This window comes from Nesoenas mayeri (genome assembly GCF_963082525.1).
Source record: "Nesoenas mayeri genome assembly, chromosome: W".
NCBI lineage: Eukaryota > Metazoa > Chordata > Aves > Columbiformes > Columbidae > Nesoenas > Nesoenas mayeri.
In genome coordinates this window covers 12,716,918-12,991,821 of record NC_137553.1, presented here as the reverse complement: position 1 = coordinate 12,991,821, position 274,904 = coordinate 12,716,918, and the positions used below count along the sequence as shown (strand labels likewise).

At 42.9% G+C, this 274,904-nt stretch overlaps 1 protein-coding gene across 1 annotated transcript; it reads right to left on the bottom strand.

Moving 5' to 3' along the window:
* Positions 1-32,560: 32,560 nt before the first annotated feature.
* LOC308051430 (microtubule-associated protein 1B-like) lies at positions 32,561-162,687 on the bottom strand (the record flags this gene model as incomplete). The annotated part of the gene is made up of 7 exons (XM_080361856.1): positions 32,561-32,716; positions 34,238-34,476; positions 39,977-46,208; positions 56,420-56,560; positions 75,988-76,070; positions 156,754-156,855; positions 162,507-162,687. 7 exons carry the CDS (start codon positions 162,685-162,687, stop codon positions 32,561-32,563), a joined length of 7,134 nt encoding a protein of 2,377 aa, XP_080217982.1.
* Between the last annotated feature and the right edge of the window lie 112,217 nt (positions 162,688-274,904).

The following is a 274,904-nucleotide window of genomic DNA, read 5'->3' as shown; positions in this document are numbered from 1 at the left end:
TAACCTTGCATTCCATTTACATTATCAGCTGCTGTCTGCAAAAACACACAGCCAAACTCAGAAAAATGCAGTTACTTAGAAGAACTGAGCTGAAAGGAAAATTCACTAAAAGACAAATTGGTCTTGTTTTTGACAAAACCAGGACACCTAGGTAGAGCTACTCTGGAATGTGCTACAGAAAAGATTTCTGTTATTATGATTTGATTTTATTGAAGCAAGCCTGTAAGAGACCCAAATATGTCAGAACCCAATTTCATTAATTACTGTGCAATCACAAAGTAGATTTTTTGACTGAAAACACAGCATAAGTAACGTACTACACTATCATTATCCCAAGTTTTGCTGAAATGTATCATAAGATATCAAAAAAACTGTCATCTCAGATCCAATAGTAGATGATGCTCTGCACAGAAAGATATTTTTTTCTTCAAATATTTTTTAATTTTACTGATTATGTGTTGTCTTTGTTATTTCTGATTCTCAAGCAAAATACTAGGTAGTGATACAAGAAGTAAGATAATACTCCTTGCTGAGTAAAAACTGGTTGGATGGCCTGGCCAAAGAGTTGTGGTGAATGGAGTCAAATCCATTTGGCGGCTGGTCACGAGTGGCATTCCCCAGGGCTCAGTATTGGGGCCAGTTCTGTTCAATATATTTATCAATGATTTGGATGAGGGATTGAGTGCACCCTTATAAGTTTGCAGATGACACCAAATTGGCTGAGAGTGTTGATCTGCTTGAGGGTAGGAAGGCTCTACAGAAGGATCTGGACCGTCTGGATCGTTGGGCTGAGGCCAATTGTATGTGGTTCAATAAGGCCAAGTGACAGGTCCTGCACTTGGGTCACAACAACTTCACGCAATGCTACAGGCTTGGGGAAGAGTGGCCAGAAAGCTGCCCGGAGGAGTGTTGATTGACAGATGGCTGAATGTGAGCCAGCAATGTGCCCAGATGGTCAAAAAGGCCAACAGCATCCTGGCTTATATCGGGAATAGTGCAGCCAGTAGGACTAGGGAAATTATCATCCTCTTATACTCGGCACTGATGAGGCTCCACCTTGAATACTGTGTTGTTTTGGGCCCCTCATTGCAAGAAAGACATTGAGGTGCTGGAGAGAGTTCAGAGGAGGGTGACAAGGCTGGTGAAAGGTCTGGAGCACAAGTCTAATGAGGAGAGGCTGAGGGAACTGGGGCTGTTTAGCCTAGAGAAAAGGAGGCTGAGGGGAGACGTTATTGCTCTCTACAAATATCTGAAAGGAGGCTGTAGCATGGAGGGTGTTGGTGTCTTCTTCCAAGTAGCAAGCAATAGGACAAGAGGAAATGGCCTCAAGTTGCACCAGGGAAGGTTCAGATTGGACATTAGGAAAAAATTCTTCACGGAAATGGTTGTTAAGCAATGGAACAGGTTGCCCAGGCAAGTGTTGGAGTCATTGTCCCTGGAGGTGTTTAAAAGATACATAGACGAGGCTCTTAGGGACATGGCTTAGTGCTAGATTTACATTATGGTTAGACTCAATGATCTTAAACTTTTCTTCCAACCAAAATGATTCTATGATTTTATGATTCTATTTTTTCTGAGTAGGTAATGGCTGCATGCTTATGAACACTACAAATTGATTGACAGTGAACTGTTTCCTCCTTTGACACCATACACACTGCTTGTATTTTGAAGGCATGTATTGCTTCAGCATGACTGATGAATCAGACAGCACAGAGAATGACATTCAACATCTTCAGGACTTCAAATGAATCAATCTATTGATGATGCCTGGCTGAATGAGTCATCTATTCCCCCACAGGATGAATGGAACAACTGATTCAAAGCATTATTGTGGAGATACATTTATACTTTTTCTTATACATGTTTATTGTATGCCTCTGTAAGTTGCTCTGTGCTACATGTACAAACCCAAATGAATGCCTCTGGCTTTGTGGGCCCCAGCAAAGCGGTCTCTTGAGCAAGGGTATGGAATGTGGGAGTATAACAGATTGGTGAGGAGAGTTGTAAACACGCTCAAGTGACTTGCAGCTGGGGTGTAGAAAAACACATATATCACACTAATTGTTTTTTGGCCTTGTGTGCTTGACAAGTAGAACCTCTGTGTTTAGATAATATAGACCTGTGAGAAACTCAAAGGCACCTTATCGAATATGCCAAAAATTCCTGCTTTGTTGTCAGAAAGTTCAAAGCACAGCAGAAAACTATGCTTGCTTGAATCCTTGAGATACAGGCAAAACCAGCAGGTTTGAAGAACTTCTAGCAAGGACTGAACTTTGCATTGCCTGCATTCCCACTTGTGTGCCTCTGACAGTGCGCTTAGGTGCTTTTCGGATATCCCCTGGTTAGCGACTTAACAAAAATAAATTTACTCTTTGCATTTCATCCATGTTTTGTGGTTGTTCCTGCGACCTGCCTGTATCGGCTCACACAGATGGGGTGATCCAGGCAGCACAGGCAGTAGCAGGAGGACCTGGCAGGCCAGCCGCGAGCCCTGCACTGGACGGCCCCGCCCCTGCCGGGAATCTGAGTCCTTCTGCAGCTGGTCGGACCGTCCGGCGGCCCGGAGCGGGGCATCCTGTGGCGCGAAGCATTAGCCATACGGGTACCCCAAGCGCTGCTGCATGAATGGTACCCCCCTCACCCCAGAACACAAAGGAAGAGTCGGCAATCATCCCCTCACTCGGGAGCCTGAACTCCCTCCCCCAGATAGACCGCATCGAATTTACAGTCCAGGAAGGAACGAATTGACAGAGGGCAAAACCAGTTTGGCAACTGCACGCCCCTGCCCCCCTCCTTGGGAGGGGAAACTTGACCCTTACGTGCCTCTGGGGAGGGAACGAAATGACTTAAACTAAAAGCCGCGGACTGGGACATGGGCCATCCACACCGCATGGTAAATTCTTGTCAATGGTCCACTGACAAAGTACCGTATATACATATTTCTGTGGTTCCAAACTGGACAAGTTTAGAGTATTTTTATTAATATGGGAGCCCCGGGACTGAAGCTACTCACATTAGACCTTTACAGCTCACTCCCACGCCGCTGCAGCCTAAGGTAGCTGCTCGCATTAGGATCTTGCAGTTCACTTCTCTGCTGCTACAGTCTTAGGACTTCGCAGCCCACTCCCGCGTGGCTGCAGCCTAAAGAGAGTGCTCGCATTAGGACCTCGCAGTTTGCCGCTACCCAAAACAACCTGTACTCCACAATACCCCCTGCCGAGTGCAGCAAAATAGGCTATTACAGAGGTAATTAACGATCTTGAAAAAGACAGAAAATCAGCCCCACTCATTCTCCCTATAATTCTCCGGTTTGGCCAGTTAGCAAGCTCGATGGGCGGTGGCACTTAACTATCGATTATCGCAAACTGAATAATAACACCCCACCCCTAACGGCTGCCATCCCAAACATAACTTCAGTGGTGACTGCGATGCAAGCAGCAGCCCATCCGTGGATAGCCGCCTTAGATGTCAATTATATGTTCTTCATTATTCCCTTAAGGGAGGAGGACAAACCCCAATGTGCCTTTACCTGGGGAGACAATACAGTTTTAATCGGCTTCCACAAGGGTACAAGCACTCTCCTACTATTGCCCACAATGCCTTAGATGTGCTCCTCGACACTGTGAAAGTGTCCTCGGGCGTGCACATATATCAATATATAGACTACATCTTAGTTGGCAGAGACGATAAGGAACAGGTTGGGCAGTTAGCTGAGACTATCTGGAATCTACTGACAAAAAATTAATTAGGTATTCCACCTCCCAAGCGCCAAGGTCCCGGGCAGGAAGTTAAATTCCTAGGGACTTGGTGGATAGTGGGAGCTACTGAAGAGAAGCTGCCAAATTCATGTATACTGTGATTAAGTTATAAAAGACGTACCCATCATTAACCAACTGATAGAGGGAACTAACTGACTAACACTTTAAGGGTGCCTAGTTTAGAGCTTTATGTAACCAATTATGTTAAGAAAAAACAGAATCTCGTTGAATGCCAAGATAAGAAGTTTTACAGCACCTAGATGTAAACTTAAGGCACCTAGCTGTAAACTTGAGAAGACGAGATAACAAAGATTTACAGCAAAAGGGGGGAACCAGTCTGGTTTCAATCCACTTGGCAGCTTGGGTCCCAGTCAATTCAACATAATGAGCCAAAGGTAAAAAGTTCATTGTGATGAAGCTGAAGGAGCCTTCATCCAAAGACCCCCAAAGACCCCTCTTCAAGACCACCAGATGGCACTGCACAGGCGTAACAGGGAGGGGTCAAGGAGGAGACTATGGAAATGATTACCTGGGACTCATTTTAATAAGAAGTGGGGAAAGGTTATGAATATGTATAGGCATTCCTGGGGTCATTATGAATATGTAACACTTTACTGTATTTAAACACACCTCATATTGTTAGAAGTTGCGCATGAATGGTGGAATGACCCCCCTTGCGCCCAACGTTGAAATAAACATACCTCCTCTATAACCTTGTGAGTTGTAAAGTTTTATGACTTTATAGGTTGTAAAGTTGTTTCCATGTGTCACAATTGACATGAGATAAATGCTTTCTGACCACCTGCAAAATGAGGGGTTATTTTTCAAGTTTTAGATCCTTCTGCATGACAAGAGGGAGACAGAAGATTAAGTAATACACTGTTTAGAAGCAGAGTGCTTAGTTTATATTTAACTAATAAATAGTAGGTGTACTGTAAGTAAGAAACTAAACAATTATAACTAACATCATCAATTATTTCTTAATATAGATGTATTGTATGTCAAAATTTTCAAAAATTGTGATGCATATGTAATAATTATGTGAACATAAGCAATGCAAGAGCATCCTGTCGTTGGAGCACTTATGGAGGATGATCCCCACTGTTCCCCAGTCCTGATAAAATACAGAATGCCGCTTAACATTATAATTGACTCTGCTGTTAAGTTTATTTCTCCTTTTCACTATTGCAGTACTTGATCATGTTCTATCAGCTACTGAGAAGGAGCGGACCCCAAAGAGCAAAGAGAAGTTGCAATACCTATTGGGCTCATTGAGGTACTGGAGAAAATACCAGGATTTTTGGTGATTGCCCGCCCTCTATATGACCTGCTTCAGAAGAACAGGAAATGGGATTGTACCTTGCAGCAAGTGGAGGCCCTTAACATTCTAAAGGATGAACTTAGAATCTGTCAGAAGCTAGGCCTGCTGCACCCACAGGACCCATTAAAGGTGGAATGGGGGTTTGCAGAGCATGCTTCCCATTGCGGCATATTCCAAAAGGGACTAAAAGGCCAGGCCAGCCCCTTGTTTTAGCAAACAGTGTGAGTATTGTGTGAGTGGTTCAGTGTTCTGCCCACCCCTGAGAGTATTTGAAGTGACAACGGAACACACAGAACACGCTTTATGGCTGCAGTGGTTCAAGACTGGGTTCGAGGGGAAGGTGTTAAGTGGGTGTTACATACACCATATTACCTCCAAGCCAATGGGATTGTTGAGCAGACTAATGGTCTGATTAAGAAGTATATTGATGTCTTGTGACCCAATTGGGACACACAGCTAACACAAGCACTCCTCATTGTTAATAAGCACTGGGGCAGTTATGGAAGCCTCAAAATCAGGGCATTTTGGCTCAATAGGCCACCAATAGATAATGATTCTGTACCAAACAATGAAAAGGACCAGCCTCCACTATAAATACACATGGGCCAACCTCATATGGTGAAGCTGCCCTCTATTGGCATTGTGCCCGTGACCCTGGTAAACACCAGAGGCTTCTATGCCTGGGAAGCTCTGAACAGGAGTGGGAAAACCCACCACATTAGCATCCAGTGGATAATCCCAGACATCTAACTAAAAGCCCGGTTTCGAAGCCCGAAACAAATTTTATGTTTTCTTACAGGGTAACGGAGAAACAGACCACCCTGTCACTCCTTCTAGCAGTGGTGACAGCAGCCAACATGGACGCTCTGAAGTACGATAGAAGCCCTGATGCTGCAGTGAGGTGCGGAAATGACTTTACAACCTGTGAGACTGTAAAGAAGTATGTTTATTTACAGCGCTGGACACACGGGGGAATCCTTTCCACCTAAGACGTGTGTAAATTTCCAGTAGCTGTGAGCTTGGTTAAATGGAGAAAAGTGTTACACATTCATGAAAGCTTTAGGAACGCCTATACATATTCAGAACCTGTCCCAGAGAAGGCAGTTCTTATTAGAATGAGTTCCGGGAGATCATTTCCATAGTCTTCACCTCCGGCCCCTCCTGGTTGTGGCTGCGCAGTGATCGTGAACCCCAGTCTTTGTCTCTGTACGCAGTTACCTTTGGTCCAGTGTGATTGGTTAGGACTCAGACTGCTGAGTTGGTTGGAATTGGCGTATCTCCTGTCCTGTGCCCAAGTTTCTGTTATCTAGTTCACCCAAGGATGCACCCAAGGTTTTTTATCTTTGCAAGGCATCAGTGAACTCCTGTTTCTCATACAAAGTTACACAAAGCTAAGCAAGGCTAGGCAATAGTGGTGTGGGTTAAGGGTTAGCTCTCTAAGCTTTAGCTTCTTAGTTCTTTAAGTGTTAGTTCTTTAAGTGTTAATTAGTTAATTGTTAATTCCCTGTATCAATCCCCCCTTTTCTAAGAGGTTAGTAAATTCTTTTACTAATATGATGGTATTTTATCTGTGTTTTCTCTGACCACAGGTAAGAAGGCTACTTCTACCTGAGAAAACCCATCTCTATCCTTAAACAGATTTTGAATGTTAATGCAAAAGTCAGGCTCCCGGTGTTTGTCTACTGCGCTGCTAAACTCTTTTGGGGCAGCTGACAACCACATGGCTGGTGCTCTGGCAGAAACGGCATCTTCTGGGCTGCGACGGGAGCTTGCATTCTTTGGTGTGGTGACCCCGCTCACTGCAGTTGTAGCATTTGTCTCCTCTTTTGGGTTTCTTCTTGCTGATGTAGTAAGTGCCGCCCGGGCCGGTCACCCAAAAGGACCAAAAGGACCAAAGGGACCAAAAGGTCACCCAGAAGGTCCAGAAGGACCAAAACATGTCAAGGTGGACATAACTTAATTTCTTTGCTGGAATTTCAGAAAGGTTTTTATTAATTACTACAAACTTAAAGCTCTCACCTGCAGAAGTGGGCAATGTAATATATATACTCTCATTGGTTTGATTCCAAAGCACCAATTTAAAGTGTTCCCCCATGGTTTTATTCAGGTCTTGCCCATGCCAATTGTCATCCCACCTGTATGCTAAGGCTATGACCATAAGAAACACAATTTTCCAGGTTGCACCTGGGTTACCCTTCATGGTGCTTTGCAGGCTTTCTTCACTTTAGAATGATGGATCTGGGCATTCTGTTCTTTAATCTTGATAGCAGTGAAAGATGTCAGGAAGACTTGAAATGGACCTTCCTTTTGTGGTTCCAAAGTCTTTTCTGCAAGAGACTTCACATACACATAACCTCCCAGTTGGATGTTATGTACTGGCCCATCCAAACCCCTACTCCAAGTTCCAAATACATGTTTCCCGATTTTGTTAAGCTGTTTACCCAATGCCACCATATAAGAAGTCATAACTTCATCCCCTACTTGTGCAGACATCCCCTTTTGTACACTATAGGGTCTCCCATACAGGATTTCAAAAGGACTCAACCCTTCCTTTGCCCTTGACCTTGTTCAGATATGCAAGAGGGCCAAAGGCAAGGATCGAGGCCAAGCCAGGTTAGCCTCCTGCCCCAATTTTACAATTTGTTGTTTAATTAGATTATTCATTTTTTCTACCTGGCCACTGGATTGAGGATGATAAGGGGTATGTAGTTGCCAGTCTATTCCCAAGTACTGACTGATTTGCTGTACAACTTTTGAAATAAAATACGGCCCTCTATCGGAGGATATAACAGCTGGAACTCCAAACCTTGGTATTATTTCTTGTACTAATGTTTTTAGTTACCTCCCGAGCTTTTGCTGTTCTGGTAGGGAATGCTTCTGGCCAACCTGAAAAGGTATCAGTTAGTACCAACAAATATCAGCACTCCCCTTTTCTTGGGAATTCTGAAAAATCAATTTGCCATTGTTGCCCAGGTCCATTTCCTTTCCCAATTTGACCCATTTCTGGCTTGGGTATATTCTTAGGATTAGTCTGGAGGCAAAGATCGCATCGCTGTGTCACCTGTCTTACAGAGTATACAAATTTCTAGCTACTATTTTTTCAAATGTTTATATAGTGCTTGTGTTCCCCAATGCCTCTTTCTGTGCTCTTCCCTTACTAAAGGCCAAACTAAATAGGAGGTAACAATAAGTTCTCCCTGTGGGGTGTGAGCCCACCCTTCCTCATTATATGATCCCTCTAAATCTATAAAAAGTTTCCCATCTTTCTTGGTATATTCTGGCTTACCTTCTAAAGAGACCTGCTCATCAGGGACTAGGGCACTTTCGATTTTTGCTTTTGCTTAGCCACAAGTTTTGCCTCTCTGTCTGCCAGCTCATTCCCTTTTTCCAATTCCGAGCCCACTTTCTGGTGTGCCTTGATATACGATTGCCACCTTCTTAGGAAGTTGAGCTGCCGTTATTTCTTCTGAATGTTTGATATGTTCACCTTGAGAGTTCAAGAGTCCTTTTTCTTTCCAAATTGTTCCGTGTGCATGCACAACCCTGAAAGCATACTTAGAGTCCATATAAAAGTTCACAGTTTTACCTTGAGCTAGTTCCAGAGCACGAATAAGGGCGATTATTTCTGCTTTTTGTGCAGAAGTACTTCTAGGCGGAGGTCCAGATTCTATCACTTCATGGCTATAGCATAACCAACATGCCTTTCACTATTGAGGATATTGCTGCTTTTGTCCATAAAGCAGTTCTCAGTGTTTTCCATAGGATTGTCCTTTAGATCTGGTTGACTAGAGTATGTTGCTTCAATGGTGAACTGATTCTCCAACGTTACTGCTGAGGAAAGAAGCTGGATTGACAGTGTTGGTGATGATGATTTAGCCTGATATTTGAGAAATCTTTGTGGGGAAAGCCAGTGTCCCCCTTTTGCTTCTAGAACTGTAGACACTGTGTGGGATACTAGCACAGTCATTTTCTGACCCGTGGTAAATTTCCAGGTCTCCTATATGTTCAGTACCACTGTTGCAACTGCCTGTAGGCATCCAGGCCACCCCTTTGCAGTTGCATCTAATTGTTTGGAGAAGTAGGCCACTGCTCTTCGGTATGGGCCAATATCCTGTGCCAGTATACCCAAGGCTATTTCCTGCTTGTCATGAGAGAATAGAAAAAATGGTTTACTCACATCTGGGAGTCCTAGAGCAGGGGCTGACATCAAAGCCTTACCAAGCTTTTCAAAGACTCGTGTAGCTTCTTTATTTCATTGTAGGTGTTTCTGATCTGTGACTGCTACTGCATTCAATAGCTTCACAAGCAATCCATAATTATACACTTTGAGGCTTTGGAGTTTGGCATATAGCCTCCTTTGAGCCAGTCCCAGGGTCCTCTGCCCTGCACTAATTTCATAGCCCAAATAAGTTACTTGTTGCTCTATCATCTGGGCTTTCTTCTGTGATCCCTAGCATCCTTGGAGCCTCAAAAAGTTCAATAAACTTACAGTCCCGGTTGTGCACATCTGCTTTGTTTTGGTAGCGATCAAAATGTCATCCACATATTGTAGCATCTGTCCTTCATCAAAGGGGGCTTCCCAAGATTCAAGATCTTTAGCTTGTCAGGCTATTCTTAAATCCTTGTGGCAACACCGTCCATGTGAGCTGGGTTTTACGTAAATATTGTCTGGCTGGCTTCATGGAGAGGGAGGCAAAAAGGCATGTTTTATATCTAAAACAGTAAATCAAATCAGGGTTAATAGAGTCAGAAGGGTGTATGGGTTTGCTACCATTGGGTAGAGGTCCTCTGTTATTTTGTTTATAACCTGATTTGTAGGAATTTCTCTATTACCGGCCGAATTCCTTCCCTGTCCTCCCTTTATCCTTACCTCGACAGGTGGGGCAATTTTGGCCCTTGCAGGCACATCAGTAGCCTATATTCCTGGATACACTTGGCTCATGACTTCTTCATTAATCTTACCTTCTGTGGGAACAGTTGCTAAAAGCAAGCCCATTATTTGCATATATTACTGATCATTTACCTCCAGAGTAATTTCTCCTTTTTCAAATCTGATTACCGCATCCATTTGTTCCAACAAATTTCTCCCCAAAAGAGGTTTCGGGGAATTGGGCATATATAAAAATTTATAAATGCCTACTTGTTTATCCAATTTATATTTCAAAGGTTCACAAAAATACGCCCTTTCGCTTTGGCCAGTGGCTCCCTTTACCTACTATGTAATCATTACTTATTGGCAATCTACCAAAAATTCCACTAGTTTCTGTTCATTCCAGGTTCCAGTCAGTCTTTTTCAAAACTTGCTACTCTTTCTGCCTACTTCCTCTGTACCTTCCCCAACATTCATTTTCCCAATGTGCATCAATCTCTCTCTAAAGGCTTTCAAAGCCTTCCAACTTTTCAACTTTTCAAGATAAGATAAGGACTAACTGAGGACTAACTTTCAGTTCTCTTTTTGTATACAACCTGCAAAGCCTCAAGATAAGATAAGAATCTTGGATATAGTTTACAAAATTTAGTTACAACTGTAACAGTTTCACCTCACAAACACACACTTTTCCCTTATTTAATTTTTATTTACATAAATTATTTGCCACTGATCTTTAGATATTAAACTTGTTTTGTAGGCACTTAGAACTTCTTAATTTAAAAGTGTTTGGGAATCAGTGAGTGCTCAGCACATGATAATTAATCCCTGGATGAATTAAAGTGATTTATATAAACACAAGTGCCTTTTGAAGGAGGGATCAATATGTTTTTATGCCTCTCATTGTCCATCCATTGTCTACCCTTGAATAAAATAATGCAGAATGCTCAAGACAAGGCCTAAATGTCAAATTTGAAACAGACTGGTGCCAAGAGGGTTGTTTTCTCATCACCTCAGCCTTTCCAGAAATTCCATAATTAACCTCAGTTCAGTGTTTCCTGATGTGGTAGCGAGTGCCCTGACACTGAGCCAATAAACCACAGGCTCCGTCCTTAGCTCTAAGGTTTCACCAGAAAAGTCTGAAGATAAGGAAAGACATAGCCCTTGTGTGAAGTATAGGCATTCTCCTGGTTTTGTTTAAAACAAGACCAGTTCTCTTTCAGTGAATTTTCCTTTTAGCTAAGTTATTCGAAGTAACTGCACTTTTCTGAAGTTGGCTGAATGTTTTTTGGACACTGTTCGCTCCAGAGCTGTTAACAGTAGCAGTGGTATGCAGAAGAGTCCCAGGTTTACACTTATTGCTATGGCAGCCAAGGTTACTAAGAAATTTTTTGTGTCCTGTAAGTGAGAGGGGCATATTTGCAAGGAGGGGCAGACAGAATAGGTGATCAAAATTGACCGACTGAGTATTCCATCCCATACACGTCATATACCCTATAGAAGTGGGAGAACATGATGGTCTCACTCTTTGACCATGTCCGGCATCTGAAGAGGACCTTGCCAATTCTGCTTGTGATCCTAGGCTTACTTCCAGGCCCCGCATTCCTGAATCCAGTTCTGGTTTACTGCTGAGCCCAACCCAGGACTTCAGGGTACCTGCCCTGCATGTACTGGGACAACGCCAGCTCTGCTGCGGGCCACCATTGTGCTACATCAGGAAACTCAACATTGGGTTTGTATATTTTGTATTATTTTCTCTATTAGTAGCATTAGTGAAGCATTTTTAAGTTTCTAATTTGTAAGTCTCTCTCCCTTTTCCTCCTATTACCTTTCCTTAGTGGGGAGGGCGGGGGGGTTAATAGAGAGCATCTGCCACGATTTATTGTCACCCTTCAGTAAATGGTGACAGGCATCCAGCAGTAATTTAAATACAAACAAGCTATGTTTTCTGGTTGTCTGGAAGAGAAAAGGAGTTCTCAATTCAGAATTTCATTTCAGATAAGCCTGGAAGAGATCTTGGACTCTATTAGGTCAGCAGCAGCTAGTTTTCCCAGTTGAACCTAGGGAAAAGAAACTTTCTTAACACCTGGACCACTACAGATATAGTTCACAGGACAGAGATAGATGTTCACTAGAAAGCCGTGAAAGTCTGAGAGAAGGTGGCAGCTCTGAAACAACCTGGTGATGTTGGCATTCACAGTCACTGTTCCAGCACATTATCTGCCCCTCGTGTGATGCATTTCCAACACAGAATTTGCATTTCTGCTGCTGAAAACACTTTCGTTGCTCTTTGACCAACCCTCCATTAGCCAGTATGCCCCAGTCTTTCTCTTGGTGCTCAAAAACAATTGCTTCTGTCTCCTGCTTGCCTAGTTCCCTTTCACAAGTCATACACATGGGTATGTGAGGAAAAGCATGTGGATTTGCTCCGGCCATACAGTTCCTGCCTAGAACTGTAGCTTGTTCTACGTGGCTTTTGTACACATACTTGGAATTCATGTCTAATACCAACCTTCAGAACACCTGAAAAAGCCACAACAGCCTGACTAACAGATACGATGTGTGAGAGGCAGCATGTCCTTTACTTCCACTAAAACAAACAAGACTTGAGGGCATTTTGCTATTTCCTGATAAAGCCTTTGGAGCTGTAATTTAGACTCTGTGTCTAACACTGCAATTCGTGTTGTAATTACTTGTTTTTAGATCTCATATACTGAGGCCTACTACTCAGTACAGTGATCCTCAGGCAGTTACATTTGTGTCAATAATCCCTGGGAAAGCATTTTATCACATAAATGCTAGAAACAACCTACTACTTTTAAACAGTTTTAGCCTAGCACATTAGCACTTGTACAGGCATTCAGATGTGCCTTACCTTTAAGGAAGTTAGGAATTTCTGACTTCACTGGTGCTACTCTGCTCCACTTTTAAGGTCAATAGAGAAACATGCACAATCACCTCGGTAAATACCAAGGAGCCTCATACTGCAGTGCTGTTTCCTTTTATATTCTGGGTGCAGTTTCATGGGGTTTTTGACCTAATTGCCTTCTTGTCTCAGCTGTGTACATGGTTCCATGTACCATTCTTTAGACTGGTAAAACAATGTACCTATTCACAAAGAGCACAAGGAAATGTCAAGGGAGGAAGGGACTGTAGCTCATTGGTTATGAGGTGCATCAGCGTCCATCCCTGCTTACATTCCCTGTCACCACAGAATTTGATCAGATGCACCCAGTGACCTTCTAGAGCTCCTGGCAGGGCAAGTTCCTTAAAAATAGGGTCTGATAAGTGTTTCCAGTTTTATTGTGCACCTGTCTAGTCTTATAGCTATAAAACATCACAAACTCACTGTAAATGCAGTGAGAACACACTGAAAATCTGTGAAGTGAACTTGCTTTAAGTGTAGGAAAGCATCTTATCTGCATCCACCAAATATCTCTCTTATTCCAAGTGAATGCACTTGGCATGGTTTAACCCGAGCTGGCAATATGACACGATAGCCGCTCACTCACTCCCCATCCCACCCCCAAAAAATAGGGGAGAGAATTGAAAGGGAAGGGAGAAACTTGGATTGAGATAAACACAGTTTAATAAAATCACAAAATACTAATATGCTACTAGTAAATATATATATATATATATAAATAGAATGTAAAATAAAAGATAGTGTGGCAGATGCACACACCCCCCCCTCCCCCCAACCCCTTCCTTTGATATGGAAGGTGCAGGCACCCTCTCCCTCAACACATCCCCATCCTTTCCTGCAATGGGGGTAACAGCCTCTTTTGTTTGACCCCAGAACCAGTTGGTCAGAGTTGTTAAGAGGGAGGAGGAGGGGGCGCAGAGGCGCCAAGCTGCCGCTGGGCGCCCACAGCCCGAGTGTGGGGGGGGGGTGCTTGGAGGTTTTCAGGGCACCCCACATCCAGAGTGGGGGTGAAGAGAAGCGTGTGTGTGTGTGGGGGGTGCTTAGAGGTTTTCAGGGCACCCCACATCCAGAGTGGGGGTGAAGAGAAGCTTCTGGAGTGCCTACAGTCAGATCTGACTCGGGTATAAAACGGGACCCCTCCCGCCAAGGTTGTGCCCGTTGTGTGGACCTCTCGGAGCGTGGGCCAAATGCTGTCGCTGAGAGCCCTCCTGGGACTGGGAAGCCATTTGCCTCATCTCCACATGTAGGTGAGTGAAATAATTCCTCACCACTTGGGCAGGTGCTTATTCCGTGCTTACATATAAGCACATGTATTTTCTTTAATAATTCCTTGCCAGATTCAGGCAAGTGTATACTTTTCCCAGAGTCAGGGATGGCTCTGGCATTGTTTTTGGTGAGCCACGTGTATGCACACTGTGGACCTACAGTGTCATTATTTGCTGCACCTCAATAATTACCTCGACTGATACTCGAACCTATATTTATGTTTTCAGAGAGCTAAAACCCCATTTTCCACCGGTTAATCTGGTGCACCTTCTTTACCAAATAAAAGTTTGTTTTGGACCCTGTTGTCCACCTAAAACTAACCTCCGTAACAGATAGTCTAGGCGATTCCTCACGAACTTCATCCACGCTGAGTAGCCAGTCCCAGGAAGCAGTACTCGGTCCCGAACAGCCGATCCTGGAGAGAGAAAAGAGGAAAAAAAAAAAAAAAAAAAGGCAGAAAAGCCCTGAGGCCTCTGCAAAATGGCAAAAGGCTGAACTAAGTGTCCTGAACAGCACTCTCCCAGCTCTGAAAGAAAGAAGAATGTGAAGAATGCAAGAAAGTGTGAAGAATGCAAAACAGAGAGAAAGCAGAAGATCCTGACTCTCCTTATGAAGCATGACGCTAATGGGATGGAATACTCTTATTGATCAGTCTGGATGCCAGTCAAGCTCTACCCCATCTATGCCCCCCTTCCTCGATGCCTCACACCTGTGGGCAGAGCTCTCAGACCAGAGCAATTAAAAAAATTGATTCTGTGCTGGGGTATTATCATCTTGTTCTCAAACTAAGTCCCAATAGTGACCATACTAGCTATGAAAAAGAAAGCTTTTGTGAGAAATGCAGTTGTGATTCATGCTAAGATGTTTAATGTTTACAGATATAACCAAATGAGGCACAGGCTCTGAACCTGGAAAAAGGAAAAGGTGGTTAAGTGCTATGTAAAAAGTTATGAAACTTGTTTATGAAGTTATATTGACACAGGGAACTAACATTTTAAGGGTTAACTAAACATATAATGGGTGCCTACTAATGAACTAACACTTTAAGGCTTAGCCACACAATAAATGCTTAGTTTAGAGCTTTATGTTAAGAAGAACAGAACCCCATTGAATGCCAAGATAAGAAGTTTTACTGCACCTAGCTGTAAACTTGAGGAGACAAGATAATGAAGATTTACAGCAAAAGGGGGCACCAGTCTGGTTTCAATCAACTTGGCAGCTTGGGTCCCAGTCAATTCAACATAATGAGCCAAAGGTAAAAAGTTCACTGTGACGAAGCTGAAAGAGCCTTCATCCAAAGACCCCCAAAGACCGCTCCTCAAATTCACCAAGTGGCACTGCGCAGGTGCAACAGGGGAGGGTCTATGGAAATGGTTATCTGAGACTCATTTTAATCAGAAGTGGGGAAAGGTTATGAATATGTATAGGCGTTCCTGGGGTCATTATGAATATGTGATACCTTACTGTATTTAAGCACACTTCTTATTGTTTAAAGGTGTGCATTGTCACAGAGGCACCCCGTAGGTTAATTTAAGGGACAACAGGGTCCAAAACAACTTTTATTAAACCGGTGAGAAACAGGATTTTAGCACTCCAAAAGTGACTTAAATAAAGGTTCGGATATCAGTTGAGGAAAATTATTTAGGGGCAGCAACTAATACAACAGGCGGTCCACAGTGTGCATGCACGCGGCTTCACTCAAAACAATGCCGGAGCCGTTCCTGAGTCCCGGAGAAGTACACACTTGCCTAAACACGGTGCGGGATTATTTTTAAAGAGATACATGTACTCGTAGTGAGTACGAGAAGTGTACACTCGCGATTCTACGAGGGTAAATTTATAATACACTTGCAATCCTGCGAGGGTTAATTTACTTACACGTGCAAGCGTGCACGGAATATTACGCGTGCTTATGTGGAAGCACGGGAGGAAAATACACTCGCAATTGTGCGAGGAAATAATTTAAAGTACACGTGCAAATGCGCACGGAATATTACACGTGCTTACGTGGAAGCACGGGAGGAAAATACACTCGCGATTGTGTGAGGAAATAATTTATACACGTGCTCGTATTGAGCACGGAAAGTTACTCGTGCTTGTATTAAGCACGGAAAGTGCGCGTGCAAATGTGCACGGAAAGTTACACATGCAAATGTGCACGGAAGGAAAATACACTCGCGATTCTGCGAGGATTAATTTTACATGTGCTCCTATTGAGCACGGAAAGTTACACGTGCATATGTGCACGAAATAGTATAAATATACTCGCAATCCTGCGAGAAGTTTTACTCACACCCGTGGCGGCAAGGCAAGCGCAGTCTCCATCCCGGGGAGGGGGGCTCTCGGCGGCAGCATCTTGCTCGTGCTCCGAGAGACCCGCAACAATGGGTGGAGTCTCGACGAGAGTCTCGTTTTTATGGCTTCTGATCAGATCTGACTGTAGGCATTCTAGAAGCTCCTCTGCACCCCCACACTGGCTGTGGGTGCCCCTGAAGCCTCCAAACATCCCCCACACTGGCCGCAGGTGCCCAGCGGCTCCCTGGCGCCTCGGCACTCCCTTCTCCTAATGGCCCTGGCCAGGGTGCTCTGGGGCCAAACAAAAGAAGCTGTTAGCCTCAAGTAGCAGAGGGAGAGGGAGATGTGCCTACTCCTTCCATACTGAAGGAGGCGGGGGGAAGAGAGGGGGGTTTGCATTCTGCCACATGCATGTTGGGCGGAGCGAATCCCCTGCGCACCCAGCGCTGTTTTGCTTATGCTCTAATGAACACGTGTTTAAGGAATACAAGGAATTGGATTAAATGTTGTTTATCCATAGAAAAAGCTTAAGTTATTTATTTCACTTTCTAACTGCATGAAGAAAGTTAACTCATTTTCAGTCAAACCAGCACAGCACTAAGAGCCTGATTGCTCTTTCACATCCAAGAACATGGCAGTAGGGTCTTTCACTCCATCTTGTCAGCAAGTCCCATAATTTCTTCCATACTGCAGTAAGAGTGCTGTCACTGAGTAAGTGGCTGATTTTGTGGCTTGGCCTAACTAAACCAACAGTGAACTTCCACAAGCAACTTTTCTCTCTTAAGCCTCCTGAAGTGTTTTTCCTCTTTCTTGGTCAAAATATTTCCTGGAAGGGACAGACCAAAATCTTTCTTGGTAGTAACACTATCTCTTTTTTTTGTTTGGCCTCTCCTAGAAATGTTCCTTCACATCCTGTTTTCTTTTGTGACTACAGCTGTGATTTGGATTAAAGCTATTGCAATTTCTCCCTTCTCATTATATTTCTAAATCACAAGAGTGCATCTTTCTTAGTGAAAGTTTTTGAATAAGTTCCCTAGTCATTGTCCTGGTATCTGTATAGCTAAAAGCACAGGAAATTTCTAAGTGCTAGAAGCAATGTATTTGCATGCACAGTCACTGAGTTGTGCATGCAAACAAGGTGACTACCAGTCTAAATAATACCTGCCTGCACTAACACTTATGGTGCAAGCATTGCTAGACTTGCACGTGCTTAGTAGTGTTAATAGCTTCCCCATGTTTCCCGAGATGTGAGAGAGACCCTTCTTGTGACAATATTAGCCAAACGAAACAGAAACTAGTATGAATGCAAAGCCTCTTTGGTACGTTGGCATGAATTTGGCTTCTTTTAGGAGAAATACCAGCACTTTAAGGGTTAAAGCTCTTCCTTTAATTCAGAAAATATCTTCCCACTTCAAATCCATGGCAGACGCCAAATATGTTGCTGATTAGGTAAGCAAATGTGCAACTCTTCCTCCCACAAGTGTCACTGGCAGAACACTTCCAGCAAAGCACCAAAGATCATTATTCATTATTTGCAAGACTACTACCTTGCAGCTCAAATAAATGTTGCCCAAAGCCTCGCACAGATGGGCTGTATTTATGGTAACACCCAACCTTGTCAAAATACGGTTACTAGATCCACTTGGGTCCAGTCAGGTGCTGTGTTCTGTGCATGGTGCTGGTATTGAGTCCTTTTCTACAGCTTTGAGTGCCTGCTCCCTGCCCCCGTGGCCTGTCCCAGCTGCCTCCCTGCTTGTCCTCTCTGATCACCCTAAAACTGTGGGACCATACCAGTGACTTACCCCAGCTGCAGATGAATGATGACTGGTGTGAAGAGGTTTTTGACCTGAGCAACCTTTGCTGTGCCAAGAAAGGTATAAGACATCCCGGGCACAGGTTAGCAAGTGCTCTCTCTTCCTCCACCTCAACAGAAAGCCAGAGTCATATTTACAAAAGAGAGTTGCACCACTGACTTTAAAGGATGCAAGACCTGGTCCACTGAACAGCATCTGATTCTGCAAGTACTGTGGTTTGACCGGCGGAGGAACAAGCTAAGACGACTCAGTGTGAGTGATAAAGCATAGTTCACTTTATTAGTTCAAACAGCGCATACTTATAGAGTCTACAATAATTATGCCTACTTGTCACTCACTAATTGGCTTAAGCTCTAACGATTACATTTGCATGGTCCTCCTACTTGCGGCTCCCTAGCTATGCATGTTTTCTTAAAGTTATCTATGAAATTCTGCCAAGGTCGCAGTGTCCTCGCCAATTCTGCTGATGCAGTCAGTAGTCTCCACTGCGGCCTAGTTTTGCTACTTATACTAAGGCTTTCAGAACAGGCTCTGCTCATACAACTGCTCTGTAGACCCATGTCCTTTGTCCTTAAGCCATTCCCCAACACTGTGGTTTTGTTTATATTTGCATGCAAGTTATATAACATATGCTCAGTGAGTAGAGAACTTCTGGAGGCAGGCAGCCTTCAACAAAGAGGTATGGTTTTGTATTAAAATTATATTATAATGAACAAAGTTTACTTTAGGTTAAGGAGGTCCACAAAATTTGGCAATAGCAAATCCTGACAGTTCCTCCCTTAAACAAATTGGGAAAGAAACTTTCAAACCTTATCTGCTGTAATACGCATGGTAACTGCTGTATTTTACATCTTTGGAAACTGTAAACTTTTGCTGGAAATACTGACTTGTAGTTTGGGGAAGTTCATATTAGGTATTTAAGTGGCTCAGTGGTTCAGTTTACCTTCAACACTTTAAGCTATGAAAGCAACACAGCTGGGCTGAGATAATATGAGGTTTGTAAAAGCTCAATCAAAATGAGTTTCTGGACCTTAACAAGTATATAGGATATAATTTCAGTATATATATAAATTGCTATGCATATTTATTTTGTTTGTATTAGGACATAAGTTCCATCTATTTCATTTATCTTCTCTTTGTAATTCACAAGCACAGGTGATGGGCTGATTTGTGGTATGATGTGTAAATCATAGCATATACAATCATTTTGGCAGTGAAGTTGGCAGCAGATGCAGTCATACTCTGCCCCTGCCTTGCTAACCATTTGCATTGTGGGCCAGTAACACTTGAGTTGTTGAACTGCAGAGAAACAGCTACATCAAGTAGTAAGGATCCATGAGAACCAGCAAACAGAGCTCATGCAGACTACAGTGCCTGCTGATTTAGTTCTGTAGTCCTCCTCAATATTCAAGGGAATAAAAATAATTTTGTTTCCAGCGAAAGCAATGCTGAGCATGCATTCAAAAACCAGCAAATCCTCCAGTAAGTTGAGGGCATTCAGCTTTGCTCATGAGACAGCCTCTGGTGGATGTAGGCTGAATCTGAGGAAAGCACATGCAGGGAAACAGAGGACCATGCCCTGGGGGGCTTCAATGATAGCCTGAACTGGTCACGTCTGTGGGAGGCAGAGGTATATACCACAGCAATAAGTGGTGGTCAAAAACTGTTCATCGAATGAGGAGCACAGGCAGTGCTCACATAGCAGAAGCATTGTATGCCCAGAGACACTGTCTAGGAAGCCAAACTTTGCTGTAATGCTAGGAACAAGCTGGATCTATGAGGTATCACCATGGCTATTATTCAAGAGATCCCTGTGTTGTGGTTTAACCCCAGATCACACTCAAGACCACAATAGCCGCTCCCTCAGTCCTCTGATTCCCTGAGTGGGATAAGGCAGAGAACCAAAAGGGAAGGGAGAAACTCATAGGTTGACATAAAAAAAAAAAAAAAAAAAAAAAATATACTAATAATACTAAAATAAATGATACTCAGTGAAATCCTTCACAAAACTCCGGTTGCACTGAACAACCAGTCCCAGAAAGGAGAGCACCCTGGTCCTGAACAGCTGATCCCAGTGAGAGAGAGCAAAAAGACAAGAGACGGAAAGGCCCAAAGGCCAATTGCAAAATGGCAGAATGACAAAAGGCAAAACTAACACCGAACTCCTAACAGACGGAACTCCCAGACAGAGCTAAATGAACTAATGAACCAGAAAACCTGAACAGAACTAACGAGTCAGAAAAGTTGACTCCAATTTTTTACCGAGCATGATGCTAATGGTAGGGAATATTTCATTGATCAATCTGGATGTCAGTCTAGATGCTGTCCTGCCTGTAGCCCCCTCCTACCAATTTGCATCTGTAGCTGAAGTCATGCTTGGTTTCACTGACAACAGCCAATATATATCTATGAGTTCTTACATTCTCTTCATATTGACTGAAAAACATAGCCTAGCTATTGAAAGAGAACATTAACTCTGCCCCAGGGAAGAAGCAGCATTGTCTCATTATTCTTATACTAAATACAAAATAAATGATTAAAGCTAAAAAGAAGGAAGAAAAAAAAACAAACCTGCATGGAAAATTAACTCGATTTCAGTCAAATCAGCACACCCTGGACACCTCTTTTCATCCCATCCTAGGAACCATGAAAAGCTACAATTTCCTCCCAACCATAAAACACTAGAAATCAGTGTTAAACAGCTTCTAGGTCTGACATGCCACAAATTCGATCCCTCATTTTAGATAGACCCAAAAGGGTCATTTTCCCATGCCATCTGAAATACTTCACAAGCTGATTGAATTCGTTCATTAACAACACTACTGGAAATAAAATTTCCTCTCCTCAGCAACTGCGTTGAAGAAAGGAGCTTTCATTTGGCCTTTGGAAGCAGCCAGCTAAATGCTACAGACCAAGCCAGCCCACCCCTATCCACAGGTACAATGGGTGGTCCCACCTGTGCATATCCAGAGCTTCACTGCAATTATAGATGAATAACTGAGTTTGAAACCTGACATGGTCTGTTTTGCACAGTTCTTTTAATATATTTTAAGTAGTATTGAGCTACTCTACCACAACATTGCAAAAAACCTTGAAGCAAACATATGCAGAATTATACTTGAGATATAAGATTTGCAGCAGTTGATTCCCCTCATCTGGTCTTCATTTTTCTCTACTTTGCTGCACTCATCTCAATTCAAGCCAAATACAGTATTTCTTATTAATGTAATTGGAAGTTACAAATTAAACCTTAGAAGTTGAAGATGGATAAGGACCCTGTCACTGTTTACTGCAGGGCGACAATAAGCCGTGGCAGATGCTCTCTGTTAACCTCCCGCCCTCCCCCCTAAGGAAAGGCAATAGGAAGAAAAGGGAAAGAGACTTGCAAGTTGGAAAAGTTAAAAATGCTTTGCTAATGCTACTAATAAATAGAGAAAATAAAACAAAATATATAAAACCACTCTTGAATTTCCTGGGGTAGTGCAGTGTTGCCTGGCAGAGCTGGCATGGCTCCAGCAGCTGCAGGGCAGGCACCTGGAAGTCCTGGGCTGGACTTCGCAGTAAACCAGAACTGGATTCAGGGATGCAGGGTCTGGAACCAGGCCTTGGATCACAGACATGACAGGCAGGGTCCTTTTCAGATGCCGGCTGTGGTCAAAGAGAGCAAGACCCTTGTAATCTCCCACTTTTATAGGGTGTATGACATGTATGGAATGGAATACTCAGTCAGTCAGTTTTAGTCACCTGTTCTGTCTGCCCCTCTGTCCTGGTTTTGTTAAAAACAAGTTTCTCTTTCAGTGAATTTTGCCTGTCAGCTAAAGCCTTCATATTAACTGCATTTTCCTGGAGAACCAGACACATGTTTTGGTAAAACCTAGCAATGGAATGCAAACTTATTGATAAGCATGGATGGACATCTCGCGAGAGGGGCGACGAGAAACAAGTGACCAAGAAACTGACCAACTGTGTATAACATTCCATTCACGTGAATACTTCATATAAAATGGGAGATCACGAGGATCTCGTCCCTTTTTCCTTCTCTTGTTCTTATGGCCGACATTAGGAGAGGACCTTGCTAGTCGTCCCTGCGAACTGAGGCCTAGTGAGAGACTGAATCCAGCTCTGGTTGACTGTGGAGTCTAATCCAGGACTTTGGGTGCCGGCTCTGCAGTTGCTGAGACTTTCAAGATTGGTTTTGTATATTTTGTATTATTTTCTCTATTCTTATTAGTAGCATTAGTAAAACATCTTTAATTTTTTCCAACTCTCTTCTCTCTGTTCTTTTCCTCCCAATCGCCTCTCCTTAGTGGAAAGGGGGGAGAGGGAGGGGCAAAAGGGGGAAGTGGGGGGGAAGAGGGGGTTAACAATACATCTGCCAGGGTTTTATTGTCACTCCGCAATCTTAACCCTCGACACCCTCCTTGCAAATACGCCCTTCTCACTTACAGGACGTGCAAAAATTTATCAGTAACCTTGGCTGCCATAGCAATAAATCTAAACCTGGACTTCTTCTGCATACCACTGCTACCCTTATCAGCTCTAGAGTGAAAAACATGCAGCCAAATTCAGAAAAGTGCAATTACTTAGAAGAACTTAGCTGAAAGGAAAATTCACTGAAAGAGGTCTTGTTTTTAACAAAACCAGGACAGACCCGCATAACTCCTTCCTGAGGACAAAGAACATACCACAGGGCCATTGCTTCTCCTAGAATGAGCACACTTTGCTCCATGCTGCCCCAGCCTTTATGTGCTTTTACATGATTACCATCTCCCACTGGCTTGCAGTTCACCAAGGAGAAAAATGTAAGGCTTGACTGATGCACCTTGCTACAGCACACATCACAGTGTCAAGCAAAACTACAAAGGCAGAAAGACTGCTCTTATAGAGTCCCTTTAACAGGAGTAGAGGAGAAGTCTACTGTTTATAAAGCAAAAAACTAAACTGAGAGCTCAACTTCTCCCTTCTCACCAGGATTACTGGGCAATGGCAGTTGGGAAGGGTCCATGTCCACTGGAGACAAGCCGTGTACTCTTGTTAAACTGCAACAACTTTGGAAAAGACCTCTTCTCCAATCCAGAGTGGGCTCATTTTCATAGAATCATGGAATCATTTAAGATGGAAAGAGCTTTAAGATCATTGAGTTCAACCATTAACCTAACACTGCCAAGTCCACCACTACACCATGTCCCTAAGTGCCATGTCTACACATCTTTTAAATAACTCCAGGGACAGTGAATCAATCACTTCCCTGGGCAACCTGTTCCAGTGCCTGATAACCCTTTAGGTGAAGAAATATTTCCTAATATCCAATCTGAAACTCCCCTGGCACAACTTAAGCCCATTTTCTCATGTCCTATCACTTATTACTTGGAAAAAGAGACCGACACCCACCATGCTACAACGTCCTTTTGAGTAGTTGTAGAGAGTGATAAGGTCTCCCCTCAGCCTCCTTTCCTCCAGGCTAAACAGCCCCAGTTCTCTCAGCCATTCTTCATGAGACTTGTACTCTAGAGCCTTCACCAGCTTCATTCCCCTTTTTTGGATGCACTTCAGAACCTCAAAACTGAACACAGTATTTGAGGTGCGGCCTCACCACTGCCGAGTATAGGGGGACGATGACTTCCCTAGTCCTGCTGGCCATGCTGTTTCCGATACAAACCAGGGTGCTCTCGGTCTTCTTGGCCACATGGGCATGCTGCCAGCTCATATTCAGTCAGCTGTTGACCAACACCCCCAGGTCCTTTTCTGCTAGGCAGCTTCCCAGCCACTCTTCCCCAAGCCTGCAGCATTGCATGGGGTTGTTGTGACCTAAGTGCAGGACCCAGCATATGACCTTGTTGTACCTCATACAATTGGCCTCAGTCCATTGATCCAGCTGGTCCAGATCCATCTGTAGAGCCTTCCTACCCTCAAGCAGATCAACATTCCCTCCCAACTTGGTGTCATCTGCAAACATATTGAGGGTGCATTCAATCCCCTCATCCAGATCATTGATAAAGAAATTAAACAGAACTGGCCCCAATACTGAGCCCTGGGGAACATCACTTGTGACCATCTGCCAACTGCATTTAACTATATATACCACCACTCTTTGAACACAGCCATCCAGGCATTTATTTTTTTTTTTTTTACCCAGCGAAGAGAATGCCCATCCAAGCCATGAGCAGCCAGATTCTCCATGAGAATGCTGTGGGAAATGGTGTCAAATTGCTAAAGTCTAGGTAGACAACATCTACTGCCTTTCCCTGGTGGGTCACCTTGTCAGAGAAGGAGACCATGTTACTCAAGGAGGATCTTCCTTTCGTAAACCCATGCTGACTGGTCCTGATCACCTGATTGTCCTATACATGCTGTGTGATGGCACTCAAGATTATCTCCATAACCTACTCCATAACCTTCCCTAGCACTAATGTCAAACTGACAGACCTGTAGTTCTCCAGATCCTTCTTCTGGCCCTTCTTCTAGATGGGCATCACATTTGCCAACTTCCTGTCAACTGGGATCTCCCTAGTTAACCAAGACTGCTGATAAATAATTGAAAGTGGCTTGGTGATCATCTCCACCAGCTCCCTCAGTACCCTTGGATGGATCCCATCTGGACCCCCATAGACTTGTGTCTAAGTGGTATACCAGGTCACTAACCATTTCCCCTTGGATTATTTAGGCTTCATTCTGCTTCTTGTCTTGCAACTCAGGGGGCTGGGCACCCCAAGAACAACTGGTCTGGTTACTAAAGACTGAGACAAAGAAGGCATTAAGTACCTCAGTGTTTTCCTTATCCTTTGTCACTATGTTTTCCCTTGCATCCAATAAAGGATGGAGATTCTCCTTAACCCTCCTTTTATTATGAACGCATTTATTGAAACATTTAAAATTGTCTTTTATGGCAGTAACCAGATTAAGTTCTAGCTGGTTGTTGGTCCTTCAAATTTTCTCCCCTGCAGAACCTCATGACATTCTTGCAGTCCTCCTGAGTTGCAAAGGTCATATACTCTCTTTGTTCCTGAGTTTTAGCCAAATGTCTCTGTTCAGCAAGGCAGGTCTTCTTTTCTTCTTTTTGAAGAATGTCCAGCCTTCCTGGACTCCTTTGCCCTTCATCACTGCCTCACAAGGGACTCTGTCAACCAGGCCCCTGGACAGGTTGAAGTCTTCCCTCTGTCCAAGTGGGAGTTCTGCTGTCTCCCTTACTTTTCCGAGAATAGAAAACTCTATAATTTCATGATCACTATGCCCAAGATGGCCTCCAACCATCACATCATCCACAAGTCCTTTTCTGTTTGCAAACAACAGGTCCAGTGAGGCACCTACCCTAGTTTGCTCACTTCCCAGCTGTGTCAGGAAGTTGTCTTCCATACAGTCCAGGGGCCTCCTAGACTCTGATGTGTTGTATTTCTAGCAAGAAGTTGAAGTCCCCCATGAGAAAAAGGGCTAGTGATTGTGAGGCTTCTCCCAGCTGCTTATAGAATATTTCATTACTGCATTCAGCCAGGTGGAGAGAGGATAGGGAATCCTCCATGACATGCATCCTGTCTGGCTGTTAGGCCTTTCCCAGGGAAGGTAGGGTGCGATTCCAGTAGTCTATCTCTCTCTCAGAGTCTCCAATATTCCTCAACCTAGTCACCTCCTCCCAGAGCTCTGTCACAAAGCAAAGGAGTTCCTCTGGGTGTACCTCTCACAGGTGTGTTCACTAGTGCTGTCTGATGGTGGCATAAGAGTAGTGTCACCCTGCAGCCTGACAGCTGGGTGGAAGCATGTTCTCATCGGGCTCCGTCTGGGAAGCTGCATCAGTTGCAGTGGGTTCAGAGTTTAGAGTGGACATATGTGGAGGGGTTTTGATAGATTTGCTGAATTAGTCAGGCTCAAAGGAGTCTCAAGGCCGCTTCGGGAAGCTGAGGACAGAATCTGCTGTGAGAAAGAGGGGCATTCCACAATCACCGGGGTCCTGGCGTGGCATGAATCATCGGACGTATCATCAGTGAGACTCCAGCACACGGACAGCCCACGATACTCATTTAGCAAATCCATGCTTGGAGCGTGGACGCGTGATTAGAATATAATTGCATATATAAGGAGATTTGTTTCTGTAATAAATGGCTTAGCGTGATTCACATTGAATCGACTTGTTTTGCTGAGTCCTTATCTCGCTCTTACAGACATAGTCTTGTGCCGGGTGGATACCATTGCTCCCTGGTCGATCCAGCAGAGCTACTGTGCCCTTACTGATGTGCCACCCTCTTTTACAACGTTCCTGGTCACTAGCACTCCCTAGAGGATTCTTTTATAAATGACGGGGCAGGAGTGCTTGGTCCTGTCCCTGCCCAAGTCTCATCAGCCACTGTCATCGGAGCTGCAGGCTCCTGGAAGCTCTCTTGGCTCCCCCTGAGGTTCCCCTGGTTCAGGAAAGCCCCCGTGCACCACACTAGAGCGCTCCACTGTGGATCGTGCCGTCACTGGAGCTGCTCGCCTCGTGATACAGCTTTATTGGGTATCATCTCTTACACAGCCCCTTAAACATGTACTTGCTGAAAATGAGGTGTTTTCTCATGCTGCTGAGGGATACAGAAATGAGAACAAAAAGAAGCCACATCATGGAACATCATGATAATGTTCTACACCACACAAAATAAAAGTAATCTTCAGCATTCCTTTTTCAATTTTATAAATAAAGATTGGTTCTCATCTAGCATTTAAATTGTCAATAATATTTTCAGGAAAAAAAAAAACAAAACAAAACATATAGGAGCCCTAGCGGTAGCAACTACCCTGTGCACGTTTTCATCATACCTGCTGTGGGAGACTGAAACAGATAATGGCTCAAACATTGTCACCCATTCATCCAGCCGCAGGAGATGGGACATCCTTAGTAGCAGGAGATGTGACATTCCTGATAAGGTGAACTGCGATTTACATATCAATGACAAGCTGACAAGCCACAGACAAAGGCCAGGAGGTGGGGGATGTGCCGGAGGGCACATAGCTCCACCTTCTGATACACCCAGCATGGCACAAAGAGAAAAGCTGAGACCCTTCAAGATGGCCCGAGACTTGTCTATCTTTCGCAATCAACCCCCCAGACTTTTCTTTCGCAATAACACTTCCACAAAAGACCAAAAATTACACAAGCAGGCAACCCAGAGGGCTATAAAGGCCCACCTCATGCAAACACTGGCGGCGTCCACCCACCATCCTGAGGACCACTCCGCCCACCAAGTCTCACCACATGAACTGAACAAGACACCAGAGGATGCCGTACATCACTGGATCTGAGACTACAAACTCCATCACACATAAAGTGGAGCCATAAGGATGGTGAAGTCTTTCTCTTTTCTTTCTCTCTCTTTCTCTTTCTTTCTTTCTTTCTTCTTTCTTTCTTTCTTTCTTTCTTTCTTTCTTTCTTTCTTTCTTTCTTTCCTATGCTTCTATTTTTTTTGCTTTCCTTTTTATAAGTAATATAGTAACAAGATTTACAGTCCCGCATATGCCGCAAACTTTTTATGTTTACCAGTTGAACCTACAAAACCATAAATCCTTCTGCCACCAAATCATTTGCCAATTGGGCCAAGCTGCAAAATAAAAGCCTTTTGTTTATGGACCTTAAGTACTGTGTGTACTGTTTTCCAACCAAAGGGACCCATGAATCTGAGTCACTTCTCCCCCCCTCCCATACCTCTGGGCGGGACATGAAACCTGCATAGTAACTGTTGCCATGTGTAAAAGACCCTCAGCCGATGGAGACTAATATGACCATATATGACCACAGATCAGATTTTACTAGAGTCCCGCTGAAGGACCAATTAAGTTGGTGCTCCTCAGAGCAGCGGGTCTGCAGTTGGGGACTCTCCCCTTGGGTTGAGATGCCTCCCAATGTATCTTTTCGAGGATGAGAGCCCTCATCTTAATGGGTGAGTGATTATGCATTCTGGGTTACCCTTCTAAAGCTTAGGAATTTCTACATCAGCTGTGTAGTAGCAATTCCACTTGACATCTCAAATCTGCAAGCAACCAGTGTTAATGGAGCTTTAACTGGCTAGCCAAAAATAAACCTTGTTTGAGTAGATTATTTGTTTCACTTAATTTATAAGTCTCCCTAACATACGCACATACACAAAGACAAATGTCAACACCACTTTACCGCTTTTGTATTTTATTGTGGAACTGAGATGGTTTCCTTTACATCAAATATCCTCAGTAGAAGAGGGGACATAGCACACAAATATCATAAAAGCACTGCATATTACTTTCACTGGAAACTAATTTTCTACATTAAATATGATGGATAGAAGTGATGCAGGATTATAAGACATAATACCATACACAGCTGCAGATTGACACAAACACCATTCAGAACAAGAGAGAGGAGGTGTGTGAGGTGCTTCTCAGTCAGCAACAAGACTGTTTCTTTCCATAGTTTGGAAGATGACAACTGCATGCAAATGTGTGAAAGCATATTTTAGATTTCCTCTTTTACAGTTGTGATTATAGCCCAATCTTGAAGAGGTAGCTCTCCCATCTGGAGCATCTAGCCAGTCTTGTGCAGAGAAGCTTTTTTTAAATTTTTTTTAAATTTTCCTGTCAATATTTTTACACCATTGTTTCATTTAGTTACTTCTTCTTTTTAGATTTTTTTTTAAAACAGATTTTTTTCCCTTTTTAAAAATTTAAAATAGCAAACATTTTTAAACCAGGTGAATAATATAATTACATTCTAAGAAATGCTTACCCCTAGTTGCTTTTAGTGTTTTGTTCTATTAAGTGAAAAGATGAAAGCTTACAATTTCTTACAAGTGTAAGCATTATACTTTTTCCTTTTCTAATAAATCCAGACCAACAAAATGACTATTTCTGTCAAAACATCATTACTAAGTAAGAACCTCTTGCAACAGATGAACAAAGAGAAGCATATGACAGAAATGTCCTAAATGCACAGTAAGTGCTCTTTTGAGCTGACTTGCTTGTGGTGGGAGGGACTGAAAATGCAATTAACAAATTGATTAAATCTTAGTAAATGAGTACCAGAACTCTCCTAAAATGCATAAACTATTGTAGACAATTAAAAAAAAAAAACAACATTCATATACACAGTCAGCTCCATTCACCACAGTCTGTAAGATAATAATAAAAAAATCAAAAGTGAATTCTGTGAAAGATGGTGTGAAAAGTAGAGGTCAATGAAGTCAGGCCCACCACAGGGCTTTGAAAAGGCATGCAAGAGAGGCCCTGTTCAAGTTTAGGAGTGGGGCGTGATCTCTATAGTTAATTCTTCATTGAATTTTATGAAGCAGTATAGTAATAGCATAAAGATCATGACTGAGGATGTTGTTGTGGGTAATACCATAATTTGAGTATCCTATTGAATCTTCATAATTAATCAATAACAAAACATGCTCCTAGAAATCTATGTTGATCAATGGCACTTATTGTTAATGTACACGGTACATTTTGATGACTGTTACTAAACTAACTGTATGGTATTATGATTAGCACAGTCAGATTAGTTCCATAGGCAGGAAAGACATTAAGGACAAGAGAAGCTAATGGAGGAGGTCATTGCTGTGTTACACCTAGGTGTGAGTACCATTTAAAAGGGAATGGATGGAACAGGCATTGCAATACCTCAGAATAGTAAAAAATGAATGAACATTTTAAGATTGGTTATAATCGTCTAATTATTATTATTTTTCAAGTTAAACAAATGCTTGAGTCATCACAAACTTACTTGGGGAGATTTAAGGCTTGATTCTAATCTTATTCACAGTAGGACCAAATTACTATAACTTCCCTGATTGTAGTGAAATTGCTCCTGATTCACAAGAGTAAGTGGCATAAGTGAGATTAGTCTCAGGACCACTGCTGTAGTTAGATTTTCTGCCAAAGCAGGGGTACAAACCATTTCAGATATTGTCAGAAAATGAGAAAATCTGTTCCCACCCACTCAAAAAGTTTGAAATCTGATCTATATAAAAAAAAGTAGGCAAAACAGAATTGTAGAAATAGTACAACTATTCTGCCAAACATTTTGCCTATCACTTTGAAGACTGTATTACAAAAGCAATTTTAAGTGAATAATTATGAGTCCAGGAAACATGCTCGTTTTCACATTTCCATCTGTGTTTTCTGCTATAGTCATTATGAGTTAATGACCTAAAAGGTATAGTAATAAATAAAACAACATTGCTAGAGATACCTAAAAAAAGAAGACATTAAAAATAAGTAAAAAACCCCAACAATTGACAAACAGTAATTCACAGCATTAAACATACCTTAGGAGCCCACATTTAAAGAGCCCTAAAGAAGTATAAAAAAAGCCTCATAAAAATTAGGAGTGCAAACATATACCTATTAAACAAAAATACCATAACAATGTAAATTTGAAATAGATTATAAGTAAAGAAAATAAAGTGATGTCATAGTTCACTACATTGTGAAACTTAATACCAGTCATAATGGTGAATCATACAGACCAGCACATATCTTCATTTTGGAGGCCTTTACACCTGCTTTAAATTCAGATTTGCAAACCTTCTACAATGTAACAATTTTTTTTTTGTTGGAATAAAACTTCTGAGACTAAAAAATCCAAACTGTCTTAAATGACACAACTGTTCTATACGCTGTTCTGCTGCAAGCAGTCTAGAGAAGGAAAGGAAGGGGGAAAGGAAGAGAGAGAGAGGAAGGAGGAAAGGAAAAGGACTTAGTTTATTGCTTATTCTATCTTTTTTCAAGATCCTGTGAGGATTGAGAATGTACGTTACACCCTTGTAAATATTAGGCAATCAACATTTCAGATCCCATTTTCTGTCATTATCAGTAGGTTAATTTTATCACCAGAGTGCCCCTTCCCTCTTTCCCCAAAAAGGTCTTGGTAATTTGCTATTTTCAGTCTTACCTCAAAATCCATTCTCACTAGAACCTTAAACAACATTATTAATTTATCTTACAAAAGTACTAAAAATATTGCCTTCACCTGGAAATTTTTTCTTTTAATTTTCCTGTAAATGAAAACTTTTGTTAAAAAACTGTTAGAAGTTCACACAGCACTAAAAAAACAAACAAACAACAAAAAAGGTTTCTGTACAGTTGTTCCCATATTTACTCTTAAATTAAAAAAAATAAAATAAGGTAAGACAAAGGAAGGTTGATTACTGTACAGACTCACAGGTAACCTTTTTCATAATCCTGAATGTTTCACTAGGTTTTGCAACTCTGATATTGGACACCACTTCAATCTTGCTTCCACAGTACAAAAGAAGCTTTCAAAAAAATATATTCATCTTGCCTTGTTGAGCTGTCTTGGTACATCAATTGTTCACAGAACTAACATAGGTAATTCATAGCACCAAGCTGTTTGACCAGATAGGTTTCTAGTATCACACGTGCACACTCACACTTCTTTACTGGTGTAACTATGATCCTATGCAGATGTTTTATAAATTTGCTGTTTCAAGATTAAAAAATAAGTGCATCAAGTTTATTTATACATTCAAGTCACTTTCTAAGGCAAATTGTCTACTGTATTTACTCCCAACTGCTTTGGTATTTTGCTTCAGTTAATTGACAGTGGACATGGGTGTTTAAGCATGTGTTCTGACTAGAGTGAGTGGATTTTTACTGGGAGCATGCCTTAGACCAACAATTCTGTATGTTGAAAGACAAGGTTTAGAATTCTGAATGGGGTTCAGACTACATGCATATTTGGCCTATGATTGTTATGGTATGTCTGTATGCAGAGTTCAAATTAAAGTGAAAAACTGCTAATGAGCGTTTAGGTTGTACGTCCCTTCCTAGTCACATTTTGCTGCTTCTTTTTTTCCAGCTAACTTAATTCTTTAGAGTAAGGACCTCCTTTGTGATAGCTCAGACTGATAAAACCTTTTCATGTGAGTGCATAAACAAACTGCAGTAAGTGATACAGCTATTCCCATGAGACTACTGGAGATCTAATTATTTATTACTTTCTTCTCCTACTCCTCTCTCTCTTTCTCTCCCTTTTTGTTTCTTTAGAAAGCAAATGCCTCTACCTGGCAGAAGTCAGCTGGGGATGCTTGTATATGGTTTCCAAATGTTCAGCAGAGATTAAACTGGATCTGTATTTTTGCATTAATTTGAACCCTACTATGGGAATGCTGTTATTTTCTTTAGCAATCAGCAAAGACTGAAAAATATTAGTGACTTGCATCACCGTGATACACTATAGCATTTTGCAGTCAAACAGTTCAGCAGTTGAAATAGATGGGTTCAATTTTTAGAAAAGGTGTTTTCAAACTGAAGAATTTCTGGAAACAAAGTTCAATCTTGTGGTGCATGGTCTTGTTCTTACAGTTCAATTTTGCATGCAGGAAAAGATTCATCTTGCATAACAACAGTGCTGCTGCTTGCCAAAACCATGATGTTGAGGTCTTGCTGTTTCTCATGGGTCTCTTGGTACCATTCCCTCATCACTTTTGAATCATGGGTTGGGATTAAGGTCACCTGCAATATGAAACAGGAGAACTCCTGAGGAATGGACGAAAGAAACAACTGATAAGAAAAATGTCTTTGTAAGAAGTCCTGACCAACAAGTATGATTCCCTTTTGGAAAGAGTGGATCTTTATGCAATAAATAAATAAATGGATTGAAATGGGAAGAATGGTTGATACACTGGAAGGCTGTGCTGCCATCCAGCAAGACCTGGACAGACTAGAGGACTGGTCAGAGAAGACCCTGATGAAATTCAACAAGGGTAAGTATAGGGAATAACCCCAGGCACCAGTACAGGTTAGGGGTGGACTTGCTGGAAAGCAGCATTGCAGAGAGGGACCTGGGAGTACTAGTTGACAACAGGTTGACCATGAGTCAGCAATGTGCCCTTGTAAACAAGAAGGCCAATGGTATCTTGGAGTGCAATAAGGAAAGTGTGACCAGCAGGTCGAGGGACGATATTGTCCCCCTCTACTCTGCCCTGGTGAGGCTGCATCTGGAGTACTGCATCCAGTTCTGGGCTCCCCAGTTTAAGAAGGACAAGGAACTACTGGCAGGAGTCTAGTGGCAGGCTACAAAGATGATTAGGGGGCTGGAGCATCTTTCTTATGAGGAGAGACTGAGAGATCTGGGTCTGTTCAGCCTGTAGAAGAGAAGGCTCAGAGGGGATCTTATCAATATCTGAAGGGTAGATGTCAAGAGGATGGGACCAGACTCCTTTCAGTGGTGCCCAATGATAGGATGAGGGGCAATGGGCACAGACTGAAACATAGGAGGTTCCATCTGAACATGAGGAAAAACTTCTTTACTTTGAGGGTGACAGAGCACTGGAACAGGCTGCCCAGAGAGGTTGTGGAGTGTCCTTCTCTGGAGACATTCAAAACCTGCCTGGACACATTCCTGTGCAATCTCCTCTAGGTGAACCTGCTTTGGCAAGTGGATTGGACTAGATGATCTCCAGAGATCCCTTCCAACCCATCATTCTGTGATGTAGGTAAAATAAAATTACTATAAAGAAGTAGTTTATCAAAAGTAAACTAAGATTCTCTAAGGTGCTGAAATACAACTTTCCAGAGAAGCAGCAGTCTGTAGTCTGCACAGATAGCTCTTCAGACTATGGCCAAATATTTTGTTTACTTATTTATCATGTTGGAAAGGCACATGAAGTTTCCAAGTGTACATGATTACTATAGAAACCATGAAACATTAACTTTTCTTTCCTACTTACAAATTGCAAGGTTTCCAGACTTGCATCGTATATGATATAGCAACAAGATGAAATAGCCAAGCGGCTCTGTAAACCAGTTCCCAACTGTTTTATTCTCCAGAGACAGGTCAAAAGAGCCAAAAATGGGGGAGCAGCTGAGTATGGTGCAGCTCTGTGCTTCACTTGGGTGTCCTCTCACATTACTGGTGAACCAAGGTGTCCAGACTGGGAACTGTCCCCAGCAGCAACTGCCTACTCTGGCTTCCTGTAGTTGCTTCCCAGAGAAGATTAAACTTCCAGGTAAAAATATTAGTGAATAGCCTACCTGCATGTTACTCTCCCACTGGGCCTTGCCCTCCAGCAGGGAGTCCAGAACAGCCCTGCTTGGCTCCTCGGCCGCAGAATCATTTCCGCTCACTACGTAGTAGGATGACCGCACCTTCTTAAAAAACTCAACATCGACATTCTTGCTATTGCTGTGGTTGGGAATATACACCAGATCCAAATACACTGGGGGTCCTGGAGGCACTGCCATAGACTTTGCTGACTTACTATTCCCAGGTCCTTTGGAAATCAAACAACAAAAGAACATATCACAGGCTGGTAAAAAAAAAACATTATAATTACCATTATAACTGCTGAGATTATATTCTTAAAATTGCTAGTATCGGTTAAGCATTGTACAGCTACAATTGTGCTTCTGCATCCCTGAAACAATTATGGCATTGCCATTCTACATCTAATGACATGTTCCAGATTTGTTGTATGTCAATTATGATTGTACTAGGAGGAAAAAAAAGGAATAAAAGTAACTAACTATATCATACGATAAAAACTCACTATATAATATAATAAAGCCAGGAAAGCTCAATGCAATTGTCTAGTGTGACCTGCCATTCATCATAGGGTAATATGCCAAATAAGCACCATAATATGACAAAATTTCCTGAATTAGTGTTTCTAACTATCGGGTATTTTACAAAAGCTTTTACCATTATTCATCATAAAAAATCTGTGATACATCTTCCAGGTCAATGGAGGAGTTTGCTTTAGTCGATGAGGACTGGGTTAGGGAACAATTAAATAGTCTGGACATCCATAAATCCATGGGTCCAGATGGGATGCATCCGCGGGTGCTGAGGGAGCTGGCTGAAGTCATTACTGGACCGCTCTCCAACATCTTTGCCAAGTCTTGGGAAACGGGAGAGGAGCCCAAGGATTGGAGGAAAGCAAATGTCACTCCAGTCTTCAAAAAGGGCAAGAAGGAGGACCTGTGTAATTATAGACCGGTCAGCCTCACCTCTGTCCCTGGGAAAGTAATGGAACAGCTTATCCTTGGTGCCATCTCAAGGCATATCAAGGATAAGAGGGTTATTAGGGGCAGTCAGCATGGCTTTACCAAGGGTAAGTCATGCTTGACCAACCTCATAGCCTTTTATGAGAATGTTACAAGGTGGATGGATGATGACAGAGCCGTGGATGTGGTCTACCTTGACTTCAGTAAAGCCTTTGACACAGTCTCCCACAGCATCCTCACAGCTAAGTTGAGGAGGTGTGGTCTAGACAATAGAGTAGTGAGGTGGGTTGCAAACTGGCTTAAGGAGAGAAGCCAGAGAGTGGTAGTCAATGGTGCGGAGTCTAGTTGGAGGCCAGTATCTAGTGGAGTGCCTCAGGGGTCAGTACTGGGGCCAGTATTATTCAAGATATTCATTAACGATTTAGACGAGGGAATAGAGTGTACTATCAGCAAGTTTTCTGATGACACTAAGCTGGGAGGAGTGGCTGACACGCCAGAAGGCTGTGCTGTCATCCAGCGAGACCTGGACAAACTGGAGAGTTGGGCGGGGAATAACCTAATGAAATTTAACAAGGGAAAGTGTAGAGTCCTGCATCTGGGCAGGAACAACCCCAGGTTCCAGTATAGGTTGGGAAATTACATATTAGAGAGCAGTGTAGGGGAAAGGGACCTGGGGGTCCTGGTGGACAACAGGATGATCATGAGCCAGCACTGTGCCCTTGTGGCCAGGAAGGCCAATGGCATCCTGGGATGTATTAGAAGGGAGGTGGTTAGTAGATCGAGAGAGGTCCTCCTTCCCCTCTACTCTGTCCTGGTGAGACCACATCTGGAATATTGTGTCTAGTTCTGGGTCCCTCAGTTCAAGAAGGACAGGGAACTGCTGGAGAGGGTCCAGCGTAGGACAACCAAGATGATTAAGGGAGTGGAGCACCTCCCTTATGAGGAAAGGCTGAGGGAGCTCGGTCTCTTTAGTTTGGAGAAAAGGAGACTGAGGTGTGACCTCATTAATGTTTATAAATATATAAAGGGTGAGTGCCATGAGGATGGAGCCAGGCTCTTCTCGGTGGCAAACAATGATAGGACAAGGGGTAATGGGATCAAGCTGGAACACAAGAGGTTCCACTTAAATTTGAGAAAAAACTTCTTCTCAGTAAGGGTGACAGAGCACTGGAACAGGCTGCCCAGGGAGGTTGTGGAGTCTCCTTCTCTGGAGACATTCAAGACCCACCTGGACATGTTCCTGTGTAACCTCATCTAGGCGCTCCTGCTCCAGCAGGGGGATTGGACTAGATGATCTTTTGAGGTCCCTTCCAATCCCAAACATACTGTGATACTGTGATACTGTGATCTTTTTGACATCTTCCTGAATTATGGATACCAACACTGGCTAAAATATTAGACATTATAGTTTACACTTAAATGTCATCAAATAGAACCTTGTCTTCAGCTCTAGCGTATATCTGAGAACTATGCTTCAAGGAAGAACAATCTAATATAAAAATAAAGAGCTGGAGAAATGTACAGCATGAGGACCTGTACCGCTGCTTTGAAAAGCATCTACTAACAGAGATATGCAAACGATGGTGTAAGAAAAGAACAGCGGACCACTTAAAAGTGAGAAGCTACAGATAGCTGGATGCTCGTTTGCTTGTACTGAATCCTAGACCTTTTCTGGGCCTGGAAAAGCAAGTCCTGTGGTGACACAGCACTCCAGAAAGAATTGAGTCAGACAATGGGATTCATTTTAAAAATAGTCTCATAAACAACTGGGCCAAAGAACATGACATTGAATGGATATATCATATCCCCTATCATGCACCAGCCTCTGGGAAGATTGAGCAATACAATGGCTTGTTAAAAATTACTCTGAAGGCAATGGGATGTGGAACCTTTAAAAACTGGGATAAGCATCTGGAACAAACCACCTGGTTAGTTAAAACCAGGGAACCAATCAATCAAGCTGGTCCTCCTCAGAGCTTTTACATACAGTAGAAGGGGATAAAGTCCCTGTGGTGCATGGAAGGAATATGTTAGGAAAAGCTGTCTGGGTTGTTCCTGCTTTGGGCAAAGGTAAACCCATTTGTGGGATTGTTTTTGCTCAAGGGCTTGGATGTACTTGGTGGGTGATGCTGAAGGATGGTGAAGTCCGATGTGTACCTCAAGGGGAATTGACTCTGGGTGAGAATACTCACTTTCAAAGTTTATTATGTTAATTGCTGCTTGATAGTAACAGTGTTCCATAAGTGTCTTTCAGGTTGATGCAGTGGTGGTGATGAACCCTGAGCTAGCTTCATCGAGTGGCATCCAATAACTTCCCTGAGACTGACATTTCTGATCTGCAAATTCATGGGCACAAACTAAACCAGATTACACACCATCTCTTCTGCCTAGAGAGACTGCTGCGACAGACAGAGACCTGCAGTCATGAAACAGTGATATACATATTTTTGTGTGTGTGTATATACATTTGAAGACAGGCAGAAAGCAGTAGTGATTTGCGTATGATGTAAATGATATGGAATAAGGGGTGGAATGTCCTGGTTTTGTTTAAAACAAGACCAGTTCTCTTTTAGTGAATTTTCCTTTCAGCTAAGTTCTTCTAAGCAACTGCACTTCTCTGAATTTGGCTGCATGCTTTTTCAGACACTGTCTGCTCTGGAGCTGATAACGATAGCAATGGCATGCAGAAGAGACCCAAGTTTAGACTTATTGCTATGGCAGCCAAGGTTACTGATAAATTTTGCACGTCCCGTGAGTGAGAGGGGTGTATTTGCAAGGAGAGGCAGACAGAACAGGTGACTAAAACTGACCAACTGAGTATTCCATCCCATACATGTCATACACCCTATAAATGTGGGAGATTACAAGGGTCTCGCTCTCTTTGACCGTGGCCAGCATCTGAAGAGGACCCTGCCTGTTGTGCCTGTGATCAAAGGCCTGGTTCCAGACCCTGATTCCTGAATCCAGTTCCGGTTTACTGGAACAGCCCAGGACTTCCGGGTGCCTGCCCTGCAACCAATGGAGCCACGCCAGCTCCGCTGCAGGCAATGCTGCGCTACCCCGGGAAATTAAAAATTGGTTTTGTATATTTTGTATTATTTTCTCTATTTATTAGTCGCATTAGTAAAGCATTTTTAACTTTTCCAACTTGCAAGTCTCTTTCCCTTTTCCCTTTTCCTCCTATTACCTTTCCTTGGTGGGGAGGGCAGGGAGTTAACAGAAAGCATCTGCCATGGTTTATTGTCACCCTGCAGTAAATGGTGACAAACACTCTCTAACAAGATCTGCCATAAAAAAACATATAGCACAATGCCTCCTTCAGTAATCTCGTTCATATTTTATTACTACTCAGAATACACAACAGTCATTCCAAATGAAATTTATTTTCTGTATGTTTATTCATCACTGATGGCATAAGACTTTAATTGGATTATGTGATATACATGATCAGCTCACTGAAACTGTTTTTACTAGTTATCATTTTTCTAAAATACTCTTTTTAAAATCCAGCAAAGTAATGAAACCATCCAATTGCCTCTCACAATATTAAATTGCATTATTTTATGTTAAGAGTATTGCACCTACATGATTCTTACAATGAATAAAGTGGTTCACTTTAATACTGATTGCACTTCACTTACAAAAGTGGTACTTTTAATTTTATTAGTTGGTTAACAATTAAGACAGGTAATATTAAGTTCTTTATATTTGATGTAATCTCTAATACTTTACATCTGAGCAAACTGATACATCAGGTTTCTCAGAATGCTAAAGTTAATTCAGCCAATTAATTTAAACATGGCCTTAACACACCATATTTATATTTAAAACATGGACTGACTTTGAGGGTGTGGCAGTTGCACAACCCCCTCCCCCTTCCCCCATGAGATCAGGATCTTTCAATAGGGCAGTCGATGGCTCTTTAGCACTTTTTATGCCCCACTGTGCATGTCCTCAGGTACACACCTAGGTTGGTGCCAAAGTGCAGACAGTCATGTCCCCCCACCCCAAGGCAGGGTGACACCTCACATTCACCTCCTCATGGCTGGGGGACCAGGAGGGGTGGGATCCTCGGTCAATAGACAGAGTCCTCAGCAAAGAAGGTGCCCATAGAAGCTGAGAAGCTTCAGGACCATGCTCGTAATGACCATAGGCAGATCCCACCAGGCTATAAAATGGGGTCCCCACCAAAGACCCCTTTTGAGTGGTCTTCTTGGAGCAGCGGGTCTGTGAACTGAGCCTTCCCCTTAGAGTGGGATGCCATCTAAGGAGACTTCCTGGGTTTGAGTGCCCTCGCCTCCTCTTTGGTGAGTGATTTTCCTTCTGGATATATCCTTGAGTGAGCCCTTGCCCACCACAAGCAAGTGATTATTTTCTGCTGGGTACCCTTGAGTGAAAGAGGACTCTTGTTCTGGTTTTTATGAGTGAATGTGTGCTGAGAATCCTCATGATTTTTATGTGGTTGTACAACAACGATAACAACAACAACAATAATAATAATATCCTCAACTGGTATCCAAACCTGTATTTTATAATGTTGTTGGAGTGCTAAATAATTTGGATAACCCCCGTTTCTAGTTGGTTTCTTGGCTAAACTGTTCTGGCTAGAATAAAGTTGGTTTGGAGCTTGTTGCCTGCCTAAATTGACTTTTGGGGTGCGTAGATGACAGGGGGTTTGCTATAAACCATTCTCAGCTGATATAAAGGCAATTAATTCACTCTAACAACTAAGAAAATCTTAACATTAGGGAACTTCTATGTCTTTACCTGTGGTTGCAGTCTTTGCTGACTTGGATGTTGTTGTATTTGCTGCATTCTTGGTGTCCTTATCTTTCTCTTTCACTCGAGACTTTACTTCTGGATTAGAGACATTTTTGGTTCCCTTCTCCACAGACTCCTTCTTTTTTGGGGAAACTGTTTTGGAATTTTTGTCTAAAGATTCTTTTACAGCTGGTTTTGGTGAAACCACTTGTTTTGATTTACCATCACTTTTTTTAACAGGAGAAGGTGACTTGATCTTAGTACCCTGCTTTTTTGTCTTTGTCTTTTCTTTTATGTCCTTCCTCAAAGGTTTACTCAAATTCTGATTGGTGGGCAAAGTCTCTGGATCAACCATGGAGACATCAGGATGCCTAGGGGAAGGGCTGTGATCCTGCATTGGGACAGGTGGCGGGTCAGTTTGTTTGTATGTAATTGTCTTGTCTGTTGGAATGGTTTCTGACTCATCTTCTGAGTCAATGTTAGCATCTGCAGTGATGGAAGGGCATTCCTCAGTCTCAGGGGGAACATCTGAATCAGTCTGAGACTCGCTCATGGATGTGGGAGGGGTTTCATCACACTGTCGCCCAGAAGGTGGCTGGGCTCCCCCAGATTGAGTTAATGGCTTCTCTTGATCTTGAGACTGTTCTTCACTTGCAAACCACTCAAGGGGATTTGGGTTGATAAATGAGGGTGAAAGTTCAGTTTTAGGATGTTTATATTCACAGGAGGACACAAGGCATAAGTCAACATCTTGATGGGATTCTGATAACAATTTTCCTGGAGAAAAATGTGCATTTGCTTCATAGGAATAGCTAGTAGCTTCAGATGATCTGGTGGATTTCCCAGTTGTCTCAAATGAGTAATCTGTGGCTTCAGGTGATCTGGTAGATTTCCCAGTTCTCTCATAGGAATAATCTGCGACCTCAAGTGATTTGGTGGTTTTCCCAATTATCTCATAGGAATAATCTGTGACTCTTGGTGACCTCGTGGTTTTCCCTGGCATCTCACAAGAATAATCTGTGGCCTCAGGTGACCTATTAGCTTTCCCTGTTATATCATAGGAATAATCTGTGGCTTGAGGTGATCCGGATTTTGCAACTGCCTCATAGGAATAGCTAATACCCTCTGGTGACCTAGTAATTTTCTTTGGGGCCTTGTAAGAACAACTAAGTTCTTCTGGTGACCTGCTGCTTTTCTCTGAATCTTCTTTTTCTGGGCTAATTAAATGTTCTGGACTGTGCTTTGTTAGGGGTTCCTGGTAACCAAATGCTTTGACAGAGGACACTTGCAGCAATAACAAAGATGTGTGACTAGCTGTTACCACTTCTGTGACTGCAGGAGGTGAATCTGGAAAACTAGGAGAGTACAGAGAAGATTCCCTTGGAGTTAATGGAGATAGGTCAGACTTTGGTGACAGCTTTTCTCCTAGGCTCTGCACCTTTTCTGAGGTAAAAGAAGAACGTAGCGACATATCTCTGGGTGGAACAGCACCTGAAAAAGTTTCTTCTGGCAGTGGTGAAGTTAACTGGGAAGGTGTATGAGCTGATGAAGTTGAGGATGAAACTTCAATTTGAGCAACTGAAATAATTTCTGAAATGTCCTTCTCCTGACAGCAATATGACTGCTCCACAGGGAAAATCTTCCGTGTAAAAATAGGCTCCTGTATATCTGAAGGGCTATAATCTACTTCTGTTGGTCCATTTTCAGATATATGGTGTATACTAGTGTCAACAATAGGATAGTCTGGAGATTGCCTACTAAAGTCCATTGCTAAAGACTGCTCAGGGGACTCCTGATCAAATTCTACTGACATAGTTGATTGCTCAGGAGATCTGTGATCGTGCACTGGGGTTCTTGATTTTGTGGCTTTAGGTGAGAAATCTGGTGGAGAAATTGACATGGGCCTTGGGCATTCTTCCTTAGATGGAGACATGTCTGTTTCCTGAAATGTTGTTGGTGTTTGTACAACTGACACTGAAAGGGAATCATCAACTTCAGTAGAGTGGGGGGATCCAACCTCAGCATGCAAAGAAGGAGATACATCATCAGTAGTTGGTTCTGGAAATGAACTAGTAGCAACAGATGCTGTAGAGACAGAAGCTACTCCTTCTATATGGGAATAGGTGTCTTCTGCTACAACCTCATCAACTGGAGTTGCAGACTTGTCAGAAACAGTGCCTTCAGAAATTGACATTTTGGTGTCTTCTTTTAAGGAACCGAACTGACCGATATCTATTTGAGTAGGTGAGAGCTCACCTGCTAACTTCCGCTCATCCAAGACCAGTGAAGACTGGAAGCTGCTGGGCTCTCTATCCTCCATCTTCTTTTCTAGGCTGAAGCCTTTCTTAATTAACATAAACTCTATGCTTTTTTCATCTTGTTTTTCTTGGAAAAGGCCCACAGAGCTGGCTTCAGAAGCTGGGCTCATCTGAACAGGTGATTTTTCTTTTTCAGGTTTCCCCTCAGAAGGACTTCCGTAATCTCTGGTGAGAGACTTTACATCAGCACTCAAAAGCGTTTCATAAGTGGTCTCTGAACCTATCAGTGGTGGACTCCGTAGAGGTGAGAGAACCTTTTCAGTAGGAGATTCTGAATCTGGCACAGGCTCATCCATAGGGCTTATTCTGGGTTTTGCAGACTCATCTTTGACTTCACTGAGTTCAAAGCTAACAGGAGCTTCTGTTGACTTTTCACTGGTTTCAGAGGGAAGCTGACTGGATTTTTCATCAGTGGGAGACTGATAATAAGGTGTGTGGCCAGCACTACCGGCAGCAGACTGTGAGGGGTATGCTACTTCAAACGTTTTATCTTCAGGGCTTGCACAGTGTTCTTTGGCAACTTCTTGATGTACATCAGGCAATGTAGCAATGGTGACAGGCTCAGCCGAGATCTTGATCTCCTTGGGAGTGAGCAAAAAGTTCACACTGCGTTCACTCAGTGGTGTTTTGGCAATGGGTGATGGAGGGGGCAAACTTTCAGCTAGACTCTTGTCTGGACTATGTTTTCCACCATCTTCTGGATAGGGTTCTTTGATTTCTAATTTGGAGGCGCCTTGGATTTCACTTCCTTTTTGCCAATATACATTTTGAAATGCAGATTTGCAGAATTTGTCATCCTCTAAAGAAGAAGGTGGTGAGATGGTAGAAGCTGAGACATTATAGTCTTTGCCTTCTGTGGCCTCTGTTTTGGATCCTTCTGATAATCCTCTAAAAGCATCCGGAAGTGGAAAAAGTTCAGGTCTAGCAAATTCTTGAGAGTACAGTGATGTCTCATACTTGGTAATGTTCATATATGCTTGAGAGGGTGACTCACTTTCCTCATTGTTAGTTTCATCACTCATGACATCCCGCAGTGTAGACATTTCATCCGTTGGAGTTGGTTCACTGGATATTTCGATGGTAGACTGTGTATAACCTGAAGTAACAGTGAATTCCTCAGGCTGACCTTCTCTATCTTCATCAGAAACAGTGGCTTCACTTTCTGAACCAGTAAGTAATGTTTCATCATGGACAGAAGAGGCCAATTCAACTGCTGGAGACTGAGGGTCTGAGCATTTTGTTGGTGTAATTATGAGTAGGCCACATTTATCTTCAATTTCACCACCTTCTGCAGCTTTGTCTACCACAGCCATCACATGATCTTCAGCTTCTGTTTTTTCAGTCTCCTCTTCATCTCTGATATTTTCTGCTTTGTCTTCCTCCTCTTCTTCAGTCTCTTCAGTTTCTGCCTTTTCTACTGTTTTTTCCCTGTCTTCCTCAGCCCGTTCATCTGATGCTTCATCATCTGCCTTTTCAATATATTTTTTGGCTTTAATGTTAGCATCTGCTTCAGCCAATATTTCTTCTGAACTCTCTTCCGTTTTTATTGCTTTCTCCGTATCTGTTTTTGTGGTGTCCAGTGGTATCTTTACTTCCTCATCTTCACCTTGTTCTTCAGCTTCTTCTGTCTCTGCCTTTTCCTCATAATCTCCTGCTTCATATGCTTCTTCCAAGCCAGTTCCCTCATCTTCAAACTTTTCATTGTCATCAACCTTATGTTTTTCCACAGGTTCCAATTCTTCAGGTGTTTGTTCACACTCACCCTCAGCCTCTGTGGTAGTTATGCCTTCATCAGAGGACTCGGCAGGTCCTTCAATATCTAATTTTTCTTTTTGGACTTCAAAGGCCTCTTTTTGTTCTGTGCCAGTGAGTTTCAGTTCATCCTCTACAAGTGCAACTTGAGGTTTTGTTTCTTTTATTGTTTCTACTTCTTCAGCTTTTAGTTCCTCAAAATCCTTTGTTAAATCCTCTGGTGAAGACATAAGGGATCTCTCCACTTCAAGTTCTTTTCCACTAGCTGGAATTTCTGCAGCTGCTACAGTTGTGGCAGTGGGTCCAACTGCTGCAAGGGCAGCTTGTGCTCCACTGACTTTGATCTCCTTCTTCAGTGTCTTATTTTTTCTTTTTTCCTTTGGCTTTCCAGTAGGTGCTGCTTCATTTTTATGAGGTTCCTCCTTATTTTGTGTTTTAGGCTTTGCTGCTGGCTTTTTTAATTCAGTCAAAGAAGCAGTTGTCTTCTTGGTTTCTTTATAAACCTTTTTGATGTCCTTTTTGGCTTCTTTTTCTTCCTTCTCTTCTTTTTTACCTTCTTTTTTAACTTCCTTTGGTGGAGCTTCTTTTTTTATTACCTTCTTATTTACCTTCTCTTCCTTTTTCACCTCCTTTTTAACTTCTTGCTTGATCTCTTCTTTTTTTGTTTTTTCCTCTTTTTTGATGGGTATTTTCTCCTCTTTTTTAGAAACCTCTTTATTTGGTTTTTCTTTTTCCTCTTTCTTTTCTTCAGGTTTTGCTTTGACTTCCCTTTTCACTGGCTTCTCCTTTGCCACTTTTGGTTTTACATCTCTAACTTGCTTTTCAGGAGTTTTTACTAATTGCTGCTCTTTACTAGTTATGTCTTTTTCTGCCCCTGTAGGTTTGATCTCCCCTTTTGCTGGTTTGTCTTTTTTAACTGGAACTTTTTCTTTGCTTTCCAGTTTCTGAAGCTTTTCCAGTGCTGGACTAGGCTTTGCAGGCTCTGGTGTTTCTTCTTTAGATTCCTTTCTGACAGGCTTGCTTGGTGTCTTTGCAGCAGGCTTCAGACTCTCCTTGCTGTCTGTCTGTTGTTTCAACTTGGCTTGTTTCACAGCTGGACTAGCAATGTTCCCAGTTAGGTCTTTTTGTGTAACTGTTGGTTGTTTAAGGAAATCTAGGTGTTTGAGTTTTTCCAGTCCTTCTAGAACATTATATTGGGTGCTGTTTCCAGGAAACAGAACTCGGATTATTTTTTCTGCAGGATTAGCTGGATGCCACACAATCAGGCATGAGACAGAGGTGAAATAGGATAATAGAATGTCTAGTTCTTGGGCATTTGGTACCAGGAACTCAGTTTTATCTTTACTAGTATCATTCCACTGTTGCATAAAATATAGCATCTGTTTGCTATTTTTGACAGGATTAAGCACATACATCTCAAGTTTGCCAACTCCCATTTTCTGAAATAAAATTATGGGGTCAATGGTATTTCCTTCATTTCTGAAAAGAGATTCCGGTTTCATAGACAATTTATTTAAATATTGGAGAGTAAAACAAGCTTCTTCTACACTCCTTTTTACTCTAAAATTAGGATCCAGGTTTTTCAGGTTCTCAGGTACATTAAGGAATACAACTCCTAAATCAGGTGAGATCAGATTTTTCATCCAGTCACTGTTGGTAGTAGACCCTTGGGACTGTTCCTCTTCTAATTCGGCTATCTTTCGCTGAAGCATGCTATTGATTCCTGGCAGGTTATCATCTCCAATGTGAGTGAGTAGAATGGAATCTACCCTGTCCAAGTGACGGATAAGTTTCCAAAAGCAAGATTTTCTTTCGGATCCTCCATTGATAAGCATATTGAATCCATTCACTGCAAACAACGCAGAGTCCCCTCTTCCACCTGGGAAAATATAACAGCAGGGTTTGGAGAGTTTCAAGAAGCCTCCTGAAGTTGGAGGTTCCAAAATGTCAAAGGGTGATGGCACTTCTACTGATTCTGACAGATACTCCTTGAATTCAGAGAGTCCTTCCATTTCAGGCAATATGGAAGTTGAGTTGAGTTTAATGTTAATAAAGTCTTGAAGGTTGTGTCTGTCAAGGTTGGAATTTTTCCAGTCTCCTTCCTCAGGACAGAAAAGATTTAAGCTGGCTTTGTTGGCAGGGTGTGTGGTGCTCAATAATTCACCAATCTAGGGTTGTAAAACAAAAACACAAGAAGATGCATGCAAATTCATTTTTTAATGACAATTAATGTCAGGACATAATATTTCCTGATCGGATAGATAAAACCTTTTTCATTCACTTCTGCACTGTTGACTACCCATCCTAGAAGGTAAAGGAACCTGTTAGCACAACTAGTTTACTACCTTATTTTTTTTTCAGTACAAAGGAGCAACTTATGAGGAAAGGTCCCTTCCTCATTGCCCAAAGGAAGACAGCACTCCAAGGTTTACCTTTCCCTCCTCCACCCTTTGCAGGAGGACAGTACAAGCTTTTACATTTAGATGGGATGAGGACTATGAGGCTAATGCTGCCAGAGCTGCTACTGTCTTTGCCATTGGCTCATTAGTCTCCTTGCTGCCCCCACCCATCCAGAAGAGCCAGCCAAATATCTATGGAAACAGCACATCCTCTTAACAGTCAGAGAATAACTGCAGCCCAGAGGAGACCAGCATCCTCCCAGGGCAGCTGTCTTCCTCACCCTCTCCTCACACAGGATGTATTCCATGACACCATCATTACTACAGTTCTTTCTGCAGGCTGGCTCCTGACTCCCAGACTGCAGAACAGTTTTCCAGCACACTAAGAAATTATTTATTGCATCAAAAATCCAAACAGCTGCAAGTTTTTTATTTGTGAGATTGTGAGGTATATATATTTATATAAGTTCTATTGTGTTGGTTTTGGCTGGGATAGAGTTAAATTTCTTTACGGTAGCATGTATGGGGCTATGTTTTGGGTTTGCATGTTTTAGTTACTGCTGAGCAGTGCTTACACAGTGTCAAGGCCTTTTCTGCTTCTCACAACACACTGCCAGCAAGCAGGCTGGGGGATGCACAAGTAGTTGAGAGGGGACACAGATGGGACAGATGACCTCAAGTGACCAAAGGGATATTCCATACCATATGACATCACACTCATCAATAAAAGCTGGGAAAAGAAGAAGGAAGACGGGGAACGTTCGGAGTGATGGCACTTTTCCCAAGCAACCCTTACATGTGATGGAGCCCTGCCTTCCTGGAGATGGCTGAACACCTGTCTGCCAATGGGAAGCGTTGAACAAAGTCCTTATTTTGCTTTGCTTGTGTGCAAAGCTTTTGCTTTCCCTATTAAACTGTCTTTGTCTCAAGCCACGAGTTGTCTCACTTTTACCCTTACAATTCTCTCCCCCATTCCTCTGTGGGGTATTGAGCGAGCAACTGTGTGGTGCTTAGTTGCCAGCTGGGGTTAAATCATGACAAACATATATAAAAATGCATGTTATATAATTTTATACAGTATATGATATATTTATAATGCTTTATATATATAGTTTTATAAATAAAAAAATAAAATCAGGGTTAAAGAAGGAGCCAGAAAAAAAGTGTTAAGGTTAAAAATGGTCTTGTCATTAATTTGATTTGAAACTCATGGACTTCAAAAGTAAAAATATAGAATAACTCCATTAATTTTGACAGTGTTTCATAACATGTTAGTACCAAAACCAGTTACTGAAATAAAGGCATAGAAAACAAAAGGTTCTTTGCCATAGTATGAAAAGCTATTGTTCTGTTCCAGTCTGAAGTAAAAAAAAAAAAAATATTTGATGGTTCCAGATTAGTACATAAAAAAGATGAAAAAGTATGATTTATTTTATACCTTCTCCCAGTTCCACAGATACTTTGATGCTGGGACAGAAATTAGTAAGGCTCATTTGCAGAGCTTTAAACTAGACTCGAAGGGGGATGGGGTTGTGGCTGGACTTGCATCAGTGGGACAGCACTCTAGGGTTGATGAAGACCAGGAGGCCTCCCATACCCCTAGGGGAGAATCAGTGTGCTCAGCTCGCTCCCTGAAATGCCTGAGAATGGGGAATAAGCAGGAGGAGTTAGAAACCTGTGTTTGGTCGGGAGATTATGATCTGGTGGCAATTACAGAGACATGGTGAGACAGCTCACATGACTGGAATGTGGTCATGGATGGCTATGTCCTTTTCAGGAAAGACAGGCCAGCCAGGCATGGTGGTGGAGTTGCTCTTGACGTGAGAGAGCAACTACAGTGTATTGAGTATTGTCCAGGCACGGATGAGGAGCAAGTTGAGAGTCTATGGGTGAAAATTAAGGGGCAGGCTGGCAGGGGTGATACTGTTGTGGGTGTCTATTACAGGCCACCAGATCAGGGTGAGGAAGTTGATGAGGCCTTCTACAGACAGCTGAGAGCAGCCTCACAGTCATAGGCCCTGGTTGTGGTGGGGGATTTTAACTTCCCTGACGTTTGCTGGAAGGACTACTCAGCCAGCCAGCCACAGTCTAGGAGGTTCCTCTAGTGCCTTGACGATAACTTTCTGATGCAAATGGTGGAGGATCTGACTAGGAGAGGTTCACTGCTGGATCTCATCCTCACTAACAAGGAGGGTCTGGCTGAAGCGGTAAAGGTTGAGGGCTGCCTTGGTTGCTGCGATGATGAAATGGTGGAGTTCGGGATCTTGTGTGACAGGAACAGAATAGCAAGCAGAATTGCAACCCTGGACTTCAGCAGGGCAAACTTTGGCTTTTTCATACAATTGCTAGGGGAAATCCCATGGGCAAGACTGCTTGAAGGTAAAGGGGCCCAAGATAGTTAGTTAGTGTTCAGGGACTGCTTCTACCAAGCTCAAGATCAGAGCATCTCAACATGTAGGAAGTCAAGGAAGGGAGCCAGGAGACCTGCTTGGTTAAACAGGGAACTGCTGGGTAAGCTCAAGTGGAAGATGAGAGTTTATAGATCATGGAAGGAGGGGCTGGCCACTTGGGAAGAATATAAGGCTGTTGTCAGAGGGTGTAGGGAGGCAAATAGGAAAGCTAAGGCCTCCTTAGAATTACACCTGGCGAGAGGGGTCAAGGACAACAGAAAGAGCTTTTTCAAATATATGGCAGATAAAACTAACACCAGAGGCAATGTAGGCCCACTGATGAATAGGGTGGGTGCCCTAGTGACACAAGATACAGAGAAGGCAGAGTTACTGAATGCCTTCTTTGTCTCTGTCTACTCTGATGGAGGCTGTCCTGAGGAAACCCATACCACTGAGGCCCCAGAGGAAGTCGGGACAATGGAGGAGTCTGCCTTAGTTGATGAGGACTGGGTCAGGGAGCAGTTAGACAATCTGGACATCCATAAATCCATGGGTATGGATGGGATGCACCCACGGGTGCTGAGGGAGCTGGCTGAGGTCATTGCTGGACCACTCTCCATCATCTTTGCTAAGTCTTGGGAAACGCGAGAGGTACCTGAGGACTGGAGGAAAGCAAATGTTACTCCAGTCTTCAAAAAGGGCAAGAAGAAGGACCCGGGTAACTATAGACCGGTCAGCCTCATCTCCATCCCTGGGAAAGTGATGGAACAACTTATCCTTGGTGCCATCTCAAGGCATATCAAGGATAAGAGAGGCAGCCAACATGGCTTCACCAAGGGGAAGTCGTGCTTGACCAACCTCATTGCCTTTTATGAGGACATAACGAGGTGGGTAGATGATGGCAGAGCGGTGGATGTGATCTACCTTCAGTAAAGCATTTGACCCAGTCTCCCACAGCATCCTTACAGCTAAACTGAGGAAGTGTGGTCTGGATGATCGGGTAGTGAGGTGGACTGTGAACTGGCTGAAGGAAAGAAGCCAGAGAGTCGTGGTCAGTGGGGCAGAGTCTAGTTAGAGGCCTGTATCTAGTGAAGTGCCTCAAGGGTCAGTACTGGGGCCAGTATTATTCAATATATTCATCAATGATTTGGATGAGGGAATAGAGTGCACTATCAGCAAGTTTGCTGATAACACAAAACTGGGAGGAGTGGCTGACACACCAGAAGGCTGTGCTGACATCCAGCAAGACCTGGACAAACTGGAGAGTTGGACGGGGAAAAAATTAATGAAATATAACAAGGGAAAGTGTAGAGTATTGCATCTGGGTAGGAACAACCCCAGGTTGCAGTATAAGTTGGGGAATGACCTATTAGAGAGCAGCGTAAAGGAAAGGGAGCTGGGGGTCCTCGTGGACAGCAGGATGACCATGAGCCAGCACTGTGACCTTGTGGCCACGAAAGCCAATGGCATCCTGGGGTGTATTAGAAAGGGGGCGGTTAGTACGTCGAGTGAGGTTCTCCTTCCCCTCTACTCTGCCCTGGTGAGACCACATCTGGAATATTGTGTCTAGTTCTGGGCCCCTCAGTTCAAGAACGACAGGGAACTGCTGGAGAGAGTCCAGCGCAGGGCATCAAAGATGATTAAGGGAGTGGAGCACCTCCCTTATGAGGAAAGGCTGTGGGAGCTGGGTCTCTTTAGTTTGGAGGAGACTGAGGGGTGACCTCATTAATGTTTACAGATATATATAAGGGGTGGATGTCATGAGGATGGAGCCAGGCTCTTCTCGGTGACAACCAATGGTAGGACAGGGGGTAATGGGATCAAACTGGAACACAAGAGGTTCCACTTAAATTTGAGAAGAAACTTCTTCTCAGTGAGGGTAACAGAACACTGAAACAGGCTGCCCAGGGAGATTGTGGAGTCTCCTACTCTGGAGACATTCAAATCCCGGCTGGACACCTTCCTGTGTAGCCTCATCTAAGTGTTCCTGCTCTGGCAGGGGGATTGGACTAGATTATCTTTTGAGGTCCCTTCCAATCCCTAACATTCTGTGATTCTGTGATTTGATTTTTTTTACAGGAAATTAGGTTACATGTAGCCCGTTTCCATTCTATTTGACCACCAAATTATGTAAACTTTAAAGGAGTAATTCAGTTATAAAATGTCAGTGCAATATATGCCCACACAGTATCATGCAAAATACCACAACCTTCTTTGCAAAGACTCAATTGTTAGTTCAAGCTATAGGAACAGGAGGTGATTCTCCCCCTCTCCTCCACTCTTGTAAGATCACACCTGGATTACTGTATTCAGCAATGGGGCCCCCAACATAAGAAGGACATGGACCTATTAGAGCAAGTCCAGAAGAATGCCATGAAGATGATGAGAGGGCTGGAGCACCTCTCTTATGAAGACAGGCTAAGAGAGTTCGGGTTATTCAGCCTGGAGAAGAAAAGGCTCTGGGGAGACCTTATAGCAACCTAGGGGCATGTAGGACACGATAGGACAAGGGATACTGGCTTTAAACTGAAAGAGGGTAGATTTAGATTAAATATAAGGAAGAAATTTTTCACCATGAGGGTGATGAGGCACTGGTACAGGTTACCCAAAGAAGTTGTGGGTGCCCCATCCCTGGAAGTGTTCAAGGCCAGGATGGATGGGGCTTCGAGCAATGTGATCTAGTGGAAGGTGCCCATGGCAGCAGGATTGGAACTAGATGATATTTAATGTCCCTTTCAATCCAAACTGTTCTATGATTCTATTGCATCCTCAATCTCCTGGCACAAGAGAAATTGAAAACAACACTTTTAGGCATTGCCTGCAGGTGTTCTGCAAGCTAGAGATGGCTTTATGAGCAGGACATCATAAGATTATCCCTCAAAGAGTATTTACTGATTTGTAACCACATCCCATGACAATAGTTCACGCTTGGTCCAGTGAAATAAAAATTAACAGAGACCAGAAATACCAACTTTACTACAGTACTCATCAAATCATATATGCTTATGGGTCAGGACAGCACAGAATTTTTTTTCTTCTAATTATTAGTAAACAAACCACTAAACATTTTTTTTTATTCCTTTCTTAGAATAGAGCAGACTAGACTAGACTAGAAGGGACCTACAACAATCACCTAGTCCAGCTGCCTGACCATTTTAGGGCTGACCAAAAGTTAAAACATGTTATTAAGGGCATTGTCCAAAGGCCTCTAAAACACTGACAGACTTGGGGCATCCACCACCTCTCCAGGAAGCCTGTTCCAGTGTTTGACCACCCTCTCGGTAAATAAATATTTCCTAATGTCAAGTCTGAACCTCCTCGATGCAGCTTTGAACCATTTCCACACGTCCTGTCCCTGGATACCAGGAAGAAGAGATCAGCACCTCCCACTCCACTTCCCCTCCTCAGGAAGCTGTAGAGAGTCTCCTTTTCTCCAAACTAGACAAACTCCAAGTCCTTAGCTGCTCCTCATAGGACATGCCTTCCAGCCCTTCCACCAGCTTTGTTGCCCTTCTCTGGATGCATTCAAGGCTCTTCACATCCTTTTTAAATTGTGGAGCCTAGAACTGCACACAGTACTCAAAGTGAGGTCACACCAAAGTTGAATACAGCGGGATTATCACCTCTCTTGACTGGCTGGTTATGCTGTGTTTGATGCATCCCAGGATGCAGTTTGCTCTCTTGTCTTCCAGAGCACACTGCTGACTCATATTGAGCCTGTTGTCAGCTGGCACCCCCAGATCCATTCCTGCAGGGCTGCTCTCCAGCCACTCTTGTCCCAGTTTATACTTGTGCCCAGCATTACTGCATCCTAGGTGTGAAATATGGCATTTGGACTTGTTAAATTTCATCACAATAACCATTGCCCAATGCTCCAATCTATCTAGATCCCTCTGCAAGGTCTCTTGTCCCTCAAGAGTCAACAGCACCTCCCAATTTGTTATCGTCAGCAAACTTGCCAATTGTGCATTCGGTTCCTGCATCCAGATCATTGTTAAAAACATTGAACAGAACTGGCCCTGGAATTGAACCCTGAGGAACACCACTAGTGACTGACTACCAGCCAGATGCAGCCCCATTCCCTACAACACTTTGAGCCCTGCCCTTCAGCCAGTTCTTAACCCAGTGCACCATGAACCTGCCCATCTCAGATTTGGACAACTTGTCCAGAAGAATGCTGTGAGGGACAGTATCAAAAGCCTTACTAAAATCCAGAAAAACTCCATCCACCGCCTTTTCTTCATCCACTAGGCAGGTGACATCATAGAAGGAGATCAAATTAGTTAGACAGGACTTCCCCTTTGTGAACCTATACTGACTGTGCCTGATGACTGCATTGTCCTTCAAATGCCTTTCTGTAGCACCTAGTACGATCTTCTCCATAATTTTTGCAGGTATGGAGGTTAGACTAACAGATCTGTAGTTCCCTGGGTCTTCCCTCATGCCCTTTTTGCAGATTGGAATAACATTGGGTAGCTTCCAGTCAGCAGGGACCTCTCCAGACTCCCAAGACCTTTGGTAGATGATCGAGAGGAGTTCTGCTCTAACATCTGCTAGCTCCTTCAGTACTCTGGGATGAATCCCATCCAGCCCTATGGACATATGAACATTCAGCTGATACAGCCAATCCTTTAAAATTTCAGTGTCCACAAAGAGAAAGTCAGTGTTCCCACACTCATGGTTCTCTAACTCAGAGGACTGGGCAGCCCAAAGTCTATCAATATTATTGAAGACTGAAATTTTTTAATATTTTTTCCTATTCATATACCACCTAAAAATTTCAATGTCACATACACATACTGCAATATGGCAAATATGATCTTTCTTTGCTTTTGTGAAATTTTTTAGGAGCAGTGGAAGCCCACTGTCTAATAAGCTGGAAGTCAACACTTCAAAACAGTCATTCTGGCTGGCTGGTGAGCATGCTGCCAGCAGCAGAGACAAGCCAAGTGAGCTTTACTCAGAGACCATGGGAGTATTCTCTGCATGCCCACCACTGCAGCAATTCCTTGGTGGCTGTAACTCATAGCTAACAACCACTGCTCCACTTTCCAGTCAACCGTTTAGCTTCCTAACTGTAACGGTAGGATTTGCCCCTAGTTTTGCATGTACTCATAAAGTAATTATGTGTCACTAATTAGCCAGTGATGCAAGGAGATTGCATTTGCAATTTCACAGAAAAGCAACTGCGAACTGACAGTGACTTTTAGGTGACACATGCGTTTCAGAGAGTAGGAATCCAGTTCTTTCTCCAACTCTACAACCATATGTTGAACAAAAAGGGTTTGAGAAAAGGATCATAGAATCAAAAAATCATAGAATAGTTTGGGTTGGAAGGGACCTTTAAAGTTCATCTAGTCCAACTCCCCTTGCAATGAGCAGGGACATCTTCAACTAGATCAGGTTGCTCAGAGCTCCATCCAGCTTAGCCTTGAATGTTTCCAGGCATGTGTCATCTACCACCTCTCTGGGAAACCTGTTCCAGTGTTTCACCACTCTCATTGTAAAAAAATTCTTCCTTATATCTAGTCTAAATCTAACCTCTTCTAGTTTAAAACCATTCATTATCCCTTGTCCTATCACAACAGGCCCTGCTAAAAGGTCTGTCCCCAAATGCATACAATAAGGTCACACTGAAGCTTGTGCAAACTTTGCTTTTTCAGTGCTGAACTTTCAAATCTCAGTTGACTGAAATGCTCCTAATTGATTTTGGAAACTAAATACCCAGGGATGCAGTCATATATTTTATTTAAAATAATAAATATATTACCTGGTGGATGAGGGGAAAGCCGTGGATGTGGTCTATCTGGACTTCAGCAAGGCCTTTGACACTGTCTCCCATAATATACTCCTGCAAAAGCTGGTAGCCCATGGCTTGGACAAGTGCACTCTACGCTGGGTTAAGAACTGGCTGGAGGGCCGGGCCCAGAGAGTGCTGGTGAATGAGGCTGCATCTAGCTGGTGGCCAGTCATTAGTGGTGTTCCCCAGGGGTCAGTGTTGGGTCCAGTCGTGTTTAACATCTTTATTGACGATTTAGATGAGGGGATTGAGACCATCATCAGCAAATTTGCTGATGACACCAAGTTGGGAGGGAGTGTCGACCTGCTGGAAGGCAGGAGGGCTCTGCAGAGGGATCTGGATAGACTGGAAAAATGGGCTGATTCCAATGGGATGAAGTTCAATAAGGCCAAGTGCCGGGTGCTGCACTTTGGTCACAACAACCCCCTGCAGCGCTACAGGCTGGGCGCAGAGTGGCTGGAGAGCAGTCAGACAGAAAGGGACCTGGGGGTATTAATTGACAGGAAGCTCAACATGAGCCATCAGTGTGCCCAGGTGGCCAAGAAGGCCAATGGTATCCTGTCCTGTATCAAAAATAGCGTGGCCAGCAGGACAAGGGAAGTGATCCTTCCCCTGTACTCTTCATTGGTGAGGCCACACCTGGAGTATTGTGTTCAGTTCTGGGCCCCTCAGTTCAGGAAAGACATTGAAGTGCTGGAGCGGGTCCAGAGAAGAGCAACAAGACTGGTGAAGGGACTTGAACATAAGACCTATGGGGAGAGGCTGAGGGAGCTGGGGTTGTTTAGTCTGGAGAAGAGGAGGCTTAGAGGTGACCTCATCACTCTCTATAACTACCTGAAGGGAAGTTCTAGCCAGGTGGGGATTGGTCTCTTCTCCCAGGCAGTCAGCAATAGGACAAGGGGGCATGGGCTTAAACTCTGCCAGGGGAAATTTAGGCTGGATATTAGAAAGAAATTATTTACAGAGAGAGTGGTCAGGCATTGGAATGGCCTGCCCAGGGAGGTGGTGGACTCGCCGTCCCTGGAGGTTTTTAAACTGAGATTGGACATGGCACTTAGTGCCATGATCTAATAAACGGACTAGAGTTGGACCAAGGGTTGGACTCGATGATCTCTGAGGTCTTTTCCAGCCCAGTCAATTCTGTGATTCTGTGATATTTTACACAGCAGCCAAATTAACTGTGATAGTTTGTTTACTATGGGTTCTTGCCCTATGGGAGCTTTCAGATACAGTACATTAAGCAAGATAGCAAAATAACAAGTCATGAAAAAAACAGCATTAAATATTTGTATACTTCATTCTTATATTTTTGGTATGTAAATATTGCAAGATTTACAGATTTTACTAGCAAAATTTAAACACTACAGTAAAGAAACCAAGCAGCTAGGTAGTGCAAAAAACTACAGCCATTCCTACAGATGGGTTAGCTGCCACCAGGCAAGAACTTGGTGTCAAATTCAATTTGACTGCTTTGTATATGAACTTTAGATAAACAAGCTGTTTATTTTAAACACAACACTATAAATTTACATTATCAAAATGTTCCTTGGTTTTCTGTTTCTTGAAGTTACAATTTAATTCTTCAAATTACAGTGTCATTCCTTCGTTAAGCAATTTACATCAAAACTAAAGTAAATTAGATAAATGTCTTGAAATAAAGCCTATAATGAAGAATAAAGAGTATCAGCATTAGTTAGTCAATGCTAACTCTATCAACACAGAGTGCCATTTTCTTCTAAAAACCTATGTCATCACATGGCAATGTATGGAAGACACTTTTCTGAACACACCTCTTGATCCGTGAAGATCTCAATGAAGTTCTGGAAGGAGAAGGTCCCTGACTGAAGGATAAGTTCTCCTGTGTTTTCAAAGCATTGTCCAGTTAGTACAAGGAGCTTGTGTCTTGCAGCATCTGTGATCATTAAGCGCACCTAGAGTGAAGGACATCAATAATGGCAGTTAGTACCCATTTGTACATTCCTCTGAGACTATACAGTTCACTTCATCTAATTTAAAATATATTTTGCACCAGATTCTCCCAGGACCATCAAAACATTTTCAAGTTATAGTGCTGTTTACAAAAGACAAGAAGAAAGGAACAAAAGAGAAAAAAGCACAAGAAGCAATTTAAAAGAAAGTCTGATGAATAAACCAAACTAATGACATGGGGGAGTGTGCCAGTTTGACTGAAAATGGAATAATTTTCTTCATGCAGTTAGAAAGCTTTCTTTTTCATAGCTAGCATGGTCATTATTTGGACTTTGAGAACAAGCAGATAACACCCCAGCACAATGTTTTTAATTGCTCTAGTCTGAGACCCAAGGACATTCTGAGTGCTCTGCCAACAGGTGTGAGGCAGCAAGGCAGAGATGGGGCAGAGCTTGACTGACATCCAGACTGATCAATAAGAGTATTCCATCCCATTAGCGTCATGGTAATTATTTAAGAGTGGAGCCTTCCAATTGGCCTTTCTTCCGCTATCTTTTGCTCTCTCTCTGGGATGAAGCTGGGAGAGTTTTTGGTGCAGGAAGTTTAGCCTGACCTTTTGCCATCCTGGAAAGGCCTCTGGGCTTTTCTGCCTTTTCCTCTCTTTCTCTCTCTCTGGGATCAGCTTTAGGACCAGGCATGGCTTGCTGGGATTGGCTGCTCAGTTGTAGACAGAGTTAATTTGGAATTGCCTTGAGTATAGTTTATTTCTATTTTTTATATATATTTACTAGTAGTGTATTAGTATTTTGTTACTTTATTAAATTGTGTTTATCTCAGTCCAAGCTTCTCCCTTCCCTTTTGATTCTTTCCCCTATTGGGGGTGGGAGAGGGGGTGAGTGAGTGGCTATCATGGTTGTATTGCTAGCTCGGGTTAAACCATGACAGGGAGAAAAGAGCAAGGAGCAGAAGAGAACAAAATTTGAATGAAATATAATATTTGCAATGAAAAAACATATTCCTTTTATAACTTTTGCTGAATTTTAATAGCACTCTATCAGGACAGCCATGGCCAACTGTGTCCACATGCTAATCAGGGACAACTATGTTTATAAATATATAAAGGGTGAGTGCCACGAGGATGGAGCCAGGCTCTTCTCGGTGGCAAACAATGATAGGACAAGGGGTAATGGGATCAAGCTGGAACACAAGAGGTTCCACTTAAATTTGAGAAAAAACTTCTTCTCAGTAAGGGTGACAGAACACTGGAACAGGCTGCCCAGGGAGGTTGTGGAGTCTCCTTCTCTGGAGACATTCAAAACCCACCTGGACATGTTCCTGTGCGACCTCACCTAGGCGTTCCTGCTCCAGCAGGGGGATTGGACTAGATGATCTTTTGAGGTCCCTTCCAATCCCAAACATACTGTGATACTGTGATACTGTAACTACATTTGTAAGACTGTTTTTGGAAGGCCGATTTTCTTTTCCCAGTGTACAGCATTACTTGCCATTCAGTTGCAAAAATGTCACTAAAAAGTAACAGCCAGAAATCACACATAAAAGTGGCACATTTATACTGCCATTCTGTTGAATCATCTACAAAGTTAAAGGATGTTTCTGTTTCACCATAATCATAATCAAGCACTCAGATGCAGTCACATGCACCATTTACATCTCATGATGCCACTAATTATGGACACTATAATTTTTTTTTAAGTGTGCCAGCCCAAGACCTTTTTCAATATACAGTAATAAATTATGTAGATGTCTGATGGCTCAAAGGAGCTTGCTACTAAGAAATAAACTTCTGCATTTTGAAACAACTGTTAACTGTTTTAAACTAGATCCTCTTTACATTATTTGACCCTCACTAGAGCAAGTGATAATTCCTATTTCCCCCAGAGGGGGAGATTTACTTGCATGCTAAGAAAAATCCATACATCCAGGATACTTCTGTTGGCTGAATTCAACTTAACTAAAGTGTGGATGGCTTTTGATAGATTAAGACCTGTTGCTGAATTAGTCAGGCTCAAAGGTATCTCAAGGCCACTTCGAGAACAGACTCTGCTGTGAGAAAGAGGGGCGTTCCTCAAACGCCGGGGTCCTGGCGTGGCATGAATCATCGGACGTATCATCAGTGAGACTCCAGAGCACGGACAGCCCACGATACTCATTTAACGAATCCATGCTTGGAGCGTGGACGCGTGATTAGAATATAGTTACGTATATAAGAAGACTTGTTTCTGTAATAAATGGCTTAGCGTGATTCACATTGAATCGACTTGTTTTGCTTGGTCCTTATCTCGCTCTACATCTGGTGACCCCGACGTGATACTCTGATCGACGTACCACGGAAGATGGGGAAAAGCCTAGAGCGGCCCAGCCGGAGGCGGATCAGCTAGACTGAGAACCGGGCGGAGGCGTACGGACGTTCCGCATTTTGTTGAAGAAGTCACCGTAAAGGGTGAGCGGCTGGGAGCGGGAGGAGGGAAGAGTGAAGTTATGGGGCAAAATAAATCCTTTGAGGAAGAAGTCGTAGTTAAACTCCTCCTGCCTATTCTCTCTATGAGAGGACTTAAATAAGAAGAAAGTAACATATGTAGACTATTAATTCGGTATAGAATTAAAGGCTACTCAGGAGAAAAGGAGAAGGCTTTTAAACGTTAACTTTGGGACGATAAAAGGCAGAAATTATGGAATAGGGTCAGCAATGGAGATGATAAAGAAACTAAATCACTAGCGACTAAATGGAAGCTTAAAATTTCCACCTTAAAAGACTTTAAGGCTGAGCGGGCTACTATTGCCAGAATTTTTCCAGCGTTGCAGCCTGATAACAAACCTAAAAATGACTGTGAAGTTTACCCGGATCATGTCTTTTGACCCCCTCCCCACTCCATCCCCTGTTGTGCCGGCGGCACTGATACAGCAGTCTGGGGCGGGGGGAGGAAAATTACCGAGTGGATGGCCTCCCATACCATCACACGACCCTAAAGATACCAAGCAGTCCAAGGACCTGGAGTCAGATAATTTGTCAAAAGAACTGTGTGAAATGTAACAGCTATAGATCATTTAGGACAGAACAATGGGGATTCGTCGAGGGAGGCAGGTGTCCCACAACTCCTGGAAGAGACACTAATTGACACACCGCAACTACAGACACGATAAGTTTCTGAAATCCTGAGGCAGTCAACAGATCTTGCATATCAAGCTATGAGAGAGGTGCCAAATCATTTGCAACTATTAATCAGGGTCCCAATGAGAATTACATGCAATTTATTGACCATCTTCAAGACACCATCAGTAAGCAGGCCGAAAACTTAGAAGCTAAGGAAGCACTAGTGTTGAGATTAGCAGTAGAGAATGCTAATGTTTGCTATCAACGTGTTATTTGCAAGTTTTCCAGTACATATTATGTGCTCCTGTGTATTGCCTCTCTGAAAATCAAGCAGCTTGTCAGGAATGTGAGTTAATTGTTTTACTAGTTGTTTTTAAGTGTGCTGTAAAACCTTCTCCCACTTTTCCCATTCTTGCTGCAAGTAGCCCTGTGCCTTCCTCCCTCCCCCTCCCCCCCCGCTTCTCAAGGTTTTTACTTGCAAGATGGGGTCAGGAATAATTGTTTTCAGTTGTGTTCCTAAAAAATCAGTATTGGGAGGTGTTTTAAAACTTAGGAAAGCACTCGGAATTATAAGGAAGGAAGATCTTGTAAAATATTGTAATTAATGGTGGCTGCGGTATAACTTAAATGATTGGGAAAAGTGTCCAGAAAATAGAATCTTGTTGCAATTAATGTTGTTTTTAGGGCGAGAAGAGTAGGACAAAATAAATCCCTACAAGAGATCATTAAATCATTTCAGACAGTTTTACAGGCGGGGTGCTTTGAACTTCAACAAGCTGAGAGAGAGTTAACTGATAATACACAGGTCACAGAAAACTTGTTAAAGTCTGCAAGATGCTTTCCTTATTAACCTGTTTTCTTTGTGGGTATCTGTTTAAGTATGTTGCAATTTTGGTAGGTCTGTGCTCTATGGTACGATAAGTTCACAGTCTGTTAAATCATGAGAATCCGTTGACTCAAAATGTGCATTTTGTGATAATTCAGAAGATCATGAGTAATTTAGTTCTTTACTGTGTGAATGTGATCGTAAAATTTTGCGTGTAGTAGCTGTTATTTTTTTTTTTTCTAGCATGCTAGCTTTATTCCAGCATTCAGACTTGCGCAACTCTGTGACAGGCTGTGTCTCATCTCGGTGTGCTGAATTTGGTTTTTCCGTATGCACATCATGTAAAGAATCCTGGTTTTGGAATGGCAGCTGTAGCACACCAGATGAGACACTAAAACAAAAACAAAACAAAACAAAACAAAAGAAGGCCTTGCTCAGTCCGGGTCGGCGGGTGCGGATGGGTTTCAGCGCGCAACTGACCTTTTTTATCAGGGATACCCAGAGGTACCTCCACCTGACTGAGCAGTGAGCGGCCCAAAGGTGCAATACAAAAAATTGAGATATTGTCTTAAATTGGTGTAACTGTGATCCATCTGCATATTTGAACTTGGTATATGGTTTTCATATCTGAGCTCAGTATTTTAGTTTGCATATTCATATTTGGTACCAAAAGAATCTTGTTTGGGGAGATAATTACAAAATGGGAATCGGTTCCACTGCTAAAATTCCCCCTTGCTCCCCCTTAGGATGCATCCTTACACATTAGAGTAATTGCTTATATTGTTAGAAAAGCATTTAAATTGTTAAATTGCTATGATAGATGTGCATTTAGAAGAGGTTGTATTTAAAAGTTGCTAGAGTATTAACTGATTTAGATTTAGGAAAATAGAATAATGGATTTATGTTTATTATACTGGTTTATACTGTTTTTTGACATCTCTAAATTGTAAAAGGTAAATGGAGCTAAGGAATGTAACTATTGCTGAGCTACTTGAAGTTGCGTGTGAAGTGTATTATGGCTGGAACGAAATGGGAAAACAAAAGACCAAAACATCCCAGGCCTGTGTGCAGCTCATTGTAACTGAGATAAGCCAGCTGCGTGACCTTGGTTATATCTGAACTGCAGTAAGAAGAGAAAGAAGAAAAAAAAAAAAAAAAAGGAAAAACCTGGCTGCCTGCTTTTAAAGCAGTGAAAGGGGGGGTTCTCTCTCCCCTCCACTGCAGCGTTGTAATACTGAATGGAGCAGTCCGAGGGTGAGGTTTAAAGACATCCTCAGCAGACCCATAGTTCTAATGAAACTGGAAAATTAAACCAAAAATTTGTTGATAGACTTATTCTGTGGTAATTAGTTGTAAGAGACTTCTTAGTAAATTCACCATGCTAGTTTTTGAGGTCATGGGAGAGAACGAAAGAAAGGCCATTTTTTGAGACCAATGGAATGCCAAATTTGGAACAAAGTTTGAATACATGAATTCTTGTAGTTGCCAGAACGTCCTATACCTCTCTTAGGTTAAGATTTATTAAGTAAATTGTAAGCTCAAATAACGTTTTCTGATAATTCTGTTTAGTTGCATGGCCTAGAAGAAGCTGCTGGGATGCTGCAGATCTGCTTGCTGCAAGTGAGAAATCTCCAAGGAAATTTCAAATGCTGTATTTCTACTAGTATTAATAGCCAATGTTTTGATAAAGCAAACACTACACTGATAGATCTGAAACAGGACTTCGATCCGGTAAGGGAAAACAATATCCAATAAATATGACAACCAAAATGGAGTTGGAAACTTTGAGGAATGAATTTATGACAACCTTACAGGCTGGCTGCATTCGATTGGACTTGCAGATTTGTCTATTTATAGCTACAACATAGAAACAACCTGTGGCTATTGTGGGACAGTATGATGAGATTGCTAGCAAACTGATATACCAACTGTTATATACCAATTGTCACTCTAATCAAGAAAAGCAGGGAATGAATTTAAGTCTTAATAGGTCATGATCCTTTTGTCATATATGTACCATTTGTGAAATTTAATTCTGACTTTTTTTTATTTGTAATTATGTCTTTATAAATTGCACTAGCTGGTTTTCTTAACAGCACAGCTTTTGACATGTCTAAATATAAAATATAAATTGCTGCAGAACCTGCAAGTCTTTAACATCAGGTCATAGGCCATACTTGTATTTGGTCTGATCCTACATATTTGCAAAGTTTTTGTTGATGGTTCTGGGAAGTCTCATAAAGCTGTAGTGGTTTGGTGTGAAGATAACAATTGGCATCACTCTGTAAAAATTATTGAAGGTTCAACCCAATTAGCAGAACTTGGCACAGCTTTAAATTACTTAGAGCTTTTTAAGGAGGAATCTCTAAATTTGATTTGTGATTCTGAGTACGTAGTCAAGGTCCAACACACATATCTGGTTCTGAATTTTTTTTTGTTTGTTTGACAAAAAAAAAAAAAAAAAAAAAAAAAAAGGGGGGGGGAAGTAGGGGAAGCACCACAAAACCAATTGTCAAAAGCATTGTATGTGATGAAATACTTTGCAAGTATGACCCAAAATCATGCTAAATCAGAAAGAACCTACATTAGTTATTGTCAAATCACTAGTCAATTAAAAAGGCCACATCAATTGATAACCTGGGGAAAAGGTTATGTTTGTGTCATTACAGGCCAAGGATTGAAGTGGATTCAACAAAGATTCAACGGATACAGATGGACAGGACGGAGATAAGCAAGCAGGTGGTGTACCTTCTGTGGAGAATGGCAATTTGAACAATCAGCAGGAGATCCAAAAGGTTGATATTATGATTAGATAGTCAATGCATAGATAAGGTAAAATTATATCTCTATCATAGTAATCTAAGTTCAGCAACTGATAAAGTTTTAGAAGGGATATTAAGGTTAAGCTATTGATCTTTTAAATAGGTTAAGATAACTTTTAAGATATTAATTCAATTATTAGTATATGCTGATGATATTAAGTATGTTACCCTATAAACTGCGCAGTTATAGATCTTTTAGGAATTTAAGAGAATATATTGTATTAACTTGTCTGGTTATTTTGAAACTATTAAAATAGTGTGTTAATAAGGTTGTCATAGTAGAATTAAGGTTTTAAGAATAGGCAGGTAGTTGTTTGATCTTATTAAGTAAGGTTTAACTGCATTATATGTAATTGTAATTATGCTGTTAATCACATGTTCTATGTTGCAGTATATTTAAAAAATGATGCACCGTGCGGTTTAAGGGGCCTGACTAATTCAGGAAAAGAAAGGGGGAAGTGTGGAGGGGTTTTGATAGATTAAGACCTGTTGCTGAATTAGTCAGGCTCAAAGGTATCTCAAGGCCACTTCGAGTACAGAGTCTGCTGTGAAAAAGAGGGGCGTTCCTCAATCGCCGGGGTCCTGGCGTGGCTTGAATCATCGGACGTATCATCAGTGAGACTCCAGAGCACGGACAGCCCACGATACTCATTTAGCGAATCCATGCTTGGAGCGTGGACGCGTGATTAGAATATAGTTACGTATATAAGGAGACTTGTTTCTGTAATAAATGGCTTAGCGTGATTCACATTGAATCGACTTGTTTTACTTAGTCCTTATCTCGCTCTACACTATAGAATAAAACTAAACAAAACCTTTTTAAGAATCTGTACTGTTGAGTAAACCTTTTAGCAAATGTGGTGGGTTGACCTTGGCTGGCCACCAGGTGCTCACCAAGCCACTCTATCACTCCCCCTCCTTAGCAGGATAGGGGGTAGAAAATAAGATGAAAAACTCACGGATCAAATAAAGGCAGTTTAATAAAGAAAAGCAAAGGCCATGCACAGAAAACAAAAAAAGATAATTCTCTACTTCCCATCAGCAGGCAATGTCCAGCCACTTCTTAGGAAGTAGGGCCTCACTACACATAGTGGTTGCTTTGGAAAACAAGCACCTTAATAATGAATGCTCCCTCTCCTTTCTCTTAGCTTTTATTGCTGAGCATGGCATCATATGGTATGGAATATCCCTTCGGTCAGCTGTCCTTGGCTCTGTCCCCTCCCAACCTCTTGCCCATGACCAGCCTAATGACCTTTGAGGTGGGGGTTTTGGAGACACAGCTGTGATGCCTTGGGAGCACTGCCCAGCAGTAGCCAAACACTGCTGTGTTATCAACACCTTTCTAGCTATAAATATATAGCACAGCACTATGAGGGCTGCTACGGGGAAAGTAAACTCCATCTGAGCCAGACCCAATACAGCAAATATTTCAAAAGTCTTGTCCAACATTGAAAAATCAATTCAAATTAGGGTAAGGTATGAAAATTTCAAGTGCACTAATTCCTCTGTTCAGGGAGAATTAAGTTAAATCATTATAGTGATTCCAGAATAACACTATCCACATATTAAACTAAATGAGCAGCAACCATCTGGAACAAATCAACATGTAGACATTGCATCCAAACTCCATATCCATGGAGATGACATAGAATCATAGAATCATTTTGGTTGGAAGAGACCCTCAGGATCATCGAGTCCAACCATAACCTAAATCCAGCACTAAACCATGTCCCTTAGAGCCTCATCTATATACCTTTTAAACATCTCCAGGGATGGTGAGTCCACCACTTCCCTGGGCAGCCTGTTCCACTGCTTCACAATCCTTTCTGTGAAGATTTTTTTCCTAATATCCAATCTGATCCTTCCCTGGTGCAACTTGAGGCCATTTCCTCTTGTCTTATCACTTGCTACTTGGGAGAAGAAACCAACACCCTCCATGCTACGATCTCCTTTCAGGTAGCTGTAGAGAGCAATAAGGTCTCCCCTCTGCCTCCTTTTCTCTAGGCTAAACAGCCCCAGTACCCTCAACCACTCCTCATAAGACTTGTGTTCCAGGCCCCTCACCAGCTTTGTTGCCCTCCTCTGAACTCTCTCTAGTACCTCAGTGTTTTTCTTATAGTGAGGGGCCCAAAACTGAACACAGGATTCAAGGTGGGGCCCCACCAGTGCCTAGTATAGTGGAACAATCACTTCCCTAGTCCTGCTGACCACACTATTCCTGATACAAGCCAGGATGCTGTTGGATGTTTTGGCCACGTGCACACACTGCTGGATCATATTCAGCTGGCTGTCTATCAACACTCCCAGATCCTTTTCCTTCAGACAGCTTTCCAGCCACTCTTCCCCAAGCTTGTACCGTTGCATGGGGTTGTTGTGACCCAAGTGCAGGACCTGGTACTTGGCCTTGTTGAACCTCGTACAATTGGCCTCAGCCCAAAGATCCAGCCAGTCCAGATCCCTCTGAAGAGTCTTCCTGCCCTCCAGCAGATCAACACTCCCACCTAACTTGGTGTCATCTGCAAACTTACTGAGGGTGTACTCGATCCCCTTGTCCAGATCATTGACAAAGATATTAAACAGAACTGGCCCCAATACTGAGCCCTGGGGAACACCACTTGTGACCATCTGCCAATTGCTTTTGACTCTATTCACCACAACTCTTTGGGCCCAGCTATCCAGCTAATTCTTAACCCAGCAAAGAGTGCACCCATTCAGACCATGAGCTGCCAGCTTCTCCAGAAGAATGCTGTAGGAAACAGTGTTCAAGGCTTCACTGAAGTCTAAGTACACAACATCCACAGCCTTTCCCTCATCTACTAGGTGGGTCACCTTGTCATAGGAGATCACTTTGGTCAAGTAGGAGCTGCCTTTCATAAACCCATGCTGACTGGGCTTGATCACTTTCTTGTCTTGTATGTGCCACGTGATGGCACTCAGGATGATCTGTTTCATGACCTTCTCTGGCACTGAGGTCAGACTGACAGGCCTGTAATTTTTCTGATCCTCCTTCCGACCCTTTTCGTAGATGGGTGTCACATTGGCCAACTTCCAGTCAACCAGCACATAATCACCTCAGTTGTCCTACCAAGCCATTCTTTCAAATTTTTATGTTGATTCTTCAGCAATCAGTTGTTATAAACAATTCCTGCTCACACCAGGGAGGCTGAGCTAGGAAGGCTTGACCTAAATCTCTGCTGAACAACTCATGTTTTAAGTACAAGTAGAAAAGTGTTACTGAAGAGTATCTATTTGAAAGAAGATCACAACTCTACCATGTCTTCATTGTTATTTTATTAAATAAGTGGCCTTGACTTTGAGCAGCAGAAAGCTCCTTTAATTAAATGCATGACTAATGCTGATCTGTCGCTAATTGCACTAAATGATTATAAATTCAGCAATATCTTTGCTGGATCAAGTGCATTCATTTTTATTTCAGACAAAAATATAGATAAGTGCAGCTGGCTGGCTGAAATATTGTCTGGTTTAGTTGTATTAAAACCATAAAAGAACTGGCTTCCTCTTCTGTTTTCTCTCATTGCTGGCAGCAGCCCTGGGCAGTCTGCCAACTTATTTCCTGACTTGTGAATCACTGATATGCAACTGTCACATAATTCCCCTTCAATCTGTTTCATTAATTGGTGATTAAATAGATTCTGCAGAGGTAGGAAACTATGATAGGAAAAAAAAAAAAGTAAAGAAATGCTTGCAGGTTAAAGAGCATAATGTATGATACACATGAAAGAACTTTGAGAGACACATAAATTCTGTGTCTGGGAATAATCAAGGCTTCATGAGGGACTACCAGATTTTTGTCTGCTGATTTCAAGACCCCTACAGAAATATTGCAAGCTGATGATTCTGTTTAGCTTTATCCTTGGTTGAAGTCCCAGATTGTTTGAAGAAAGTGAACAGCAAAACTTAGTCTCGGTCAAAACAGAGTTAAAGACAGTGTGAAGTGAGACAGGAGCATAAGCAAATCAGCAGCTTCCAAGACTTAACGGTACAGATGCAGAGGTGTTAGAGCAATGGAGTGGGATCATCCTAAGAAGGATGTAACTGCTCATGGGGTTTTCAGAAACTTGTTTTCTTTGGGCAACTTCAGTCTCTCTCCCTTTGGGCTTCTCTCTTTTGGGAGGTATTTGGCAGCTGACAATATGATAGGAGCTTTGGGTAGAACTATGCCCATCCTTTATAGCTTTTTACTCTGAAAGCCTGTGTGTACTAAAGACAACCCTAAAAGCCACTACCCAGCTGACACCCTTGTTCCTTACCAAGTACCTCTAATGCAATGTAAGAGATTTTCACACATAATTTTTTAGTGCATGAGCTGCCATTAACTACAGTTATTTACTTTTTAAAAACTTTTAAAATTTCAGAAATTTCATTTGTTTTGGTGTGTTTCCTTCTGTTTGTGTATCACTTAAAGCTGGTAACAAAATAGATTTTTAACAAAGTACTACAAGCAGAGACACTTCATTTCCCAAAAGAACTTGTACTATTGTAATAAACAATTCTAAGAGTTAGAAATGTTTGTTCATTAAAGCTTCTTAAAAGGAAACGCTCAAGGGTTATTGTGCAACACGGGAAGCCCCTGCCCTTTGTTATGCAATTGCCTTAAATGTTCGATCCTCTAAAGGTGGGGGGCAGGGGTAGGTGAGAAGATAGGAGATTAACTGCCTGACAACAGAGGACACATTCACAGAAAGAACGAGTGACGTAGCACCCTGAGCTACGAACCCGGGACTGTCGGCCCTATAAAAAGTTCGGAAGAAGTTTTTCCCGCGTGCGCCACTGGAGTAGTGGAGACTCCCCGGCCACCCAGTGCTGTTTTTGCTTATTGCGTTGAAGTCCATCGGGAATAAATTTCTGTTATTCAAGTTAATTTCGAGTCAAAATTTATTACAATTTGGTGCCGTGACTCGGATGAAGGATATTCGGGGGCAATCGCTCTAAGGGAGGCGCCCCACTTCTTTTTTTTTAAGCGGCCCTTGTGAGACTCTTGTCACCGGATCCTTCACCGACGAACATTCTAAATTGCAATAAGCAAAATAAATGCCGGCAGCCCCTTAAACTTTGTGCACGAAGACCCGACTGAAGACGCAGGACACGTGAGTACAGGCCGGTTATCCACTCGGTTGGGGCTGGGATTCCTGAGATACAGCAGAGGGTATCTCAGAAGATGGGACAGAAGAAAAGTAGGCATTCTGTTCCCATGGGAGGGGAACCGCAGGAAAGGCTTCCCCCAATTCCCCCAGATAGTCCGTTAGGATTAATGATTAAGTATTGGGATGATTACCCCTCTAGATGGGGTAAAAGCAAAACAAAAATGATACATTATTGTATGGAAATTTGGGGTGGTAAAGAGAACTGTAGAGACCATCTATTTTGGCTAGTTTTCAGATCATTTGAGGACTGGATCTGTCAGGCTTTAAACATTTATGTTAATTCAAAGGAGTGTTTTAGTTCAGAAGAAAGCGAATATGCATTATTATGGATAAGATCAGAGATTAGGGTTAATCTATACCCGTTAAAAGAAAAGGGAGGTAATAAACATGGCCGCCAGAGAAATAAATGGCATGAGGAAGAGATCCCAATGACACCCCCATCTTATATACCACCACCGCCACCCCCGGTACCAGTTCCTAGCCCAGTCCCTAGTCCACCCCCTTCGGCACCGAACCCAGAGGGTTCGGATGATAACCAGTCCACGGGGCCTGTCACGCGTAGCAAGACTAGGCAACAGCAACAGCAAGCACCAGGACAACTATATCCACTGCGAGAGATCGCAATGGGAGGGCCTCAGGCGGGAATGGGATATGTGGCGGTACCTCTTAATTCCGGGGATGTTAGAGATTTTAAAAAGGAAATGGGGAGTTTGCTAGAAGACCCGTTGGGAGTAGCGGAGCATGTTGACCAATTTTTAGGGCCCAACGTATACACGTGGGATGAGTTGCAATCGATAATAGGAATATTGTTCACTGCAGAAGAGAGGGGAATGATCCGTAGGGCCGGTATGCGGATTTGGGATGAACAGCATCAGCAAGGTCCTGCAGCCGACACAAAATGGCCGCTGCAAAGACCTGACTGGAACAATCAAGATCCATTACATAGGGGTCATATGCAAGATCTACGGACTATATTAGTCCAAGGCATTAGAGAGTCTGTTCCAAGGGGTCAGAACATTGGCAAGGTATTTAGTGAACACCAAAAGAAAGATGAAACACCTACAGAGTGGTTGGAACGGCTCAGGAAAAACTTACAATTGTATTCGGGGTTAGACTCTAGTACCCCTGTGGGAGAGGCGCTGTTAAAAACACAATTTGTAGCTAGATCTTGGATAGATATTAGGAAAAAGTTAGAAAAATTAGGAGATGATTGGCAAAATTGTGGGTTAGACGAACTATTGAGGGAAGTTCAGAAAGTGTATATTATGAGAGAGGGGGCAGCCACTTCCAGAGAAGCGCTCGGGAGCAGCTGCAGCCTCCCCGGCTCAGCGCGGCGGCGGCGGGGCTCTCGTGGATGCGGTCCGACTCCGCTCGAAACTCTCAGGGCTTGGCCCGTGCGCAGGCGCGTGACCGTCGCTGTCCCAGGAGCCTCGGCCGGTCGGCCTCCGCTCGGTGTCCCCCTCTCTCCCTCAGCCCTTGGCGGGCTTCTAACTGGATACTGTAGACAATGGATCGAAAATTATACAAAGAAGGTAAAGTTTTTGTATGAAAAATTAACACAGGAAAAACTGGTACAATGGACGGAACAAGATGAGGAACAATTTGATTGCATAAAGAAAGAGCTGATAAGTGCCCCTGTGTTGAGCTTGCCAGATATACGGAAACCATTTTATTTGTTCACTAATATAGATGCAGGGACTGCATACGGGGTCTTGGCACAAGAATGGGCTGGACATAAAAAACCAGTAGCTTATTTATCTAAATTGCTAGACCCCATTAGCAGGGGTTGGCCAACATGCCTACAAGCAATAGTATCAGCTGCATTACTAGTAGAAGAAGCACAGAAAATAACATTTGGAGGAGAACTGCATGTTTTGACACCACATAATATACAAGGGGTTTTGCAACAAAAATCTGATGAATGGATAACAGATTCTAGGTTGTTAAAATACGAAAGTATTTTAATTGAATCCCCTAAATTAACCCTAGAAATTACTTCCTTGCAGAACCCCGCACAGTTCTTATATGGGGAATCTAGCAAACAATTAACACATGATTGTTTGCAAACAATTGAAGAGCAAACAAAAATAAGACCTGACTTAGAAGAAGAGGAATTGTCAGAAGGAGAAAAATTGTTTGTAGATGGCTCCTCTCGAGTCATTGAAGGGAAACGTAAATCAGGATATGCGATAATAAACGGAAAAACTAATAAGGTCTTAGAATCAGGGCCATTAAATCCTGGGTGGTCAGCACAAGCCTGTGAGTTGTATGCCATTTTAAGAGCCTTACAATGGATCGACACGGGTAGTGGAACTATATATACGGATTCGAAGTATGCATTTGGAGTAGTACATACATTTGGTAAAATTTGGGAAGAATGAGAGTTGATAAATTCCCAAGGAAAAAACTTAATACATCAGGAATTGATCGCACAAATCTTGCAAGAAATAATAAAACCTAGAGCAATAGCAGTGGTTCATATAAAGGGACACCAGAAAGGCCTGAATCCCATTATTAGGGGAAATAACCTTGCAGACGAAGAAGCAAAAAGGGCGTCCTTATTAAATCTTAAAGGATTGACTTATGAGCTGCCAGATCCAAATAAATTAAGAGAAAATTGCCCTAATTGCGGACAAGGAACAGAAAGGGAAAATTATTTCCCTTGCTATGAGTGCTGGAAAGAGTTTAACGTAGACGCTATTCCCTGTACTTGTCTTGGGCTAGAAGATAGACAGTGTCCTAGCCGTCCATGCTCAAATATATATGTCTTTAGTACTGTAGAAAAAGAAAAGCTAACCAAACTAGGGGCAAAGCAGCAAGGTGAACAATGGAGATTAGAAGATGGGAGAGAAGTAGTTCCAAAAGTAACTGCGGTCGGTATAATGAACAGGTTACATGATATTACGCATTGGGGAACACAAGCATTAGTAGATCAATTTGCCACAAAATATGCTTGTATAGGAGCATATAACATAGCAAAACGTATTGTTGAAGGGTGCCTTACATGCCAGAAAGTAAATAAACAACAAATAAGGAAACAAGTTCCCGGCGGAAGGGATCTCACATACCGGCCATTCTCAAGAATACAGATTGATTTTACAGAGTTACCAAAGGTCAGGCAAAACCGCTATTTATTGGTGCTTGTAGACCATCTCACGCACTTTGTAGAGGCATTTCCAACAACTAGGGCCACTGTTCGTATGGTAGAAAAATATTGTTAGAAGAAATAATTCCCCGATATGGAATAACCGAAGCTATCGATTCCGACCGGCGCCCACATTTTGCATCAAGAATTATTACAGAAATCTTTCAGGCACTAGGTACTGACTGGCAGTATCATACTCCATGGCATCCACAAAGCTTGGGAAGGGTCGAACGAATGAATGGAGAGATAAAAAAGCAGCTTACTAAATTAATGATAGAGACTAAAATGTCATGGGTAAAATGTTTGCCCCTAGCACTGTTAAACATAAGGACCCAGCCGAGAACAGACCTCGGAATATCACCCTTTGAAATGTTATATGGAATGCCATTCGATTTAGAAACGCCACAAGATCACCCAAAAGTGAGTGATTTTCAGATGAAAAATTACTTAGTGCAGTTGTTGAAGCGAAGGAAATACCTTTGGGAAAAAGGGTTGGTGGTACAGCGTTCACCTCTGGACATAAAAATACATACCCTAGAACCTGGAGATAAGGTACTCATAAAAACATGGAAAGAAACATCATTAACCCCTTGGTGGGAGGGACCTTATGTTGTTTTACTCACTACAGAAACAGCCATCCGAACTGCCGAAAAGGGGTGGACACACGCCAGCCGAGTTAAAGGTCCAGTCAAGACTAACGCCTGGACTGCAGAGCCCACAGACGACCCTCTGAAAGTGAAACTATGGAAACAATAAATGGACTTGGGTTTGTTGAATCATATCGCGCAAGTACAGAAAAACGATAAAGTTGTTTATGAATATCCCATTTGTAAAAATCATAGTTAGATGTATTAATATAAGTTGTAATTGTTATCCTTTTTATATGCTTTAGGTGCATAGTGTGCCGAAACAATCGGTGATTGCATTGTATAGACGGTATTCCCCTAGAGGAATATGCAATCAATGTTATAATATAGAATTAGAAATTACAGATTTGGCATTGAAATCAAAAGTCGCACGAAAAAGAGATCCAACCCGACAGTCCTGACTGGTGGTGTATATACACCCACAAAATATAGCCTGAGCAGTTTTGCTCTCACCCTAATGAACCAACCCCTCTAAAATACAAATAACAAGGGTGTGCTGTAGAACTACCATAAAGAAAATACCGTGCCACTCTCCTATAGTCAAAGACTATAATTGGGAAGCGTATAAACAAAGGCATGGAGAGCAAAAGCATTCAGGGTTTCCTGAAGAATATTCTTGCTGCCGAGAAGATGGTTTACCCCGTGGCTCAAAGCAACCGAGTCGACGGGCGAGGCAGAGGAATAAGAAACGGTGGAAACAAGAGCCTGAGTGGAACTATGCCAAAATATTGGCCGAGCTACCCCAATGTTAAGCGGCACACCCAGGCACTAACTAAAAAGCAAGGAGGAATGAGCCAGAGTCAATGCAGCCCAATCTGGTACACTATGTTGATGTTGCTATTATTGCTGAGCTATGGAGAAACAGCGCATAGACCGTATAAGTGGACTTTAATTCAAGCAGAGGAAAGTCGTGTGATTGAAGAAAATGTAACCGTAGGTGCACCCTCATTTAACGTAACCATTTGTGATTTATTAGGACATTTAGGTTCTGGGGAAGACTGGAATTTTGGTCACTGCAAACCTCCACATAAAAGGGGAAGTTCAGTATCAACTTATTGGTGCCCTAGCTCCAATTCAGGAAAGGGATATTGCAACTATCCTAACCAATATTATTGTGCTTATTGGGGTTGTGAGACAATAGCCACAGCATGGAGCGTTGCCAATCCGGATAAATACCTCCAAGTCAACTGGTGGCCTAGAGATTGTCGACAATCTCTCCCATCGCTTTATGGTAGTTCTGACCCAGGGAATTGCAAAACATTAGAAATTACAGTCTTGCAACCGCAAGACCAGGGGTGGTCAATTGACAAAACTTGGGGTGTAAGGATCTGTGAGACTAGGACTGATCGAGGGACACTTATAAAGATACAAAAAGAACCTACCCTAGAAGGGAAATCCCAGTCAATAGGCCCTAATCCAATAATAACGGGGAAATTAGAGATAAATAAAACTTCTAAGATACTTAATATAACAATGACAGATAGCTCTGCTATAGATGCATTTACACAACTGGAAGAAGTAAACCCACTTTGGACTCTAATAAATGCGCGCTATCAGGTGATTAACAAAACACCCAAATTTAACAGCAGAATGCTGGTTATGCTTAAACACCAAACCACCATATTTCGAAGCTATTGGACTAAGAAGTATGCCAAAGCTCGCTAATGGATCAAATCCTAGGTCTTGTAGGTGGGAAAATAATACTCAAGGAATATCATTGCAACAAGTCCAGGGGCAAGGAATATGTATAGGTCAAATACCCCCTGGAAAACGGTATCTATGTATAAATGGCACCCTTAAAGCTAATAGGCCTGGTGATTGGGTAATACCCGCCAATAATTCTAAGTGGATATGTTCAAAAACCGGACTTACACATTGTGTTTCTATGAATTATCTAAAAAACAAGAAAGAATTTTGTATACAAGTGGTCGTAATTCCTAAAATTACTTATCACCCGAAAGAATATGAATATCAGCTAGAAACTGTCTTTACACACCGATTAACGAAAAGGAAACCAATCACTGCTCTGACCTTAGGTATGATAATGGCCCTCAGCGTAACAGGTGCAGGAACAGGAATTGCCTCAATAGTCAACCAAAACCAAGAATTCGCGGCATTGAGAGTAGCCGTCGATGAGGATCTGCTAAGAATAGAGCAATCTATTACTGCGCTAGAAAAATCAGTCAGATCCGTGTCAGAAGTGGTCTTGCAAAACCGGCGAGGATTAGATCTATTGTTCTTCAAAAAAGGAGGCCTTTGCGCATCTTTAAAGGAGGAATGCTGTATATATGCAGACCACACAGGTCTAGTAAGAAATACTATGAATAAGCTACGAGAAAATATAGAAAAATGAAAAAGGGAATATGAATCTCGGCAGAGTTGGTACGAAACCTGGTTTAGACAATCACCTTGGCTCACAACCCTCCTCTCTACTATAGCAGGGCCATTGATTCTCTTAATGCTAGTGTTGATGTTTGGACCATGTATTTTTAATAAAGTAATAGCTATTGTGAAAAGCAGGCTAGAAGCAGCACATTTATTATTAGTTAAAGCAAAGTATGAGCAGTTACCCAATCAAGATAATACTGAGTTATTTGTATTAAGTAGTCAAGAATTACAACACTTTAATGAACAAAATAAGTAGAAAAAGAAAAGGAGGGAATTGTAATAAACAATTCTAAGAGTTAGAGATGTTTGTTCATTAAAGCTTCTTAAAAGGAAACGCTCAGGGGTTATTGTGCAACACGGGAAGCCCCTGCCCTTTGTTATGCAATTGCCTTAAATGTTCGATCCTCTAAAGGTGGGGGGCAGGGGTAGGTGAGAAGATAGGAGATTAACAGCCTGACAACAGAGGACACATTCGCAGAAAGAATGAGTGACGTAGCACCCTGAGCTACGAACCCGGGTCTGTCGGCCCTATAAAAAGTTCGGAAGAAGTTTGTCCCGCACGCGCCACTGGAGGAGCAGAGACTCCCCGGCCGCCCAGCGCTGTTTTTGCTTATTGCGTTGAAGTCCATCGGGAATAAATTTCTGTTACTCAAGTTAATTTCAAGTCAAAATTTATTACACTATGATGGTGCTTCTCAGCACCGGCTAGCAATGTAATTATTCCTATTTTTTACAACCTTTGGTCTCACTAGCTGAATTTGTCAATTTTGTCTTTGAGCTACATGCTCAGGTTTTTGACTCAATACTCTAGCACGTTCATGAGGAATTGACAGTACTCTTCTGGGGTACTCTCCAGAGTGCTTTGATCATGTCACGAGCTTTTTGAAGGACAGATCACATAGATCAACCTAGAGTTACCACCACATAGATGGTAATTCTTCTTGAATACCTAAATTTATCTCAAGGCACCTAGTTTCTTTTCCGGCACTTTTTCATATGTAAAATAGGCATTCACAGCTACCAAACAATGGAGAAGCAGAAGAAAAGCAGATGCAGTTTTACCACAGTTGCCTTCCCTTTATCAAGAAGAGAATTTTGTGTGTTATGAGGAAATGAGTGCTGGGATAAGTGGTGTGTTTTTGCCCTATGCCTTTGACACTTTATCGGGAGTCCAGGAAACCAGGAAGAAAATCAAGGAATGGCTGATGTTTTGATAATATTTGCTCCTAACATGTCATTTCATCCACAGTTAGGAGCTTCTCTCGACCTGTCCACTTAATGTGTTTTTATGACACATCCAGTGAAGTATTTCTGACTGATTTACCTCAGTACTAACTGCTTCATCTGAGGGATTGATCAGGACTACAGTTTCTAAGACATCACTTCTGTGGTGAAGAATCTTCTGACCTGCAAGCACAGAGAGAAAAAAAAAAAAAAAAAAAGAAAGAAAAAGAAGACATTAAATTCAACCACTATGGTTTAAACCAGCACTTTCCCTGAGCTAGCTATATGTTCCACTATGTGACAGCCCTCTAGTTACACAGGCAACGCACACCGGCCACAGCAACTACTGTGCTGACTCGTCTTCATAAATAACCATGACGTGTGGTCCTATGGGCCAGAAACACCACTCCAGAAAATTCAAGGTAATGAAAACTAACTGGCAACAGTGCTGGGTCCTGTCCCTTCCCTATGGCAGGAGGAATCATCTCTGTTACTCAACTTGGTCTTACTGAGCTGGTGTGGATCAGGGACTAGAGTAATCGTCACCAGCTGAGCATCTGGCCTTGGATTTTCATGGACTTATCTACACCACAGATAGAGTTGAGGTTATACAGTCCTGTAACAAGCCTAGGTGGTTTTAAATTAACTTTTCCAGGAACTATTGGTGGCTTAGCCACAGTAGGAGGAAAGTCAGCATGGGCTGCAAATTTCCCTTGCAAGAAGCAAAGTGAATACTTGGCCTGTATGTCAGTGCTGCCCATCATGGCTAATGAGCACAATTTGTGGAACAAGCAAAGGAGCCCAGGGATGTCCTTGCTCCCCACCACCACTAGCGCTGTCCTGCACAGCACACATGTGCTCCCCATCACATACTGTAGAAGCGCTCTCAGGAGAGGCAGTACCCCATACAGATCACAGGTCCACAGCCACACCGAACAAACCAGGTGCAAACTGGGACCCACCCTGCCAAAACTCCCCATTCAGCCTTCTACTGATATTGATTAACACTGGGACACCGTAAGAAATTCCCTGTTGAGATGGTTGAACACTTGCCATGCTGCCCTGCTTCATCGTTCTCCTGCTTACAAAAACTACAGCAAGTCATGTTAAGTGACAAGAGTGAACAGCTGTACAAAATACAGCTAGCTCCTGAATGAATAACATCTGGGCAATTTTGGAGAAGCCTCACATTCCATTTGCTTTCATATTTAGTAGTTAGTCTGTTATCTGTATTTAATAGTGAACTGACTGGGAGTGGATGCCAGAAAAACACTATAGGACTCTTGATTTTTTTTTCTATGATAATTAGCAAATTCATATCAGCATCTCTTTCTGTAAGAACTGCAGTGAGATTAATTGGCAGGCCTATACTGAATATGCATTTCTTAAACTGAGGGCATCCTTTAAGTTGCTGGGAAACAATGCAGATGTCATAAGAACATGAGTGGTTAGGTTTTTAGTGAATTGTTGAAATAAAAGCAAAATGGCTTTTTGCCTCTGTTTTGTAAAAGGCAACGTCCTGGCGCTGTTGTCGGGTCCCCGCTACCAAACACTGCTGAATTCTGAAATTCATCCAGTCCCCTTTTGGCTTCTGAAACGCTTTGTGCATGCACCTAGGATCCACTAAGGAGGACTGTGAGTTGTATGAGCAGTAAAGGTATGAAGAAAAGGACAGAAATTATCTTAAAAGACTGAAAAGTCAATAATGAAATGTGTTAGGGGAGCATCAAAATGCCCCTTCCCAACAGGCCTTTGTTTTTATTTTGGTGAGGGTTTGAAATGTGCTTGGCCTTCCAAAGGAAAGTTGGGGTCCTCCAGAATAAACTTCTAATCTCAGGCAGTTTATGGTTTTCCATCACTGCTTGCCTGATACTACTGCAGTAGACTGCAAAGCATTTCAGAGATGCCAAGCCCCTGTGATTCAACCCTTTTGCTTGACAGTCTGCAGATAAGTGCATTCTTTTGAAATAAAGGTCATAAGTTAAAAGGAAGTAGGAGAGCTATAAAATGAAAATGTATGCTATCTGAAACACTATGACAGAAACAAATAGAGCAGATAGTGGTAATGCAGTATAAACATTGGATGCAAGCCCAACAACAAAGCTAGAAAAGCAGCATTTCAGTTAGAACAACTCTGAAAGAAGAATTGGAACTATAGGAAAGAGTTTTAAGTTTGTCAGCCTCTGTTTTGCCCTACTGGTTGGAAATTGCAGCAGCAGGGTGTGGATGGGTTTCTATTAGATGGAGATTTGATATTGAACTAGCCAGGCCCAAAGGAATTTCAAGGCCACCTTGGAAAGCTGAAAACAGGATCTGCTGTGGAAGTAAAACAGTTCAGCAACCATGAGGCAGCAACACGAATCAGGCGCGTGAACAGCTCATGAACATAGATGATATCCAATCAGTTAATGCATGCTTGGAGCATGGACGCGTGATCAGAGAACAGTTGCATATATAAGGAGGCTTGTTTCTGTAATAAATGACTTTGCGTGATTCACATTGAATCGGAATGCTGAGTCCTTTATTCGCTCCAATAAACGGTGACCCTGACGTGATACTCTGAACGGCGTCTCACTACGATCGGGGAAAAGCCTGGAGCGGCTCAGCTGGAGGTGGTTCAGCTGGACTGAAGACCGCACGGAGGTGTACGGATACCCTGGGGATATATTTGTCGATGGATCACCAGAAAAGGTGAGCGGCTGGGGGCAGGAGGAGGGAAGAGTGAAGTTGTGGGGCAAAACGTATCTTCTGAAGAACAAGCCATAGTTAAGCTCCTCCTGCATATTCTCTCTGAGAGAGGACTTAAATAGGAAGAAAGTAACGTAAGTAGACTGTTAGTTTGGTGTAGAACTAACAGCTAAACGGCAGAAACTGAGAAGGCTTTTAAACATGAACTTTGGGACGATAAAGGGCAGAAATTATGAGATAAGGTCAGCAATGGAGATAAAGAAGTTAAATCATTAGTAACTACATGGAAGTTTAAAATTACTACCTTAAAAGATCTTAAGGCTTAATGATCTGCTGCTGCTGGAATTTTTGCAGCGTTGCAGCCTGATAAGAAACCTGAAAATCGCTATGAAGCTTACGTGGTTTGTGTCTTCGATACCCTCCCTATTCCATCCCCTGCTATGCCTTCGGCACCCCCGATAGCTTAGCAGTCCAGGGTGGAGGGAGGAAAAATGCTGAGCGGGTGGCCTCCTATACCATTACCCAACCCTGATGAGAACAAAAAGTCCAAAGGATTGGAGTCGGATGATTTGCCCAAAGAACCTGTGAAAGCTGAGAATGCTAAGGTGGTAAACAAGTGTACAATCAGTCCTTTTACCAATTTGTATCCGCCTTTACCACCTTTTAACCCTCCAACTTCCATGAGAGAGCAGAAGGAGTTTCCGGATAAGAACTGGACAAAAGAACTGTGTGAAAGATTAGATCAGTTAACAGCGAGTGAATCCAGCAGTTGGCAATGCGGTCATGCTGATTGTGACAGGAAAGGGGGTGCTCCTGGGGACTCGGGTTATAATTCACACACCACAATTACAGGCACAATTAGTTTCTGAAATCCTGAGGCAGTCAACAGACCTTGCATATCAAGCACTGATAGAGGTGCCTGAAACCAACAAAGCAGCCAAATAATTTACAACTATTAATCAGGGTCCCAATGAGAATTACATGCAATTTATTGACCATCTTCAAGAGGCCATCAATAAGCAGATTGAAAACTTAGAAATTAAGGAAGCGCTGGTGTTGAAATTAGCAGTAGAGAATGCTAATGTTTGCTATCAATGTGTTACCTGCGAGTTTTCCAGTACATATTACATGCTTCTGTGTATTGCCTCTCTGAAAATCATGCAGCTTGTCAGGAATGTGAGTTAATTGTTTTACTGGTTGTTGTTTACAGTTATTTCTTTGTGACATTGTTCATATAAGTGCACTGTAAGCCTTCTCCCCACTTTTCCCAATCGTGCTGCAAGCCGCTCCGTGCTTCCCCCTCCTCCCTCCCTCTTCTCAAGGTTTTTACTTACGAGATGGGGTCAGGAACGACTGTTTTCAGTCGTGTTCCTAAGCAATTAGAATTGGAAGGTGTTTTAGAACATAGGAAAGCACTCGGAAATATGAAGAAGGAAGATCTTGTGAAATATTGTAATTAATGGCAGCTGCTGTGTAAGTTAGGTGATTGGGAAAAGTGTCTGGAGAATAGAATCTTGAAGTATAACACCTTGTTGAACTTAATGTTGCTTTTAAGGCAAGAAGAGCATGACAAAATACATCTCTACAAGAGATCATTAGATCATTACAGACAGTTTTACAGGTGAAACGGTTTGAACTTCAACAAGCTGACAGAGAATTAAGGTCAGAAAACTTGTTAAAGTCTGCAAGATGCTTTCCTTATTAACCTGTTTTCTTTGTGGGTATCTGTTTAAGCATGTTGTAGTTTTGGTAGGTCTTTGTTATATGGTACGGTGAGTTCACAGACTGTTAAATCATGCATTTTGGGAGAATACAGATCATGAGTAATTTAGTGAATGTGAATGTGATGGTAAAATTTTGTATGTAGCAGCTGTTACTTTTCTTTCTAGCATGCTAGCTTTATTCCAATATCCAGACTTGAGCAACTACGTGATAGGCTGTGTCTCATCTTGGTGTACTAAATTTGGCTCTTTTGTATGCACAGTAGGTAAAGAATCCTGGTTTTGGGATAACAGTTGTAGCACACCAGATGAGACATTAATAAAAGCCTTGCGTAGTCCAGCTTGCTGCCACGGCGGAGGCACGGGTGCTGATTGGGCTCCAGCGCGCACTTACCTATTTTGTCAGGGAGACCCAGCAGCACCTCCACCTGGCTGAGCAGTAAGCGGTTCAAAGGTGCAATGCTAACATCGAGATATTGTCTTGAATTAGTGTAATTGTGATCCATCTGCATATTTGAACGTGGTACTTGGTTTTCATATCACAGCTCAGTATTTTAGTTTGCATATATTTATATTTGATACCAAAAGAATTTTGTTTGGGGAGATAATTACAAAATGAGAACCGATTCCGCTACTAAAATACCACCTTGCCCCCCCTTAGGATGCATCCTTACACATTAATTGCTCATATTGTTATCTAATAATTTAGAGACAAGAAAATAATTTAAGTTGTTAAACTCTAATTTACATTGAATTTCTGTGTTTGTTGGAGGTGTGGGAACTAAAATTAAATGCTATGATGGTTGTGAACTTGGTATTGTATGAGGTTGTATTTAGAAGATGCTAGAATATGAACTGATTTGGATCTAGGAAAATGGAATAATGGGTTGATGTTTAATATACTGGGTTTTGGCATCTGTAAATTGTAAAAGGCAAATGGGGCTGAGGAATGTAACGACTGTTGAACTAATTGGAATTGCGTATAAAGTGTATTATGTTTGGAATGAAATGGGAAAACAAAAAAAGAAAATATCCCAGGCCTGTGCTTGAACATAAATTTCAGGCCTGTGTCAAGCTGCAAGATAAACTCAGCTCATTGTAACTGAGGAGTTTGCCAGAGCCTCCTACTTCGTACCAGCGATTACACCACCTCCGTGGCCTTGGCTATATCTAAACTGCAGCAAGAAGAGAAAGAAAAAAAAAATGGAAAAACCTGGCTACCTGCTTTTAAAACAGTGAAAGGGGGGTTTTCTCTCCCCGCCACTTCAGCGATGTTGTAATTCTGAATGGAGCAGTCTGAGGGTAAAATTTAAAGGCATCCCTAGCAGATCCGTAGTTCTAATGAAACTGGGAAATTAAACCAAAAATTTGTTAATAGTTATTTTGAATGCTGTATTTCCACTAGTATGAACAGTCAATGTTTCAAAAAAGCAAACACTACACTGATATAGATCTGAAACAGGACTTCGATCCGGTAAGGGAAAACAATATCCAACAAGTATGACAGCCAAAAGGGAGTTAGAAACTTCAATGAATAAATTTATGACAACCTTACAGGCTGACTGTATTCGATTGGACTTGCAGATTTGTCTGTTTATAGCTACAATATAGAAACAACCTGTGGCTATTGTGGGACAGTATGATGAGAATGCTAACAGACTGATATACCAATTGTTACTCTGATCAAGAAATGCAGGGAATGAATTTAAGTCTTAATAGGCTATGATCCTTTTGTCATATATGTACTATTTGTGAAATTTAATTGATTTTTTATTTGCAATCTATGTCCTTGTAAATTGCACTAGCCGATTTTCTTAACAGCACAGCTTTTGGCATGCCTAAATGTAAATTGCTGCAGAATCTGCAAGTCTTTAGCATCAGGTCACAGATCATACTTGTATTTGGTCTGATCCTACATACTTGCAAAGTTTTTGTTGATGGTTCTGGGAAGTCTTATAAATCTGTAGTGGTCTGGCATGAAGATAACAATTGGCATCATTCTGTAAAAAATATTGAAGGTTCAACCCAGTTAGCAGAACCTGGTGCAGCTTTACATGGAGCTTTTTAAGGAGGAACCTCTAAATTTGATTTGTGATTTTGAGTACGTAGTCAAGGTCCAATGCACGTATCTGATTCTGAACCGTTTTTTGGGTTTTTTTTAAAAAAAAAACAAAATGGGGAAGTGACTGCACTACTATACATGATAGACTAAGCAAAGCATTATATGTTTTTACGCCTCCCCCAAGGATTCAAGATTCCACTTATGATTCGCCATGGAACAAGTTTAAAAGGCCATCTGACAGACCTTAGGGAAAATCAGTGTACGGTCAAAGTGTGCAGTGGTGTTACAGGTGAATGGGAAGGTCCTTTCCAATTAATAACTTGGGTAAAAGGTTATGCTTGTGTCATTACAGGCTAAGGATCGAAATGGATTCCTGCAAAATGGGTCAAGCCATGGCTGAATAAAGACAACAAAGATTCAACAGATGCAGATGGACAGGAGGGATTTAAGTTGTGAGGACTGTTTCAGATGTAAACAATGGATCCTAATTCAGTGTTATAGATGCTCATAGACCTGGTGGTCTAGAAACCCATTAGCAAGCAGGTGGTATACCTTCTGTAGGAATGGTAGTTCGAGCAAACAGCAGACGAGCCGAAAGGGCAATATTACACTTAGATAAGCAATGTAAAGATGAGGTAAAATTATGGGACGTTCCTACCATAGTATCTACTGCACTCTTTCTCCCTGATCTAGCAGCTGGCAAAGCTTTGGGAGACATATCAAAGTTAAAATGTTGGTTTCTTAAATAGGTTAATCTAACTTCTAAGATACTAATTCAATTAATAGTAGATGTTGGTGGTATTAGCCATGCTACTCTACAAAATTGCAGTTATAGATCTTTTAACTCTAGGTCATGGTTGTGAAAAATTTGAGAGAATGTGTTGTATTAACTTGTCTGATCATTCTGAATTTATTCATAGTACTTTAGACAAACTAAATCAACACATTATTAAGATTGTCATAGTAGAATTAGGGTTTGACAAATGGCTTAAAAGCTTGGGAATAGGTGGGTGGTTGTTTGATCTTATTAAGGCTTAACTGCATTATATGTAATTGTAATTATGTTGTTAATCATATATTGTATGTTGCAGTGTATTTCAAAGATGGGCTTGCAGGCCACTCTGTGCAGAATCAGACCTGCTTTCATTTCTTGTTGCATCTTCCTCGGATAATGTCACATAAATGTGATGTTTTTGCCACACTGGAGTACAGTCAAAGTCTTATGGAGACAAGCCAGAGGCTGCTGAGGTAACAGAATCCAACAGGGAAACGCCAGTGAAATATTTCAAAGGAATTAAAGGGTGTTCCTCTAAGAAGGTGAAGCAGCCAACAGCCCAGCTGAAGTGCTTCTACACCAATGCATGCAGCATATGCAAGAAACAAGAGTTGGAAGCCACTGTGCTGCTAGAAATCCACAACCTAGTGGCCATTGCTGAAACATGGTGGGACAGATCCCATGACTAGAGTGTGGTTATCAATGACTACAGGCTCTTCAGAAGGGACAGGCAAGGAAGGAAGGGTGGAGGGCTTGCCCTCTACATCAAGAGATGGATAAAATGCGAAGAGTTGTCTCTGAAGAATAGTCATGAGCAGGTTGAAAGTTTATGGGTAAGAATCAGAGACTGAGGCAACAAAGGAAACCTTGTGATTGATGTCTATTACAGGCTGCCCAATCAGGGGGAGACTACTGACAAAGCCTTCTTACTCCAGCTACAGGAGGCATCACACTCTCAGGCTCTCGTCCTGCTGGGGGAGACTTCAAACACCCTGACATCTTCTGGAAAATTAGCATGGTGAGCCATAGGCAATCCAAGAGACTCCTGGAGTGCATTGGGGATAACTTCTTAAGCCAGGTAACAGATAGCCCAACCAGGGGGGATGTAACACTGGACCTGATGGTCACCAATTCAAGTGAGTTAATAGATGACATCAAGATTGAAGGCAGCCTGGGCTGCAGTGATCTTGCAGCCATGGAATTTGCAGTCCTCAGGGATGTCAGTCAGGTGAAGAGTAAGTCAGGATCCTGAACTTCAAGAAAGCCAACTTCCATCTCTTCAAGAAGTTAGCCAATAGGATCCCCTGGAAAACTGCCCTCAGGGACAAGGGAGCAGAATAAAGCTGGCAGATATTTAAGGATGCTTTCCAGAAAGTGTAAGAGCTGTCAGTCCCCAGGTGTAAGAAATTGGGTAAGCAAGACAAGAGGCTGGCATGGCTGAGTCTAGACCTGCTGGTCAAAATAAAGGGCAAGAAGGAAATGCACAGACATTGAAAGCAGGGACAGGTGTCCTGGAAAGAGAATTGGGACACTGCCTGGTTGTGTAGGGATGGGGTCAGGAAGGCCAAGGCAAAGTTGGAGCTGAACTTGGCAAGGGACACAAAGAATAACAAGAAGAGCTTCTACAGGTATGCCAACCAGAAAAGGAAGGACAAAGGAAATATGTCCCCCCTGAATGAACAAGACTGATAAACTGGTAGCAAAAGACGAGGAGAAGGCTGAGATACTCAACAAGTTTTTTGCCTCAGTCTTCACTGGCAAGGTCTCTTCCTACACTTCTCGAGTGGATGAACTGCAAGACGGGGACTGGGGGAGCAAAGTCCCTCCCACTGTAACAGAAGATCAGGTTCGTGACCACTTGAGGAGCCTGAACATACAAAGTCTATTTGACTTGACAGTGGAGGGGTTTTGATAGATAAAGATTTGTTGCTGAATTAGTCAGGCTCAAAGGAATCTCAAGGCCACTTCGAGAAGCTGAGAACAGAATGTGCTGTGAGAAAGAGGGGCGTTCCTCAATCACCGGGGTCCTGACGTGGCGTGAATCATCGGACATATCATCAGTGAGACTCCAGCACATGGACAGCCCATGATACTCATTTAGTGAATCCATGCTTGGAGCGTGGACCCGTGATTAGAATATAGTTGCATATATAAGGACGCTTGTTTCTGTAATAAATGGCTTTAGCATGATTCACACTGAATCGAATTGTTTGCTGACTCCTTTATCGCTCCAACAAATGGTGACCCCGACGTGATACTCTGAATGGCGTACCACTACGATCAGGGAAAAGCCTGAAGCGGACCAGCCGGAGGAGGATCAGCTGGACTGAGAAACGGAAAGAGGCATACAGACGTTCCGCAGATAAATTTTGTTGAAGAAGGCCCCAGAAAAGGTGAGCGGCTGGGAGCAGGAGGAGGGAAGAGTGAAGTTATGGGGCAAAATATATCCTCGAGGAAGAATCTATAGTAAAACTCCTCCTGCATATTCTCTCTATGAGAGGACTGAAATAGGAAAAAACTAACATATGTAGACTATTAATTTGGTGTAGAATTAACGGCTACACGAGAGAAAACAAGAAGGCTTTTAAACGTTAACTTTGGGATGATAAAGGGCAGAAATTATGGAATAAAGTCAGCAATGGAGATGATAAAGAAACTAAATCATTAGCGACTACATGGAAGCTTATAATTTCCACCTTAAAAGATTTTAAGGCTGAGCGAGCTGCCGTTGCTGGAATTTTTCCAGCGTTGCAGTCTGATAACAAACCTAAAAATGACTGTGAAGTTTACCCGGATCGTGTCTTTTGACCCCCTCCCCACTCCATCCCCTGTTGTGCCTTTGACACCCCCGATGATACAGCAGTCTGGGGCGGAGGGAGGAAAACTACCGAGTGGATGGACTCCTATACCATTATCCAACTCTAGAGAGATCAAGAAGTCTAAAGGACTGGTATCAGACAATTTGTCAGAAGAACTGGTGAAAGCTGAGAATGCTAAAGTCGTAAATAAGTGTAATATCAGTCCTTTTACTGATTCGTGTCCACCTTTATCGCCTTCTACCCCTCTAACTCCTACAAAAGAGCAGAAGAAGTCGCCGGATAAGAACTGGGCGGAAGAACTGTGTGAAAGATCAGATCAGCTATTAGCGAGTGAATCCAACACTCAGCAATGTGGTCATGCTGATTGTGACGGGAAAGGGGATGCGCTTGGGAACTCAGGTTATACGAATAATTATGATGCTAGAAAGTATTGGCGAGAATGTGCACTGTTCCGAACCTCCCTGTTACTAATGATTCTCCAGCACCGTTCAAGTCTGTGTTATCTGATGACTCGGAAGAGGATGAGGGTTTGAAGCATTTTTCTTGAAAAGTTAGGTATGTGTACGAGTTGCCCCAAGATCAGATAAGAACCATGAAAAACTCAAGCAAAATTAGACCTATGCAATGTAACAGCTATAGATCATTTAGGACAGAACAATGGGGATTTGTTGAAAGGGGCAGGTATCCCACAACTCCTGGAAGAGACACTAATTGACACACCACAACTACAGACACGATAAGTTTCTGAAATCCTGAGGCAGTCAACAGATCTTGCATATCAAGCTATGAGAGAGGTGCCTGAAACCAACAAAGCAGCCAAATCATTTGCAACTATTAATCAGGGTCCCAATGAGAATTACATGCAATTTATTGACCACCTTCAAGACGCCATCAGTAAGCAGGTTGAAAACTTAGAAGCTAAGGAAGCACTAGTGTTGAGATTAGCAGTAGAGAATGCTAATGTTTGCTATCAACATGTTATTTGCGAGTTTTACAGTGCATATCATACGCTCCTGTTTATTGCCTCTCTGAAAATCAAGCAGCTTGTCAGGAATGTGAGTTAATTGTTTTACCAGTTGTTTTTCAGTGCGCCATAAAACCTTCTCCCCGCTTTTCCCATTCACGCTGCAATCAACCCTGTGCCTTCCTCCCCTCCTCCCCCTCCCTCCCTCCCTCTTCTCAAGGTTTATACTTGCAAGATGGGGTCAGGAATAATTGTTTTCAGTTGTGTTCCTAAAAAATCAGTATTGGGAGGTGTTTTAAAACTTAGGAAAGCACTCGGAATTATAAGGAAGGAAGATCTTGTTAAATATTGAAATCAGTGTTGGCTACTGTATAGGGAAAAGTGTCCGGAGAATAGAATCTTGTTGCGATTAATGTTGTTTTTGAGGCCAGAAGAGCAGGACAAAATAAATCTCTACAAGAAATCATTAAATCATTTCAGACAGTTTTACAGGCGGGGTGATTTGAACTTCAGCAAGCTGAGAGAGAATTAGCTGATAACACACAGGTCAGAAAACTTGTTAAAGTCTGCAAGATGCTTTCCTTATTAACCTGTTCTCTTTGTGGGTATCTGTTTAAGTATGTTGCAATTTTGGTAGGTCTTTGCTATATGGTATGATAAGTTCACAGTCTGTTAAATCATGAGAATCCGTTGACTCAAAATGTGCATTTTGTGATAATTCAGAAGATCATGAGTAATTTAGTTCTTTACTGCGTGAATGTGATGGTAAAATTTTGTGTGTAGTAGCTGCTATTTTTCTTTCTAGCATGCTAGCTTTATTTCGGTATCGTGACTTGCCCAACTCTGCATGCTACCTTTATTCTAGTATTCAGACGTGCGCAACTCTGTGACAGGTTGTGTCTCATATCAGAGTGCTGGATTTGGCTTTTCCATATGCACACCATTTAAAGAATCCTGGTTTTGGGATGGCAGCTGCAGCGCACCAGATGAGACACTAGAGATTGAAAAATAAAAAAAAAAAAAGTGAAAAAAAGGGAAGGCCTTGCCCAGTCCGGCTCACTGCGGTGGCAAGGGGGCGGGTGCCGATGGGGCTCCAGCGCACAGTGACCTATTTTGTCAGGGAGACCCAGCAGCACCTCCATCTGGCTGAGCAGTAAGCAGCCCAAAGGTGCAATGCAAAAATTGAGATATTGTCTTAAATTAGTGTGACTGTGATCCATCTGCGTATTTGAACTGGGTATTTGTTTTTCACATCTCAGCTCAGTATTTTAGTTTGCATATTCATATTTGGTACCAAAAGAATCTTGTTTGGGGAGATAATTACAAAATGGGAACCGGTTCCACTGCTAAAATTCCACCTTGCCCCCACTTAGGATGCATCCTTACACATTAGAGTAATTGCTTATATTGTTAGAAAAGCATTTAAATTGTTAAAATGCTATGATAGATGTGAATTTGGAAGAGGTTGTATTTAAAAGTTGCTAGAATATTTGGATCTTGGAAAACAGAATAATGGATTTGTGTTTATTATACTGGTTTATACTGGTTTTTGACATCTCTAGATTGTAAAAGGTAAATGGAGCTAAGGAATGTAACTATTGCTGAGCTACTTGAAATTGCATATAAAGTGTATTATGGTTGGAATAAAATGGGAAAACAAAAGAGCAAAATATCCCAGGCCTGTGTGCAGTTCATTGTAACTGAGAAGTTTCCCAGAGCCTCCTACTTCGTACCAGCCATTATGCCAGCTGCGTGACCGTGGTTATATCTAAACTGCAGCAAGAAGAGAAAGAAAAAAAAAACAATGGAAAAAAATGGCTGCCCGCTTTTAAAGCAGTGAAAGGGGGGTTCTCTCTCCCCCCCACTGCAGTGATGTAATACTGAATGGAGCAGTCCGAGGGTGAAGTTTAAAGGCATCCTTAGCAGACCCATAGTTCTAATGAAACTGGAAAATTAAACCAAAAATTTGTTGATAGACTTATTCTGTGGTAATTAGTTGTAAGAGACTTCTTAGTAAATTCACCATGCTAGTTTTTGAGGTCATGGGAGAGAACGAAAGAAAGGCCATTTTTTGAGACCAATGGAATGCCAAATTTGGAACAAAGTTTAAATACATGAATTCTTATAGTTGCCAGAATGTCCTATACCTCTCTTAGGTTAAGATTTATTAAGTAAATTGTAAACTCTAATAACGTTTTCTGATAATTCTGTTTAGTTGCATGGCCTACAAGAAGCTGCTTGGATGGCGCAGATCTGCTTGCTGCAAGTGAGAAATCTCCAAGGAAATTTCAAATGCTGTATTTCCACTAGTATTAATAGCCAATGTTTCGATAAAGCAAATACTACACTGATAGATCTGAAACAGGACTTCGATCTGGTAAGGGAAAACAATATCCAATAAATATGGCAACCAAAATGGAGTTAGAAACTTTGAGGAATAAATTTATGACAACCTTACAGGCTGACTGCATTCGAATGGACTTGCAGATTTGTCTATTTATAGTTACAACATAGAAACAACCTGTGGCTATTGTGGAACAGTATGATGAGATTGCTAGCAAACTGATATACCGACTGTTATATACAAATTGTCACTCTGATCAAGAAAATGAAGGGAATGAATTTGTCTTAATAGGCCATGATCCTTTTGTCATATATGTACCATTTGTGAAATTTAATTCTGATTTTTTTTTATTTGCAATCTATGTCTCTATAAATTGCACTAGCTGGTTTTCTTAACAGCACACCTTTTGGCATGCCTAAATGTAAATTGCTGCAGAACTTGCAAGTCTTTAACATCAGGTCATAGGCCATACTTGTATTTGGTCTGATCCTACATACTTGCAAAGTTTTTGTTGATGGTTCTGGGAAGTCTCATAAAGCTGTAGTGGTTTGGTGTGAAGATAACAATTGGCATCATTCTGTAAAAATTATTGAAGGTTCAACCCAATTAGCAGAACTTGGCACAGCTTTAAATTACTTAGAGCTTTTTAAGGAGGAACCTCTAAATTTGATTTGTGATTTTGAGTACGTAGTCAAGATCCAAGGCACATATCTGGTTCTGAAGTTTGTTTGTTTGTTTGTTTGTTTGTTTGTTTTTTAAAAAAGGGGGGAAGTAGGGAAAACACCACAAAACCAATTGTCAAAAGCATTGTATGTGATGAAATACTTTGCAAGTATGACCCAAAACCATGCTAAATCAGAAAGAACCTACATTAGTTATTGTCAAATCACTAGTCAATTAAAAAGGCCACATCAATTGATAACCTGGGGAAAAGGTTATGTTTGTGTCATTACAGGCCGAGGATTGAAGTAGATTCAACAAAGATTCAAAGGATGCAGATGGACAGGAGGGAGATAAGTTGTGAGGACTGTTTCAGATGTAAACCATGGATCCCAATTCAGTGTTACAGATGCTCGCAGACCTGGTGGTCTAGAAGCCTATTAGCAAGCAGGTGGTGTACCTTCTGTGGAGAATGGCAATTTGAACAATCAGCAGGAGATCCAAAAGGGTGATATTATGATTAGATAGTCAATGCATAGATAAGGTAAAATTATGAGATATTTCTACCATAGTAATCTAAGTTTAGCAACTGATAAAGTTTTAGAAGGAATATTAAGGTTAAGCTATTGATCTTTTAAATAGGTTAAGATAACTTTTAAGATATTAATTCAATCATTAGTATATACTGATGGTATTAAGTATGTTACCCTATAAACTGCGCAGTTATAAATCTTTTAAGAATTTAAGAGAAAATATTGTATTAACTTGTCTGGTTATTTTGAATCTATTAAAATAGTGTGTTAATAAGGTTGTCATAGTAGAATTAAGGTTTTAAGAATAGGCAGGTAGTTGTTTGATCTTATTAAGTAAGGCTTAACTGCATTATATGTAATTGTAATTATGTTGTTAATCACGTGTTCTGTGTTGCAGTATATTTCAAAAATGATTCCCCGTGCGGTTAAAGGGGCCTGACTAATTCAAGAACAGAAAGGGGGAAGTGTGGAGGGGTTTTGATAGATGAAGATTTGTTGCTGAATTAGTCAGGCTCAAAGGAATCTCAAGGCCACTTCGAGAAGCTGGGAACAGTATCTGCTGTGAGAAAGAGGGGCGTTCCTCAATCAGCGGGGTCCTGGCGTAGCGTGCATCATCGGACCTATCATCAGTGAGACTCCGGCACATGGACAATCCATGATACTCATTTAGCGAATCCATGCTTGGAGCGTGAACACGTGATTAGAATATAGTTGCATATACAAGGAGGCTTGTTTCTGTAATAAATGGCTTTAGCATGATTCACACTGAATCGAATTGTTTGCTGAGTCCTTTATCACTCCAACCCTTGACAAGATGCATCCCAGACTCCTGTAGTTGCAAAGCCATCCTCCATGATATTTGAGATGTCATGGCAGCCAGGTGAAGTCCGCAGTGACTGGAAAAAGTGAAATATTGCACCCTTTTTTAAAAAAGGTTAGAAAAGAAGACCCCAGGAACTTCTGATCTGTCATCCTTTCAGCTCTGCCCGGAAATATCACGGAACAGATCCTCCTAGAAGCTATGCTAAGGCACGTGCCAGACAGGTAAGTAATTTGAGAGAGCAAGCATGGCTTTACCAAGGGCAAGTCCTGCCTGACCAACCTATTGGCCTTCTATGATGGAGTAACTACCTCAGTGGACAAAGGAAAGGCTAGAGATGTCATCTATCTGGACTTTTGTAAAGCCTTTGACACAGTCCCCCACAATATCCTTCTCTCTAATTTCGAAAGGTATGGATTTGATGGATAGACTGTTTGGTGCATGAGGAATTGGCTGGATAGTCACATCCAGAGAGAAGTGGTCAATGGTACAATGTCTGGATGGACGCCAGTGGTGTCCCTCAGGGGTCCGTATTTGGACCAGTGCTGTTTAATATCTTCATCAATGACATAGATAGTGGGATCGAGTACACTCTCAGTAAGTTTGTTGATGACACCAAGTTGAATGGTACAGTTGACACGCCTGAGGGATGGGATGCCATCCAGAGGGACCTGGACAAGCTTGAGAAGTGGGTCCATGTGAAACTCATGAGGTTCAACAAGGCCAAGTGCAAAGTCCTGCACCCGGGTTGGGGCAACCCCTGGTATCAACATAGGCTGGGGAATGAAGGGATTGAGAGCAGCCCTGCAGAGAAGGACTTGGGGGTACTGGTGAATGAAATATTGGACATGAGTCAGCAGTGTGCACTTGCAGTCCAGAAGGCCAATTGTATCTTGGGCTGCATCTAAAGGAGCATGGCCAGCAGGTCAAGGGAGGTGATTCTGCCCCTCTACTCTGCTTTGGTGAGTCCACACCTGGAGTACTACGTCCAGCTCTGGAGGGTTGTAAAATACTGGAACAGGTTGCCCAGAGAGGTGGTAGTTGAACCATCCCTGGAGAAATTAAAAGTCAGGTTGGACGGGGATCTGAGCAACCAGATCTAGTTGAAGATGTCCCTGCTCATTGCAGCAGGGTTGTGTGGAGGGGTTTTGATAGATAAAGACTTTGTTGCTGAAATAGTCTGGCTCAAAGGAATCTCAAGGCCGCTTCAAGAAGCTGGGAACAGAACCTGCTGTGAGAAAGAGGGGCGTTCCTCAATCAGTGGGGTCCTGGCATGACTTGAATCATCGGACGTATCATCAGTGAGACTCCAGCACATGGACAGCCCATGATACTCATTTAGCAAATCCATGCTTGGAGCGTGGACACGTGATTAGAATATAGTTGCATATATAAGGAGGCTTGTTTCTGTAATAAATGGCTTTAGCGTGATTCACATTGAATCGAATTGTTTGCTGAGTCCTTTATCGTTCCAACAAATGGTGACTCTGACGTGATACTCTGAACTGCGTACCACTGAGGTCGGGGAAAAGCCTGGAGCGGCCCAACCGGAGGCGGATCAGCTGTACTGCGAACTGGGCGGAGGCATACGGACGTTCCGCATTAATTTTATTGAAGAAATCACCGGAAAAGGTGAGCGGCTGGGAGCAGGAGGAGGGAAAAGTGAAGTTATGGGGCAAAATATATCCTCTGAGGAAGAAGCTATAGTTAAACTCCTCCTGCATATTCTCTCTATGAGAGGACTTAAATATGAAGAAAGTAACATCCGTAGACTGTTGGTTTGATGTAGAACTAACGGCTACCCGACAGAAGCTGAAAAAGCTTTAAAAATTGAACTTTGGGACGATATAGGGCAGAAATTATGGGATAAAATTAGCGACGGAGATAAAGAAGCTAAATCACTATCGACTACATGGAAGCTTATAATTACCACCTTAAAAGAACTTAAGGCTGAACGGGCTGCGGTTACTGGAATTTTTACGGCGTTGCAGCCTGATAAGAACTCTAAAAATAACTGTGAAGCTTACCCAGTTCGTGTCTTTGATTCCCTTCCTGCCCCAACCCCTACTGTGCCGTCGGCACCCCAGATGATACAGCAGTCTGGGGCAGGGGGAGGAAAATCACTCAGTACATGGCCTCCTATACCATCACACGACCCTAAAGAGACCAAGCAGTCCAAGGAACTGGAGTCAGATAATTTGTCAAAAGAACTGTTGAAAGCTGAGAATGCTAAAGTCGTAAATAAGTGTAATATCAGTCCTTTTACTGATTCGTGTCCGCCTTTACCGCCTTCTACCACTCTAACTCCTACGCCGGAGCAGAAGGAGTCACCGGAAAAGAACTGGGTTAAAGAACTGTGCGAAAAAATAGATCAGCTACTACTGAAAGAATCCAGCACTCAGAAAGGCAATTATCTTGATGGTGATGAGAAGGGGGGTGCGGCAGGGGGTGCGTCGGGGGGTTCGGGTTCTACGGATGATTATGACATTAAAAAACATTGGCGAGGAATTATCAGAAATGCGATCATAGAAGGTGAAATAACGAATGCATACCCAGTCATTTACCAGCGAGACGAACAGGGTAATCAGAATCCTGGGTGGGCTGGGTTGCGTTGGGAGGAGATAAAAGAGGCTAGAAAAGCGGTGCAACAGTATGGATTGCATGGAAAATATACACAAGGTTTTATTAATACTCTTTTCGATGGGCAAATACTAACGCCTTACGATTGTCGTCAGCTGGCTACGTTGCTACTAACACCAATGCAAGAAGTTCTCCGGAGAAGTAGGTGGATTGATGCTTGTGAGGAAGCAGGTATTTATAACTTAGACCGCAATGACGGAGACCCGTTGCGCCTTGCTTCGAAAGACAAGCTGATAGGGGCGGGGGAATTTGCTAACCCTCAGGCACAGGCACAGTTAGATACTGCCATCTTGCGGCAGAGTTCCTCTCTTGCAAGAGATATTCTCCAAACTCTACCAGAAGAAGCAGTCCCCCCATACTCTCAGGTAAAGCAAAAGGACAATGAATCGTACATGGCTTTTCTTGAACGTCTAAGGGAAGCTTTGGATATGGCACCGATTGATAGTACTGTAAAAGAACCCTTGCTTATGACACTCGCAGTTGACAATGCTAACCCAGTTTGTAAGAAAATTTTGCTTGCTTTACCAAAGTATAGCTCAATAGCTGAGATGATGGATGCTTGTGCCAGGGTGGGCTCAGAGGAAGAGAAATTTGGTCTTGTGGCTTCTGCATTTGCGGCTGCTATGAAGCCCCTGTTAGCTCACAATCCAAATAGATCAGGCCTAGTTTGTTTCAAATGTGGAAAAACAGGGCATTACAGATCCCAATGTCATGTCAATCAGACTTATCGAAGATCAAATAAGAGTGGTACAGGTCCAATAGACAATAATGTATGTTACCGCTGTGGAAAATTTGGACACAGAGCTAAAGACTGTAGGTCTATTCTTCATAAAAATGGGCAGCCACTGGGAAACGGGGAAACGAGCGCACCGAGACCCGGCGCGATGACACAAGTGAGGTCTCAGGCTGCTTGCACACAGTCACCACTGCTACCTCAGGGAGTGCCAGAGTGGATGTAGAAACTATGAAAGATGTAACATTAATTGACACTCAGGTACAATGCATACCAACAAACATGACTGGACCACTAGGGCATGGTTTAAGTGCTTTGCTTCTAGGGAGCTCATCTGCCACTAGAAAAGGTATTTTTATACTTCCAGATATAATTGATGCAGATTTTGCCAGAATCATTTCGATTATGGTATGGACTCTTGGTCCACCAGTCCACATTCCCAAAGGATCAAAGATAGGTCAATTGGTTCCATTTAAAGCAAATGTTCCAAAAGTTTCAATTAAAGAGTGTGCAGAAGGAAGCTTTGATTCTACTGACAATGCAGAGCTGTATTTAGCTCTAGACATTAGTAAGGCTAAGCCAATGGAAAAGGTGACTCTTTTAGACAATTCTGGCCGTTCACAGACTTTTGAAATTCTGGTAGACACAGGTGCTGATGTGACTATTATCAGCAAAAAAGATTGGCCAGCTTGGTGGTCTCTCGAGTCTCTGCAAATACCAGTCATGGGTGTTGGGGGTATGCAGAATACCCAGGTGAGCAAACATCACTTACAAATGCAGTTATCTGATGGTTCATTATGTTCTGTACGACCTTATGTGATGTCTATCCCTGTTTCTCTATTAGGACAAGATGTGTTAGGACAACTAGGAGCAACTCTGGTGACAAAACAACAGCATTTCTAGAAGCGACCATTGATGATGGGCGACCAGTACTGAAATTACAGTGGAAAAATGATGATCCGGTCTGGGTAAATCAATGGCCGCTCAGTAAAGAAAAACTCGCCCATGTCAAAGATCTAGTACAGGAACAGCTTGGAAAAGGGCATTTAGAGCCGTCTACAAGTCCCTGGAACACTCCTGTGTTTACTATTCAGAAAAAATCAAATAAATGGAGGTTGTTACATGATCTTCGAAAAATTAATGATACCATGGAAGACATGGGGGCATTACAACCGGGATTACCATCCCCTGTCATGATTCCAGAAAATTGGCAGATCTTAATAATTGACTTGAAAGATTGTTTTTTCACCATTGCTTTGCATCCTGATGACTGTAAACCTTTTGCATTTTCCACACATTCTGTGAATAAGGCTGAACCTACAAAGAGGTATCAATGGGTAGTTTTGCCACAGGGAATGAAAAATTTCCCAACTATGTGTCAAATTTATGTAGCTTGGGCCTTGCAATCAATCAGAAAATCTCATCCTAAGTTAGTGGTTTACCACTACATGGATGACATATTAATAGCTGGGGAAACTTTTTCGACTGATTTGTTGATAAATGAAGTATCTGATACATTGCAGCATAGGGGATTACAAATTGCTCCAGAAAAGGTACAAATTCAACCAGCATGGAAATATCTTGGTTGGGAAATTTCTCAGTCCACAGTGAAACCTCAGAAAATAGTATGCCAGTCTGTCATTCGATCCTTAAATGATGTGCAGAAACTAGTGGGTGATCTGAATTGGGTCCGGACCGTTTGTGGGATCACTAATGAGGATTTAGCTCCAATTGTAACACTGCTAAAAGGGGATAGTGACATTAGGTCTCCTAGGACGCTTACTGCTGAGGCGGAAGCTGCTCTGAAAAAGATTATGTCCAAACTTGTAAAAGCTTTCAGCCATAGGTGGAACCCAGATTATGTAATCGGACTACTAATTGTAAACAATACTAACTATCCTTTTGCTCTCATAATGCAATGGACAACTGGTAAGGAGCCGTTAAAGATCTTAGAGTGGGTGTTTTTGCCTTTTCAACTCAAACGAACCATTACAACCCGGGTTGAGGTCTTTGCTCAGCTTATAATGAAAGGTAGACAGAGAATAGTTGAAATTTCAGGGGGCAAGTCTGCGTATATCATTGTTCCCCTCGTTTCAGAGTATTTACAATGGGCTTTGCAGAACTCCTTACCTTTTCAGATTGCGTTATTAGATTCTCAAGCTTTAATTAAGACAGTTTCCCCTCCACACAAGTTGATGTCAGCTTTGAATATGGGATCAATGGAGGAGGGTCCCCCTCTTTTCTCAGAATTTCCTGTTAAAGGACCCACAGTGTTTACTGATGCAGGAGGTAAAATGCAGAAAGCAGCAATTACATGGAAAACAGATGGGAAATGGCATGATGTGATTCTAAACAGACCTGAAAGGATCAACTCAGCATTTGGAACTCAGGGCTGTAATAGAAGTGTTTATCAGATTTGCTCATAGCCCAGTGAATATTGTTTGTGATTCTTTGTATGTGGTAGGTGTGGTAGCTCGCATTGAAAAGTCATTGCTCAAAGAGGTTCAGGATGCACAACTCATGTCATTGTTCAAGCAATTATGGTTGTTGGTCGAAGAGAGACAACACCGTTACTTCATAACACATATCCGTAGTCATTTGACATTTCAAGGCGATTTAGCTGAAGGAAACCGCCGAGCTGATTTTCTTGTATCTCCTGCCTGGGTTCCACCTCCAGCAGATAGGTTTGGGCAAGCAGTACACTCTCATAGTTTCCTCCATCAGTCTGCTCAGGTTTTACAGCAGCAATTTTCATTGTCCGAAAGTGAGGCCCGGGGTATTGTTAAAAGTTGTGCAGACTGTCAGCGCATCTCGGCAGGGTTGGGTGCAGGAGTCAATCCAAGAGGATTAGGAGCTTTGGAATTGTGGCAAATGGATGTCACACATGTCCCTGAATTTGGCAGGTTAAAGTATGTGCATGTGTCTATTGATACATATTCTTTCCCCATATGGGCCACGGCTCAGACTGGTGAAACTAGTTCACATGTGCAACGACATCTACGTTCTGCTTTTGCAGCTTTGGGAGTTCCTGTACAGGTCAAGACAGACAACGCACCTGGTTATATCGCCAAAGCTACTGCCACCTTTTTTTAATTGTGGGGTGTTAAGCATATTACAGGGATACCAAATTCTCCTACTGGTCAGGCCTTGGTAGAGAGGATGAATCGTACTCTCAAGCATCAACTTGACAAACAGAAAGGGGGAACTGATTGTACTACTCCACATGACAGATTAAGCAAAGCATTATATGTCTTGAACTTTTTACACCTTCCACAAGGGTTCGACATTCCACCTATGATTCGTCATGGAACAAGCTTAAAAGGACACTTGACAGACCTTAGAGAAAATCAATGTCGGGTCAAAATACGCAATGGAGTTACTGGTGAATGGGAGGGTCCTTTCCAATTAATAACTTGGGGAAAGGGTTATGCTTGTGTCATTACAGACCAAGGATCAAAATGGATTCCTGCGAAATGGATCAAGCCATGGCTGAATTAAGACAACAAAGATTCAACAGATGCAGAAGGACAGGAGGGAGATAAATTGTGAGAATTGTCTTAAATGTAAACCATGAATTCCTGTTCAGTGTTATAGATGCTCCTGGACCCAGTGGTCTAAAAGCTTATTAGGAAACAAATAAGGTACCTTCCATAGAGAATGCTAAGTAAGAGTTCCAAAAGGGTGATATTACAATTAGATAATCTATGCATAGATAAGGTAAAAGTATAAGATATTTCTACCATGGTAACATAATTTAGCAACTGGTAAGGTTTTAAAAGAGATATTAAGACTAAGCTATAGATATTTTAAATATAAGTTTAAATATAAGTTTGTAAGTTAATAGGTTTGTAAGTTAAATATAAGTTTAAGTATAAGTTTTAAGATATTAATTCAATCATTAGCATATCCTGATGGTATTAAGTACATTAGTCTATAAACTGCGCAGTTATAGGAAGTTAAGAGAATATATTCTATTAACTTGTCTGGTTATTTTGAATTTATTAAAATAGTGTGTTGATAAGGTTGTCATAATAGAATTAAGGTTTTAAGAATAGGCAGGTAGTTGTTTGATCTTAGTAAGTAAGGTTTAACTGCATTATATATAATTGTAGTTATGTTGTTAATCACATGTTCTATGTTGCAGTATATTTCAAAAATTATTCACCGTGCAGTTAAAGGGGCCTGACTAATTCAAGAACAGAAAGGGGGAAGCGTGGAGGGGTTTTGATAGATAAAGACTTTGTTGCTGAATTAGTCTGGCTCAAAGGAATCTCAAGGCCGCTTCGAGAAGCTGGGAACAGAATCTGCTGTGAGAAAGAGGGGCGTTCCACAATCAGCGGGGTCCTGGCATGGCATGAATCATCGGACGTATCATCAGTGAGACTCCAGTGCATGGACAGCCCATGATACTCAGCGAATCCATGCTTGGAGCGTGGACACGTGATTAGAATATAGTTGCATATATAAGGAGGCTTGTTACTGTAATAAATGGCTTTAGCGTGATTCACATTGAATCAAATTGTTTGCTGAGTCCTTTATCGCTCCAACAATTCACCATGCTGGCCAACTTGAACTCTAATCGAGCTTTAGCTACATAAATTTTCTCCGTATAGTTGCAAACAGCAACCGGGATCTGGGACTGAAAGCCCCTGGTGGAGATCTTGATTAACTGTGGATGGGTTTTGATAGATTAAGACCTGTTGCTGAATTAGTCAGGCTCAAAGGTATTTCAAGGCCACTTCGAGAACAGAGTCTGCTGTGAGAAAGAGGGGCGTTCCACAATCACCCAGGTCCTGGCGTGGCATGAATCATCGGACGTATCATCAGTGAGACTCCAGAGCACGGACAGCCCACGATACTCATTTAACGAATCCATGCTTGGAGCGTGGACGCGTGATTAGAATATAGTTACGTATATAAGGAGACTTGTTTCTGTAATAAATGGCTTAGCGTGATTCACATTGAATCGACTTGTTTTGCTTAGTCCTTATCTCGCTCTACATCTGGTGACCCCGACGTGATACTCTGACCGGCGTACCACGGAAGATGGGGAAAAGCCTAGAGCGGCCCAGCCGGAGGCGGATCAGCTGGACTGAGAACCGGGCGGAGGCGTACGGACGGTCCGCATTTTGTTGAAGAAGTCACCGTAAAGGGTGAGCGGCTGGGAGCGGGAGGAGGGAAGAGTGAAGTTATGGGGCAAAAGAAATCCTTTGACGAAGAAGCCGTAGTTAAACTCCTCCTGCCTATTCTCTCTATGAGAGGACTTAAATAAGAAGAAAGTAACATATGTGGACTATTAATTTGGTATAGAATTAAAGGCTACCCAGGAGAAAACGAGAAGGCTTTTAAATGTTAACTTTGGGACGATAAAAGGCAGAAATTATGGAATAGGGTCAGCAATGGAGATGATAAAGAAACTAAATCACTAGCGACTAAATGGAAGCTTAAAATTTCCACCTTAAAAGACTTTAAGGCTGAGCGGGCTACCTTTGCCAGAATTTTTCCAGCGTTGCAGCCTGATAACAAACCTAAAAATGACTGTGAAGTTTACCCGGATCGTGTCTTTTGACCCCCTCCCCACTCCATCCCCTGCTGTGCCGGCGGCACTGATACAGCAGTCTGGGGCGGGGGGAGGAAAATTACCGAGTGGATGGCCTCCCATATCATCACACGACCCTAAGGAGACCAAGCAGTTCAAGGACCTGGAGTCAGATAATTTGTCAAAAGAACTGTGTGAAATGTAACAGCTATAGATCATTTAGGACAGAACAATGGGGATTCGTCGAGGGGGGCAGGTGTTCCACAACTCCTGGAAGAGACACTAATTGACACACCGCAACTACAGACACGATAAGTTTCTGAAATCCTGAGGCAGTCAACAGATCTTGCATATCAAGCTATGAGAGAGGTGCCAAATCATTTGCAACTATTAATCAGGCTCCCAATGAGAATTACATGCAATTTATTGACCATCTTCAAGACGTCATCAGTAAGTAGGCCGAAAACTTAGAAGCTAAGGAAGCACTAGTGTTGAGATTAGCAGTAGAGAATGCTAATGTTTGCTATCAATGTGTTATTTGCAAGTTTTCCAGTACATATTATGTGCTCCTGTGTATTGCCTCTCTGAAAATCAAGCAGCTTGTCAGGAATGTGAGTTAATTGTTTTACTAGTTGTTTTTAAGTGTGCTGTAAAACCTTCTCCCACTTTTCCCATTCTCGTTGCAAGCAGCCCTGTGCCTTCCTCCCCCTCCCTCCTCCCGCTTCTCAAGGTTTTTACTTGCAAGATGGGGTCAGGAATAATTGTTTTCAGTTGTGTTCCTAAAAAAATCAGTATTGGGAGGTGTTTTAAAACTTAGGAAAGCACTCGGAATTATAAGGAAGGAAGATCTTGTAAAATATTGTAATTAATGGTGGCTGCGGTATAACTTAAATGATTGGGAAAAGTGTCCGGACAATAGAATCTTGTTGCGATTAATGTTGTTTTTAGGGCGAGAAGAGTAGGACAAAATAAATCCCTACAAGAGATCATTAAATCATTTCAGACAGTTTTACAGGCGGGGTGCTTTGAACTTCAACAAGCTGAGAGAGAGTTAACTGATAACACACAGGTCACAGAAAACTTGTTAAAGTCTGCAAGATGCTTTCCTTATTAACCTGTTTTCTTTGTGGGTATCTGTTTAAGTATGTTGCAATTTTGGTAGGTCTGTGCTATATGGTACAATAAGTTCACAGTCTGTTAAATCATGAGAATCCGTTGACTCAAAATGTGCATTTTGTGATAATTCAGAAGATCATGAGTAATTTAGTTCTTTACTGTGTGAATGTGATCGTAAAATTTTGCGTGTAGTAGCTGTTATTTTTTTTTTTTCTTTTCTCTAGCATGCTAGCTTTATTCCAGCATTCAGACTTGCGCAACTCTCTGACAGGCTGTGTCTCATCTCGGTGTGCTGGATTTGGTTTTTCTGTATGCACATCATGTAAAGAATCCTGGTTTTGGAATAACAGCTGTAGCGCACCAGACGAAACATTAAAACAAAAACAAAACAAAACAAAACAAAACAATAAAAGGCCTCGCTCAGTCCGGGTCGGCGGGTGCGGATGGGTTTCAGCGTGCAACTGACTTTTTTTGTCAGGGAGACCCAGAGGTACCTCCACCTGGCTGAGCAGTAGGCGGCCCAAAGGTGCAATACAAAAAATTGAGATATTGTCTTATATTGGTGTAAATGTGATCCATCTGCATATTTGAACTTGGTATTTGGTTTTCACATCTGAGCTCAGTATTTTAGTTTGCATATTCATATTTGGTACCAAAAGAATCTTGTTTGGGGAGATAATTACAAAATGGGAACCGGTTTCACTGCTAAAATTCCACCTTGCTCCCCCTTAGGATGCATCCTTACACATTAGAGTAATTGCTTATATTGTTAGAAAAACATTTAAATTGTTAAAATGCTATGATAGATGTGCATTTAGAAGAGGTTGTATTTAAAAGTTGCTAGAATATTAACTGATTTAGATTTAGGAAAATAGAATAATGGATTTATGTTTATTATACTGGTTTATACTGGTTTTTGACATTTCTAAATTGTAAAAGGTAAATGGAGCTAAGGAATGTAACTATTGCTGAGCTACTTGAAATTGCATATAAAGTCTATTATGGCTGGAATGAAATGGGAAAACAAAACAGCAAAATATTCCAGGCCTGTGTGCAGCTCATTGTAACTGAGGAGTTTACTAGAGCCTCCCACTGCCAGCTGTGTGACCTTGGCTATATCTGAACTGCTGGAAGAAGAGAACGAAAAAAAAAAATGGAGAAACCTGTTTTCCCGCTGCTAAGCAGAGAAAGGGGGGCTTTACTCCCCCTGCTCTGTCCTTTTTTTTCCCTGAAGTATTGTCATCCATTTTTGTTGTGGCACTGTGTTGTTTTTCGGCTTTGAATCAGGGGTTGTGTTGTTTATTTTTGCTTCTGTCTTGTTTCCTAGGTTTTGGCACATCTGAGGAAAAGAGCTCATAATTACCCTCCTTGCTGAAGTCAGTCTTTTCACACTGGTCAGCTTTGGGGGGGTCACAGTGTTCAGTGATTCTCTGGATCAGACTGGTGCTGATTTGGGTGTGGAGTGGAGCCAGATTGGTTTGATGTGGAGTTCGAACTGCTGTGTTTTCATGCTGGGCTGGACGTCTTGCCATCTCAGATGGGGGCGAGAGGGAAGTTTTATTCCCCCCGCGCCCCTCCTCCAAGCAATGTTACTGCTAGAGAGCTGTGATACTGCATGAAGGAGCCTGAGGGTGAAATTTAAAGGCATCACCAGTGGATCCATAGTTCTAATGAAACTGGAAAATTAAACCAAAAATTTGTTGATAGACTTATTCTGTGGTAATTAGTTGTAAGTGACTTCTTAGTAAATTCACCATGCTAGTTTTTGAGGTCATGAGAGAGAACGAAAGAAAGGCCATTTTTTGAGACCAATGGAATGCCAAATTTGGAACAAAGTTTACATGCATGCATTCTTATAGTTGTTAGAAACTCCTATACCTCTCTTAGGTTAAGATTTGTTGAGTAAATTGTAAGCTCAAATAACATTTTCTGAGAATTCTGTTTAGTTGCACGGCCTACAAGAAGCTGCTTGGATGGCGCAGATCTGCTTGCAGCAAGTGAGAAATCTCCAAGGAAATTTCAAATGCTGTATTTCCACTAGTATTAACAGCCAATGTTTCGATAAAGCAAATACTACACTGATAGATCTGAAACAGGACTTCGATCTGGTAAGGGAAAACAATATCCAATAAATATGACAGCCAAAATGGAGTCAGAAACTTTGAGGAATGAATTTATGACAACCTTACAGGCTGACTGCATTCGAATGGACTTGCAGATTTGTCTATTTATAGCTACAACATAGAAACAACCTGTGGCTATTGTGGGACAGTATGATGAGATTGCTAGCAAACTGATATACCGACTGCTATATACCAATTGTCGCTCTGATCAAGAAAATGCAGGGAATGAATTTAAGTCTTAATAGACCATGATCTTTTTGTCATATATGTACCATTTGTGAAATTTAATTCTGACTTTTTTTTATTTGTAATTATGTCTTTATAAATTGCACTAGCTGGTTTTCTTAACAGCACAGCTTTTGGCATGCCTAAATGTAAACTGCTGCAGAACCTGCAAGTCTTTAACATCAGGTCATAGGCCATACTTGTATTTGGTCTGATCCTACATACTTGCAAAGTTTTTGTTGATGGTTCTGGGAAGTCTCATAAAGCTGTAGTAGTTTGGTGTGAAGATAACAATTGGCGTCATTCTGTAAAAATTATTGAAGGTTCAACCCAATTAGCAGAACTTGGCACAGCTTTAAATTACTTAGAGCTTTTTAAGGAGGAACCTCTAAATTTGATTTGTGATTCTGAGTACGTAGTCAAGGTCCAATGCACGTATCTGCTTCTAAATTTTTTTTTTTCGTTTGTTTGCTTTACAAAAAAAAAAAAAAAAAAAAAAAAAAAAAAAAAAAAAGGGGAAGTAGGGGAAGCACCACAAAACCAATTGTCAAAAGCATTGTATGTGATGAAATACTTTGCAAGTATGACCCAAAACCATGCTAAATCAGAAAGAACCTACATTAGTTATGGTCAAATCACTAGTCAATTAAAAAGGCCACATCAATTGATAACCTGGGGAAAAGGTTATGTTTGTGTCATTACAGGCTGAGGAGTGAAGTGGATTCAACAAAGATACAACGGATACAGATGGACAGGAGGGAGATAAGTTGTGAGGACTGTTTCAGATGTAAACCATGGATCCTAATTCAGTGTTACAGATGTTCGCAGACCTGGTGGTCTAGAAGCCTATTAGCAAGCAGGTGGTGTACCTTCTGTGGAGAATGGCAATTTGAACAATCAGCAGGAGATCCAAAAGGGTGATATTATGATTAGATAGTTAATGCATAGATAAGGTAAAATTATGAGATATCTCTATCATAGTAATCTAAGTTCAGCAACTGATAAAGTTTTAGAAGGGATATTAAGGTTAAGCTATTGATCTTTTAAATAGGTTAAGATAACTTTTAAGATATTAATTCAATTATTAGTATATGCTGATGATATTAAGTATGTTACCCTATAAACTGCGCAGTTATAAATCTTTTAGGAATTTAAGAGAATATATTGTATTAACTTGTCTGGTTATTTTGAAACTATTAAAATAGTGTGTTAATAAGGTTGTCATAGTAGAATTAAGGTTTTAAGAATAGGTAGGTAGTTGTTCGATCTTATTAAGTAAGACTTAACTGCATTATATGTAATTGTAATTATGTTGTTAATCATGTGTTCTATGTTGCAGTATATTTCAAAAATGATGCACCGTGTGGTTTAAGGGGCCTGACTAATTCAGGAAAAGAAAGGGGGAAGTGTGGATGGGTTTTGATAGATTAAGACCTGTTGCTGAATTAGTCAGGCTCAAAGGTATTTCAAGGCCACTTCGAGAACAGAGTCTGCTGTGAGAAAGAGGGGCGTTCCACAATCACCCAGGTCCTGGCGTGGCATGAATCATCGGACGTATCATCAGTGAGACTCCAGAGCACGGACAGCCCACGATACTCATTTAACGAATCCATGCTTGGAGCGTGGATGCGTGATTAGAATATAGTTACGTATATAAGGAGACTTGTTTCTGTAATAAATGGCTTAGTGTGATTCACATTGAATCGACTTGTTTTGCTTAGTCCTTATCTCACTCTACAATTAACATCCCCAGTTTTGATCGAGGATGCTCACTTGCCAAGTTTAAAGTTTATTTTAAGTTTGTTCTACAAGTTTTTTACTGCTTATTAATGTTTAGGCACTACAGTGTGAGTATTTGGACTCAGTTGCAAAAGTTCACTCTAGAGTTCTTATTTATGAAATAAGAAATAGTCCAGAGTTTCCAGTTTATTATGCTATTCTGAGATTAAATTGAGCTGTCGGAACTGTTTCAGCAAGGTTTAAAATACAGGGCAGAGAAAACCCATCTGCCAGGATTTTAAAAAAGGGATCCAAAGGTATCACAGTATCACAGTATCACAGTATGTTCTGGATTGGAAGGGACCTCAAAAGATCATCTAGTCCAATCCCCCTGCTGGAGCAGGAACGCCTAAGTGAGGTTGCACAGGAACATGTCCAGGTGGGTCTTGAATGTCTCCAGAGAAGGAGACTCCACAACCCCCCTGGGCAGCCTGTTCCAGTGCTCTGTCACCCTTACTGAGAAGAAGTTTTTTCTCAAATTTAAGTGGAACCTCTTATGTTCCAGCTTGATCCCATTGCCCCTTTTCCTATCATTGTTTGCCAACGAGAAGAGCCTGGCTCCATGCTCATGGCACTCACCCTTTATATATTTATAAACATTAATAAGGTCACCCCTCAGTCTCCTCTTCTCCAAACTAAAGAGACCCAGCTCCCTCAGCCTTTCCTCATAAGGGAGGTGCTCCACTCCCTTAATCATCTTTGTTGCCCTACGCTGGACCCTCTCCAGCAGTTCCTTGTCCTTCTTGAACTGAGGGGCCCAGAACTGGACACAATATTCCAGATGTGGTCTCACCAGGGCAGAGTAGAGGGGAAGGAGGACCTCTCTTGATCTACTAACCACCCCCCTTCTAATACACCCCAGGATGCCATTGGCCTTCCTGGCCACAAGGGCACAGTGCTGGCTCATGGTCATCCTGTTGTCCACCAGGATCCCCAGGTCCCTTTCCCCTACACTGCTCTCTAATATGTAATTTCCCAACCGATACTGGAACCTGGGGTTGTTCCTGCCCAGATGCAGGACTCTACACTTTTCCTTGTTAAATTTCATTAGGTTATTCCCCGCCCAACTCTCCAGCCTGTCTAGGTCTCGCTGGATGGCAGCACAGCCTTCTGGCGTGTCAGCCACTCCTCCCAGCTTAGTGTCATCAGCAAACTTGCTGATAGTACACTCTATTCCCTCGTCTAAGTCGTTAATGAATATATTGAATAATACTGGCCCCAGTACTGACCCCTGAGGTACTCCACTAGATACTGGTCTCCAACTAGACTCCGCACCATTGACTACCACTCTCTGGCTTCTCTCCTTAAGCCAGTTTGTAACCCACCTCACTACTCTATTGTCTAGACCACACCTCTGCAACTTAGCAACTAGGATGCTGTGGGAGACTGTGTCAAAGGCTTTACTGAAGTCAAGGTAGACCACATCCACGGCTCTGTCATCATCCATCCACCTTGTAACATTCTCATAAAAGGCTATGAGGTTGGTCAAGCATGACTTACCCTTGGTAAAGCCATGCTGACTGCCCCTAATAACCTTCTTATCCTTGATATGCCTTGAGATAGCACCAAGGATAAGTTGTTCCATTACTTTCCCAGGGACAGAGGTGAGGCTGACCGGTCTATAGTTACCCGGGTCCTCCTTCTTGCCCTTTTTGAAGAATGGAGTGACATTTGCTTTCCTCCAATCCTCGGGCACCTCTCTCGTTTCCCAAGACTTGGCAAAGATGATGGAGAGCGGTCCAGCAATGACCTCAGCCAGCTCCCTCAGCACCCGCGGATGCATCCCATCTGGACCCATGGATTTATGGATGTCCAGTCTATTTAATTGCTCCTTAACCCAGTCCTCATCAACTAAAGCAAGCTCCTCCATTGACCTGGCTTCATCTGGGATCTCAGGGGTACAGGGCTCCCCAGGACAGCCTCCGGCAGAGTAGACAGAGACAAAGAAGGCATTCAGTAATTCTGCCTTCTCTGTATCTTCCGCCACCAGGGCACCCACCCCATTCCTCAGTGGGCCTACATTGCCTCTGGTATTAGTTTTATCCGCTATGTATTTGAAAAAGTTCTTTTTGCTGTCCTTGACCCCTCTCGCCAGCTGTAATTCTAAGGAGGCCTTGGCTATCCTAGCTGCCTTCCTACATCCTCTAACAGCAGCCTTATATTCTTCCCAAGTGGCCAGCCCCTGCTTCCATGACCGGTAAACTCTCCTCTTCTGCTTGAGCATACCCAATAGATTCCTATTCAACCACGCAGGCCTCCTGGCTCCCTTCCTTGACTTCCTACGTGTGGGGATGCTCTGATCCTGAGCGTGGAAGAAGCAATCTCTGAATGCAATCCAGCTCTCTTGGGCCCCTTTTCCTTCAAGCAGTCTTGCCCATGGGATTTCCCCCAGCAATTGCTTGAAAAGGCCAAAGTTAGCCCTACTAAAGTCCAGGGTTGCAATTCTACTTGCTATTCTGTTCCTGCCACACAAGATGCTGAACTCCACCATCTCGTGGTCACTGTAACCCAGGCAGCCCTCAACCTTTACTGCTTCGACCAGACCCTCCTTGTTAGTGAGGATGAGATCCAGCAGTGCACCTCTCCTAGTCGGCTCCTCCACCATCTGCATGAGGAAGTTATCATCAATGCACTGGAGGAACCTCTTGGACTGTGGCTGGCTGGCTGAATGGTCCTTCCAGCAAACATCAGGGAAGTTAAAATCACCCACAACAACCAGGGCCTGTGACTGTGAGGCCACTCTCAGCTGCCCATAGAAGGCCTCATCAACTTCCTCAGCCTGATCTGGTGGCCTGTAACAAACACCCACAACAGTGTCACCCCTGCCAGCCTGCCCCTTGATCCTGACCCATACACTCTCAACTTGCTCATCATCCACTCCTGGGCAAAATTTAGTACATTGTAGTTGCTCTCTCACATAGAGAGCAACTCCACCACCACGCCTGGCTGGCCTGTCTTTTCTGAAAAGGGCATAGCCATCCATGACCACATTCCAGTCATGTGAACTGTCCCACCATGTTTCTGTAATTGCCACCAGGTCATAATCTCCCAGCCGAACATAGGATTCTAACTCCTCCTGCTTATTCCCCATGCTGCGCGCATTGGTGTACAGGCATTTCAAGGAGCGAGCAGAGCACTCCCATTTCTCCCTAGGAGCATAGGAGGCCACCCGGTCCTCATCAGTTCTAGAATGCTGCCCCACTGGGACAAGCCCAGCTACAACCCCATCCCCCTTCGAGCCTAGTTTAAAGCTCTCCAAATGAGCCCAGCTAATTCCTGCCCCAGCATTCTTTTGCCCCTACGAGATAAACCTTTCCCACGTGACACTGTCCGGACTGGTGTCTTATAGAACCAACCATTATCAAAAAATCCAAAGCCCTGCCTGTAGCACCACTCTTGGAGCCAACCATTTAGAGAATGAATTTTCCTATTCCATCCCACATCGTCACTTGAAGATGGAAGGAGTGAAGAAAAGATCACTTGAGCCCCTGAGTCTTTCACCATCCTTCCCAAGACCTTGAAATCATTCTTCATTGCCCTCAGACTACGGGAAGCAGCTTCCTCCCCATCTGTCTGGAAGACCAGCAGTGGGTAGTAGTCTGTCGGGTGCACCAGTCTTGGGAGCTCTCTAGTGATATCCTTGATCCGGGCTCCAGGTAGACTACAAACTTCTCTAAGATGAGGGTCAACTCTGCATATTGGGCCCTCTGTTCCTTTCAGAAGGGAATTTCCTATTACTATCACCCTTCTTTCTTTCTTAATAGAGGCAGTCTTAAGTTGTGGAGTCAACCGCCTCTTCCTATGTGACCTCTTCAGGTCTCTGAACTGACTTAGAAATTTCTGCAGAGCCAACTGATTCCCATTCTTAAGAATGTAAGGGTTTCAGATAATCATAGAATCATAGAATTATTTAGGTTGGAAAAGACCTTTAAGATCATCGAGTCCAACTGTTAACCTAACACTGCCAAATCCGACACTAAACCATGTCCCTAACTGACACATCTACATGTCTTTTAAATACCTCCAGGGATAGCGACTCAACCACTTCCCTGTGCAGCCTGTTCCAATGCTTGATAACCCTTTCAGTGAAGAAATTTTTCCTAATATCCAATATAAATCTCTCCTGGCACAACCTGAGGCCATTTTCTCTTGTCCTATTGCTTGTTACTTGGAAGAAGAGACTGACACCCACCTCACTACAACCTCATTTCAGGTAGTTGTAGACAGCAATAAGGTCTCCCCTCAGCCTCCTTTTCTCCAGGCTAAACAACCCCAGTTCCCTCAGCCGTTCCTCATAGGACTTGTTCTCTAGACCCTTCAGCACCTTCATTACTCTTCTTTAGATGCACTCCAGCACCTCAATGTCTTTCTTGTAGTGATGGTCCCAAAAATGAACAAAGTATTCAAAATGCAGCCTCACCAATACTGAGTACAGGAGGATGATCACTTCCCTAGTCCTGCTGGCCACACTATTTCTGATACAAACCAGGATAATACTGGCCTTCTTGGCCACATGGGCACACTGCAAGCTCATATTCAGCCAGCTGTCAAGCAATACCCCCAGGTAGTTTTGCATCAGGCAGCTTTCCAGCCACCCTTCTCCAAACCTGTAGCACTGCATGGGGTTGTTGTGACCCAAGTGCAGGACCCAGTACTTGGCCTTGTTAAATTTCATATGATTGACCTTGGCCTATTGATCCAGCCAGTCCAGATCCCTCTGTAGACCCTCAAGCAGATCAACACTCCCACCCAGCTTGGTGTTGGCTGCAAACTTACTGAGGATGCACTCTATCCCCTCATCCAGATAACTGATAAAGATATTAAACAGTACTGGCCCAAATACTGAGCCCTGGGGAACACCACTTGTAACTATCCACCATCTGAATTTAACTTCATTTACCACAACTCTTTGGGCCTGGTCATCCAGCCAGTTTTTTACCCAATGAAGGGTACACCCATCTAAGCCTTAAGCAGCCAGTTCCTCCAGGAGAATGCTGTGGGAAACAGTGTCAAAGGCTTTACTAAAGTCCAGGTAGACAACATCCACAGCCTTTCCCTCATCCACTAAGCAGGTCACCTTGTCAAAGAAGAAAATCAGGTTAGTCAGGCAGGACCTGCCTTTCATAAACCCATACTGACTGGGTCTGATCAGCTGGTTGTCCTGTATGTGCCACATGATGGCATTTATTATGATCTCCTCCATGAGCTTCCCTGGCACCCAGATGAGACTGACAGGCCTGTAATTCCCTGGATCCTCCTTCCAGCCCTTCTTGTAGATTGTCATCACATTTGCTAACCTCCAGTCAACTGGGACCTCTCTGATTGGCCAGGATTGCTGATACATAATTGAAAATGGCTTGGTGAAGACTTCTGTCAGCTCCCTCACTACCCTTGGCTGTGTCCCATCTGGCCCTGGGGTTTGTCAGCCAGTATGCTGGAAAGCAATAGCTGATCAGAAATTTTCTCAATTATATCTGTTTCTGATGTACCATGCCTGATGAAACTTATTGGAAGGTTATCATGTACCTTTTATGTCATCCATTTAAACCAAACAATGGTGCAATAACCCTGTATTGGACAATGAATGAAGAACTTCAGAAAGTCCCTTCCAGGCACACTCTGAAAGCCTTGCAGGGGATGCCGGGATGTGCAAAGGCTAACCAGTCAGTCTTGTAACTAGCTGATGTGGTGGGCCATGTATAACACAGGCATACCTCCATTTATGTCAGAGAAGATAGATTCACTGCCCCCAAGGCTCAATTCAACCCAATGACTTCTTAAATTAAAGCTGGGCACAAGGAAGGAAAAATATTTTTTCCAGGAAGAACTCAAATGTACAAATATTAGAGTACTTTATACATTTCTGTGTGAAAATAAAATCCATACCTGCTAGGATGCTGTCCTAGTTTTGTTTAAAAAAAGACCAGTTCTCTTTTAGTGAATTTTCCTTTCAGCTAAGTTATCCTAAGCAACTGCACTTCTCTGAATTTGGCTGCATGTTTTTCAGACACTGTTCGCTCCGGAAATGATAACGGTAGCAATGGTATGCAGAAGAGACCCAGGTTTAGACTTATTGCTATGGCAGCCAAGGTTACTGATAAATTTTGCATATCCTGTAAGTGAGAGGGGTGCCTTTGCAAGGAGGGGTGGACAGAACAGGTGATTAAAATTGACCAACTAAGTATTCCATCCCATACATGTCATAAATCCTATAGAAGTGGGAGATCACAAGGGTCTTGCTCTCTCTGACCATGGCCAGCATCTGAAGAGGACTCTGCCTGTTGTGCCTGTGACCCTAGGCCTAGTTCCAGACCCTGCATCCCTGTAGCCACTTCTGGTTTACTGTGGAGTCCAGCCCAGGACTTCTGGGTACCTGCCCTGCAGCCGTTGGAGCAGTGCCAGCTCCACTGTGGGCTGCCGCTACACTATCCCGAGAAATTCAAGATTGGTTTTGTATATTTTGTATTATTTTCTCTATTTATTAGTCGCATTAGTAAAGCATTTAAAACTTTTCCAAATTAAAAGTCTCATTTTTAACTTTCCAACTTGTAAGTCTTTCTCCCTTTTCCTCCTATTACCTTTCCTTAGTGAGGAGGCCGGGGGGTTAACAGAGAGCATCTGCCACGGTTTATTGTCTCTGTACAGTAAACGGTGACAGATATATTGGTGCCCAATGTGGGGCAAGTGAGAAAGGCAAAGAATGGTCTCTGACAATTTGCCTAAATAGCTTACCAGGTAGTGCAAGTGAGAGAACATCGGACTCCTGATTTGAGCGGTCCAAGTTCTAATCCTCTGGTGGGAGGAGACCTCAGAAACCACACTTGAGACAATATCAGCTTTTTCTTTGGAAGTTTCAGAGGGGTGAAAAAATGGTAGATCTGTGTGCTTTATGGGTCGTTTGGTGATGTTAAAGCAGATTGCAGTTATCTTGATTTGAAGGATGTTGTTGCAAATCTGGTATTATTTGTATTATTTGCTCACTTGGTTGCATTCAAACATCCCTTTTTGTTATGCTTCTTGTTAGTGTTTATATGCAGAACATCATCTCTGGAAGTTGGGATAAAGTTGGTATAATAGCTTTGTTGCTGGGTTGTGTGGCATTGCTCTATACGGTCATAGCTAAGCTGATGGTGTATTTCTATTCATTGTTGTCATACTTCAGGAGTATGTATTTTTGGAGCCCTCCAGTAGAAGCAAAATAAATTAAAGAGAAATGCACCTTTTGTTTTTTCAGTTGCAGGAGTGATCTTTTAGGAGAGCTATTCAACTGGTCTTTGCCTTCTTCATTAGGGCAAATTACAGATGCTTTTGGGAATTTTGAATATCCCTGGACAATCAAGTGAAGTTTGTTGGTATTACTGGGTCTCTGGAATGTGTGTCAGTCTTTGCTGGTGATAAAACTACTTAGGAGGATTGTAGCGATTCTACTTTCTGTGACAGGTGTTGCAGCTACTGAAACCTCAGCAACGTGCACCACAGCCACCCAAACTCCCGTGACAGATTCTGCAGCCACATCAATTCTGACAACAGATACAACAGCTACTGCAACCCCCTCGATAAGCACTGCAGCCACTCCAATTCCTAACTTGGATACTGCAGTCATGTCAGTACCAACAACAGTTAATGCTGCTATTGCAACTCCAACAGCTGGCATCGCAGCCACACCAACGTTGACTACAGATACTGTGGCCACTACAACTTCAACAACTGTTACTGTAGCTGTGCCAATTCCAATACCAGTTACCACATCTACTCAAACCTTCACAGTACATGATGTAGCCATTCAGACTTAAGGAGTATTAGTTTCCACTTCAAGGAGGATGCAAAAGAAAACACAATTGGAATCCATTGTGAAGGAAGGTGAAGATAAAGAGCAGGGAGAGGTTATTGCTGGAATAGAACAAGGTGAAGATGAAGATCAGTCAGAGGAGGAAGGAGAGGGTCCTTCTAAAGCAAAGCAACCAGTAAAGGAAGAGGTACTAGAGCGATCCTTATCTCTGAAGGAGCTGAGGACTGTGAAACAAGATTTTAGCCATTGTGAAGGTGAGCCAATTGTCACTTGGCTGATTTGATGCTGGGATGGTGGGGCCAATAGTTTGGAAATACATGGCAATGAAGCCAGTCAATTGGGATCCCTGCCCAGACATGGTGGCACTGATAAGGCAATTGCAAAGAAGAAACAAAAAGCCTCTGGAGGCGAATCTTGTCAGCGGTAAAAATCAGGTATCCTTTAGAAGATGATATTGTGTGCTGTCTAACCAAATAGACCACTATAAAGAAACGTATTAGGTATCTGAGAGAACTGACTGTGCAAGAGATAATTTACAGTGACCCACAGACGATTATAGAACCTGATGAAGTGCCATGTACCCATGGTGTACTGCGGAAGTTTGCGCAGAGTATACCACCATCTTATACCCACACTTGGGATTGCTCGCCATTTCAGTGGGAGACCAGCAACTGTGGGTGAAATAGCAAACATATTGCAGCAGTATGAAGACACTCTTTCTTCTCCCTGACAAGCCTGTGTCTCGGCTGTGGAGAAACTGTGTGACAAACTGTCCAATGTGGAGCCAAGGCCTCAACATGACATAAATCAATGGACCTATCAGCAGTGAGACTCCAGCACGTGGACAGCTCGTGAACATAGATGATATCCAATCAGTGAATGCATCCTTGGAGCATGGATGCGTGATCAGAGAATAGTTGCATATATAAGGAGGCTTGTTTCTGTAATAAAGGGCTTTGCATGATTCACATTGAATCGGAATGCTGAATCCTTTATTCGCTCCAACAAATGGTGACCCCGACGTGATACTCTGAACGGCGTCTCACTATTATCGAGGAAAAGCCTGGAGCGGCCCGACCGGAGGCGGTTCAGCTGGACTGAAGACCGGACAGAGGTGTACGGATGTCCCGGGGATAAATTTGTCAACGGAACACCAGAAAAGGTGAGCGGCTGGGGGCAGGAGGAGGGAAGAGTGAAGTTATGGAGCAAAATGTATTTTCTGAAGAACAAGCCGTAGTTAAGCTCCTCCTTCATATTCTCTCTGTGAGAGGACTTAAATAGGAAGAAAGTAACATATGTAGACTGTTAATTTGGTGTAGAATTAACAGCTACCCGGGAGAAACCGAGAAGGCTTTTAAACATGAACTTTGGGACGATAAAGGGCAGAAATTAAGGGATAAGTTCGGCAATGGAGATAAAGAAGCTAAATCATTAGCAACTACATCGAAGATTTTAATTGCTACCTAAAAGATCTTAAGGCTGAACGGTCTGCTGCTGCTGGAGTTTTTGTAGTGTTGCAGCCTGATAAGAATCCTGAAAGTCGCTGTGAAGTTTACCCGGTTTGTGTCTTTGATACCCTTCCTATTCCATCCCCTGTTGTACCTTCAGCACCCCCGACGGTTCAGCAGTCCGGGGCGGGGGGAGGAAAAATGCTGAGCGGGTGTCCTCCTACACTATTATCCAATCCTGATGAGAACAGCAAGTCCAAAGGGTTGGAGTCAGACAACTTGGCAAAGAACCCGTGAAAGCTGAGAAGGCTAAAGTTGTAACCAAGCGTACTATCAGTCCTTCTACTAATTTGTATCCACCTTTACCGTCTTTTTACCCTCCAACTTCCATGAGAGCAGAAGGACTCACTGGATAAAAACTGGACAAAAGAACTGTGTGACAGATTAGATCAGCTAATAGCGAGTGAATCCAACAGTCGGCAATGCTGATTGTGACGGGAAAGGGGGTGCTCCTGGGGACTCAGGTTATATGAATAATTATGATGCTAGAAAGGTATTGGCGAGAATGTGCACTGTTCCGAACCCCCTTGTTACTAACGATTCTCCAGCACCGTTCAAGTCCGCGTTATCTGATGACTCGGATGAGGGTCTGCAGCATTTTCTTGAAAAGTTAAAGGGAAAAAGAGTATGTGTATGTGTTGCCCCAAGATCAGATAAAAACCATGAAAGACTCTAGCAAAATTAGACCTGTGCAATGTAACAGCTATATATAATTTAGGATGGAACGATGGGGATTTGCTGAAAGGGGCAGGCATCCCCCAACTCTTGGAACAGACACTAATTGACACACCACAATTACAGGCACTATTAGTTTCTGAAATCCTGAGGCAGTCAGCAGACCTTGCATATCAAGCTATCATAAAGGTGCCTGAAACCGACAAACCAGCAAAATAATTTACAACTATTAATCAGGGTCCCAGTGAGAATTACATGCAATTTATTGACCATCTTCAAGAGGCCATCAATAAGCAGATTGAAAACTTAGAAATTAAGGAAGCGCTGGTGTTGAAATTAGCAGTAGAGAATGCTAATGTTTGCTATCAACATCTTATTTGCGAGTTTTACAGTACATATTATGTGCTCGTGTTTATTGCCTCTCTGAAAATCAAGCAGCTTGTCAGGAATGTGAGTTAATTGTTTTACTGATTGTTCTTAGAATTTCTTCTTTGTGGTATAAGTACACCGTAAAACTTTCTCCCCCCTTTTCCCACTTGTGCTGCAAGCAGCCCTGTGCTTCCCTCCCTCCCTCCCTCTTCTCACGGTTTTTACTTACGAGATGGGGTCAGGAATGACTGTTTTCAGTTGTGTTCCTTAAAAATCAGTATTGGGAGGTGTTTTAGAACATAGGAAAGCATTCAGAATTATGAGGAAGGAAGATCTTGTTAAATATTGTAATTAATGGTGGCTGCTGTATAAGTTAAATGATTGGGAAAAGTGTTCGGAGAATAGAATCTTGAAGCATAACAGCTTGTTGCAATTAATGTTGCTTTTAAGGTGAGAAGAGCAGGACAAAAATAAAACTCTACAAGAGATCATTAAATCATTTCAGACAGTTTTACAGGCAGAATGATTTGAACTTCAGCAACCTGAGAGAGAATTAATTGATAACACATAGGTCAGAAAACTTAAGTCTGCAAGATGCTTTCCTTATTAACCTGTTTTCTTTGTGGATATCTGTTTAAGTACGTTGCAGTTTTGGTAAGTCTTTGTTATATGGTACGATAAGTTCACAGTCTGTTAAATCATGAGAATCCGTCGACTCAAAATGTGCATTTTGTGATAATACAGAAGATAATGAGTAATTTAGTTCTTTACTGTGTGAATGTGATGGTAAAATTTTTGTGTGTAGTAGCTATTATTTTTCTTTCTAGCATGCTAGCTTTATTTCGGTATCGTGACTTGCACAACTCTGTGACAGGCTGTGTCTCATCTCGATGTGCTGGATTTGGCTCTTTTGTATGCACACCATGTAAAGAATCCTGGTTTTGGGATAACAGTTGTAGGACACCAGATGAGACATTAATAAAAGCCTTGCCCAGTCCCGCTTGCTGTTAAGTTTAAGTTGTGAGGACTGTTTCAGATGTAAACCATGGATCGTAGTTCAGTATTATAGATGCTCACAGACCTGGTGGTCTAGAAACCCATTAGCAAGCAGGTGGTGTACCTTCTGTGGAGAATAGCAATTTGAGCAAACAGCAGGAGAGACAAAAGGGCGATATTACATTTACATAATTAATACAAAGATTAGCAAAATTATGAGACATTCCTACCATAGTATCTCTTGCACTCTTTCTCCCTGATCTAGCAGCTGGTAAAGCTTTGGGAGACATATCAAAGTTAAGATGTTGGTCTCTTAAATATGTTAGTCTAACTTCTGAAATACTAACTCAATTAATAGTAGATGTTGATGGTGTTAGGCATGCTACTCTACAAAATTGCACAGTTATAGATCTTTTAACACTAGGTCATGGTTGTGAAGAATTCGAGAGAATGTGTTGTATTAACTTGTCTGATCATTCTGAATCTATTCATAGTACTTTAGACAAACTAACACAGCACGTTAATAAGATTGTCATAGTAGAATTAGGGTTTGACAAATGGTTTAAAAACTTGGGAATAGGTGGGTAGTTGTTTGATCTTATTAAATAAGGCTTAACTGCATTATATGTAGTTGTAATTATGTTGTTAATCACGTATTGTATGTTGCAGTGTATTTCAAAGATGATTCAGCATGCTGTAAATAAGGCCTGGCTGGTTCAAAAACAAAAAGGGGGAATTGTGGAGGGGTTTCTGTTAGATGGAGATTTGTTATTGAACCAGCCAGGCCCAAAGGAATTTCAAGGTCACTTTGGAAAGATGAAAACAGGACCTGCTGTGGGAGGGAGGCAGTTCTACAATAACAAGGCCTCAACATGACATAAATCAATGGACCTATCAGCAGTGAGACTCCAGTGCGTGGACAGCTCATGAACATAGATGATATCCAATCAGTGAATACATGCTTGGAGCACAGACGCGTGATCAGAGAATAGTTGCATATATAAGGAGGCTTGTTTCTGTAATAAAGGGCTTTGCGTGATTCACATTGAATCGGAATGCTGAGTCCTTTATCGTTCCAGCAGTCCAAGAAGGAGGATAGATCCCACTTGTCACCTGTATGAGCCCAAGCCACAGCTATTAAGAGAAGATACCCTTCTGCAGGACCGGCTCGAGAGAAACGGAAGACATCACGAGGTGAATTATGGTTTTTCCTGCGTGACCAGGGGGAAGATATGAGTAAATGGCATGGAAAACCCACTGCTGACCTAGACGCACGAGTAAATGAGCTGAAAAAGAAAGCTCCGAAGACAAAAGCTGCTCCAGTTTCCAGTGGGAGGCTTTCCAGATAGGTTAGGAGGGATTTTTGTGTCTCCCTACCAGAGTGAAATAAAGAGAATTAGGGGGGCCCTGCCTCCAGCCAGGTGGAGGAGAGGGACAATGACAACTGAGTTTATTGGACTGTGTGGATTCGATGGCTAGGTAAGGTACGTCAGAACCACATGAGCATAAAGCCCTGGTAGACACTTAGACACTGGTGCACAGTGTACAACGATGCCATCGAATCATAAAGGGTCAGTATCTGTCAGTATTGAAGGAGTGACTGGGGGATCCAAGGAATTGACTCTATTAGAGACTGAAGTGAGCCTAACTGGAAATGAGTGGGAAAGGCACCCTATTTTGACTGGCCCAGATGCTCCATGCATCCTTGGTATAGACTACCTAAGGAGAGGGTATTTTAAGGACTCAAAAGGGTATCGATGGGCCTTCGGTACAGAAGCTGTAGAGACTGAGGACATTAAACAGCTGTCTACTTTGCCTGATCTCTCAGATGACCCTTCTGTTTTAGGACTGCTTAAGGTCAAAGAGCAACAGGTGCCGATTACTACCGTGACGGTGCACAGACGACAATATCCCACCAACCGAGATTCCCTGATCCCCATTCATAAACTGATCCAACAACTAGAGAATCAAGGAGTGAGCAGCAAGACTCTATCACCTTTCAACAGTCCAATATGACCAGTGCCGAAGCTTAATGGAGAATGGAGACTAACTGTAGACTGTTGTGGCATAAATTAAGTTACACCACCGTTAAGTGCTGACGTGCCGGACATGTTAGAAGTGCAATATAAACTGGAGTCAAAGGCAGCCAAGTAGTATGCCACAAATGACATTGCTAATGCATTTTTCTCTAGCTGCGTTTCCCCGGGAAATTCAAGATTGGTTTTGTATATTTTGTATTATTTTCTCTATTTATTAGTTGCATTAGTAAAGCATTTTTTACTTTCCAACTTGTAAGTCTCTCTCCCTTTTCCTCCTATTACCTTTTCTTAGTGGGGAGGGCGAGAGATTAACAGAGAGCATCTGCCACAGTTTATTGTCGCCCTGCAGTAAATGGTGACAGATGTTGAGTTGGCATGACAGATGTGAACAAAATGTCAGCTGTACTAACACTGCTGAGCCCTCTGACTGTGAGAAAGATTTGGAAGAGTGACACTGACTGTAAAGTGTTACTGTTTTCCTTGTAATTATTTAAATCTATTTGCTTTGAACACAGAGTCAGATTCGTATCTAATGTAATGTCCTTTTTATACAGAATTTTGTATTGTGTCTGCAAAGTTAGGATAATTTTTCTTGCATTTGATCTGCTGGAACACTGAACTGTGTTGTGACTGCAGGATGCCTAAATCCCTCTCGCTACATAAATGGAATTAATATTCAGGTTTGATATGGTTCAGCTGCAGCCTGGTGATAGTTAAAAGATTTTCCTATTCACATCTGACTTGCAACAATTTATTAATTCCAAGTCCTGAGAGTCAATGTCCTGCAACATACTGTGTTTTAGGATTTTTAAGCTCACATTTATTTAATGAAATATGACTATTTCCATATAATTTCATTTTAATTCTTGGATAAGCCCTTATCTGCCAGATCTCATTTGGGTTTATACTTCCAGGTAATACCAGAGCCCTAAAAATAGAAAGTTAGACAGAAGATGATGATGTATTCTGAACAGCAACTGCAACAGTAACAGCCTTCAGCTACTGTACATGAACTCAGTCCACCAATCCTTGCTCAAGTGTCTTGAACAGCAGTGTGGGAAAGCAAGCTGAACCGTTTGCACTAATATTCATAGCTAGATTCATATCTTCTGTCTCAAACTTTAATTTCTAATACTTGCAGAACTGAGCTGTGCCAGGAGCTGCTTTAAGAGCTACCTCCAACTCAAATAATCACAGGGGACTCCACAGCTCTGTGACCCATTCTCACTGAAATCTCCTGAACTAAACTGAAGGCATTAAATAATAGTTTATCCAAACAAAACAGCACCTTCAAGGATATGGACCAAAACCAATGTCTACAACTGAACAAAACAAAGGCCCATGTGGAGTCAGAGAAAAAGCATCCAATGGGGAGCAAAGGACCTGGTGGTAAAATTTTGCTATTGGACTGAATCACGGTGTGAATGTTCTGTAAAGATATAAAGATTTGGAGTCTTCTATGCTTGGGCGGATCCCTGTGTAGGTACCCAGCTTGAGTCAGCCCTCCTGCTATTCTACTCCATTAAATTTTTATTTTTCTAAGAATTTTGTCTCCTGAAAGTCTGCTCTGCATATGGTTTTCGGACCTTGCCTGAAAGTTTGCTACTGGAGTTCTAAAATACAGACTCCAAAGCAAACGGTTTTCAGGGAGAGAAGAATCCTGACAGTTTGCACCGCAACAGATACAGGCCTCGACTGAAAGTTTATCTCCGGAGCCCCAAGACACAGACTCCAGAGTGAATGGTTATCAGGGAGGGAAGACACCTAAAGGTTTGTTTTGTGAATGGGTATCAGGTTCCTGGAGAGAAGGTAAGCAGCATTTGGCTTGGCATATTTCTCCCATGCAGTAAATAATCAAGTGAACCCGCCACCAAACTCTTTTAAGTCGAGCTTCTGTCTAAGATATCTAAACATTGTTCTGCACCAAGCAGAACCCTAAGTTACTCCTCCACGACAGTTCCCTAGGGATTTCATTATTGATTTCACTGAGACTCTGGACAGCAGCAAAATTTAAAACCAAGATTGCTGAAGACCTCAATAAAATCAGAGTCAAAGAGAACAGGAATATATCTCCTGCTTATATACCATACTTGCAACAGTAGTGGAAGTCAATGTTCCTGATAAATGGGTTCACTCTTGACTTTGCTTAAGGAAAAATATATCCAGTAGTCAGTCAAAAGTACCAATCTGTTCAATGAGTTCAGTTGCAAGTTATTGCTTTCTAGCATTAAAATTTGCTACTGACAGGCAAAAAGACAAGTCTCTTCTTGAGGCTGTGGTGTTTCTTGAGTGTTTTTCAACAACTCCCAGAATAACTTTCTCCATAATTTTACCAGGCACTAAAGTGAGACTAACAGGCCTTTAACTACCAGGGTCTTCCTTTCTTAGAGTTCTTGAAAACTGGGACAACATTTACCAGCTTTCAGTTGACTGGGACCTCTCCCGACTCCCATGAGTATTGAAAAATAATGGAGAGAGGTCCACAAAAACATCAGCCAGCTCTTTCAGTACCATGGGATGAATCTCATCGGGCCCCATAGAGTTATGTGCACCCAGCTGGAGCAGCAAGTCTTGAAAAAGTTCAGGTTCAGCTGGGAGCTTATCATCCCCCGAGTCATGGTCTTCCAAACCAGGGGTCTAGGGGTCCCAGGGCCCAACATCAGGGTTAAAGACAGGCAAAGAAGGCATTAAATGTCTCCACTTTGTCTACATCCCTATTTATGAGGTGACCCACCTCATCAAGTAACGGACCAATGTTTTCTGTGATCCTCCTTTTCCTGCTAATATATTTTTTAAAAGCTCTTTTTGATGTCCTTCACTGTGGAGGGGTTTTGATAAATAAAGATTTGTTGCTGAATTAGTCAGGCTCAAAGGAATCTCAAGGCCACTTCGAGAAGCTGAGAACAGAATGTGCTGTGAGAAAGAGGGGCGTTCCTCAATCAGCGGAGTCCTCGCGTGGCATGAATCATCGGACGTATCATCAGTGAGACTCTAGTGCATGGATAGCCCATGATACTCATTTAGTAAATCCATGCTTGGAGCATGGACGCGTGATTAGAATATAGTTGCATATATAAGGAGGCTTGTTTCTGTAATAAATGACTTTAGCGTGATTCACATTGAATCGAATTGTTTGCTGAGTCCTTTATCGCTCCAACAAATGGTGACCCCGACGTGATACTCTGAATGGCGTACCACTAAGATCGGGGAAAAGCCTGAAGCGGCCCAGTCGGAGGCGGATCAGCTGGACTGAGAACCGGGCAGAGGCGTACGGATGTTCCGCAGATAAATTTTGTTGAAGAAGGCCCCAGAAAAGGTGAGCGGCTGGGAGCAGGAGGAGGGAAGAGTAAAGTTATGGGGCAAAGTATATCCTCAAGGAAGAAGCTATAGTTAAACTCCTCCTGCATATTCTCTCTATGAGAGGACTTATAGGAAGAAAGTAACATATGTAGACTATTAATTTGGTGTAGAATTAACGGCTACCCGGGAGAAAACGAGAAGGCTTTTAAACGTTAACTTTGGGACGATAAAGGGCAGAAATTATGGAATAAGGTCAGCAATGGAGATGATGAAGAAACGAAATCATTAGCGACTACATGGAAGCTTATAATTTCCACCTTAAAAGACTTTAAGGCTGAGCAGGCTGCCGTTGTCGGAATTTTTCCAGCATTGCAGTCTGATAACAAACCTAAAAATGACTGTGAAGTTTACTCGGATAGTGTCTTTGGACCCCCTCCCTACTCCATCCCCTGTTGTGCCGTCGGCACCTCCGATGATACAGCAGTCTGGAGCGGGGGGAGGAAAATTACCGAGTAGATGGCCTCCTATACCATCACACGACCCTAAAGAGACCAAGAAGTCCAAAGAACTGGAGTCAGACAATTCGTCAAAAGAACTGGTGAAAGCTGAGAATGCTAAATTTGTAAATAAGTGTAATATCAATCCTTTTACTGATTCGTGTCCGCCTTTACCGCCTTCTACCCCTCTAACTCCTACAAAAGAGCAGAAGGAGTCGCCGGATAAGAACTGGTCAAAAGAACTGTGTGAAAGATCAGATCAGCTAATAGTGAGTGAATCCAACACTCAGCAGTGCGGTCATGCTGATCGTGACGGGAAAGGGGATGCGCTTGGGGACTCAGGTTATACGAATAATTATGATGCTAGAAAGTATTGGTGAGAATGTGCACTGTTCCGAACCCCCCTGTTACTAATGATTCTCCAGCACCATTCAAGTCTGCGTTATCTGATGACTCAAATGAGAATGAAGGTTTGAAGCATTTTTCTTGAAAAGTTAAGCATGTGTACGAGTTGCCTCAAGATCAGATAAGAACCATGAAAAACTCAAGCAAAATTAGACCTATCCAATGTAACAGCTATAGATCATTTAGGACAGAACAATGGGGATTTGTTGAAAGGGACAGGTATCCCACAACTCCTGGAAGAGACACTAATTGACACACCACAACTACAGACACGATAAGTTTCTGAAATCCTGAGGCAGTCAACAGATCTTGCATATCAAGCTATGAGAGAGGTGTCTGAAACCGACAAAGCAGCCAAATCATTTGCAACTATTAATCAGGGTCCCAATGAGAATTACATGCAATTTATTGACCGCCTTCAAGAGGCCATCAGTAAGCAGGTCGAAAACTTAGAAGCTAAGGAAGCACTAGTGTTGAGATTAGCAGTAGAGAATGCTAATGTTTGCTATCAACATGTTATTTGCGAGTTTTACAGTACATATTATGTGCTCGTGTTTATTGCCTCTCTGAAAATCAAGCAGCTTGTCAGGAATGTGAGTTAATTGTTTTACTAGTTGTTTTTAAGTGCACCATAAAACCTTCTTCCCGCTTTTCCCATTCACGCTGCAATCAACCCTGTGCCTTCCTCCCCTCCTCCCCCTCCCTCCCTCCCTCTTCTCAAGGTTTATACTTGCAAGATGGGGTCAGGAATAATTGTTTTCAGTTGTGTTCCTAAAAAATCAGTATTGGGAGGTGTTTTAAAACTTAGGAAAGCACTCGGAATTATAAGGAAGGAAGATCTTGTTAAATATTGAAATCAGTGTTGGCTGCTGTATAAGTTAAATTATTGGGAAAAGTGTCCGGAGAATAGAATCTTGTTGCGATTAATGTTGTTTTTGAGGCCAGAAGAGCAGGACAAAATAAATCTCTACAAGAAATCATTAAATCATTTCAGACAGTTTTACAGGTGGGGTGATTTGAACTTCAACAAGCTGAGAGAGAATTAGCTGATAACACACAGGTCAGAAAACTTGTTAAAGTCTGCAAGATGCTTTCCTTATTTACCTGATGGTATTAAGTATGTTACCCTATAAACTGCGCAGTTATAAATCTTTTAAGAATTTAAGAGAAAATATTGTATTAACTTGTCTGGTTATTTTGAATCTATTAAAATAGTGTGTTAATAAGGTTGTCATAATAAAGGTTTTAAGAATAGGCAGGTAGTTGTTTGATCTTATTAAGTAAGGTTTAACTGCATTATATGTAATTGTAATTATGTTGTTAATCACGTGTTCTATGTTGCAGTATATTTCAAAAATGATTCCCCGTGTGGTTAAAGGGGCCTGACTAATTCAAGAACAGAAAGGGGGAAGTGTGGAGGGGTTTTGATAGATAAAGATTTGTTGCTGAATTAGTCAGACTCAAAGGAATCTCAAGGCCGCTTCGAGAAGCTGGGAACAGAATCTGCTGTGAGAAAGAGGGGCGTTCCTCAATCACCGGGGTCCTGGCGTGGCGTGAATCATCGGACGGATCATCAGTGAGACTCCAGTGCATGGACAGCCCATGATACTCATTTAGCGAATCCATGCTTGGAGCATGGACGCGTGATTAGAATATAGTTGCATATATAAGGAGGCTTGTTTCTGTAATAAATGGCTTTAGCGTGATTCACATTGAATCGAATTGTTTGCTGAGTCCTTTATTGCTCCAACACTTCACCATGCTGGCCAGCTTGAACTCTAATCGAGCTTTGGCTACATAAATTTTCTCCGTACAGTTGCAAACAGCATCTCTATAGTCCTCACATGTTTCCTGTCCTTGCTTCCGATGACCATACAGTTTCCTTTTTCATCTAAGCTCTAGAAGATCCCTGATTCTTAGACAAGTCGTCCTTTTGCCCCACTTGCTTGCCTTTCCACATTTTGGAATTGCTTGCTCCTGTGCTCTTAAGAGATGGCTCTTAAAAAGTGACCAACGTTTATGGACCCCAGTACATTCAAAAGCAGATTCCCAGGGGACCTTACTAACTAGCTCCTTCAGTTTCCTGAAGTCTGTTCTCCCCATATCCAGGGTCAAAGATTTGCTGGCAGTTTTTCTCCTATTGCCAACGATTTGAAACTCAACTACTTTGTGGTCACTGTGACCAAGGCAGCCACCAATCACCACTTCACTTCTTTGTTTACAAATAACAAATCCAGGAGGGCACCTTTCCTAGTTAGCTCCTTTACTTATCTGCACCAATAAGTTACTTTTGACATGCTTCAGGAATTTCCTGGACCTGTTTGTGTCTGCTGTATGATGTTCCCAGTTGACATCTGGGAAGTTAAAATCACCCATAGGAACAAGGGCAGCTGATCTAGAGATGTCCCTTAATTCCTTGTAGAATAATTTATCGGTGTCAGTGTCCTGGCTGGGCACCTATAGTAGACTCTCACAACTACATCTGCTTTATTTGCTTTCCCCTTCATCCTTACCCAGAGACTCTCAACCATGTTGTCACCACCTGTAAGTACCATACAATCCAACCCCTCCCTTACATACAGCGCTGCCCCCCACCTCACCTGCCCTGCCTATCCCTCCCGAAGAGTGCATAATCGTCCATCACAACATACCAGTCACAGAACTTGTCCCATCAGGTTTCCTTTATGCCAATGACATCATAGCTCTGAGACTGGGGCAAAGCTTCTACCTCCTCTTTCTTATTCCTCATACTGCATGCCCTAGTATACAGACATGCGTGTGCACTCAGCACATCGTGGAGCAGACTGAAGGACCTCGCTACCACACCATCCCTCAAATGTTGATGTGTTGCCCCCAGGCTTATTTCTAGAAAGCCTGGTTTTCTCCCCTTCCCCCTTCAAAGTGAGTTAAAAGCTTTTTCAATGAGCCGTGCTAACTCCTGTGCAAAGATCCTTTTCCCCCTTTGAGACAGCTGTACCTCACCCATCGCCTGCAGGCCTGGTGGCATATAGAACAACCTAAGATCAAAAAACCCAAAATTCTACTGGAGACAGCAGGCTCAGAGCCAGGTATTGATCTGCTGGGTCTGCCTGTTTCTTCTCTCATCATTCCCTGCAACTGGAAGGACAGCAGAAAACACTACTTGTGCTCCTGATTCCTTAACCAGTCATCCCAAGGCCCTCAAGTCTCTTTTGATCCCTTCTGCAATTTACAAGGAAATTGCCTCCTGTGGGAGATTTGAGGGATTTTCTTGAGGTTGTTGTGTGGATGGGTTTCTATTAGATGGAGATTTATTTCTGAAATAGCCAGGCTCAAAGGAATTTCAAGACCAGCTCAAAAGCTGAAAACAGGACCTGCTGTGGGAGTGAGCCAGTCCTACAATAACAGGGCCTCAACCAGATGTAAATCAACAGATCTATTAGCAGTGAGACTCGGGTGCGTGGACAGCTCATGAACATATACAATATCCAATCAGCTAATGCATGCTTCGAGCGTGGACACGTGATCAGGAAATAACTGCATATATATGGAGGCTTGTTTCTGTAATAAATGGTTTCGCTTGAATTCATATTGGATTGTGTGGAGTTCATGAGTTTTCGCCCTCGTAAGTGGTGACCCCGACGTGATCCATAAGAAGAATTTACGGAAGGCGGACGACTGTTGCGGGGAGCGAGCCCCAGCTGGAACGGCTCGGCTGGACCATGACTGGGACGCAGTCTGCAGGCTGCGTGACTCCTGATTGATCGCTACAGAAGTGACAGAGGAGGGATAAAGGATCCAATATCATTGCAATGGACACCAAAAGAGGTGAGCAGCTGGGGGCGAGAGGAGATGGGGCAGAATATTTTTAAAGAAGAAGAAGAAATACTGCGGCTCCTCTTGCATATCCTCTCAAAGAGAGGGGTGAAGTATGAGGAGAGTAACCTCAAAAGACTATTAATTTGGTGAAGAGGCAATGGGTTTCCTGCTGACCTGTTAGGAGCTTTTCAAATAGAGACTTGGGAAAAAGTGGGAACTGTGTTGTGGAAGGCAATCAGTCACAATGAAAAAGATATTCTTGGCCTTGTAACCACCTGGAAACTGATAATTACTACACTGAAGCAATTAAAACCTGAAAAGACTGCTATGAGCATTAGTAACTACATGGAAGCTTATAATTACCACCTTAAAAGATCTTAAGGCTGAACTGTCTGCTGTTGCCAGAATTTTTGCAGCATTGCAGCCTGATAAGTATCCTGAAAGTCGCTGTGAAGTTTACCCGATTTGTGTCTTTGATACCCTCCCTATTGCATCCCCTGTTGTACCTTCAGCACCCCCGACGGTTCAGCAGTCCGGGGCAGGGGGAGGAAAAATGCCAAGCGGGTGGCCTCCTGTACCATTGCCCAACCCTAGTGAGAACAACAAGTCCAAAGGATTGGAGTCGGACGATTTGTCCAAAGAACTTGTGAAAGCTGAGAATTCTAAGGTGGTAAACAACTGTACTATCTGTCCTTTTACCAATTTGTATCTGCCTTTACTGCCTTTTAACCCTCCAACTTCCACGAGAGAGCAGAAGGAGTCACTGGATAAGAACTGGACAAAAGAACTGTGTGACAGATTAGATCAGCTAATAGCGAGTGAATCCAACAGTCGGCAATGCAGTCATGCGGATCGTGACGGGAAAGGGGGTGCGCTTGGGGACTCAGGTTATATGAATAATTATGATGCTAGAAAGTATTGGCGAGAATGTGCACTGTTCCGAACCCCCCTGTTACTAATGATTCTCCAGCACTGTTCAAGTCTGCCCTATCTGATGACTCGAATGAAGACGAGGTTTTGCAGCATTTTTTCTTTTTTTAATTTAACAGGAAAAAAGTATGTGTACGTGTTGCCCCAAGATCAGATAAAAACCATGAAAGACTCAAGCAAAATTAGACCTGTGCAATGTAACAGCTATATATAATTTAGGATGGAACGATGGGGATTTGCTGAAAGGGGCAGGCATCCCCCAACTCTTGGAACAGACACTAATTGACACACCACAATTACAGGCACTATTAGTTTCTGAAATCCTGAGGCAGTCAACAGACCTTGCATATCAAGCTATCATAAAGGTGCCTGAAACCGACAAAGCAGCAAAATAATTTACAACTATTAATCAGGGTCCCAGTGAGAATTACATGCAATTTATTGACCATCTTCAAGAGGCCATCAATAAGCAGGCTGAAAACTTAGAAGCTAAGGAAGCACTGGTGTTGCAATTAGCAGTAGAGAATGCTAATGTTTGCTATCAACGTGTTATCTGCAAGTTTTACAGTACGTATTACGTGCTTCTGTGTATTGCCTCTCTGAATATCAAGCAGCTTGTCAGGAATGTGAGTTAATTGTTTTACTGGTTGTTCTTAGAATTTTTTCTTTATGATATAAGTACACGGTAAAACTTTCTCCCCCCTTTTCCCACTTGTGCTGCAAGCAGCCCTGTGCTTCCCTCCCTCCCTCCCTCTTCTCACGGTTTTTACTTATGAGATGGGGTCAGGAATGACTGTTTTCAGTCGTGTTCCTAAGAAATTGGTATTGGGAGGTGTTTTAAAATATAGGAAAGCACTTGGAAATATGAGGAAGGAAGATCTTGTGAAATATTGTAATTAATGGTGGCTGCTGTATAAGTTAAATGATTGGGAAAAGTGTCCGGAGAATGGAATCTTGAAGTATAACACTTTGTTGCAATTAGTGTTGTTTTTAAGGTGAGAAGAGCAGGACAAAATAAATCTCTACGAGAGATCATTAAATCATTTCAGACAGTTTTACAGGCGGAACGGTTTGAACTTCAACAAGCTGAGAATTAACTGATAATACACAGGTCAGAAAACTTGTTGAAGTCTGCAAGATGTTTTCCTTATTAACCTATTTTCTTTGTAGGTATCTGTTTAAGCATATTATAGTTTGGTAAGTCTTTGTCTGTTATATGGTACAGTAAGTTCACAGACTGTTAAATCATGAGAATCCATGGACTCAAAATGTGCATTTTGTGATAATACAGAAGATCATGAGTAATTTAGTTTCTTACTGTGTGAACGCGATGGTAAAATTTTGTGTGTAGTAGCTGTTACTTTTCTTTCTGGCATGCTAGCTTTATTCCAGTATCCAGACTTGCACAACTCTGTGATAGGTTTTGTCTCATCTCGATGTGCTGGATTTGGCTTTTTTGTATGCACACCAAGTAAAGAATCCTGGTTTTGGAATAACAATTGTAGCGCACCAGACAAGACACTAATAAAAGCCTTGCCCAGTCCAGCTTGCTGCAGCGGCGGGGGGAGCGGGTGCTGATTGGGCTCCAGTGCACACAGACCTGTTTTGTCAGGGAGACCCAGCGCTACATCTACCTGGCTGAGCAGTAAGCGGCCCAAAGGTGCAAAGCTAAAATTGAGATATTGTCTTGAATAAGTGTAACTCTGATCTATCTGCATATTTGAACTTGGTGTTTGGTTTTCATATCTGAGCTCAGTATTTTAATTTGCATATTTCTATTTGGTACCAAAAGAATTTTATTTGGGGAGATAATTACAAAATGGGAACTGGTTCCGCTACTAAAATACCACCTTGCTCCCCCTTAGGATGCATCCTTATACATTAGTGTTATTGCTCATATTGTTATCGAATAATTTTGAGACCAGAAAATAATTTAAATTGTTAAACTTTGATTTGCATTTAATTTATGTGCTAGTTGGAGGAATGGGAAAGAAAACTAAATGCTATGATGGATGTGAACTTGTTTCAGGCCTGTGTCAAGCTGCAAGATAAACTCCCCGTGCTGTGTCTTTTTTTTCCTGAAGTGTTGTTATCCATCCTTGTTGTGGCACTGTATTGCTTCTCGGCTTTGAATTAGGGGTTGTTGGTACTGTTTCTTTTTGCTTCAATCTTCTTTCCTAGGTTTTGACACATCTGGGGAGAGAGCTCATCGTTTTACCTCCTTGCTGAAGTTGGTCTTTTCACACTGGTCAGCTTTTGGGGGTCAGAGTGCTCAGTGCATCTCTGGGTCAGACTGGTACTAATTTGGGTGTGGAGTGGAGCCAGGTTGCTTTGATGTGGAGTTCGAACTGATTTGTTTTCATGCTGGGCTGGAGATTCTGCCATCTCAGATGGGGGCAAGAGGGAGGTTTTATTCCCCCCCCTCAGCAAAGTTACTGTTAGAGAACTGTAATACTGCGTGAAGGAGTCTGAGGGTTGAAATGTGAAGGTATCTCCAGTGGATCCATAGTTCTAATGAAGCTGGGAAATTAAACCTTTTTTTTTTTTTTTTTTTTTTTTTTTTTTTTAATAGACTTATTCTGTGGTAACCAGTTGTAAGACACTTCTTAGTAAATTCACCATGCTAGTTTTTGAGGTCATGGGAGAGAATGAAAGAAAGGCCGTTTTTTGAGACCAATGGAATGCCAAATTTGGAACAAAGTTTTAATACATGAATTCTTGTATTTGCCAGAAAGCCCTATACCTCTCTTGGGTCAAGATTTGTTAAGTAAATTGTAAGCTCAAATAACGTTTTCTGAGAATTCTGTTTAGTTGCATGGCCTAGAAGAAGCTGCTTGGATGGTGCAGATCTGCTTGCTGCAAGTGAGAAATCTCCAAGGAAATTTCAAATGCTGTATTTCCACTAGTATTAACAGCCAATGTTTTGATAAAGCAAACACTACACTGATAGATCTGAAACAGGACTTTGATCCAGTAAGGGAAAACAATATCCAGTAAATATGACAGCCAAAATGGAGTTAGAAACTTTGAGGAATAAATTTATAACAACCTTACAGGCTGACTGCATTCGATTGGACTTGCAGATTTGTCTGTTTATAGCTACAAAATAGAAACAACCTGTGGCTATTGTGAGACAGTATGATGAGATTGCTAACAGACTGATATACCGATTGTTACTCTGATCAAGAAAATGCAGGGAATGAATTTAAGTCTTAATAGGCCATGATCCTTTTGTCATATATGTACCATTTGTGAAATTTAATTCTGATTTTTTATTTGCAATCTACATTCTTGCAAATTGCAAACTGATTTTCTTAACAGCATAGCTTTTGGCATGCCTAAATGTTAATTGATGCAGAACCTGCAAGTCTTTAACATCAGGTCACAGTTCATACTTGTATTTGGTCTGATCCTACATACTTGCACAGTTTTTGCTGATGGTTCTGGGACGTCTCATAAAGCTGTAGTGGTCTGGCATGAAGATAACAATTGGCATCATTCTGTAAAAATTATTGAAGGTTCAACCCAATTAGCAGAACTTAGTGCAGCTTTACATTACTTAGAGCTTTTTAAGGAGGAACCTCTAAATTTGATTTGTGATTCTGAGGACGTAGTCAAGGTCCAACACACGTATCTGATTCTGAACTGGGTTTTTTTTTTGTTTGTTTTTGTTTTAAACAAAAAGGGGGGAGAAGTAGGGAAAATACCACAAAACCAATTGTCAAAAGCATTGTATGTGATGAATCACATATATATAAGTGGTGCAGCCCAAATTTGCCCTGTGATGAAACACTTTGCAAGTATGACCCAATAACATGCTAAATCATAAAGAACCTGCCTTAGTTATGGTGAAATCACTTCTTAATGGTCAATGGAAAAGGTCACATCATTTGATAACCTGGGGAAAAAGTTATGTTTGTGTCATTACAGGACAAGGATCGAAGTGGATTCCAGTGAAATGGGTCAAGCCATGGCTGAATAAAGACAACAAAGTTTTAACAGATGCAGATGGACAGGAGGGAGATAAGTTGTGAGGACTGTTTCATATGTAAACCATGGATCCTAATTCAGTGTTATAGATGCTCACAGACCTGGTGGTCTAGAAGCCTATTAGCAAGCAGGTGGTGTACCTTCTGTGGAGAATGGAAATTTGAACATACAGCAGGAGAGCCAAAAGGGCGATATTACGCTTAGATAGTCAATGCAAAAATGAGGTAAAATTATGAGACATTCCTACCATACTATCTACTGCATTCCTTCTCCCTAGTCTAGCAGCTGGTAAAGCTTTAGGAGACCTATCAAAGTTAAGCTATGGGTCTTTTAAACAGGCTAATCTAACTTCTGAGATACTAACTCAATTAATAGTAGATGTTGATGGTATTAGGCATGTTACATTTCAAAATCGTGTTGCTGTAGATTTTTGTTGTTATCGTAAGGACATGGTTGTGATGAATTTAAGAGAAAGATCTTGTATTAACTTGTTTAATCATTCTGGATCTATTCATATTACTTTAGACAAACTAAAACAGCACGTTAATAAGATTGTCATAGTAGAATTAAGGTTTGACGAATGGTTTAAAAGCTTGGGAATAGGTGGGTAGTTGTTTGGTCTTATTATGTAAGGCTTAGCTACATTATATGTAACTGTAATCATTGTTGTTAATCATATGTTGTATGCTGCAGTATATTTCAAATATGATTCAGGGCATTGTAAACAAGGCCTGGCTCGTTCAAAAACAAAAAGGGGGAGTTGTGGCAGATTTGAGGGATTTTCTTAAGGTTGTTGTGTGGATGGGTTTCTGTTAGATGGAGATTTATTTCTGAAATAGCCAGGCTCAAAGGAATTTCAAGGTCATCTCAAAAGCTGAAAACAGGACCTGCTGTGGGAGTGAGCCAGTCCTACAATAACAGGGCCTCAATCAGATGTAAATCAACAGACCTATTAGCAGTGAGACTCAGGCGCGTGGACAGCATGTGAACTTGGACAATATCCAATCAGCTAATGCATGCTTGGAGCGTGGACGCGTGATCAGGAAATAACTGCATATATAAGGAGGCTTATTTCTGTAATAAATGGCTTCACTTGAATTCATATTGGATTGTGTGGAGTCCATGAGTTTTCGCTCTCGCATCATGCCTATTGTGCAAGGAAACCTGTGAAGTTGGGGTAGTCACAGCAGATAACCTCCTTCTGCATCAGGCAGGAACATGTTGCTGTTGCCTCATATCCCTTGAGTCACCACTTTCTGCCATGCAGAGAGAGAATAGGGAGTCCTCTATATCATTCACCCTGTCTACCTGCTGGGCCTGCTTTAGGGAAAGTAGAGTGCAACTCCAGTAGTCTTATCTCCCACTCGCACTCCCTGATACTCCTCAACCTGCTCATCTCCTCCCAGAGTTCTGTCACTAAGTGGAGGAGTTCCTCTATCTGGGCACACCTTCCAGAGGGGTGCTTACTGCTGCCATCTGGTACTAGTGTAAGAGCAAGGCACATCCTGCAGCCTGACACCCAGGTGGCAGCATGTTACCACCAGACCTTGGTCTGGGCTGCCGCATCACTTGTGGCTTGTATCTAAGTGGTGCAGCCCAAATTTGCCCTGTGATGAAACACTTTGCAGGTATGACCCAATAACATGCTAAATCAGAAAGAACTTACGTTAGTTATGGTCAAATCAGTAGTCCATGAGTTTTCACCCTGGCAGCCCCTGGCTCAGATTCCATCTAACGTAGATTCGCATAGCAACATTGTATTTACAGTTATTCTGTGTTTAGCATGCATTAAGCAATAGGCCTAGGAAATTCTACTCAAGAACATCTTCAGTAATTGAGCATCTCCTGTGGACTGTTTTGCAACATATGCATGCAGTAGCAATCCCAGCATAAACTCTCTGGTTCATCTACCAGAGGACTAAGAGCTGTAGCAAAAAGTCAGTATAATGCATAAAAAAAAAAAGGTCTTTTTTTATTTAATTAAAACCATTTCTTGTTTTTTCCACCTGATATTAACAAATGTGAAGAGAGGAGGCTCTTTTCTGTCTGACTGTTACTAATAAGTGAAATCTGATTTAAAGCAACAATCATATTTAACATCTCTTACACAGGGTTGAGATAGAACAGAATGGAATAGAATATTTTCAGATGGAAGAGACCTACAATGATCATGTAGTCCAACTACCTGACCACTTCAGGGCTGACCAAAAGTTAAAGCATGTTATCAAGGGCATTATCCAAAGGCCTCATAAATACTGACAGGCTTGGGGCATCGATCACCTCTCCAGGAAGCCCGTTCCAGTGTTTGACCACCCTCTTGATAAAGAAATGTTTCCTAATGTCAAGTCTGAACCTCCCCGATGCAGCTTTGAACCATTTCCATGCATCCTGTCCCTGGATACCAGGGAGAAGAGATCAGCACCTTCTCCTCAGGAAGCTGCAGAGAGCAATGAGGTTGCCCCTCAGCCGCCCTTTCTCCAAACTAGACAAACCCAGAGTCCTTAGCCGCTCCTCATAGGACATGCCTTCCAGCTCTTCCAGTAGCTTTGTTGCCCTCCTCTGGACGCATTCGAGGCCCTTCACATCCTTTTTAAACTGTGAAGCCCAGAACTGCACACAATACTCAAGTTGAGGTCGCACCAACACTAACTACAGCGGGATAATCACTTCTCTTGACCACCTGGTTACACTGTGTGTGATGCACTCCAGAATGTGGTTTGCCCTCTTGGCTGCCAGAGCTGTGGCAGAAGCACTCGACCCCCCCAATCAAACCAGCAGCAGTTTGGCACAGACTCCAAAGGAGGTAAAGGCCTGAACTGCAGCTGGGCCAAGAACTCCTTTTAGGAAACCCACAAGGAAGCAGAAGGGCACACTGAACACCGGTAAGTTGTGGGTGCAAGGAGTCTCGTGCATACTTTCCCCACTGTATGCAATTTGACTATGAGTCAACCACTTTATTCTACAAATATGACAGCCTGGGTGAGCCTACTTCGAGCTCTCTCTGCTCAACAAGTGTGGTGATGATCTCTTACTACTCGCAGACCAGTGGATGAACCCAAGTTAAGTTTCGTATCAGTCATTTAAGTAAATGCATACTAAATAGAATGAATCACCTAGAATTATAAGGTTGTGTGGTTTTTAATACACTCTCTGTTTCATGTTACTTAGTAAGCTGAATTTGCTGAAATCTTAAACTGTGTGCTGTAAAGTTCTGCTCATATTTACCAAAAGCAGCTACAGATTTCAGTGAACATCTGTGAGATAAGGTCTAGTTCACACTTTGCTGGGAAGAACAGAATTTACTGGGGAGTGGGGAGAAAATGACGCCTTCAAGGCTAACACAAAGACATAATGGACATGTGCACGATAGGGCCTGTTCTGCACTTTGCTGGGAAGAGAAGGATTCATCCAGACAAAAAAGCACCTTCAAGGCTATGGACTATAAACAATATCTACAGTTAAACAAAACAAAGGCCCATCTGAGATCAGTGAAAAAGATCCCATGAGAAGCAAGAAGACCCCAGACTCAAATATTGCTATTGGACTGAATCATGGTGTGAATAGCCTGTAAAGATATAAAAACCCAGGGTTTTCTATGCTTGGCTGGGACCTCTGCACAGGCACCCAGTTCAAGCCAACCCTTCTGCTATACTACTCCATTACATTATTTATTTATACCAACTCTGATGCCTGAGAGTTTGCTTCGAGAGCCCTAGGATCCAGACTTTGGACACCAGGCTCCTGGAGGGAAGGTAAGCAGGATTTGGCTTGGCATATTTCCTCCATGCAGTAAACAATAGAGTGAACCTTGCCATCAAACTTTGTTAAGTTGCACTTTTGAGAGATTTAAACATTGATCTGCAGCAAGCAAAACCCTAAACCACTCACCCACGACAAGAGCACACTGCTCACTCATATTGTGCCTACTGTCAACATAAAAAAAAAAAAAAAAAACAAATAATAAGAAGAGATTCAATATCCTTCTGACAGTTTAAGCTTTCCTTTCAGTTTATATACTTGCACCTAGCAATGGAGCACACAATGATTCATATCCTTAGACAATGGTATCTGTTATATATCTAGACTTGGAACAGCCTGAATAATTGTTTGAAATGGAAACATATTTTCACCCATTAGCATGTATTTGGCTTGTGAGATCAAACACTGGCACCACTATTACTTCTAAAGTTAAACAAGTGAGATTTAGATTTCTCATATAAATAATATATTGGATTAAGTATACATTCATAAATATTATTCTGAGGGAGAATAAAACAAGTTGGATGAAAACACTGGAAATTTTAGTAATTTTTAAGGCAACAAAACCTCAGTTTTCATTCTGCTATTTTCCTACATTATGTATCTTTGCTATTACCATTACTATGAGAAAGTTATCTGCACTGCTGATTAGCATTCCAAAAAAGGCACTTAAGAAAAGACCTTGGACAATGTTTAAGACTGGAGATAGTTAAACATACGTCTTACTGTTTCTGTACTTTTCATGTGCTTTTGAACAATGAAAATATATATTTTTTTGTCATTCTACTTATGGTCAGTGTCTGTTCTTTTATGTAATAAAGCAGGGCTACAAAGTCCAAGATACCAACACTGCAAGGGACTTCAGAAATACAAACACATTTTATCTGTAGCATAAATAAAACATAATTTGCCATCAGCAACAAGGGCCTGATTGTCACCATGAGTTTAGCTAGAAGAAAATACTCTCTTGGGCATGAAATATCTCCTTGTAGAGAAGAGAGTACTGGTCAGCTAGGATACCACATGCCACTATTTGAGGTCTAACATAGTCCTGGACCAGTTCAGGGATGTGCAAGGACATGTTGCTCTTGGTCTCAACCAGACCCTGAGGACAATCTGTGAAGGAGGTAACAGAGCTTCCACTTAGAGTGCGCATTTTCCATGCAGTCAATGCCTTGCATGGGCAGCTGTCAGCAGAAGGTCAAGGGTGTCTGCTTGACTCATGTCACTGACACTTGCGAGTCTGAGGAGGAGGAGAAAGGACCTTACAGTTAGTAAGACACAAGGCCTCCAAAACCTTGAACTTCTGATCATGGATCTTTCACTACCTCTGAAGAGGATTTTTAAGTTAAAATGGAATAACATTTTAGTACATCAGAGTGGAAGTACTTTAAAAAGGAATAGAAATCTGATCTTCCATCCTGTTTGAAGATGTAAAAACAAAGCCCTCCAAAATTAGGGACTGTGCAAATAATTTTGAATTGGAAGACCTAAAATATATTACAATATAAAAGTTTCCCTTTCCATTAATAGAATTTTAAATCTCCTATTCAAAGTAGCATTCATTTAAGTGTTCTCTTGAAACAAGGCTTAAGTTTCTTGTACTGTTATCTTGTGTTCACTGTGTATCAGACTATTGCATGATTCTTCTAAAAAGTCCTGGCTACTTTTTATAAAATACATCAAATATTTTTAGTAAGACTTGCATGTAGACCTATCATGAGCTGCCATCTCTACTTTCTATGTGGAGTAGAAAATGAAAGGAAGACAATGTGTGAATCCATGGCAATATGTGCAAAGTTGTCTAATCTGGCAAAGGAAGTTCACAGAACCAGATACAACCATAATGTAATTCTCTGACAAAAAATTGCTTTCTTTCATTTCCTCTTGGGATCTAGGTATATTTCTACTCAGAAGACATCTGTCAGTATAAGATCCTTTTAAGCATAGCTGTCATGGGAATGGCCCAGCAGTATAGATAGAAATAAAACATTTTCAGCATTTTTTTTCATAAACTGATGCTTTTGAGTGTTTTATAATTTGACTAATGTAATTTGCTTCCCTTAGAAAAAAGCATGCAAAGAAAAAAGTCTATTTGTACTATTTTAAAATGAGTGGAATTATAGAATCATTTCGGTTGAAAGAGACACCCAGGATCATTGAGTCCAACCATAACCTAACCCTAGCACTAAACCATGTCCCTAAGAACTTTGTCTATAAGACTTTTAAACACCTCCAGGGATGGTGACTCCACCACTTCATTGGCAGCCTGTTCCACTGTTTTGCAACCCTTTCTGTGAAGAATTTTTTCCTAATATTCAATCTGAACCTTCCCTGGTGCAACTTGAGGCCGTTTCCTCTTGTCCTATCACTTGCTACTTGGGAGAAGAGACCAACACCCTCCATGCTACAACCTCCTTTCAGGTAGTGATAAGGTCTCCCCCTCAGCCTCCTTTTCTCCAGGCTAAACAGCCCCAGTACCCTCAACCACTCCTCATAAGACTTGTGCTCCAGGTCCCTCACCAGATTTGTTGCCCTCCTCTGAACTCTCTCTAGTACCTCAATGTCTTTTCTATAGTTGAGGGGCCTAAAACTTAACACAGTATTCAAGGTGGGGCCTCACCAGTGCCGAGTACAGTGGAAAAATCACTTCCCTAGTCCTGCTGGACACACTATTCCTGATACAAGCCAGGATGCTGTTGGCCTGGACATACTGCTGGCTCATATTCAGCTGGCTGTCAATCAACACCCCCAGTTCCTTTTCCACCAGGCAGCTTTCCAGACACTCTTCCCCGAGCCTGTAGCATTGCATGGGGTTGTTGTGACCCAGATGCAGGACCTGGTACTTGGCCTTGTTAAGCCTCATGCAATTGGCCTCAGCCCAAGGATCCAGCTGGTCCAGATCCCTCTGTATAGCCTTCCTATCCTCCAGCAGATCAACACTCCACATCTGCAAACTTACTAAGGGTGCACTCAATCCCCTCATCCAGATCATTGATAAAGATGCTAAACAGAACTGGCCCCAATACTGAGCCCTGGGGAACACCACTCATGACCTGCCGCCAACTGGATATGACTCTGTTCACCGCAATTCTTTGGGCCTGGCCATCCAGCGGGTTACCTTGTCATAGAAGGAGATCAGGTTGGTCAATCAGGACCTGCCTTTCATAAACCCCTGCTGACTGGGCCTAATCTCTTGGTTGTCTTATAAGTGCCACCTGATGGCACTCAGGATGATCTGCTCCATGACCTTCCTCGTCACCGAGGTCAGACTGGCAGGCCTGTAATTCCCCGGATCCTACTTCCCGCCCTTCTTTGTAGATGGGTGTCACATTTGAAAGTTCACAAAAACATTGGGTTGTAGTTACATTTCTAGTGCCCAAAATTATTTTTGTTTCTTCTACAAATAAAGAAAAATAACCAAACTCTCATTTAAAATTATCGCCCTTGGCTTAAAAACTTCCTGTGAATCATCTAGTTCTAGTGGTGGTCTTTTATAAAAATTATATATTTCCTGTGCTGACAGGCTTAGAGTCTGTCTAACTAGATGGGAAACCCACAAAGGAAGTGGAGCAACATTAAGAAACATGAGAAAGTCCAAGGAAGTTTTGAAAAAGGGTAACACAGACAGAGAGCACTGCAGACTGACAATCCTTCTCCAAGGAAAAGAAACTGAGTTGGCAGCTGCCAGGAGAAGGATCTGACAGTCTGGGAGTATCAAGGGTTTCCAATAGGTCAAGCACATACTGTGGGCCCCCAGGGTCTCAGACACTTGTATCCAGAACAAGGACACACCTGGATGTTCCATGGGGAAAATTAGCTCCCCTGTATGCCTTCATTTCTATTAGCATGCACTGTACTGTGGTCCACATAACTACATGGGCCATAAGACCAATGTGACATCAGCAGAGTTATCTATAGATATAACAGATTGTAGCAGCACTCATTAGTCATATTTGATAATCCATGGACTATACTGAGTTCCTCTGATATTAATGACAATTTTCTCAGCCTTCATTCTACAGAAATTCAGAATAGAAATTTGCTTAAATGAGGCACAAAGGGAAGGCTTGGCTTTCCACCTCTTATGTTTCATTAAAGAGGAAGGGAAAGAAAAATGAATGCTAAAATTATTTTTCAAAGCATATTTTCTTAACTTTGGCATTTATATTGTTTATGCAAATTATATAAACAGCTAACTGTTTATGTAGAGTAAACATTCCTTTGCAAGATTAGTAGCAGCATGTATGGTCTCCTGCTTGGGGACTTATTACCTATTTCTGCATTTTATTACTTTGTTAACAAATGCTGATTTCTTCATAATTAAACTGACAATTTAAAGTTCTGAAGTATGTGACCATGTCAAGATTTGTTGCAATTATTTCTCCCTAATTATCAGGTTAGTACGGTAGAAGGAAACTGTTAGCAAAGGAATGGGATAACGAAAAGCCAACCCAACTATAAAGAAAAAAACACACAATACTGAATTATCTCAACCCTCAAATATTATTACACTGATAACTGGTCTGTACAGGTTGTCTGACTACTGAAGAGCCACTCACCTAGTAAAATTTTAAAGGTGTAAGCTTTATAAGAAGTTTCCTTTAGTACTGATTAACCTGAAAATTATGTTTAAAGAGTACATGTAACATGGAATATGTACTGCAATTTCCAGGTCTGAATTTCAGTATAGGCTATTAAGAAGTATCACCTCTGGGGAAAAATCTGTATTACTTTGGAAATAACAAGATTTCCATTGAGTTGATGTAAGGGAAATAACAGGCTTTTTTCAGGTCTAGATTCAAGAGATTTTTTTGGATTTTTTTTTTTTTCAAATAACAGTAAAATGAAGACAATATTAGTTACATTGCAGTTTGATATAACCAACAAAACATTTACCCTAGTAAGGAATAAGCCTGCTCAGTGAGCCTCTGAGTAACAATCGGGAAAAGAAAGTTACCTCTACTCTCCATCATCTGCTTGTCCTTCTCAGTCAGCATTAGCTCAGTTCTCTTTTACGGCTGGCTACAGGACTGACGGACATGCCAAGTCTAATGCTTTGGCATGGTCTTGTTCTCAAAACAAAGCTGGCACAAGAAACAAATCATTTTCTATAACATCCAGAGTGATTCTGGAGCTCTTTTATTGCAGCCTTACCTAGACGATGTTCAATGAGAAAAGGCAGAAAAGTACTGGGCAAACTTGGCTCCTGTTTTTGATGCCTGTGTCAACTTTGGCTTCTGTGATCCATACTTGTCACTGAGAGAGCAAGAAAGCAGTTGGTAGGTGTGAAAATAGAGGGGTCTCTTGAAACCATGTCCAATTGTTCTCATTAAATGCATGAGCCTGTCAGGAGATACAGAGCTATGTGACAAGGTACCACAAGAGGTCTAAGCAAACCACAGCTCCAAATGCAGGAGGAGGTTACTGGGGGCGTTTTGCTGGAAAGAGCATATTGAAGGGCAGAATAGGAAGCAGAAACTCCCACTCTTCAGAGCTTCTGCTAGCAGTAGCCACAAAAAAAGGTTGTCTTTCTGCCGTTTTAACATGAAAATATTGAAAAACTCAACAGTCGCCAAGGGGAGCTGCTCTGAAGCCTATCTGGTTTGCAGCGGAGCAGCAGATGGGTTTTCCCAAGGCCGGGAAATGCCAGGGCAGCACAGAGATCTGCCAGGAGCTGGCAGCTCTCTCACAGGAGACACTGACGAAACCTAGGCATTGTCAGGGCAGCAGTGACCACCCCCGATGCCTATAAAAAACAGCCTAGAGAGTGCTAGCAACCAGAGTGTGGCATGGCATGCAAACAGAGCATGGCGTGGTGTGGCAGTTTGCGCAAGAGTTGGCATGGAAGGGTGAGCAGGGAAAATGGAGAAGCTCTGCCAGCTTGACCAGGGAGCAATGGTATCCAACCAGCAGAAACCATGGACTCTGTAAGATCGGAATGCACCACAAGTGATGCGGCAGCCCAGACCAAGGTCTGGTGGTAACATGCTGCCACCTGGGTGTCAGGCTGCAGGATGTGCCTTGCTCTTACACTAGTACCAGATGGCAGCAGTAAGCACCCCTCTGGAAGGTGTGCCCAGATAGAGGAACTCCTCCACTTAGTGACAGAACTCTGGGAGGAGGTGAGCAGGTTGAGGAGTATCAGGGAGTGCGAGTGGGAGATAAGACTACTGGAGTTGCACTCTACCTTCCCTAAAGCAGGCCCAGCAGGTAGACAGGGTGAATGATATAGAGGACTCCCTATTCTCTCTCTGCATGGCAGAAAGTGGTGACTCAAGGGATATGAGGCAACAGCAACATGTTCCTGCCTGATGCAGAAGGAGGTTATCTGCTGTGACTACCCCAACTTCACAGGTTTCCTTGCACAATAGGCATGATGCGAGAGCGAAAACTCATGGACTCCACACAATCCAATATGAATTCAAGTGAAGCCATTTATTACAGAAATAAGCCTCCTTATATATGCAGTTATTTCCTGATCACGCGTCCACGCTCCAAGCATGCATTAGCTGATTGGATATTGTCCAAGTTCACATGCTGTCCACGCGCCTGAGTCTCACTGCTAATAGGTCTGTTGATTTACATCTGATTGAGGCCCTGTTATTGTAGGACTGGCTCACTCCCACAGCAGGTCCTGTTTTCAGCTTTTGAGATGACCTTGAAATTCCTTTGAGCCTGGCTAGTTCAGAAATAAATCTCCATCTAATAGAAACCCATCCACGCAACAACCTCAAGAAAATCCCTCAAATCTCCTACAGTATGAGGCTCTGTAAGCGGAACCAAACAACAATATTGTGGAAGATGGTTCAGCTGAGTTGGAGGTGCCGCAGAGGTTAAGTTGGTCTATACCCTCAGTCAATACTGCTTCCATAAAGAAAAAAAGGCAGGTTGTTGTCATAGGAGACTCCTGTCTGAAGGGAAAAGAAGGCCCAATATGCAGACCAGATCCACTTTTTGGGGAAGTCTGCTGCTTCCCTGGGGCCCAGGTTAAAGACGGGAAAAGTTCCTGCCCTGGTAAGGCCCTTGGATTATTATCCATTATTGATTTTTTAGGTAGGCAGCAATGAGACTGAAATGGGAAATCTGAGGGCAATCAAGAGGGACTTCAGGGCCTTGGGATGACTGGTTAAGGGATCATGAGCAAAACTAGTGTTCTCCTCTGTCTCCCTCAGTTGCAGGGAATGATGAGAGGAGAAACAGGGAGACCCAGCAGATCAATACCTGGGTGCAGGACTAATGTCACTGGCAGAATTGGGGGTTTTTTGATCACAGGTTGGTTTACATGACATCAGGCCTGCTGGCGACAAATGGGATATACCTGTCTCAAAGGGAGAAAAGGATCCTTGGACAGGAGATAGCAGGGCTCATTAAAAGAGCTTTAAACTAGATTTAAAGGAGGAAACGGAGAAAACCAGGCTCACCAGAGACAAACCCGGGGTCAGAATACCAATGTTTGGGGAACAGGGTGCTAGCAAGGTCCTTCAGTCTGCTGTCTCAGTGGAGGTAGGGAATGGAGAGCCACAAAGCAGCAAAGACACAAGGGTTATTGATATGTTAGAAACCATGGAAACACCCAAGAATGGTCATGTAGGAATAAGAGTTTCCCCCCAAAAGGTGGCAGGATCAATAGCCCCACTGAAGTGCATCTACACCAATGCATGCAGCATGGGCAAACGGGAGGAGTTGGAAGCCACTGTGCAGCAGAAAAACTACAATGTAGTTGTCATCACAGAAACATGGTGGGATGACTCCCACAACTGGAGTGCTGCAATGGATAGCTATAAACTCTTCAGAAGGGATAGGCAAGGAAGGAGGTGAGGTAGCCCTGTATGATAGTGTTTTGATTGTCTAAAGCTTAATGATGGTGATGAGTGTTTATGGGTAAGAATCAGAGGGAAGGCCAACAAGGAAGATATCATAGTGGGAGTCTGCTATAGACCACCCAACCAGGATGAAGAGACAGATGAAATATTCTATAAGTAGCTGGGAGAAGTCTCACGATCGCTAGTCCTTGTTCTCGTGGGGGACTTCAACTTCCCAGATGCCTGATGGAAATACAACATAGCAGTGAGGAAATAGTCTAGGAGGCTCCTGGAGCGTGTGGAAGAAAACTTCCTGACACAGCTGGTCAGTGAGCCAACTAGGTAAGATGCCCCACTGAACCTGTTGTTTCCGAACAGAGAAGGACTTGTGGGCAATGTGATGGTTGGAGGCCGCCTTGGACATAGTGATCATGAAATGATTGAGTTGTCTATTCTTGGAGAAGTAATAAAGAGGGATCAGCAGAACTGCTACCTTGAACTTCCAGAGAGCAGACTGACCTGTTTAGGAGCCTGGTTGACAGAGTCCCTTGGGAGGCAGTCCTGAAGGAAAAAGGAGTCCAGGAAGGCTGGTCTCTCTTCAAGAAGGAAATCTTAGAGGCACAGGAGCAGGCCATCCCCATGTGCCAAAAGACGGGGAAGAAGAAGGTCAGGGAAGAACACCATCCTGGATGAACAGAGAGCTTCGTCTGGACCTCAGGATTAAAAGGACAGTTTATGACCATTGGAAGAAGGGGCAGGCAACTCAGGAGGACTACAGGGATGCCATGAAGATATGCAGGGAGAAAATTAGAAGGGCCAAAGTCCAACTAGGAGTTAATCTGGCTACTACTGTAAAAGACAATAAAAAAAGTTTCTATAAATACATTCACAACAAAAGGAGGGCTAAGGAGAATCTCCACCTGCTAGAGGATGCGGGCAAAAACATAGTGACAGACGATGAGGAAAAGGCGGAGGTACTTGATGCTTTGCCTCAGTCTTTAACAATAAGACCAGTTTTGCTTTAGGTACAAAGCCCCCTGAGCCAGAAGACAGGGATGGGGAGCAGAATGAAGCCCAAATAATCCAAGGGGAAATGGTTAGTGACCTGCTACACCATTTAGACACACACAGGTCTATGGGGCCAGATGGCATCCACCCAAAGGTACCAAAAAAGCTGGTGGAAGTGATCACCAATTATTTATCAGCAGTCCTCGCTAACCAGGGAGGTCCCAGTTGACTGAAGGTTAGCAAATGTGACGCCCATCTACAAGAACGGCCAGAAGGAAGATCCAGGGAACTACAGGCCTGTCAGTCTGACCTTGATGTTGGGGGAGGTCAAGAAGCAGATCATCCTGAATGCCATCATGTGGAGAGCCATGGTGTGATCAGTAAGACTTACTAACCTGCTAACAGTGTGTAAGTCTAGTGACGAGTGGAAACTAACTGTGGACTATCGTGGCCTGAATGAAGTTACACCACCACTGAGTGCTGCTGTGCCTGACATGCTAGAACTGCAATTTGAACTGGAGTCAAAGGCAGCTAAGTGGTATGCTACAACTGACATTGCTAATGCATTTTTCTCTATTCCTGTAGCAGCAGAGTGCAGGCCGCAGTTTGCTTTCACCTGGAGAGGCATCCAGTACACATGGAATCGCTTGCCCCAGGGGTGGAAACACAGTCCTACCATCTCCCATGGACTGATCCAGACCACGCTGGAGCAAGGTAAAGCTCCAGAACACTTGCAATATGTGGGAAACTGCAGCGGGTCTGTGGAATCCTTGACAGAAAATATGAGAGTACAGATCAGCCTTGAGATATTAAGATTTACCCTTGAGAAGGATGGGAGTAAAGGAGTATCCGGAGAGAGGAGAGATGTACCCGTGAGAGAGAAGAGGATAGAAGAATAACATGGATGATAGCAAAATTAACCAATGAGATGTTAGTGCTGTAACTTGTAACCAATAGTGAAAAGACACATGAACTGGTAGAATTGTATAAAAATGCACTTGTAGCAATAAATGGCGCTCTATTACTTTCATCTTGAAAGAACTTGGTCCATGTCGTTTGTCCGTCTCAACCACGACAGCAATATATTGATGACATCATCGTATGGGGCAACACAGCGAAAGAAGTCTTCGAGAAAGGTGAGAGAATAATTCAGGTTCTTTTGGATGCTGGTTTTGCCATAAAACGAAGCAAGGTCAAGGGACCTGCACGAGAGATCCAGTTTTTATGAATAAAATGGCAAGATGGCCGTCGTCAGATCCCAATGGATGTGATCAACAAAATTGCTGCAATGTCTCCACCTACTAATAAAAAGGAGACACAGACTATCTTGGGTGTTGTAGGTTTTTGGAGAATGCATATTCCTGACTACAGCCAGATTGTGTGCCCTTTCTATCGAGTGACTCATAAAAAGACCCAATTTGAGTGGGGCCCTGAACAACGACAAGCCTTTGAACAAATTAAGCGTGAGATAACTCATGCGGTGGCCCTTGGACCAGTTCGGACTGGACTAGATGTCAAAAATGTGCTCTACACCGCAGCCGGAGATAATGGACTTTCCTAGAGCCTTTGGCAGAAAGCATCAGGAGAAACCCGAGGTCGACCCTTAGGTTTTTGGAGTCGAGGATACAAAGGATCTGAGGCCAAATATACTCCAACTGAAAAAGAGATACTAGCAGCATATGAAGGAGTTCGAGCTGCTTCAGAAGTGATCGGTACTGAAGCACAGCTCCTCCTAGCACCTCGACTGCCGGTGCTGAGCTGGATGTTCAAAGGGACGGTTCCCTCTCCACATCATGCAACCGAAGTTACGTGGAGTAAATGGATTGCATTGATCACGCAACGAGCTCGAATTGGAAGTCCCAGCCGTCCAGGGATCTTAGAAGTGATTACAGACTGGCCAGAAAGCAAAGACTTTGGGATGTCTCCAGATGAGGAGGAAGTAAAACGTGCTGAAGAAGCACCACCGTATAATACTCTTTCAGAGACTGATAAGCAGTATGCACTGTTCACAGATGGATCCTGTCGTCTTGTAGGAAAACATCGAAGGTGGAAAGCTGCTGTGTGGAGTCCCACACGACAAGTTACAGAAGCCACTGAAGGACAAGGTGAATCTAGTCAGTTTGCAGAAATGAAAGCCATCCAGCTGGCTTTGGACATTGCTGAACGAGAGAAGTGGCCAATACTTTCTCTCTATACTGACTCATGGATGGTAGCAAATGCCTTGTGGGGGTGGCTACAGCAATGGAAGAAAAGCAGCTGGCAGCGCAGAGGTAAACCCATTTGGGCTGCCACACTGTGGCAAGACATTGCTGCTCGGCTAGAGAGCCTGCCTGTGAAAGTTCGTCATGTAGATGCTCACGTGCCTAAAAGTCGAGCCACCGAGGAACATCTAAACAACCAACAAGCAGATCAAGCTGCTAAGATTAAAGTAGCTGAGGTGGACTCGGATTGGCAACATAAAGGTGAACTTTTCCTAGCTCGGTGGGCCCATGATGCTTCAGGGCATCAAGGTAGAGATGCAACATATAAATGGGCTCGCGATCGAGGGGTGGATTTAACTATGGACACTATTTCACAGGTTATTCATGAATGTGAAACTTGCGCCGAAATCAAACAAGCGAAACGGTTAAAGTCTGTATGGTATGGGGGGCGATGGTTAAAGTATAAGTATGGAGAAGCTTGGCAGATTGATTATATTACACTTCCACAAACACGTCAAGGTAAGCGTTATGTACTTACAATGGTGGAAGCAACCACTGGGTGGTTGGAAACATATGCTGTACCTCATGCTACAGCCCGAAATACTCTCTTGGGCCTTGAAAAACAAGTCCTTTGGCGACACGGTACGCCAGAAAGAATTGAATCAGACAATGGTACTCATTTCAAAAACAGTCTTATAGACAATTGGGCCAAAGAACATGGTATTGAGTGGGTATATCATATTCCATATCATGCACCAGCCTCTGGGAAAATTGAAAGGTACAATGGTTTGCTAAAAACTACACTAAAGGCACTTGGTGGTGGAACCTTTAAAAACTGGAATTCGCATTTAGCAAAAGCCACTTGGTTGGTCAACACCAGGGGATCAACCAATCGAGCCGGGCCTGCCCAATCAGAAATTCTACGGACTGTAGAAGGAGATAAAGTCCCTGTAGTACATATGAAAAATATGTTAGGAAAGGCAGTCTGGGTCACTCCTGCTTCAGGCAAAGGCAAGCCCATTCGTGGGATTGTTTTTGCCCAGGGACCTGGCAGCACCTGGTGGGTGATGCTTAAGGATGGAGAAGTTCGGTGTGTACCTCAAGGGGATTTGAGTTTAGGTGAAAATATTCAATACTGAACTGCAGGATGTGAATTGCCATACTAATAGTGTTTAATAAGTGTCTTTCAGATCAAGGCAGTGATGATGAAACCAGAGCTAGCTTCTTCGAGTGGCGCCTGACAACTTCTTCGAAGTTGATGTCTTTAACCCACAAACAGTGATCATGAAATGCACTTGTACCATTTTTCCTGCCCTGGGAGACTGTTGTGACAAAATGAACTTAATGAACTTTTCAAAGGATGGTCCACTGATTAAGATTAATTACTCCTGTGTATATATGTACATATGTATATATATACATATATTAGTAGTGATTAATTAGATTGTGTTGATAGATTGTATTGATAAGGTTTAAGTATTCAGTGAATGGCATATTATAAGGGGTGGAATGTCCTGGTTTTGTTAAAAACAAGTTTCTCTTTCAGTGAATTTTGCCTGTCAGCTAAAGCCTTCATATTAACTGCATTTTCCTGGAGAACCAGACACATATTTTGGTAAACCTAGCAATGGAATGCAAACTTATTGATAAGCACGGATGGACATCTCGCGAGAGGGGCGACGAGAAACAAGTGACCAAGAAACTGACCAACTGTGTATAACATTCCATTCACGTGAATACTTCATATAAAAGTGGGAGATCACGAGGATCTCGTCCCTTTTCCCTATGGCCGACATTAGGAGAGGACCTTGCTAGTCGTCCCTGCGAACTGAGGCCTAGTGAGAGACTGAATCCAGCTCTGGTTGGCTGCAGAGTCTAATCCAGGACTTTGGGTGCCGGCTCTGCAGTTACTGAGACTTTCAAGATTGGTTTTGTATATTTTGTATTATTTTCTCTATTCTTATTAGTAGCATTAGTAAAACATCTTTAATTTTTTCCAACTCTCTTCTCTCTGTCCTTCTTTCCCTCCCGATCGCCTGTCCTTAGTGGAAGGGAGGAGAGGGAGGGGCAAAAAGGAGAAGTGGCGGGGGGAGAGGATGTTAACAATACATCTGCCAGGGTTTTATTGTCACCCCGCAATCTTAACCCTCAACACATGGCACACCAGAAAGAACTGAGTCAGACAATGAGACTCATTTCAAAAACTGTCTTATAGACCATTGAGCCAAAGAGCATGGTATTGAGTGGGTATATCACATCCCCTATCATGCACCAGCCTCTGGGAAAATTGGAAGGTACAAAAAAATACACTAAAGGCAATGGGTGCTGGAACCTTCAAAAAGTGAGATTCAGATTGAGCAAAAGCCACTTGGTTGGTCGACACTAGAGGATCAATCAATCGAGCCAGGCCTGCCCAATTAGAAATTCTATGTACTGTAGAAGGAGATAAAGTCCCTGTGGTACACATGAAAAATATGTTAGGGAAGGCAGTCTGGGTTACTCCTGTCTCAGGCAAAGGCAAACCCATTTGTGGGATTGTCTTTGTCCAAGGACCTGGAAGCACTTAGCTGCATGAGATACACCATCTTTCCAGCCCTGGGAGACTGTTGTGGTAAGTGAAGCTTAAAGTCATTAACTAAATTAACTTAATGAACATTTCGAAAGGATGGTCCATGGACTAAGAGAATGATGAATTACATCTGTGTATATATATGTATTTATGTGTATATATATATGTACATTTGTATATATATAGCAGTAGTAATTAACTAGAATGTACTGATAAGGCCTAAGCATGCCATAAATCGTATGGAATAAGGGGTGGAATGTGCTGGTTTGACAGAAAATGAGTTAATTTTCTTCATGGAGTTAGAAACCTTTCTTTTTCATAGCTAGCATGGTCATTATTTAGACTTAGTTTGAGAACAAGAAGATAACACCCTGGGACGGAGTTAATGTTTTGAATTGTTCTGGTCTTAGAGCTTCTGAGTGCTCTGCCCACAGGTGTGAGGCATCGAGGAAGGGGGGCATAGATGGGGCAGAACTTAAATGACATCCAGACTGATCAATAAGAGTATTCCATCCCATTAACGTCCTGCTTCATATTTAAGGAGAGTCCGTATCTTCCGGTCTCTCTCTCGTGTTCTTTTGGCTTTCTTCGCTCTTTATTTCGGAGCTGGGGGAGTTGTGTTCGGGACTTTTGTTAGCTCAGCCTTTTGCCATCCTGATGTTTTGCAGAGGCCTGTGGGCCTTTCTGCCTTTTTTCCTCTTTTCTTTCTCTGGGATTGGCTGTTGGGACCAGGTGCTATTTCCTGGTATTGGCTGCTCGTTGTGGATGGAGTTTGTGAGGAATTACACTGAGTATCTTTTATTTTATATTCTATTTCTATTTTATATAAATGTATATTTACTAGTAGTGTATTAGTATTTAGTTATTTTATTAAACTGTATTTATCTCATTCCAATTTTCTCCCTTCCCTTTTGATTATCTCCCCTGTTTGGGGGGGTGGGAGGCGGGTGAGCAAGCAGCTATCGTGGTTGTATTGCTAGCTCAGGTTAAACCATGACACATGCCTTCCACAAATACATGTTCTTTATAACAACAGGACACAATAAAAAGTAGCCACACTGCATTGCTTGAGCAGTTGTTTCTTAGAAGAGTTGGAGTGACTAGCTACTGCACAGCTGCTGAAATAAAACAGATTTTAATCTATACAAGGATTTGAATACACACCAATGATACAGTCAAGTGTCCCCAGGTAGAAGCTAGGGGACAAAATGACAAGTGTGGAAGTCTTGCAGAAGGGCCCTCAACGGTTTCATCCACACACAAAATCCTTTTACTCGGTCTTTTGTGAAGCAGGACATTCAGCTTTATGTAGCTGAAACTTTTTTAATTAAGACTGGTAGAAACAGATGCAATTTCAACAGTTCTTTCCAAGACCCTCCACTTGCTCTGCCTCACTACCACACAGTTCCTTTTCCAACATGTATGTTTTACAACTCATGGTTTGAATTTTTTGTCCTTTTGAAGTTAGATGGAATTTATCGTCAGTACCTAACAGAGAAAACAGAGACAAGCACTGGAGTACCCATTTTAAGAGATGTTGCCTGTTGTCTTGGCAACCAGTAAATAAGCTCTGTTACTCATTTTTCAGCAGCACCTGACAACAACTCTGCAATATTTGGTACTGTTAAGGAGTCTGCTAACTCACTTGTTTTACAAGTTATCAGAAAAGATCTGCTGCCATTTCCATTCTGAATCTTATTTTTCAGGGAAAATCGTCCATAAATTGCCCAGCAGCTGAATATAGAATGCACAAATAGCACTGTGACAATGCATTCCCTTGATAAGAGCACAAAAAGAGTGTTGGGATCTGGTCATACTCCCTGCAATATCAATATGTATATTGCTATTCACTACACATGAAGAAGGATTAGACCTCAAATTCTTCAAGTGAAAACACACAAATGCTTTGACAGACATTCTCTTACATGTCTCTGCTTCAACAGTGCAGGCATATGGCATGGGAACAGGTTGGCCCTCTTTCCTCCAAGCTTCCTTTTGGAGAAAGAGTCCTATCCTTTACATTGCTGCTGTGTGTATCCTCAAACTGCTTTGAAAAGCATACAAGCCTGTACTGATTTGGCACTGCAACTACCATAATAAACATTATAATCAAAAAGACTTCAGCCAGTAGTCAGACCTTACTATTCTAAGAGCTGTGCAGAGGTACTAAATGACTCTATCCTTCCTCAAGAGTAAACTGTCCCTATGTTTGAGTTGCACAGAGTTCAGACTCAAAAGACTGAAAAAAAAAGGTTGTTTAATTAAATCCCACAGACTACCCCATCATCTTGGATGAATACTTTCCTTAGACAAGATGTCACCTAGTTACCCAAATTCCAGAGAATTTCTGAGTTTGGGACCATAAGAGAATATATACTTACAATCCTCTTTAGGATACATGTTGCCAGTTTCTCTGGTTAAACACTCAACATTTGTTGAACAGAAATCAAACATTCTGAAATTTTATTTTAAAAAGGCAAGGAAAAAAACCCTCCTTCTTATCAAACAGTAGAGAAGACACAAGGGAGTTTCATGCAGATTCAACATCAGAGAAACCCAGAAAGACTAATGAGACTAAAATATTGTCCTCTGATCTGTGCAGTGAGATTCTGAAGGTTTCAATGGGCTTCTCCACAAAGTGTTTTTACTGCTTGTCATAGAGATGTTGATGAATTCCAGTCACATGCAATTAAGCTGCAATTCAACACAATGACAGACTAAACAGGCAAGTCTAGACAAATAAGAAAAAAACAAACAAAAATACAGTTCCTAGACAAAAATTCCTAGAGGATTCTACAATCTTTCTGATAAAAAAAGAAGTGCACAGTCTTATTTCATTTATCATATGAAAGCAGAATATTTGCTTTATTTTAACTAATGAAATGCTATCAAGAGGTATCATATAAAAAAGACAAAAAAACCTAGACACACTGGACACACTGGAATATTTTTGCTAAACAAGAAGCACAAGATCTTTCCCCCCCCAAGTTTTAAAATAAAACACATACATGTTAAAAATGAGGTGCACTGCATATTGCATTCCTTAAGGATAAATTCTGCTAATATCACTTAGCAGAATACCCTCTCTGTAAAACAAGGCAACTGACGTCACTGAGAAATTGAATTTGCTTCATGACATTTAAATTTAAATGAAAGATTTGCATTCTAGGCCTGAGTTTACTTCTACATAATTCGGGAACTACATGCCTTGACCTTAAATCTTCACACTCAATATTCTTGTATTGGTTCTGTTGTTTTACAAACCAAGGGAAGAATCATAGAGATATATTTTTTTTCTTAAATCTGGCAATGTTTTACTCTCTATAGATAATCTGTGCTGCAAGAGGAAGAATTAGTAACACAAGGCATTTTGGCACATTATTCAAGACCATCAGTTCAGTGATGTTATGCTAGCAAGACATCAGGATCTCTTTGTCAACAGCATATAGCAACTGACCTTAGAAATGTGATGCAGTAGTATGATAAAACATTTGATAGACCTTTTCACCATACTTCATAAATGTTCCTGAAGCTAGAATTTATAACATTCATCAATACTAGGTTGTACTAGTCAATGTGCACATGGCCACAATAATTTCACCAAAGAAAGCAATCTATAGGTGAGTTTGTCCAGGGTTTCATTTTGTTTTCTTCTCCCCAATTTAACTAAGGGTAGTAATGGTTTCTAGAAAAAGGAAAGCTGTTGCTGCCATTAATACAAAGAGTGTGTCTACACAGACACTGCCTGCCAAGAAGGATGCAGCCACCCAGGCTTCTGGCTGTGCAGAGTGTCTGTGCCTGGCATTAGTACCAGAGAATGGTATGGGAGGCACCTGTGTACGATGTGACCAGGTCAATGACTTACTGTGCCTAGTGGCAGAGCTTAAGGAAGAGGTGGAGAGACTAAGGAGCATTAGGGAGAGTGAGGAAGAAATTGACTGGTGGGGTCAAACTCTTTTGACTCCTAAGGGTGTGCAACAGGAGATGGCAAAGCCTTGTCCCTCCTGCCATAAGGCAGATAGAGCAGATCTAATTGATGGGGGGGAATGGAAACAGGTCCCTGATCGGAGAGGTAAAAGAACCCTCTCTCAAACCCCATCACCACCCTTGGTGCCCTTAACAAATAGATATGAGGCCCTGGACCCTGAAAATCAGGCAGAGGACAGCCAAGAAGATCCACCTGGAGAGCCCCCTGGATGGACCTCATCTACAAAAAGGATTACAATTGCAGCTGTAAGAAGAAAAAAAAAAAAAAAAAGAAGAGTGGTAGTAGTCGGCGACTCCCTTCTGAGGGGAACAGAGGGCCCTATATGTCGCCCAGACCCATCCCACAGGGAGGTCTGCTGCCTTCTTGGGGCCAGGGTGAGGGACATTAATAGAAGACTTTTGGAGCTAATTCAGCCCTCAGACTACTATCCCCTGTTAGTAGTCCAAGCTGGCAGCGAGGACATCAACAGAAGAAGTACCAAGATAATTAAAAAAGACTTTAAAGAAGACTTTAAAGCACTGGGTCAGTCAGTTCATGGGACGGGAGCACAAGTGATATTTGCCTCAGTTCCTGTGCTATCTGAGATGGATGAGGAGCTAAATAGAGGAGTAGAAAAGCCCATCTCATCAACAGGTGGCTTAAGGATTGGTGTCACCGTCAAAATTTTGGGTTTTTTGACCATGGGGCAAACTCCATGGTACCTAGTGTCCTCAAATCAGATGGGCTTCATCCTTCTAGGGAGAGCAAGAGGACTATAGCCCATAAGTTGGCAGGGCTGATCAGGAGGGCTTTAAACTAGGTTTGAAGGGGGAAGGGATTGAAACTGGGCTCTCCAAAGATCAGCCTAAGGATGGAAAGCCCAAATTAAGAGTGAAATCAGCAGCCCACTTCAAGTGCATGTACACTAATGCACGCAGTATGGGCAACAAACAAGAGGAGCTGGCTACTTATGAAGAATTTATGGAAATAGCTAGATCATGCAGGAAAAAAATCAGGGAAACAAAAGTGCAATTTGAAGTTAATTTGGCCAATTCTGTCAGGGATAATAAAAAGTCCTTCTTCAAATATGTTAATAACAAAAGGAGGGGCAAGGAAAACCTCCATTCTCTGTTGGACTTTGAGGGAAATATAGTTAACAAAGATGAGGAGAAAGCTGAGGTACTTAATACCTACTTTGCCTCAGTTTTTACCAGTAAGACAGGTGGGCCTCAGGACAACTCATCTCTGGAGGTGGTTGACAGAGATAGGAAGCCAAATAGGCCCCTTGTATTCCAGGAGGAAATAGTTGGTGATTTACTGAGCCATCTGGATCCTCACAAGTCTATGGGACCAGATGGGATCCATCCTAGGGTGATGAGGGAGCTGGCAGAAGAACTTGCCAAGCCGCTCTCCATCATCTTCCAACAGTCCTGGCTCACTGGGGAGGTCCCATATGATTGGAAATTGGCCAATGTTACCCCAGTCCACAAAAAGGGCTGCAAAGCTGACCCTGGCAACTACAGGCCTGCCAGCCTGACCTCGATGCCTGGCAGGGTTATGGAGCAGATCATCCTGAATGCAATCACACAGCACCTTCAGGATGGACAAGGGATCAGACCCAGCCAGCATGGGTTTAGGAGGGGCAGGTCCTGTCTGACCAACCTGATCTCCTTTTATGATCAGGTGACTCAGCTGGTGGATGAGGGGAAAGCCGTGGATGTGGTCTATCTGGACTTCAGCAAGGCCTTTGACACTGTCTCCCATAATATACTCCTGCAAAAGCTGGTAGCCCATGGCTTGGACAAGTGCACTCTATGCTGGGTTAAGAACTGGCTGGAGGGCCGGGCCCAGAGAGTGCTGGTGAATGGGGCTGCATCTAGTTGGCAGCCAGTCATTAGTGGTGTTCCCCAGGGGTCAGTGTTGGGTCCAGTCGTGTTTAACATCTTTATTGATGATTTAGATGAGGAGATTGAGACCATCATCAGCAAATTTGCTGATGACACCAAGTTGGGAGGGAGTGTCGACCTGCTGGAAGGCAGGAGGGCTCTGCAGAGGGATCTGGATAGACTGGAAAAATGGGCTGATTCCAATGGGATGAAGTTCAATAAGGCCAAGTGCCGGGTGCTGCACTTTGGTCACAACAACCCCCTGCAGCGCTACAGGCTGGGCGCAGAGTGGCTGGAGAGCAGTCAGACAGAAAGGGACCTGGGGATACTAATTGACAGGAAGCTCAACATGAGCCATCAGTGTGCCCAGGTGGCCAAGAAGGCCAACGGTATCCTGTCCTGTATCAAAAATAGCGTGGTCAGCAGGACAAGGGAAGTGATCCTTCCCCTGTGCTCTGCATTGGTGAGGCCACACCTGGAGTATTGTGTTCAGTTCTGGGCCCCTCAGTTCAGGAAAGACATTGAAGTGCTGGAGCAGGTCCAGAGAAGAGCAACACGACTGGGGAAGGGACTTGAACATAAGACCTATGGGGAGAGGCTGAGGGAGCTGGGGTTGTTTAGTCTAGAGAAGAGGAGGCTTAGAGGTGACCTCATCACTCTCTATAACTACCTGAAGGGAAGTTCTAGCCAGGTGGGGATTGGTCTCTTCTCCCAGGCAGTTAGCAATAGGACAAGGGGGCATGGGCTTAAACTCTGCCAGGGGAAATTTAGGCTGGATATTAGAAAGAAATTCTTTCCAGAGAGAGTGGTCAGGCGTTGGAATGGCCTGCTCAGGGAGGTGGTGGACTCGCCATCCCTGGAGGTTTTTAAACTGAGATTGGACATGGCACTTAGTGCCATGATCTAGTAAACGGACTAGAGTTGGACCAAGGGTTGGACTCGATGATCTCTGAGATCTTTTCCAACCCAGTCGATTCTGTGATTCTGTGATATACTCCTTGGAGAAGGCTATGTATTTTTTATATGAAAACCAAGATTAATTTCACAGATACTCACTTAGCATTTCTGTTAAAGTAATGAGATGTTAGAAACCTTACCAAACACTTGATTTCCATGCACTCAGAATAAAATAAAATTTTACACTTCACAAAATTGTTGGATTTTTTTTTTTTTTATGAATCCTCTAAAGGAAGGACAGGCTTGAAGAAAAGGCATCATCAGAAGAGAAGATTTAGTCTCATGAGCTCTGTAAAATTCTAATTTCTTCATATAAGCCAAAGAAAGTTCCTGTGAGTCAAGACAGACCCTCCACCCCTCAGTTTTTTCATACCAAGAAAGAGAAAAGTCCAAGCTCTTTAGGGACAAACATGGGGCTTGAGCCATACTCATACAACAGCCATGACACCATTTATGGCTCTGTCAAACTGTAGAACTAACCTTTCAGGTTATTTTCTGTATGTGCTCTACCTACCACAGTGAGGAACAGCTTCAGTCTCCAGGACTACTGGATTGGTGCTACATGAACAAACTGTTCAGTCAAAAAGTGAGTTTCACTTAACTTTAATAAGGACCTAAAACTAACATCTACTGCCGAAGTAATCATGGTAAGATACATGAAGCTAACCTAAAAGGCTAATTATTTTAAAGTTTCAGACATTTCCCGTTTTCAGAAAGTTAAAACAAACTATAATTTTCAAGCCATATCTTAAAAGAAAGAAAAAAGTATTCATTATAAAGAATCACAAATTAAAGTGCTCCATCCAATACCTGAGTGTATTTAATAACTCTGTTCCTAAAAAAATAAAAAAATTGTCAAAAACTTCCAAAAACTCACCTTGAATTTCAGGACAGAATCGAGCTGAATGGCGAGACACAAAGAGTTTCAGTTCTTGATCCAAGTTACATTCAATCAAGTTTGTGTCCCATGATCGGATTCCTAAAATTCAAAATGCAAAACACATCTAGCTTGATATATGAGCACTGGAAGTTTTAATTGATTATTTCTCCATTTACATTCATGTTATTTATATATTTCTAAATTCCAAAACCAGTCTCTCTTCCTTTCAAGCCACACAGCTACCCTTTGCAAAGTGATGAGTGCTCAGAAGAAGCACTCTGGACAGAGATCAGTCACAGGCAAGAGGAAATCTGCCTTTCCAAAAGGTAACAATCCTTTAAGGCTTCTGCTTTAGGATTGCTGGTTCCCACATCGTAGTAACTACATTATGAGAAGTTATTGATGTCCTGGAATTGACTTTAAAATAGCAATACACTGATTTATAAAACTGAAAAGAGTAAATCACTCAGGGGATATGTTAGTCCTATTGCAAGACCATTGTATTTGTACCTGCAAGAAAAAAAAGACAGCATCACATAGCATGTTGCAAATTAATATTTAAATACCAAGTATTAAAGTGCTGAGTTCTTCATTCAAAAGCTTTGAAGCATCCCATATTTTGAATCAAAATTTAAGTGATCTTCTATTTATGAAATATCCAAATTCTAGTTTTGAGATTTTAAACTGCCACGTTTGACTTTTTCTTCTAAAAAATAAACATTGCATCTTCATTCTCTGCCATTTTCACCCCAGCTACTTAGAAAGCGAGACACTTGACATATATATGATCATTAAATGTATTATTTCAAAATATATCTTAAGGACTGAAATTTGACCAGGAAAAAAAAAAATCACTGTAGCCAAAAGACAAATTTACAGTTTCCTACCATAAGATTTTGATGACTAAATTTAAAAAAACACAGTCCTGCTTTCATCTGGGATAGAGTTAATTTTCATTCTAGTAGCTGTGTTTTGGATTTAATATGAGAAGAATGTTGATAATACACTGATGTTTTGGTTGTTGTCAGGTAGTCAAGTATTTTTCATCTTCCCATGCACAAGAAGCTGGGAAGGTGCAAAGCCAGGACAGCTGACCCAAGATGGACAAAAGGGTATTTCTTACCATATGATGTCATGCTCAGTATATAAACTGGAGTAGTCCAGGGGGAAAAAAATACCACTGATCAGGAGGGAACGGGCTATCAATGTAGTGATCAGTGAGCAACTGCATTGTGCATCATTTGTTTTGTATATTCTATTATTATTTTCTCTTCCTTTGATATCTTATTAAACTTCTTATCTCAGCCCATGAGTTTGGGTGGTGTTGTTTGGGTTTTTTTTATTCTCTCCCCATTCTACTTAGGGCAGGATTAGGGAGCAGCTGCATGATCCTAGTTGCCAGCTGGGGTTAAACCACAACACCACAAAAACACAAAAAAAAACCCACAACAAATTAACTGGAGAACATGTTTTAAGATTATTCTATAGTTTTCTTGGTTTGTTTTGAAAATAATGAGCAAGCAGTTGCACTACTGGTAAGCCCAGGCACTGCTGCTATTTTGAACACCAACATCATAGTGATTTTTGGTTGGTTTTTTTTTTTTTTTTCCTAGAGGAATATCATTAGACTTACACAAATTAGCTGGCAAATGCAGAAGGGACCACAGGCAAGGAAGTGTCTAGTGACCCCTCCCCACATGCCTGACCATGTTTTTGCATGAAACTGTTGAGTTAAATCACTTTGGGGTTTGGTATCTTTGGGGTGGAGGAGATGCCTGAAGAGGTGTGTGGCCAACCCCTTACCATGAGACTACCACTAACACTTCCACTGGTAACCCTGATAGGTTTTCAGGTTGCAAACTTTACTTCAATGCTGCCTCTCATGCTTTATTCTCTTTCAAGGCAGCAGAAATGTCAAGCCTCATGCTGGCAGAAGACATGTTGTAGGACTGAAGGATTAGGAGAAGAGGGGGAAGAGCAGAGAAACCAGATCTGTGCTGCTGGTCTCCCACTACAGCTCTGGGTAGGTTCTCCATGCAAATATGAACATCTGCATTTCAGGAGCCTGAAGCCTCTTCAGGGAGAATTCATCTAGGGTTTTTCCTTGTCAGCATCCCAGTCAAGGTAGGAGTATGTTTCTTACTGGGATGTGCTACCAGCTATTAAGTAGCTGCCATTTGAAACTAAATAAATTTGGAAATACAGTATCACCTGTGTGTTTCATAACCATTGAAGAAAAAAATAACTGAACTATAACTAGCCACCTTCAGTTCCTGAATTATACATCATTGTTCAGAGGCATAAGTAGTGAGTCTCTTCTGTAGGTCTCCTTATTTTCATTTCTCAAAAATCTCTTTGCCATATGGTGCATTTTTGGAGTGTGGTTTTGTCAGACAAATACAGTTCAGCAGGCTTTAATGTATTCCAGGTGTTGGAACATTTGAGAGCAAGAAAGTAAATATGATATAATACCACACATGTACAGTGCATATGAAAACTATGACTAGCAAACTGACATTGATCACAAAGCTGAAGTACTCTGAATGAATGAATGCTGAACTTGAAGAAGCTAGAAGATAAACAGATCACTGTCCTCTGTCAGTAAGCTTGTGTGGGGAGACTATAAAACTTTCCAGAGGTCAATTAAGCAATATGGACTATGATTCAGCAATGCTGCTAATGATAGCATCTGTCCACCATCCATCCCTAGCTGCTTTTCTCATTAATTCAAATTTGCAGTAGGGATAAGATTCTGATTAGCCAGACTGCTGACCCAGGCAATGTCCAAAATACAGGACTCAATCTGAAATAAATACCTCCTTGCCAAAAAAAAAAAAAAAACAAAACAAAACAAAAAAAACCACCAGCAAAAAAACTTAGACATACCATGTACACAGTAGTCCTAGAAACTGAAGTTGGGATTTTAATACAATATCCCAAATCTGCACCTGCATGATTCAGCATTCTGGATGCAAAAATTATGAAAATACATTATAATGTAGTATAAAGTATTATATACATTAATATAACCAAATCAGGTTTGGGTAGAACAGAGGTAATTCTGGAACTAAAATCCAAGGTCAATCCAATAATGTATATTATTAACATCATGGAAGAAACTACTGGACCAAACTGGAGCTATTTCTTTCTGAAGGCTTAGGAGTGCAATGCCACTAGGCATAGGACTTATCAGACAGCATACGGGGCACACCCAGTGGCATCTGCCGAATCAGTGGAAAAATCTTGAAGCTTTCTCTTCGCTCTCTCCTTTTTTGGTAGATGGTGGGTTGGAGGATTGTCCCCTTAGCAAAGTGACGTCCTAAATGTAGCTTGCCACACCATTCCCTCTTCATGATATATTAAGAAATTACTCTGCATCGCACTGGGTTGTGTAGCATCATGCCACTGATGTGTTATCAGCAGATATTTTCTTTGACATGTTGTGCTACAGTTTAGCACATGAATGCACACTTCTGAGTGATGGTACTTAGGAGATGTACCAGAGAAGACAGTGAGGTAGAGTTATCAAGAACCCTAAATGCATTTAAGGCTCTGTTGAGAATAAAGGTTGAAAGAAGCCATTTTTCCAGACTACAGCATACTTTCCAATGAAAAAGAGATTAGTCAAGCCCATATTTACCTCACACAGATAAAGCTTCAGACTCCCAGCATATTCATCCAGAACAACGCACCTCAAAATTTTATCAAGGTTTTTTCCTAGCAGGCAAAATCCCAATCACATCATCTGACACCAGATTAATCTAAAATGATTAATAAAAAGGCCAAAGCATTCCTTCTGAACATCTAAAACTGTAAGTAGGTGTTATGCTTAGTGGCAAGAGGTAGCAGCAACAGAGCTATGCAGCAGTAACTGTACAATAGAAGCTTCAAGAAGAGACTGAAGAGCATTTCTTCAGAGGAAGGATGACATCAAATGTCTTGAAGGCACAAGTTTTATCCTTTTGCTCTATAAATTGTAATAATTTAATTAAATGCAGCCAATTTACTTCTGACACAACCAAAAATTAGCATTAAGAAAGTGCAATGCTCAAGAGGCTCTGAATGATAAAGCATCATCTGCCTCAGTAGTTCTTCCTAGGAGACAATGGTACCGAATGGTACCGATAAAGATGAACAGGTCACAGTGAAGCTGGTTAGCTGAGATGAGGCACAGTCACAAAAAAACCAAAAAAAAAAAAAACAAAAAAAAAACAAAAACAACAACAACAACAACAACAACAACAAAACAAACAAAAAACCAAACAAACAAAAAAAAAACACCAAGAGAAAGAGCCAAGTAGAGCAATAGTTGAGAAAACAACAATAGAAACAAATGAAGTCCTAGCTGTATTGTTGAACCACACCTATATGGCAAGGCTGCTACCAATTCCCCTTTCCAAGGTCTCTTTCTCCCTTCCAACAATGGCAGGATTCTTATATTTCTGTTTTCACCAGCCCAGAACAAAAATATATTATGAAATCATGTATCAATTGAGTTTAACAAACTATAGGGTTCAGCAATAATTTTTTGTGCTTCATACCATTATTATGGTAACAGGGCTTTTTCCCCTCTCCATGTACACTGCAATCTATTGTATCAGAAACCACATCGAGAATGTATAAAACTGTCTTTTCACTTGTGATACCTTCCTGTATTGCTGTCTTAAGAAAAGGACAAATAAACAGTGAATCATAGCATCCCGTGGCTGGACAATAATGAGGTTGAGCACTCACGTATTAGCCTTACTACCCATATCTTTTTCTTTATAGAAATACGCATATGCATGTAAAGCTTAGGTCCTGAATAATTCTCCAGCCAAGAGAAAAGTCTCGTTGTCGAAAGTTAGACACAATAGGCACAGCTGCATTCCTGCTCAGGGAGTCTTTGCCACTGAGAAGGAAAATGCCCCGAAGCCCGCTGATATGGTTTCACCGTATGGGACAAGGGTTTGCTGGGGAACCGAGGGAAATGCCGAACAGCCGCCTAGCAGCCCATCTGCCCCAACCCTCGACGCGGGTTTTTTTCGGCAGCGCGGATGCCCTTTGTCCGCTGCGGGCTGCCATAGGGACTGCAGTGCGGACTGCGCCACGCCCATACGCCGCTGTCTCCGGGCAGATGGGCTCGGAGTGCTGCGAGAGCTCGGCTCTTGCTGCAAACGCAGTCCCACCGCCTCAACAACGGTGAGGAGGGGGCTTGCCCTTTTCGCTCGCTACTAGCGGCGAGGCAGACGCTCCTGGGGATGGACAGCGGGGCGCGGTATGCACCGAGCCGACTGTGGATCTTTGTGCGGGCGGCATCAGGGAACCGCCGCCGGACGCCGCATGGGGTCCAGCCCGCAGCCGCTGACCACCGCGAGCGGCTCCCCGGCAGGCGCCTGCACCCGACGGAGGGGCTCAGAGTCCGGCGGGGCGGGAGGGGTGTGCACGCAGACGGGACGATGAGCCCCTCGTGAAATAAAAAGAAACCAGGGACCACGACTTCACAGCTCATGTATCTGTGCCGTGTGCGTCACCCCGACCATGAGCAAGATGTGGTCAGGCCCCCAGCCCCGCCGGCCGAGCCCGGGCAGCGCCCCCGCTCGCCCCGCGGGGAAAGGGAAGAAAACGGGGACCGTCAGCTTGCCCTCCGCGGTGCCCCGACGGGTCGGGCGGCCTCATCGCGGCCGCTTTCAAGGGGAAAGCATCGGCAGGGTGGAGGCTCCGGGGGACTGCGGCGCTGCCTGCGGCGGCCCCACTCTCTGCCGCTTTACCTCGCTCGATGTTGGTGATAGCCCTCCGCAGGTGCTCCTCGGTCACCAGCTCGCCGATGACCACCAGCAGGTAAAATTTGCTGTCCAGGAAGCGATGCGAGAGGTTAGGAGAGAGGGAGGTGGGGTCTGGGATGCTACAGGAGGGCTCCGAGTCCACTTCCACCACCACCACGGTGGCCATCGCGGGCACCCCGCTCCACCCCGCAGCTCCGGGGCGCTGGGGGGAGAAGCGCTGCTAGGCGGTGGCTCCGCAGGAGGCAGGGAATGAGGGTGGGCGGGGAGGTGGCGGCGCTTTTATACGGAGACGGTGCAGGGCAGGGACCTGGTGAGAAGGAGGAGGAGAAGAATAAGGTGGGGGGGAGCCAGCGCATCCCCGCACAGCTAGTTTTCCAGCATCCACAGCTGATGTCATCTGCGGCAAATCCTCCCCGCGGCGGCTCCCGGAAGCAGGAAGGACGCGGGGTGCGCCCCGGCCAGCCGCGTGACCCCTCCTCCCATGCTGTCCCGGACGGCGCAGGTCCCTTGCACGCGCATTCTTCCCCTGTGCCCTCTTGCTGTTTTACCCTGCTGGTTTGGTCATCCCCTGTCCCTTGTTCCCCCAGGGCCTCACTCTGCTGGCTTGGTCATCTCCTGCTCCCCGAGTCCCTCCCAGGGTCTCAGCCTTGAAGCATGGTGGCCGTGCCATGAGGAGCCACAGATGATGCCCTGGCAGACCTGGCGAGCTTATCTGGGAAAGGCAGCATCAGGGAGAGCTCCAGCTGCACCCCTGACACTGGATGAAAAAAGCAGCTCCACTTGTCCAAGGCCAAGAGTCCAGTCTCCAGGCGTTCCTGAGGTTATTATGAATATGTAATACCTTACTGTATTTAAGCACACTTCTTATTGTTAGAAGATGTGTATGTTGGGCGGGGCAAATCCCCCACACACCCAGCGCTGTTTTGCTTATGCGCTAATGAACATGTGTTTAAGGAATACAATTAAGGAATTGGATTAAACGTTGTTTATCCATAGAAAAAGCGTAAATTATTTATTTGAATTGGTGACCCCGACATGATAACCTTGGATAGCTCTGTGTTACCTCGAGTTCAAGGGAGGCGCCCCACTTTAATAGTGGCCCTTGGACTTGGGTGTGTGGAGAGCTACCAATGTTATTCAAAATTAAAGCATAAGCAAAAGAATTGAGAAGAATTGAGCTCACTCCCCCTGAATACTGCAGTTTACCCGTAATCCAGAGTGCACGAAGGTCCCGATGGGAAAAGTGGACTGTAAGTACCGCTGGGTCGGGTAGGTCCTGATGGGAAAAATGGACTGTAAGTACCATCAGGTCGGGTAATGTGATTGTGTGACTGGTGTTGGCTGAGACGCAACCTGGTTGCAAAGCGAGTGCGGAGTCCTAAGTGCGGTTCCAACACCCCGCGAGGGGCTTGGCCGCTGAAGGGACAAAGCGAGTGAAGCACTCTCTCTCTGTGTTGTGGGTTCGATCCCCATGTTGTGAGCCAGGTTTCGTGGGTTTGAGGTTCCCACAAGAGGTCGAAGGGGAGCGACCTGCCGGAGGTACCCCCCCTGACAGTCCCTTGAGGGGGGATGAAGAGAAGTCCCTGGGATGAAGAGAAGTTCATCCAAGGAAAAAACAAAGGATAAATGGACTCAAGGAGTGGACCCCCCAGTTTGTAACAAAATCCTGGGGAGATATAAGAAAGAAACTAGAAAAACTCGAAGAGATAAGGAGAAACAAAGAGTTAACTCATCCCTCATCCCATCTGTTGGGACGGGACAGTTTGTTTGGTGTCAGAAGTGGGATATTCTGTGAGAAGCGGTTTAGGGGGGAATAGGAGCCAGAGGCTCTAAAGGAGGACTGATCGGTCTGTGCTGTGTTTTCCGGCAGTAGGTCATGGCATCCTGGGTCAAGCCAGGCCTGGACTGCTCCCTGATGTTGAGTTTACTGAAAGATTATAAGGCTTGTCAGAGTCCTGAGGGTCTTAGGTGGGCTTCTGGACATTGGTCATCTCCAGATATTGTAACTGAGCAAATAAGGGACTTGGCAAAAGAAAGCAGATTTGAGATTTCTGCTGTTTTGGAAGCAGCATTGATAGCTGCCCTGAAAGACAAGCAAACTGAGCAAGAGATCATTAAATCACTGTAGACAGATTTACAAGCAGAATGGTTTGAACTTCAGCAAGCGGAGAGAGAATTAGCTGATAACAAATGAATCACAGAAAAACTTGCAGAACAGTCTGCAAGATGCCTTTTAGTACTAGCTTTTTTTTTTCTTTGTGGGTATCTTTTTGAATGTGTTGCAGTTTTGTAAGTCTTTGCCTGTTGTATGGTATAGTAAGATCACAGATAGACCCAAAATGTACATTTTGTGATGATGAAAAATTTGGCTCTTGACTGTGTGAATGTGGTGATGGGGTTTTGTGTGTGATAGCCATTGCTTTTCTTTCTGACATGCTGACTTTGTTTTGGCATCCGGACTTGCATGGCTCTGTGATAGGCTGTGTCTCATCTCGGTGTGCTGGATTTGGCTCTTTTGTATGCACACCGGATGGGGAGTCCTGGTTTGGGGATGGTAGTTGTGGCGCCCCAGATGAGACGCTAATAAAAGCCTTGCCCGGTCCAGCTTGCTGTGTCGGCGGGGGGGCGGGTGCTGATGGGGCTCCAGCGTGCACTGACCTGTTTTGTCAGGGAGACCCAGTGGTGCCTCCACCTGGCTGAGCAGTGAGCGGTTCAAAGGTGCAATGCTAAAACTGAGATATTGTCTTGAGGAAGTGTAATTGTGATCTGTTCGCATATTTGAACTTGGTATTTGGTTTGCGTGTCTGAGCTCAGTATTTTTGTTAGTGTATTTATATTTGGTACCAAAAGAATTTGTTTGGGGAAATAATTACAAAATGAGAACCGGTTCCATTACTAAAGTACCACCTTGCTCCCCCTTAAGATGCATCTGTACACATGAGAGTAAATTAGTGGGGGAAGTGATTTGAATGTGAAATTCTGAGTTAGCTGTATTGCAGTTAGTGTTGTTCTGTGGATAGATTGATTTGGATCTAAAATTAATGTAAGGGATTGATGCTTAATATGCTGTTTATTGACATCTGTAAGAAATTACAAAAGGTAGGAGCTGAGGGATGTAACTATTGCTCAGCTAATTGAAATTGCATATAAAGTTTATAGTCACAAGAATTAAATTAAGAGAGAAAAAGGGCAGAGGAGCTCAAGCCTATGCCCAGCAGCTTCCCCTTGATAAGCTGCAGCGAGAAGAAAAAAAAAAGTGAAAAGCTGACTGCCTGCTAAAGTGGTGAAAAAAAAGGGGGGGAGAGCAGTGGCTGCTGGAGCTGCAGCTCCTCTCCTCTGGGCTCGCCGGCCGCGGGGGATGAAGCGGGGGGGGCAGTCGCCGCCTGACCCGTTCCTGCTGGGCTGCTTTGTTGTGTGTAACGCACACAGCGCACCCGGATTTCCCCTTAGATATACACCTTCTGACCCAGGTTCAGAAGTAGGAATTCGGCCAGTAATAGAGAAATTCCTGCAAATAGGGTTATTAAAGGAATGTGAGTCCATTTATAACACCCCTATGTTGCCTGTCCGCAAGCCAGATGGGTCATATTGGGTGGTTCAGGACTTATGAGCTATAAACAAAATAGCTGAGGACCTCTGCCCAGTGGTAGCAGACCCATACACCCTTCTGAGAGTATTAACACCTAATTTGACTTGGTTTATCATTTTAGATTTAAAAGATGCTTTTTTTTGCCTCCCTCTCCATGAAGCTAGCCAGACAATATTTGCATCTGAATGAGAAAACGATAAAAATAAATGTAAAACCCAGCTCACGTGGACGGTGTTGCCACAAAGATTCACGAATAGCCCGACAATATTTGGAAATCAGCTTGCTAAAGATTTTGAATCCTGGGAAGCCCCGTCTGATGAGGGACAAATGCTACAATATGTGGATGACATTTTAATCGCTACTAGAACCAAGGAGACGTGCATGACCTGGACCCTATGGACCAGAAACACCTGCAATGGAATAAGGAAGCCACACGAGCCTTCAAAGAACTTAAAAAGGCTTTGATGTCAGCCTTGATGTCTCTAGGACTCCCAGATGTGAGTAAACCATCTTTCCTATTCTTTCATGAGAAACAGGGAATAGCCTTGGGTATATTGGCACAGGATCTTGGCCCATATCGATGAGCAGTGGCTTATTTCTCTGAACAGTTAGACGCAACTGCAAAGGGGTGGCCTGGATGCCTGCGGGCAGTTGCTGCAGTGGTACTGAATATACAGGAGGCCTGGAGATTTACCATGGGTCAGAAAATGACTGTGCTAGTATCCCACACAGTGTCTAACAAGATGGTGTAGAAGTCATCGTCACTAACATTGTCAACCCAGCTTCTTTCCTCAGTGGTAACTTTGGAGAACCAGTTCATCATGACTGCCTGGAGACCATCGAAGCAACATAATCCAATCGACCAGATATAAAAGACATTCCTACTGAAAACGCTGAAAACTGGTTTATGGACAGAAGCAGCTAGCCGTGAGGGTTGTGAATGTGCACAGAGCAATTTTGAAAGAAAAGGGACTTTTGAACTCTTAAGGCAAACATATCAAACATGCGGAGGAGATATTGAAACTACTGGAAGCAGTTCAACTTCCTAAGAAAATGGCAATCATGCACATTAAGGCACACCAGAAAGTGAGCTTGGAATCAGAAAGGGCTGGTGGACAGAGAGGCAAAACAAATGGCTAAGCAAAAGGTAAAAACAGAAAGTGCTCTAGTGCTTGGTGGGCAGGTCTCTTTAAAAGGTAAGCCAGAGTATACTAAAGAGAATCGAAACTCATCGTAGATTTAGAGGAATCATATCATAAGGAAGGGTGGGTTCACACCCCCCAGGGAAAACTTATTGTCCCCTCTCATCTAGTTTGGCCTTTAGTAAGGAAAGAACATAAGAAGGGACTTTGGGGAGTAGAACCACTATGCAAACATTTGATTAGGGAAATAGGAGCTAGAAATTTGTATATCACTGTAAAACAGGTGACAGCAGTGTGATCTTTGCCTCCAGACTAATCCCAAAAATCTGCCCAAGCTAGAAATGGGTCAAATGGTGAAAGGGAATGGGCCTGGACAACAATGGCAAATTGATTGTTCAGAACTCCCAGGAAAAGGGGGGTACTGATATTTGTTGGTATTAACTGATACTTTTTCAGGTTGGCCAGAAGCATTTCCTACCAGGACAGCAAAAGCTTAGGAGGTGACTAGAACATTGATACATGAAATAACACCAAGGTTTGGAGTTCCAGCTGTTATATCCTCTGATAGAGGGCCACATTTTATTTATGCGTATGTGAAGTCTTTTGCAGAGAACTTTGGAACCATAATAGGAAGGTCCATTTCAAGACCTCCTGATATCCTTCACTGCTACCAGTATTAAAGAACAAAATGCCTGGATTCATCATTCTAGATTGAAGAAAGCCTGCGAAACACCATGGAGGGTAACCCGGGTGCAACCTGGAAAACTATATTTTTCACAATCACCTTTTAGTCCTTCTGGGTGACCAGACTGGGTGGTGCTTACCGCATTGGTAAGAAGAAACCCAAAAGAACAAAACAAGTAGAATTTTTGGTAGATATGGGGGCAACACTAATTAAAACCTGGAAAGAAGAAACTCCAACCCCATGATGGGAGGGGCTTTTTTGTTGTTTTGTTAACTACAGAAACAGCTGTTTGGACTGCAGAGAAAGGATGGACACATGTTTCTCGAGTTAAAAGACCAGTGATGGCAGAAAGAACCTGGAAAGTAACTCAAGAACCGGGGGAATTGAAATTGAAATTGACACGGGATCGGTGATGTAACTACTATTAGTAGTATTAATGTGAATGGCCAGTATAAATGAAAATGAGAATGGTTTAATAGTTGAATGTGTTGAACCAAGTTGTATATGTAATTCTCTTTTTATATTCGATGTTTAGGTTGTAAATGGGCTGTGGTATAAGCATATCCACAAAGGGAACTTACCAACAGGATTGTGTAATAAATGTCTAAGAATAGAAGATAAGGAAACCAGAGCTAGGTTGAGGATTCTAGTCGCCACTGGAAGAACAGAAAAAGAATAGCAAAGAATGGTGGGAGATATTTACTAAAGGGGTGAATGGGAATTTAGAGAGTCCACCGGTGATTAAAAGAATAGAGTGTAGAAAGAGAAATCAAATTCCGTGTTGCTCCTGTTGTTCCTGGGAAGTGAAGGCCAAGAGTTGGAAAATGATAAAAAGGTCGCCACGCTAACGGCAAAAATAGGAAAGGCGGGGCCACTACCCTTGCTGCCGAGAAGATGGCGAACTCGGCTGCCAGCTGCAACCTGGTAAGCCAGAGAGGCAGAGGGTGTAGAAACCTGGACCTGATCCTCTTGCTAGGAGTGGTGACTTATTGTTCCCAACTTAGCCTGGCTAATCCCTGTACCAAGTGCTACGAGCGTGTGAGAATAGGAAGACTAACCCAATATGTTCTAAATTATCACGCTCATATTAACTCTGGATGTTATGATAGAACGAAATTGGAGAAGTGTGAAATCCAAGGGCAGAAATTATGGGTAGCAACTAACCTAGGGAAAGGTGGACTCGGTGTAGGCTCTGTCTCCTGCCCTAGGGGAGAACAAATATCTGTTTTACACAAACTGGTATATGTGGGGCTATTCAGATGGAGGGGGAGTGCAAGATCAGTATAAGGAGGAGTTAGTTAAGAGTGACACTCAGGAATTAAAAAGAAAGCAAGAGAAACAGAAATTGGTACAGAAAAGCAGTGATTGGTATGAAGAAATAAGGCAAAAAGACAAGGGATTACAATTACCAACAGTAGGGAAAAACCTGTTTATAGACCTTATGGAAAGGATAGCCCGGGAATTAAATGTCACCTCATGCTGGATATGTGAGGGGTCTCAAATGACTGAATACATTGGATGAACCCCTTGTAAGTTAGTGTTGCGGGCAAATTCATCCAATACCTCTATTCCTCCCACTTGGTGGCCGGGTACACCTAATGGATATTGGTCTCGAAATTGTAGCCTGGTGGAAGAAAATAGGGTTCATGATAGTATGTGCATTTCTGGGTTTACTGTTTGTGCCATGTATGATCTCGTGCTTTATTCGGTTAATACCTTCAGTAGTCCAAGGCATGCAAATCTCAGCCATGCCTATAGATCCTGAAATGGCAACAAAAGGAACGGGGTATAAATTAATGATTTTAAAAGGTAACACCAAATTGGACCTAGCCGCCGCTAGGCAGGTGCTAGCTAACTTTGAGGCCAAAGGACAAATCAGTGGGATAAAAAGAAAAAGGGGGAATTGTGAGAAATGCAGTTGTGATTCATGCTGAAATGTTTAATGTTTACAGATATAACCAAATGAGGCACGGGCTCTGAACCTGGAAAAAGGGAAGGTGGTTAAGTTCTATGTAAAAAGTTATGAAACTTGTTTATGAAGTTATATTGACACAGGGAACTAACATTTTAAGGGTTAACTAAACATATAATGGGTGCCTACTAATGAACTAACACTTTAAGGCTTAGCCACACAATAAATGCTTAGTTTAGAGCTTTATGTAAACTTATGTTAAGAAAAACAGAACCCCATCGAATGCCAAGATGAGAAGTTTTACTGCACCTAGCTGTAAACTTGAGGAGACAAGATAACGAAGATTTACAGCAAAAGGGGGGGCCAGTCTGGTTTCAATCGACTTGGCAGCTTGGGTCCCAGTCAATTCAACATAATGAGCCAAAGGTAAAAAGTTCACTGTGACAAAGCTGAAGGAGCCTTCATCCAAAGACCCCTAAAGACCCCTCCTCAAATTCACCAAGTGACACTGCGCAGGCGCAACAGGGGAGGGTCTATGGAAATGGTTATCTGAGACTCATTTTAATCAGAAGCGGGGAAAGGTTATGAATATGTATAGGCGTTCTTGGGGTTATTATGAATATGTAATACCTTACTGTATTTAAGCACACTTCTTATTGTTAGAAGGTGTGCGTGTTGGGCAGGGCAAATCCCCCGCGCACCCAGCGCTGTTTTACTTATGCTCTAATGAACTTGTGTTTAAGGAATCCAATTAAGGAATTGGATTAAACGTTGTTTATCCATAGAAAAAGCGTAAGTTATTTATTTCATTAGGGATTGGAAGGGACCTCGAAAGATCATCTAGTCCAATCCCCCTGCTGGAGCAGGAACACCTATAATACAAAATTTAACCAGAATCCAACAACAGAGTTTAAAGATGGTGTTATCCTTATATGTTCAAAAGGGAAAGAGAGAAAGAAAGTGGCAGAGAGGGAAGGAAAACTAAGGTGTAAGGGAGAGAGAAAGAGAGTAATATATATATATGGAAGGAGAGACAAAGAAATGGGGATATAGAAAAAAAAAAGGAGAGAGAAGGAAAGAGCAGAGAGAAAGGAAGAAAGAAGAAAGAAAAGAGTGAGGGATCCAGTCTCTTATGGCCCCACAGTGTGGATGACAGGACTTGTACGATGATGTATGACCTCGGTGTTCCATGGCAAGGATGCTGGGGTTTGCAGTTCAGGAACACAGCATCCTCCGATGTCTGGTTCAGAGTCCTGAGGGTGGATTCACTTCGGTGAGGCCAGTAAGATGAGAGTCCTCAAGGTGCTGGATTCCCTTGGTGAGGCCGAGCTGGTATTCCCTTGGTGAGGCTGAGCTGGTATTCCCTACCTGTGCTGGTTTTGGTGAGCTTTTTTATAGCTCCCAGAGTAGTGGAAAGTCCAGGGGGAAAGGAGTGATTGCGAAAGATGGACAAGTCTGCACAAGTCCTGGGCCACGTTGAAGGGTCTCAGCTTTTCCCCTTTGTTTGCCGAGTTGTGCATATCAGAAGATGGGGCTATGTGCCCTCCAGCACATCCTCCACCTCTGGTATTGGTCAGCCAGCCTGATCTGTGGCTCATTAGCTTGTAGTTGATATGTAAATCGCAGTTCCTCCTGCACTGAATGTGTCATCTCCTGGCTGAACTAGTTTCACCACAATGTTTTCAGCCATGATCCTTATCAATACACAACACTTCCCAACCTGCAATCTAAATATTCTTGTTACCTTTTTTTGTTGTTCAAAAGAAGTTGACTTAATAAGATACTTCAAACATATATTTTCTGCACATATTCAAGGCCTGTGGATATATGATTTGCCCCAGAAAAGCACTGTTTCTGGACAAGCTGCTAAAACCCATATTCAAGGCTCCAGAAGTTCAAAGGATTTTGGGTAACTAATTTCGACCAGGCTAAAGCAACTCCAGGAAGCAATGGTATCAGAAAGCATCTACAATCACCAAATCAAAGACTTGATTCCTCTTGATTACCACATAAAAGTTAGACATCTTCTCCCTGATATTCAGAGAGCCACTCAAGAGATAAATTCAATCACCTAAAAGTGTTTTAACTTCCCCTAAAATAGGATAAAGCTGTCTGAGATAAATCAGCCTCTCTAAGATGTTCCTCTTACTGACAGAAGCCAGGTGCTGGTTTACACTAAGCATCTTGTTTATATGGCTAAAGTGATGTGGGATAAATCTCAGTGTGACCTAGGAAAGGATATAAACTTCTATAAATTGGTTTTTAAGATAACCTCTGGTTCCTGACTAAGATGACACTTCCTCTGTGTGCAGCTCCTTCTAGTACTGACTGCTCAAATTCCCTACCTGCTCCTCATAAACACAAAGTACTTGCCTGGATGAACCAATACATCAGTTCTGTTTTCTTAGAATATGTACTTTTTTTTCAGGACACACTGGACTCATTCTAATTAATATCTCTTATTTGCCTAGAGAAACCCACAAAGATTGAAACCTCATTGTTGTAGGTGTAGCTTAATGTTATATAATGCTATATGTGCCTATAACACCTAGTGTTTTCAATATTGATAGTTCCTCTGAATAAATACAGTATTGAGAACCTTAACTAATATGGTGTGATGCGTTTGGATGTTGCATCCAAAGTACACTATTTTTCTAAGCTGCCATTACACTAAAGGTTGTAGACTGCGGACAAGCATTTTTACATCCAGGTCAGGTGGCTAAGATGAAACTGATTTAGAGCAGTGGTGCTCATTCTTCACTAGAGCTGACACTGTTGATAGAATAAATGCAATGACATAGATGCAGAAGAACTAGTATCAGTTGGTGAGTTATTCATGGGTTCAGTGTTGCTCTTCAGGTACCCCCATTTATATGAGCCCAGCTATGACTTCAGTGTTTCTTCACCAAGCCTGGCAGTTTCCATGAGATACTACCTAGAGATAACGCCCACTCCTCTGTGGCCGTGTCCTATATGATCCTGTGGCAGGATGCAAATCCCCCTCTCTCCCCCTCCCTCCTTCATCATGGAAGGAGTAGACACATCTCCCTCTCTCTGCTACTTGAGGCTAACAGCTTCTTTTGTTTGGCCCCAGAACACCCTGGCCAGGGCCATTAGGAGAAGGGAGTGCCGAGGCCCAGGGAGCTGCTGGGTGCCCGCGTCCAGTGTGAGGGATGTTTGGAAGCTTCAGGGGCACCCCACAGTCAGGGTGGGGGTGCAGAGAATCTTCTGGAATGCCTACAGTCAGATCTGATCAGCCTATAAAAAACAGGACTCTCATCGAGACTCCACCCATTGTCGCGGGTCTCTCGGAGCACGAGCAAGATGCTGCCACCGAGAGCCCCCCTCCCCGGGATGGAGACTCCGCTTGCCTTGCCACCACGTGTGTAAGTAAAATTTCTCCTTGCAGGATTGCGAGTGTATTTATACTTTCCGTGCACATATGCACGCGTACTTTCCATGCTCAATATGAGCACGTGTAAAATTAATCCTCGCATAATCGCAAGTGTATTTTCCTCCCATGCTTCCACATAAGCACATGTAACTTTCCATGCACATTTGCACGTGTAACTTTCTGTGCTCAGTATGAGCATGTGTATAAATTATTTCCTCGCACAATCGCGAGTGTATTTTCCTCCCATGCTTCCACATAAGCACGTGTAATATTCTGTGCACATTTGCACGTGTATTAACCCTCGCAGGATTGCAAGTGTATTATAAATTTACCCTCGCACAATCACGAGTGTACACTTTCCGTACTCACTATGAGTACGTGTATCTCTTTAAAATAATCCCACACCGTGTTCAGGCAAGTGTGTACTCTTCCCGGACTCAGGGGTGGCTCCGACATTGTTTTGGTGATGCCACGTGTATGCACTCTGTGGACCGCCTGAATTATTAGTTGCTGCCCCTTAATAATTTTCCTCAACTGATATCCGAACCTGTATTTAAGTCACTTTTGGAGTGCTAAAACCCTGTTTCTTACTGGTTTAATAAAAGTTGTTTTGGACCCTGTTGTCCCTTAAACTAACCTCGGGGTGCCTTCGTGACAGACCCCCACCCTAATAGTCTGTATTCTAATTATCGATACCCTCAAGACTTGCCACATGGTGCCCACTGGAGGAAGCCAGCTTCTGTTTTCCCCCACTGCAATACATAGCTTTGGGATATGCTTTTATTTCCATCACCAACAGGAGCATCTGGTCTCTGGAGTGTAAAAGGAGCTTTCCAAGGGGACTTGCTAACTGGTTGCAGAATAGACTAGTAGTGGTTCCTGGACATAAAGGTAAAATAATTACTTGCCTCACAAGCACAGCAGGTTAAATGCATTACTCTGAGAAATGCATGCCAGTATACAAAATGCATTATATGTGCTTTTTAGCACTTTCTTATTTTAAGAAAAAATGAATACATACATAACTGGAAAATTACCTGTGGATTTGAAAAGTAATAGGTGAAACGAATATATTGTGTCAAATAAAATGCTTACATACAGGTAGGTAATACAGATATAGTTGAAATAGCCTGCTGAGGTAGTCCTCTTTTATATTGTTCTGTAAAATAATATGCAGCTAGAACATGGTATGATAAAAGGTGAACTGTTACAGTCAAACTGTATTGTGATGGGAGATATTTCACACATTAAAACCCTAATGACAAGAGGCTGCCTTTGGAAGAAAATGGTCTTGTACTAAACTCTTTAAGGGATGCAGACTCAGGGAAAGACATTTTAAGAGGGGAAATACTTTGCTTTTTAATATGGCAAGCTTTATGTTTAACTACATGCTAAATAAAAATTACTTGTCCAACATTCATTTAAAGTATTTTAAATTATATTACTTCCATTTTAATGGCTATTTTTTAACCAGCAAAAGCAAGGAAGTTTTTATTTGCTTGTGGTGAAATATCTATTTCATTTGATATTTCTGCTGTTTCCCACTCCTTTCACTTTCCCCATAGAAAAGGGGGAGTCAAATATATTTTTTTAAAGGGAGGAAAAGCAACACCATTGCTTTTAAAAAATAACATTTTGCTTCACAAACATTTTGTCTCATTTAACACCAAGTAACACTTTGCTTTAGTTTCCAATGGAAAATTTTGTTTTGTGTTTTGTTTTGGTTTTGGTTTGGTTTGGGTTTTGTTTGTTTGTTTGTTTTCAGAGTAATTTCCCCATTTTAGTTCAGTGGAAAAAGAAGTTAGAAGTAACTAAGTAGAAGGAAGAAAGTGAAAAAATACTTTATTTCACTTTAGTGAGAAGAAAATGGAAAAAAAAAAAAGGAATTTCCTCTTGACCGTTAAAAAAAGACAAATTAGAAATGAATGATTTTGAATAAATTTATCCTGAAATTTGTTATGAAAAACACATAGTTTTACATTAAATTAAAATTATTTCTTCTCCACTGTTGGAGAGAAAATAGAGCAGTTTTAAGTAATTAGATCCTGTTTACTAACTAGAATTGCGCTTAAAAATCAGTGATAAATGATAATAAAAAACATTGAAAGCAATTATATCCATCGTACTGCAAAATTGAATGTATAATTAAAACAGCATCAACAACAGAAGTAATGGCAAGAGAGTGTGTGACAGCATCAGGCAGTAGTTTTGAGTTTCCTTTGAGCAATTTTGAACCCTTCTGAACAAGAGAATAATGATCTGTTGATATGGGATACAGCTTGGGTTTCAGGCAGTGGGTTCTTCTGGTTTTTAATTTTTGTTGAAGGACTACAAGTTACAGAATTATATTTACCTTCTAGGGCCAAAATATAATTTCTTTCCTGTCACACCAGCTTGAGGAGTACTGCTGTGCAGAGGCTCAACATATGCTTCCTTTTAAACCATTTTTAGAGCTCACTCAAGAGCGAGATGAATCAAGCCATGAGTTTTGAATGGCTACATTTACACTATCATCTGCTTAATTTAGGGGGTGGATAGAAGCTGAGAGCTCCTGCAAGATGGTGTTGGCCGTCATACAGCCTACATTCAGCCTGGGCACAGGCTGCTTGAAACCCATCTGCCCTTGCAGCACATCTGATCAGTGGCCCCACTGGAAGACCATAAACTGTCTTGTCTGTCAGGTGTCTTGTAACTCACTGCAGGCACAAAGGAGAAAAATATCTATGAGCTCTTGGTCACACGCTACTGTATTCTAGCTACTTGGGTGCAAAAGAACATGGAGATACTCTAGAGCAAAGGGCATTTTTTTTTTTGTTTTCCTCACAGGCTGAATAAGGTCAACAGCTCAATGTCTAAGTGGAGACCAGTGATGAGTGGCATTCCTCAGGGGTTGGTATTGGGATTGGCACTATTTAACATCTTTGTTGGCGACATGGAAAGTGGGATTGAGTGCACCCTCAGCAAGTATGCTGACAACACCAAGCTGTGTGGTGTGATCGATAAACAGGAGGGAAGTGATGCCATCCAGAGGGACCTTGACAGGCTTGAGAGGTGGGCCCGTGTGAACCTCATGAAGTTCAACAAGGCCAAGTGCAAGGTCCTGCACATGGATTGGGACAATCCCAAACACAAATATGGGCTGGGTAGAGGAGAATGGATTGAAAGCATCCCTGAGGAGAAGGACTTAGGGGTGTTGGTTGATAAGAAACTCAACATGACCTGGCAATGTACGCTTGCGACCCAGAAAGCCAACTGTATCTTGGGCTGCATAAAAAGAAGTGAGGCCAGCAGGTAGAGGGAGATAATTCTTCCCCTCTACTCTGCTCTCGTGAGACCTCACCTGGAGTACTGCGTTCAGCTCTGGGGCCCCCATCATAAGAGGGACATGGACCTGTTAGAGCAAGTCCAGAGGAGGGCCACAAAAATGATCAGAGGGATGGAACAGCTCTCCTATGAAGACAGGCTGAGAGAGCCTGGGTTATTCAACCTGGAGAAGAGAAGGCTCTGGGGAGACCTTATAGACCTTATAGCAGCCTTCCAGTACCTAAAGGGGACCTACCAGAAAGCTGGAGGGGGACTTTTTACAAGGGCATGTAGTAGTGATAGCACAAGGGGTAATGACTTTAAACTGAAAGAGGGTAGATTTAGATTAGATATAAAGAAGAAATTCTTCACTATGAGGGTGGTGAGGCACTGCAACAGGTTACCCAAAGAAGTTGTGGGTGCCCCATCCCTGGAAGTGTTCAAGTCCAGGTTGGACTGGGCTTTGAGCAATGTTGTCTAGTGGAAGGTGTCCCTTCTCATGGCAAGAAGGTTGGAACTAGATGATCTTTAAGGTCCCTTCCAATCCAAACTATTCTATGATGCTATGAATCATCTAATGCTGCTTCTGGGGACCCAACAGCAAGTAATTACTTTACATAAAATTCTCATCTAGCTTTAAGACCTGCCTTAAAATACTTTGTAGAGGTTGCCTAGTGCGGCGATGAGAATGATGCATACAGACGCATATGGAAATGCAGACAGAGACGCAGACACAGAGTTCTTGTTAGCACTGAGAACAGAGCCAGGCAGAGGTGAACCAAGTTGAGCTCTTTAATTAACAGTTCTTAATTTATAGGTTTGCAGATATGGGCCTGGACCAAGAGGATGTTTTTTCAATAACTGTTATTCCGAACACACCACACTCATGTTGTGACTGTTTTCAGTCACATTCCCATGCATATCTTGTTTACATCCACTCATTCACAGCCCAGGCCCAACAACATTCATACATCACACGTCCTTGGGGGCGGTGTTCCAGCCCAAGATATGATCTCAACAGCCTGGGCTATCACTCCTTACAATCACGAAAAACATACCTCTGTACAACCTGTCCAAGACACTTTATGTTTTAGCTAATTGCTGTGATTTAATCATGTTAGTATTATTTCTTCTTTGACCATCCAGATGGCCATGTTAGTATTGATCTTCCTTTATCATCCTGGTGGCTGGAGCTGCACATCCTGCTGTTCCCACATCTCCCCCTGTGGATGGGTTTCTGTTAGATGGAGATTTGTTACTGAACTAGCCAGGCCCAAAGGAATTTCAAGGCCACCTCGGAAAGCTGAAAACAGGACCTGCTGTGGGAGGGAGGCAGTTCTACAATAACAGGGTCTCAACATGACCTGAATCAATGGACCTATCAGCAGTAAGACCCCAGCAAATGGACAGCTGTTAGAGAATGTAGGAAGGCAGCTAGGAGAGCCAAGGCCTCCTTAGAATTAAACCTGGCAAAAGGGGTCAAGGAGAGCAAAAAGAGCTTTTTCAAATACATAGCAGATAAAACTAATACCAGAGGCAATGTAGGCCCACTGATGAATGGGGTGGGTGCGCTGGTGACAGAAGATACAGAGGAGGCAGAATTACTGAATGCCTTCTTTGTCTCTGTCTGCTCTGCCAGAGGCTGTCCTGGGGAGCCCTGTACCCCTGAGACCCCGGATGAAGCCAGGTCAATGGAGGAGTTTGCCTCGGTTGATGAGGACTGGGTTAGGGAGCAATTAAGTAGTCTGGACATCCATAAATCCATGGGTCCAGACGAGATGCACCCGCGGGTGCTGAGGGAGCTGGCTGAAGTCATTGCTAGACCACTCTCCATCATCTCTGCCAAGTCTTGGGAAATGGGAGAGGTGCCCGAGGATTGGAGGAAAGCAAATGTCACTCCAGTCTTCAAAAAGGGCAAGAAGGAGGACCCGGGTAATTATAGACCGGCCAGCCTCACCTCTGTCCCTGGGAAAGTAATGGAACGGCTTGTCCTTGGTGCCATCTCAAGGCATATCAAGGATAAAAGGGTTATTAGGGGCAGTCATCATGGCTTTACCAAGGGTAAGTCATGCTTGACCAACCTCATAGCCTTTTATGAGAATGTAATAAGGTGGATGGATGATGGCAGAGTGGTGGATGGGGTCTACCTTGACTTCAGGAAAGTGTTTGACACAGTCTCCCATAGCATCCTAGTTGACAAGTTGAGGAGGTGTGGTCTGGACAATAGAGGCAGCAACTAATACAACAAGCAGTCCACAGAGTGCATGCACATGGCTTCACCCAAAACAATACCGGAGCCGTCCCTGAGTCCCGGAGGAGTACACACTTGCCTGCAAATATAATAGGCTCAGGCAGGATCTCTAAGCAAAGCAATTTTAATAACGATATTGCAACACCGGGTGTTCTACCTTTAAGGTAGGCACACCGAATAGGGCAAAAAGCCCCTGCTTCTATCCCCCCAAAATCCCAGCCGCAATTTCCCTCCCCTGTTCCCCATTGGTTGGGTACTTCAGGGTTTACAGACTATCCCGACGCATACAATCCCCTTCCCCTTATCAGTCTATTTAAGACATGGATTTCTGGTACTTGGGCTACACTTCCCCCTAAATTAACTTTTCAATACAGGTATTGGTATGTATACAGGTGTCAGTCCGTATTCCGGGAAGAAACTGTGTATTACATTAAGAATTCAGAGTCCGATGTCTGTCAGTCCTTCCCTCCTGCTGGGGTCAGACGCCAGGTCCTAAGCTATGTAAAAACAACAGTTCTTCGTTAAACGTTTCTTACAATGCTAACATGATTAAATCACAGCAATTAGCTAAAACATAAAGGGCCTTGGACAAGTTGTACAGAAGTATGTTTTTTGTGATTGTAAGGAGTGATAGCCCAGGCTGGTGAGAATCATATCTTGGGCTGGAACACCGCCCCCAAGGACGTGTGATGTATGAATGTTGTTGGGCCTGGGCTGTGAATGAGTGGGTTGGAACAAGATATACATAGGAACGTGACTGAAAACAGTCACAACATGAGTGTGGTGTGTTCGGAATAACAATTATTGAAAAAAAAATCCTGTTTAACCTCTTGGTCCAGGCCCGTATCTGCAAACCTACAAATTGAAAACTATTAATTAAAGAGCTCAGCTTGGCTCAGCTCTGCCTGGCTCTGCTCTCAGTGCTAACAAGAACTCTGTGTCTGCATCTCTGTCTGCGTTTCGGTATGCGTGTGTCCTGGTTTTGTTAAAAACAGTTTCTCTTTTAGTGAATTTGCCTGTCAGCTAAAGCTTTCATATTAGCTGCATTTCCTGGAGAACCAGATAAGTAAACATAGCAATGGAATGCGAAGTTATTGATAACAAATTGATGCACCTCTCGCAAGAGGGGCAACGAAAAACAGGTGACCAAGAAACTGACCAACTGAATATAACACCCCATTCACGTGAATACTTCATATAAAAGTGGGAGATCACGAGGATCTCGTCCCTTTTGCTTATGGCCGACATTAGGAGAGGACCTTGCTAGTAGTCCCTGCGAACTGAGGCCTAGTGACAGACTGAATCCAGCTCCGGTTGGCTGCAGAGTCCAATCCAGGATTTCGGGTGCCGGCTCTGCATTTGCTGGGACTTTCAAGATTAGTTTTGTATATTTTTTATTATTTTCTCTTTTCTTATTAGTAGCATTAATAAAACATTTTTAATTTTTCCAACTCTCTTCTCTCTGTCCTTCTTTCCCTCCCGATCGCCTGTCCTTAGTGGGAAGGGGGGAGAGGGAGGGGCTGAAGGGGGAAGTGGGGGGAGAGGAGGTTAACAATACATTTGTCACGGTTTTACTGTCACCCCACAGTCAAAACCCTCAATAGCGTGTCTGTATGCGTTGTTCTCATTGCCGCAAATGGTGCCCTTCATGTGAATGTCTGACCCCTGTCTTCATCGAGCAGTGTGTGTGGCAGCAACCATGCACTCCAATGGGTGATTAAATTTTATTTGTGTCCACACATCCATGGGTGTAACAGGGACAGCAACCCTCGTTGAACAAGTGAGGTGCGGGATTGCATTAGTAATGAGACAAGCTGCTTCCCCTGCGAGTTTTACAGCACATATTATGTGCTACTAAGTATTGCCTTTCTGAAAATAAAGCAGCTGTCACGGAGGCACCCCGAGGTTAGTTTAAGGGACAACAGGGTCAAAACAACTTATATTAAACCGGTGAGAAACAGGGTTTTAGCACTCCAAAAGTGACTTAAATACAGGTTCGGATATCAGTTGAGGAAAATTATTAAGGGGCAGCAACTAATACAACAAGCAGTCCACAGAGTGCATGCACATGGCTTCACCCAAAACAATGCCGGAGCCGTCCCTGAGGAGTACACACTTGCCTGAACACGGTGCGGGATTATTTTAAAGAGATACACGTACTCGTAGTGAGTACGGAAAGTGTACACTCGTGATTCTGCAAAGGTAAATTTATAATACACTCGCAATCCTGCGAGGGTAAATTTACAATATATGTGCAAATGTACACGGAATGTTACACGTGCTTATGTGGAAGCACGGGAAGTAAAATACACTCGCGATTGTGCGAGGAAATAATTTATACACGTGCTCGTATTGAGCATGGAAAGTTACACGTGCATATGTGCACAGAAAGTATAAATATACTCGCAATCCTGCGAGAAGTTCTACTCACACACATGGCGGCAAGGCAAGCAGAGTCTCCATCCCGGGGAGGGGGGCTCTTGGCGGCAGCATCTTGCTCATGCTCCGAGAGACCCGCGACAATGGGCGGAGTCTTGACAAGAGTCCCGTTTTTATATTGGCTGATCAGATCTGACTGTAGGCATTCTAGAAGCTTCTCTGCACCCCCACCCTGACTGTGGGGTGCCCCTGAAGCCTCCAAACATCCCCCACACTGGCCGCAGGTGCGCAGCGGCTCAGTGGCGCCTCGGCACTCCCTTCTCCTAATGGCCCTGGCCAGGGTGCTCTGGGGCCAAACAAAAGCAGCTGTTAGCCTCAAGTAGCAGAGAGAGAGGGAGATGTGCCTACTCCTTCCATACTGAAGGAGGGAGGGGGAGAGAGGGGGGTTTGCATTCTGCCACAGCAGCTTCTCAGGGATGTGAGATAATTGTTTTATTGGTTGTTGTTACAGTTGTTTCTTTGTGGTGTTGTTGGTGTAAGTGCACTGTAAGCCTTTTCCCCCCACTTCTCCCACTCGCACTGCAAGCCGCTCTGTGCTTCCCCCTCCTCCTCCCCTCTTCTCATGGTTTTTACTTATGAGATGGAGTCAGGAACAACTATTTTCAGTCGTGTTCCTAAGAAATCAGTATTAGGGTTCATGTCTTTGATATCCTCCCTATTCCATACTCTGTTGTGCCTTTGGCACCACTGACCAGCAGTCCAGGGAGGGGGGAGGAAAAATGCCGAGCGGGTGGCCTCCTATGCCGTTACCCAACCCTGGAGAGAACAACAAGTCCAAAGGATTGGAATCAGACAACTTGACCAAAGAACCTGTGAAAACTGAGAAGGCTAAAGTCGTAAATAAGTGTACTATCAGTCCTTTTACCGATTTATATCTGCCTTTACCGCCTTCTACCACTCTAACTCCTATGAGACAGCAGAAGGAGTCGCCGCCTAAGAACTGGACAAAAGAACTGTGTGAAAGATTACATCAGCTAATACCGAGTGAATCCAGCATTCGGCAATGCAGTCATAGTGATCGTGACGGGAAAGGGAGTATTATGATGCAAGAAAGTATTGGCGAGAATGTGCACTGTTCCGAACTCCCCTGTTACTAACGATTCTCCAGCACCGTTCAAGTCCGCGTTATCTGATGACTCGGATGAAGATGACGGTTTGCAGCATTTTCTTGAAAAGTTAAAAGGAAAAGGAGTATGTGTACGTGTTGCCCCGAGATCAGATAAAAACCATGAAAGACTCAAGCAAAATTTGACCTATGCAATGTAACAGCTATAGATCATTTAGGACGGAATGATGGGGACTCGTTGAAAGGGGCAGGTATCCCCCAACTCTTGGAAGAGACACTAATTGGCACACAATTACAGGTGCTATTAGTTTCTGAAATCCTGAGGCAGTCAACAGACCTTGCATATCAAGCACTGATAGAGGTGCCTGAAACCAACAAAGCAGCCAAATCATTTACAACTATTATTCAGGGTCCCAATGAGAATTACATGTAATTTATTGACCATCTTCAAGAGGCCATCAATAAGCAGGTTGAAAACTTAGAAGCTAAGGAAGCGCTGGTGTTGAAATTAGCAGTAGAGAATGCTAATGTTTGCTATCAATGTGTTACCTGCGAGTTTTCCAGTACATATTACATGCTTCTGTGTATTGCCTCTCTGAAAATCAAGCAGCTGGTCAGGAATGTGAGTTAATTGTTTTACTAGTTGTTTTTAAATGCGCCGTAAAACTTTCTCCCCATTTTTCCCACTCACGCTGCAAGCAGCCTTGTGCTTCCCCCCCTCCCTCCCTCCCTCTTCTCAAGGTTTTTACTTACGAGATGGGGTCAGAAATGATTGTTTTCAGTCATGTTCCTAAGTAATCAGTATTGGGAGGTGTTTTAGAACATAGGAAAGCACTCGGAAATATGAGGAAGGAAGATCTTGTGAAATATTGTTATTAATGGTGGCTTCTGTATAAGTTAAATGATTGGGAAAAGTGTCTGGAGAATAGAATCTTGAAGTATAACACCTTGTTGCAATTAATGTTGTTTTTAAGGTGAGAAGAGCAGGTCAAAATAAATCTCTATGAGAGATCATTAAATCATTTCAGACAGTTTCACAGGCGGAATGGTTAGAACTTCAACAAGCTGAGAGAGAGTTAACTGATAACACACAGGTCAGAAAACTTGCTGAAGTCTGCAAGATGCATTCCTCATTAACCTATTTTCTTTGTAGGTATCTGTTTAAGCATATTATAGTTTGTTAAGTCTTTGCCTGTTACATGGTACAGTAAGTTCACAGACTGTTAAATCATGAGAATCCGTTGACTCGAAATGAGCGTTTTGTGATGATACAGAAGATCATGAGTAATTTAGTTCTTTACTGCGTGAACGTGATGATAAGATTTTGTGTCTAACAGCTGTTAATTTTCTTTCTAGCATACTAGCTTTATTCTAACATCCAGACTTGCACAACTGTGTGATAGGCCATGTCTCATCTTGGTGTACTAAATGTGGCTCTTTTGTATTCACACCAAGTAAAGAATCCTGGTTTTGGGATAACAGTTGTAGCACACCAGATAAGACGCTAATAAAAGCCTTTCCCAGTCCAGCTTGCTGTGGCAGTGGGGAGGCAGGTGCCGATTGGGCTCCAGCGCGCATTGACCTGTTTTGTCAGGGAGACCCAGCGCTACATCTACCTGGCTGAGCAGTAAGCGGCCCAAAGGTGCGATGCAAAAATTGAGATATTGTCTTGAATAAGTGTAACTGTGATCTATCTGCATATTTGAACTTGGTATTTGGTCATACCTGAGCCCAGTATTTTAATTTGCAGATTTATATTTGGTACTAAAAATAATTTTTTGGGGGGAGATAATTACAAAATGGGAACCGGTTCTGCAGCAAAAATACCACCTTGCTCCCCCTTAGGATGCATCCTTACACATAAGAGTAATTGCTTATGATGTTATCTAATAATTTGAGACCAGAAAATAATTTAAGTTGTTGAACTCTAATTCGCATTAAATTTATGTGTTTGTTGGAGGTATGGGAAAGAAAACTAAATGCTATGATGGATGTGAACTTGGTATTGTATGAGGTTGTATTTAGAAGTTGCTAGAATATTAACTGATTTGGATTTAGGAAAATGGAATAATGGGTTGATGTTTAATATGCTGGTTTTTGACATCTGTAAATTTTAAAAGGTAAAGAGAGCTAAGGAATGTAACTATTCCTGAGCTACTTGGAATTGCATATAAAGCGTATTATGGTTGGAATGAAATGGGAAAACAAAAAAGCAAAATATCCCGAGCCTGTGCTTGAACATAAATTTCAGGCCTGTGTCAAGCTGCAAGATCAACTCAGCTCATTGTAGCTGAGGAGTTTGCCAGAGCCTCCGACTTCGTACCAGCGATTACACCATCTGCATGGCCTTGACTATATCTAAGCTGCAGCAAGAAGAGAAAGAAAGAAAAAAAAAAAAAAAAAGGAAAAACCTGGTTGCCCACTTTTAAAGCGGTGAAAGGGGGGGGGGGGTTTCTATCCCCCCGCTGCAGCGATGTTGTAATACTGAATGGAGCAGTCTGAGGGTGAAGTTTAAAGGCATCCCTAGCAGATCCATACTTCTAATGAAACTGGGAAATTAAACCAAAAATTTTTTAATAGACTTATTCTGTGGTAACCAGTTGTAAAAGACTTCTTAGTAAATTCACTGTGATAGTTTTTGAGATTGTGGGAAAGAAAGACAGACCATTTTTTGAATCCAATGGAATGCCAAATTTGGAACCAAGTTTTACCATATGAATTCTTATATTTGCCAGAAAGCCCTATACCTCTCTTGGGTCAAGATTTGTTAAGTAAATTGTAGGCTCAAATAACATTTTCTGAGAATTCTGTTTAGTTGCATGTCCTACAAAAAGCTGCTTGGATGGTGCAGATCTGCTTGCTGTAAGTGAGAAATCTCCAAGGAAATTTTGAATGCTCTATTTCCACTAGTATTAACACCCAATGTTTCGATAAAGCAAACTGATAGAACTGAAACAGGAAATCCGGTAAGGGAAAGCAATATCCAGTTAACATGACAAACAAATGGAGTTAGAACCTTTGATGAATAAATTTATAACAACCTTACAGGCTGATTGCATTTGATTGGACTTGCAGATTTGTCTGTTTATAGCTACAAAATAGAAACAACCTGTAGCTATTGTGGGACAGTATGATGAGATTGCTAACAGACTGATATACCGATTGTTACTCTGATCAAGAAATGCAGGGAATTAATCTAAGTCTCTAATAGGCCATGATCCTTTTGTCATATATGTACCATTTTTTTTTATTTGTAATCTATGTCCTTCTAAATTGCACTAGCTGGTTTTCTTAACAGCACAGCTTATGGCATGCCTAAATGTAAATTGCTGCAGAACCTGCAAGTCTTTAACATCAGGTCACAGACCGTACTTGTATTTGGTCTGATCCTACATACTTGCAAAGTTTTTGTGGATGGTTCTGGGACGTCTCATAAAGCTGTAGTGGTCTGGTGTGAAGATAACAATTGGCATCATTCTGTAAAAATTATTGAAGGTTCCACCCAAGTAGCAGAACTTGGCGCAGCTTTACATTACTTAAAGCTTTTTAAGGAGGAACCTCTAAATTTGATTTGTGATTCTGAGTACATAGTAAAGGTCCTGTGCACGTATCTAATTCTGGACTGTTTTTTTTTTGTTTGGTTTTTTTGTTTGTTTGTTTTTTTTAAACAAACAAACAAACAAAAACCAAAAAGGTGGAGAAGTAAGGGAAACACCACAAAACCAATTGTCAAAAGCATTGTATGTGATGAAACACTTTGCAAGTATGACCCAAAACCATGCAAAATCATAAAGAACCTACATTAGTTGTGGTCAAATCACTAGTTAATGGTAAATGGAAAAGGCCACATCAATTGATAACCTGGGAAAAGGTTATGCTTGTGTCATTACAGACCAAGGATCGAAGTGGATTCCTATGAAATTGGTCAAGCCATGGCTGAATAAAGACAACAAAGATTCAACAGATGCAGATGGACAGGAGGGAGTTAAGTTGTGAGGACTGTTTCAGATGTAAACAATGGATCATAGTTCAGTGTTATAGATGATCACAGTCCTGGTAGTCTAGAAGCCTATTAGCAAGCAGGTGGTGTACCTTCTGTGGAGAATGGCAATTTGAACAAACAATAGGAGAGCCAAAAGGGCGATATTACACTTAGATAGTCAATGCAAAAATAGGTAAAATTATGAGACATTCCTACCATAGTGTCTACTGCACTCTTTCTCTCTAGTCTAGCAGCTAGTAAAGCTTTAGGAGACATATCAAAGTTAAGCTATTGGTCTATTAAATACGGTAATCTAACTTCTGAGATACTAACTCAATTAATAGTAGATGTTGATGGTATTAGGCATGCTACTCTACAAAAATCACACAGTTATAGATCTTTTAACACTAGGTCATGGTTGTGAAGAATTCGAGAGAATGTGTTGTATTAACTTGTTTGATTATTCTGAATCTATTCATAGTACTTTAGACAAACTAAAACAGCACGTTAATAAGATTGTCATAGTAGAATTAGGGTTTGACAAATGGTTTAAAAGCTTGGGAATAGGTGGGTGGTTGTTTGATCTTATTAAGGCTTAACTGCATTATATGTAATTGTAATTACGTTGTTAATCATGTGTTGCATGTTGCAGTGTATTTCAAAGATGATTTAGCGCGTTGTAAACAAGGCCTGGCTGGTTCAAGAACAAAAAGGGGGAATTGTGGATGGGTTTCTGTTAGATGGAGATTTGTTACTGAACTAGCCAGGCCCAAAGGAATTTCAAGGCCACCTCGGAAAGCTGAAAACAGGACCTGCCGTGGGAGGGAGGCAGTTCTACAATAACAAGGCCTCAACATGATGTAAATGAATGGACCTATCAGCAGTGAGACTCCAGCGCGTGGACAGCTCGTGAACGTAAATGATATCCAATTAGTGATTGCATGCTTGGAGCGTGGATGCGTGATCAGAGAATATTTGCATATATAAAGATTCTTGTTTCTGTAATAAATGGCTCTAGCATGATTCACATTGAATCGGAGTCCATTTTAATGGTGTTACACAAATTCTTTTGAATATGTTCCCAATCACAATGCAGTTTTATTCTGGTACCAAAAGTGTTCGGTCCATCTCCTATCCACAACAGGGCTACTTCACATATACATGTGTGTCACTTCCCGCCCAGAGCTATGAGTGTTGGGGGAGAGGTGACTCAGGTTCGTGGGTCCCCCCTAGTTGGAAAACAGTATACACAGTACTTAAGGTCCGTATTAAAAAAAAAAAAAAAGCAACACCTTTTATTTTGCAGTGTGGCCCCTTTCGGTGTTCCAGGCCATGGCTCATAGGAATACTACACTGTCGAGGGTTAAGATTGCGGGATGACAATAAAACCCTGGCAGATGTATTGTTAGCCCCCTCTTCCCCCCCCCACATAGCCCTTTTGCCCCTCCCTCTCCCCCCTTTCCACTAAGGAGAGGCGATTGGGAGGAAAAGAAGAACAGAGAGAAGAGAGTTGGAAAAAATTAAAGATGTTTTACTAATGCTACTAATAAGAATAGAGAAAATAATACAAAATATACAAAACCAATCTTGAAAGTCTCAGCAACTGCAGAGCCGGCACCCAAAGTCCTGGATTAGACTCCACAGCCAACCAGAGCTGGATTCAGTCTCTCCCTAGGCCTCAGTTCGCAGGGACGACTAGCAAGGTCCTCTCCTAATGTCGGCCATAAGAACAAGAGGGCGAGATCCTCGTGATCTCCCATTTTATATGAAGTATTCACGTGAATGGAATGTTATACACAGTTGGTCAGTTGTTTCTCGTCGCCCCTCTCGCGAGATGTCCATCCATGCTTATCAATAAGTTTGCATTCCATTGCTAGGTTTTACCAAAACATGTGTCTGGTTCTCCAGGAAAATGCAGTTAATATGAAGGCTTTAGCTGACAGGCAAAATTCACTGAAAGAGAAACTTGTTTTTAACAAAACCAGGACATTCCACCCCTTATAATATGCCATTCACTGAATACTTAAACCTTATCAATACAATCTAACAACACAATCTAATTAATCACTACTACTATATATATATATACATATGTACATATATACACAGGAGTAATTAATCAGTGGACCATCCTTTAAAAAGTTCATTAAGTTCATTTTGTCACAACAGTCTCCCAGGGCAGGAAAAAATGGTACAAGTGCATCTCATGACCACTGTTTGTGGGTTAAAGACATCAACTTCGAAGAAGTTGTCAGGCGTCACTCGAAGAAGCTAGCTCTGGTTTCATCATCACTGCCTTGATCTGAAAGACACTTATTAAACACTATTAGTATGGCAATTCACATCCTGCAGTTCAGTATTGCATATTTTCACCTAAGCTCAAATCCCCTTGAGGTACACACCGAACTTCTCCATCCTTAAGCATCACCCACCAGGTGCTGCCAGGTCCCTGGGCAAAAACAATCCCACGAATGGGCTTGCCTTTGCCTGAGGCAGGAGTAACCCAGACTGCCTTTCCTAACATATTTTTCATGTGTACTACAGGGACTTTATCTCCTTCTACAGTCCGTAGAATTTCTGATTGGGCAGGCCCGGCTCGATTGGTTGATCCCCTGGTGTTGACCAACCAAGTGGCTTTTGCTAAATGTGAATCCCAGTTTTTAAAGGTTCCACCACCAAGTGCCTTTAGTGTAGTTTTTAGCAAACCATTGTACCTTTCAGTTTTCCCAGAGGCTGGTGCATGATATGGAATATGATATACCCACTCAATACCATGTTCTTTGGCCCAATTGTCTATAAGACTGTTTTTGAAATGAGTACCATTGTCTGATTCAATTCTTTCTGGCGTACCGTGTTGCCAAAGGACTTGCTTTTCAAGGCCCAAGATAGTATTTCGGGCTGTAGCATGAGGTACAGCATATGTTTCCAACCACCCAGTGGTTGCTTCCACCATTGTAAGTACAAAACGCTTACCTTGACGTGTTTGTGGAAGTGTAATATAATCAATCTGCCAAGCTTCTCCATACTTATACTTTAACCATCGCCCCCCATACCATAAAGGCTTTAACCGTTTCGCTTGTTTGATTTCGGCGCAAGTTTCACATTCATGAATAACCTGTGAAATAGTGTCCATAGTTAAATCCACCCCTCGATCGCGAGCCCATTTATATGTAGCATCTCTACCTTGATGCCCTGAAGCATCATGGGCCCACCGGGCTAGGAAAAGTTCACCTTTATGTTGCCAGTCCAAGTCCACCTCAGCTACTTTAATCTTAGCAGCTTGATCCGCTTGTTGGTTGTTTAGATGTTCCTCGGTGGCTCGACTTTTAGGCACATGAGCATCTACATGACGAACTTTCACAGGCAGGCTCTCTAGCCGAGCAGCAATGTCTTGCCACAGTGTGGCAGCCCAAATGGGTTTACCTCTGTGCTGCCAGTTGCTTTTCTTCCATTGCTGTAGCCACCCCCACAAGGCATTTGCTACCATCCATGAGTCAGTATAGAGATAAAGTATTGGCCACTTCTCTCGTTCAGCAATGTCCAAAGCCAGCTGGATGGCTTTCACTTCTGCAAACTGACTAGATTCACCTTGTCCTTCAGTGGCTTCTGTAACTTGTCGTGTGGGACTCCACACAGCAGCTTTCCACCTTCGATGTTTTCCTACAAGACGACAGGATCCATCTGTGAACAGTGCATACTGCTTATCAGTCTCTGAAAGAGTATTATATGGTGGTGCTTCTTCAGCACGTTTTACTTCCTCCTCATCTGGAGACATCCCAAAGTCTTTGCTTTCTGGCCAGTCTGTAATCACTTCTAAGATCCCTGGACGGCTGGGACTTCCAATTCGAGCTCGTTGTGTGATCAGTGCAATCCATTTACTCCACGTAACTTTGGTTGCATGATGTGGAGAGGGAACCGTCCCTTTGAACATCCAGCTCAGCACCGGCAGTCGAGGTGCTAGGAGGAGCTGTGCTTCAGTACCCATCACTTCTGAAGCAGCTCGAACTCCTTCATATGCTGCTAGTATCTCTTTTTCAGCTGGAGTATATTTGGCCTCAGATCCTTTGTATCCTCGACTCCAAAAACCTAAGGGTCGACCTCGGGTTTCTCCTGATGCTTTCTGCCAAAGGCTCCAGGTAAGTCCATTATCTCCGGTTACGGTGTAGAGCACATTTTTAACATCTAGTCCAGTCCGAACTGGCCCAAGGGCCACCGCATGAGTTATCTCACGCTTAATTTGTTCAAAGGCTTGTCGTTGTTCAGGGCCCCACTCAAACTGGTTCTTTTTACGAGTCACTCGATAGAGAGGGCTCACAATCTGGCTGTAGTCAGGAATATGCATTCTCCAAAAACCTACAACGCCCAAGAAAGTCTGTGTCTCCTTTTTATTAGTAGGTGGAGACATTGCAGCAATTTTGTTGATCACATCCATTGGGATCTGACGACGGCCATCTTGCCATTTTATTCCTAAAAATTGTATCTCTTGTGCAGGTCCCTTGATCTTGCTTCGTTTTATGGCAAAACCAGCATCCAAAATAATCTGAATTATTCTCTCACCTTTCTCGAAGACTTCTTTCGCTGTGTTGCCCCATACGATGATGTCATCAATATACTGCAAGTGTTCTGGAGCTTTACCTTGCTCCAGTGTGGTCTGGATCAGTCCATGGGAGATGGTAGGACTGTGTTTCCATCCCTGGGGCAAGCGATTCCATGTGTACTGGATGCCTCTCCAGGTGAAAGCAAACTACGGCCTGCATTCTGCTGCTACAGGAATAGAGAAAAATGCATTAGCAATGTCAATTGTAGCATACCACTTAGCTGCCTTTGACTCCAGTTCAAATTGCAGTTCTAGCATGTCAGGCACAGCAGCACTCAGTGGTGGCGTAACTTCATTCAGGCCACGATAGTCTACAGTTAGTCTCCACTCGTCACTAGACTTATGCACTGGCCAGATTGGGCTGTTAAAAGGTGAGCGAGTCTTACTGATCACACCCTGGCTTTCCAATTGACGGATCAACTTCTGAATAGGAATCAAAGAGTCTCGATTGGTGCGATATTGCCGGCAATGCACAGTCGTGGTAGCAGTTGGCACCTGCTGATCGTCAACCATCAGCAGTCCTACAACAGAAGGATCATCTGAAAGACCAGGCACATCAGACAGCTGTTCAATTTTCTCAGTGTCCACAGCTGCTATACCAAATGCCCACCTATACCCTTTTGGGTCCTTAAAATACCCTCTCCTGAGGTAGTCTATGCCAAGGATGCATGGAGCATCTGGGCCAGTCACAATGGGATGCTTTTGCCAGTTTTTTCCAGTTAGGCCCATTTCAGCCTCTACAACAGTCAGTTCCTGGGATCCCCCAGTCACTCCAACAATATTGATGGATTGCGTTTCTTTATAATTAGAAGGAATTATTGTGCACTGTGCACCAGTGTCCACTAAAGCTTTGTACTCCTGGGGGTGTGTTGTACCAGGCCATCGTATTTGTACAGTCCAATAAACTCTGTTATCCCTTTCCTCCACCTGGTTGGAGGCAGGGCACCTCTAATTTCTGTTTTGCACAGTCTCTGGGTGTGAATTAGAGGTTCCTTCAAGAGCATCAGAATCTCTTCTGCTCCTTTTGTAAACTGGAGCAGCCACCTTCCTAGGAGTTTTTCCTTTGATCTCACGTACTCGTTCTTGAAGTTCTGCGGTAGGTCTCCCATGCCACTTATTCATGTTTTCTCCCTGCTCATGTAGGAAGAACCACAGTGAACCTCTTTTTGTGGGCTGCCTCTGTCCTCTCTCTCGAGATTGGAAATGCCTTTTCCTAATAGCTGAAACATAGGTTTGTGCAGGTCGTGAATGGTATGTGTCTTCTCTGAGTTCTTTGATTTCTTGCAATAGCTTTTCAAACCGGTCATCAGATTTTTCACACAGTTTCTCCACAGCAGAGACACAAGCCTGTAGAGAACCAGCAAGGCTGTCCTCAAAGTCACGGAGCTGCTCAATCACTTCAGTAATATCTTGTCCACCTCTAGATGACCAGAGCATTCCTGCCAATGACTTAGCATATGCAGGTGATGCGCTTTGTACAAATCTGCACCACAGAGGTCGTGAACAATTGATTCTATCTGGGTCTGTTCCCTCTTGGCTGTTTGGTCCAAAATAGATGATCTCTCGCACAGCTAATTCTCTCAGGAACTGAATACCTTTCTCCACAGTATTCCATTTCCCTAACTTGGATATACAATCTTCCTTGTAGGGAAATCTTACTTTCACAGCTGCCAGGAGTCGAGTCCAGAGAGTAGTGGCGTTAGACTCTCTTGAAATTGCCCTATCAATCGTAGAATCTCTTGACAGAGATCTCAGCTGCCTGGCTTCACCACCTTCCAATTCAATTGTTTCTGCCCCATTGTCCCAGCATCGGAGTAATCAGGTTAAAATATTCTCGCCTTCACGACGACTAAAGTCTTTTCGCAGATCTCTCAGCTCACCTGGAGAAAAGGACCGAGTGGTGGTCACTTCATCTCCTCCCTGTCCTGATGGTGCCCCTTGAGTTGATGTTGGCCCTGTGCCATCATCTGCTGCACGAGTAGTCTTTCTAGTGACTTTCTTACAACCAGCAACTGATGCTGATATGGGTTTACCATCATTTGATTCATTTCCAGAGTCTGAATGACTGTCACAGTGATTACTATGGTTACAGGAGCAACAGTGCCCAGTGTGTGAAGAAGGGGAGGCTGCCTTTAAGGCTGCAGAATTAATGTTATCACCAGCGACCTTGGCAGAGGAACTCTGCGGAGGAGCTGTAGCTTCAGCCTGCGAAGGCGCCGTTGGGGGGACAGTGGCTGCTTTCGCTGTTTTGCTCTTTATCGAGCGGCTCGGAGTGCTTTTTGCTAAAGCTTCCGAAGACGCACCGCAAATCTCAGGACAACAAAGAGACGCAAACCTCCTGTTGAACGCCTTTTCTCTTAACAGAAGCACAAACTGACACACATTCAGCAAACCAGATAACACTATCACAGTTCTATCAAAACTCCAAGGATATTCAAAGCTCTCTAAAACATTTGCGAACTGTCCTAGCGAAAAAACGAAAGTATTGTTAGTCAACCTTTCTAAAGATTCGCTTGACCAATTAGCAAACACAGAGCCGTACTGCTCTTTAATCTCTCCTGAAGGCTTTTCAAGGTAAAGCAGAAGCGAGTAGAAATTCATTAGCGGCTGCAGTATAATGAAATAAACTAGTGACAAACCACACAGTATCATCATGACCATTGTCCAGTTCCTTGTTGTTATATAATGAATACTTCGATTTAAAAAGAAGGCCCAACACAGATATGGAATCAGTGAGCACAATGTAGAAAATAACTGATACAACTTATGCCATAACATCATTAAATCAGTGTAATTCACTTTGCCTTAACACAACTAAATAATATCCAAAGCAAACAGACGCACGAGTATCACAACTCTATGAGTTGGCACCGTGCCAAGAAAATGGAAAGGTACGTCAGAGCAGTAGAAAAGCCAAAAGTCTCCAGATTTACCCCTTTCTCTTGCCCCACGTTGGGCGCCAATTATCTGCCAGGGTTTTATTGTCACCCTGCAATCTTAACCCTCGACACCTAATTGCTGTTTTTTCTGTTGCCCAGCTTCCACTGCATCTATTGTTCAAGTTTTGGAAAACAGCAAGTACACATGTCCTGTATAAAGGTTCGGAGTTCGGGGATGTACCAGGTCTCAGTGGGGTCTCCTGAATCCATGGTACAGTTTAGGATTATGGTACAATTCATTAATGGGGAGTATTCTAGTGAGGGGGCTTCAACATATTTCTCATCAACTGGATGATTAAGGTCGGTGTCTCCGCACCACATATGTTTGATAGACCAAGCCCACTCATACCTAGTTATATCCATTTTATCATATTCCTGACCTAGGTGACTTGGAATCTGAATACACCATGCTGGAGACCATTTAACTGTGTAGGGGTGCTCAAAAGGCTCAGTTTCAGTAGGTGGGGGCCAATAGGGACCTGGGTACACGATATCTGGTGTGGGTTTATACAATGAGTTTGGCTCCACCATTTACCTGAGGCATTAAGCCTTCAGGACAAGGAGATATTAGTAACATAACTGGAGCACCCCTTAAAGGGGTCATTGGATTACTCAGGTACCATCTATTACACATTTCATTCCAAAGGTTGGTCCAGTTTTGGGGGGCAATTTGATAGAATGCCTCTTTGTTCACCCTCCAGGCTCCATCAAAAGCATACTGTTTTTCAAATGAAGCTTTCACTCTGCCCCAAGTGCAATTGGCGGTATATTTTTCAACAACTGTACACAATTTACTATCCAGCAACTTGGAGAAATTAAGATTAACTATGGAAAAGTCAATACCTTCTCCTGAAGACTTGGGAATCAGGACACAGACCTCCTAATTGGTGTGGTTCCAGACAAGCATGAACCCTTGAATCAGTTCCCAGGCAAGGTTGGGGGACTTGCTTCCTCTTCCGTCACTGAGGATGGCAAAGGCAAGGAAGAGGGTTTTCCAAAACATCATATTTTATAAAACAACAATGACAACAACACTATGTCAATAATCACTAGGTCTGCAAAGGCTTCTGCGACAACCTGCAAATACATAAAACAGAACAGGTTTAAAAGGATGGTGCAATCCATCCAGTATTGATTCGATGGTCCTTTCCAAAAGCGTCTGCGGCTATCCAGGCATGGAGGTTAAGTGGAGTTTTCAGGGTTAAAGATACTTCTCCTACTGTTGGTAAGTTTACCAGAACAGGTTGTCCTGGGAATCGGCGTGGCTGTACCAGGTTATTCATTTCCCTCCTCCGCAGGAGCAGGGAGGTTTGGGAAAGAATGCAATGATCCTGGGACATCCATTGACCCCCTAGCGGCTGTTCACTTTTGCTACGGCCTCAGAAAGTCTCACAGGCCATCCAGAATTGTAGGGGTTAAGGGCATGTTTTAATAATCTGTTTGTTCTTTCCAGTATTCCATTAGCTTGAGGATAGTAGGGGGTATGAAATATCCATTGTATTCCTTCACCTTTTTCCCATTCCTGAACCACTCTGGCACTAAAGTGGCTGCCATTATCTGATTGGATTGTCTGGGGTTTAGGTAGATAACTAAAACATAATTTAAATCCTTTTATCGTGTTGTCCCCAGTTGCTCTTGCAACAGACACAGCCCGGGTAAGTCCCTATACCACTTCTACCCTGACAATGACATACTGCTTCCCATCTGACATCTTAAAGGGTCCTATGTAATCGACTTGCCAAGTTTCCCAGAGACCCTTTCTGTCCTGCAAGTGGAGAGGGGGCTCTTGCAAGGGGTGAATCTCTAATAGGGTACTGATACAAGGAATTGACAATTAACTAATTAACACTTTAAGAACTAACACTTGACACTTAAAGAACTAACCCTTACCCCACATCACTAGACTAGAGCAAACAGAGAGCTAACCCTTTAACCCACATAGCCTTGCTTAGCTTTGTGTAACTTATTGTATGAGAAACTGGAGTTCCTTGACGCCTTGCAAAGGTAATCCTTGGATGAACTAGATAACAGAAACTTGGGCACAGGACAGGAGATACGCCAGTTTTAACCAACTCAGCAGTCTGAGTCCTAACCAACTCATCACACTGGACCAAAGGTGACCATGTACAGAGAAGAGGACCCGGGTTCACGATCACTGCGCAGCTGCAACCAGGAGGAGCCGGAGGTGGAGACTATGGAAATAGTCTCCCGGAACTCATTGTAATAAGAATCGCCTTCTCAGGGACAGGTTATGAATATGTATAGGTGTTCCTAAAACTTTCATGAATATGTAACACTTTACTGCATTTAACCAAGCTCACAGCTACTGTAAATACACACACATCTTGGGCGGAGCTATCCCCTGTGTGTCCGGCGCCGTATATAAATACATACCTTCTTTACAATCTCAGGGGTTGTAAGGTCATTTCCGCGCCTCAGTACGGCATTGATTGCAAGCAGAAATGACCATGTTACGCAGTTCACGGGTTACAGACCAGCCCCTACCACCAGCTTCCCTAAAAAGGTCTTTAACCCCCAAATGACCACCTTTCACATGTAGCCATTCTAACAGGTGTTCCCATGTTTCTTCCTCAGCTTCTGCCACCATTGTAGCTAAACGAGTTAGTGAATCCACTTGTTTATTCCAAATGTGGGCTGGGTGGTCTCCCTTTTGGTGGGCAGCCACCCATCCTACCAGGAAGATTCCCTGTTTAGCAACATTTAGGATTTCTTCCCACTTGTCTTTTTGCCATACAGGTACTCGATTAACTTCCCACTGATTTTGTTCCCAGAAAGGGAGCCACTCAGTGCAGCCTTTAAATACAGAGTATGAATCTGTATAAATAAATATTGGTTCTTTGTTCTCAGCCTCTCTTTTTATTACACTCCAAAACGCCATCACTTCCTCAATTTGAGCACTCCCCTCCCCCTTCGTAATAATCCATTCACCTGAATCAACATGTAAGGCCACTGCCTGGTATTTCCATACCTTCCCTTCTCTTTTTGAGGATGCATCAGTAAACCACACATTCTTTAAGTGAGATTCAAAAGGAGAAGCTGGTTTTATAAGGGAAGGGGGATTCTCCTGGTTGGATTGGTTATCAAGTGACTCTTGTATCTGAAGTACCTTAGGAGCTCCTTCTTCTATTTTACATGCATGACAATAATAGTCCAGTTCTGCATACCATTTCCTAACTGTCTCTCACTGTGCAACCCCTGCAGAAGGTGTGGTCCCAGCCAATATTGGCTTTAGGACCTTAAAAGGCCCTCTCAAAATAATTGGTTGTTGCCTTATGACCTTTTCAGCCTCTTGTAGGGCTAGATTGACTGTAAAAAGGCCTTTTTCCCAAATTGAATATCATTTTTCTGCATCTTTTAAGCTTTGTGAGAAGAAACTGATGGGCTGGGTCGGGCCTTCAGGTCCATGTTGCCACATACGTATTGACAGCCCATGAATGGCAAAACCCCATTCAACATGGAGAGGATCTGTTGGGTGTATTGGCCCTAAGGCCTGATATACTCCAGCCTCAAAAATCAATAATTTTAAGGCTTCCTCATGGACAGCGGTCCAATCCCAAGAGGCCCTTTTCCGTGTTAGATCATGTAGGGGTTGGGCTATTATGGAGAAACCTTGGATGTGCTTCCTCCAAAACACCAGCAAGCCTAAGGCATGTTGGAGTTCCTTCTTGTTTTCAGGCATTCTTACTTGTTCAAGAGTGGTCAGGGTTTTGGGGGGGATACACACTGTTCCGCCCCTCCACCAGATACCCAGGAACTTTACCTCTGAGGATGGAGGCTGCCCTTTCTCTGTTGGGATCTGTAGCCCCAAACTCTCCAGATGAGTGATTATTTCTGTTTGTGTCTGCCCCACCACACCAGTGTCAGGGCCGCCAATCAGTATATCATCAATATATTGGTATACCTTAACTCCCTTTTCAGGGATAACTTGGAGAAACTCCTGTGCCAGTGCCTAGTGGGCTATGGTCGGTGAATGGCTTTATCCCTGAGGAAGGCATGTAAAGGTATACTGCACCCCTTCCCAAGTAAAAGCAAAATGATCTCTATCTGCTTCCTGTAAGGGAACCATAAAAAACATATCTTTCACATCAATAGTTGCTAAGATTGGGTGGTCTTGTTCCTGTATGGTGGCAATTAGTTCAGCCCTGTTGGACACAGCAGCTGTTAAGGGACCAGTATTGGCATTCAGGCACCGATGATCGATTGTTAATTGCCATTTTCTGTTTGGTTTACGGACTGGCAACACAGGGGAGTTATAAGGTGAGTTGAGATAATTATCCCTTGCTCCTGCAGCTCACTTATGACAGGAGTTATTCCTGCTCGGACCCCTAAGGGAAGCAGGTAGAGTTTGACTTTTGCAATTTTTGAAGGTGGCAATTCTGGTGCAGGTTGGAGTAATCACATTGAGACCGACAGGAGGCTGAATACCCACTCCTTTCCCCTCTGAGTCCATCCAGGCAAGCCCTTTAAGTAAATCAAGCCCCAGAGTGTTTGTGGGTAAATGTCCTATGATCATGATGACCTCTACTGCAGCGTCATCTCCAGGCAGCCAGCACTTAACCCAAGACGTTGGCTGGGGCCGGGAATTTCCAAACACATCTGTGACCCAAATCTGGTTTTTATCAGCAACTATTCCATTGCATTTAGCAACATCCATTTGGAGAGCTGACATTTGAGCACCCGTGTCAACTAAAAAGGTAACTGAGGTCTTAAACGGACCAAGAGGGAGGGTGATAGTCAAATCCACCCTAGCAGTTTCTGTGAGCCTTCTGAAATGAATCCACTGGCCGTCCCTGGGCTCACTTATCGGGAGGCAGGACATCTCGTTTCCTGCCCCCAGGTCAATCAAATCTCTCCCAGGAGCAGTAGGTGTCTCGGGGACAATTGCCAGTTCCCCTGGCTTGGAGCTCCGCCCTCACGCTCCCTGGAGTGGGCAGTTTATTTCTGTGGAGTGTCTTCCATGTCCTGATAAGCTTTTCCAAGAATATCATAGGCATTCCGTCCATTAAATCTCGGAGAACTCCCATGTGTATTCCCTCAGCCCACAAAAGGTTTCTCCTTGTCTCCAAGACACCTAGGGGAGGAGTTTGATTTCCCCGCGGCTCCACTCTCCCTACAGCAGATTTTGGTTTTGCAATTCCCCCCACCAGACCCATTCTGCTGTAATTGATTAGCTTCTGAGCCAAGTCCCAAGTCATGGCCCGGTCCCTTTGAGAACCGCTCCTCCTGCTTCCCTGCAGGTTTAGTGCGTCCCTTAAATGGTCTTGCAGTTGCACTGCATACAGTTTCAGTGAGTCAGGAAGACCCCAGATCAGGGGAGTCATCCTGTCAGGGTCTGCATTTAACAGCATTGGGGAAGGCTGTTGGGGAACCAGGCGCCTGGTGTGTGCTAGCTGGAGGCAGGCAGACTTTTGCCAACTTTCAGTGAGGTGATTTATAGTGGGGGTTTCAACGCACACTGGGTCTCCCCTTTATAAAGGGTCCAGCCCCCCCCGCCCAATAGGCAGCTCGTTGAGTTAACGACCATGGCTCTCTGTGATCATTAGTTGTCAGAAACACTACAGGCCCCCAATACCCTTGTGCTTCCTCTTCTGAAAGCAGAATTCGATCCCCCCCCTGTTAATGAAATTCTCCAAACATATTTTGTTTCTTGAGCCAATCTGCTATATTTCTCCTGAATCTTTGATAATTCAGCCGCAGAGTACAGTATTATTCGGGTGGTGATTTGCAGAGCCACCCCCGCTTGGCCATTATCAGTAGAGTAAGTTTTAATGAGGGGCTTCGCTGATGCTTGCCCATTTTTGGGGTAAAATACTCCCCGGCTAATTTCCAATTCTTTAGCTGGACACAAGATTTTAAAACCTTGTTTCTTAGCCATTTGTGCTGGACTGGTAAACCTGGGCTCACTGTCCAGAACAGAATCAAGTTCAGTCCGGTCATTTGAGCCCCACACATATTCTTCAAATTCAGACTGTAAGATTTTTTCTTGGTCTAATGCATCTGACAGAGCTGCAAGGAGCTGCTGAGTGTTATTGCGTTCTGCAGCTAACTGGTCCTGTAGGACCTTTACTGTTTCTTGCTCGGTTTGTTTGTCCAGGTGCCTGGACCTTTGAGCTGCCACCAGGGCTGCCCCTAGCACAGCTTTTCCCTTTTCTTGCCGTAGCCTTTTCTCTTTAGCAAATTTAGTAATTTTTTCTGCCACTGCTTTTGGGTCCTGCCAATTACTATCAGCCCAGGTCATTCCTGATGGGGCAGGGCATGCTTTGTACTCCTCCAGTTTCTCAAAAATGGGGAAGCAGTCGAGCACAGGCATTTCTCTGCCATGACTCGCTACTGCTTGAACCTCTTCTGGCAAAAAATGCTGAGAGGTCACTTCCCAACTCTCCCTGCCTCTTTCCGCAAGGTAGAGAGTTGGTACCCCCTGATCTCTCCGGGCTTATGTAGCTGAGAGACCCCCTGGATCACTCCCGGCTTGTACAGTTGAGAGATCCTTTCTCAACTCCCCCTCCCTCTTTCTATGAGGTAGAGAGTTGGTGACTCCTAATGGACCTTCCAACAGAAGGGGGCCCTGCTCTGCTGCGCCAAAAAAGGTGTCACGTCCCTCCCAGAGCTATGAGTGGAGGGGGAGAGGTGACTAAGGTTCGTGGGTCCCCCCTGGTTGGAAAACAGTACACACAGTACTTAAGGTCCATAAAAAAAAAAAAAAAAAAAAAAAGCAACACCTTTTATTTTGCAGTGTGGCAGAAAGATTTACCTTACTTAGGTCTAATTAGTGAATAGCTTAACAGAGAAGTGATTTACATAAAGGAGTTCGTGGCTCATGTAGGGTTGTTAGGGTTGTGTTATGTTATTACACCACTCACAAAAGGAGAGGCAAAGAAATAGGGATATTGTGGATGGATATTTATTAGATGGAGATTTGTTACTGAACTAGCCAGGCCCAAAGGAATTTCAAGGCCACCTTGGAAAGCCGAAAACAGGATCTGCTGTGGGAGTAAAACAGCTACAAGGCAGCAACACGACGTAAATCAACAGACCTATCAACAGTGAGACTCAGGCGCGTGGACAGCTTGTGAACATAGATTATATCCAATCAGTTAATGCATGCTTGGAGCATGAACGCGTGATCAGAAAATAACTGCATATATAAGGAGGCTTGTTTCTGTAATAAATCGGCTTTGCGTGATTCACATTGAATCGGAATGCTGAGTCCTTCTTTTGCTCCAACAGGATATAGGAAGGAAAAAAGAGGAGAGAAGGAAAGAGCAAAGAGAAAGGAAGAAAGAAAAGGTGAGGGATCCAGCCACTCTTATGGCTCTGCAGCGTGGATGATGGGACTTGTCTGATGATGTATGGCCTCCGATGTCCCGCGACGAGGATGCTGGGGTTTGTAGTTCTGGAGCACAGCATCCTCTGGTGTCTGGTCCGGTTCCCGTGGTGAGACTGGTGTGCAGAGGGGTCCTCAGGGTGGTTGGTTCCCTGCCAGTGCTGGTTTAGGTGAGCTTTTTATAGCCCTCTGGGTCACTTGCTTGCGTAAGTTTTCTTTTGTCTTTTGCAGAGGTGTTATTGCAAAAAGATGGAAAAGTCGGGGGGGGGTGGGGTGTGGGGGGGTGTGGGGGGGGTGATTGTGAAAACTTGACAAGTTTTGAGCCATCTTGAAGGGTCTTAGCTTTTCCTTTTGTACCACGCTGGGCATATCTGAAGATGGAGCTATGTGCCCTCCAGCATGTCCCCCACCTCCTGCTGTCAGCCAACTGGCCTTTGTCTGTGCCCCCTTTGCTTGTTGTTGGTATGTAAGTCGCAATTCACCTTATCACCTTATCCTGAGTGGTCCATACCCTGCTACTATGTTTGAGGCATGATTATTTTTAGCCTTTGACAGTCCTGAGGCTGGAGGAACCAGTTTTTGGCACGATGTTTGAGACAAGTCTTTCCAGTCTCTGACAGTGTGAAGAGCTGTCGAGTGTTATTCTTCCCCTGAGATGAGTGATCTCCAGTCTCAGCAGAAGTTGTCTTTTCAGAAAAAAGTTTGACTCCTTCTTTATCTAACTGGGCCTGTTCAGTGCCATTCTCTCGTCTCTCTGGAGCCTTAATGTAATACACAGTTTCTTCCCGGAATACGGACTGACACCTGTATACATACCAATACCTGTGCTGAAAAGTTAATTTATAGGGGAAGGACTGAGAGACATTGGACTACGAATTCTTAATGTAATACACAGTTTCTTCCCGGAATACGGACTGACACCTGTATACATACCAATACCTGTATTGAAAAGTTAATTTAGGGGGAAGTGTAGCCCAAGTACCAGAAATCCATGTCTTAAATAGATTGATAAGGGGAAGGGGATTGTATGCGTCGGGATAGTCTGTAAACCCTGAAGTACCCAACCAATGGGGAACAGGGGAGGGAAATTGCGGCTGGGATTTTGGGGGTATATAAACAGGGGCTTTTTGCCCTATTCGGTGTGCCTACCTTAAAGGTAGGACACCCGGTGTTGCAATATCGTTATTAAAATTGCTTTGCTTAGAGATCCTGCCTGAGCCTATTATATTTGCAGAAGAATTGTTTCTTACAGTATTATTTCTTCTTTGACCATCCAGATGGTCATGTTAGTATTGATCTTCCTTTATCATCTTGGTGGCTGGAACCACATGCGGCGACTAGGAACGACGCATACCGGGATGCAGACAGAAATTCACGCAGAGGCAGAGGTCTTGTTCATGAAGGAGCGCAGAGCCTGGCCTAGCAGAGAGCTGACTTAGGCCTAGGCTAGCTTCTTTATTCACCATTTACCATTTTATAGGATTTACAGATACAAGCATGGACTAAGATGTTTACACAAGGTGTTTTTCCACTAATTGTTATTAAAAACACACTAAACTCATGTGATGTTTGTCCCACTTGTTTTTCCACTCATTCACAGACCAGGCCCAAGGACATTCACACATCCCATGCACTTGGGGACGGTTATCCGGCCCGAGATACCATTCTCACGAGTCTGGGCTATAACTTTATCATCCAGGTGGCTGGAACCGCACATCTTGCTTTCCCATATTTTACTTTCCAACCTTTCCCCCTTTTTTGTTTTAAACATCAGATTCTCAATGAGCGCAGTAAGGATCCTGACTTTGCTCTTCTTTGCATTCTGCATCATTCTCCAGATGATTCGAAGGACTACAAGAAAAAACATCACACAAGCATATCCAATTCCGACAAAAATCCATATAATGGTATTACACATATTTAGCACTCTGATAACAGAAAATACAGGTTCAGGTACCAGCTAAGGAGATTATTTAAATACAATATCATAAGAATAATGAGGATCCACAACGTGTGCATGTAGTCACTCACAAGAAACAAAACTAGAGGCCTTTTACTTCAGAGTACTCACAAGAAATAGTCACTCACTCAAATAAACTCATTAACCCCAGGAAGTTTCCTTAGATGGTGTTCCTGTCTAAGGAAAGGACTCCAGTTCACAGACCCGCAGCTCTGAGAAGACCACTCAAAGGGGGTCTTCGGCGGGAACCCCGTTTCATTGTTTGGCCAGATGTAGCTGCGGGCATTACAACATAGTCCAGAAGCTTCTCAGGTAGTCTGGGCACCTCCTTTGTTAAGGACCCTGTCAATTGACCGAGGGTCCCACCCCTCCTGAGCCATCAGTTGATAGAGGTGAAGCTGATTGACAACACCTTGGTACCATTCTAGGTGTATGTATGTGGGGACAGGCACAGTGGGGCACAGAAGGTGCTAAGGAGCCACCAATCTCCTTATTGAATGCTCCAGATTTCAGGGGGATGTGCAACTGCCACACAATCCACCCTGTGATCACAGTCATCTGACAAACTACTTTGGAGTGGTAATGCAGTCACCTCTTGCCTCCAAAGTCAAAAGGGGGCATTCTGTTGGTGAGTTTGAATGCCCACTGTGGATCATCATACCTTATGTGTCATTTTCTTGTTGCAAATCAACTTACAATAGAACATAATCATACAAATTACAACAATTACAGTTATTAACAAATATTGGAGAAAGCTGGTTAACCATACTAATAAGGGAAACAAATGCATTGAAAGTTTTTTTGCCAGTTAGTCCCCAGTCCAAATAATGTAAATCTGTATCATTCTGATATGCTAGTGCCTCTTACTTTGGTCTCTTCTATTTCTTTGTTGCCCTCTGCTGCAGGGACAGATGCTGTATCTCTGGCATTAGGTCCTGTATCATGTTTGTCCAACTCGTAGAAAGGTTTAACATATTTTGCAGGAAGACACTTTGGTCCTGTTGGAAGAAGAACACAAGCATTCCCTCTTCCCCAGGTGATTAGTTCTACAGGCCCTTGCCACTGACTGTTGTGCAGGGAATCCCGGTATAAAACCTTTGGTCTCTGAGACAGTGAATCTGGAACATGGAAGTGTTTTTCCACTGCTGCGATAGAGGAGGGAGGCATAGTACGATTCAAAAAATTTAAAGCATATATTGCATTGTCTAGTTGTTCCTGAGGTGTCATATTCCCCCTTTTTTGTTTTAATAACATATTTTTCAATGTGGAGTGCACCTGTTCAATAATAGCCTGTCCAGTGGGAGAATGTGGAATACCTGTGACATGTGAAACACCCTACTTCTGTAAAAAATATTGCGTGGATCTAGCAGTGTATCCAGGACCGTTGTCAGTTTTAATCTGTTGTGGCACTCCCAGCATAGCAAAACAATGGGTCCAGTGACGCTGAACATCTCTGCTTTTCCCACTTGTATGTGCAGATGCACAAAGCATACCTGAAAAAGTATCTATAGAAACATGTACATATTTCAAATGGCCAAAAGATGAAACGTGTAATGTCAGACTGCCAAATGTCATTAGCTGAGAGTCCACGAGGGTTAACTCCAAGGGAGGGTGAGCTTGTAATCAGACCTTGACATTCCGGGCAAGAGCGCACTATGTCTCTCGCTTGCTCGAGAGTGAGACCAAACATCTTTTTAAAGCAGCAGCATTCTGATAGAAGAAAGCATGTGAAGCCCTGGCAGACTGGAAACCGACTGTAGCTACAGTATAAGAATCCGCAATTGCACTGCCTTCAGTTATGGGACTTGGTAAAGTTGTATGAGAGCATATATGAGTAACAAACAGTGGGTGTTTGCGAAGCTGTAATGCAGTTTGCAATAATACAAACATATAAAAAAGTTGCTGTTGTGAGATTTCTTTGAGAAAAGTGGAGGGGATGCACTGTAGGACCTTGACTACGTACTCAGAATCACAAACCAAATTTAGAGGTTCCTCCTTAAAAAGCTTTAAGTAATGTAAAGCTGTGTCAAGTTCTGCTAGTTGGGTGGAACCTTCAACAATTTTAACAGAATGATGCCAATCGTTATCTTCACGCCAGACCACTACACTTTATGGGATTTCCCTGAACCATCAACAAAAACTGTGAGAGCATTTGGGATAGGACCAAATACAGGTATGGTCTGTGGTCTGATATCAAAGACACATAGACTTTGAAGCAGTTTACATTTAGGCATGCCAAAAGCTATGCTGTTAAGAAAATTAGCTAGTTCAATTTGCAAGGACAGAGATTGTGAATAAAAAAATCAAAATCTGCTTTCACAAAAGGTACATATATGACAGATGGATCACGGCCTACTAAAGTCTGAATCCATTCTCCACCTTTTTTGATCAGAGTAACAATTCCAGGGGCTCAGTAATAGTTTTATGAAAAGAATTGGGCAAAAAAATCCATTCCAAGTATATCAGTCTGTTTGTATTCTCATCATACTGTCCTGCAATAGCCACAGGTTGTTTCTATGTTGTAGCTATAAACAGACAAATCTGCAAGTCCAATCGAATGCAGAGCAACAATAAACCATGGCAGATGCTGTGTTAACCCCCTCAGCCCTCCCCACCAAGGAAAACGCGATAGAAGGCAACTTGCAAGTTGGAAAAAGTTAAAAATGCTTTACTAATGCTACTAATAAAATAGAGAAAATAATACAAAATATACAAAACCAATCTTGAATTACCCGGCACAGCTCAGCGACAGAGCTGGCTGATCCGGTAGCTGCAGGGCAGGCACCTGGAAGTCCTGGGCTGGACTCCACAGCAAACCGGAACTCTATGGAGGGATGCAGTGTCTGGAGCCAGGCCTCAGATCGCAGGGACAACAGGCAGGGTCCTCTTCAGATGCCAGCCACAGTGGAAGACACCAAGACCCTTGTGATCTCCCACTTTTATATGGCGTATGACATGGATGGGATGGAATACTTAGTTGGTCAATTTTAGTCACCTGTTCTGTTTGCCCCTCCTTGCAAATACGTCCCTCTCACTTATGGGATGTGTGATGGGCACAATGAGCCACACTTGAAGTGTTTCTACACAAATGCGCACAGCATGAGGAACAAGCAAGAAGAGCTAGAAGCCTTGGCCCAGTCCCAGAGATATGACATCACTGGAATAAGTGAAACCTGGTGGGATGAGTCCTGTGACTGATGTGCCATGATAGATGGTTACAGGCTCTTCAGGAGGGGTAGGCAGGTCAGGTGAGGCAGTGGGGTGGCATTGCATGTAGAGGAGGGGCTGGAATGCATGGAGCTGTCAGTTGGTGATGGCACAGTTGAGAGCCTCTGGGTAAGGACTAAAGGACAGATAAATAAAGCGCATGTCGTTGTAGGAGTCTACTATAGGCCTGTCAGCCAGGATGACGACTGTATAAGCCAGAGCAACCACAAACCACAGATGCAATGCAAAGAGTAAATTTATTTCCATTACCTTGCTAACTGGGGGATCTCAGAAAAAAAGCACCTAAGCACCAGAGCAGAGGTACACAAGCAGGAATGTGCAGGCACTGCAGAGTTCAGTCCTTGCTAGAAGATCAACAAGCCTGTTGGTTTTGCCTGTATATCAGGGATTCATGTAGGCACGGTTTACCACACTGCTTTGATCTTTGCCTGCAGAAATTACAAGGATGTTCAATAAGGTGCCTTAAGACTTTCACAGGCCTATGTTATTTAAACACAGAAGTTCTACTTGTGAAGCACACAAGGCTAAACAACAATTAGTGTGTTTTATGTGTTTTTCTATACACCAGCTGCAGTTGCTTGAGTGTATTTGCAATTCTCTTCCTCACCAATCTCCTGCTATATTCCCACAATGACATTGATGAGTTATTCTTTAAGGAACTAAGGGATGCCTCTAAGTCATCTACCTTTGTCCTTATGGGGCACTTCAACTTGCCAGATGTTAACTAGGAATACCACACTCCTGTTACAAAAAAGTCCAGAAGATTCCTAAACCATCTGGATCATAGCTTCTTGGTACAGGTATGTCATAGTTTAGCCCCAGCCTCCCCCAGCTGGCAGCTAGAACCACGTGTTGCTTGCTCACCTCTCCTCCGCCCCTGGTGGGATGGGAGTAGAATCAGAAAATGAAGGCAAAACTGTGGTTTGGGATAAGAACAGTTTAATGGAACAGTGAAGAAAAAAAAAAAAAAAAGAATAAGCAGTAACAACAGCAAAAATTAAAGAACCTACAAAAGCGATGGGCACACAGTGCAACCCGATCTGTGCAGTGGTCCCATCACATGGCAGCCCTGCCGCAGCAGCCCCTCCCATGCAGCGGCACCACAGCTCACAGTGAAACTCTACCATCACCCTGGTCACAGCCCATGCTGAAACCGCTCTCCCCCCTGCCCCAAACCACAACTCGTGCCTAAAATACAGAAGCACCCAAAACGCTTAGTCGAGAAATAGCCAACCCAGACTGCCAGCACGAGAGAGACCACACCCCTGACTTCTCAGCTTTTATACCTGAGCTTGACCTTATACGGTAATATCCGTATTTCCTGGCAATGTAGAAATTAACCCCATCTTGACCGACCCAGGACAAGGTAGTAGGGGAAATGACCAGGAAAGGTGCCTTCTTCAGTATGTTGCTTATTAACAGAGAGGATCTCATGGCTGAAGTGGTGATTGGTGGCTACCTTGGCCACAGTGACCATGAAGCAGTAAAGTTTAAAATCTATGGTGACAGGAGGAAAACTGCCAGCAAGACCTCAACTCTGGATATGAGGAAAGCAGAGTTCAGGTTGCTCAGGGAACTACTTAGTAAGGTCCCCTGGAAGAAGCTTATGAAGGTGCTAGGGTCCATCAGGGCTGGCCACTTTTTAAGTACCACCTCCTAAGAGCACAGGAGCAGGCAATTCCAAAATACAGGTGAGGCAGAAAGCTAGCTTGGCTGAGCAGGGATCTTCTTCTAGAACTAAGACAAAACCAGAAAATATATGGTCTGTGGAAGCAAGATCAGGTGAAATGGGAGGACTACAGAGATGCTGCTCGCCACTGTAGGGAATAAATTCAAGCGGCTGAAGCTCAATTAGAGTTGAAGCTGGTCAGTACTGTGAGGGACAATAAAAAGGGCTTTAAAAATATGTTAATGGCAAAAGGCAAACCAGAAATAACATTGGCCCATTACTTGATGAGCATGGTCACCTCACAAACAGGGACATAGACAAAGCAGAGCTGTTTCATGCTTTCTTTGCCTTGGTCTTCAACACTGATGATGGGCTCCTTAAAGCCCTGGGCTAGAGAACCATGACTGTGAGAATTATAAACTCCCAACCAACCCTGAACTTGTGCAGGATTTGCTGCTCCAGCTGGATTCCTATAAGGCGATGTGGTCTGATGGGATTTATCCGAGAGTACTTAAAGAGCAAGACCTATAACAACATTTTTTCAGTGGGAATCTGGAGAGGTCCCAGTTCACTGCAAGCTGGCAAACACTGTCCCAATCTTCAAGAAGGACAACAGGGATGACCCAGGTAATTACAGGCCTGTCAATCTTGCTTTTGTGCCTGGCAAAATTATGGAGAAGGTTATTCTGGAAGTTTTTGAAAAACACTCAAGAGACAGTGCAGTCATTAGTCATAGCCAGCATGGATTCACGAGGGGAAAGTCCTGCTTAACAAATTTAATTTCTTTCTACGACAAGGTTACCCACCTAGTTGACCAAGGGAAGCCTGTCTATGTAATCTTTTTTGATTTCAGTAGATCCTTTGATACTGTCTCTCACAGTATCCTCTGGACAAGATGGCCAGCATACAGCTGGAAAAACATACAATGCAGTGGGCAAGCAATTGGCTGATGGGTCGGGCTCAAAGGGTTATAGTGAATGGGGTTACATCAGGCTAACAACCAGTCACTAGCAGGGATCCATCTTAGGGCCATAAATGTCTTGGATGCAGGACTTCAAGGAATACTAAGTTTGCCAATGACACAAAATTGGGAGGATCTGATGACACTCTTGAGGGCAGAGAGGCCCTGCAGAGGGATCTGGACAAACTGGAGAACTGGGAAATCACTAACCATATGAAGTTTAACAAGGGCGAGTGCCAGATTTTGCACCTGGGACACAGCAACCCTGGCTATACATACAGACTGGGGAACAAGAGGGGTCTAGGGATTCTGATTGATGACAAGTCGAACATGAGCCAACAGTGTGCCCTGGCAGCCGAGGGCCAACCGTGCCCTGGGGTGCATCAAGCACTGTATTACCAGCTGGATGAGGGAGGTGATTGTCCCGTTCTAGTCTGCACTGGTGCAGCCTCACCTTGAGTACTGTGTGCAGTTCTGGGTGCCACAGTATAAAAAGGATATAAAGCTACTGGAGAGTGTCCAGAAGAGGGCTACAAAGTTGGTGAAGGGTTTGGAGGGGAAGCCGTATGGAGGAGTGGCTAAAGTCACTTGATTTGTTCAGACTGGAGGAGACTGAGGGGAGACCTAATTGCGGTCTACAGCTTCCTCACAAGGGGAAGAGGAGGGGCAAGCACTGACCTCTTCTCTCTGGCAACTGATGGTAGGACCCAAGGGAATGGCAGGAAGATGTGCCAGGGGAGGTTTAGGTTGGATATCAGGAAAAAGTTCTTCACTGAGAGGTTGGTGGAGCACTGTAACAGACTCCCCAGGGTGGTAGTTATGGTTGCAAGCCTGACAATATTCAAGAAGCATTTGGACAACACCCTCAGACACATAGTGTAAATTTTGGGGTTGTCCTATGCAGGGACAGGAGTTGGACTCGATGATCCTTGTGGGTCCCTTCCAGCTCAGGACATTCTATACAGAATGCACTGACGTGTTTGTGAACATGGAAACTGGGTAAATGCTGAATCTGCCTACTGCACAGGTCCTGCAGATCATGGTCCTCCACTGGAAGCATCCCAGTTCTTCAAGACCACAGTGATTTCACATAATCTGTAGCTGCAACCAGGATAGTGTGTTATTCTGTACTCTTGCCCAGGACATTTTATGCATTCAAACTACATTCCTGCAGGTATCTTGATTGTCGCGGTTGACACGGACAAACGACATAGACCAAGTTCTTCCAGGATGAAAGCAGTAGATGCCATTTATTGCCACAAGTGCATTTTATACAGTTTTACCAATTCATGTGTCTCTTCACTATTGGTTACAAGTTACAGCAGTAACATTTTATTGGCTAATTTTGCTATCATCAATGTTACTCTTCTACTCCCTTCTCTCTCACGGGTACATCCTTAACATCTCCGGATACTCTGTTACTCCCGTCTTTCTCACGGGTAGGCCTTAATATCTTCAAGGCTAATTCCTGTTCCCATGCCCTCCATCAGGGAATCCATGGACCCACCGTAATCCCACACTTGATGTGACCTTTCTTTCTAGTTCTCTTTCAGTGACTCTGGATTTCACCTAAATATGTGTAGTAAGTTACAATGAAATTTGACCTTTTCTTATTAGAATAGTTTGTGACTCTGATATTGCCTATACAGGTTTTAGTCATTCTACAAATGTCTCCTTTAGTATTTACTGCCACAATAATCCAGTTCTTTAAACATTTCAACTGCAAAAGAAAAACTCCTACTTTTTCTGTAGAACTTGATACGCTTACAGAATAAAGAGAAGGAATGCTTAACTTTCTTTTAAATATCTCTCAAAAAAAACCACCAGAGCTGTTCATTCAGACCCCTTACAAGACTGACCATCTGCTTCCTTTCCATCTTCTTGCACTTTCTATTGCAGCTTAATAGCAACATTACTATCAGTACAATTTTGCAGCATTATTTTGGCTTGGTTTTGGCTTCCCTTTGCTTTCTATTCCACACACTCCGGTAGGTTCATACAAAGTAAAGATGATTTAGGGATGTTTTTCCTCTGTTCTTTTCTTCCTACTTTATCTGCTCTTTAATTTAAAGTAATTCCTAGTCATTATTATTTTGCAGTAGGTTGGGATTTGCTAAGGGTCACACTGCAGAATTTAGTCAATGGCCTGAGTAGAAGGTGTGCAGCAGGACTGCCCAGAGACAGCAGCAAGCAGGGCATTTTGCTCAAGGGTCCCTATTTTGGGAGTGGGCAGAGATCACCCTTGTGAATTCTGATATACGGGGGGGGTCACAGTCAGTGTTTACCTTGTGCCTATGGGAGTCTCTGCTGGTCTTGCCATAGCAGTACCCCAGGAGCCCTTGTGGAGCTGGAACTGTGCCAGGGCAAGGAATATCTCTCTCTCTCTCTTTCCTATATTTCTATTATTTTGCTTTCCTTTTTATACGTAATATAGTAACGTAAGGTTTACAGCCCCACATGTGCTCCAAACTTTTTATGTTTACCAATTGAGTCTAAATAATGTAAATCCTTCTGCCACCAAATCATTTGCCAATTGGGTCAAACTGCAAAATAAAAGTCTCTTGTTTACAGACTTTAAGTATCCTGTATACTCTTTTCCAAGCAAGGGGATCAACGAATCTGAGTCACCTCTTCCCCCATCCGTACCTCTGGGCAGGATGTGACACCCACGGGCCATGAAATAGTTTATTGTTATATTCCTGAATTCACATGTTCTATTTTAATAGCTTTAAAATAGTTTTAGATAATTCATTCAATGAAAAGTTTTGCTAATCTCCAGAGGAGTCTTTCATTACCTTTTCATTTTACAACATCTCAAAGCTCTAGGTTCAAGCTTCCAGTTTGACCACAACATTTTCCTTGGGTTCAATTAGTATCTCAGTATTTTTTGATCTTAACAAACTCAGTGGGGAGTATTAATCAGTTGCCCATGGCTACTTATATGGAAAACTAAATTAAGACTGTTGTAGAAGGACCAGTAAAACTATATCTAGAAGAAAACTGCTAAAACCAGCTTAGAGTTCAAAGTACTGTAAAGAGTAATGAACAGAAGAAGAAAAGATTGGGAGATTAAATACAAAGGACATTGGTGAAGTTATAACAAAATGGGCAAAGAGCTATTTTTTCCCTCAGAAAAGTTCTCTAAAGTCTGGGGTTTGGTTTTATCATCCAAGCATAATCAGGGTTGATAAGTTGTTTTGCTATGGTCTTTTCAGAAGGTCAAGTTAGGTGGTTAGCATGCTGGTCTGTCTCTGAAGAGCATTGCTGACTGGCAAAGTCCATGTTCCGTCAGCACGGAAAAGTGGTAAACATCAAGGATTGTGAAATATTATTAAGAGGAAAAGTTTCTGACTAAGAACAACATGAAATCAAGAAAGAGCCATGTTTAGCTTGGCTGATAAAGATGCCCAGATAGTGTGCATCTTTCAGTGATAATAGCTATTAGTACCTGCTGTGGGCACTGGGGAAAAGTAAAGAAAGAGGTAAATAGCAAGAGGACCATGGCATTGTGAATGGAATTTGGAAAGTAGTTGCATAAGTAAAGGAAGGGAAGCTGTAGAAAGATATTTGGACAGATGTAGTAGGAATCTAAATAAACATTAAAGATGATCGCTTATCTTCCCATGCTCTCTCTTTGGGAGAATCAGTGTCCCAGATGTGGGATGGGAATTCATCATTTGGGGAAAAAAAGGGGAGAGGGTTGATTCTGGCACGATTCCCCTTCTGCCTCAACCCTGCAAAATACAAGGGACTGCACAAAAGGTAAATCGAGGTGGGCACTGGCCAAAAAGAGTCACTTCACCCCCTCAGAAAAGCAGAATGATTTCTTGCAGCAGCAGTCATCTCCTTTTTCCATGGAGCAGGGCACTGGCCATGCAGTCAGCACCTCCACAAGCTCCTGATTCTCAGGATCCCTGCAACAGCTCTCATTTTCCCCTCTGTGCACTTATGAAAGGTGAACAGTATAGACTATACTCATTAACTGCCTCCAGGTTCTAAAGACTGATCAAACAGCTCCTTATGATTTTCAGTGCAATTTCGGCTTTTATCAAATGTATGGACTGTCCTGTGGAGATGTGTGGGAGATTTGAGGGATTTTCTTGAAGTTAATGTGTGGATGGGTTTCTATTAGATGGAGATTTATTATTGAACTAGCCAGGTCCAAAGGAATTTCAAGGCCGCTTCAAAAAGCTGAAAACAGGACCTGCTGTGGGAGTGAGGCAGTTCTACAACAACAGGGCCTCAACATGACATCAATCAACAGACCTATTAGCAATGAGACTCGGGTGCGTGGACAGCTCATGAACATAGACAATATCCAATCAGCTAATGCATGCTTGGAGCATGGACGCGTGATCAGGAAATAACTGCATATATAAGGAGGCTTGTTTCTGTAATAAATGGCTTCGCTTGAATTCATATTGGATTGTGTGGAGTCCATGAGTTTTTGCCCTCACAGAGATGCAGATTACCACAATGAGAATTTAAACCTGTTGATGACAGACTAGAGTTGCCTTCCATGGCCCCTGAGAGGGCACCTACAGATTTCCATGGACCTACAGACCACGCTAAATAACCTGCTGTAATCAACAGGACTGTTTGTCCAAAACAGGAACACAGCATCACATCACAGGGTTGCTATGCAGTGTGCTGTTCTTCAACTTCTTTTCAAGCAGTGACAACATACTCTGGTTTGAAGTCTGAAAGCTAATGGGATGCTCTCATGAGTAAGCATTTTCAAGTCTGAGTGTACTGTGATCTCTCTGTACTCCACTCTTTTGTGGAGAAATTTCTCAAGATTGCTTGTAGACCCCTGCCTCCCTCTCTCTTTGCATCACATCACTGATGGCTTGGCCTGTCCATCCACTATTGCACCAGCAACACATGTACAAGGACTAATCAGGAGCATCTAACCAATCTCCAGCTTGGCGTTGCCTTGCTGTCTTACTAGGGATAGCCATTAAAAGTTTCATTCCATAAGAATTGTTTTCCAGTGGCTTCTAGACAAATTTCTATTTAAAAGCTTTTTTTAGGGTTTTGTTTTGTTTTCTTTTTTTTCTTGAGCATGAGCAAGTAAACATACTCTAGAATCTAATGAACACTGTAAGGCAAGTTAGGTTATTTTGGGTTGATGCATCTACAGTGATATTTTGCACTGAGAATTTAATTAACAGTTATTTTGATGATAAATAAACCAGCATAAAATCCAACTCATTTTCCAAGAGCTGAATTTCTTCTCTAATGCTAATGGCAGTAAAAATAACAAAATCTTATTTTAGTGTGTAAAGCAAGCTTAGGTAATTCTGAAGGAATGAGAAGAACCAATCTACCAAGGGAAACAATGTATTTTACATTTGTCACATAAATGTAATTATATTAAATCACATATTTGACCTTTATTATTCGCCTGTTTTCTCATTTATAAACTGCAGTTAGTAGTACTTGCTCAGCTTTGGAAAGCTGTTTGAAATATGTGGGAAAAAATGTAGCTATAACAAGGATTAATAATTTTTCAGATTATAAAACGTTTGGCCATGTTCTGCCAGAAGATATTCCATTCTTAGAGAACAGCAAAACTAGAAGTATTCCCTGGATTTCTGTTTACATTTGTTTTCTTCTGCTCAATTTCCTACATGTATATTTTGCTTTTAAGGAATTTTCTCCTAATGTTACTCAGTTGTTTGTTTTTGTTTGTTTGTTTTCCTTAAGCATTTATGCTCTTGATGTCATTGTTTTAAAAAGCAAATGGGTGAAGGTGAGATTTCATAACATGAGAGGATGATCATTCTCCTTTTGTTGTCTCCTAGCCTGAGGGATTTGCTCTTCTGCTCTCCAGATATATTTTAAGTATGCTCTGATAATATTAACAAAAGAATTTTATAGTATCTCAGAGAATTTAAGATCCAGGCACATTGCAGAAGAGTCTACTGTAAACAGATTATTTATTTTTCCTAGAAAAAATATAAGATACTGAAAATTTTACTGTGTTGGAGTAATAGTGTATCCAGTACAATATAGTAGTATAGCTCTTTGTACTTGTGATACAATGCCTCTGGCTTAGTATAAGCTCATCATGCAGTACACCAAGTTTACTGAAATTCTGGAAGCTAACAAAAAAAAATTATGCAGTAAGACATGAAAAGTAGTATTTTATTATGCAAACCCAGAATGCCTAGGTGAGTTGTTAGGCACACCTACAACTGCTTTGAACCACCTGGAAGAATTATTTTTATATATAACTGTCATGTTTAAGCCCAGCTAGCAATCAAAACTATGATAACCACTCGCTCACTCCCCGCATCATCATCCCCAAATAGGGGAGAGAATTGAAAGGGAAGGGAGAAACTCACTGACTGAGATAAACATAGTTTAATAAAATAACAAAATAATACTAATATACTACTACTAATAACGATATATGTAAAAAAAAAAATCATACTCAATGCAATTCCTCATGAACTCAATCCATGCCAAGCAGCCAGTCCTAGGAAGAGAGCACCCTGGTCCTGAGCAGCCGATCCTGGGGAGAGAGTGAAAAAGCCAAAGAAGCTGAAAGGCCAACTGCAAAATGGAAGAACGGCAAAAGGCCAAACAAAAGGAACTCCCAAACGGAACTCAATCACAACAGAGCAGAACCGGAAGTGGTCTCCCAGGCTGGAAAACCCAAACCTCATTAAATAAGAAGAATGACACTAATGGCATGGAATATTCTCACTGATAAATCTGGATGGTCTGCCCCATCCATGCCCTCCTTCCTAGCTGCCTCACATGTGCAGATAGCCCAGAAAGACCTTGATCTCCCAGACAACAGCTAAGAGAACACTAAGTTCTTACATTCTCTTCATTCCGACTCAAAAACACTGGAAAGCTGCTTGAAGAAAAACATTAATTCTATCCCAGGGTATTACATTATTGTTCTCAAACTAAATCTAAACCACAACCATGTTAGCTATAAAAAAGAAGAGTTTATAACTGCAGGAAGTAAATTAACTCAGTTTCAACTAAACCAGCACAATAACATAGTGGTAGGTAATGATCACAGAATCACAGAATGTTAGGGACTGGAACGAACCTCAAAAGATCATCTAGTCATGTCCCTGTGCCAGAGCAGGAAGACCCAGATGAGGCTACACAGGAATGTGTCCAGGCAGGTTTTGAATGTCTCCAGAGTAGGAGACTCCACAACCTCCCAGGGCAGCCTGTTCCAGTGTTCTGTTACCCTCACTGAGAAGAAGTTTCTTCTCAAATTTAAGTCGAACCTCTTGTGTTCCATTTTGAACCCATTACCCCTTGTCCTATCATTGGTTGTCACCGAGAAGAGCCTGGCTCCATCCTCATGACACTCACCCTTTATATATTTGTAAACATTAATAAGGTCACACCTCAGTCTCCTCTTCTCCAGGCTAAAGAGACCCAGCTCCCACAGCCTTTCCTCATAAGGGAGATGCTCCACTCCCTTAATCATCTTTGTTGCCCTACGCTGGACTCTCTCCAGCAGTTGCCTTTCCTTCTTGAACTGAGGGGCCCAGAACTGGACACAATATTCCAGATGTGGTCACACCAGGGCAGAGTAGAGGGGAAGGAGAACCTCTCTCGACCTACTAACCACCCCTCTTCTAATACACCCCAGGATGCCATTGGCCTTCTTGGCCACAAGGAAACAGTGTTGGCTCATGGTCATGCTGCTGTCCACCAGGACCCCCAGGTCCCTTTCCCCTACGCTGCTCTCTAATAGGTCATTCCCCAACTCATACTGGAACCTGGGGTTGTTCCTACCCAGATGCAACACTCTACACTTTCCCTTGTTATATTTCATTAAATTTTTCCCCACCCAACTCTCCAGCTTGTCTAGGTCTTGCTGGATGGTGGCACAGCCTTCTGGAGTGTCAGCCACTCCTCCTAGCTTCGTGTCATCAGGAAACTTGCTGATAGTACACTCTATTCCCTCGTCCAAATCGTTGATGAATATATTGAATAATACAGGCTCCAGTACTGACCCTTGAGGCACTCCACTAGATACAGGCCTCCAACTAGACACTGCCCCATTGACCATGACTCTCTGGCTTCTCTCCTTCAGTCAGTTCACAGTCCACCTCACTACCCAAGTCCAGACCGCACTTCCTCAGTTTAGCTGTAAGGATGCTGTGGGAGACTGTGTCAAATGCTTTACTGAAGTCAAAGTAGACCACATCCACCACTCTGCCATAATCTATCCACGTCATTATGTCTTCATAAAAGGCTATGAGGTTGGTCAAGCATGACTTACCCTTGGTGAAGCCATGCTGACTTCCCCTAATGACACTCTTATCCTTGATATGCCTTGAGATGGTACCAAGGAGAAGTTGTTCCATCACTTTCCCAGGGATGGAGGTGAGGTTGACCAGTCTATAGTTACCTGGGTACTCTTTCTTGCCCTTTTAGAAGACTGGAGTGACATTTGCTTTCCTCCAGTCCTCAGGCACCTCTCCCTTTTCCCATGACTTGGCAAAGATGATGGAGAGTGGTCTAGCAATGACCTCAGCCAGCTCCCTCAGCACCCACGGGTGCATCCCATCTGGACCCATGGATTTATGGATGTCTAGATTGCCTAATTGTTCCCTAACCCGGTCCTCATCAACCGAGGCAAACTCCTCCGTTGTCCTGACTTCCTCTGGGGCCTCAGTGGTATGGGTTTCCTCAGGACAGCCTCCATCAGAGTAGACAGAGACAAAGAAGGCATTCAGTAACTCTGCCTTCTCTGTATCTTGTGTCACTAGGGCACCCACCCCATTCATCAGTGGGCCTACATTGCCTCTGGTGTTAGTTTTATCTGCCATATATTTGAAAAAGCTCTTTCTGTTGTCCTTGCCTCCTCTCGCCATGTTTAATTCTAAGGAGGCCTTAGCTTTCCCATTTGCCTCCCTGCATCCTCTGACAACAGCCTTATATTCTTCCCAAGTGGCCAACCCCTCCTTCTATGATCTGTAAACTCTCTTCTTCCACTTGAGTTTGCCCAGCAGTTCCCGGTTTAACCAAGCAGATCTCCTGGCTCCCTTCCTTGACTTCCTACGTGTCGGGATGCTCTGATCTTGAGCTTGGTAGAAGCAGTCCCTGAATGCTAACCGACTTTCTTGGGCCCCTTTACCTTCAAGCAGCCTTGCCCATGGGATTTCCCTTAGCAATTGTTTGAAAAGGCCAATGTTTGCTCTGCTGAAGTCCGGGGTTGCAATTCTGCTTGCTCTTCTGTTCCTGCCACATGAGATCCTGAACTCCACCATTTCATGGTCGCTGCAACCAAGGCAGCCCTCAATCTTTATTGCTTCAACCAGACCCTCTTTGTTATTGAGGATAAGGTCCAGCAGTGCACCTCTTCTAATTGTCTCCTCCACCATTTGCATCACTGTGCTTCACTGTGCATCACTCTCAGCTGCCCATAGAAGGCCTCATCAACTTCCTCACCCTGATCTGGTGGCCTGTAATAGACACCCAGAACAGTATCTGATTTGCTTGCAGCTATGCAGTTATCTCATTCTAACCACTATGATAAGAGCTCATCTGCTTAGTAACTAGACTGATATTGACTTAAGTAATAATGATCAGGAGTGAACATTTCTGTGGCTTTAATGACTGACAGGGATAAACACATGGCTCAAGATATAGCAATAAGCCATTAGTCTCCAAGCAGAGCCCTGAAATGCAGCTGTGGGTATTACTGTAAACTGAGACTGACTGCAAGTATTTCAGGTTTGGATGAAGGGCCAGAATAAAGCATAGGTAAGCATAGGGTATGCCTAGAGAACAGTGTTTATGAGCCACATGATTTAAATGCACGCTCAACATTTCATAGGGGTTATTATAGTATGTAAGTTGCCCTGAATAGCTTCTAGTCTTGTTCGAAATAATATAGTTGCATTCAATTGACTTAACCTGTCCTGAAAGGTTACATTTCCAGAAAATGGGATATCCTTAATATGAACACTCAGTCCTCTTATGTCAGTTATTTCCATGATTTTCAAATTTGCTTGTGTACCTCTCCAAGCTTTAGCTCACACTGGGTCTAATCTGTGGCCTAATGAAGCCACTGCAAAGGTCTGACTTGTTTTAATGGGATGAAAATTGAGGCCTATTTTTTTTACATCTTTAGGATATTAGCAGATTAAAATTTGTAGCATTTATCTAGTCCAGCCAATGATAACTGCATCTCTTGTCTTCATTGAAGCTTTAATGATGTAGTGGTCTGTCCTTGTGCATTATTACTTACTAGTATCCACAGTGCATACATGTACTCTGGATAATGATGACATTAGGATTTCCCAGCAATAAGAGTTACAAGCTAAGTTTGAAAACTGCACTGTGAATATTTGGAAAAGTCATTCTCTCTAAGACACCAAACTTGGGTTTCCAGGTTAGGAAGGAAATCTCTGTCTGCTCCCTGTATCGTCAGGAGAGGACAAGATGGCATTCAGAGCAGGAGCCTAACTGGGGTGCTGTGAACAGCACTCTGCGGGACTGTTGCTTTTTCTTCTGCTTGTTGCAATGGGGGCTAAGGAAGATAAACCTTCAGTTCAGGCCATTAGATTAGATGCATAAAAAACTGTGGTAACTTAAGCTTATAATGCTAAAAATTTATATTGTGTATAGAAAGTGACTGAGTTAACAGTTTTGAATGAAGGATAAAGTAGTTTTGGGTGCTCAGCTGATGACAAGTCAAAAGGGCATTGATAGAAGATACTGAATTTTCACAGTTGTTGGTGTGTAAAGGCGGAGTATGAAGTCCTGCTGAAGTGAATGAATGCTTTGTCACTTGTTCAGTGGACTCATTGTTGAGTTTCATCTAAACTTAAATGCCCAAATAAAATGGTAGCTAAAGAAATGACTGGAGATGAACCTCTTGATTTTGCTTCTTGAACAATTCATTGACCATTAGGTTGCTCAGAGGGAAAAAACATAGATGTATACTTCAGATGAGAGAGAGCTGATTTACTTTGTCTTTGTGGCAGTTGCACATTCCCTCTGAGATCTGGAGCCTTCAATGGGGCAGTTGATGGCTCTTTTAGCACCTTGATGGGACCCTGAGTCAGCTGACAGGGTCGTTAGCAGAGGAGGTGCCCAGAGTAGCTGCAAAGCTTCTGGACCATGTTGTAATGCCCACAGCCAGACTATAAAATAGGGTTCCCACTGAAGGCCCCCTTGGGAGTGGTCTTCTCGGAGCAGCGGGTCTGTGAACTGGAGCCCTCTCCTTAGACTGGGATGCCGTCTAAGGAGACTTCCCGGGACTGAGAACACCTCACCTCCTCGTTTGTGTGAGTGGTTATTTACTGGATATATGCTTGAATGAGTCCTTACCTAACCCAGGCAAGTGATTATTTCTTGTGGGTACCCTGGAGTCAGAGGGCTCTGGTTTTGTTTCTTCTGAGTGTGTGCATGCATGCTGTGGATCCTCATTATTCTTATTTTGCTGTACCCCAATAATCTCCTCAACTGATATCTGAATCTGTATTTTATGTTGTTGGACTGCTAACTAATTGTATAAACCCTCTTTCTGGTCGGTTTATTTGCTGCACTTTTCCAGCCAGAATAAAGTCTGTTTTGGAACTTGTTGTCCACCTAAAACTGACTTTGGGGTGCCTCCGTGACATTGCCTTTTTTCCTCTGCCTCCATATCATATTAGTAGATGCTGACCCATAACCTCATCCTATGATACCGATCTGGGTTTGTTCTTGTTGAATATCACCTATCTCTAGCAACACACACAGGTCACATCCATTTTGTGATGCTGGCCAAGGAGGAAGCCTCTCTTGCTGCCAGGGAGCGGGGTGGTCCGGGGCGCTCATGGTTCTCTCTGGACTGCACGGTTCCATGCTATTGATTTTCGGGCATGAGCTGCTGTCTGAGACAGGGATGGGCCATGGTCAGGAATCACAGCTGCTGCTTTGGAGGAGGAGAACTGTAGCATCAGGATTGCCACGTGGTGAGAGACTGTGCTGTGTATCCATTGCTTTGTATATTATTTCATTATTGTTGCTGTTATTGTTTATTTGTTCAGTTTTTGGTTTTGGTTTTTTTTTTTTTGCTGTTCCATTAAACTGTTCTTATCCCAACCCATGAGTTTTGCCTTTTATTTCCTGATTCTCCTCCCCATCCCACCGGGGGTAGGGGCAGGGGAAGGGTGAACGAGCAGCAAGTGCTTTTAGTTGATGGATGTGGGGGGGAGCTGGGTCTAAACTATGACAGCTTTTGCCAGTGATGTCTTTCTATTTCTAAGTGTACATAAAAACTATAAGTAAGGCATACTCTTTTCAGCACCTTCAGTCTTCAGATAACACACTGTGAAAGCTGGAAATTTAAAATTTGTAACTTAAAAGCAGCTCACATGCAAGCAAAATATTGTTTCCAAACATAAAGTTAACTGAAGCTTAAGTAAAATACTGTTTCTGTCTTTAGAGCCAAAATTGCTAATTTTTAGTTCATTATTACATCACTATACAGTATTTGTTAGCCATAAACTTTATCCCAACATTTTATATATAAGGTTTATTGACTTGCTTTCCCACCAACTCATTAAACTGATTTTTTTTTTTTTTAGAAGAACTTCAAAGGGCTGAATGTAATTTTAGGACTGTATAAATGTAGGAGTAGTTACATTTATGCAGTCCTAAAATTACATTTGACCCTTTGAAGGCAGCTGTGAGGCTAATGTAGCCCCCAGTGGAAATGAGTTTGACACCCCTGCCCTAATAGGTTAAACAGTCTCAAATCTATGCACCTCCAAAATAAATAAGTACATAAACTCCCAAACCCATCACTTAGGAATATCCTATCCATTTTGGGGTCAAATATCTCTCTTTGGTAATGCTCCTGTAGCCTCCTGAATTTAATGGATAACCAAGGGTCACATTCTGACAAAATAAATGTGAGAATGAGAGCAGAGATAAAGTAAGAGCCATGCAGCCTTGTTTTTTTTTTTTTTTTTTCTACTGTCACAGGCACTTTAATTCCCCAAAAAGAATGAATAATCTCTTTGATCTCTGATCCTGGATTGTTTCAGTTACTGGGTCTTACTTTGACCTAATGATGAATCAACCCCTTGAGGCACTCCACTAGATACAGGCCTCCAACCGGACTCTGCCCCATTGACCATGGCTCTGGCTTCTTTCCTTCAGCCAGTTCGCAGTCCACCTTGCTACCCGATCATCCAGACCACACTTCCTCAGTTTAGCTATGAGAATGCTGTGAGAGACTGATTCCTGATTGTTTCCTGATTCTCCTCCCCATGCCACTGGGGGCAGGGGAGAGGTTGAGTGAGTGGCACATGATTTTAGCTGCTGGCTGCACGGGCTGGGGCTAAACTACAACAGAAGGATATCAGTTTAGTCAAGCAGGAGCTGTCTTTCATAAACTCATGCTGTCTGGGCCTGATCACCTGGTTGTCCTGCACGTGCCGTGTGATGGCACTCAAGATTATCTGCTCCATAACCTTCCCCCACACCAAGGACAGACTGACAGGCCTGTAGTTCCCCAGATCTTCCTTCTGTCCTTTCTTGCAGATGGGCATCACATTTGCTAACCTCCAGTCAACTGGGATCTCCCTGTTTAGCCAGGACTGCTGATAAATGATGGAAAGTGGTTTGGTGAGCCCTTCTAACAGCTCCCTCAGTACTTTTGGGTGGATCCCATCTGGCCCCATAGACTTATTCCTGTCTAAGTGGTGTAGCAGGTCTTAAACCATTTCCTTTTGGATTATGGGGGCTTCATTCTGCTCCTTGTCTCTGTCTTCCTGCTCAGGGGGCTGGGTACCCTGAGAACAATTGGTCTTATTGATACCGTTACAAGGTCTGCTTATACAAAGATTCTATGGTTACAAGGTTGGTTAATCTTTAAAGGTTACTACCTTAATATTCTCCTAAACTATGAGTTCTATAATTCCCCTCGCATTCAATAAAGGATGGTGTCCTGGTTTTGTTAAAAACAAGACAAGTTTCTCTTTTATTGAATTTTTCTTTCAGCTAAGCCCTTCTTAGTAACTGCACTTTTCTGAAGAGGGATACATGTTTTGGTAGACATCGCAATGGAATGCAAGGTCACTGATAAGGATGCACGTCCCGTAAGTGAGAGGGGCAAGAAGGAGCGAACTGAACAGGTGACTAAAACTGGCCAACTAAGTATTCCATCCCGTTCACATGATACTTCATATAAAAGTCGGAGATCATGAGTGTCTCGTCCCTTTTTCCCTCTTTGACTATGGCCGACATCTGGAAAGGACCCTGCCTGCTGTCCCTGCAAATCTGAGGCCTAGTGACAGACCCTGCATCCTTGAATCCAGTTCTGGTTTGCTGCAGAGTCCAACCCAGGACTTCTGGGTGCCTGCTCTGCTGCTGCCAAGAGCAGCGGGTGCTGAGTTTCTGGGAATTTCAAGATTGGTTTTCCATATTTTGTATTATTTTATCTCTTTTATTAGTAGCATTAGTAAAACATTTTTAACTTTTTTTCCCACTTGCTAGTCTGTCTCTCTTTTTCCTCCTGTCATCTCTCTTTAGTGGGAAAAAGGGGGGGGCTGGGGGGGGGGGGGGGGGCGGGGGGAAGGAGATTGAGAAAGCATCTGCCACGGTTTATTGTCGTCCTGCAATCAAATCTTGACAAATGGAGATTCTCCTTACCCCTTCTTTTGTTGTGAATGTATTTATAGAAACATTTTACTGTCTTTTACAGAAGTAGCCAAGAAGGCTTAGTGAACAAGAAGAGCTTTTTGAACCATCAGGTAAGATAACATGCACTTAGCTGCCTGCTATGTTAAAATCTCTTTTTGGTTAAGAATCCTTTTTTGTTGAGTACGATCTCACCTCCATGGCACCACTCCCCACTCGACTTAAAAGAGTTTGGTGGTGGGTTCACTCTATTATTTACTGCAGGGTGGGAAATATGCAAGCCAAATGCTACTTACCTTGTCTCCAGGAGCCTGTACCCATTCACGAAGCAAATTTCAGGCATCTTCCCTCCCTGATAACGTTCACTCTGGAATCTGTGTCCAGGAGCTCTAGAGGCAAACTTCAGGTGAGGCCTGTATCCGTCACGGTGCAAACTTTCAGGATTCTTCTCTCTCTGATAACCATTCGCTCCAGAGTCTGTATTTAGAGCTCCAAAGCAAACTTTCAGGCGAGGCTGGTACCCATTCGCAAAAGCAAACTTTCAGGCATTCCCTCCCTGATAGCTGTTTGCTCGGGAGTTTGTATTTTAGAACTCCAGAAGTAAACTTTCAGGCGAGGCCTGATAACTGTATGCAGAGCAGACTTTCAAGAGACAAAATTCTCAGAAAAAAAAAAAAAATAATGGAATAGAATAGCAGGAGGGATGACTCAAGCTGGGTACCTGCACAGAGGTCCAACCAAGCATAGGAAACCATAGACTTTTATATCTTTACAAACCACTCATAACATGATTCAGTCCAATAGCAATATTTCACTTGGGATCTTCTTGCTTCTCATTGGATCTTTTTTCTCTGATTCCACGTGGGCCTTTGTTTTGTTCAGCTGTAGACATTGTTTATGGTCCATAGCCTTGCAGATACTGTTTTGTCTGAATGAATCCTTCCTTCTCAGCAAAGTGCAAAATGGGCCTTATCTTGCAAGTGTTCAGCATAGTTTGTAGTTGCTTTTGGTAAATATGAGCAGAACTTAAAATTTTAGCAAATCCAGCTTACCAAGTAACATTTAGCAAAGAGTATATTAAAAATCATACAACCTTATATCTCTAAATAATCCATTCCATTTAGTGTGCATCTACTTAAGCTAAATGATTAATATTGAACTTGAATTGGGCTCATTCACTGACCTGCGAGTAGTAAAACCACTGCCATACAGCTCACTTACTTAGCAGGGAGAGCTCAAAGTGGGCTCATCCAGGCTGTCATATTTATAGAATGAAGTGGTTGACTCATAGTCAAATTGCATACAGCAGGAAAAGTACATACAAGACTTCCTGCGCCCACAAGTTACCAGCATTCAGTGTGCTGTTCTGCTTCCTTGTGGGTCTCCTGGAAGGAGTTCTTGGCCTGGCTACGGCTCAGGCCCTTACCTCCTCTGGAGCCTGGACCAAACTGCTGCTGGTTTGGCTGGTGGGGGTCGACTGCATCCGCCAGAGTGTGTGAAGGAAATTCTTTTAGAATCTCTGATATGTGCCTTAATTCCCCTAGTGGATTCTGTCATTTCTTAGTACACCCCAACGAACAAGCCGAGAGAATACTTGTGTATGTTGGGAATGACTGTGTTTACCATTTAGCCCTGGGTTGGTGGCTAAACAGTAGACAGCCATTCTCTTTTGCCTTTCCTTCCTTGGGGGATAGAAGGGAAAAGGTAGAAAGACTCATGGGTTGAAATGGGAACAGATTTAATAGAATAGTAATAAAATAAGAGTGATACAGAGCAATACTTAGTTACTGGAGCACATGCTCCCAGCAATGAATGCTAGAGGGCATACACTGCAAGCACAGTGAGTCCAGCAAATCAGCAAATATCATAGCAGGCATAGGGAAGCCATGGGAGCAGGACCCCTCAGGGACAGTGGCCATCGAAGGAGAAGGTCTGTCCCCAGCAACTTCCTGCTTGACATTCATGGTATGGAATACTTCCTTGATCAACCTGGATGTCAGTCTAGGAGCTGTCCCATCTATACCTCCCTCCTACCAATTTGCACCTGCAGCTGGATGGAAGTCTTTTGTCCCCTTGGCAACAGCCAAGATATCAGTGAGTTCTTACATTCTTTTTGTACCAAATCCCAAACACTGGAAAGCTACTGGAAGAAAACATTAAATCTATCCTAGGGCTCTTATTTTCTCAGACTAAACCCAAAACAAAAGACTGTGCTAGCTACTAAGAATAAAATATTCCAACTGCATATGGAAAAATTACTTAGATTTCAGCTAACCCAGCACACTTGTGTATGCTTACAGTCTTCATGCCCTTTTGAATATACTGACTCTACATATAACCATACTTTATCTAGAGGTGTTCTTCTATGTATCTGCAACTTTAGCACCCTATCTGGATTTTAACTATATTGCCTCAATTATCACTTATCAAGTACTGTCAGCTAATTACCCTCTACCACCACATCACCCCTACCCCTATAGGTATGAATTTATCTCTAACTGAATAGCTTTTGCAACACAAAAACTATTGAAACAGGAAAAGGAGTATGCACAACAAACTTTAATAAACATCCACCATGATACCACATAAGTCCCTTGACCTCTGACGTGATTAAAATTTTGTATAACTATAATGTACTTGCTGCCTCTGTGGAATATATTGTTAATGTGTCTATCTCAATCTCTTGTCTGTGCTCAGTTGAGAACCTACTGGTGTTACACTGGTACTGCTGGGGTAGGAACTCACAAGATTTGGCCTAAAGTTCACAAAGAGCTTTGAACTATTTGGAATGAATACTCAGAAGTGAATGAGAAGCAGTTCCTTTTGGTCAGTGGAAAATAATTGTGGTAGGAAGGCTGCAGGGACTCAGACACAGTGCAGATGAGACACAACACAGATTAAGAGCTGACTGTTGAAATGGATGGTTCCCATTCCTGTCTCTGACCACTGTGCAACATGAAAGGGTTGAGGTGAATGGAAGTGGTTGCATCATAGTCAAAATATGAGTTCTCTATATTTTAAGTATTTGGATTGTTCTTTAAATTTAGAAATTATTTTTATGAATCCATGAAGGTGATCAGAGCTTAATGTAAGAAACGAGAGCCTTTACTATACTAGAATGGTATGACTGATTTATTTTGCCATGTCTACGGATCCACTGTGCACCAAAACAGAACCAATCAGATGAGTTTATGCTGCCTCTCCAAAAACATATTTAAGAAAGGGTGATAGCTGCTAGGCAGGAGACACAAGTGAAGATGCCATGGCACGTAGGACAGTACAGCAGGAAAAATAGCAAAGGAAAAGAGCTACCCAGGCAGAGACAGAGAGGAAGAGGTACAACTCTGAAGGGACTGTAGCTGGTGGAGGAAGCCACATGCTGGGGAATTTTTATTGTATTCCTTGAGACAAATTTAACACACATTTGTACTTAAGTATAAAGAGATGTAATGAACAATGCATTGGACAGAGCCCTACTGCCATAGGTGGAGTAATGGCTGCCTCCTTCTACGAGGAGTCTGCAAAGATGTGGCACCAGCCAATTAATTCCTTATATACACTTGCACCAGCACGAATCATATTGTTACATGTCAATACTGTGGCATTTCTTATCTTACCAGCAAGGGAACATTATATGGAGTTGTTCCACCTCCAGCATTCGCGCTTCTATTGCTTAACCTGGTTCTGCACTTAGGCCTTCTTGCCCACTGGGCCAGATCATTCCTGAACAGCTACAATTTGAATTTCCCCTTCACATGCTGGAGCAATTGAGCAAGAAAGAGAAAATGACAAAACAAATGGAACCGCAACGCACTAACCCCAGTCTCCTGCACTGCCTGTGTGATGGGTTAACTGTGGCTTGGACATCAGGTGCCCACCAAGCTGCTCCGTCACTCCCCTCCTCAACAGGATGGGGGGGAATAAGATGGAAAAAACATTATGGGTCAAGATCAAGGCAGTTTAATAAACCGTCAAGGTTTAAGGCAAGGTGTCAATAAACCGTGGCAGACGTTCCCTGTGTCCTGGTTTTGTTAAAAACAAGTTTCTCTTTCAGTGAATTTTGCCTGTCAGCTAAAGCCTTCATATTAACTGCATTTTCCTGGAGAACCAGGCACATGTTTTGGTAAACCTAGCAATGGAATGCAAACTTATTGATAAGCATGGATAGACATCTCGCGAGAGAGGCGACGAGAAACAAGTGACCAAGAAACTGACCAACTGTGTATAACATTCCATTCATGTGAATACTTCAAATAAAAGTGGGAGATCACGAGGATCTTGTCCCTTTTCCCTATGGCCGACATTAGGAGAGGACCTTGCTAGTCGTCCCTGCGATCTGAGGCCTAGTGACAGACTGAATCCAGCTCCAGTTGGCTGCAGAGTTCAACCCAGGACTTCGGGTGCCGGCTCTGCAGTTGCTGAGACTTTCAAGATTGGTTTTGTATATTTTGTATTATTTTCTCTATTCTTATTAGTAGCATTAGTAAAACATTGTTAATTTTTTCCAACTCTCTTCTCTCTGTCCTTCTTTCCCTCCCGATCGCCTGTCCTTAGTGGAAAGGAGGGATAGGGAGGGGCAAAAGGGGGAAGTGGGGGGGGGAAGAGGGGGTTAACAATACATATGCCAGGGTTTTATTGTCACCCCGCAATCTTAACCCTCGACAGATAATTGGCGCCCAACGTGGGGCAAGAGAAAGGGGTAAATTTGAAGATTTTTGGCTTTTCTACTGCTCTAACGTACCTTTCAATTTTCTTGGCACGGTGCCAACTCATAGAGTTGTGATACTCGCGCGTCTGTTTGCTTTGGATATTATTTAGTGGTATTAAGGCAAAGTGAATTCCACTGATTTAATTATGTTATGGCACAAGTTGTATCAGTTATTTTCTACATTGTGCTTGCTGATTCCATATCTGTGTTGGGCCTTCTTTTTAAATTGAAGTATTCATTATATAACAACAAGGAACTGGACAATGGTCATGATGATATTGTGTGGTTTGTCACTGGTTTATTTCATTATATTGCAGCCGCTAATGAATTTCTACTCGCTTCTGCTTTACCTTGAAAAGCCTCCAGGGGAGATTAAAGAGCAGTACGGCTCTGTTTGCTAATTGGTCAAGCGAATCTTTAGAAAGGCTGACTAACAGTACTTTTGTTTCTTCACTAGGACAGTTCGCAAATGTTTTAGAGAATTTTGAATATCCTTGGAGTTTTGATAGAACTGTGATGGTGTTATCTGGTTTGCTGAATGTGTGTCAGTTTGTGCTTCTGTTAAGAGAAATGGCGTTCAACAGGAGGTTTGCGTCTCTTTGTTGTCCTGAGATTTGCGGTGCGTCTTCGGAAGCTTTAGCAAAAAGCACTCCTGGCTGCTCGAGAAAAAGCAAAACAGCGAAAGCTGCCGCTGCAGCCACTGCCCCCCCAACCGTGGCTTCGCAGGCTGAAGCTACAGCTCCTCCGCAGAGTTCCTCTGCCAAGGCCGCTGCTGATAACATTACTTCTCCAGCCTCAAAGGCAGCCCCCCCTTCTTCACACACTGGACACTGTTGCTGCTGTAACCATAGTAATCACTGTGACAGTCATTCAGACTCTGGAAATGAATCAAATGATGGTAAACCCATATCAGCATCAGTTGCTGGTTGTAAGAAAGTCACTAGAAAGACTACCCGTGCAGCAGATGATGGCACAGGGCCAACATCAACCCAAGGGGCATCATCAGCACAGGGAGGAGATGAAGTGACCACCACTCGGTCCTTTTCTCCAGGTGAAATGAGAGATCTGCGAAAAGACTTTAGTCGTCGTGAAGGCGAGAATATTTTAACCTGGTTGCTCCGATGCTGGGACAATGGGGCAGAAACAATTGTATTGGAAAGTGGTGGAGCCAGGCAGCTGGGATCTCTGTCAAAAGATCCCACCATTGATAGGGCAATTTCAAGAGAGTCTAACGCCGTTACTCTCTGGACCCGACTCCTGGCAGCTATGAAAGTAAGATTTCCCTACAAGGAAGATTGTATATCCAAGTTAGGGAAATGGAATACTATGGAGAAAGGTATTCAGTTCCTGAGAGAATTAGCTGTGCGAGAGATCATCTATTTTGGACCAAACAGCCAAGAGGGAACAGACCCAGATAGAATCAATTGTTCACGACCTCTATGGTGCAGATTTGTACAAAGCGCACCGCCTGCATATGCTAAGTCATTGGCAGGAATGGTCTGGTGAGCTGGAGGTGTACAAGATATTACTGAAGTGATTGAGCAGCTCCGGAACTTTGAGGACAGCCTTGCTGGTTCTCTACGGGCTTGTGTCTCTGCTGTGGAGAAACTGTGTGAAAAATCTGATGACCAGTTTGAAAAGCTGTTGCAAGAAATCAAAGAACTCAGAGAAGACACGTGCCATTCACGACCTGCACAAACCTATGTTTCAGCTATTAGGAAAAGGCGTTTCCAATCTCGAGAGAGAGGACAGAGGTAGCCCACAAAAAGGGATTCACTGTGGTTCTTCCTACATGAGCAGGGAGAAAACATGAATAAGTGGCATGGGAGATCTACCGCAGAACTTCAAGAACGAGTACGTGAGATCAAAGGAAAAACTCCTAGGAAGGTGGCTGCTCCAGTTTACAGAAGGAGCAGAAGAGATTCTGATGCTCTTGAAGGAACCTCTAATTCACACCCAGAGACTGTGCAAAACAGAAATTAGAGGTGCCCTGCTTCCAACCAGGTAGAGGAAAGGGATAACAGAGTTTATTGGACTGTACAAATACGATGGCCTGGTACAACACACCCCCAGGAGTACAAAGCTTTAGTGGACACTGGTGCTCAGTGTACAATAATTCCTTCTAATTGTAAAGGAATGCAATCCATCAATATTGTTGGAGTGACTGGGGGATCCCAGGAACTGACTGTTGTAGAGGCTGAAATGAGCCTAACTGGAAAAAAGTGTCAAAAGCATCCCATTGTGACTGGCCCAGATGCTCCATGCATCCTTGGCATAGACTACCTCAAGAGAGGGTATTTTAAGGACCCAAAAGGGTATAGGTGGGCATTTGGTATAGCAGCTGTGGACACTGAGAAAATTGAACAGCTGTCTGATTTGTCTGATCTTTCAGATGATCCTTCTGTTGTAGGACTGCTGATGGTTGACGATCAGCAGATGCCAACTGCTACCACGACTGTGCATCGCCGGCAATATCGCACCAATCGAGACTCTTTGATTACTATCCAGAAGTTGATCCGTCAATTGGAAAGCCAGGGTGTGATCAGTAGGACTTGCCTACCTTTTAACAGCCCAATTTGGCCAGTGCATAAGTCTAGTGACGAGTGGAGACTAACTGTGGACTATCGTGGCCTGAATGAAGTTACGCCACCACTGAGTGCTGCTGTGCCTGACATGCTAGAACTGCAATTTGAACTGGAGTCAAAGGCAGCTAAGTGGTATGCTACAATTGACATTGCTAATGCATTTTTCTCTATTCCTGTAGCAGCAGAATGCAGGCCGCAGTTTGCTTTCACCTGGAGAGGCATCCAGTACACGTGGAATCACTTGTCCCAGGGGTGGAAACACAGTCCTACCATCTACCATGGACTGATCCAGACCACGCTGGAGCAAGGTAAAGCTCCAGAACACTTGCAATATATTGATGACATCATCGTATGGGGCGACACAGCGAAAGAAGTCTTCGAGAAAGGTGAGAGAATAATTCAGATTCTTTTGGATGCTGGTTTTGCCATAAAACGAAGCAAGGTCAAGGGACCTGCACAAGAGATCCAGTTTTTAGGAATAAAATGGCAAGATGGCCGTCGTCAGATCCCAATGGATGTGATCAACAAAATTGCTGCAATGTCTCCACCTACTAATAAAAAGGAGACACAGAATTTCTTGGGCGTTGTAGGTTTTTGGAGAATGCATATTCCTGACTACAGTCAGATTGTGAGCCCTCTCTATCGAGTGACTCGTAAAAAGAACCAGTTTGAGTGGGGCCCTGAACAACGACAAGCCTTTGAACAAATTAAGCGTGAGATAACTCATGCGGTGGCCCTTGGGCCAGTTCGTACTGGACTAGATGTTAAAAATGTGCTCTATGCCACAGCTGGAGATAATGTGTCTACCTGGAGCCTCGGGCAGAAAGCACCAGGAGAAACTCGAGGTCGACCCTTAGGTTTTTGGAGTCGAGGATACAAAGGATCTGAGGCCAACTATACTCCAACTGAAAAAGAGATACTAGCAGCATATGAAGGAGTTCGAGCTGCTTCAGAAGTGATCGGTACTGAAGCACAGCTCCTCCTAGCACCTCGACTGCCAGTGCTGAGCTGGATGTTCAAAGGGACGGTTCCCTCTCCACATCATGCAACCAAAGTTACGTGGAGTAAATGGATTGCATTGATCACACAACGAGCTCGAATTGGAAATCCCAATCACCCAGGGATCTTAGAAGTGATTACAGACTGGCCAGAAAGTAAAGACTTTGGGATGTCTCCAGAGGAGGAAGTAAAACTTGCTGAAGAAGCACCACCGTATAATACACTTTCAGAGACTGATAAGCAGTATGCACTGTTCACAGATGGATCCTGTCATCTTGTAGAAAAACATCGAAGGTGGAAAGCTGCTGTGTGGAGTCCCACACGACAAGTTACAGAAGCCACTGAAGGACAAGGTGAATCTAGTCAGTTTGCAGAAGTGAAAGCCATCCAGCTGGCTTTGGACATTGCTGAACGAGAGAAGTGGCCAATACTTTATCTCTATACTGACTCATGGATGGTAGCAAATGCCTTGTGGGGGTGGCTACAGCAATGGAAGAAAAGCAACTGGCAGCGCAGAGGTAAACCCATTTGGGCTGCCACACTGTGGCAAGACATTGCTGCTCGGCTAGAGAGCCTGCCTGTGAAAGTTCATCATGTAGATGCTCATGTGTCTAAATGTCGAGCCACCGAGGAACATCTAAACAACCAACAAGCAGATCAAGCTGCTAAGATTAAAGTAGCTGAGGTGGACTCGGACTGGCAACATAAAGGTGAACTTTTCCTAGCCCGGTGGGCCTATGATGCTTCAGGGCATCAAGGTAGAGATGCTACATATAAATGGGCTCGTGATCGAGGGGTGGATTTAACTATGGACACAGGTTATTCATGAATGTGAAACTTGCGCCGAAATCAAACAAGCGAAACGGTTAAAGCCTTTATGGTATGGGGGGGCGATGGTTAAAGTATAAGTATGGAGAAGCTTGGCAGATTGATTATATTACACTTCCACAAACACGTCAAGGTAAGCGTTATGTACTTACAATGGTGGAAGCAACCACTGGATGGTTGGAAACATATGCTGTACCTCATGCTACAGCCCGAAATACTATCTTGGGCCTTGAAAAGCAAGTCCTTTGGCAACACGGTACGCCAGAAAGAATTGAATCAGACAATGGTACTCATTTCAAAAACAGTCTTATAGACAATTGGGCCAAAGAACATGGTATTGAGTGGGTATATCATATTCCATATCATGCACCAGCCTCTGGGAAAATTGAAAGGTACAATGGTTTGCTAAAAACTACACTAAAGGCACTTGGTGGTGGAACCTTTAAAAACTGGGATTCACATTTAGCAAAAGCCACTTGGTTGGTCAACACTAGAGGATCAACCAATCGAGCCGGGCCTGCCCAATCAGAAATTCTACGGACTGTAGAAGGAGATAAAGTCCCTGTAGTACACATGAAAAATATGTTAGGAAAGGCAGTCTGGGTTACTCCTGCCTCAGGCAAAGGCAAGCCCATTCGTGGGATTGTTTTTGCCCAGGGACCTGGCAGCACCTGGTGGGTGATGCTTAAGGATGGAGAAGTTCGGTGTGTACCTCAAGGGGATTTGAGTTTAGGTGAAAATATGCAATACTGAACTGCATGATGTGAATTGCCATACTAACAGTGTTCAATAAGTGTCTTTCAGATCAAGAGAGTGATGATGAAACCAAAGCTAGCTTCTTCAAGTGGCGCCTGACAACTTCTTCGAAGTTGATGTCTTTAACCCACAAACAGTGGTCATGAGATGCACTTGTACCATTTTTCCTGCCCTGGGAGACTGTTGTGACAAAATGAACTTAATGAACTTTTTAAAGGATGGTCCACTGATTAACTATTCCTGAGTATATATGTAGATATGTATATATATATAGTAGTAGTGATTAAGTAGATTGTGCTGATAGATTGTATTGATAAGGTTTAAGTATTCAGTGAATGGCATATTATAAGGGGTGGAATGTCCTGGTTTTGTTAAAAACAATTTTCTCTTTTAGTGAATTTTGCCTGTCAGCTAAAGCCTTCATATTAACTGCATTTTCCTGGAGAACCAGGCACATGTTTTGGTAAACCTAGCAATGGAATGCAAACTTATTGATAAGCACGGATAGACATCTCGCGAGAGGGGCGACAAGAAACAAGTGACCAAGAAACTGACCAACTGTGTATAACATTCCATTCACGTGAATACTTCATATAAAAGTGGGAGATCACGAGGATCTCGTCCCTTTTTCCCTATGGTCGACATTAGGAGAGGACCTTGCTAGTCGTCCCTGCGATCTGAGGCCTAGTGACAGACTGAATCCAGCTCTGGTTGGCTGCAGAGTCCAATCCAGGACATCAGGTGCCGGCTCTGCAGTTGCTGAGACTTTCAAGATTGGTTTTGTATATTTTGTATTATTTTCTCTATTCTTATTAGTAGCATTAGTAAAACATCGTTAATTTTTTCCAACTCTCTTCTCTCTGTCCTTTTTTCCCTCTCGATCGCCTGTCCTTAGTGGAAAGGGGGGATAGGGAGGGGCAAAAGAGGGAAGTGGGGGGGGGAAGAGGAGGTTAACAATACATATGCCAGGGTTTTATTGTCACCTCGTAATCTTAACCCTCGACACCCTGTTACCCCCTTCACCTCCTGGCATCCCATCCTCTAGATAGGAAAGATGATAGGGAACATAAGGAGGAAGGAAGAGAGACTTATATTTCAAGTTGGAGAATTTAAAAAAAAAATAAAAATGCTACTAATAAATAGAGAATATATACAAAATATACAAAAACAATCTTGAGTGCTTGGTGTGAAGTTGGCATCACTCCAGGAGCAGCAGAGTTGGGTGTGCGGAGCTGGCGTGGCTCCAGCTGGTGCAGCTCAGGCCACTGGAAGTCATGGGCAGGACTTCACAGCAAACCGGAAACTGGTTGCAGGGATTATAGGGTCTGAGGCCTGTAGAATCTCAGGCAGACAGACAGGGTCCTCTCTAGATGCCAGCCATGGTCAAAGAGAGCTTGACCCTCGTGATCACCCTCTTATATAGGGGGTATGATGATTATGACATGGAATACTTAATTGGTCAAATTAAGTCACCTGTTCCATCCACCCCTCCTCAAACACGGCTCTCTCAAAACGGAACATGGGAAAACTTATCAGTCTTTCTTGGCTATCATAATAATAAATCTAAACATGAGCTTCTTCAGCATTCCATGGGTCTTCTTATCAGCACCGAGTACAGCATCCAAGGAAAAATATGCAGGCTAAAACTCAGACAATACAGCCACCTAGAATAACTTAGCTGAAAGAAAAATCACTAAAGGAGAACTGGTCTTGTTTTTAACAAAACCAGGACATTCCAATCCTTATGCCATACCATTTGAGTCATACCCAAATCACTACTGCTTTCTACCTGTCTTCAAATGTATATACACACACACAAAAATATGTATATCACTAGTTTATGACTGCAAGTCTCTCTATCACAGCAGTCTCTCTCTGGGCAGGAGAGATGTGTAATCTGGTGCAGTTTGTGCCTAGGAATTGTAGGTCAGAGATGTCAATCTCAAGGAAGTTTCTGGACACCACGCGATGAGGTTAATTCAGGGTTCATCACCACCACTGCATCAACCTCAAAGACACTTATGGAACACTGTTAGTGTCATGCAGCAATTTCCCTCATACAGTTTGAAACTGAGGATTCTCACCCAAAATCAAATCTCCTTGAGGTACACATCGGACTTCACCATCCTTCAGCATCACCCACCAAGTACATCCTGGCCCTTGAGCAAAAACAATCCCATGAATGGGTTTGCCTTTGCCCAAAGCAGGAATAACCCAGACAGCTTTTCCTAACGTGTTCCTTCCATGCACCGCAGGGACTTTAGCCCCTTCTACTGTATGTAAAAGCTCTGACTGAGCAGGGCCAGCTCCATTGATTGATCCCCTGGTGTTAAATAACCAGGTGGCTTGTGACGAATTCTTATCCCAATTTTTAAAATTTCCACCTCCATTGCCTTCAGAGTAGTTTTTAACAAGCCATTGTATTGCTCAGTCTTCCCAGAGGCTGGTGCATGATAGGGGATATAATAGATCCATTCAATACCATGTTCTTTGGCCCAGTTGGTTATGAGACTTCTTTTAGAATGAGTCCCATTGTCTGACTCAATTCTTTCTGGAGTACCATGTTGCCACAGGACTTGCTTTACAAGGCCCAGAATAGTGTTCCGTGCAGTGGCATGAGACACAGGATATGTTTCCAGCCATTCGGTGGTTGCTTCCACCATTGTAAGCACATAGCACTTGCCTTGGCCTGTTCTAGGGAGTATAATATAGTCAATCTGCCAGGCCTCCTCATATTTATATTTCAACCACTGCCCCCCATACCACAGAGGCTTTAACCTTTTGGCTTGCTTGATTGCAGCACATGTTTCACAATCATGGATAACCTGTGAAATAATGTCCATGTCCACCCCTCGGTCCCAAGACCATTTATATGTTGCATCCCATCCTTGATGCCCTGAAGCACCATGGGCCCATTGAGCTAGAAAAAGTTCACCTTTATGTTGCCAGTCCAAATCCACCTCAGCTACTTTAATCTTAGCAGCCTGATCTGCTTGCTGGTTGTTTTGATGTTCCTCAGTGGCTTGACTTTTAGGCACATGGGCATCCACATGCCGTACTTTTACAGACAGGTTCTCCAGTCGAGCAGCAATGTCCTGCTGCAATGGGGCAGCCCAAATAGGCTTGCCTCTGTGCTACCAGTTATTTTGCTTCCACTGATTTAACCACCTCCACAAGGCATTTGCCACCATCCATGAGTCAGTATAAAGTACTGGCCACTTTTCTCTTTCAGCTATGGCCAATGCCAGCTGTATGGCTTTTACCTCTGCTAACTGGCTTGATTCACCTCATCCCTCATCAGTCTCTGTGATCTGTCATGTAGGATCCCATATAGCAGATTTCCACTTTCAGTGTTTTCCTACAAGACGACAGGATCCATCAGTGAACAGGGCATACTGCTTTTCAGTCTCTGGTAATTCATTATACGGTGGGGCTTCCTCAGCACGCATCACCACCTCTTCTTCAGGTGATACTCCAAAATCTTTGCCTTCCGGCCAGTCTGTGATCATTTCTAAGACTCCTGGGCGATTAGGTTTCCCTATTCGAGCCCGCTGTGTGATTAATGCAATCCACTTACTCCATGTAGCTTCAGTTGCACGATGAGTGGAAAAAACCTTACCCTTGAACTTCCAGACTAGTACTGGTAATCGGGACGCCAGGAGGAGCTGCGCTTCAGTACCAACCACTTCTGAAGCAGCTCAAACTCCTTCATATGCTGCCAGTATCTCTTTTTCACTTGGAGTATAGTTGGCCTCCGAGCCTTTATATCCTCTACTCCAAAATCCTAGAGATCAAACTTGAGTCTCACCTGGTGCCTTTTGCCAGAGGCTCCAGGTAGGACCATTGTCCCCAGCTGCAGTATAGAGCACATTCTTAATACCTTGTCCTGTCCGGACTGGTCCAAGGGCTACTGCATATTCAATCTCTTTTGTTTAATTTGTTCAAAGGTTTGTCGTTGCTCAGGGCCCCATTAAAAATCACATTTCTTTCGAGTCACTTGATAAAGGGGGAACACAATCTGGCTGTAATCTGGAATATGCATTTTCCAGAAGCCCACAACGCCTAAGGCTTGTGTTTCCTTTTTGCTAGTTGGTGGGGACATAGCTGTTATTTTGTTCATCACCTCTATCAGGATCTGGCGACGCCCATCTTGCTATTTAATTCCCAGAAACTGAATCTCTTGGGCAGGTCCCTTGACCCTACCTCTCTTTATGGCAAAACCAGCTTTCAAAAGAATTTGAATTATTCTCTCACCTTTCTTGAAGACTTCTGCTGCTGTATCACCCCATACAATGATGTCATCAATGTATTGCAGGTGTTCTGGAGCTTTACCTTGTTCCAGGGCAGTCTGGATCAGTCCATGGCAGAGGGTAGGGCTGTGTTTCCACCCCTGGGGCAGTTGATTCCAGGTGTACTGGATACCCCTCCAGGTAAAGGCATACTGTGGGCTGGATTCTGCTGCTGAAGGAATAGAGAAAAATGCATTAGCAATGTCACTTGTGGCATACCACTTGGCTGCCTTTGACTCCAGTTCATATTGCAGTTCTAACATGTCTGGCACGGCAGCACTTAATGGTGGCGTAACTTCCTTTAGGCCATGATAATCTACAGTCAGTCTCCATTCTCCATTAGGCTTTGGCACAGGCCATATAGGACTGTTGAAAAGTAAACAAGTCTTACTGATCACTCCTTGACTCTCTAGTTGTCAGATCAGTTTAGGAATGGGTATCAGGAAATCTCAATTGGTGTGATACTGCCATCTGTCATCTGTGCACCGTCGTGGTAGCAATCAGCACCTTTTGCTCTTCGACCTTAATCAGTCCTACAACAGAAGGGTTATCAGAAAGACCAGGCAAAATAGACAGCTGTTTAATGTTCTCAGTCTCTACTACTGCTATACCAAAGGCCCATGGATATTCTTTTGTGTCTTTAAAATACCCTCTCCTTAGGTAGTCTATACCAAGGATGCACGTAGCATCTGGGCCAGTCAAAATATGGTGCCTTTCTCACTCATTTCCAGTTAGGCTCACTTCAGCCTCTAATACAGTCAATTCCTTAGATCCCCTAGTCACTCCTTCAATACTGATAGATACTGACCCTTTATAATTCGATAGCATCATTGTACACTGTGTACCAGTGTCTACCAGGGCTTTATACTCATGTAGTTCTGATGTACCAGGCCACTGAAACCACACAGTCCAATAAACTCCGTTGTCTTTGTCCCTCTCCTCCACCTGGCTGGCAGCAGGGCCCCCTAATTGGTGCTTTGCACAGTTTCTGGTAGGGAGACGCAAGAATCCATCCTACTCTGGCTGGAAAGCCTCCCACTGGAAACTGGAGCAGCTTTTCTCTTGGGAACTTTCTTTTTCAGCTCATGCACCCATTCCTGTAGGTCAGCAGTGGGTTTTCCATGCCAATTACTCATATCTTCTCCCTGGTCATGTACAAAAAAACATAATTCACCTCATGACATGTTGCGTTTCTCTCAGGCTGATGCTGCAGATAGCTGTGGCTCAGGCTCGTGTATGTGACGAGTAGGATCTGTCCTCCCTCTTGGACAGTTTGTCACACAGTTTTTCCACGGCTGCAACACAGGCTTGTAGGGGAGAAGAAAGAGTGTCTTCATACTGCCGCAACGTCTGCTACTTCACCCACAGTTGATCGATCATCTTTTGAATGAGTGAGTAATCCTAAAGTGTGGGCATAAGATGATGGTGTGCTCTGCAAAAACTTCCACATTATACCTCAGGTACATGGCACTTGATCAGGATGTATAATTATGTGTGGGTCACTGTAAATTATCTCTCGCACAGCCAGTTCTCTCAGATGCTTAATACCTCTCTCCATAGTAGTCCATTTGGTTGGGTGGCATATGATACCATCTTTTAAAAGGTACCTGATTTTTACTGCTGACAAAATTCTCCTTCAGAGACTTTGACTTTGCTGCTTCTTTGCAATTGCCTTATCAATGCCACCATCTCTGGCCAGGGATCCCAATTGACTGGCTTCACTGCCATCTAAGTCCAAACTATTAGCCCCATTGTCCCAGCATCGAATGAGCCAAGTGACAATTGGCTCACCTTCACAACGGCTAAAGTCTTGTTTCACAGTCCTTAGCTCCTTCAGAGACAAGGAGCGTTCTATTAGCCGGAGCAGGAACACCTAGATGAGGCTACACAGGAAGGTGCCCAGGCGGGATTTGAATGTCTCCAGAGTAGGAGACTCCATAACCCCCCTGGGCAGCCTGTTCCAGTGTTCTGTCACCCTCACTAAGAAGAGGTTTCTTCTCAAATTTAAGTGGAACCTCTTGTGTTCCAGTTTGAACCCATTTCCCCTTGTCCTACCATTGGTTGTCACCGAGAAGAGCCTGGCTCCATCCTCGTGACACCCACCCTTTATATATTTGTAAACATTAATAAGGTCACCCCTCAGTCTCCTCCAAACTAAAGAGACCCAGCTCCCTCAGCCTTTCCTCATAAGGGAGGTGCTCCACTCCCTTAATCATCTTTGTTGCCCTGCGCTGGACTGTCTCCAGCAGTTTCCTGTCCTTCTTGAACTGAGAGGCCCAGAACTGGACACAATATTCCAGATGGGGTCTCACCAGGGCAGAGTAGAGGGGAAGGAGAACCTCTCTCGACCTACTAACCACCCCCCTTCTAATACACCCCAGGGTGCCATTGGCCTTCTTGGCCACAAGGGCACAGTGCTGGCTCTTGGTCATCCTCTTGTCCACCAGGACCCCCAGGTCCCTTTCCCCTACACTGCTCTCTAATAAGCTGTTCCCCAAGTCATACTGGAACCTGGGGTTGTTCCTACCCAGATGCAATACTCTACCTTTGCCCTTGTTATATTTCATTAAATTTTTCCCTGCCCAACTCTCCAGCCTGTCCAGGTCTTGCTGGATGGCAGCACAGCCTTCTAGCGTGTCAGCCACTCCTCCCAGCTTGGTATCATCAGCAAACTTGCTGATAATACACTCCATTCCCTCATCCAAATCGTTGATGAATATATTGAATAATACAGGCCCCAGTACTGACCCTTGAGGCACTTCACTAGATACAGGCCTCTAACTAGACTCCGCCCCATTGACCATGACTCTCTGGCTTCTTTCCTTCAGCCAGTTCACAGTCCACCTCACTAACCAATCATCCAGACCACACTTCCTCAGTTTACCTGTGAGGATGCTGTGGGAGACTGTGTCAAATGCCTTACTGAAGTCAGGGTAGACCACATCCACTGTTTTGCCATCATCTGTCCACCTCGTTATGTCTTCATAAAAGGCTATGAGGTTGGTCAAGCATGACTTCCCTTTGGTGAAGCCATGTTGACTGCCCCAATGGACCTCTTATCCTTGATATGCCTTGAGATAGCACCAACGATAAGTTGTTCCATCAGTTTCCCAGGGATGGAGGTGAGGCTGACCAGTCTATAGTTACCCAGGTCCTCCTTCTTGCCCTTTTTGAAGACTGGAGTGACATTTGCTTTCCTCCAGTCCTCAAGCACCTCTCCCTTTTCCCAAATTTGGCAAAGATGATGGAGAGTGGTCCAGCAATGACCTCAGCCAGCTCCTTCAGCACCCGCGGGTGCATCCCATCCGGACCCATGGATGTCCAGATTGCCTAATTCTTCCCTAACCCGGTCCTCATCAACCGAGGCAAATTCTTCCGTTGTCCTGACTTCCTCTGGGGCCTCAGTGGTATGGGTTTCCTCAGGACAGCCTCCGTCAGAGTAGACAGAGACAAAGAAGGCATTCAGTAACTCTGCCTTCTCTGTATCTTCTGTGACCAGGGCACCCACCCCATTCATTAGTGGGCATACATTGCCTCTGGTGTTAGTTTTATCTGCCATATATTTGAAAAAGCTCTTTCTGTTGTCCTTGACCCCTCTCGCCATGTTTAATGCTAAGGAGGTCTTAGCTTTCCAAGTTGCCTCCCTACATCCTCTGACAACAGCCTTATATTCTTCCCAAGTGGCTAGCCCCTCCTTCCATTATCTGTAAACTCTCCTCTTCGACTTGAGCTTACCCAGCAGCTCCCTGTTTAACCACGCAGGTTTCCTGGCTGCTGTATCCAAGTTAGGAAATGGAGTTGCTGCAGAGTCTGTCAAGGGAGGTGCAGTAGCTCTCACAGGGGTTTCAGTGACTGCAGTGCTTGTAGCTTGAGAAGTGGCAGCTCCTGCCGCAGAAGTTAGAATCGCTTCAGTCCTCTTAAACAGTTTTATCACCAGCAAAGACTGACACACATTCCAGGGATCCAATAATACCAACAAGCTTCACTCAAAAGTCCAGGGATATTCAAATAGCTCTCCTAAAATCTCACTCCTGAAACTGAGAAAACAAAAGGCACAGGTGTCCTTAATGTCTTTTGCTTCTACCGAAGAATTCAAAAAAAGCATTTTCCTGAAGTATGATAACAATGAGTAGAAATACATAATTGACTTAACTAAAATCACATAAATCACTATCAAGGTTTAATGCAAGGCGGCAATAAACCGTAGCAGATGCTCTCTGTTATCCCCTCACTTCCTACCACCCCTTTCCTTTAGATCAGAAAGATGATAAGAAAGATAAGGGGAAAGGAAGAGAGACTTAGACTTCAAGTTGGAAAGTTTTAAAGGGGTTTTACTAATGCTACTAATAAATAGAGAATATATAAAAAATATACAAAACCAAACTCGGGTGCTCGATGTGGAGTTGGCATCACTCCAGCAGCGGTGGAGCTGGGTGTGCATAGCTGGCGTGGCTCCAGCTGGTGCAGCTCAGGCCACTGGAAGTCATGGGCAGGACTTCACAGCAAACCGGAAACTGGTTGCAGGGATTATAGGGTCTGAGGCCTGTAGAATCTCAGGCAGACAGACAGGGTCCTCTCTAGATGCCAGCCATGGTCAAAGAGAGCTTGACCCTCGTGATCACCCTCTTATATAGGGGGTATGACGATTATGGGATGGAATACTTCCATTGGTCAGTTCTAGTCACCTGTTCCATCCACCCCTCCTCAAACACGCCCCTCTCACAGCGGAACATGGGAAAGCTTATCAGTCTTTCTTGGCTATCATAATAATAAATCTAAACATGAGCTTCTTCAGCATTCCATGGGTCTTCTTATCAGCACCGAGTACAGCATCCAAGGAAAAATATGCAGGCTAAAACTCAGACAATACAGCCACCTAGAATAACTTAGCTGAAAGAAAAATCACTAAAGGAGAACTGGTCTTGTTTTTAACAAAACCAGGACATTCCAATCCTTATGCCATACCATTTGAGTCATACCCAAATCACTACTGCTTTCTACCTGTCTTCAAATGTATATACACACACACAAAAATATGTATATCACTAGTTTATGACTGCAAGTCTCTCTATCACAGCAGTCTCTCTCTGGGCAGGAGAGATGTGTAATCTGGTGCAGTTTGTGCCTAGGAATTGTAGGTCAGAGATGTCAATCTCAAGGAAGTTTCTGGACACCACGCGATGAGGTTAATTCAGGGTTCATCACCACCACTGCATCAACCTCAAAGACACTTATGGAACACTGTTAGTGTCATGCAGCAATTTCCCTCATACAGTTTGAAACTGAGGATTCTCACCCAAAATCAAATCTCCTTGAGGTACACATCGGACTTCACCATCCTTCAGCATCACCCACCAAGTACATCCTGGCCCTTGAGCAAAAACAATCCCATGAATGGGTTTGCCTTTGCCCAAAGCAGGAATAACCCAGACAGCTTTTCCTAACGTGTTCCTTCCATGCACCGCAGGGACTTTAGCCCCTTCTACTGTATGTAAAAGCTCTGACTGAGCAGGGCCAGCTCCATTGATTGATCCCCTGGTGTTAAATAACCAGGTGGCTTGTGACGAATTCTTATCCCAATTTTTAAAATTTCCACCTCCATTGCCTTCAGAGTAGTTTTTAACAAGCCATTGTATTGCTCAGTCTTCCCAGAGGCTGGTGCATGATAGGGGATATAATAGATCCATTCAATACCATGTTCTTTGGCCCAGTTGGTTATGAGACTTCTTTTAGAATGAGTCCCATTGTCTGACTCAATTCTTTCTGGAGTACCATGTTGCCACAGGACTTGCTTTACAAGGCCCAGAATAGTGTTCCGTGCAGTGGCATGAGACACAGGATATGTTTCCAGCCATTCGGTGGTTGCTTCCACCATTGTAAGCACATAGCACTTGCCTTGGCCTGTTCTAGGGAGTATAATATAGTCAATCTGCCAGGCCTCCTCATATTTATATTTCAACCACTGCCCCCCATACCACAGAGGCTTTAACCTTTTGGCTTGCTTGATTGCAGCACATGTTTCACAATCATGGATAACCTGTGAAATAATGTCCATGTCCACCCCTCGGTCCCAAGACCATTTATATGTTGCATCCCATCCTTGATGCCCTGAAGCACCATGGGCCCATTGAGCTAGAAAAAGTTCACCTTTATGTTGCCAGTCCAAATCCACCTCAGCTACTTTAATCTTAGCAGCCTGATCTGCTTGCTGGTTGTTTTGATGTTCCTCAGTGGCTTGACTTTTAGGCACATGGGCATCCACATGCCGTACTTTTACAGACAGGTTCTCCAGTCGAGCAGCAATGTCCTGCTGCAATGGGGCAGCCCAAATAGGCTTGCCTCTGTGCTACCAGTTATTTTGCTTCCACTGATTTAACCACCTCCACAAGGCATTTGCCACCATCCATGAGTCAGTATAAAGTACTGGCCACTTTTCTCTTTCAGCTATGGCCAATGCCAGCTGTATGGCTTTTACCTCTGCTAACTGGCTTGATTCACCTCATCCCTCATCAGTCTCTGTGATCTGTCATGTAGGATCCCATATAGCAGATTTCCACTTTCAGTGTTTTCCTACAAGACGACAGGATCCATCAGTGAACAGGGCATACTGCTTTTCAGTCTCTGGTAATTCATTATACGGTGGGGCTTCCTCAGCACGCATCACCACCTCTTCTTCAGGTGATACTCCAAAATCTTTGCCTTCCGGCCAGTCTGTGATCATTTCTAAGACTCCTGGGCGATTAGGTTTCCCTATTCGAGCCCGCTGTGTGATTAATGCAATCCACTTACTCCATGTAGCTTCAGTTGCACGATGAGTGGAAAAAACCTTACCCTTGAACTTCCAGACTAGTACTGGTAATCGGGACGCCAGGAGGAGCTGCGCTTCAGTACCAACCACTTCTGAAGCAGCTCAAACTCCTTCATATGCTGCCAGTATCTCTTTTTCACTTGGAGTATAGTTGGCCTCCGAGCCTTTATATCCTCTACTCCAAAATCCTAGAGATCAAACTTGAGTCTCACCTGGTGCCTTTTGCCAGAGGCTCCAGGTAGGACCATTGTCCCCAGCTGCAGTATAGAGCACATTCTTAATACCTTGTCCTGTCCGGACTGGTCCAAGGGCTACTGCATATTCAATCTCTTTTGTTTAATTTGTTCAAAGGTTTGTCGTTGCTCAGGGCCCCATTAAAAATCACATTTCTTTCGAGTCACTTGATAAAGGGGGAACACAATCTGGCTGTAATCTGGAATATGCATTTTCCAGAAGCCCACAACGCCTAAGGCTTGTGTTTCCTTTTTGCTAGTTGGTGGGGACATAGCTGTTATTTTGTTCATCACCTCTATCAGGATCTGGCGACGCCCATCTTGCTATTTAATTCCCAGAAACTGAATCTCTTGGGCAGGTCCCTTGACCCTACCTCTCTTTATGGCAAAACCAGCTTTCAAAAGAATTTGAATTATTCTCTCACCTTTCTTGAAGACTTCTGCTGCTGTATCACCCCATACAATGATGTCATCAATGTATTGCAGGTGTTCTGGAGCTTTACCTTGTTCCAGGGCAGTCTGGATCAGTCCATGGCAGAGGGTAGGGCTGTGTTTCCACCCCTGGGGCAGTTGATTCCAGGTGTACTGGATACCCCTCCAGGTAAAGGCATACTGTGGGCTGGATTCTGCTGCTGAAGGAATAGAGAAAAATGCATTAGCAATGTCACTTGTGGCATACCACTTGGCTGCCTTTGACTCCAGTTCATATTGCAGTTCTAACATGTCTGGCACGGCAGCACTTAATGGTGGCGTAACTTCCTTTAGGCCATGATAATCTACAGTCAGTCTCCATTCTCCATTAGGCTTTGGCACAGGCCATATAGGACTGTTGAAAAGTAAACAAGTCTTACTGATCACTCCTTGACTCTCTAGTTGTCAGATCAGTTTAGGAATGGGTATCAGGAAATCTCAATTGGTGTGATACTGCCATCTGTCATCTGTGCACCGTCGTGGTAGCAATCAGCACCTTTTGCTCTTCGACCTTAATCAGTCCTACAACAGAAGGGTTATCAGAAAGACCAGGCAAAATAGACAGCTGTTTAATGTTCTCAGTCTCTACTACTGCTATACCAAAGGCCCATGGATATTCTTTTGTGTCTTTAAAATACCCTCTCCTTAGGTAGTCTATACCAAGGATGCACGTAGCATCTGGGCCAGTCAAAATATGGTGCCTTTCTCACTCATTTCCAGTTAGGCTCACTTCAGCCTCTAATACAGTCAATTCCTTAGATCCCCTAGTCACTCCTTCAATACTGATAGATACTGACCCTTTATAATTCGATAGCATCATTGTACACTGTGTACCAGTGTCTACCAGGGCTTTATACTCATGTAGTTCTGATGTACCAGGCCACTGAAACCACACAGTCCAATAAACTCCGTTGTCTTTGTCCCTCTCCTCCACCTGGCTGGCAGCAGGGCCCCCTAATTGGTGCTTTGCACAGTTTCTGGTAGGGAGACGCAAGAATCCATCCTACTCTGGCTGGAAAGCCTCCCACTGGAAACTGGAGCAGCTTTTCTCTTGGGAACTTTCTTTTTCAGCTCATGCACCCATTCCTGTAGGTCAGCAGTGGGTTTTCCATGCCAATTACTCATATCTTCTCCCTGGTCATGTACAAAAAAACATAATTCACCTCATGACATGTTGCGTTTCTCTCAGGCTGATGCTGCAGATAGCTGTGGCTCAGGCTCGTGTATGTGACGAGTAGGATCTGTCCTCCCTCTTGGACAGTTTGTCACACAGTTTTTCCACGGCTGCAACACAGGCTTGTAGGGGAGAAGAAAGAGTGTCTTCATACTGCCGCAACGTCTGCTACTTCACCCACAGTTGATCGATCATCTTTTGAATGAGTGAGTAATCCTAAAGTGTGGGCATAAGATGATGGTGTGCTCTGCAAAAACTTCCACATTATACCTCAGGTACATGGCACTTGATCAGGATGTATAATTATGTGTGGGTCACTGTAAATTATCTCTCGCACAGCCAGTTCTCTCAGATGCTTAATACCTCTCTCCATAGTAGTCCATTTGGTTGGGTGGCATATGATACCATCTTTTAAAAGGTACCTGATTTTTACTGCTGACAAAATTCTCCTTCAGAGACTTTGACTTTGCTGCTTCTTTGCAATTGCCTTATCAATGCCACCATCTCTGGCCAGGGATCCCAATTGACTGGCTTCACTGCCATCTAAGTCCAAACTATTAGCCCCATTGTCCCAGCATCGAATGAGCCAAGTGACAATTGGCTCACCTTCACAACGGCTAAAGTCTTGTTTCACAGTCCTTAGCTCCTTCAGAGACAAGGAGCGTTCTATTAGCCGGAGCAGGAACACCTAGATGAGGCTACACAGGAAGGTGCCCAGGCGGGATTTGAATGTCTCCAGAGTAGGAGACTCCATAACCCCCCTGGGCAGCCTGTTCCAGTGTTCTGTCACCCTCACTAAGAAGAGGTTTCTTCTCAAATTTAAGTGGAACCTCTTGTGTTCCAGTTTGAACCCATTTCCCCTTGTCCTACCATTGGTTGTCACCGAGAAGAGCCTGGCTCCATCCTCGTGACACCCACCCTTTATATATTTGTAAACATTAATAAGGTCACCCCTCAGTCTCCTCCAAACTAAAGAGACCCAGCTCCCTCAGCCTTTCCTCATAAGGGAGGTGCTCCACTCCCTTAATCATCTTTGTTGCCCTGCGCTGGACTGTCTCCAGCAGTTTCCTGTCCTTCTTGAACTGAGAGGCCCAGAACTGGACACAATATTCCAGATGGGGTCTCACCAGGGCAGAGTAGAGGGGAAGGAGAACCTCTCTCGACCTACTAACCACCCCCCTTCTAATACACCCCAGGGTGCCATTGGCCTTCTTGGCCACAAGGGCACAGTGCTGGCTCTTGGTCATCCTCTTGTCCACCAGGACCCCCAGGTCCCTTTCCCCTACACTGCTCTCTAATAAGCTGTTCCCCAAGTCATACTGGAACCTGGGGTTGTTCCTACCCAGATGCAATACTCTACCTTTGCCCTTGTTATATTTCATTAAATTTTTCCCTGCCCAACTCTCCAGCCTGTCCAGGTCTTGCTGGATGGCAGCACAGCCTTCTAGCGTGTCAGCCACTCCTCCCAGCTTGGTATCATCAGCAAACTTGCTGATAATACACTCCATTCCCTCATCCAAATCGTTGATGAATATATTGAATAATACAGGCCCCAGTACTGACCCTTGAGGCACTTCACTAGATACAGGCCTCTAACTAGACTCCGCCCCATTGACCATGACTCTCTGGCTTCTTTCCTTCAGCCAGTTCACAGTCCACCTCACTAACCAATCATCCAGACCACACTTCCTCAGTTTACCTGTGAGGATGCTGTGGGAGACTGTGTCAAATGCCTTACTGAAGTCAGGGTAGACCACATCCACTGTTTTGCCATCATCTGTCCACCTCGTTATGTCTTCATAAAAGGCTATGAGGTTGGTCAAGCATGACTTCCCTTTGGTGAAGCCATGTTGACTGCCCCAATGGACCTCTTATCCTTGATATGCCTTGAGATAGCACCAACGATAAGTTGTTCCATCAGTTTCCCAGGGATGGAGGTGAGGCTGACCAGTCTATAGTTACCCAGGTCCTCCTTCTTGCCCTTTTTGAAGACTGGAGTGACATTTGCTTTCCTCCAGTCCTCAAGCACCTCTCCCTTTTCCCAAATTTGGCAAAGATGATGGAGAGTGGTCCAGCAATGACCTCAGCCAGCTCCTTCAGCACCCGCGGGTGCATCCCATCCGGACCCATGGATGTCCAGATTGCCTAATTCTTCCCTAACCCGGTCCTCATCAACCGAGGCAAATTCTTCCGTTGTCCTGACTTCCTCTGGGGCCTCAGTGGTATGGGTTTCCTCAGGACAGCCTCCGTCAGAGTAGACAGAGACAAAGAAGGCATTCAGTAACTCTGCCTTCTCTGTATCTTCTGTGACCAGGGCACCCACCCCATTCATTAGTGGGCATACATTGCCTCTGGTGTTAGTTTTATCTGCCATATATTTGAAAAAGCTCTTTCTGTTGTCCTTGACCCCTCTCGCCATGTTTAATGCTAAGGAGGTCTTAGCTTTCCAAGTTGCCTCCCTACATCCTCTGACAACAGCCTTATATTCTTCCCAAGTGGCTAGCCCCTCCTTCCATTATCTGTAAACTCTCCTCTTCGACTTGAGCTTACCCAGCAGCTCCCTGTTTAACCACGCAGGTTTCCTGGCTGCTGTATCCAAGTTAGGAAATGGAGTTGCTGCAGAGTCTGTCAAGGGAGGTGCAGTAGCTCTCACAGGGGTTTCAGTGACTGCAGTGCTTGTAGCTTGAGAAGTGGCAGCTCCTGCCGCAGAAGTTAGAATCGCTTCAGTCCTCTTAAACAGTTTTATCACCAGCAAAGACTGACACACATTCCAGGGATCCAATAATACCAACAAGCTTCACTCAAAAGTCCAGGGATATTCAAATAGCTCTCCTAAAATCTCACTCCTGAAACTGAGAAAACAAAAGGCACAGGTGTCCTTAATGTCTTTTGCTTCTACCGAAGAATTCAAAAAAAGCATTTTCCTGAAGTATGATAACAATGAGTAGAAATACATAATTGACTTAACTAAAATCACATAAATCACTATCAAGGTTTAATGCAAGGCGGCAATAAACCGTAGCAGATGCTCTCTGTTATCCCCTCACTTCCTACCACCCCTTTCCTTTAGATCAGAAAGATGATAAGAAAGATAAGGGGAAAGGAAGAGAGACTTAGACTTCAAGTTGGAAAGTTTTAAAGGGGTTTTACTAATGCTACTAATAAATAGAGAATATATAAAAAATATACAAAACCAAACTCGGGTGCTCGATGTGGAGTTGGCATCACTCCAGCAGCGGTGGAGCTGGGTGTGCATAGCTGGCGTGGCTCCAGCTGGTGCAGCTCAGGCCACTGGAAGTCATGGGCAGGACTTCACAGCAAACCGGAAACTGGTTGCAGGGATTATAGGGTCTGAGGCCTGTAGAATCTCAGGCAGACAGACAGGGTCCTCTCTAGATGCCAGCCATGGTCAAAGAGAGCTTGACCCTCGTGATCACCCTCTTATATAGGGGGTATGACGATTATGGGATGGAATACTTCCATTGGTCAGTTCTAGTCACCTGTTCCATCCACCCCTCCTCAAACACGCCCCTCTCACAGCGGAACATGGGAAAGCTTATCAGTCTTTCTTGGCTATCATAATAATAAATCTAAACATGAGCTTCTTCAGCATTCCATGGGTCTTCTTATCAGCACCAAGTATAACATCCGAGAAAAAATATGCAGGCTAAAACTCAGAAAATACGGCCACCTAGAATAACTTAGCTGAAAGAAAAATCACTAAAAGAGAACCTGTATTGTTTTTAACAAAACCAGGACATAAGCAAAAACAAAGGCCATGCATGGAAGCAAAGGAAAACAAAAGATTTATTCTCTACTTCCCATCAGCAGTCAATGTCCAGCCACTTCCCAGGAAGCAGGGCTTCAGTATGCGTAGCAGTTGCTCTGCAAGAAAAATGCTGTAATAATGAATGCCTCCTCCTGTGGGAACGGCAGAACATATGGCAGAAAGTATTGTATAATAGCAGGAATGCAATGGAAAAATAAAAAAGGCAAAAAGAGCCCAGGCCTGTGCTGTACAACTTGAACATAAATTTCAGGCCTGTGTCAAGTTGCAAAATAAACTCAGCTCATTGTAGCCGAGGTGTCTGTCAGGGCCTGGCAGCTCCCACTTGGTACCAGCAAGTATGCCACCTGCGTGGCCTTGCCTGTATCTAAACTGCAGCAAGAAGAGAAAGAAAAGAAAAAAAAAAATTAGAAAAACCTGGCTGCCCGCTGCTAAAGTGGTGAAATGGGGGCTTTCTCCCCCCCGACCCATCAATAGTGCTGCTGGAGAACTGTAATACTGAATGAAGGAGTCTGAGGCTGAAATTTAGACATCCCCAGTAGATCCGTCATTCAAATGAAGCTGGGAAATTAAACCAAAATTATTTTCATAGACTTATTATGTGGTAACTAGTTGTAAGAGACTTTTTAGTAAATTGACTATGTTAGTTTTTGAGGTCATAGGAAGGAAGGAAGGAAGGAAGGAAGGAAGGAAGGAAGGAAGGAAGGAAGGAAGGAAGGGAAAATAAAAACAAAGGCCATTTTTTGAATCTGATGGAATGCCAAATTTGGAAGAAAGTTTTAACACATGAATGCTTGTATTTGCCAGATATCTCTCTTAGCCCTATATCTCTCTTAGGTCAAGATTTGTTAAGTAAATTGTAAGCTCAAATAATGTTTTCTGATGATTCTGTTTAGTTGAATGTCTCACAAGAAGGTGCTTGGAAGGTGCAGATCTGCTTGCTGCAAGCAAGAAATCTCCAAGGAAATTTTGGATGCTGTATTTCCACTAGTACTGGCAGCTGAAATATCGGTAAAGCCAACACTACACTGACAAAACTGAGACAGAACTGAAACAGGACTTCAATCCAGTAAGGAAAAACAGTGTCCAATGAACACGAAAGCCAAAATGGGGTTAGAGACTTTGATGAACCTTACAGGCTGACTGCATTCAATTACACTTGCAGATTTGTCTGTTTTTAGCTACAACACAAAATCAACTTGCGGCTATTGTGGGACAATATGATGAGAATGCAAACGGATTGATATATTTGGAATGGATTTTTTTTTTCCAATTATTTCCATAAAACTATTACTCAACTTCTAGAATTGATTTTTTCTCTGATCAAAAAAGGCAGAGAATGGATTCAGACTTTAGTAGGCCGTGATCCATCTGTCATATATGTACCTTTTGTGAAAGCAGATTTTGATTTTTTTATTCACAATCTCTGTCCTTGCAAATTGCACTAGCTGATTTTCTTAACAGCACAGCTTTTGGCACACCTAAATGTAAATTGCTGCAGAATTTACATGTCTTGGACATCAGGCCACAGACCATTCTTGTATTTGGTCTGATCCCACATACTCACACATTTTTTGTTGATGGATCAGGGAAATCTCATAAAGTTGTAGTGGTCTGGCATGAAGATAACAATTGGCATCATTCTGTTAAAATTCTTGATGTCTCAGCCCAATTAGTACAACTTGGCACAGCTTTACATGCCTTAGAGTTTTTTAAGGAGGAACCTCTAAATTTGATTTGTGATTCTGAGTACATAGTCAAGGTCCTACAGCACATCCCCTCCACCTTTCTCAAAGAAATCTTGCAACAGCAGCTCTTTGAAATGTTTGTATCATTGCAAACTGCATTACAGCATTGCAGACACCCACTGTTTGTTACTCCTATATGCTCTCACACAACTTTACCAGGTCCCATAACAGAAGGAAATGCAGTTGCAGACTCTTACACTGTAGCTGCAGTCCACTTCCAGTCTGCCGGGGTGTCACACACTTTTTTCCATCAAAACGCTGCTGCTTTTAAAAAGATGTTTTATCTCACACTTGAACAAGTGAAAGACATAGTTTGCTCTTGCCCAGAATGTCAAGGTTTTATTACAAATTCACCCTCCCTTGGAGTTAACCCTTGCAGGCTCACAGCTAATGCCATTTAGCAGATTACACGTCTCATCTTTTGGTCATTTGAAATATGTACACGTCTCCATAGGTACTTTTTCAGGTATGCTTTATGCATCTGCTTATACTAGTGAGAAAAGCTAGGATGTTCAGCACCACTGGACCTGCTGTTTTGCTATGCTGGGTGTGCCACAACAGATTAAAGCTGACAATGGTCCCGGCTTCACTACCAGATCCACGCAATATTTTTTACAGGAATGGGGTGATTCACATGTCACGGGTATTCCACATTCTGCCACTGGACAGGTTATTATTGAACAGGTGCATTCCACACTGATACAAATATTATTAAAACAAAAAAGGGGGAATATGATGCCTGAAGAACAATTAGACAATGCAACATATACTTTAAACTTCTTGAATTCTACTATGCCTCCCTCCTCTATCAGAGCAGTGGAAAAACACTTCTGTGTTCCAGATTCACTCTCAGAGACCAAAGGTTTCATACCGGGATCCCCTGCACAACAGTCAGTGGCAAGGGCCTGTAGAACTAATCACCTGGGGAAGGAGGTATGCTTGTGTTCTTCTTCCAACAGGACCGAGGTGGCTTCCTGTGAAAAACGTTAAACCTTACTATGAGTTGGAAAAACACGGCGCAAAACCTAATGCCAGAGATGCAATGTCTGTTCCTGCAGCAGAGGGCAATGAAGAAACGGAAGAGACGGAAGGAAGAGGCCAGTGACATTACCTGGGGGCAGCTGAGTAAGTTAGAACAAAACATGAGTACTATGATGGCAGTAGCAGGTGCCCCCCTCACTCCAATTAACACCTTCTTAGCCTATTTGGCTATCATCTCCTGCAACAGTGCAGTAAGGTTTTGTTTTGTGATGATCAGTTTTGGCATGATTCCAACTGTAGAGGGAAAGCATGTATATTGGGCTTACATCATGGATCTGCCTCTTTTCAGACCTATAACATGGTGGGATCCTGAAGTCCCTCTTTTCAACAATGACATGCACTGGGTAGGTGGTGCATGAATAGCACCAGCAGGTCAGTTGCTGGAAAACAAGGATTGGAATGAATTTAATCAAACGCAACAGTATTTTGTTGAGACCCCTCCTGTATGTGTTTCTAACAAGCCGATTAACAATTTTTTAATGATGTCAGAGAAGTTTCGCTTGTTTTATCAATGAGAGAATGGAAGGGTAGTTCAAGACAATTTAACTTTTGTTTCAATTCCGGGTCTTGAACACCAAGATGTAAGTCACAATTCTACTTTGAAATCCCCTGCTGAACATTCCAACATGCAGGGTATCTGAAGTAACCACAGGACATGTTTTGAGTTTGTACTGGGCCCCTGTAAATTAGAGGCACCAGCATGTCAGAATGGTACAGATTTACATTATTGGGACTGGGGAGCCAGAGGACATTTGATTTCAAATTCTTCCAAGCCTCTTAATTTTTCACAAGTAAGCAATGAGACATTAAAGTGGTCAGAAGGTGGGTTGTCAGGACTGGTTTTGCAGATACAAGTATATGAAAGCTGTATGGGAATTGCACAAGAATGGCGAGGAGGCTAATTGTAAATACGCTCAAGCGACTGCAGCTGTGGTGTAGAAAAAGCACATATATCACACTAATTGTTTTATTGAACTCGTGTGCTTGACAAGTAGAACCTCTGTCTTAGATAACATAAGCCTGTGAGAAACTCTAAGGCACCTTATCACTATGCCTGAGATTCCTGCTTTGTTGTGAGAAAGAGCAGAGCACACCAGGAGGCTGCATCTGCTCTAAGCCTTGAAATACAGGTGAATGCAGCAGTCTCAGTGATCTTCTACCAGGGCTGAACTCTGCAGTACTTGCATCCTCACTTGTGTCACCTCTGCCCAGGAACTTAGAATCATAGAATAACAGAATCATTTCCATTGGAAGAGACCCTCAGGATCATCGAGTCCAACCATAACCTAACATAACTCTAGCACTAAACCATGTCCCTAAGAAACTTGTCTAAACACCTTTTAAACACATCCAGGGATGGCAACTCTACCACTTCCCTGGGCAGCCTGTTCCAATGCCTGACAACCCTTTCTGTGAAGGATTTTTTCCGAACATCCAATCTAAGCCTCCCCTGGTGCAATTTGAGGCCATTTCCTCTTGCCTTATCACTTGCTACTTGGGAGAAGAGGCCAACATTGTCCATGCTACAACCTCTTTCAGGTAGTTGTAGACAGCAATAAGGTCTCCCCTCAGCCTCCTTATCTCCCAGCTAAACAGCCCCATCTCCCTCAACCGCTCCTCATAAGACTCGTGCTCCAGGTCCCTCACCAGCTTCGTCACCCTCCTCTGTACTCTCTCCAGTACTTCAATGTCTTTCTTATGATGAGTGGCCCAAAGATGAACACAGGATTCAAGGTGTGGCCTCACCAGTGCCAAGTACAGTGGCACAATCACTTCCCTGGTCCTGCTGGCCACACTATTCCTGATACAAGCCAGGATGCTGCTGGCCCTTTTTGGCCACCTGGGCACACTGATGGCTCATATTCAGCCAGCTGTCAATCAACACCCTCAGATCCCTCTCTGCCAGGCAGTTTTCCAGCTACTCTTCCCCAAGCCTGTAGCGCTGTCTGGGGTTGTTATGACGGCAGTGCAGGACCCAGCACTTGGCCTCGTTAAACCTCATACAACTGGCCTCAGCCCAATGATCCAGCCAGTCCGGATCTCTCTGTATGGCCATCCTACCCTCCAACAGATCAACACTCCCACCCAACTTGGTGTCATCTGCAAACTTACTAAGGGTGCACTCAATTCCCTCATCCAGATCACTGATAAAGAGATCAAACAGAACTGGCCCAGACACTGAGCCCTGGGGAACACCACTCATGACCGGCCGCCAAATAGATTTGGCTCTGTTCACCACAAATCTTTGGGCCCAGCCATCCAGCCGGTTCTTTATCCATCATAGAGTACACCCATCCAGGTCATGAGTTGCCAGCTTCTCCAGGAGAATGCCGTGGGATACCGTGTCAAAGGCCTTACTGAAGTCTGGGTACACAACGTCCACAGCCTTTCCCTCATCTGCTAGGTGGGTCACCTTGTCATAGAAGGAGATCAGGTTGATCAAACAGGACCTGCCTTTCATAAACCCATGTTGACTGGGCCTGATCATATGGTTCTCATTGAAGTGCCATGTGATGTTACTCCAGATCATCTGCTCCATGACCTTCTCCGGTACCGAGGTCAGACTGACAGTTCTGTAGTTCCCTGAATCATCCTTCCAGCCCTTCTTGTAGATGGGCGTCACTTTAGCCAACTTCCAGTCAACTGGAACTTCCCCAGTTAGCCAAGATTGCTGGTAGATAATGGAAAGTGGCTCAGTGATCACCTCCGCCAGCTCCCTCAGTACCCTTGGGTGCATCCCCTCTGGCCCCATAGATTTGTGGGTGTCCAAGCGATGTGACAGGTGGCTAACCATTTCCCCTTGGATTATTGTGGCTTCATACTGCTCCCCATCCCTATCTTCTGGCTCAGGGGGCTGGGTACCTGGAGCGCAACTGTTCTGGCTATTAAAGACTGAGGCTAAGAAGGCATTTAGTACCTCAGTCTTTCCCTCATCCCCTGTCACTTTGTTTCCCTCTGCATCCATCAGGGGATGGAGATTCTTCTTAGCCCTCTTCTTGTTGCTTATATATTTATAGAAACATTTCTCGTTGCTTTTCGCAGAGTTGGCCAGGCTCAGGTCTAGTTGGGCTTTGGCCCTTCTGATTTTATCCCTGCATAACGTCGGAGATCCCCTGGTGGTGAGGTAACTAAAATAAAACTTGTTCTTTGCAAATGCATTTGTGGCCTCTGGCTCTTCTTGAGACGTGCCTGCGTTGGTTCACACAATAGCCTTAGTTCATTTCATTTGAAAACCTGGTGATTAGCCTTGGCTTTTTTTATCAGGCACGTGGCTCATGGAAATTATAAGAAAAGCCAAAATCAATACACGTTAAATCTCACTCACTAGCATAATGATACAGTTATGATTTGTACTTTATGTCCTTATGTGCTGGCAGCTCCTGTCAATGTACAGGTATCGATGAAGGATTATATCTATGTGGTAAATTTGACTAACTCTTGAGGCGCGGAAATGACCTTACAACCTGTGAGATTGTAAAGAAGGTATGTATTTATATACAGCGCCGGACACACAGGGGATAGCTCTGCCCAAGTCGTGTGTGTATTTACAGTAGCTGTGAGCTTGGTTAAATGCAGTCAAGTGTTACATATTCATGAAAGTTTTAGGAATGCCTATACATATTCATAACCTGTCCCTGAGAAGGCGGTTCTTATTACAATGAGTTCTGGGAGACTATTTCCATAGTCTCCACCTCCGGCTCCTGCTGGTTGCAGCTGCGCAGTGATTGCGATCGTGAACCCGGGTCCTCTTCTCTGTACATGGTCACCTTTGGTCCAGTGTGATGAGTTGGTTAGGACTCAGACTGCTGAGTTGGTTAAAACTGGCGTATCTCCTGTCCTGTGCCCAAGTTTCTGTTATCTAGTTCATCCAAGGATTACCTTTGCAAGGCGTCAAGGAACTCCAGTTTCTCATACAATAAGTTACACAAAGCTAAGCAAGGCTATGTGGGTTAAAGGGTTAGCTCTCTGTTTGCTCTAGTCTAGTGATGTGGGGTAAGGGTTAGTTCTTTAAGTGTCAAGTGTTAGTTCTTAAAGTGTTAATTAGTTAATTGTCAATTCCTTGTATCAGTACCCTATTAGAGATTCACCCCTTGCAAGAGCCCCCTCTCCACTTGCAGGACAGAAAGGGTCTCTGGGAAACTTGGCAAGTTGATTACATAGGACCCTTTAAGATGTCAGATGAGAAGCAGTATGTCATTGTCAGGGTAGAAGTGGTATAGGGACTTACCCTGTCTTATCTCCTGTCTTGTGCTCAAGTTTCTGTTATCTAGTTCACCCGAGGATGCACCAAGGGTGCACCCAAGGATTATTATCTTAACAAGGCATCAGCGAACTCCTGTTTCTCATACAATAAGTTACACAAAGCTAAGCAAGGCTATGTGGGTTAAAGGGTTAGCTCTCCGTTGGCTCTTTAAGTCTAGTGATGTGGGGTAAGGGTTAGTTCTCCAAGTGTCAAGTGTTAGTTCTTTAAGTGTTATTTAGTTAATTCCCTTTCCTTAGTGGGGGGTGGGGGTTAACAGAGAGCATCTGCCACTGTTTATTGTCACCCTGCAGTAAACGTTGACATCTAGTCAGTTTGATAGACAAACCCACATGCTCTAGACTATTTTGAAAGCTCAGTGTTTCACATGCCCAAAGTTAAATCATTTTTCTGGTGCCATACTACCAAGATCTTATCAAACCACTCACTGAAGAGGTGCATTTCTGCCACATCCACAAATCCTGTTTCAGATTTCTTCAATTTATTTACTTTAACAAACAGTCAGAGGTAACCAATTCTGCAATTTTTGACCTATTTGTTATTGTCGTATAAATGACATAGGGAAGAAGCAAAAATACTATCATAAATATTCAAACCAAATAAAGGACAAATTAAAAGAGTACATACATTATTCCACAACAGTCCTCTATCAGTCATAGCTAATAAGACTTATGATGCTAAACCAGTTACTATTAGAGTACTGTATTGCCTTATATAGGAACACATGAAAGTTGTTCCGAATTAAAGAGTTTCCTCTTGGTGAGCTTCTCTCATTAAAGAAAAATGGTTTTAAGTCTTGCAGATAAAACAACACATGAAAATCCTCAGGCCTGCAGAGCACAAAATTGCTGAAATACAGCCAGTATGTGATGGTCCAATTCAGATGCAAACAGGAGGTTCTCCAGGGTCACCATGTACTGCTGAATTATCTGGTGATGCTGCAGATAAAAAGATAAACCTTTGTTGTTTTCATTCATCTTCATACCCAAGAATTGGCAGAAGAGTCAAAACATATTGTATCATAGATTAACTGTTTTCACTAGAACTAAAAAGCACATCTAATTTTGACAACACATTAATCACTGTTGACTGCAAGAATGGAGCATACATTGAAATCCTGTTTTGAGAAGTACTAAGTAGTGCCTCAGTTCTAATCCTGATTCTGAATAGTGTGTAGAGGTAACTGCACAGATATGCTAGGACTCAGGACATTTGCTTTAGCATTAAGTCATTTTTATGATCAGGTTAGAGACTAACCCATAGGGGAAATTATGACACTAATCCCATGCAGTTTCCCATCTTCTAACACAATTTATGTTCACGTAAACACACATAATTTTCTGTTACTCTGGGTGTTGTTTTCAGGCAGTTACTTAAATGTCTTTTTACTTCTATTCAAAATACCTTTTGTTTGTTTAGGAATTGCATGCTATCAAAATAACTCATTTTCTCAGGTTCTTGACGATGAAACAATTCTTGTTTAGGGGAATTAAGCAGTTCTTTGATTCTTATCCAGAAAAAGCTCATCTATCCCTTCCCATGTACTCACCCAAAGAAAATGATTAAGATAAAAATGATGCTGCAAAGACATCACCCATCATTACCTGAAATATAACGAGGAAGAGATTCTTCTGTTTGCTCTGGGCTGAATCTACTCTCTCTTGCAAGCGTTCTATTTGCTCTTCTAAAGGTCCATCTTCCCTATTACTACTTTGATCATCATCTTAATCACTTTCTGTCTGTAAGTAAAAACAAAACATGACTAACTGGAGATGTGACTACCTATGGGTTCTGCTAGTATAGAATCATAAAATGGTTTGAGTTGGAAGGGACCTTAAAGATCATCTAGTTCCAACCCTTCCACTAGTTCCACCACCTTCCACTAGACTGGGTTGCCCTATGCAACCTGGCCTTGAACACTTCCAGGGATGGGACATCCACAACTTCTCTGGGCAACCTGTTCCAGTGCCTCACCACCGTCATAGTGAAGTATCCACTGGAATGATAAACAGGCCTCTTGACTGACCAAACACAAAGTCTTCAGCACAACTGAAGCTGCTCTGTAGCCTTTCAAGTGCTATATGTTGAGGGCTGCTTACTTTATAAATACAACTAAAGAAGGAAAGTTGGAAAAAAGGAGAATGAGAAACTTAAGCTGAATCAACTTGAGACAACGCCAGGATGAAAAAGGCCTGGAAACAAACAAACAAACAAACCCCAAACAAACAGAAGAACCATGGCAGGTTGTACTGGATCTGGCTCGAGTGGAGTTAGTTTTCTTCATAGCAGCCCATATGGCAATTTTCCCTAAGTTGAATCTGTTTTGCCCAAACTGGCCAAAGGGATATTCCATACCATATGATGTCATGCTCAGTATATAAACTAGGGAAAAATTAACTGGGGGGGCTGCTTCTTGGGAACTGACTGGGCATTGGTCAGCAGGTAGTGAGCAATTGCATTGTGCATCACTTGTTTTGTCATTTATCATTTTTTATTTATCATTTTTATTTCAGTTATTAAACTGTTCTTATCTCAATCCACAAGTTTTCTCACTTTACTCTTCTGATCCTTTCCCCCATCCCAATGGGGGCAGTGGGTTGAGGGGGGTGAGCAAGCAGCTGCATGGTGCTGAGTTGCCAGCTGGGGTTAAACCATGACAGGGTGGCACTGTAGTGGGTATCTGCTATAGGCTGCCCCACCAGGAAGAACAAGCAGATGAGGTCCTCTACAGACAGATAGGAACAGCCTTGCATTCACAGCCCCTGGTCCTCACGAGGGAATTCAACCACCCCAATATCTGCTGGAGGGACAACACAGAAGGGCATAAGCAATCTAGGAGGTTCCTGGAGTGCATCGATGACAACTTCCTCACCCAAGTGATAGAGGAGAGGTGCTCTGCTGGACCTCCTACTGACCAACAAGAAGGGGCTCATTGGGGATGTGAAGGTCAAAGGCAGTCTTGGCTGCAGTGACCAAGAGATAGTGGAATTCAGGATCCTGAGGGGAGGGAGGAGGGTGAAAGGCAAGTTCATAACCCTGGACTTGAGAAGAGCAGACTCTGGCCTCTTCAGGGATCTGCTTGGAAGCATCCCATAGAATAAGACCCTGGAGGAATGAGGAGCCCAAGAAAGCTGATTAATACTGGAGTATCACCTCCTTCAAGCTCAAGAGTGGTCCATCCCAATGAGAAGGAAGTTGGGCAAAAATGCCAGGAGGCCTGCGTGGATGAACAATGAACTCTTGGCCAAACACAAAAAGGAAGTTGGAAACAGAGACAGGTAACATAGGATGAATGTAGAGACATTGTCTGAGAATACAGGGATGACGTTAGAACAGCCAAAGCCCACTTGGAGTTGAATCTGACAAGGGGTGTCAAAGAAAACAAAAAGGGCTTCTCTAAGTACGTAAGTGGCAAAAGGAAGACTGGGGAAAATGTGGGCCCACTGCTGAATGAGACAGAGGACCTGGTGACACAGGACATGGAAAAGGCTGAGGTATTGAATGCCGTCTTTGCCTCAGTCTTTACTAGCAAGACCAACCTTCAGGAACACCAGGCCCCAGAGACCAAGGGGAAAGCCTAGAGCAAGGAAGACATACCCTTGGTGGAAGAGGATAAGGTTAGGGAGTACTTAAGCAAAAAGGATGTACATAAGTGCATGGGCCCTGATGGGATGCACCCACAAGCACTGAGGAAGCAGGCAGATGTCATTGCAAGGCCACTTAGAATAACCTTTGAAAGATCATGCTGATTAGGAGAAGTGCCCAAAGACTGGAGGAAAGCAAATGTCCCTCCTATCTTCAAGAAGGAGGACCCAGGGAACTTCAGGCCAGTCAGCCTCACCCTGGGACAGTAATGGAACAGCTAATCCTGGGAAAAACTTCCAGGTGCATGAAGAAAAAGACATTCATCAGGAGTAGTCAATATGGATTCACCAAGGGGCAGTCATGCTTGGTCGACCTGATAACCTTCTATGATTAAATGACTGGCCTGGCAGACAAGGGGATAGCAGGGGATATTGTCTACCTTGATTTCAGGAAGGCCTTTGACACTGTCTCCCATAAGATCTTCATAGAGAAGCTGTTGATATATGGGCTGGATAAGCAGACAGTGAGGTTAATTGAAAACTGTCTGAACAGCCAGGCTCGAATTGCACAAAGTCTAGTTGGAGGCCAGTAACTAGTGGTGGACCCTGGAGTCAATACTGGGTCCAGTCCTGTTCAACATTTTCATTAATGATCTGGATGATAAGGGAAGAGAAACTGATGACATCTAGCTGGACTTATGCAAAGTACTTGACACTGTCCCGCACAACATCCTTGTCTCTAAATTGGAGAGATATGGATTCAATGGATGGAACACTTGGTGGATAAGGAATTGTCTGGATGGCTGCACTCAAAGAGTTGCAGTCAACAGCCCAATATCCAAGTGAAGACCGATGACAAGTCACATTCCTCAGGGGTTGGTATTGGGACCAGTGCTGTTTAACATCTTTGTCAGCAACAGGGACAGTGGGCCTGAGGGCACCCTCAGCAAATTTGCCAACAACAAGCTGTGTGGTGTGGTTGACATGCTGGAGGGAAGGGATGCCATCCAGAAGGACCTTGACAGACTTGAGAGGTGGACCCATGTAAACCTCATGAAGTTCAACAAGGCCAAGTGAAAGGTCCTGCACATGGGTGGGGGCAATCCCAAGCCCAAATACAGGCTGGGTGGAGAATGGATTGAAAGCAGGCCTGAGGAGAAGGACTTGGGGATGTTGGTTGATGAGAAGCTCAACATGACAGGCAATGTGCGCCTGCAGCCCAGGAAGCTGCATAAAAAGAAGCATGACCAGCAGGTTGATGGAGGAGACTCTCTCCTTCTGCTCTGCTCTCATGAGACCCCACCTGGAATACTGTGTTCAGCTCTGGGGCCCCCAACATAAGAAGGAGATGGACTTGTTAAAGCAAGTCTAGAGGAGTGGATGATGAGAAGCTCAACATGTGTCATGGTCCGCTTGGTGATGGACTCATGATGGTTCATTTACCTTGATCTCGGAGCGCAAAATTAAGGCAACCAAAAAGCCAAGGGGTTATGATTCAATCAAACAGTGTTACTTTATTAATTTGCCCGTAAAGCAGCACGCGATAGAGAGAGAGAGTAAGAAAAAGAAAAGGGAAAAGAAACAGGGAAAGAAAAAGTAAAGATGGGAAGTGAGGTTGCATTTACCACCAGTAGAGCTTCAGAGGCATCCCTCTGGTCTCCGGTCCTGTAGAGTCCTGCCTGTCCTCCGTTGTGGTTCGGGATCCTCTGGTGCGAAGATCTCAACAGTGTCCATTCGGGAGTCATCTCTTATGCTTCTTCACCCCCCCTCGCTCCCATTGCTTGAGGCCAGTCTCCGCCTTGATTTTGCAACCCAGGCTTAAACTGCGCAGGCTCAAAAGATTCACACTTTCTTTTGCCAACGCTTATGTGGCCTGCATTCAGGGGTCTTTCTCTGGTCCATTAGGTGACCTCAGGACCCTTGGTGAGCTTCTGGGCATGCTCCTTTTCGTTGGCCATTGTTTGGGAGAGCAGGTGGGGGACAGGTGTGACTGAGGCTGCAGGTGAGAACACATCTTCTGGATGGCAGCTATTGTCCCTGGGTCAAAGAGACCCTCATAACAACAGCTTTCAGGAGGCGGGGGCTGGTTTGGCCGAAGCAGCAGGCAAAGTCCACACAGCAGCCATTGTAAGCAGCAGACCCCCGTATCGGAGAAACCAGTGCAACACAATGCTTCTCCTCGGGCGTCTCTCCAAGTCATTGTCCATGCCTTCTTTCTGTCAGGGCCTCAGTTCTCTCAGTTCCTAATGGCAATGTTCAGGCAAATACTGCTCCATCTTCGGACCAACTCTCACACCACCCGGTGACTGAACATTGTTATCTGGAGCTCATGGCAACAATACAATCCTCAAAGGGAGACAGAAAGTAAGGAGGAAGAAAAAGGAAAGGAAAAGAAAAATGATTTATCATGCGATTCACTTTGTATCAATGAATTTAGGGATGTCTACATTGGAAGGCACACTAAACAAATTGTGGGCATTAATTACAGATGTCAAATGCGTCACTTTACCATTTTCCAGTTTAAAACATACAATACTGCAGACAGAACAAAACCTATCAAAACTAATACAAATAGAACAACTAAGGGGTGACATAACTTGTTCAGGATGCCTGTAGCAGTAGGTGACCACCCAAAAAAGCGTGTCCCACCACTTATGTTCTGCGTCTTTTTCTACTCTTCTCAACACACCGTGAATTTCTTCAGCATCGTGGTGAACAGTTATCAAGGTTTTCTGTCCATTTACTCAAACCTCTTCCAAGATCTTGATCAAGTCTTGGTGTTGCAACAATTGCTTTACCAATGTAAGATTCATCCCAATAGGTGTAGGCAGTAATTCTTGAATCAGTATGTAATTAGATTGTATAAGCTGATGAGATATAACTGGTGCGAGATAAGAAAAATCACATCCGTTAATTTTAACAAAATTATAAACACAAAAATTTGAATGATTTCTAACATTTACCATCACTGTATCTACTAATATAGAGTTGCAAGTGGTCCTCAAGCACACACAACCTTTGCCAATATATACTAGTACCGTTTCTCAATTATCAGGAAGAACCTCAAAGTGGCAAACATTCTGCTCAGTGTCCAGACAAATGTCTTGAGCACTGATTGTATTACTTTCACAGATGAATCCTTGCTGTTCTCTCACAATGCAAGATTCTAAATTGACAGTTTGCCATTTTTCATCTACTTTTCGGGCCCATACTCTGTGCTCGAAAGGATATAGTTCCGTTGTGGTTCAACCCTAACGCAATGATTGGGTAAATTATGTATATTGCAGCATTATGTATGGTTAACACAAAGGTCGTGGCTGTGTTCATGATGGGGTTACAGGTAAAGTTTACCAAAGTCCACCAGGATTGGAGTTCTCTCTCAAATTCAGTGGCACTGTCCCAAACAATTTTCCAAATTTTGGTAGGGAAAGTGCCTTCTTCACCTTCCCTTCCCTTATGATTGAGGTGGCCACTGATTGCATCCACGGTTGTGCCTGGATACAACTGAGAGCCAAATAAAGGTTATTTTGGACTACACCGAGTGCATCAATTATCAATTCATGATCTTTTACATTTACCTTTTCCCATTTTGGTAATACTTTGGATAACAGCCACTGGTTAGTTCCTAAAGCCAATAGGGAAGACCGCAAGGGCATTTGCATTTTTGCTAAATCACTAGTTGTAGCAGCCAATTTGTTCATTAATATCTCTGAATCAATACCATTTAGAACTCCCAATCCTGTTCCCAACACACCAGTTAGGTCTCTCAGTGTTCTATTAGGAATTTGTTTCCTGAGCCAGATTGTCCACCCCTCGAAGGAGGTCCTTAAGGAAGGAGAGCAGGCTGGCTGAATCTCAGAAACGCTATTTTGCATTAACAACTCGACACGCTTGAGAGACCATTCTGGATTGAACAACATTTGTTGTTGGCCTATATTTTTGATCACATATGGTCCAATTTCAAAAATTTCTGGACTAGGTACAGCTATTGGTTGGGTGGTAGGTGTCACGATCTCTATTCTGAGTTCCCCCCAATGCTTGGTATTATTTTTACCACACATTACTTTATGAGTATATTGCATTGCAGTCAAATTTAGACAACAATTTTGGCTTTGTTTTTTGCATGATATAGTAGAGCCATGTAGTCCAATTCCATAGCTGTTTACTGGTTCGGTGAGGGACTCAGTAATCAGTCTGCGTTGCACAGAGAGGTCGTCACCCTGGACCACCATAAAAAAGGGTGAAGCTTTATTTTTGTCATTTAGTGTGAAAACGCTGTCTTTGTTGTGATAGGTTACTATTGCTACAAGTGTCATTAGGGGTTCAGAGACAGGATTTATTTTAAATTTGTAGTTCAGGCCTAGTAGTTCTGACCGGTTAGCATGATTGTTTCACCAATTACACACCACCCAGAGGGTCCTTGTTAAACTGAAGTTGTGCCAACAATCAGTTTCTTCATCCTTGCAGGATTTAGTAATCTCCATGTTGTAGGTACTTGGGTCCAAGGTGGTATTGTTGTAATTGCCGAGATTCTTTTGGTGACAACACAAAATGAGAGAATTTTGTTTATCACATTTGCACTCTGCAGGAGGACAGAGTTTTGCTGAGATGTTAGGATGAATTTGGGTTATCGAATTTAGATCTAAAAGGTTTCCAGTAACTGTAATTGAAGAGACTTTCTAATGGTTAGATCCTTCTACCTTTCTGCATCCTACTTTAATTTTTTCTCCAATTGTACCATTCAGGACTCTAATCCAATCCTTCCTATCCCACTTCCATTCATTTAGGTGATACACTTTATCATCATGCATTACTACAGTAGCTAAACTTCAAAAGTGATCTTTGGGATATGGTCCTAGAAAAGTAGTGTATCTAACAGTAGCTTCAGACCAAGGTCATTTAGCATATTTTTGGCTATGAGTAGGTGAGAGGGTGCAGAAAAGTATTAGTAGCCCAATTATACTTTTGGTCATCTTGACAAACTAGGCCTTCAGATTCAATTCTTGGATGATTCACGTTATTCTCTGTGTCCCTCAGAGTTCTCCTGCAAAAAGGAAAACAAACAGGGCTCGCCTCTTCAAGGCAAAAATAATTAAAATGATGGAATTATCCAGTGGGTATTTATCCGATGTTCCTTGCCCAGGGCATCGGAAGCTACCCATGAATTTGTGTTTAAAGGGGTTTTCAATACCAGTGGGATACTTCCCACAGTGGGGAGTTCCACCAGGACTGCCTGTCCTGGGTAATGGGCTGGATCCTTGGAATCATTTGGTCCCTTTAGAGAGGAAATCAAGGAAGGGGCTTTTGGAGAGAAAATGGTGATTTTGGGGCATCCATTTACCCCCCACCTGTCATTTACCCCTGTGACAGCTTGCCACAGACGAGTATCCCAATTACCCTCATGAGGTCTCAAAAGCCATTTTAGGAGGCTGTTTGTTCTTTCTACAATTCCATTAGCCTGTGGGTAATATGGGGCGTGAAAAGTCCATTTAATCCCTTTGCTTTGTGCCCAATCTTGTACAATTTTAGCAGTGAAATGGAAAGTGGCTTTGGAAAAGTTCCAAACCATTCTCGCAATGCTTTCATAGTATTTTCACCTGTAGCTTTTTTTAAAAGCTTCTGCTTGGACTAATCCTGATGTAATTTCCACTCCCATCAGTACGAAATGCTTGCCCCCTGATTTCTTAAAGGGGCCAATGTAATCCACCTGCATCCATCCCACAAACCTTTACCTTCCCTTAAATGCAGAGGATTATCTTCTAAAGGGTGCCTTTCTAGCCATCTCCGACATTGTTCACAAGCTGATATGCAGGTTTTACACATTTCTCTGGTAACGGGCCAGCCTCAGGCCAGAGCTTCACGATACAAGTCTTTAGCTCCGGTGTGTTTGCGCTTTACTACGATTAGGTTAAAAATGTATTCTAACCATTTAAAATAAATATTCATATAAAAAACAACTGAAGACAGAAATTCCACACTTGTTACCTAGTAAAATCATGTGCAAATTCTGAAGAGAAGATTCAGTTTGCTACTGCAGTGCAATCAGCAATCTGTGTTTGAATCATCTTATACACAAGAACAGCAATCATCTACATTTTGAAAAAGACAAGATGGTCATGCCCACCACAAGAAACGGTCACGTTTACCTGCTGCAACATGGAGTCTGCGAAATTACTGTAGACTAAGGTACAACCCATGCTGGATTGTACAAAAAGCTACTAGAATCAAGTGTGGATCTATGCAACTTTGCAAATACATTAGTCAAACTAATAGGTGATTCCAAACACTTTAGGAAGCTACTACTGCTTAAAGCAGACATCTCATTTGCTGAACCTAAAAATGCTCAGACTAGGGGAGCTGTATCAATCATGCCAAGTATGCATTCATGTTTTAACAAGTTATCTGTACTCCTCATGAGAGTGATGACTTCACTTTTCATTCAAGTGATTACTTCCACTGTTCCCAAGAGCAAACATACAAGAACTGAATTTTGAGACAAGGTGTCAGAGAAGCAGGTCCCAATAGTCATCATCAGAGTATTCAATCAGAAGACATGTTTCTGTTACATAACCATAAGGTAACAGCAACTGCTAGCCTACTCTCTTTGGACTGCAACAGTCTCCAACCACAACCATATGCTCTTTCTTGCAGGACCTCTTCATTTTAGATTGAAACCAGCACTGTATTTACTACAGGACCCTAGCTTGATGACGCTTGTGGGAAAATCAAGCAGGTAGCTACAAAAACTATCTTGTGATTAGAACAGCTTTGTGCCATTTAGAAGAAAGGGCCCATCTTAATTATTCATGTACTCTGCACTGCAATACCTAAGAAACTTAACCTGCATCATATTTATTCTCATAATCATCCATTCTCAAATAGAATAGGGAAACATAACAAAGCTCAATTTAAGGTAGAAAACTAAATTAACGAAATGAATCAGAGAACTCATGACTCATTTCCCAATTTCCAAGATTGCTTCCTACATGCATTTGTCTTAAGAAATTCTTCCTGGCATTAGCCAGATTACCTAGTTTGAGCTTTCATGTAACACAGACACAGGAATTTGTGAAAGTATCCAATCCATGATATTAATCCATGATATTAAAGTTTCCCTTTATGACATCAAAGCCTTTGTGCCCCCAGAAAATAGCTGAGGCTGTGACTATCCATAATTAAATGTTGATATTTCAAGTAGGAATTTATATTTATATTTAATCTCTGCTTTTTTGATCTTTTTGTTTAAGAAGCTATTTTACAATATCTTACCCCTCTTTCAGGACCCAACTTTTAAGGACATCAAAAGTAAACTTTTAGTAACCCTAGAAAATGGGTCTTTGGCCCAGTCGCAGATGCAAGGATTCTCCAGCACTCAATGAGATTACTTTTGGAAGCTCATGCAACTGAGGCAACAATCACTTCCAGACATCATATCATTGTGCTGGTTTAGCTTGGATCGAGTTAATTTTCTTCATGGTAGTTAGAATATTTTCTTTTTAGTAGCTAGCACCGTCTTTTCTTTTGGATTTAGTGTGAGAATAATGTGATAACACATTGCTTTTTCCCTGGGACAGAGTTAATGTTTTCTTTCCAGTAGCTGGACTGTGTTTTGGAGTTGGTATGAAAAGAATGTGAAAACTTACTGATATTTTGGCTGTTGCCAAGGAGACTAAGGAGCTTTTCAACTTTCCAGCTGCAGGTGCATAGCAGCTGGGAGGGGGCACAAACAGGACAGCACCTAGACTGACATCCAGGCTGGTCAATGAGATATTCCCTACCATTAGCATCATGCTCTGTATACAGTTGGAGCCAGCTCTTCCAGTTCATTAGTTCAGCCTTTTGCTGTTCGGTTTTTGGCTTTTTGCCTTTTTGCTCTCTTGCTGAGATTGGCTGTTTAGGATGAGGGCGCACTCATTTAGCATGGTTTTGGGTCATACTTGCAAAGTATTTCATCACATACAGTGCTTTTGACAATTGGTTTTGTGGTGTTTCCCCTACTAGCCCCCCCTTTTTTTTAAATAAACAAAAAAACCAACAAAACAAAACCATTTCAGAATAAGATACGTGCTCTGGACCTTGACTACGTACTCAGAATCCCAAATCAAACTTAGAGGTTCTTCCTTAAAAAGCTCTAAGTAATGTAAAGCTGCGCCAAGTTCTGCTAATTGGCTTGAACTTTCAGTAATTTTTACAGAATGATGTCAACTGTTATCTTCATGCCAGACCACTACAGCTTTATGAGACGTCCAAGAACCATCAACAAAAACTTTGCAAGTATGTAGGATCAGACCAAATACAAGTATGGTCTGTGACCTGATGCTAAAGACTTGCAGGTTCTGCAGCAATTTACATTTAGGCACGCCAAAAGTTATACTGTTAAGAAAATCAGCTAGTGCAATTCACAAGGACATAGATTGCAAAATAAAAAAAAAATCAGAATTAAATTTCACAAATGGTACATATATGACAAAAGGATCATGGCCTATTAAGACTTAAATTCATTCCCTGCATTTCTTAATCAGAGTAACAATCGGTATATCAGTCTGTTAGCAATCTCATCATACTGTCCCACAATAGCCACAGGTTGTTTCTATGTTGTAGCTATAAACAAACAAATCTGCAAGTCCAACTGAATGCAGTCAGCTTGTAAGGTTGTCATAAATTTATTCATCAAAGTCTCTAAGTCCATCTTGGTTGTCATATTTATTGGATATCGTTTTCCCTTAATGGATCGAAGTCCTGCTTCAGTTCTATCAGTGTAGTGTTTGCTTTACCAATACTTTGGTTGCCCATACTAGTGGAAATACAGCATTCGAAATTTCCTTGGAGATTTCTCACTTGAAGCAAGCAGATCTGCACCATCCAAGCAGCTTCTTATAGGACATGCAACTAAACAGAATTCTCAGAAAACGTTATTTGAGCTTACAATTTGCTTAACAAATCTTGACCCAAGAGAGGTATAGGCCTTTCTGGCAAATATAAGAATTCATCTGTTAAAACTTTTTTCCAAATTTGGCTTTCTATTGGTCTCAAAAAATGGCCTTTCTTTCATTCTCTCCCATGATCTCAAAAACTATCACGGTGAATTTACTAAGAAGACTCTTACAACTAGTTACCAGAGAATAAGTCTATTAACAGATTGTTGGTTTAAATTTCCAGTTTCATTAGAACTATGGATCTGCTAGAGATGCCTTTAAATTTCACCCTCAGACTCCTCCATTCAGTATTACAAAATTGCTGCAGTAGTGTGAGAGAAAAGCCCCCTTTCACCGCCTTGAAAGCCAGCAGCCAGGTGTTTTTTGTTTGTGTGTTTGTTTGGGGGGTTTTGTTTTTGTTTTTGTTTTCTCTTCTTGCTACAGTTTAGATATAGACAAGGCCACGCAAGTGGTGTAATCGCTGCTACGAAGTAGGAGGCTCTGGCAAACTCCTCAGCTACAATGAGCTGAGTTTATCTTGCAGCTTGACACAGGCCTGAAATTTATGTTCAAGCACAGGCCTGGGATATTTTGCTCTTTTGTTTTCCCATTTCATTCCAACCATAATACACTTTATATGCAATTCCAAGTAGCTCAGCAATAGTTACATTCCTTAGCTCCATTTACCTTTTACAATTTACACATGTCAAAACCCAGTATATTAAACATCAATCCATTATACCATTTTCCTAGATGCAAATCAGTTCATATTCTAGCAACTTTTAAATATAACCTCTTCCAAATTCACATCTATCATAGCATTTAGTTTTAGTTCCCATACCTCCAACAAACACATAAATTCAATGCGAATCAAAGTTTAACAACTTAAATTCTTTTCTGGTCTCAAAATTATTAGATAACAATATAAGCAATTACTCTAATGTGTAAGGATGCATCCTAAGGGGGAGCAAGGTGGTATTATCTCCCCAAACAAAATTCTTTTGGTACCAAATAATATATACATATATGCAAATTAAAATACTGAGCTCAGATATGAAAACCAAACACCAAGTTCAAATATGCAGATGGATCACAGTTACACTTATTCAAGACAATATCTCGATGTTAGCATTGCACCTTTGAACCGCTTACTGCTCAGCCAGGTGGAGCACCTCCCTTATGAAGAAAGGCTGAGGGAGCTGGGTCTCTTTAGTTTGGAGAAGAGGAGACTAAGGGGGGACCTTATTAATTTTTATAAATATATAAAGGGTGAGTGCCATGAGGATGGAGCCAGGCTCTTCTCGGTGGCAAACAATGATAGGACAAGGGGTAATGGGATCAAACTGGAACACAAGAGGTTCCACTTAAATTTGAGAAAAAACTTCTTGTCAGTAAGGGTGACAGAGCACTGGAACAGGCTGCCCAGGGAGGTTGTGGAGTCTCCTTCTCTGGAGACATTCAAAATGCGCCTGGACATGCATTGCACCTTTGAACTGCTTACTGCTCAGCCAGGTGGAGGCACCGCTGGGTCTCCCTGACAAAACAGGTCAGTGCACACTGGAGCCCAATTGGCACCCACCCCCCCTGCCGCCACAGCAAGCTGGACTCGGCAAGGCTTTTATTAGTGTCTCATCTGGTGTGCTACAACTGTTATCCCAAAACCAGGATTCTTTACTTGGTGTGCATACAAAAGAGCCAAATTCACCACATCGAGATGAGACACAGCCTATCACAGAGTTGCGCAAGTCTGGATATTGGAATAAAGCTAGCATGCTAGAAAGAAAAGTAACAGCTACTACACACAAAAATTTTACCATCATACTCACGCAGTAAAGAACTAAATTACTCATGGTCTTTCGTATTATCACAAAACTCACATTTTGATTCAATAGATTCTCATGATTTAACAGTCTGTGAACTCATCGTACCATATAACAAAGACCAAAAATGTAACATATTTTAAACAGAAACCCACTAAGAAAACAGGTTAATAAGGAAAGCATCTTGCAGACTTCATCAAGGTTTCTATGATCTGTGTGTTATCAGTTAACTCTCCCAGCTTGTTGAAGTTCAAACTGCTCCGCCTGTAAAACTGCCTGAAATGATCTAAAGATCTCCTAGAGTTTTATCTTTGTCCTGCTCTTCTCGCCTTAAAAACAACATTAACTGCAACAAGGTGTTTTACTTCAAGATTCTATTCTCTGGACACTTTTCCCAATCATTTAACTTATACAGCAGCCAACACTGATTTCAATATTTAACAAGATCATATTTCCTCTTTTTTCCAAATGCTTTCCTATGTTTTAAAACACCTCCCAATACCGATTACTTAGGAACACAACTGAAAACAGTCATTTCCGACCCCATCTCATAAGTAAAAAACCGTGAGAATAGGGAGGGAGAGGGGGAAGCACAGGGCTGCTTGCAGTGTGAGTGGGAAAAATGGGGAGAAGGATTTACGGTGCACTTAAAAACAGCTAGTAAAACAATTAACTCGCATTCCTGACAAGCTGATTGATTTTCAGAGAGGCAATACACAAGAGCACATAATATGTACTGTAAAACTCGCAGATAACCCATTGATAGCAAACATTAGCATTCTCTACTGCTAATTTCAACACCAGTGCTTCCTTAGCTTCTAAGTTTTCAACCTGCTTATTGGTGTCCTCTTGAAGACGGTCAATAAATTGCATGTAATTCTCATTGGGACCCTGATTAATAGTTGTAAATTATTTGGCTGCTTTGTTGGTTTCAGGCACATCTATCATAGCTTGATATGCAAGGTCTGCTGACTGCCTCAGGATTTCAGAAACTAATAGTGCCTGTAATTGTGGTGTGTCAATTAGTGTCTCTTCCAAGAGTTGGGGCATACCCACCCCTTTCAATGAATCCCCATCATTCCATCCTAAATAATCTATAGCTGTTACATTGCATAGATCAAATTTTGCTTGAGTCTTTCATGGTTTTTATCTGATCTCAAGGCAACATGTACACATACTTGTTTTCCTTTTAACTTTAAAAAAAAAAACAATGCTGCAGACCCTCATCCTCATCTGAGTCATCAGATAACGTGAACGTGAATGGTGCTGGAGAATCATTAGTAACAGGGGGTTCGGAACAGTGCACATTTTCGTCAATACTTTGTAGCATCATAATTATTCGTATAACCTGAGTTCTCAGATCCGTACGCCTCTGCCCGGTTCTCAGTCCAGCTGATCCGCCTCCGGTTGGGCCACTCCAGGCTTTTCCCCGATCGTAGTGATACGCCGTTCAGAGTATCACGTCAGGGTCACCATTTGTTGGAGTGATAAAGGACTCAGCATTCTGATTCAATGTGAATCACGCAAAGTCATTTATTACAGAAACAAGCCTCCTTATATATGTAACTATCCTCTGATCACGCGTCCACGCTCCAGGCATGCATTCACTAATTGGATATCATCTATGTTCATGAGCTGTCTATGCGCTGGAGTCTCACTGCTGATAGGTCCGTTGATTTACATCATGTTGAGGCCTTGTTATTGTAGAACTGCCTCCCTCCCATGGCAGGTCCTGTTTTCAGCTTTTCAAGTTGGCCTTGAAATTCCTTTGGGCCTGGCCAGTTCAGTAACAAATCTCCATCTAACAGAAACCCATCCACAGCATGGGACTAGAGTTTGTGAGCAATTTCCTTGTGCATCACTTTTTCTTTATATATATAGATTTGTTATTATTATTTTTCTTTTTTTATTTGTTGTCATGTTAAACTGTTCTTAATGCAGGAGTTTCTCCCTTCCCTTTTAATTCTTTCCCCCATTCCACTTGGTGGCGGGGGGGAGGGATGAGCAAGCAGCTGTGTGGCAGTCCTAGTTGCCAGCTGGGTTTAAACCATGACAATTAAATATTACAAGTACACCACGGAGAAATATCTAAATAACTAATGCAGAAAAATTGAACACAAGCTTGTTACTGATCTCCATTTATAAAACAACAACACGGGGAAACAACAACCCCTGTGAAGAAATTGCATGTTTTAAACAACTGAGGTATTTTTCATAGTTCTTTCAGCATATTATTTCATCAGACTCAGGAAAGAACTTCAACCATGGTAGTGTCACAGACAAATCTATTCTGAATGTTGGTTGAGGGCAGATTTACTTGCTCCGTCTGTGCATAACACTGATTCCAACCTGGTCTTTGTGGTTCATTATGGTTGTTAGTTGTCAAGGGTTTGATTGCGGGGTGACGATAAAACCGTGGCAGATATATTGTTAACCTCCTCTCCCCCACCCTTCCCCCTTCAGCCCCTCCCTCTCCCCCCTTCCCACTAAGGACAGGCGATCAGGAGGGAAAGAAGGACAGAGAGAAGAGAGTTGGGAAAATTAACAATGTTTTACTAAGAATAGAGAAAATAATACAAAATATACAAAACCAATCTTGAAAGTCCCAGTAACTGCAGAGCCAGCAGCCAAAGTCCTGGATTGGACTCTGCAGCCAACTGGAGCTGGATTCAGTCTGTCCCTAGGCCTTAGTTTGCAGGGACGACTAGCAAGGTCCTCTCCTAATGTCGGCCATAAGGAAAAGCAACAAGATCCTTGTGATCTCCCACTTTTACATGAAGTATTCACGTGAATGGGATGTTATACTCAGTTGGTCGGTTTCTTGGTCACCTGTTTCTCATTGTCCCTCTCGCGAGATGTCCCTCCATTCTTATCAATAACCTCTCATTCCATTGCTGTGTCTACCAAAACATGTATCTGGTTTTCCAGGAAAATGCAGCTAATATGAAAGCTTTAGCTGACAGGCAAATTCACTAAAAGAGAAACTTGTTTTTAACAAAACCAGGACACTAGTGAAAAAAAAGACAAGTGCTAAATAATCAGGTTCTCCTTTTTGCTTATTAACCTACTAACCAGGTTCTCTCTTCAGCCTACTTCTGTGTTAGAAGATCTACATTTTTAAAGGCATAAAGCATGATAACACTGTTCTAGTATTAAAAATTTTGAAGAAAAACAGGGTCAGATTGGTTTTTAAGTTATTCTCTTGTAAACCAGAGCATAGCACAAAGCTCAAGGTCTTCTACACTGAACTTTTAACATGAAACTCTCACTGACAGACAATTTGATGTCC